We start from the raw sequence: 233,669 nt of genomic DNA on the forward strand, positions 1-233,669 counted from the left end.
GATTATTTGTGTTGAGTTATGGGGTCATTAGATCCCACTATTTTGATTGGATAAAAATTAAACGTTTCTTTTAATTAGACTTTATATACTATAGTATTAGACCACCGTATATAGTAGTACACTCTGTATTTATATAATGACTGTTTTCTTAAAATTCGATTTAGACACTATTGCAATATATTATATATTGTGATAAATTGAATGGTAACCCATGTATCATAATATGTAGTGATTCATCAAGCTCTTGCCAATAGTCAGAATTTATTTAAACTAGTGGCACTAAATGTTTCAAACAATGCACAACTTAAATGCACTTTTCTTTTATAAGGTAGTGCAGTAAGTATATTTTTGTAAAGTATACTTAACATGAAGAATTACATACTTTTTAGCATTAATATTAATGCTTACTTAATACATGCTAAATGCTAAATACATACTATTTTGGAACAACTTACAGCAACTAAAGTATATGTCAATTGTAATTAAGCTATATTTAAATACAACATAAAAGAGACAGGTTGTGATTTAGATATGTGTTTTCTTACATAATTTTTAATACACTTAAAATGTATTGCAAATGTACTTTTTCGTGTATTGATGCATGTATTGTGTACACCTTAAAAAAAACTACACTAAATTGAAACATATATTGTCACTATATATGAATATCTATCAACACAACGTATAATTTAAAGCAAATTTCTTAAAAATACATTTTATGGAAATACAGAGAAAGTATATTTAATGTGTAATTTCATTAAGTAAATTAAATAGAAAATGCACTTTTAGTATTCTTTACCTAATTTGAACATACTTTTAATTATCTCAAGCATACTTCCTTTTCACAAGGGTAAACGTTATGATATATTTACAGCAGTTTTCAGTTTTTATGCCTAAAACAACAGTTTTACATTTTGTGGTGAGGTTTCTAGTGGTACAGCAGTGCTTGGACATCAATAATAAAGTTTCTATTTGTTTTGCAGACAGTGTGACCTGTTGTTCCAATCAGCTGTGTCCTATCACCACTCTGAATAGCCTTGTTTATATCAGCAGTGATTGAATTAAGCAGGAATGTAGAAGAAAAGCTGCTGGAATTTCCTTTTAAGGTTTCAGGCTACTGATTCAGACTAGCTGTGCATTCAGAACATAATGAGCATCAGTGCATTCCATGCATTCCAATATTTCTGGACCTCTTAAAATAAATACTGTGGGTTTAATAGTGAGTAAAGGACAGTTTCACTTTAAACTGTTTCTGATATATCTAAAATACATTAATATATCATCACATATCAAGATGTTCTGCTCTAGAAGGTCAGTGCTGATAGTGTACACTGTGTAAGAGGCTTAGCTCTATTTCCATACAAGGTGTTTGTTATGAATAAGTGAGCCAGTGTGAGTTCACTCACCGTATAACTCACTCTCTCCATACAGCAGATAGTCTATCTACCCCATTCACATTCAGGCAAGCGTCCTATCTGTATTACGACACAGGGAGCTGATTTATTTTTTTCATTTTATATACTCTACAGCACGGGGATTTAATTAGAATTTAGTTTGGTCCATTTCGAGAAAATTTCATCAGGCTATGGTCCGGACCGTCGCCAATGTTAATTTGTGTTATAATTCAGTGTTTTATTCTGTTTACTGAAGAAGCCTATAGTAGTTCTGTCAGTGTTTTATCAACAACTTTAATACAAAACAAATTACACACAGTAGTATATTTCAACAATAATTACATTATAAACAGTGTTGTGCCAGTTCACAGCTTTTCTGAACTAGTTCAAGTTCAGTTCATACATGCTCAAAGTGAACAGTTCACATTCAAAGTTCACAATTTTAATTCTCTTTCTCTCTCTCTCTCTCTGTATCTCTCTCTGTATCTCTCTCTCTCTCTCTCTCTCTCTCTCTGTATCTCTCTCTGTATCTCTCTCTCACTCTGTATCTCTCTCTCTTTCTTTCTGTATCTCTCTCTCTCTCTCTCTCTCTGTATCTCTCTTTTTCTCTCTCTCTCAATTTTTTATTTTTTTCAATTTAAAAAAGCTTTATTGGCATGAATTGCAATCAACAACTTTTGCCAAAGCAATGAAACAAGAAGTTAATATACAAAAGGTAAAAATACATAACAATACATATACAAATATATATATTAACACATCTTACATAAAAAAGTAAATGTAAATAAATAATAAACAATGAAAATAAATGAATAAGATATTAATAACAGTGTTGTATGTTTTAATTATTTAAGAAGAGTTGTGATTAGTCTGTTGATTAAGCTGATTTCTGTGATGATGTAGAGCTGAGACATATTTGGCTGATAGTGTTATGGTCTCAGCTTCTTCTCTCTCTGTCTCTCTTTCTGTATCTCTCTCTCTCTCTGTATCTCTCTATCTCTCTCTCTCTCTCTCTCTCTCTCTGTATCTCTCTCACTCTGTATCTCTCTCTCTTTCTTTCTGTATCTCTCTCTCTCTCTCTCTCTCTCTCTGTATCTCTCTCTTTCTCTCTCTCTCAATTTTTTATTTTTTTCAATTTAAAAAAGCTTTATTGGCATGAATTGCAATCAACAACTTTTGCCAAAGCAATGAAACAAGAAGTTAATATACAAAAGTAAAAAAAAAAAAAAAACATAACAATACATATCGTCGCTGTCCTATGAAAAACACTTATCTCCATTTTTGTCGATTTTCAGTTTAGTACATAATTTGAACAGACAAACTGTCTTTTACACTGTGTCAAAATTTCTTGATGAACGGACCAATAGAAACTCTTCAAAATTACCTGAAATAAACTGTTTTTACATTGACCTTCATTGAAAGTTTACAAGGTTTTTTTCCCTCTCCTGTAAAGTTGCTGTTTTGGAGATAAGTGTTTTTCATTGGACAGCGACGATATACAAATATATATATTAACACATCTTACATAAAAAAGTAAATGTAAATAAATAATAAACAATGAAAATAAATGAATAAGATATTAATAACAGTGTTGTATGTTTAAATTATTTAAGAAGAGTTGTGATTAGTCTGTTGATTAAGCTGATTTCTGTGATGATGTAGAGCTGAGACATATTTGGCTGATAGTGTTATGGTCTCAGCTTCTTCTCTCTCTGTCTCTCTTTCTGTATCTCTCTCTCTCTGTATCTCTATCTCTCTCTGTATCTCTCTTTCTCTGTATCTCTCTCTCTGTATCTCTCTCTCTGTATCTCTCTCTCTCTCTCTCTTGTCTCTCTCTTGTCAATATTTTTTGTAATATCCCTTCTTTTTAATCACAGTTTTAATGCATCTTAGCATGTTCTCCTCCACCAGTCTTACACACTGCTTTTGGATAACTTTATGTTCAGTTTGGTTTGATGGCTTGTGATCATCCATCTTTCTCTTGATTATATTCCAGAGGTTTTCAATTTGGTAAAATCAAATAAACTCATCATTTTTTAGTGGTCTCTTATTTTTTTTTCCAGAGCTGTATACATAATATCATATATGTCATATCAGAATATTTGTACCACCTTATAGGACACTTTGTAGTTATATAATTACAGACTGTAATTCTGTATCTGTATTCTGATCTTTGACTAATTTATTATCACCCTGTTCTTCAATGGTCAAGACCCCACAGGACTCGCATAGATGGTGGGTCATTCAACAGCAGTGCTGCTGGAGTTTTTAAACACTGTGTTTAATCTCTCACTGTCCCCCACTCTGTTACACATTCCTACCTACAGCTAAAACACCTTGTAGATAAAGTAACATTAGAGACAGAAGCTCTGAATCTGTTGCTGCACAGTTTACGGTGTTGGTTTTCCTAAAGTCCTTCATCAGTGCCCACAGGATGCCGCCCACAGTACAATGTCCACAGGATGGTGTTGGCTGGATATTTCTGGATGGTGGACTATTCTCAGTCCAGCACTGCTGTTTAAACCACTCATACCAACATATTAATGTAATTAATATTATTATCCAAAACTGTTTCAACAAAGATCTGAGAGAGGTGACGTGTGTATGTAGTAAGAATCAGAGCTAAACCAACAAACTTGATCTGAGTACAAACAACAGTAAAAAAAAAAAAAAAAAAAAACAGAATCATTCAATCGTTTATTTTGACTCAGAAGTACATTGAGGGCAACCCTCATTTTCAGTGTAGCTAAGTTTAATTATGATAAAATAACAGTAAATAAAAATTAAAAATAGGTAAAAAATAAAAATAGATTAGAATAAAATAAAATAAAAAAAAATAATTATAATAAAGCTTGGGTTAATTGATAAAAAAATAAGATCCAAAGAAGATAAGATTAATACAAAACAAAAATGAGTTAAAATTAGCTAAAACTAACTTTTACATAATACAATAAAAATACAAATAAATAAATTAACTAAAAAAATAAAAGCAATAATAATAAAAATAGTAGAAAATCAAAATAAGTAAAAAGAACAATAATAAAAAACTATTAAAAATATATATAAAATAAAATAATAATACTTATAATAATACTAATACTATTACTACTGAATAATAATAATAATAATAATAATAATAATAATAATAATAATAATAATAATAATAATAGTAAAAAGGAACTAAAAAAATTAAAAGAACTAAAATAAAAAATAAAAGTTAAGAATAAATAAGATTAAGTAAAACAGATACAGGCTTTCTAAAGGTGGTTAGATATTAAATGTTTAAAATGATTTAGTGACACCAGTGAGCTGAGTTTCATAATGTCCTGTAGTGAATTCCAGCTCACTGGTGCTGCACTGTAGCTAAAAGCAGATTTTCTGTTAAAACTAGAAACAAACCAGACCAAAACATTAGAGCCAAATCACAGTCAAAAAGGGACAAACAACAGACAAAAATAAGGGTCAAAACCAGATTAAAAAAAAAAAAAAAACATCCAAGAGAACTATCAAAAGGGCCAGCCAAAACATAATATCATACATGGAAATAAACAAAGAAATAATGCTCAGTATGCAGCTGAAAAATAGAGGCAGTACTTTGAGACAAGCTGGATATATATATATATATATATATATATATATATATATATATATATATATATATATATATATATATATATATATATATATATATATATATATACATACATACATACATATATAGTTGGGGAATTATGGTGGTGATCTTCCAACATCCTAAACTGGCCTAACTGTCACACCTTCCAATGCCTCTACACGCTTGTCCACCTTCACAAACTCCAACTCCCAGAATGCACCTCTTAGTCATGTGCCTCTGCCAGCCAATCAGCACCTGATTGTTATATCAGCCTCAACAGTATTATATATACATGTAATAACACATATATATATATATATATATATATATATATATATATATATATATATATATATATATATATATATATATATATATATATATATATATATACGTAATAACACTAGAAATTAATAAGAACACTGGTGAGGCTGATATAACAATCAGGTGCTGATTGGCTGGCAGAGGCACATGACTAAGAGGTGCATTCTGGGAGTTGGAGTTTGTGAAGGTGGACAAGCGTGTAGAGGCATTAGAAGGTGTGACAGTAAGGCCAGTTTAGGATGTTGGAAGATCACCACCACAAATCCCCAACTCATACCAAAAATATAAACTGAAACACCATTACAGAATGCAGTTCCACTGCTCCACAGCTTAATGATAGGGGATTCATACTCCTATGAGTCATGGTGCCAAACTGGATATTTAGGAAAAGGACTTTAGATCACTTGCTAATGTCTTGTTTCCAGACATTAATCCAGGTGCTGTTTATTTCCTCCAGTTTTCTACTGTAGAATAAACAGAGGCTCTGTTGGTCCAGTCTGAGATTTAGAAGAATCTTAAGGTGGTATTTCTTCACAGGCTGCGTTGGCCTCCAGACAGCCTAAACTCTCTCATTAGGATTCCTGGAAATGTCAGAAGTGAGCTGCTTTTAGACCTCTGTTCTGTATTTCATAAATAAATCATCATGTAGGCTCTCTCTCTCTCTCTCTCTCTCTCTCTCTCTCTCTCTCTCTCTCTCTCTCTCTCCCTGAGAATAAACTGGCTCAGTATTTGAAGTTCTCCTACCAGGGGGAACACAAACTACAGAGAAGAAATCACATTTATATCTGTCAGAATTAATTAGAACATTTAGTTCACAAAACAGGAATGAATTATGCACTGCTGACAAACCGTCTGCAAACCAGCTTTTTGGGTGCAGATCTTCTATACTGGAAATAAGAGGTTATTTAAGTTGACCAAAGCCACACACACACAAACACACACACACACACACACACACACACACACCAGAAAAAAAAGCTAAAAAAAACAGAAATAAGTAGGTGACATGTTCTTTGAAAATGATCTCACTAATACCTAGTTCTCCAGCACAGCCTGTTGCAGTTCCTCAACTCTGAAAAGTTGAACGTTGCATCAGTTCGGCCAATTTTACAGTGTTTCTCCGACCTCTTCCAGTTCATTTTGATATAAAAAATGCTGTTTTTCTTTCTAAAGATAAGTAAATACATTCAGTACTGTGCAAAAGTTTTATCTCAGCAACACAAGTGTTTTTATCTGGAAAAAAAGCACCACATATGATTTGAACAGACGCAAAAAAAAAAATACAATATACACATACAGTAAAAAGTAACAAGGAATTCTCATTTTTAACTATAAGTATATTACATTACATTACATTACATTACATTTGGCAGACGCTTTTGTCCAAAGCGACTTACAATATTGAAGTCCTGTGTACAATATTTTATCCTGTGAGCTAAAGCTGAAGAACAAAGTGTAGAGATTCCAGATTTCTCCTGGATGCTCCTCAGCCAGCATGTCTATATATATACATGTTCAGTTCCGTCAGCAGCTCACCTGATTTACCACATTTACCAGTAATTTACCAAACCAGGTGTTGATTAATATGATGAGAACTAGAAATATTATAATATAAACTCTATTAAACTCAGATGAGGAGGAGAGATTAGGAGATGTTTTAAGGAAAACAGGACTGTAAAAGCTGTAACTGCTTTTTGTAAAATTGCTGTTTGTATTTATTGTAATGCTGTAATTTGTTTTACTGAGATAATAAACACTTACTGCACAGATAAGAAGCTTTTTCTTTTTTATTTTTACTGAAATTCCCACAGGTGCCTAAAACATTTGCTCAGTACTGTACATTGTAAAGTAAATGTCAGGTGGGAGCAGGAGCATCTTTTATTCAGTTTTAAAAATGAGTTTTTTTATATTATCACACAAAAAGATAAAATTATATTCAAACAATCGCAGTATGATCACAATACGCTGCAATATATTGAATGGTAACCTCTGCATTGTGATATCTATCATATCGCCAAGTTCTATCCAGAACAGGCCCAGTTTTTATTTGCATTCGTTTACATTTTACACAGCATCCCTACTTTTTGGAATTGGGGTAATTGGGGTTGTAGTATGTTGTACAGTACATTGTATAAATACACTGGTGCGAAAAAAAACACGTATTTGCCCCTTTACAGACTTCTTTTGTTTTTGGATTTATTTCATATTTACCTTTTTCAAATTATCAAACAAACTTTTATATCAGACAAATTTAACCTGATTAAATATAAAAGACCACTTTTTAATTGACGATTTCATTAACTAAGGCAAAAAAACAGATCCAAACCAATCTAGCCCTTTGTCTGTTTACCAGACAATCCTGAGAGAGAATGTCCGGCCATCAGTTTGTGGCCTCAAGTTCGGGCATATTTGGGTTCTGCAGCAGGACAATGACCCAAATTACACAAACAAGTAGTAAAACATGATAAAGACAACTTACCTTTGTTGAGTAGCCCATCTCCGCTGTCCCACTGCGTTCTGAGATTCAAAAAATGTTGTGCAATTTGTCCAACACTGTGTACAACAGCCTATAGGGGCATATTTTGCCCCGATAAATTGTTTTATTGTTTTTTCACCGTTCCAGCTCAAAGTAGCTCCACATCTCATTGCTAGAATCCGGAGAGCCCTGATATTTAAAACGAGGCTTTAATAACTTAAAACATGCACAAGAAGCTTATTAAAAACCTCTGTTCACATCCTATAATGCTAGCTTCAGCTCCGAGCGCCACCATTACTGTACTGATAATGACAGATACATATATACATAGATGCCGGCGGCTACACCAGGAGGCAGGCTATACAGAGTCTATTTATATATAAGTCTATGACATTATCAGTACAAAGACAGCAGCGCTTGGATATTTACATGCACTATGGGATGTAAACAGTGTTTTTTAATAACCTTTTTGTGCACTTTTTATATAAATAATGCATTGTTTTAAATGGCAGGGCTCTCCTGATTCTATCAAGGAGGTGTGGAGCTACTTTGAGCCTGTAAAAAGTGATTTATCGGGGCAAAATATGCCCTAACATGGCCGTTGTACAGAGTGCTAGGCAAAAAGCACAAAATGACTGTATCTCAAAAAGCCAAAGTCAATTGTACACCTTAGTTCTCCTTTAAAATTTATTTGGTAGTCGGAAAAATATCAGTATGACAAAAAAGCAAAAACAAAATAAAATCTGTAGAGGCAAATACAGTACTTTTTCACGCCACTGTATGTGACACTCTGAGATTTTTTTAAGAATTATGAAAATTGCTTAATATTTTTGACTTCAATTCTTTAGCTTTTTTTTCTCTTCCCTTTACTTTATCTTACTTTAGCCACCCCAGGATAACACCCACCCACACGGCTGCTGCTGTATGATGTATATCTGATACAGGCCGGACATCTGATCACTTCCTTCGATCGAAGAGAGACGAGGGGCCTGAAACTCATCCTCAGTCTGGAGACTGAGTGCGAAAGAGAGAGAGACTGAGAGAGAAAGACAAAGAAGCCTATTTATAGTGTCCTATGGTCAACACACACACACACACACACAGGCCACTGTTTCCTCAGGCGCAACTTGCATCCACATCAGTGTGCTGTGCACATGGGTGACCAATGCATTGATTCTGTACAGGAAGACGGAACAAAGGCTGTTTTCTGCTGCGTTAAAGACTGAAGATCGCGCCCTCTGTTCCAGCATTTCTGGACTAATTCTGAACCAGCACTGCTGTAATGTGGACGCCAGAACAGACAAGAGGCAAACCTGTGAGTAAATCTATTTATTTTGAGTTACGGGTCGCTGAGAACACGATTTTCCAGAGCAGATGTGCAGCAGGATGCTGGCGGGTCAGCTGCGGATGTAGCAGAGGGCTGAGGCTGTTTCGCCGGTGTGATTTTAATAATAGAATTTTTCCAAATGGAGAAAATCCTGTTTTGATTGGAAAATGAAAGCAGATTGTAAGCAGATGTGATTTATTAGTTATTAGATGTAGTTTTTCCTTTTTTTTCTTTTTTTTAGTTTCATTTATCACATTTGTATGTGTGTTAATGTACAAAATTTTCATTTAAAATTCATACTTATTCACAGTTAGTGTTTGCAATTCTTAAATATTTCAACTTAACCAGGCTTTTTTTTTTGTTTGTTTTTTTTATTATGATCAGTAAATCCAGTCTATAAAAAAAAACAAATAAACATTTTTTTTGTTTCCAAAACTTTACAGATGCAGGAAAACTTCTTCCTAAAGTGTTTAACTTTCAGTGAAAGTCAATGTAGAAACATTTTATTAGAAAGAAGAAATTCATGAGCATTTCTATTGAAACTTTCATCATAAACTTTAAAACAGTGTAAAAAGTATTATTAAAAAGTCATATGTCAAAAAAATGAAAAACAACAAAAATAAGTAACAAAACTTTTGTGAAACAGTGACAATATATGTAAATATCAAGTTCTAATGTATTTTGATTGGCTGTAGTACTAAAATTATGTTAATGTATAATAGTGAATAAAAAATAGCAATGAATTTCCATGAAAGACAAGGGTTTGATTCAATAACAATAACCACACTATACCTAATAAGAGTGGTACCACTTTACAATAAGACCTATATAATACCTTTATAGAGGGTTTATAAATGGTTTATAATTAGTTTATTAATGGTTACTAATTACTAAATCATTAGTAATCAGTTATAACACATACGTAGAAAGGGCAACAATCTAAATATCTTTGGGTTCACTATTTTGCAAACAACAGGTCATTGTTGCCCTTTCTACGTTTGTGTTATAACTGATTATTAATGATTTTAAGGCATTTACAACCTAATTAGTAACCATTAATAAACTAATAGTAAACTATTTATAAACCCTTTATAAAGGTAGTCTTATTTTAAAGTGGCTCTTATTAGGTATAGTGTGGTTATTGTTAATGAATCAAACCCTAGTCCATCATGGTAAATTCATTGCTAACTTTTATCCACTATTATATACTAACATCATTTCAGCTTCAAACAGTTTAGCCCTGTTCATTTACACTGTAGTTTTAACAAGTACTAAAGCCATTACTAACATTAATAAACTAATAGTAAACTATTTATAAACACTTTATAAAGGTAGTCTTATTTTAAAGTGGTACCAGAAGAGTTTTTAGGTGTTAATATTCTTAAAATTGTATTTTCATTTACCTGTGTGACAATAATTAAATGTTATTTACTCTGTGGTATTAACCAAGTGCCATTAAAATAAATAACATTTGAAATAATGCAATTAAGTTTTACAGAGCTTAGACTAGGCCCAAAAAAAATCCAGCCCGGCCCTTAAACTGTCCCCAAATCAGAGTTAAACCCAACACTGTTTCAGTAAGTAGACTTTTTATCTTTAGTTCTGGGGTGCGTTTCCCAAAAGGGTCTTAGCACTGAGATAATTATTTGATGGTTGAGCACATAGCTTCACACTGAGCGCTCTCTCTCTCTCTCTCTCTCTCTCTCTCTCTCTCTCTCTCTCTCTCTCTCTCTCTCTCTCTCTCTCTCTATGTTAAGATGTTCTTAATGCTAAGATGCTGTTAGAAAAAAATGGGCCCTGATCTGTTTGAATGAGTAAAATCTGTTCAGAATGATGTTAATGAACAGTGTAGCATGAAAAAAAGCTTAGGATTATTATTTGTTGGTGTTTTCACACATTTTCACACTATTTGGTTCAGTTAAACAGACTCTGGATTATTTATACTCTTGTTTTGGTTCCTACAGCAGGTGTGAAAACAATAATCACACTCAGGTTTGGACCAAAACTACCGTACCAAGATCCATAAGAGAGTAGTTGCGCTTTTCCACCAAAAAATCATTTCATTTAGGCTTATGAGAACCATGGTGCTTTTCAGCACACCAGCCCATGTTTCCACCAGTTTTAGTGGAACCATCAAAGCATCACACAGGATGCTGGCAGGTCAGTTGCGGATGTAGCAAAGGGCTGAGGCAGTTTCACTGGTGTGATTTTAACCCTTGTGTGTTGTTCGGGTCTGTGGGACCCGTTTTCATTTTTCATCAAAAGATCCTAAAAATATATTTTTTCTAACTCAAACTCATTGGCATTGGCTCATTTTTTGTAAAAAAAAAAAACATATATCAAAACACATTTTCGATAAACACACACTGTACACCCCCCACCCCCCCTCCCCCCACACACACACACACACATTTATATTACATACAGTATGTTTGGCCAAGGGCTAATAAACATTGCTTCATTTGTAAATTTGAAACTAAACAAATGTTCTACTCATATCTTGAGTTTAATTCATTTTCTTTTACATTTGATTAAAAAAAACTAATAAAAAAAGAGTAGCACTTTTTGAAAAAAATGTAACATAAGAAAGGTAAAGGGCAAATATTAACCATGTAAGCTGTTTATATTGCTTGCAATTTAGGTGAAGCGAGCATGTGTAAAGCATTTTAATGTAAAATTGCTTAATTTTGCTGAATTAAATACAAGTAACAAAGTAAACGAGTAACAAAAATCAAGGATCTTTCCAAATGGAGAAAATCCTGCTTTGATTGGGAAATGAAAGCAGATCTAACTGATTTTTTTGAAGGATGTTGTAGTTTTTCTTTTCTTTCTTTTTTTTAGTTTAATTTATCACATTCGTATGTGTTAATGTACCAAAATTGCATTTAAAATTCACACTTATTCACAGTTAGTTTTTACAAATCTCAAACCTATCAACTTAACCCGGCTGTTTTATTTTTGTTGTATTTTGATCAATAAATGCCATCTTTAAAAAAAAAAAAAAAAAAAAATTGTGTTTCCAAAACTTTACAGATGCAGGAAAACTTCTTCCTAAAGTTCAAAATCTTTAATAGAAGTCAATGTTGAAAGATTTTATTAGATATAACTAATTCATGAGCATTTCTATTGAAACTTTCATAATGAACCTTTAAAACAGTGAAAAGAACAAGTCAAACAGTCACAGTTTATGGTTCCAGAACCTGCTTTCATTGATGGAAATGCAACAAACGGTTCAAAATTAGGTTTGTGAGGGGCTCCGAATGGTCCAGTGGCCTAAGTGCTGCCACTATGATATGAGATCGCCAGTTTGAATCCTGTTTATGCAGCTTACCATGAGCTGCAGGAGCCATGAGAGAGCACAATTGGCCTTGCTCTCTCTGAGTGGGTGGGTGGCTGTCTTTCACCTCATCACTCCTAGGGCGTCTGTAAGCTAATGTATCGGAACCGTGTCGCTGCGCTTTCCTCCGAGCGTTAGCGCTGTGATGCTACTCGGTAATGCTACATCAGCAGCAGCTTAAAAAGAGGCTTAAAAAGAGTCTGACTTCACATGTGTTGGACGAGGCAAGTGTTAGTCTTCACCCTCCTGGGATTCAATCTAGCGATCTACTGATCATATGGCAGCACTTTAGACCACTGCACCACTCATCACTCGTACTGACAGAAAAAAAAATGTGTATTTTCATTACAGGGTGTCTTTTATTTTTTAAAGTTTTAAAACACAGTAGTATCTGTAACTCTTGTGCAATTATGAGGAAGTATGTCTCCCTTAAGCACATGAAAGCTGTGATCACATGTCACCAAAATCTTGGATCCAGTTTACAAAAAAATCTGATTTAATATGAATTCTGGTTGTCCAGATTATCAATATCCAAACTGAATGCAATATAGGGATGTTTAAAAAATATTTTGGGACCAGATTTTGGCAGGCAGTCATGGAGTGCTGATATCTATGCTTTTAAAATCTGCATTTTCTTTTTTTGGTTTGATTAAAACACATACTGACGATTTTAAAAAGTCTGAAATGCCACACATTTCCACATTACATCCAGCACATTTTCCACTCATTATATAATTCAGAAAGGCTTTAGTGGCTCAATACTACACGGGTAGTTTCTTCACTTACTGGGTGTTTCAGCTTGTCCCTCCATTAGCCTGTTCACTTGATGTATTTAGAATGCAGGCTAATGGGCAAACCTGATTTACTTGATGCATGAGGGTCATGGGCATGTCAGCCATTCAGCTCTTACTGCTGCAGGACAGCAGCTTCAGGGTTGGAGCATGTGATTATGTAGAGGTCATGTGATCAGGCCTAAAGTCTGTGTTGTAGTTTCAGAACAGGAGCAGAAGAGGGCTCCCTTGCCTTCCTTTGTCTTCATCTGCCTCCTGTAAGACTCCACCCTTCTTTCATCTCTCTCTCTCTCTCTCTCTCTCTCTCTCTCTCTCTCTCTCTCTCTCTCTCTCTCTCTCTCTCTCTCTCACCCTGCCTCCCCCTTTCTTCCTCACATGCTGGATAGAGAGTGACTTATCACCACTGCATTTACTCCTCATCACTTATATCAGCCTGAATATAAATGGCCGGTTTGGCCTACATACAGCATCAGTATTTCCTCAGTTTATCCCTTTGGTCTTTTCGTCTGTCTGAGAATAGAATATTATGCCATTGTTTAGGACAACATGGCATCTCGCTCTCCTATTGCTCTCCTATTGCTTTTATATTACTCTCGTATTGCTCTTGTATTGCTCTAATTTTTCTCTCATATTTCTCTCATTTTTCTCTCATATTTCTCTTACCTTGCCCTCATACTGCTCTGATCTTTCTTTGATCTTTTTCTCATATCTCATATTGCTCTCATATTGCTCTCATATTGCTCTCATCTTTCTATCATCTAGCCCTCATATTGCTCTCATATTGCTCTAATCTTTCTCTCATCTAGCCCTCATATTGCTCTCGTCTTGCCCTCATATTGCTCTCATATATCTCTCGTCTTGCGCTCATCTTTCTCTCATCTTTTTCTCATCTTTCTCTCATCTTGCCCACATACTGCTCTCATATTTCTCTCATCTTGCTCTTGTCTTTTCCTCTCTTGCCATCATACTGCTCTTACCTTGCTTTTATATTGCTCATATATTTCTCTCAAATTTCTCTCATCTTGCCCACATACTGCTCTCGTCTTGCCCTCATATTGCTCTCATATTTTTCTAATCAGTCTCCCATCTTTTTCATCTTTCTCTCATCTTGCCCACATACTGCCCTTATATATCTCTCGTCTTGCGCTCATCTTTCTCTCATCTTTCTCTCATCTTTTTCTCATCTTTCTCTCATCTTGCCCTTATACTGCTTTCATATTTCTCTCGTCTTGCTCTCATCTTGCTCTTGTCTTTTTCTTATCTTGTCTTTTCTTATCATTCTGCTCTCATATTGCTTTTATATTGTTCTCATATTTCTCTCATCTTGCCCTCATCTTGCTCTCATACTGCTCTCGTCTTGCTCTCATCTTGCTCTTGTCTTGCCCTTGTATTGCTCTCATGTTGCTCTTATCATTCTCCCATCTTTCTCATCTTTCTCTCATCTTGTTATCAATCATAACACATTAAAATGCATTTACACAGCATTGGCTCATAAACATGACTTAACTAACGTTATAAATGTGTATAAAAATCTTAAAACACATAAAGACTCACCAGTTTCTGTACCTTTTTCCATGAACTGTAAACCCAAGCCAAGTTACCTTCATATTTAAGAGTGTACGTACACACACACACACACTATCAGCATTACTCACTCTCACAGGAATGACAGGAAATGAAATCTGCCAGTGTGAGGTCAAGAGGAACCCTCATACCATAATGCTCACATTAGGTCGAGACAAATGAAATCCCCTGAAACCCAAACCCCATCTGCCTTTTACCCACCTGTGCTTCCTTTCATTCACCTCTCCCTCTCTTTATATAGAATAGACTGTTGTACAGGAAAATGTACACAGTAAAAAAAAAAATCTGAAATGTTGTAGGTTAAAGTATTGGCAGCATTTAGCTCATAAGTTGATGTAGTAAATTGTACAGAATGTATGCAGTAATAATGTTGTAATCATTATTACAGTAACAGACTGCAGTATGAAAGGAGAGGTAGAGTTAGTATGCAGTGAATAGCTCTATTTGAGTAATGTTGTAATCTATAAACATGGTTATGATACATTTTTATAGATATGTAGATATGGGCAATTATGTATATAATGCTTTATGAATGCATTATAATGTGTTACTATATATATATATATATATATATATATATATATATATATATATATATATATATATATATATATATATATATATATATATATATATATATATGAAACTGAAACACCTGTCATTTTAGTGTGGGAGGTTTCATGGCTAAATTGAAGCAGCCTGGTGGCCAATCTTCATTAATTGCACATTGCACCAGTAAGAGCAGAGTGTGAAGGTTCAATTAGCAGGGTAAGAGCACAGTTCTACTCAAAATATTGCAATGCACACAACAATAAAAGAGGACAAATTGTTGGTGCACGTCTTGCTGGAGCATCTGTGACTAAGACAGCAAGTCTTTGTGATGCATCAAGAGCCACGGTATCCAGGGTAACGTCAGCATACCACCAAGAAGGACCAACCACATCCAACAGGATTAACTGTGGACACAAGAGGAAAACAAAAAAAGTTAAAATTAAACTAAAACTAACTTTTATATAATACAGTAAAAAAATACACATAAATAAATGAACTAAAATAATAATAATAATAATAATAATAATAATAATAATAATAATAATAATAATAATAATAATAATGCAAAAACATCAAGATAAGTTAAAAAGCAATTGTACAAAAAAAATAAATAATAATAAATAAATGTTACAGTGCAGGATATGGGCCCTTTAACGTAATAGAGAGAAGCAGGGAAGTGTTTATCCTGTTAAAAAATGAGAATAACACCCCCGTCAGGCAGGAAGGTTAAGTACGACAGTGATTTTGAAAGTGAGAGAACGTGCTGTACTAGGTGCCATCTCTCAGGAACCACTCAATCCACGATCTATAACACCACTCCTGCGAAAAGAGAGAGAGAGAGAGAGAGAGAGAGAGAGACAGACAGAGAAAGAGACAGAGAAAGAGTGTGAATATGAATTGCAGTAACTGTAATTAGAAGCAGGCTGTGTTTGTAAACCATGTGAAAGTTTAAGAGGCTGTAGAAAGTAGAGGAAGGAACTAAAAGGTCTGTCTTTAACAGAAAGTCGTGTGAAATGTTAAACTAATAAAATATGACAAGAATTTAAACCTGTATTCCTTCTATTTCACCCCAGATTATTACGTAAGACTCCAGACATGGTGGGAGATGATGGGTGCCTGAAGTTTTTACAGCTTTCTGCTGCTTCTCACATGATCCATCAGCTTGTGTGTTTGGGATCTACTTGACGTCTCTTGGTCCCAAAGGTGAGTAAAACCTGCTTAAAATTTCCAGCTCAAGACCAGAGTTTGTGGATAAATGGTTTCAGATGGTTTAAGTTGGTGGTTGATGGTTATCGTGGTTGAAAAGCTGGTCATTCAGGCAAAATTAAAGATCACTGGTTAAACTGATAGCCAGCATAGCGTATATTTAAGCAATAATACACCAGAGAGAGTGTTATAATGAGTATTAATAATATTACACGTTATAGCACGAACCTCGAGTGTATTATTGCGATTATACCACAGTTCCATTATTGCTGTTTATTGAAAGATTTTAAATTAAAGAGGAGGAGAAAATGCAAACTGGTTGTTTATTAAAACTCCACGACTTAAAATAGCTTCATTGCTGCTCTGTTTGTAGCTGCGCTGTTTGGCTTGTAAGCCCTGCATCGTTGCTAGGTGACCTGTATATGGTAGAGTAACAGTGCATTACCGGCTGATAACGGCACTCACAGAACGACCTCTCAGCCAATCACATTGCAGGAACTAGTTGTGGTATGTTTTATTTTATCATTATATAAAGAGACACTAAACCCTAAACCATATTTTTTCCATTAATAGCTGAAATGTGTTCATTGGAAGAAGTGAAACATACAGTCCTGATGTTTTTATAAACATTTCCAAATCATTAAAAAAACACTTTTATTGTGGTAATTTCTGTCTCAGCAGCGCCCTCTCAGGTTCAAATGTGTTATAGACGTGGATGATGTGTCCATGTACTTTGGTATGCAGACACATCACAATATGCGGATCGGTCAAGAAATAATCCCGCCTCCCTGCTGACATGCAATCATCTGACATCTGACATCCTACTGCTATCAGAGGCACACTGCTGCTGCTGCACCTCAGCCAATCAGCTCCAGCACAGCCCACCTGCCCTGCCTCTAAACCCATACATCACCCAGAGCCCCTCCAAACCTATCCCTCCCATTTTTTCAAATGAACTAAACCAAGCTGAACTACTTGAATGTTTGCACCAGGAGTAGCATAACGTTATCCAAAAGCAGTGTGTAAGACTGGTGGAGGAGAACATGCATGAGCCAAGATGCATGAAAACTGTGATTAAAACATTTAGTTATTCCACCAAATATTGATTTATGAACTCTTAAAACTTTATGAATATGAACTTGTTTTCTTTGCATTATTTGAGGTGTGTTAGCTCTGCTCTTTTTCTGTTAATTCAGCCATTTCTCATTATAATTTTCTGCAAATAAATGTTTTAAATGACAATAATTTTATTTGGAATTTGGAAGAAATGTTCAGTTTACTCAAACATAAACCTATTAATAGCAAAATCAGATAAACTGATTCAGAAACTGAAGTGGTCTCTTCATTTTTTTCCAGAGCTGTAGACTAAAACACTGTTAAAATTATTTTTAAAATGTGAAATTTGACTGGGGCAAGTGCCTGTTCAACAGTAATGGAGCTGAGAAGCTGCACGCCTCAGCTTCATGACTGGGTAAAAATATCCATCTGAGTTGGAGCCCAGCCAGGCGGTCCATTTGCTGGCTGAGAAAATCAGTATTTCAGACTTGGGCATTGTAGAATAAGGTTTTAAGGTGGTCGGTTCCTGATGATTTGATGCAGAGAGGTGAGGTGGAAGCTGTGCTGTAAGGTTTTACAGCTCCAGGATGCTGAAACACAACAAACAGTGTGATGGAGGACAGATAGCACTCAGTATTTCTCAGAGTTTCGATATGTGGTTTTGATTCGGTTCCTCTTTTTTTTATTTCTCAGTTCAGATTGGAGTATTGGGACGGAGCCCGGCCAATCCGTGACTCCTGTGCATGTGTCAGCATCTCCCCTGCCTCTTCCCCGACTCTGAGACTGCTCCTCCCTCCACAGTGAGTATATATATATATATATATAAATATATAAATATATATGATATATGATGACTCATACAGCGAGCAGATCAGGCAGCTTTATGGCTTTTTGTGTGGTGATGTACAGTATGTGTACCATGAGGTAATAGGCAGCAAGGTGAGGGCATAAATATCTGATTCATTTTAAACATTGGGTCGTTGGAAAATGATTCAGAGACAGTCATAAGATAAAATGTGCCACAAAAGTACAATAGCCCCTTTAAAGTCTATGAAGATGCATCTGGATTAAACTATGATAGTATGTACAGTATTGTGCAAATGTTTTAGGCACCTGTGGGAATTTCAGTAAAGAAAAAGCTTCTTATCTGTGCAGTAAGTGTTTATTAGCTCAGTAAAACACATTACAGCATTACAATAAATACAAACAGCAATTTTACAAAAAGTAAAAAGCTTTTACAGCCCTGTTTTCCTTATTAAAACATCTCCTAATCTCTCCTTCTAATATAAGTTTAATAGAGTTTAATATTTCTAGTTCTCATTCTATTAATCAACACCTGGTTTGGTAAATTGGTTAATTGGTAAATGTGGTAAATCAAGTGAGCTGCTGACGGAACTGAACATATATATATATATATATACACATGCTGGCTGAGGAGCATCCAGGAGAAATCTGGAAATATACACTCTGTTCTTCAGCTTGGCTCACAGGATTTTTAACATATTTATAGTTACAAATGAGAATTCCTCGTTACATTTTACTGTATTTGTTTATTTGCATCTGTTTAATCAAATGTGGTATTTTTTCAGGTAAAAACACTCATATTGTTGAGATAAATAAATAAATAAATAAATGGATTAGTGTCATTTGCTTTGGTGCCTGAAACTTCTGCACAGTACTGAATATACTGTATGTACATATCATTTTTTGCATTGTATATTGATACTACAAACTATGAAGAATAAACATTTGGAATTATTTAGTAAACGAGTGTTAAATTTTTTTAGGTTCTTCAAACCAGGCACCTCTTGCTTAGATGCTAAAGACAGTTTTAAACATCTCTGCTGGATTTTCTCAGTCAGTTTTATGAGGTAGAGTCACCTGGAATTCAGGCTTTCAGTTAACAGCTGTGCTGAACTCGTCAAGAGTTAATTACTTGAATGTCTTGTCTCTTAATAAAGTGTTTGAGAGCATCAGTTAAAGTAAAGTAGTGAAGAGGTAGAGTTACAGGTATACAGTGAATAGTGAATAGTTGAGTAATGTTCTAATCCAGATTATGAGAAGCAAGAACTACTCAACTAAATCAAGAAAAAAAATGACTTTATAAAAATAAATTAAGGTTGGCCAATCCTAAACATGTCAAGAACTTTAAAAGTATCCTTGAGTATAATAGCAAACGCCATCAAAAATGTTATGATGAAACCAGCTCTCATCAGGACCACCCCAGGAAAGGAAGAGCAAGAGTTTCCCCTGTTGTACAGGATAAATTAATCCGGAAACACAAGTTAACAGCTCCTCAGATAAGAGCACCTAAATGCTTATTTACAGAGTATTTGGGATTTTTTTTAACACTTTTAAGTTTCTACTTGATTCCTTATGTGTTTCTTCATAGTCTGATAAATCACTCCACTATTTATTTACAATGTGGGAAAAAATAAGAAAGAAAAAAATAAAAATATTTAATGAAAATGTGTACATACTTTTGGCTGTTACTGTATATATTTTTTTTTACTTAACTACTAAAACAAAATAAATCATTCAACTTAACCAGACACCACTGCAGACATGGCAAAAACCCAATCTCCATAATTAAATAAAAATGTATAAAATGTAGAAAAGCTTATTTTTAGTGAAGATGAACATTCCTCTAAATGTAGAAAATGTAGTAATTTAATCAACTATTCTGCAACACAAAATGCACATTATTTTGATATTGACCCAAGTAACAAAATTTTTTCCCAAGAGGTTACGTAAAAAACACACTTGAATTGCTGCTGGCGATGTTCGTTCTACATTCACATGCTGTTTTTCACTTCCAGACATCCTAAAATTGTTTAAAAAAAGGAATTTCACACTTCTTTACAGAATTTAACAAACATACTTTAAGATTTCACAGAAAACTGCCTAAAGCCATCTTCAACATGAGCTTTATTAAAAAAAAATATAAAATAAAACTTCCTAAATACAGCAGGGTCTTGTTTTAATATGGAATAAATCCAGCAACAGGGTGACAAAACCAGAGGAATGAGCCTAAATAAAACATGCAGTCATGTGCATCCTTGTTGCTGGTCACAAGGCAGTAATGTGATGAGCGCTGAGGGCTGAGACTGATCTGTAGTCAGTCTGAGTTAAAGCCTGTTCCTCTTTCTCCTCCAGAACGCTGGTCTGCTGTATTGAATTAGGAGCTTTGGAGAATAATAAGCTTTTCAGAATCACACAAACAGTGTTGAGTCTTTAGTCGCCAAATTGTGTCGCAATGCAGGAACCAAGATATGGGTCACTTGTTTGGTTCAAGTTTGTTCAGCTTTGTTTTTTAAATTTTAATTTTAATTTTAAATGATGTTGGTTGTTGTTAAAGATCCTCCTCTTAAAGATCTCAATACATATTTTTTTCATTTATTTTTTTAATGTCTAGTTGTGGTCTCTAGTATGAATAAATGCCATGTAAGCTGATTGTTGGTGAAAAAAGTGATCCGGTTTAACACTGCTTTAGTCTGGTGGAGGAGTGGGCATGGAGAAACAGTAGGATTCCGGCTTTTGCTAATGAATATTCATACATGCAAACAAATTGCCTCTTATTGGCTAACAGCACTGCGAGGCAGGGAGACGAACAACAGTTAGAAACATTTTAAAATATTCCATTGTATATATTTTTTTGTATTATTTTTCTTACCCCATTTTTACATTGTAAAGTTGAAACTAAATCAATAAACCCATTTCCACATTGTATTATAACTTTGACATGCAAATCATGCCTTATATCGCTATTGGAGCGACACTTCGCAAAGCACTGTACGCTGTACACTGAACACTGTATTATCTGTAACGGTAACACTAGAGCATTAATAAAGAGCAGCTTATAAATGTAGATAACTGATGATAATCACAGCAGCCCTGTAACAGATCATGAGCGGAAATTGCTGCTTTACCTCCAAGCTTCTTTAACTGGCAGCCCAAGCAATTCATCTACTTTTTTCTTTTAATATTATGACTTTTTACTCTCGTGAAACTTCCTGGTAGGCTTCTATATATTTTTTTTTTAACCAGCAATGTTTGTGGTATGTAACGCTATTTGTGTACATAGCCTTTTTCATTAAAAGTGGGGCTTATAGTCAGGTGGGCTCAATAGCCCGGAAATGATGATAGTTTTTCTGTGTCCTTCAAGCTCACTCTAATGCTATAGCTCTAATCTAAAGCTATAACAGTGTAATAAGCCTGGCTGATCACGCTTATCCTACAGGAGGCAGCTGTGTAGAATTTGAGCAGATGTATAATAATGAACACAGGGTAAAATTTGCTGAATGTGCTATAAGCGCCCCATCCCCCAGCGTCTGAAAGCTGAATGCAGTAAGTGATTTAGTGTCTGTGAATCATCAGTCAGAGCTCAAGCATTCACCAGTGCTAGACAATATGACACATTATTTTTCTCCAGACAAATGATGATCAACGCCATTGTGGGATGTTGCCAAGGATTATATAGTACAGCTCTGGAAAAAATAAGAGACCACCTAAAAATGATGAGTTTTTTTTATTTTACCAAATTGAAAACCTCTGGAATATAATCAAGAGGAAGATGGATGATCACAAGCCATCAAACCAAACTGAACTGCTTGAATTTTTGCACCAGGAGTAAAGCAGCATAAAGTTATCCAAAAGCAGTGTGTAAGACTGGTGGAGGAGAACATGATGCCAAGATGCATGAAAACGACTGTGATTAAAAACCAGGGTTATTCCACTAAATATTAATTTCTGAACTCTTAAAACTTTATGAATATGAACTTGTTTTCTTTGCATTATTAGTTGAGGTCTTCTCATTTTTTTCATATAAATGCTCTAAATTAAAATATTTTATGTGGAATTTGGGAGAAATGTTGTCCTAGTTTATAGAATAAAACAACAATGTTCATTTTACACAAACATAAACCTATAAATAGCAAAATCAGAGAAACTGATTCAGAAACTGAAGTGGTCTCTTATTTTTTCCAGAGCTGTATATACTGTATGCATATATTATCAAAAAGACATTGTGAGGCATGTGACATCATGTTGAGTGGGAGGTTGTGTTGGAAAAAGGAGGAGAGGGTGTGAACCTGTATCACACGACTTTTCCATTAACAGTGAGACTGAGAGAGTGAGACTGTCATGGGTTTCATCCAACAGTGAACTGAAATAGAGCCGTCTCTCTCTCTCTACCCAGGCATTATGGCTACCAGTGGTTCTGAGGTTCTCTTAATTCAGAGTGGAGATGAAAGCGGGTTTGGAAGGGTCAGTGATGTCATGATGTAATAACCACTACTGAATAACCACCTTCCATTAATAGCGTCAAATAGAGTCCATCTGAAGGCTTCCTTTATGGACAATCAAGGAATTATACACTGTAGGGCTTATTTGTGATCATTGTTTATAGACTAGTGATTATTTGGTGCAGTCTGTCATGTTTTATACAAGGAAAATTGTTCCTTAGTTTGGTATCCAATACCAAGTAAATACAGGGTCAGTAATGCAGATACTGATACTTTTTACTTCTACCATCTACTTTTGTGTAGGGGAGAGCAATGTATCAAAATGTGGACGTTTTCAGAAGTTTTCATTTAAATAATTATGTTTATGCTGATAATCAAACACAGGGCAAAATTTTCATGTAAAAAAAAAAAAAAAAGTAACTGTTTATAGAAAACTTTAAACCTAAATGTCCCTAAATTTCCAGGCCAGTCGGTCACTTTGTCAATGTCTGGAGTAGTATCAATCAGTACCCAATACCAACGTTAGTATCGATACTATTGATATTTTAAATTGATCCGCCCACCCCTACCACCCACTAGATAAGTTAAAGAAATGCCTTCTGATGGTTTCTGTCTGGGTAGTACACAGCAGGATTTGCCACCAGACTTTATCTGAGGGAGGGATCTGTACCTACTGTTCATGGCTAGTCAGCAGATGAGGGAGATGTGAGTACTTTTCAATAATGAGTTTTGTGCTTATGTTGCATTTAAGCTAACACTAATGTGTGGTAAACACTTAGCATATACACATACAGTACATATGCATACTGTATCACATAGCTACTCCATTGTTTCACTGAAATCCAAAGTCCTTTTGGATTTCTCCCCCATAATAGATAATGCTAATACTTCTGTTAGCAAATGCTTTTAGTTCATAATTATAAAAAAAAAACAGTAGATTCAATGCAAACTAATTGTAAAACTGTAATATTTCCTCCTCATGCTAAATAGTTCCTGCAGCATGGCTGCTAAAACCCATTTGGCTTGATCAGAGCTGATGCTAATGCTAGGAGAAAGTAATGAGCCAGGCTGATCAATCTGAGCCTGCAGGAGTCAGCAGTGTAGATTTTGATCAGAAGTATGATTGTGTTAAACTGTACCAGCCAATAATCGTTTTACAGTCTATAGATCTATACTGGACTACAAAAATGACCAGTTTTGACTTCAATTTCATACAAAACCAAATGAATATCCCATGTGAAAAAGAAGTGTACTTAAATTATGCTGAAATAGGTCTGTACTTAGGTTATGCTATTTTGGAACCAATAATGTGTACTTATCTTATTATGTGTACTTAATTACTACTTATTTGTAATTAAAATGATATAAATTTGCACTTATAAATTTTATATTCATATTGAGTATACTAGTCGTATGTTATTTTCGCCGCTGTTTAATACAATTTAAGTATGTATGTGTATATATATATATATATATATATATATATATATATATATATATTTTTTTTTTTTTATGTATGAGCTGTCCGACTGACCATAAAAAATGTGATTAAAATAAAGATTTAACATCACATTCATTTTGAGTGTATAAAAACTGGGGAAAACAAAAACAATATATACAAGTTTTTTTTTAAGTTTGTTTACCAACACTAAAGTAACTAAAGTAAACTTTTTATGTAAAATTTAACACACAAAAGTTAATCATCACAGTTTAAAAACTTATTGTAGAGTTTTATTGCAGAAATATTGACTCCTTTAGACTCATTTAGTAAAAGTATAGTTTTATCATAAAAAGCAGTTTCATAAAATAATACTATGCATATATTTTTACTAAGTACATCACCAGTATAGAATCAGCACAGCCAAATAAAGTATACTTTTTTTTTTAAGTAGACTGAAATACAGATTAAGTAGGTAAAAATGTAAGTATAAGTAGAAAAAGTATACTTGAATTATTGTGCATATAGTTCAAGTACACTATTATTATAATATATTATATATATATATATATATATATATATATATATATATATATATATATATATATATATATATATATATATATTATTATATTTAAATACACAACAAGGGGCTCATCAATAAGAGTCAGAGTTTAGCCTGTCTAGTTCTGTCTGCTCACACTTTCAGCTATCTCAAAATGTGACTGCTAAAATCCATTTGCATTCCTCCCACTCAGCTGATGCTATTGCCTGGAGAAACATCTGATTATATAAAGAAATACTGTCTGATTGAGTAACTGTTTAATTCTTTCTGCTCGTATCAAACAGCTCCTGCAGCGTGACTGTTCAAACCCATTTGGGCTCAGTAGATCTGATGCTAATGCTAGGAGAAGTTAATGAGCCAAGCTGATCAAGCACAGAGGCTAGAGGAGGCAGCAGTGTAGGATTCGATCAGAAGTATGATGGGTAAAATTAGCTGAAAGTGCTCCAAATACCTCAAACCCTGAAAGCTACAACCAGTAGGTAATGTAGTGTAACTGAGCGGTGTTACTTTAAGGAATTAAAGAGAAAAAAACGAGACAATAGAGCAAAATATTCCACTTTACTCCACCTGCTCAGAACTACTAAACACTCTCTCTACTCCCAAAACAACCCTACCTCAGAACTATGGCAACCCCCAGGGGACAAAAAGCATAGGCAACTCCCCACATCATTTTTTCACAGCTTAATAAAGTCTGCTACAGTTATAATAATAAATAAAACAAAACTGCTGTTTTTAAACAAAGCTGATATTTTGGCACATCAAGTTCATCAAACATTTCTCCATATATTGTACAATATGATTTGTCATTCATGTAACTATCATGACAGGCAGGCCTAAATCTAATAGAAATAAAATCAAATAGAATAAATATTGCATTTTGAAACAAAGTTGACATACAGATTCACATTAATAGACTCGAAAGTTAAATTATTAAGGGTGTTTCCATTTATTGTATGATAATTCGATTATGTATTTATTGTGACAGGCCTGTCTAAAACAAGGAATATTATTGAAATATACTGAATAATATTTGCCATTTGTTTTGTCTTTCAGTTGTTGATGACATTAATAAAACACTGACAGAACTACTATAGGCTTCTTCAGTATACAGGATATAGCACTGAATCAACAAGTTAAAGAAGTCGACGGTCCGGACCTTGGCCTGACAAATTTTTCTCTAACTGGACCGAACTGAATTCTAACTAAATACCCCTGATCTAGGGTGTGACTTGTTTTCTCTGATTGCTATGGAGAACTTGTCTGAATAGCACCACCTATTGGACTGGGGTGGTATTGCATTTCTTCATAGGTGATGTAGGTGAGAATTAGTTGGAGATACCACACTTCTGAAATGCGTTATAAGTGTCTCTGGATTGCAATCCTATGGAGGACCAAAACTGACAAAATTAAAAATAAATAAATAAATAAAAACGTAAGTAAATCACTTAGTAAAACTAATTTAATGATTAAACCAGTTAAGAATAATTATAATAAATTTAAAAATAAATATATATACATAAAATAAATATCTTAATTTGTTGTTAATGGGTTTCTTTATTAACATTGTTTAATTATTCTTTTGATTCATTTGTTAATTTATTTACATAACTATTTATTTCCCAATTTATTTATTTCCCAATTTATTTATTTCCCAATTTATTTATTTCTCTATTTATTTATTTGGAAGCAGATGGATCTGGTGCAACTTCACTGCACAACAAGGTGCCTGGCAATAAAATCACTGATCAAAAATGGTAAAAACCAGCAGCACTTGTTGACTGGAGAATTTCTGATTTATTAGCAATACAAGAATAACCAACGCGTTTCGGCGCTCAGGCCTTAATCAAGGTTAAAAGACACAAGTTAATAGCATTCTATCTTTTAAAACACACATGATTACAAAACAACCAATGAGAACACTCCAAATACTAAATGTCACATGATCAGCCAATGAGAGGCAGCTCAATTCCACCGAGGAACCACTTCCACCCAAAACTTCTTAAAAGTCCTTCTGAAATTCACAAACACAGTTAATCATCCATTTCTATTTATTTATTTCCCAGTGTACTTAATTCTGCATTCCATTATTTCCCAATTTATTTATTTATTTTTTCCTTATATGATAATGAAGGGGCTGTCCAACAATGATGTCACAGTGTCTTAGCATTCCTACTGGTTGATCGTTGTCCGATACCGCAGATCGATTGTACATGTTTTGCTCCTTTGGCGGTTACTTTGATAACGTGGAAGATTATTTAATAAAGATCACGGAGATCGTAATACAGACTCTGATACAGTTCTTTAAGGTGAGCAGCTGCTCCTCTAAGCAGATCCGATACCGAACTTCTCCCCCCGACATTTCAGCTCCTGGACTCTTCTACTCATAACAGCTCCTCTCTCTCTCTGAGCTTGATTGATAAGCCTGTATGTGAAAAAACACGCCCCTTCATTATCATACAAGGACAAGGAAAAACCGGGAAATAAATAAATGCAGAAATAGTTATATAAATAAATGAATCAAAAGAAAGAATAAACAATCTTAATAAAGAGAGAAAAATATATTTTTATGTATATATATATATTTTTTTTTTTATTAATTATAATTGTTCTTTACCGTTTTAATTAACATATTACTTTTATTTAATGAATTACTTATGTTTTTATTTATTTATGTATTTATTTTTAATTTTGGCAGTTTTGGTCCTCCATACAATCCCACACTCCCCCACACTTTCTGGGAGCTACAATTTTTGGGATGAATCATTAAATAGATCTTTATTTCCATAACTTAACTATCTCCTTACACGCAACATATTTCTAAGGTATTTAGTCATACTAATATTTTCAGGGGAGGAAACGCCTGAAGGCGGTATGTTAAAAAAAATGATGTTCTTTTTTTTTTTTTTTGGAAAGGCCTGCTTTTTCCTTTTCGAATCCAAAATAGGGCTCTGGTTGTCGAATGAGTCATGAGAGGACGAGCTTTTGAGGAGATTTGGCTAATGCTATGGGCTAATCTCCATCAGAAAGGCCCATTTATTCCATGCTGCTGAAATATGAGTATAATCCTGACTTCTACTTGCTATATTTAATTAATTTGCAGTTATTCCGATTCTTCATTTGATCAACAGCAATGTTACCTTTACTCTACAACTGAGCCAGAGAGATTTAGCATTTCTGTTCACTATTATCTCTTTTTATGGCACCTGACGGTTAGCTGTTGAGCTCTGCTATTCTACTGACCTAGTTTCCCTCCTACACTCACTACTGTCTGAATATAGACCACCTCCACTCAGCAGCATCAAAGCACCACATAACTGCCCACTTCTGCGGTTTATTTCAAGTTCATTCAGTCTGTGCTGCATCTGAACTGTGTCACTTACATAAAGATGGTGACTGGAGGGTTCCTCTGAGTTTTATAATGCTAAGAGAGTAGGCTTTCATATCTGGCTCTTGTGTGACATTTCTGAGTGGATATATGGTATAATACCAAGCCTATAGACATGTAGATGTTAGATGTTAAGTCTTCTGAGAAAAGTTCAGATGCATTACAGTTTCAGTTACACAATATATTGGCAAAATATAATGTCTGTCTTTGCACACATATGAATTTGAGTGAAATCCTATTTTTAATCCATAGATTTTAAAAATGTCATGGCTGGATAGTCAAAACTAGATTGTAGTTCCTGCAAAAACTGTGAGTGTGGTTGCAGTGCTGACTCGTGGCTGGTTGCCATGGTGTTGCTATAGTTTTCTTGGTGGTTGCTGAAGTGCCCACACACACAGTACTGGAGCTCTGAGCACACAGAGCATTCCATGAACACCTTTGTTGGGCCCCATTCATTTCTATGGGGCAATTTCGTACAACAATTGTATAAAAACCATACAAAATACATCGTATTGTTTTGTACAGCTTATTTTTTGGAAAGAATACCATAAGTTTTATAGGCCATGTTCTAATGAAAAACGTATGTCTGTTTGGAAAGCTGTATACACCATTCCCGATAAGGATAAATGTTTTAATATTGGAATAATAAGAAGTATAAGAAGAAGAAGAAGAAGAAGAAGAAGAAGAATACTGTGATTGCCTACTGCTATCACACATTAACGGGCAGGGTCAACACTGATAAACAGCAGCAAGAGGGAGTAAACATACCATAAACAACAACAAAAAAAAAAAACAGTTTAAAGATCATACACAGGCGAGGTAATATTAAAGGGCAGGCAAAAATCAGAGTAAAAAAAGATACAAAAAAGGCTTGGAACAAGAGAACAAACACAGGCAAAGGATAAACGTGTTATAAAATGGAGAACCAACAATACTTTGTGATGAGTGAGTAAAGTGAAGGTGTTTATATAGTGAGTGTAACAGGTAAATTCAATATTCTGGGGATGAGCTTCCTGGTATTGTCATTTGCAGTGTCATGTGATTGTGTAAGGGAGTGATGTCAGTGTGTAATGCATTCTGGGTATCATAGTCCGGAGGCTGAGGAGAGCTCGCAGGCAGAGCTAATTGTGGGAAAGACAGGAGCGCCTTTGGCACCAGGCGTGACAATATAATGTCAGACCACCTATTCTATTGTTATAACAGCTTAAACTCTTCTGGGAAGGCTTTCCACAAGGTTTAGGAGTGTGTTTATGTGAAACAACTTTGTGGACCTTGCTTTGTTGACCTGGTATATATAAATAATTAGTATTAAGAGTTCTTTTCAGTGGAACTAATGGACCGAGCCCACCTCCTAAAATCAACCCATATCATTATCCCCCCTCCACCAAACTTTACAAGTATAATTTTTTTTAAGTATAATTTTCCTGGCAACTGCCAAAATAAGATTCGTCAATTGGGTTGGCAAATGAATCGCAATGAATTGGCAATGAAGGTTGTCTATTGCTTCTTAAAGGCATAATCCAAACCTGTTGCTGAACACCTGACCTTTCCTGGTGTCAAAGGCTAAAAAGCACTAGCTCTGCAAGTGCGATGCAGACACGCTAACATGTGCTATGGCTCATATGGTCTATCTTAATTAGTGCGATGCCTGGGGCACCTAACACTAACCGAACACTTCCATGATAATGGGCGTGTTAGCGCTGGCAGGGGCTGGATGAGCAGAGATCTGTTATTATGGCTAATTAACCCAGACCTATGATGTCATTTGGTTTTCCTTACCTTCCCTAAAGCACTCCACAGACTTTACAGAACTTAATATGTCTTAATGTGTGTCTTAATAGAAGATGCTTTCTATGATTTGTGTTGCAGAATTAAGAAAAAAGTTAATGCATTTGTTTATTTTAATATAGGACCAATAGAACAGAAACTATTAGTGCACTCAGTTTGGAATCAATTACCAATATTTTTACTGAAGCATGAATGAATAGGCAGGATAGGGAAACAGATTGCAGAATTAATTATGTGACAATGCATGAAATTATAGAGATATATTTTCAGCAACAGCTGGAATTGATGTATTTCCACAAAATTAATATTGCAATATATTCCCCTATTCTACCTATTCGTTAGTTATCTTATCGACATATGCGGTTTTCATTTTCCAGCAGGACTTGGCACACCGCCCACACTGCCAAAAGTAGCAAATAGTCTTATATAATATTCTAATTTTCTGAGATACTGACTTTTTTTTTTATTACCATAAGCCATAAACATCAACAATAAAAGAAATAAAATAGGTACTTAAAATAGATCACTCTCTGTGTGCAATACATCTATATAATATATGAGTTTCACATTTTAACTGAATTACTAAAATAAAGTAAATTTTCAATAATATATATTTAATATATTTTTTTGAGATGCACCTGTATTATTACTGTAATGTATTTAAAGAGGGTCCTCTAGGTTCCTCAGTGCAGGGGTCTTTTGCTGTAGTATTTTTGGAGTTTTAAGCTGCAGAACTGAAAACACATGCTGTTTGACATCTCCAGACTCAATTGGCTTAATAAAGTCCAGCCCTCAATTCTTTAATTGCAGCTCTGTACTAAAACAGGCAGCAAGGCTAATCCAACATCTGCTATTGTAGCTAAGCCTGACTCTTCAGGTCCATCACAGAATTAACTGCATTAACTAAAACACTCAGAGGTGAACAAAGGGGGGAGAGAGCATGGTAATATATTCTATTATTACAGCGACTGCAACGCAAATGAGCTGAGCTATTATCGTCAGTGAGTGCTGGAACTGCAAACAAGTTGCAAACAAGTTAAATTCCCCATATGCTCATTTTTTTCATTTTTCTTGAACGTATGTATATAAAAAAAAACATTAATTAATCATTAATAAAATGTACATAACACTCATTCAAAAACAGTGGTGAACACTACTAGGCTCATTCACCAACACTATATATATATATATATATATATATATATATATATATATATATATATATATATATATATATATATATATATATATATATTAAAACAGGCTTACACATTTTCCTCCAGTATTTTGATATATACCAGAGTTTCCTTACTTGTGATTAATTTTGTTCATGGGGAATACATGTAACCACTGATAGTATTTCTTTATTGGTAAAATCAATACAAAAGTGTAACTCATTTTTATTGTTTTTAATCATTTTGATCTAAATAATGTAACTTTCCTGGATGTAGTGCCACTTTATACCAGAAACATTAAGATTTTATACTCTAAATATCACATGTTTATTCTCAAAATCAGCAGTTTTTTGCCCTAAAATGCCGTTATAGATAAAAAAAAATCATTCTAATTGTTAAGAATGCTGTAAACTGTGTTAATTACTAATAAATTGACACGTTAGTTTAAATGATGTAATGAATAATAATGTGTTAACTAGTGCCAGTTAATAAGTAGTTGAGACATTCTGTTGTTTACTGTTAATTAATATACCCTTATTGTAAAGTATTACCCAGTCATCTTTGTTTAATTATATAGGTAATACGGGATTAGTTTCTCGGGGGATGCCTGTGAAAAAATTTTCACACTTCTACTCAGTGATAAAACTCCTGCATGACATCGCCCTCAGTAGCTCCTCCATTTCCACTTGCTGTTGTGTTTTTTCGTGGAAACGTGCACCCAAAGTGTAATTACGGTGTGTTGCAGTGGACAAATACTGTAGCTATTTTATTAAATGCGAGGAGACAAAACTCAGAGATGTGGATCCAGGCAGGACTAAAATTACTGGAGGACCATGGTCGTTCTGAACGGGAATAAAATCCCAGAGGATAAAAAAAACCATAAAAGAGAAAATGACCCCAGAACCCCTGAGAAACGAATCCTGCTCAGATAGGGCTTTAGATGTGTTGTTTAGGTATTTAGTATTTAGTTTGTGAGACAGTTTATCTGATGGTCTCCACGCTGCAGTTCTCCTGACTTTAGTCCATCCCCTCCTGCTGAATCAGTTTAACTCAGACACGTCTGTGCTTTGTTTCCCATGCAGTGGAATGAACCCCCTCCACTCCTGACAGACAGACAGACAGACATAGACAGACAGACAAACAGCAGGCTTTAATTGCGTTAGTACGACAGACTGGTTGGCTGAAGTGAATGGAGGGAGAATTGGATTAGTAGTGACTTATTCTGGGAAATGTGGAGAGAGAGAGAGAGAGAGAGAGAGAGAGAGAGAGAGAGAGAGAGAGAGAGAGAGAGAGAGAAAGAGAGAAAGAAGGGGTAGAAAGGGAGAGAGAGGAGGAGAGAGTGAGATGGGGGAAAGAGAGAGAGAGAGAGAGAGAGAGAGAGAGAGAGAGAGAGAGAGAGAGAGAGAGAGAAAGAGAGAAGGGGTAGAAAGGGAGAGAGAGGAGGAGAGAGTGAGATGGGGAAAGGGAGAGAGAGAGGGAGAGAGAGGGGAAGAGGGAGAGAGAAAAAGAGAGGGTTAGAGAGAGATAAAGAGAGAGAGAGAGAAAGAGAGAGAGAGAGAAAGAGAGAGAGTGAGATGTTAAATCCGTTTGTGTCAGCTGATGATATCATGCTTTGATGCTGCAGTTTTGGGTTTATCTAAATACATTCTGACCAAGGAAAGGATTATCTTTGTCTCCAGTTGTTCTCATTTATTTGATCAGATTTATTGTTTGTGTTAAAATCTTGAAACAGATGATTTAAAATTAAATAGTCAGCATATCTGTAGTATCCAGGGCTATACAGCCAGGCCTCTCAGTGATTACGGTTTTAAACACATCTAACCATTTTTGGTTAGTATGAAATATTTTTAGTTTTTTGGAATGTTACTGTTATCGTTTCCATAATGTTGTTATTCATCAAGCGTTCTTATTTTGGAGCGGGCAATAGCTAGATTTTATGGCGCCAGGGCGACTACGATTCACAGATTGTGTTGATGTACATGTTAGTTTATAATTTTTGTATGCTCTTTGTTTTCTCAAACTTTTGTGTAATGTGTGATTGACCCCCATGTCCTTTGTTTCAATTTCAATGTTCTATTATAATGCTAAGATTATCATAGTACAAATTGTATTTACACTTCTCAACTGTAGGGGGAGCCTCAGGACGAAAAAAATATATATTATATCAAAATGCTGCTTTAATGCCAGGTCTCTTTACTAAAACATCCACTAATAAACTTCTATCTATAAAGCTAAATATACTGTCTGGTATTGTCTCTCTTTCAAACTTTCAAATCTATTTGCTATTATTTCCTTTAAATTTCTATTGGTCTATGCCTATTCTAAATTAGTGTAGAAGTTATCCTGGAAGGCATACAGTCACCCAAAAGCATTGTGTGAGACTGGTGGAGAGCATGTCAAGACACACAGAAAAAATAAAATCATGGTTATTTCACAAAATATTGATTCCTGAGATTAACAATATTAGTGTTGTTTCTAAATGAATGTAATTTTGACTTGTTTTCTTTGCATTATTTGAGGTCTGAACGCTCTGCATCCCTTTTTTTTGCCATTTCAGCCATTTCTCATTTTCTGCAAATAAATGCTCTAAATGACTAGATTTATATTAGGAATTTGTGAGAAATATTGTCAATAGTCATTTTACACTAAATATATATACCTATAATACCTATAAGTAAAATCAGACTGATCTGATGATTTTTAAGCTTTTTTTTTTTTTTTTTAGGTTGGCCTGAAGTCTAAAAAAAGTTACAATTTGTCTGTCTGATGTTTGCTTTAATAGTTTTAAAGTGAATTAATGACATTGACAGGTGAATTTATAGTGGCACCTGTTACAGAGTGTGTTTCATTAGGCAGCAATTGAACAGTCAGTTCTGTCCTGGTATACAATAAGGAAGCTCTAGTGAACCAGCGACAGGGTCAAGAGTGACTCAGGCTTTTTCATGTGACTCAATAAAGCCTTAGAGGACCTAAAGGCTCTGCTTGGTGTCCGATACCACAGGCCACGGTCTTGTGGAGTTCATGCGTCACTGAATCAGAGCTGTTTTGATGACACAAAGGTGACCCACACAATATTAGGCGGATGGTTTTAATTTTATGGCTTATTATATATAGTATATACCTCACTAATTCATTAGATAAAAATCTGTATAGCAAAGAAAATTTGTAGAAACAAGCCAGTTGGATTTGGCATGATAGATTTATTCAGACTGAGATGGGTTTTATTTTCTGCCTATCAGCCTCTCTCTCTGTCTCTCTCTCTCTCTCTGTCTCTCTCTCTCTTTCTCCACCATCGCTTCATCTCTCCATTTCTCCACCCACCTCCTACTGCTGCCTCTGAGCTAAATCTGATGCGAAGCATCTTCTGCTCAACCTGCCAAGCTCTCTCTCTCCCTCTCTCTCTCTCTCCCTCCCTCCTTTCTCTCTCTCTCCTCTCTCTCTTTCTCTCTCTCTCTCACCCACAATCTCTCTCTGTCTTCCTCTCTCTTTTCTCTCTCCTTCTCTTTCTCTCTCTTCCTCTCTCTCTTTTTTTCTCTCTCTCTTTCTTTTTCTCTCTCTCTCTCACCCACAATCTCACTCTCTCGCTCCCTCCCACTTTGCTCACTCTCCCTCTCTCTTTTCTCTCTCTCTCTCTCTCTCTCTCTCTCTCTCTCTCTATCTCCCTCCCTCTTTCATCTCTGTCGCTCTCCCTCCCTCCCTCTTTGCTCTCTCTCTCTCCCTCTCCCTCTCTCTCTTATTCTGACGAGACTGAATCTGACACGGAGAGGGACCTGTAGAAAAAAAGTTGAATCTGGGTCTCGGGTCTAAATTTAACGAGTAAAACCAGGCCTGTTATATAAAAACAGGACAAATGTTATTGTGAAGTCAGTCAGGGGCACAGTGGAGATTTAAACCCAGCCCATTCAAAACTGCTGCTCACAGCTTTATACAGATATACTGCTGAACACAGTGAGCCCAGTCTCAGCTTTACTGTGATACTGAAAATGGGAGGATGGATGAGTGGTGGATGGGTAATTGGAGAGTTGAATGGATGGATGGATGTGTGGATGGATTGACAGATGGAAAAATAGCCAGAATGGTGGATTGATCAATGGATTGAAAGAATGGATTGATGGATGGATGAATGGAGAAATGGATAACTGATAGATAGATGGATTTTAAAGATAGATTAATATGTGGATGGTTGGATGGATAAGTGTGGATAGATTGACAGATGGAAAAATAGCTAGAATGGTGGATTGATCAATGGATTGAAAGAATGGATTGATGGATGGATGAATGGATAAATGGATGAATGACAGATGGAAGGATGGATTGATGGATGGATGGATCGATTTCACGGATAGATTAATATGTGGATGGTTGGATGGATAAATGGAGAGTTGGATGGATGGATGGACAGATGGATAAATGGACAATGATAAATGGATTAATGGAAGCATGGACTACTGGATATATATGTGGTGGGATCATTGGTTTGATGGATGGATGGATGGATGGATAAGTAGAGAGTTGGATGGATGTACAGATGGAAAAATAGACAGATTAATGTATTGATCAATAGAAGAATGGATTTCTGGATGGATGGTTATGTGGATTTGACAGATAGATTAATATGTCTATGGACTGATGGATGGTTAAATAGATAAATGGAGAGTTGGATGGATGGATAGACAGATGGATAAATGGACAATGATAAATTGATTAATGGAAGTATGGACTGCTGGATATATATGTGGTTGGATCATTGGATTGACTGATGGACTGATGAATGAATGGATGGATGGTTGGTAAAGTAGAGAGTTGGATGGATGTACAGATGGATAAATAGACAGAATGATGGATGGATTCATGTAAGTATGGACTGCTGGGTGGGTATGTGGATGGATTCGTGGTTTGACAGATGGGTGGATACATGTAGAGTTGGATGGATGGATGCATGGATGAATAGAGGTGTGCATGAATGGATGTGTGGGTGGATGGATATATGGATAAATGGAGATTTGGATGGATGAATGGAAGTATGGACTGCTGGATGGATAATGGGTTAAATTCATGGTTTGATGGATGGACGGACAGACAGATGTATAAATAGACAGAATGATTGATGAATGTATTGATGTGTGGCTGTATAAATGGATGTATAAATGGATGGATAATTGGAGAGGCGTAGGAATGGATAGATGAGTTGATAAATAGATAAATAGATGGATGTGTGTATGAAAAGTTGGAAAGATGGATGGATGGATGAATTGATGGATGGATAAAAGGAGAGTTGGATGCATGGATGAATGATGAAAGGATTCATGTACATATGGATTAATTAATGGACTTATGGATGGATGTTTGTATAGGTGGATTGATGAATTTGATAAATGGATTTATGGGTGGATAAATGGAGAATTGGATGGATGGATTGATGGATGAATGGTTTGATGGAGAAATGGATGAATAAAAGGATAGACAGGTGGACAGATGGACAGTGTTAAGAGTGAGTTATAGAATGGTGAGTGAGAGATAGTCTGGCTGAGAGATAAATTCGAGCTGTGAGGAGGACATGACCCATTGGAGGGGCAGCTTTGGCATGATGTCATTACTAATAGAAATATGAGTCAGTCATGTGTGTGAGTGTGTGTGTGTGTGTGTGTGTGTGTGTGTGTGTGTGTAAATGTGAGAGGCTGAAAGGGAGAGAGAAAGAGAGGGTGTGGGGTGGGATGTGTGTTCATGCTGGCAGCAATTGTGTTGTTTCGGAAGTGTGGGTGTGTGTGATCTTTACAAACTACATATATAGACGATTTGTTTGTGCGGCAGCTATACTAAGAGTGTGTTTTGTTGTAGTATACAGTACATATGCATAGGGTGGCATCTATAGCTGACTGTGTCAGTGTGTGTATGCATGCATGGTAGCTATAGTATAGGATATACAGCTCTGGAATCAAAATTAAGAGAGCACTTCAGTTTCTGAAACAGTTTCTCTGATTTTGCTATTTATAGGTTTATGTTTGAGTAAAATGAACATTGTTGATTTATTCTATAAACTACAGACAACATTTCTCCCAAATTCCAAATAAAAATAATGTCATTTAGAGCATTTATTTACAGAAAAGATAAGATAAGAAAAAGACGCAGAGCTGTTAGACCTCAAATAATGGAAAAAAATATTTGTTGGAATAACCCTGTTTTTTTTTAATCACAGTTTTTTAATGCATCTTGGCATCATGTTCTCCTCCACCAGTCTTACACACTGCTTTTGGATGACTTTATGCCTTTAGTCCTGGTGCAAAAATTCAAGCAGTTAAGTTTGGTTTGATGGTTTGTGTTCATCCATCTTCCTCTTGATTATATTTCAGAGGTTTTTAATTTGGTAAAATCAAAGAAACTCATCATTTTTTATTGGTTTCTTATTTTTTTCCAGAGCTGTATGTGTGTATGTGTATGTGTATGGTGTCATAGTATACATATGCATATGGTGTCATCTACAGCTGATTATGCGTAGTGTCAGTGTGTGTATGCGTGCACTGGCAGCTATAGTAAAGGCGTGTGTGTATGTGTGTGTGTGTGTGTTTGTGCGTGTAAGAGTGTGTCAGTGTCTCTCGCAAGATCAAGCTTGAGGACACAGAGAGAGAGACAGAGGGAGAGACAGAGAGGAAGATAAAGAGAGTAAGAGAGAGAAAGAGAGAGAGAGAGAGTGCGGTGTCCTCTGTGTCCTGATGTCTCTCGTCCCTCGCTCCTGTAGTAATGGCACGTGGTTCTGTGCGGCTCTGTTAGAGCATTAGAGCGTTATTCGTCAGAGGACAGCAGTTGGCACGGCTCAACGCGGGCATATGCAGCGCTGCGGCTCCGACTGAACCGGACCTGACTGACCTCTGGAAGTGTCCGGCGCTGACCGGAGCCCCGGGCTGGAGGCAGGTGAGCTGCAGGATTAATGAACAAACACTCTGATTAGTGTGTAATAGGCTGTGATGAGCAGAGCTCAGTTTGCAGCAGTAATGACAATAATGCACTGTGCTTTTAACACATTAGTGAAGTGGGTCTCTCTCTCTCTCTCTCTCTCTCTCTCTCTCTCTCTCTCTCAGTTCAATAATAATAACAACGGCTCAGTGGCAGTTTTCCGCTCTCCAGCCACTTATCCCGAAGCCATTGGCTGAGTGATTAAAACTGCAGAGTCATGAGAATCCGGCCAGGCGGCTGTTTTGCAGTCTTTTGCTGAGGTCCTGACTTACGCTCGTGTGTTTGTATTGATGTCTTAAGCAGCAGCAGCAGCAGACTGTATTTTATTTCAAGGATGTCAATTGTTTGTTGATTGATTTTAAAAGATGCAGTAATTGATTAATCCCTTATCTCTCCTTTAAGTGTGGCCCCTGTTTTATTTGTTTCTCAGGTTGTTGTGTTACTGTATAATATGCATAACATTTACCAAAGATGACCCATGGATAGATGCCTATTTAAAGGATTCATATATGTGGTCCCGATGAGTGCCAGTTTCATCATAATGTTTTTAAATTGATGACTAACCTTCATTTCTTAATGTAATTTTGTTCTTTACTTATTAGAGTAATTAATTAGAGTAATTAATTCCACAATATGGATTAAAATATTGCTCAAATAGAGCTATTCACTGTATACCTGTAACTCTACCTCTTCACTACTTTACAACTGATGAAGAGGCAAGACATTTAAGTAATTAACTCTTGAGTTCAGCACAGCTGTTAACTGAACCAGGCGGCTGTTTGTTGTCTGTTGCAGTCTGTTGTAAGGTGCTGATTTACACTCGTGTGTTTTATTGACCTATTCAGCAGCAGACTGCATTGTATTTCAATGATGTCAATTGATTGGTCTTGCAAAATGCAGTAATTGATTAATCCCTTATCTCTCCTTTAAGTGTGGCCCGTATTTTATTTGTTTGGCAGGTTGTTGTGTTACTGTATAATATGCATTCCGTTTTAAAGTTATATAATATGAATTGACTCATGGATAGATGCCTTTTTTCAAAGGTTTCATCTTCAAAAATCATGTGGTCCTGATGAGTGCCAGTTTCATCATAATGCTATTGACTCGAGAATGCTTTAAAAGTTCTTATTAAAGTAATTCTTGCTTCTTATAATCTGGATTAGAACATTACTCAAATATTCACTATTCACTGTATACCTGTAACTCTACCTCTTCACTACTTTACTTTAACTGATGCTCTCAAACACTTTATTAAGAGGCAAGAAATTCAAGTAATTAACTCTTGACGAGTTCAGCACAGCTGTTAACTGAACCAGGCGGCTGTTTGTTGTCTGTTACAATCCGTTGTAAGGTCCTGACTTACGCTCTTGTGTTTGTATTGATGTCTTTAGCAGCAGCAGCAGACTGCATTGTATTTCAAGGATGTCAATTGATTGTTGATTGATTTTACAAGATACAGTAATTGATTAATCCCTTATCTCTCCTTTAAGTGTGGCCCTTGTTTTGTTTGTTTGGCAGGTTGTTGTGTTACTGTATAATATGCAGTACATTTTACAGTTATATAATATAAATTGACTCATGGATAGATGCCTTTTTAAAGGATTCATAAAAAATCTTGTGGTCCCGATAAGTGCCACTTTCATCATAATGTTTTTGACTCGTGAATGCTTTAAAAGTTCTTAGTTGAGTAGTTCTTGCTTCTCATAATCTGGATTAGAACATTACTCAAATATTCACTATTCACTGTATACCTGTAACTCTACCTCTTCACTACTTTACTTTAACTGATGCTCTCAAACACTTTATTAAGAGACAAGAAATTCAAGTAATTAACTCTTGATGAGTTCAGCACAGCTGTTAACTGAAAACCTGAATTCCAGGTGACTCTACATCATAAAACTGACTGAGAAAATCCAGTAGAGATGTGCAGAGCTGTCTAATCTAAGCAAGACATGTTAAACTTTAAGTATTGAATAATATTAATATATAAACCATATTCTTGTCTGTTTAAAGTATTTTTTCCTTGTTTTAGTTTAATGTTTCTTGCTATAATATGGACATATGGATTAGAATATTAATCACTTGTTTACATATTAGTATTGTAGTTATTCTTTACATTGTGTCAAAAATTCACGATGAAAGGACCATTAAAAATTGACCTTCAAAAATTGCAGTCATTACAAATGACTTGAACTTTGACTATTTAACATATTTGTAAAAGACTTCAGGCTACTCAGAAATCAAGTTTTTCCAGCATAATTCACTTTTTATTTCATGCCATGCATGTGTCGATCTTGTCATGGCAAGCTGCACAACACAATAGAGAATTTTTAAATAAATTGGAATTTGAGTTGATATTTTGAATTTTTGATGGTGAATATTCTTGTTCTATTTCAAAGATACATTTAGATTTTCTTAAATTATTTTAATTTCCCTGATTTTTTACAGCAACAGGGTGGACAGAATAGGCGTTTCATCAGATAAGTATGGAGACAATGTGAGAAATACAAAGTCAAAGTCAAAGTGGTTTTATTGTCATTTCAGCTATATACAGAGTACACAGTGAAACGAAACAACGTTCCTCCAGGGACCATGGTGCACATAAACACAGTGTAGACAGAACAATAGTGCAACAGTACAAAAGTGCAGACAGACAATACAACACCATACAGACAAAGAATAATAAATAACAAGACAGTGTGCAAATTTTGCAGTGTGCAAAAAGTACCAGGTGAGGTAGTAATTACTCTATTACACAGTGTGCAATAGAGTCCAGTGAGGTAGTAGGGTTTTTAGTGCTTTCCATTTGCAAAATGAATATTGATAATATTATTCTTATTATTAATTATTAAAAGTTTGTGATGTCACAGATTTCAAAGGTTACTTTTTAAAATTGGTGGTTGTATTAAGATGATTTGTTTGATTGATTGATTGATTGATTGATTGATTGATTGATTGATTGATTGATTGATTGATTGATTGATTGGAGAGGGAAGTCTTGGACACGTAAAAATAGCCTTACATTTTTTTATTTTAAAAATATCACAATAATACAGATTAATTACAGTTGTACAGGTTATGTAATTGTGTATAAAGGTCAGGTAGACAACAATATCTTCCATAATGAAATCTGAATAATGATTTTTAGTACTCAAAAACAATCACAGCCCTATTTACATACCACACAAAAGCTGGTGGAAAAATATAAATATATACACAACGTATTCTACACTCTCTCACACAAACACACACACACACCACACTCACACACTATGCTACATTAAAACACCAGTCAAAATTGATGCCGACACATAATCGGCACATAATCTGTACAAGTGTAATAAATCTGTAACAATGCATACTCCACCAGCAATTACACTGTTATTACATGGACTGTTAATCTGTTATTACAGTTATTAGACACACTTATCATAAACTTACATGCACTGAAAGTATAGAAAGTTATTTTCATGATACTGTAGATGAATTGACTATACAGAACACAGTAGACCCTGAGTGTGAGTATGTAAATGAATGAGTGTGTGTGTGTGCTACCCTGTGATGGACTGGACCCCTGCCCAGGAAATATCTGTACCTTGTGCCAGATGATTCCGGGCAGGCTCTGGATCCACCGCAGCGCTGACCTGAAAAAGGTAAATAAGATGAAAACTAATGAATAACTATATTCTATCAGAAGCAGCAGCACAGTGCCGCCTCAGGTAGATTCTGATCCTAGTTTCAGTGACTGAAGAGTCTGTTACTCCTGTTTCCACTCACCTCCCTAAGATACAGTACCAGTCAAACATTCACACTTTAAATTCAGTGTTTTTTTGCGGATTAATACTAAATTCATCATAACTATGAAGAAAAACATGTGGAATTATTTATTAAAGAAAAAAAAGTGTTTTATATTTTAAAATTTAGCCGTAAAAGTAGTAGCTCTAGCTTAGATTAGACAGTTTTGCACATCTCTGCTGGATTTTCTCAGTTTTATGAGGTAGAGTCATCTGGAATTCAGGCTTTCAGTTAACAGCTGTGCTGAACTCATGAAGAGTTAATTAAACTTGAATTTCTTGTCTCTTAATGTTTGTTTGAGAGCATCAGTTGTAAAGTAGTGAAGATGTAGAGTTACAGGTATACAGCTCTATTTAATTAAAGGCCATCAAAACCATTTTGATGAAACTGGCTCTCATCAGGACCTTTTCTTGTCTTGAGTGTGAAGAACCTTTGAATTGGTCAATAGATTTTTCCTTAAATCTTTAAAAATATTCTTCTTTAGAGAGATTCTTAAACTGGTGCCCAATGTTTTGTATAAGACCGTATGTAAATGAGCTCTGTTCTGAGTGGCCACTTGTTTAACTGTAGTATTGAACACATTCATATAGGCATCTCTCTCTCTCTGGAGCAGATAATCATTGACCTCTAATACCTGGTATTCCAATGAGCACTGAGCTGTGGAGCAGTGGAACAGTGTTCTATGGGAAAATCTTTACCAATTTTATTTGACTAAATTTAACTTATATATGATTATAATAGTCCAAGATTGGGGCTCAAACCTACTCACATGTCTTTAGCATTAGCTAAAACTTTCCCCACTAAAATAAAGTAGTATAACATTAGCTTACCTGGCTAATGTTAGCTAAAACATTCCCCACTGAGATAAAGTAGTTAACATTAGCTAACCCAGCTAACAGTAGCTAAAACATTTCCCACTTAAATAAAGTAGTTAACATTAGCTAACCCAGCTAACATTAGCTAAAACATTTCCCACTTAAATAAAGTAGTTAACATTAGCTAGACTAGCTAACATTAGCTAAAACATTCCCCACTGAGATAAAGTAGTTAACATTAGCTAACCTAGCTAACGTTAGCTAAAACATTCCCCACTGAAATAAAGTAGTTAACATTAGCTAACCTAGCTAACGTTAGCTAAAACATTCCCCACTGAAATAAAGTAGTATAACATTAGCTAACCCAACTAACATTGGCTTAAACATTCCCCACTGAGATAAAGTAGCTACCATTAGCTAACCTAGCTAAAATTAGCTAAAACATTCTCCACTGAGATAAAGTAGTTAACGTTAGCTAACCTAGCTAACGTTAGCTAAAACATTCCCCACTGAAATAAAGTAGCATAACATTAGCTAACCCAACTAACATTGGCTTAAACATTCCCCACTGAGATAAAGTAGCTACCATTAGCTAACCTAGCTAACATTAGCTAAAACATTCTCCACTGAGATAAAGTAGCTACCATTAGCTAACCTAGCTAACATTAGCTAAAACATTCCCCACTGAAATAAAGTAGTTAACATTAGTTAACATTAGCGAACCCAGCTAACGTTAGCTAAAACATTCCCCACTGAGATAAAGTAGTTAACATTAGCTAACCCAGCTAACATTAGCTAAAACGTTCCCCACTGAAATAAAGTAGTATAACATTAGCTAACCCAGCTAACATTAGCTAAAACATTCCCCACAGAAATAAAGTAGTTAACATTAGCTAACCCAGCTAGCATTAGCTAAAACATTCCCCATTGAGATAAAGTAGTTAACATTAGCTAACACAGCTAACGTTAGCTAAAACATTCCCCACTGAGATAAAGTAGTTAACATTAGCTAGCCTAGCGAATGTTAGCTAAAACATTCCCCACTGAAATAATGTTTTAGCTATGTTAGCTACGTTTTAGCTAACATTCGCTAGGTTAGCTAATGTTAACTAAAACATTCCCCACTGAAATATCGTAGTTAACATTAGCTAACCTAGCTAACGTTAGCTAAAACATTCCCCACTTAAATAAAGTAGTTTACATTAGCTAACCCAGCTAACATTAGCTAAAACATTCCACACTGAGATAAAGTAGTTAACATTAGCTAACATAGCTAATTAGCTAGCGAACAACTTTATTTAACATCTGTCAGTTTAAATTATAGCTTGCTAGCTACCATACTACCATACATGGCGTACTTACTATGTGGTGCACACCACTTACTATCTGGTGCTCACCACTTATTACGTACAAAAAATTAACAAACCATGTCCCTTCAGGGGCTCTGTAGTATTTTGCCTTAGTGCCATATTCATATAAGTTAGGTTTAGTAAAATAAAAAAAATCAGTAGTTCAGAGTGTATGTGCACTATGACTCTAATGGAGCTGAGTTCTGTGCAGTCATTTATACCTGGCTCCCCAGGTGCTAGTACTCAAGTGAATTACTTCCTGAAGGCGTCACATGATTGTGAGTGTCACTGAATGGTGTGTTCTGGGTAGTGTAGTCCTGTAATTGGAAATCGCAGGTAAAGCTGAGTGTGGACGTGACAGGCATGTTTTCAATGCCAGGCGTGAAAAAAATCTTATATGTAAAGCAAGAAAATGTGGATTTCTGTGTTATAAAGCCTTTAAAGCCATGAGCTTCTAACAAAATATTCCATATAGTATTTTTAAAAGCAACATGATATATAGTGGCATCTGACAGCCGACACCCAGAGAGAAAATATGAAACATGACAGCGCTGTCGGCTCACAGTGTTCGTCATCGCCTGTCTGTTTCAACCATGTTTGGTCAGGGAGGGGTTTTTGAAATGACAGGAAACTGAAGCGAAAAACCCAGAGATTCACAGACTATGTTATTAAACACATTCCTATAGGCCTCGTCTGAGTGAGCATGGATTGTACTTGCGGGCCGCTTGGTTACTATTAGCATAAAATTTTCCACTTTCTTGTAGTGAGTTAATACAAGTCTAAAAGATACAACATCATCTTTAATTTGTTAACAGATTCCAGAGTGATCATTATTTATCCAGACGTTGGATGAGAGCTCTGATCTTTTATTTACAGCAGAAACATGTTCCTAGGGTATACAGATGGTACGGCTGTTAGATGAAGCCAAAAGTTGAATTTGAATACTGGATCATGCTGCATGGTATCAGCAGCCGGAGTCTGAGAGAGAGCGAAGTTGACCGTGCTCTTTCTGGTTGGGTACAGTAAGTCTCCCAGCTCTTCATCACTCCAAGTGTGATGATGGTCAGCAGAGGTGTCTGTTAGTTGACGTACCAGAGCTGGGGATCCAGCACTTTCCTTGGAGTGCACTCGGTGATGCTGCATCAGTGTCAGTTAGAGAAGAGTATCTGAGGAAGTCCAAAAGTTTTTGATTAAATGCTCCGTCTAAAACGTTATGGCTAAATGCTAAAAATCCAAAAACCTTTGGCTAAATTCTAAAGTCCAAAAACTTTTTGCTGAATGCTGAAGTCCAAAAGCTTTTGGCTAAATGCTAAAGTCCAAAAAACTTTGTCTAAATGCTAAAGTCCATAAACTTTTGGCTGAATGCTAAAGTCCATAAATGTTTGGCTAAATGCTAAAATAAAAAAAAACTTTGGCTACATGCTAAGGTAAAAAAAAAAAAAACCTTTGGCTAAATGATAAAATCCAAAAACTTTTGGCTAAATGCTAAAGTAAAAAAAAAAAAAAAAAACATTTGGCTAAATCTATAAACCTTTTAGCTAAATGCTAAAGTTCAGAAACGTTTAGCTGAATGCTAAAGTCCAAAAACCTTTGGCTAAGTGCTAAAATAAAAAAATAAAAAACATTGGCTACATGCTAAGGTCAAAAAAACCTTTGGCTAAATGCTAAAATCATTTTTTGAAATACTTTTTGCTAAAGTGCAAAAAGTAATTTTGGCTAAACTTTGGGTAATAGAGTAGTATCTAAAATGGATTCAGATTCATGGTTGCTTTGGAATCCCAAGCCCTTGCTAAGTGGGTGCTGTGCAGTTGCTATGGTTTACCAAGTGGTTGTTAGGGTGTTATCTGCTGCCTCTCACCCTCTAACCCCTTCTCCCTTTCTAAAGTGTCCAAAAGTTTACGGATACTTTTGAATGGAATCCAATGGGGATTTTGCTCCGTTGTACAATTACATTACCTTACAATGCATCGTTCCAAAAAGCATAAGCAGCGTAATTTAGTATAGGTCCTACAATCCATGCCAAGTGAATTATTTAGTAAACAAAAAGGCTTTAAACTAACTAGAATATGTTTTATAGTTAAGTTTAAAGTAGCACCTCTTGCTTAGATGATGGCTGGATTTTCTCAGTCTAAAATAAAATTAAAATGAAAAAAAGTGGAGCACAAAAATAACTACTTAACTAAGTAAAAAAATATATATATATATAAATGAAGCTCAGTCAATCTGAAAAAAAGTTAAGAACTTTGAAAGTATCCTAAAGTACAGTGACAAGGACATCAATAATCAAAAACATAATGACGAAACTGGCACTCATCAGGACCGCCCCAGGAAAGGAAGATAGAGTTTCCTCTGTTGCATAGAATAAGCTCATCAGACTTACCAGCCTCAGAAACTGCATAAGAGCTTCTAAATACTTTCTTTTTGTACAAATAATTGAAAATAAATTTAGATTGAGTTTAGCTGCTTAAATCTGAATTGAATCTGCACAGCACAGCTAAAATAGCTTGTTGTGGGTAGAGAGGGGCAGTTCTGTGCCAGTCACTGTGAGTCAGGGGCATGTGGGATGGCAGACAGGGCCGGGCGGTGCCTGCTGTGGGTGTCAAGCAGTGCCAGGCTGTCAGAGGACCTCTGCTCGTGCCCCTCTGCAGATCATCAGCAGATCTGGCTCTGTAAACTGCACTGCTTCTCACAACTGCTGTGTAAATATCAATTACAGTGTGGGCGCCTGCTGAGAGAACCTAAATGCTCCCGGTAGGTTTGTAATAGAACCACACCCAACAATATATCTTTTTTTTTTATCTAAATTTTTTTTCATTATTTATTTAGTAAGTTGGGCCTTTCTAACACATTACAACATATCAACCACTTGTCCCAATTTAGTTTTTCAGTGAAAAAAGTTGTCCAAAATGGAGAAATGGCTAATATAATGCTTTTATACCTTTGTTGGAAGGGCTGAATAAGTAAAAGTAATAACTTATTTAGTGTGTGCTCAAGTAGAATTCTTTAAGGAGAACTCTGGATTAAAATGAAAATTATTTTGTAGTAAAACACAATAAAAAGTTCTTAACTTCGTTGAATAGCCAGCTTTCTGAGGTCCAGTAATTTTGTCCTTTTTGCCCTGCACTCTGTACAATTATACGTTATTCAAAGTAGCTCAAAGTACTCAAAGTAGCTCCACATCTCCTCGCTAGAATCCAGAAAGCCTTGACATTTAAAACAAGGCATTAATAACTTAAAAGTTGCACAAGAAGCTTATTAAAAGCCACTGTTTACATCCCATAGTGCTTCTTTGTAGCTCTGAGCGCCGCCTTCACTGTACTGATAATGACAGACATATATACATACATATGTGTATTATGTTAATGAACTATCAAACTATCTGTCTGTCTGTCTCTTTGTCTGTCTGTCTGTCGAATTTTCTATCTATCTATCTATCTATCTATCTATCTATCTATCTATCTATCTATCTATCTATCTATCTATCTATCTATCTATCTGTGTAGAAGTATAGTAGAATTAATAGTATTTAGTATTAAACTCTGAGTATTATGTCTGTTTGATCTCAGTGTGCTGTAGTTGTACAGCACAATAGCTAAAACACAACAACAGGGAAACACAGGCTGGAGTTGTTTTGTAAACTGATTGAGTCAGTTCTGGCTGTGTTCCTCCATATATCAGCATTATTTCTGCTCTGTCTGCTTTACTGAGAGCTCTCAGTTTCATCAGCACCTGTTCCTGCCCAACAAAGAAGCTCCAGTCTGAGTAAAAATTCCAGTTCACCCCAGTAAACAGCGTCCTGCCTGTACAGCGTGTCTCCAAACTCTGACGTTGGTTATTTTACCACACGCACTGATGGATTCGTTCCAGTGCAGAGAGAATGCATTTACATTCATTTGGTGTGTTTTCAGTCCAGTTGCTCATTTTTTTAACCCTTTAATGCAAAAGTCAGCAAACAAAACATATTCTATTTTGCTTTAATAACGGGTCCATATCTTACAGTTTATTATCTTTTTGCCTTGAGGTTAACTTCTTTTTTTAAACTACATTTTTGTGATGTTATGTATAAAAAACTCTATTTTTACATATCCATTGTCCACCCATGTTTAATTCTTACAAATGACTCTTGTTCTTAATTGATGTCACTTCTGCACCTATCAACCAGTGATCTCCCAGCTCTGAACTCTGGACTCCATTACCCAGAATGCACCACACACACTGACATCACCCATTTACTACCTCACATGACTGACCACATGACACCCTTTCAGACCACAATCACCTGAATATTGATTTCACCTGATTAACGCAATATACAGCTCTGGAAAAAAAATAAATAAGAGACTACTTTAAATTGATGAGTTTCTTTGATTTTACCCCATTGAAAATAAATAAATAAATAAATAATGAAGAGACCACTTCAGTTTCTGAATCAGTTTATTTGATTTTGCAATTTATAGGTTTATGTTTTAGTAAAATGAACGTTGTTGTTTTATTCTATAAACTATAGACAACATTTCTCCCAAATTCCAAATAAAAATATTGTCATTTAGAGCATTTATTTGCAGAAAATAAGAAATGGCGGAAATAACAAAAAAAAGATGCAGAGCTTTTAGACCTCAAATAAAAAAAATATATAAAGTAAAGTTCAGAATATTACACAATATTTGGTGGAATAACCCTGGTTTTTAATCAGTTTTCATGCATCTTGGCATTATGTTCTTCTCCACCAGTCTTACACACTGCTTTTGAATAACTTTATGCCTTTACTCCTGGTGCAAAAATTCAAGCAGTTCAGCTTGGTTTGATGGCTTGTGGTCATCCATCTTCCTGACTTCTTCTTGATTATATTTCAGAGGTCTTTTATTTTCTGCATGTCAGTGCCGCAGTGGATGTCCATGTGGCCGAGTGGCTTTGGGGCCAGATTTAAACAAATTAAAGAGGACTAAAGGGGATTAAAGTGGAGTTAAAGTCTCTGGATGTCAGAACCCTATTAAAGCAGATTTGGCTAAACTAAAGTGTTACCATTTTCTTTCCTCTCTAGAGTTTGGTCTGCTGATTGTTGATTACCATGAGCGCTGGAGTGAACATTAAACCCATTTCCCAAACCCACGCCAGCTCTGGGATCCCTCTGCCCAGAACCATGAGCTCGTTCTCCAAGCAGAACACCAACAAGTTCTCCAGCAGTGGCTTTGTAGGTCCACCCAGTCAGCTCCAGCCTGGTGGACGAATGACCTCCTTCTCATCATCCACCTCCAACATTTCCTCTATAAGCACATCTAAAGAGCTGCTGAGGGAGGCTTCATCAAGGCTTCAGTATCAGCAGCAGAGAGCTGCTCCACCCAGAGCTTCCCACGACCGCATTATCGGCACTCGCTCGGCCTATAGCAGCCCTCAGATTCCCAAGAGAAACATGTTCCACTCCAAAGACACCCTGGACCTCCGTAGAGGCTCACTGCCCCAAGAAACCCTCAGAGATTTGTCGAGGAACGGAAACAAGAACTGGAGATCAGGTCTAGTCCATTACAGGAGTTTAGATAATGGAGATGTTCAGACTCCTTCTCCTATACAAGAGATCCAGACAGGAAGAGCTAAAGAGGGTCTTCCTCATCTCAAAACCACCAATGGGAACCTCATATGGGAAACAGCAAAGCAAAGAGGCAAATTTACTACTGGAGGCCCAACCGAGAGAGCCATCACATCTCACAGACCAACCACCCACAATACCAGAGCAGCCACCCAGAATCCTGCAGCTAACGACTCACCCCGAATGGTTGCTGTGGCACCTTTCAGGTTCAGGTATGATGATAATCAAAAAATGATGATGATAATGATGATGATGATATACACACACAAAGCACCAATGTTAAGCATTCATTAATATACTGTTACACAAAGAACATGTATCTTCAGAGTTAAAATAATGTAGTAATTGTCAATCAATCGATCAATCAATTAATCAATCATACATAGCCGATACATAGTGAATGCAATTTGTGGCAATTTGCATTTTCCCACAAGGGACAGAAAACATGTCTTGGCTGATGTGCTGTGATTGGGAAGATGGGGATTCTGAAACTATAATTTCAGGTCACTCATAAATAATAAGTTTATGATGTTCTGCAGGTGCTTCTCTCCCTCGTAAGTGACTTTTCTCTGCCAGAACTGAACGTGGTTAAATGAAGATGGTAAATCTGTTTCTTTGGAGGCTGTGGTTGAATTAGTAGTGCTGTTTAGAGGCTGTAATTTGTAGGTTTGGACTGATGATCCGTTTCTGTCCCTCAGGCTTCAGATTCAGGAGAACACAGATGTGTCCTCTGTGGACGACGTCAGCGACTGCTCCTCAGACTCTATGGAGCTGTGCTGTGAGGATCTGGGTAAGTGCTTTCTCAAAGCACCCTGAACTTTATAGCCGGTGTTTAAACCAGTGCACTTGCTTTGTGACTTAGCTCTGCTATTAAAGGCCTGCGACTTCCAGCACGGACATAATTCCAGCCTGGCACAATTAGCTGTAATTACTGTCTGGAGAATTGCTAGGTGCAGTGGGAACATGCTATTTCGTCCCTGTTTCCACGTTCAGAACCCTGCCATAGTCCCGTCAGCAGGGTGGCTTTGGTCTTTTTGGGCTTTGATACGTTTTCCATGATGGTATCTCTGCTGTCAGCTGGACGTAAAGGTCTGGAGAGCCCTGTTTCCTGATGAATGAGTGCAGTTCAGTAGTTACCATGGGACTACAGTTACAGCTGCATCCATGCATACCATTACTCTCCAAACTAACAGAATGTTTTATGCATCAAGCAGACAATTAAAGGTACAGATGGACGGACCGTTTCCTCAGACTCGAGGCTTTTTCTAACTGTAGAACTTTACACAATAGAAAACAACATAAAAAGTACTTTTTTTTTGTTTTACTAGTACTAGTTTTTTTTTCCTAACGAAAAAAAGTATACTTACAGTTTATTCTAATAAGGAATCTAATGCTGTACAAAATAATAAATAAATAAAAACTCTCACCAACTTAAAACATTCTAGTGAACTGTTGCGCATATTTTTTATGTGAGAGACATATTTTATATTATATTTAATAATATAATATAATATAATATAATATTTCCCAAGTATATATTATGTAGCCAATTTTATGCTGCATAAAATACATTTTAAATATACTGAATGCAATTACAGGAAATACTGAAAATTATATGTCCTACGTATATTTAATATAATATAATATAATATAATATAATATATGATATTTCCCAAGTAAATATTATGTAGCCAATTTTAAGCTGCATGAAATACAATGAAAATATACTGAATGTAATTAAAGAAATCACTGAACATTAAACATACATTTAAACAAATGCATTTTTAATTGTGTTGTTAGTTGGCCTCATTTAGGTTCTATGAAATGTGTTTTGTAAGTTCTGTTGACTATCCTTTAACATCAACTAAAACAATTAACTTGCGTTTTACATAAATCAACTAACATAATGAGCACAGCACTATATTTTAAGTTAATTTAGGTCAGCAACTGATAATTTATGACTATTGTGCTCTCTCAGGGCTCCGGCAGCTGATGGCAAGCTGCATGAACGGGATTCAAACATGCGATCTCCCGATCATAGTAGATACTTCACAGTACAACTCTAGACCATTTAGTTTCTGAATTGCTTTTCATAGGTTTCATATGTTTGAGGAAAAAAATAATATTGTTGTTTTATTCTATAAACTACAGACAACATTTCTCCCAAATTCCAAATAAAAATATTGTCATTTAGAGCATTTATTTGCAGAAAATGAGAAATGGGCACATTAGAGCTTTCAGACCTCAAATAATGCAAAGAAAACAAAGTTCATATTCGTAAAGTTTTAAGATTTCAGAAATCAATATTTGGTGGAATAACTCTGGTTTTTAATTACAGTTTTCATGCATCTTGGCATCATGTTCTCCTCCACCAGTCTTACCCACTGCTTTTGGATAACTTTATGCCTTTACTCCTGGTGCAAAAATTCAAGCAGTTCAGCTTGATTTGATGGCTTGGTTTTGATCATCCATCTTCCTCTAGTTTATATTCCAGAGGTTTTTAATGTGGTAAAATCAAAGAAAGTCATTATTTTTAAGTGCTCTCTTATTATTTTTTTTTCAGAGCTGTATATCTTGATCAAAAGACTAAGTACATTAAGTATATGCCAAATACAGTATACTTAGACCTTTCTGTATACTTGTCAGTATACTAATAGTACACTTTAATAAACTTTTTTTTTTTTTTGCAAAGTTTGGTATTTTAAGGTTTTTTTTCAGAAGGCTGTAGGCTGATTCTGGAACAAGTAAAAAGCCCAGGTGGTACATATGCTGCAGATTAATAGGTGAGATGATGCATGTTTCCGCTGCGTCATGCCAGACTCACACTCTCAGGCCAATCTGGCAGACCACACTGCCTTAAATCTCTTATCCTACTCACCCTCCTGACAAATAACACTATCCAGACACCTCCTGCAACAAGGGAGAGCTTCTTAGTGTCTCTAACAGATAATGCTCCACATGGGAGGAGTACAATCTAGTGCTTAGCCACAGTTTATTTTTGGTAGATAGTAAATCTAAGGATGTGTTTTACATCACAGACAAATACAAATGTCTCAGTCTAACTGATCTACTGTTAAAACTGTTCATCTTACTCCATTTGTAGGTCTGGCATGGTCATAATATAATAAAATAACCCTAGTAAAAAAATAATAGATTAAAGTATACTAAGCATTATTATTCTTTTAGCCACTTTATTAATAATCAGTATATTTAAAAAAAGCCTAAAATCGAACATTTATTTGTACTTATTATACTTCAATTGTATAAAAATAGTACAAAAGTCTAACTTAAATTGTGCTAAGTGTACTTAACTGGACTAAAATGGAACTAAATGTTTTAATTTACTTAAGTAACATTTAAACATTTAAACTACTTCATGTATGTAACCACATATATTTTAAATATGCTTACAGTGAAATTATAATACATTTATTGAGTATTACAACTGTATCACTATTAATATACACAAGGTATATTATAGTATATGTACTAAGAATTGATGTTAAATATATGTGATCTATTTACATTTACAAATATGCTTCTTGTTCCTGTCTTTTGTAAGTAGCACACATCTAGTATACTTCATTGGGTATAAAAATATATATTTTAATATACTGTACTACAATTTTTAACATGTTACAAATTTACTTTAATTTGTTTAAAATTAGTAATAGTAATTTAATTTATTTTCTAAAAAGTTACATGATATATTGTACTTTAAGTGAACTAATGTAACATCTGTTTTTAACACACTTTGCTAAAAAAATGAACAAAGGTATATTTGCAAATATGTATTTTAGAAGTATATTGAATTACATTAAACTAAAAGTGTATTGCATAGTAGTCTATGTTTTAAAACACTGTATTGTACGTTTTAAAAGTATGATTGAATTTTACTTTCAAACATTTGATAACAGCATAAAATAATGTACTTTTAATGTATTTTAAATTTAATGTATTTTGGATCTGTTTTTACATATTTACAGCATACTTAGACATGTCTTAATATGTTTAAATACAATTAAGCATTTTTTTTTTCACCATGGTGGTCATAATATAAGAAAATGAAGTAACGCCCTTGTGACAAAGTTGTGTATTTAAATATAATAATAGTGTACTTGAACTATATGCAAAATAATTTTAAAAAGTAAGTAGAATAAGAATAATTTTTAAAAAGTATACTTTATGTGGCTGTGCTTTTTTTTTTTTTTTTTTTTTTGGGGCTTTTTTTTCACAAGGGCATTGACCCATATAACAGTAAAAGGATCATTCCACCTTAAAACTAACAATAAATTATGTTTGTTTTTTTTTTCGGCTTATTTTTTGTATATTTTCATACATCATACAGCCATTAGCAGTAATTTTCCAGTGTTACAAATAGACAAACTACTAGCAAATAGCCACTGATTTAGAGGCTTAGAATTATCAGTAATGATAAGGATTCTTCTCTAGTAGCAAAATAACCAAATAGAAAAAGAAAACAAAAAATACAAATAATAATAATAATTAAAAAGAAATTATTTTTTAAATCTATATCCACCCATTTAGATTGCATTTATTGTTCAATTCATGGTATTTAGGGTATTCCTATTACAGAGGTAGACCAATGTAGTGTTAGGAGTCTTGCCCATGGACTCTTATTGGTGTAGAGAATTTAACTCCAATCTCTCAAATGATGTGATAGCTCACTGGCATGCAGTGGTTTTATCCACTACACCACACCAACCATAAAACCACCAAACCACCCAACTTTTATGATTATTTTAATTGTTTTTCAACAGTACGTCCTACTTTGAAGATACAAAATCGAAATGGGGTTTTCTGGCCTTTAAACCAAAAATTCATGCTTGGTTTCATTTTTAATTTGGCCACGGTGTCTCTCTAATACTAAAATCTACATAAATGTTTATCCTTAAGGACTTCTTAGAGAGGCATTAAGACAGTCTTGTGTTAATGGACTTAAGGACTAGTCAATCTAATGGACATTTAAGCTTTCCTGATGGGTAACACTCCCTTGATTAAGTCTGAAACCCAGATTTAATCCGTTTGCTCGGGACAAGCAGCTTAAATCCAGCCTGGGCCAAGAGTCGTACCACTGGGGCTACTGGTTTAACCCTTAGAACTCTAGGCTGTTTTGGTGTGTTTTTTCTCTGTTTTTGTCAGTTCCTCTTTCAGGTCTTATAACACAGTAATTATATCAGACAGTCACATGCCCTGATCTCTTTTACTCCAGAAGACATACGGCTGCTCAAAAATATAATCATTTAAAATGTAAAAGGAAGCAGAATGGAACTGATCCTGTTTTGGTCAAAATTTTACCAAGCGCCTGTTTTTTTTTTTTTTTTTTAACTTATATTTGAATGTATAGACTTTAAATATATTCACACCTAAGATATATTTTCAAAAATGTTTAGACTAGAGTGTTTACGAGTTGGAAGCTGAAAAATATATTTGATAGTTCATTACATGGTTTATTAATTATTACTTTGATACAATACATGGAGAAACAGCATCAGGTGGAGTTATTTTTCTTGATAATCAATAATCACACCTCTAGGATACATGTAGATACTAAAAACCTGACACTCAGAGCAGCCTATGCCTTTCAGTATTTTAATCAGGACACACAAAGAAAACTATATACAAAAATGTAAACTTTTTGTCTAAATAAATAAAAATGTTTTGTGCAAAATAACTACTTAGTAAAAATGTGCAAGTAAAATAAAAACTATATAAAGTAGTGCGCACACCATACCTAGCTTTAGTTTGAGTAAAGCAGGTAGTTTCACTCTTTTTCTGTGGACACTTTTGAGTCTTTATTTACTGATATTATTTGATTTGAAACATCATATAAATATGTTTTAAGCACTAAAGGTAAATAATATTGGTTGGGGAAGGAGATCTCAATTTTTTAGGTGTTTTTCTCAATGGGTTTCTTGTAGATTTAGCTTTACCACACTGGGATGTGATCACTATTTTTAGAAAGAGTAAGTTCCGCCCTTTCTAACCATATATGGATTATGTTTATGTGTGAAGGGATTCCTGAGTAGTTAACATGAGAACACAAGGTGCGATTTTGGATGGAAAACCTGTCTGTAGGGTACTAAGGGTTAGTAAGTAGGAGAAAAGGCTGAATGCTGTTGGATCTGAAGAATATTTGGATGCAGTAATGCAGGAATATTATTGTGCGTCTCCTTATTTCATTATTCCGCCTGTAAGGATGTTTCACGGGAAGTTTGAGGAGCAGACGTTTGGCTTTACACAGCATGGGAAAACACACTGTGAATAACACGTGCATCATTCAGACAGCTTTGTTTTCACAAACCCCAGACATGCCATTGTCCATTCCCACAGTCCCAGAGTTTCAACATCAGCGCTGTTCGTTTGCAGGACTGTTAATCACTCCGCTTGCCAATAAATGGCTGTTTTCCTTCGCTGTTATTTTAGTTCACCAGTAATCGTGCTGCAAATGGCCATGGAGGACATGTGTTGAGGGAAACTGAAATGAGCCCCTATTTCCAAATGTCTGTAGACAGCTTATCACCCAGCGTTTCTTCTGGAATCCAAGAAATTAATTATAAGTTTGCCCTACTTTGTGGTATATCAATCAGGATAAAAGTTGAGACTGTATGGAAATACAGAAAATAATAAAACACACAGAGTTTCTTACATTTATTTGAACTTTTGTTTTATCATTACTGTAGATTTGTGCAGGGTGAACCCACTATATTTGATTTCTAACTCAGATATTTCACGTTTTATGTTTAAAGAACAATTCTGCATGTGGTCATGTATAGCTTTAATATAGCCTTCTATATTAAATTTACAATGTAAAAACAAAAACCATAAAAATAAAGAAAACACATACAATAAAAAGAGGTGTGTCCAAACTTTTGACTGGCACTGAATGTTAAAATTCTCCATGTATTTTCTTTATTGGAAACAGGTAAGGAATTCAGGCAGGCCAGTACCTGTATCTGTACCCTCTTCTTCAAAAGCCATGCATTTGTAATGTGTGCAGCATGTGGTTTTGCATTGTCTTGTTTAAAACTAAATAGACAACCCTGGAAAAAAATGTAATTCTGAATGTAGCATACATTGCTCCAAGATCTCAATGTACTTTTCTGCATTATTTCATGAATACTGACAAACCCTTATATAATGTCAGACCCTGGCTTTTGTACTTGTTGCTAAAAACAGTCTGGATGAACAGACTGTTCAACCAACCAAACAATCAACCAATCAACCAATCAACCAATCAACCAACCGACCAATCAACCAATCAATCAACCAATCAATCAACCAATCAATCAACCAACCAACCAACCAACCAACCAACCAACCAACCAACCAACCAACCAACCAACCAACCAACCAACCAACCAACCAACCAACCAACCAACCAACCAACCAACCTTTAATGGACTTGGAAGTACATTAAGCATTTACATAAACAGCAGTTGACATGTCAAAGAAAATAATAACTACATTCAATAATTTTAAAATAACAGTGAATAAAAGAAAAAAAATAGATAAAAATAAAAATAATAGTAATAAAAAAATGGTTTGTTTAATTGATAAGAATTTAAGATAAAAAAAGATGAGATTAATACAACAACAAAAATAACTTTTACATATAAAAAATATATATAAATGAAAACCTTTAAAATAGATTTAATAATAATACTAATAATAAGAAGCTGAAGATGAAGAAGATGAAGAAAAAGAAGATAAAGAAGAATACGATAAAGAAGAAAAAGAAAAAAGGGAGAAGAAGATTAGAAGAAACTAATATAAATTAAAAGTTAAAAAACAATAATACAAATCTATTAAAATATATAAAATGAATAAAAATCCTGGTTTCGAGCTCATGGCATCAACTTCTTCAGAGAAAGATCTGGGATTCAGACCACAATTTATGTTTTCACTGTGAGCAGTAGAACCCAGAGAAATTAACACATGAAATTCTTGAGATGAGATAAATCATGAATTATCTTGTGTTTATATTGTCTAAGGTGAAATAAAAGTCAACATAACTGTAAGAAACACTGTGATTCTATTTTATAAGCATTTTCTATACTGTCTCAACTCTTTAGTACCTAGTTGTGAGGTTCTCGTGAACTGCAGCCGTGAGAGCATTGGTGAGATCAGCCTCTGAATTAGCATAACAACAGACACCACTCTTACTCATCCCAGAGGTATTAGATGGAGTGCCATCGCTCCAGAGAATGCACTTACACTGCTCCACAGACTCTGTATAGCTCTGGGCTGAGGCTTATGTGTTTTGGTGACCTATAGGTTCATCTGCATCAGCTCCAGAACATCCCATTCTACTGTTCTATTGCTTTTCTATAGAGATTAGTCGAGTCATGTGCAGCTGAGTCTCTGATTCATCAATGAGTCTACCTCAAAGTATCTGAATTCTGCTGAATTCTGTGATTTTTACCATTTATTTTAGATATATAGTGAATTATTTCCCACTCATAAACATACAGCGGTGTGACGAAGTATTTCCCCACTACAGATTTCTTTTTTTTTTATTTTTGTCATACTCATATTTTTCTGATTATCAAACAAACTTTAATATCAGACAACCTGAGTAAATAAAAAATAAACTTTTTGAATGACATTTCTGTATCCAAACCAATCTAGCCCTGTGTGAAAAGTGTTTACTTCTAGACCTAATAACTTAGTTGTCCCACCTCTTGGATGAGCTGTTCATGCCCTTTTATAGTAATTTCTGTCAGCTGATCATTCCTGGGAAGGTTCACCAGTGTTCCATGTTTTCTCCATTAGTGAACTATAGTGAATCACTGTGGTTCTCTGGAGTCCCAACGCTTTAGAAATTACTTTATATCCTTTTCCAGACTGATAGATGATCAATGACTTTTTTCTCATCTGTTTTTGAGTTTCTTCAGATGGGGGTATAATATTTTTTTTGCTTTTTGAGATCTTTTATCTGCTTCATGTTGTCAGACATATTCTATTTAAGTGATTTCTTGATTCTACAGGTCTGGCAGTAATCAGGCCTGGTTGTGATTAGTAGTGAAATTGAACTCAGCTTTCTAAAAAGTGTGATTAATCACAGTTCATTTATGAGAGGCAAACACTTTTTCACGAAGGGCTAGATTGGTAGTTTTTTAAATCATCATTTAGAAAGTGTTTTTTTATATTTACTTAGGTTATATTTGTCTGATATTAAAGTTTGTTTGACAATATGAGAAATATAAGTATGACAGAAATGCAAAAACTAAATAAATCTATAAATATATATATATATAAATTTTTCATCCCACTCTAAGTAAGTAAGACAGTTATTCATTCAACAGTGTAATATAAGCCATATAGTACACAGTAAAATTAGCAGTGCTGAATCAACACCTGAAGAGTTAATTTAACAATCCTTATCCATATATGGTCCCACTCTACAGAGAGTAAAAATTACACTGAAATCAGTTTTAAATGTTCAGTGTTAATATGACACTGTGCAGTGTACCATTTACTCATGCTAGTGTTGTTCATTAGTGTTATAGCAACTAATAATTAGTTCATTTTACACCGTTTGGACTATATATGGTCCCACACAAGAAAAAGTCAATATTACAGTATTAAAGTGTTAAACTTAGTATTAAATTAAATAGAATAAAAAGACGAAAACTTATTCTTTTTCATTATCCTTTACAGGTTCTTGGTATTTTTTTATTTAATATGCATCACATTAAAACACATTAATAGATATTTTTGTTTAACTTCTGAGAAGTCTTTCGCCTTACGTCAGCTAGCTAACCAGCTAGGTTAGCTGTTTCTTATAAAAAGTCCCTATTTCACATCTGCTAGCTGAGCAAGTTTAGTTGTTTAAGAGATTGTAGGTTAATTCTTCTCCTCAGCTAGCTTGGCTAGCCAGTTTATTGTGAGAAATTTCCCGTTTCAATTCAGCTAGCGTTAGTTAGGTTAGCTAGCTTGCTAGCTAACTAACTAAGTAAAGGGCATTCTGAGACTTTGTATTACTACAAAAGGCACTGAAATTAGTTTCTGTTGCAGGCTAGCTTGCTAGCTGAAAAAAACACAGGATTAATGGAAATGCATTAAAACAATATTTAGAATAAAACAAACAAATTTTAGACATGGTAAAACAATAAAAAAATATATTTAATGTCTCTACTTGTTAAATTCGAGAGTTTGAGGGGAAAAAGCCAGATTTTACTGTGTAGCTTAAACATCACAATTCTCAAGTAGAAAACAAATTACAAATCATGATGAACATTTTGCTTAAAAAAATGAATGTATCGCAAATATTACACAGCTTTTAAAACACTATTACTAAATTGAACTTCACTGAACTATAGTACAGCCCTCTTTCTTATGGAAAATCCAATGATTACTGCTTTTTAAAGTGTCTGGCGAGTCAAGAAGCAATGCTAAATGACTGTGACTAAGTATTGATCGCCTTCGAGGTTTGAAAGACTGGCTGCCGTTGAGACCTAAACAGCTGCAGGGGGGCAGACGCGACAGATGCCAGCTTTTTTATCAGCGGGTTCAGATCTGGGGATCAAGTTTCACCCTCTAGCGCTGCTTTCCCTCAGGGATTCGGTTTGGCCCCCATAAAAATCTGTTCTTCTGCTTTAATTAATAGTAAAATTCATTTAAACCTCAAGACACTGTAAAACTAAACAATGAAAGCGGCCCATAAAGACGTGTCAAGATGGACAGATTGGGTCGTGCAGTTTTAAAAGGAAATGCCAACAAAAAAGAGCAGCCCTTGTTTTTTTTATGGGTTTCAAAGGGAAAAAGACACTCTGGAGAAGATTCTCTAGCCTGACGTTTACACTCCACTTAGTTAAATGGCTTCTCTTAAGGGTTTTAATCCAGAAAAAAATGAGTCTTTCTTGAAGAAACACATGGAAACACACATTTTTTGGGATTTCCCTTTGCATACACCAAGTGAATTGTGGGGACGGGCTTTTGTCATACTTGTCAGCCTTCGCAATTTATCACCATGGTGTAATGGCAGCAACTGAGCAGTCATAGCCTTGGGGATGCTCACGTGTCCACAGACAGCTGTGCTGCTGGCCAACCACAAACTCACAATGGACTCCAGATGTGTGTGAAACCTCTCCAGAGGAAGGGCGGTCACAGCAGGCCTCTGTTTAAGACTTTAGGACTTCAAGACAAGAAGTCTAGTCCCTTTTCTGCTCTATTTTTATATAGTAACTGTCCTGTTCATTGTTATATGTATGTTTCTTAGTCACGAATTTAGGATATATTTGATGTTTTCTTCTTTTTTAAAGTAAAATATCTAGTGAAAATGCCGAAATGACACCAAAAACACCAAAAACAAAAACACTCCAAGTCATTTTAATTCAGTGGAAAATCTTATGTTCACCTTCAAAAGTTACATCTTTCAGGATCCAGTTTTCGAAAAACAAAGCACCTTTTGAAAAATTAACCCCTTAAACCCTAGGTTAATGATTCACTTAACTCAATCCTCAAGCTAAAACTGTTATATACTATGATTTACCTCAAAAGATTTTGTGGCGTCCCACAGGGCCCCATTTTAGGGCCTAAAAAGCTGATGTGAATTGTTTAGTGAAAGTGCTTTGGAAAATCGTATGGTCTTATTAAAAAGATACTTCTCATTCAAAACACTTTAGGACTTTAAGGCAAGAAGTCTAGTCCTTTTTTGCTCTATTTTTATATAGTAACTGTGCTATACATTGTTATATATTGTTTCTTGGTCATGATTTTAGGTTATATTTGATGTCTTCTTCTTTTTTAAAAGTAAAATGTCTAGTTAAAGTGCTAAAATGTAACCAAAACACAGTCCTTCTAATTCTGTGTAAAAAAAACCTATGTTCTCATTCAAAAGATACGTCTTTAAGGAACCAGTTTTCAAAAAACAAATCACCTTTTGAAAGATTAACCCCTTAAACACTAGGTTAATGATTTATTTAACTCAATCCTCAAGCCAAAACTGTAATATATTATGATTTACCTCACTCGATTTTGTGGCGTCCCACGGGGCCCCGTTTTAGGTCCTATAAAACTGATGTGAATTGTCTAGTGAAAGTGCTAAAATTGAACCAAAAACCCCAAATCATTCTAATTCAGTGGAAAATCTTATGTTCTCATTCAAAAGATATGTATTTAAGTAACTAGTTTTCAAAAAACAAAGCCAAATCCTCAAGCCAAAACTGTAATATACTATGATTTACCTAACCAGATTTTGTGGCGTCCCACAGGGCCCCGTTTTAGGGCCAATAAACCTGATTTGAATTATGACAGAAATTAAGCATCCCCCCACACAAAGTATTTAAAAGTTCTGCAGGTCCAAGATAAGAGACCTGATTCAGAAAATTCAGAAGCTACACATTGACTATAATTGTGAGTATAAGAGTAGTTAATATTTAAGTATGTGTACTTTCATTCACAGATCTTTTTTTTTTTTTTTTTACGGTTGTTTTTGTGATGCTCACCGCGGGAAGTGTTCTGAAACACAGCCAGTGGCATGCAAAGACCACTCGTGATAAAAGAAGACAAAAGAGGCCATTCTTTCCAGCTCCCTTTTACCCCTGCATCAAATGACGTGTTTGACTTTGGAATTACCCCAGTTGCCCCATGATCAGCATGAGGCTGGCCAAGTGTGGAGAGTCTCAGCAGGAGACCTTTTTTTAAAGGCTTTTCTTTAGACATTGTACTAAACTGGTCAGTCGCCTTGGGCAAGTTGGGGGTGACTTATTATTCTACTGTCTCCCAGGTGTCGGTCGGGCCTGTTGCTTTCTTTTAACAATGGTAAGAAACTGGGGCATTCACAGGAAGGAAGAATGGAAGAAAAGCTCAATCAGAAGCACACCGTTGCTCCTTACTCGCTGAGCTTTGTGCAAGGCAGAGCGCTCTTAGGACTCGGAGGAACTAATGCATGTTGGGATGTAATGTAGGTAGCATGGTTGCCATAGAGACAGCTTTTCCAGCCGAGCATGGCGGGCGAGGAAAGCCAACAGAGATATGTGTAGGGACTGTCATGACTGAACGATGCTCTTAGGGATCGTCTCAAAATACTGTACCTCAAACATTATGCTAAGTGTAGATTCATAGTAGAGATTGAGTGCCCTGGCTAATGACCAATAATCATCAGAATCATCAGTAGTGAACAATAAGATGTTCTGCATTTAGACTGCAATGCTCTGCAAGTTTCAGGAGGATTTCAGGCTCTGCAGCTCATGCTGGCTGATGCACATGTAGTGTGCTTTTGTGTTGTGTTGGGCTGTTGCCTGGTGAGCATTTAACCGAAGTAATAGTGGACAGTTAGAGTTCAGTCTCCAGACTGGCTTGTTCTGGTTGCGAACAATAAGGGTGTGTGAGTGCTCGCCCACAAAATCAGTGATGTAGATGTGTGAGCACAGCTGAGCAAAGATTTTAAAACCTTGCTTTGGTGGTGGTGCTTTGCAGATTGAGCATCCCTTGATATATTTTTCAGAACATCTACATTCTTAAATACTGTGTATTGATCATTTTTGCAAGGTCATCAGAATCAGTCTATTTAAGTTAATAGACTAGCAAAATGTCTAGTTCACAATCTGTTACCCCCAATGGCCATCACCTAGCTCTAGCACACTACTGTGGATTAAATGAAATGAGTGTCCGTGTCCGTGCCCTGCGGGGGAGGGGGGATGGGAAACAAAGGGGTGGAGGGAAATTGCGTGAAAATGTATTAACTGATACTCTGGCCTGGCGCCAGATCAAAATCAAGGCTTGCACTTTGTCATCACCCCCTAGCTTCTCACACTTTCCGCTGTCCCTGGGCGCCGCTGAAGCTCCGGTGAAGCGCTGGTGAACGCTACAGATAAAGAGCTAGGGAGAGAGGAGTGAGGGTGGAAGAGAGGGAGGGAGGGACAGCGAGAGAGAGAGAGAGAGAGGGAGGGAAAAAAAAGGGGGAGGGATTGTTGTTGCGTCTGCCGCTGCTGTCACTCGGCTGCTGCTCGGTTCAGCAGCAGGAGGGTCGGTCGGGTGAAGGGAGGAGAGAAATGAGAGAGGGAGAGAGAGAGAGAGAGAGGACAGAGAGGAGAGGAAGAAAGGGAGAGCCAGGGCAGCGGTGAGGCAGCGGTGAGGCGGCAGCAGCAGTTGCTGCAACAGCAAGCAGACAGGAAGGCGTGGGGAGGAAAACGCCAGAAAGGATAGTAAGGATAGTATTCCTGCTATAATAGAGAGACAGAGGGAAGAAAGAAAGAGAGCAGAAGCTGTGGATACTCCCTCGCTTTTCCCCTTCTCTTGTCCTACCCTGCTGGCTGAAGCTGCTCTAAATGCTCCCCTGTAGCGGGAGAGTCTTGGGGGCAGTGTAAGAGGCAGAAAAGGGGGTGGGGGGGCGGAACACCAGAGCAAGCAGAAGGCACTCGAGCGTACAGCCAAAACGGAGGGCAAAGGCACAGGCATGGCTGCCAAAAGAGGCAAATCCGGGGTACCACAGAGTGTGGCACGGAGCGAGCTGAAGGTCTACCGCACGGGCAGCACAGAAGGTCGGATCCCGGTACCCACCAACTTGCGCAAACAGAGGTCCCTGACCAACCTGGCTGTGCTCACGGATGCTGAGAAGAAGATGCAGCTCTACGAACCCAAGTGGTGCGACGACATGAGCAAGGCCAGTGCAGGCCACCTGAAGACGGGCAAGCCCAAACCTGCAGGAGAAGTAGGGATCGGAGGTACCCAGCTTTCCAGAAACCTGTCCAAGTCGGAGCACTCTTTATTCCAGGGAAAGCCCAAACCTTTCACCCCGCTCGCGGCTCCAGGATCTCTCGGAAAGTCGCAGAGCCGTATACCGCGGGGTCCTTACGCAGAGGTGAAGCCCTTAAGTAAGGCTTCGGATGATGGCAAGTCGGATGATGACATCCTCTCCAGCAAGGCCAAGGCCATTGGGAAAAAGAGCGTGGCTGGAAATCAGGGCGACTCGGAGGCCAAAGGCCAAGGGGAAGAAGGTGGCGATAAGCCTTTCTTGAAGGTGGATCCAGAGCTTGTGGTCACCGTTCTTGGTGACCTGGAGCAGTTACTCTTCAGTCAGATGCTCGGTGAGTAGCCTACACTAGCTGTCTATTTGTTTTAAAGCCTTCTTAGGATCTGAAGATGGCCTCATCTCCTTTCTGCCAAAAAATTCTCTTCTCACAGCCCCTAATCTCCGTTGGAAGCATTCACGCCCACTTGCTTCAGCTGGGAAAGCCTGATTTAGGCTGCAGTGCTATTAGAAAGAAGCCTTTAAACCTTTGATAATCTGTGGCACACAGTTTTTGACAGCATTTGTCCTTGGAAAGCACTTGTTCTCGAGGTTGTCATCGAACGCCGTAAATCATACGGATGTTATGACGGAGATGCACGTTCAGTTATCGAATCTGTCTTATAGGGCATTGTTCTTGTTGCAGTCGCACCAAGTCGCTACGTCTTCATCTTTCCCCTTCTTCCTTCTCCCTTGTGAGGAAGATTTGTGACTATAAATGATTCCTGTTGGATTAAATCCTGTGTCGTTTAGTGGTCACTGGATCTTGAAGGCTTGAAGGCAACGTTTGACACACTGATCTGCTTTCTGTTGTCTGCTCACTGCAGTGCATGTGTGTGTGTGTGTGGGTGGGTGTGAGTGTGTGCTGGTTTTCTGAAGCGATGTTACTCCACTCTAAGCCATAACGAGGTAATGGCTGCTATCGGAGAGCGGCTTGCCGAGAAGGGAGTAAAATAAACCGGGCCATATTGAATTCATTTTCAGCTCACACCAGTGCTCACACTTAGCCTCCTCTTAGCCCTGTTTATCCGTGGTCATCGACAGATGGTGCATCCCTGTCTGTGGTATTGAGCGTCGCAGAGATAGATAGGCATGGCTGTCCATCACCATCAAGACCTGTTTGTTTGGATTTAGGAGATCAGGAATTATCTGCAGTTTATCTAATTCTATTGTAAAATATTGTGCCTCATGTCAATTGGTTATTGTTGTCTTGGATTTTACATTAAGGAGATTAAACCTAGCATGATATCATAAATGGATGCTGTTATAAAAGAGGTTATTATGCATACATAGTCATTTGATCCTTAGTCCATTAGTCGATGTTTGAAAATAATAATGTTGCATCTACACTATTTGAGCATTGTCATTTGCATTGTTCTTTGCTAAGCACTGTTTTGTTCTACTATTTAAACAGCCAATTCCACATTTTTGTTTCTAGGGTTTACTCATGAGGAATGTTAATTTCCCCAATTATATTCCCCATAAATGTTAAATAATCTCAGTACTCGAAACCCCTGCAGTTCAACCAGCTTCAACTCAATGGGTTAGCTAACTAGTAATGTCAGTAAACTCTGACCCACATTCAAAACATTGATTCAAACATGAAAAGTCTCTTTCAGTCCTCCTTGGAAATTCCTACTTATGAGGTTGGAGGTCGTAATTACGACTTGACATGCGTTTGAGTGTTTTTTGGTCGTGTGTAAATGGTGGACGCCATTAGGAAAATCATTTTGCTTGTACTTTTGGTCTACTATCTTAACAAAAATGGGAGGTTTATTTTACTCTAAACCAATAGAATGAAGCGAATAAGATGCACATTAAGTGAGTAATGCTTTTAGCCCCTTAGAACCGTGAATCCTATTAGACTTTTGCATATTTTTAACATATTGTTAGTGGTTTTATTAGTTAGCTAATAGCAGCCTGCAAGTTTTCAAGTATTCTAGCAATAACAGAAGTGTAAGAATCAGTTCACAATACCAACTGTCTGCATCAATATATTGATCTCTTAATACTGACACGCCCCCAACTGAAAAACTCAGGGCTTATGTAAAAATCCAGTGAGTTTCCCACTGGTAAATACAGTATTAGTTTGTGCTGGTGTTCATGTGCTCTCGTCTCGTAAATACGATATTTCCGACATGAAATGAAGGCAGCATATTACCATCAAATTCGAGTTATAATAATAAAGCCACACAGTTTAAATTGGTGGAAAAGCACTTGTGCTATATGTAATAGAAGTGATGTAATAGAAGAAACACACTTGTTCCCATGAAGAACTGCTTGGAACTAACAGGACGAAGTTAGTTCCACGTTAGTTACGTAAGTTAGTTACAAAGTTTTTTTTTTTTTTTGTTGACTAAAAAAGGTTAATTAAACATTTATAAATTGCTTTTGGCCTAAAGCATATATTGTTTGATTTCCTCCACATTTAATAGAAATCTTACTTAGTGTTAGTGTCACGTTCTCGTCCTGTTCCATGTCTTTCCTGGTCTATTTCTGTATTTCTATCTTTTACCGCTCTGTTTTTTCCTTGTCCCCACCCCTGTTCTCAGTGCTCCCACCTGTGTTTATTTGTAGCCCCGCCCCCTCGTTACCTGTGTCCTGGTGTTTCCTGTTTTTCTGTCTACTTATGTATATATAGCCCCTTTGTTTCTGTGTTCCCTTGTTGGTTCTTGAATGTTTTTACAATAGTTAGGTTGCTCGTTCCAGTTTATTTCTCAGTTTATTTCTTGTTTTTCTTAGTTTGTCCTGTTTGTTTGTTCATCCTGTTTTTTGGGTTTATTTCTGTTTCACTAAATATATACAGCTCTGGGAAAAAAATAAGAGACCACTTAAAAATTATGATTTTGTTTGATTTTACCAAATTGAAAACCTCTGGAATATAATATATATAGATGAAGATGGATGATCACAAGCCATCAAACCAAACAGAACTGCTTGAATTTTTGCACCAGGAGTAAAGCAGCATAAAGTTATCCAAAAGCAGTGTGTAAGACTGGTGGAGGAGAACATGATGCCAATATGCAAGAAAACTGATTAAAAACCAGGGTTATTCCACCAAATATTGATTTCTGAACTCTTAAAACTTTATGAATATGAACTTGTTTTCTTTGCATTATTTGAGGTCTGAAAGCTGCATCAATATACTGACACGCCGCCAACTGGGAAACTAAGGGCTTATCTAAAAATCGGAGTTCCCCACTGGTTAATACAGTAAAGTATGAGTTTGTGGTGGCGTCCATGTGCTCTCGTCTCATTTATACGATATTTCTGACCCAAATTGAAGGAAGCTTATTACCATCATCTATTTTAAGTTATACTAACTTTAGTATGATCCAGGAAGAAGCCAGACATTTCAATTCCTATACAGTACAGTGCATTAATAATTTAGCAGTTCTCTCGACCCTGTGTCCACTAAATATAGAATCTTCAGAATGTGCCATTCAGGAGATATCATTTGCAATTCAGGAAATAATTTAAAATCTCAGGGTCTCAGAAAGGAGTGCATTGATTTTAGAAATAGAAAGCATGACCACTATTTCTAATGTGTGGGTGGTTTCGCAGTTTATATGAATTTCATGGTTCCATTCTCTATGCTGAAGTATAATAGATCTAGTTATGGACGTGCCCAGCTGACCCTGTGTGATGTTGGCCCAGTGTGCCAGCAGAAACAGCGTACTTCCTCTTCGGGACAGAGATTGAAACATTGGTTTTCTCTGTGAATACAGCTGCTATTCCTCTGCATAATGTAGCTGGACTGGGATCTGGGCCTATGGGGAAATCCTGACTGAAATATCTGCTGAAGGACAATGGGCCGAATTGAGCAGGAGAGACAGAAACTTAATAAGAGCCTGTGGCTGCATTTGGCTCCTTATGCTTGAATGTGACCCTGACTAATTTGGAGTATTGTGATTTACACACTCCAGAGTTTAGCTAACTTTGTGTGTTAACCAGAGGTGCCAGGATCATAGCTAACGCTTGTGTTGACCCTAGGTGGTACCATCAAGACAGGATTGAGTTACAAGAAGGCGTTACTGGTAAAGAAAATTTTTAATGTTTAGCTCATTGAAAACTCTGCAGTAGTGACCTGTAAATTATTATATATTTTTTTTTACAGTAAGTACCGCTTTACTCAGTCAAATAATAAGTTTTAGGAGATAAATCTGTGTAGATTAACATCCAGCACTCATTTGACTTTAAAATATATATATTTTTTTTACTTAGCTTAGCTTTACTTAACTTAGTTAGCTACCCCCCCCCCCCCCCAACCACCCAGTGGCAAGATCTGCTGAATTAGAACTTCCTTACAGTGTTTTTTAAAATGCGCCTTATAATACGTTGCAGCTTAAGTATGAAAACAGACCAGAAAATAGATGTTTATTGATAGTGCGCCTAATAATATGGTGCACCTTATAGTGCAAAAAATACAGAACAATACATCTGCTTGTGTTTCTAATGTTTAGCTTGTATTATTTTTACTCTGATTCTAAAAACATTATCCTGCACATTCAATCATACCACATTTCTTTCCATTAAGAACTGCACAAACATATTTACAATGTTTTTTTAGACTAAAAAGGTTAACCACACATTTATCTATAAATTGTTCTTGGCTCAAAGCTTATATTGTTTTTATCTGATACTAAGCACAAATTCCTGCAGAATTAATCAAAATCTTACTTAGTGTTAGTGTCATGTTCTCATCCTGTTCCGTGTCTTTCCTGGTCTATCTCTGTGTTTCTATCTTTACCACCTGTCTGTCTGTTCATTTGTAACTCCGCCCCTTCGTTACCTGTTCCCTGGTGTTTCCTGTTTCTTGTCTACTTCCTTATGTATATAGCCCCTTTTGTGTTGGTGTTACCTTGTTGGTTCTTGTGCGTATTCACAATGCTTAGGTTGCTCGTTCCATGTCTCAGTTTATTTCTTGTTAGTTAGTCCTGTTTGCTTATTCATCATGTTTTTGTGTTTATTTCTGTTTCATTAAATATATAGCTTTGGAAACAGCTCTGAATCAGTTTCTCTGATTTTGCTAATTATAGGTTTATGTTTAAATAAAATGAACATTGTTGTTTTTATTCTATAAACTACAGACAACATTTCTCCCAAATTCCAAATAAAAATATTGTCATTTAGAGCATTTATTTGCAGAAAATGAGAAATGGCTGAAATAACAAAAAGGATGCAGAGCTTTCAGATCTCAAATAATGCAAAGAAAACAAGTTCATATTCATAAAGTTTTAAGAGTTCAGAAATCAATATTTGGTGGAATAACTCTGGTTTTTAATCACAGTTTTACTGCATCTTGGCATCATGTTCTCCTCCACCAGTCTTACACACTGCTTTTGGATAACTTTATGCTGCTTTACTCCTGGTGCAAAAATTCAAGCAGTTCAGTTTGGTTTGATGGCTTGTGATCATCCATCTTCCTCTTGATTATATTCCAGCGGTTTTCAATTTGGTAAAATCAAAGAAACTCATCATTTTTAAGTGATCTCTAATTTTTCCAGAACTGTATATTCTATATGTATAGATGTTTGTCTGTGTCTACCTTACTTGAGGTGGAGTGGTGATCGTCCAGCATCCTGACCTCACTAATGCTCTTGTCGAATTGAATGCAATCAAATCTTCACAGCAGGGTTCCAAAATCTAGTAGCCTAAAAGGCTTCCCCGGACAGTAGAGAGATAAAGAGAGAGTTATTCCAACAAAAGCAGGATAAACTCTTCTTAATACCCCTGATTTAGGAAGAAAAAAATAATGAACAGGTGTTCCAGTACTTTTCTCCATACACTGTACTTTTTACAAAATACATTTATGTAGATGTACTGTAATTTTACACACACACACATGAAAATATTTAAAACAAATATACTGTATCTGCAGAAGTATGTGAAGTAGGGCTTCTCAATGTATCATTTGTGCATCGTCATCACAATATGTACTGTGTTTCTCGGACTATAAGGTGCACCGAATTATAAGGCGCATTAAGCAACAGTAGTTAGGATGCCTACAAATGTGTGAGCTGGAGGAAGCATCTAAGTAAATCTACACAGATTTATCCCCTGAAAAACGGTTTATTTGTGTGAGTAAAGCTCTTCAGTTTCTTTACAGTAAACTCAGATTTCCAATATTTGGTTACTATCAGCTAGCAGTTTATCTCACATAACTTGTTTTAACATGGTAAACACACAGACTACAGTATATACTCGCCTTTGAATGGTGAAAGAGCTAGCGCTGCCGTTAGCGGCTAATGCTAATGCTGCTGCACCCAGCCTTAGTGCTGTAGAAACTACTCTGAAAACTCACCCTTATAGTGCTGTACTTCTGCGGAGTGACTTTACTGCTCCTCTCATTATTTCGAGATACTAAGTCATTATTTTTTATTTTAAGTCACATGCGTTTTCATAATTTTAAGGTACTATGTCATATATTGAGATACTATAAAATGATTTTAAGATACTAGATCAGTATATTGAGAAGCTATTATATTGTTTTAAGATTTAGACTTTTTGAGACACACAATCATTATTTTGATGTTATTTTATTAGTTTGAGATACTAGGTCATATTGAGATGATATTTTATTATTTTGATACAATAAGTTGTTCTTTTCATATACTGGGTCATTATTTTGAGATACTATGTCTATATATTGAGATACTGTTTCATTATTTTGAGATAAAAGGTTGTAATTTTGATTTACTTTGTCATTATTTTGAGATACTAACTCATTATTGTTTAAGTCAGATTTTAATTAATACGTTTGAGATACTACGTCGTTATAATGAGATACTATTAAATTATTTTGAGATACTGTGTCTATATATTGAAATCTATTTCATCATTTTAATATAAATGAGATAATAAGTTATTTTGATATACCAAGTCATTATTTTGATATGCTATCTCATTATTTCAAAATACTAAGTCCCTTTTGTTTATATTAAGTCATACGCTGTTTCATAAGTTTAAGATAATGGGTCATTATATTGAAATACTATTCAATTATTTTGAGATACTAAATCAATATATTGACAAGCTACTTCATTATTTTGAGGTAATACATTGTTATTTTTAGATTGTATCTCATGTGTTTGTGATACTAAGTCATATTAAGCTATTCCATAATTTTGAGAATTTTTTTTTTTTTTTGAGATACAAGGTCATTATTTTCAGATACTATCTAATCATTTTGTAGATGCTGCCATTATTTTTAAATACTAAAAATACATGAGATATCTTCTTAAAATAACGACTAAACATGTCAAAATGAAGAGATAGCAATCACATACCAGTGAAATAGATTATATAATGAGAATAGGCTTATATATTTGTTTTCTTGCTTCTGTTTGCTTTGTAGAAAAATGAAGTATGAGATGAATGGGATTTATACACTGAAAAATCTGTTAATTGAGCTAAACTCTAGTTTTGCTTTAATCTGGATCATGGCTCAATGACTTCTGAAGAAATCTAGTCATGTTTTTATATTTCAATATATATCACAGAACAACAAAATATCAGGAGGTCAGTTTTTTACACTATCATGCAGTCCTAATGTGAAATACTACTACTACTACTACTACTACTACTACTACTAATAATAATAATAATAATAATAATAATAATAATAATACTGTATCTCTGCCCTAGAAATCATTGCTGGTCTATACTCCAGCATCTTTAAACACAATACAACAACAAAGAACAACACAAAGACGTCTCCTATCTTGTATTGTGAAGGTAAAGCTCACAGTGGCTCTGGTAGTGAATGACCCCTGCCTGAGAGGAGTTAAAAGGGAGTAAGGACACACAGCCGAGGCTGAGATATGAATGGCCTGAGAGGAAAAGCCTATTCAGGCTAAAGCTTTGTGATGGAGTGACCCAGTGAAGAGCTGCAGCAGAGCTACTGTAGGAAACCCAGGATGTGTCTTACTTCAGCCTGTCACTGCCTATGGGAGTGACCTACTTCATCACCATGGAAGTAAATGTGTCACTCTGGACTGCGTGACCTCGCTGATAAAAAGGAAAACTTGGAAGGGGAAGCAGTTCATAGATTAAAAATTCATTTCTGTATGCTGAGAAAACTATTCCAGGTGACTCTACCTCAGAAAGAGACTGAGAATAAAATACCAACAGTGTGCGGCTCTGTCCTCAAAGATACATGCGATACTTATTTAGAATAATGTAAAGTATAATTCTAATATATTCTGGTTTGTTTAATGTCTTCCAAATTAAATTTACAATGTAAAAAAAAAAAAATCATAAAAAGAAACAAAAAAACACAATTAATGAGAACAGGTGTGTCCAAACTTTTGACTGTTACTGTAGGGCTGAGCAATATGGTATACTAGATTTCTAAATTCATGATATTAAAGAATTTTTTTATGATAGACAATATTTATCCCATATTGTCACAGATAGACAAATTACATTAATAGCAGCAGATTCTTAAAAAGCTCTTAAATTAAACACATACAGCATATTTTATTAAATATATTATTATATAATCATATATTTTATTAAATATATTATTTATTAAAATATACATGTGATGCACTTTTATAATTTACAATTAAACAGAACTAATAACACTTTCTCACTTTTTTTTTAACAATGATGAAATCCAATAAAATCATAAGATAAAAATTGCTCACAATATAATAAAATGATGTCATACTGTCCAACTCTCCCATCTTCTTATATGTTTCTGTTGTTGTTGCTTTATTATAGATGTTTAATGACTTTTGTTTAGGGATGGGCAACATGATTAAAACATGAGCTTATGATATGCAAACACACTTTCATGCTAAACAATATTTATTAGTGATATATTGGCACATAGTCCTTCTTAAAATTTCATAAACCTATCCCAACCTTTAAAAAAAAAATGTTTTATTGTGCTAATTTCCGGATCTGCAGTGCCCTCCAAGGTTCAGCTGTGCTATTCCTGCCCCGCCCCTAAACCCATACATCACCCAGTGCCCCTCCCAAACTAACATACCCATTTTAGCCTTTTTATTATCAAATTCGAGCTGAGGGTGGAGTCAGTTAAAATCTTTGATGCTCAACTGACATTCAACTAACATTCAACTATATGTCTGTTAAATGCAAATGAACTAAAAGGTGAAAATAAATGATTCTCTATTGAATATAACCCTACATTCAACTCTAAACGCTTATCTTAATATTTTAGGATTGGGTTTAGGGTTAGATTTTAAGTTTAGGTTAAGGTTAGGGTTAGGTGTAGGGTTTGATTTTATGGTTGATTAAGGGTTAAGGTTAGGGTTAGGTGTAGGGTTAGATTTTATGGTTGATTAAGGGTTAAGGTTAGGGTTAGGTGTAGGGTTTGATTTTATGGTTGATTAAGGGTTAAGGTTAAGGTTAGGTGTAGGGTTAGATTTTATGGTTGTTCAAGGGTTAAGGTTAGGGTTAGGTGTAGGGTTTGATTTTAGGGTTGATTAAGGGTTAAGGTTAGGGTTAGGTGTAGGGTTAGATTTTATGGTTGATTAAGGGTTAAGGTTAGGGTTAGGTGTAGGGTTTGATTTTATGGTTGATTAAGGGTTAAGGTTAGGGTTAGGTGTAGGGTTAGATTTTAGGGTTGATTAATGGTTAAGGTTAGGGTTAGGTGTAGGGTTTGATTTTATGGTTGATTAAGGGTTAAGGTTAGGGTTAGGTGTAGGGTTTGATTTTAGGGTAGATTAAGGGTTAAGGTTAGGGTTAGGTGTAGGGTTAGATTTTATGGTTGATTAAGGGTTAAGGTTAGGGTTAGGTGTAGGGTTTGATTTTAGGGTTGATTAAGGGTTAAGGTTAGGGTTAGGTGTAGGGTTAGATTTTAGGGTTGATTAATGGTTAAGGTTAGGGTTAGGTGTAGGGTTTGATTTTAGGGTAGATTAAGGGTTAAGGTTAGGGTTAGGTGTAGGGTTAGATTTTATGGTTGATTAAGGGTTAAGGTTAGGGTTAGGTGTAGGGTTTGATTTTAGGGTTGATTAAGGGTTAAGGTTAGGGTTAGGTGTAGGGTTAGATTTTAGGGTTGATTAAGGGTTAAGGTTAGGGTTAGGTGTAGGGTTAGATTTTATGGTTGATAAAGGGTTAAGGTTAGGGTTAGGTGTAGGGTTAGATTTTATGGTTGATTAAGGGTTAAGGTTAGGGTTAGGTGTAGGGTTTGATTTTAGGGTAGATTAAGGGTTAAGGTTAGGGTTAGGTGTAGGGTTAGTTTCTATTTTGAACCATTTACATTCAACATAGGGTTAAGTTAAATTTAATGGACATTCAATTCAGTGTTTGTTGAATGTCAGTTGAGCATCAACAAGGCCATAAAATGGACCATCCAAGTAAAGTGTTACCAAAGTAATAAAAAAGTTTCTGACATGCATTTTGTGCTAAATAAAGACAGAAGTGCAATGTTTTCAGTAAGGATTGCTGTAATTAAGATGAACAAAGAGAGATATTCTATACACTAATGCTAGCTTGGTTGTATTTGTTAGCCTATAGCCTATAGGGCTGCAGATAGGCTAGCAGATAGGGTTGGTTAAGCAACATAACTAAAGATTTTGTGTTAATCATGCTGTGTATTGTAGAAAAATGTTAAAACAATGTAAATTCATGCATTTGTCATTATTATAATGCCACAGGATGCAAAGCTATGCTAAAGTACTGCAATAATGCATACAGCTGATTGTTGCTCAGCTTTATTTTCAAAAATTGTGATTATTGATAGCCATGACTAACAAAGCCAGATTAAACTATTGTTCTTGCTTCAGCTTCAGTATTTCCTTAAACAAGTTTCCTGTTTAAAGACGAGGAAAACCTTCTGCTTCCGCATCCTGAGGTTGGAAGGATGTTTGAAATGTGTGGGGGAGGAGGAGGATCTTCAAATTATCATTACAATGAAGACAATTGAATTACTAACCAGCAGCAAGGAGTCATTAGCTGTAGAGGACAAAAAGCTAAACGCTAGCTATTTGGATATTTATATTTCTTACCAACAAACATGTCATATGAACATTCTTTGCCTTTTATCCAACCAGAAACCTACTAAAGGTAATATTTAGAAGTATAACAGGATTTGCTTTTTAATATAGAATCTGTTTACTACAATCTTTCCTCATTACACTCACAGAAGCTCATTTCCACCACAAAAAAAATAAAACAGCAATGAAAAGCACAATTTTTCGTTATATCGATTAATACTAAGCCGTGATATTTAGTTCTCATTTTATTATTTTGATATACTAAGTCATTATATTGAAATAACAAGTTGAAGCATATTGAAATCCTATTTCATAAATTTGAGAAACTGTCATTATATTGAGGTGCTATTTCATTATAATGAGATACTAAGGCAGTACACTGAGAAGCTGTTTCATTGTTTTGAGATTGAGTACATTATTATTTTATATTAGTCCTTATTTTTGATGTTATCTCATTATTTTGAACTAATATGTTGTAATTTTGATCTATTGAATCTTTATTTTCACATGCTATCTCATTATTTTGAGATACTAAGTCATAATTTTTATTTTAAGGCACATGCTATTTCATAAGAGATACTACGCCATTATATTGAGAGACTATTAAATCATGTTGGGAGTCAATATATTGAAAATCTATTTAGTTGATTTGAGATAATACATTATTTTGAGATCCTCAGTCATTATTTGGATATGGTATCTCATTATTTTGAGATACTAAGTCATATTTGTGAGCTACTAAGTCATATCAAGATGCTATTTTATCATTATGAGAGAATATGCTATTTTGATATTCAGTGTCATTATTCTGAGATACTAATGAGATGCTACTGATGCTATTGTATACGTTTGAGATACTATGTCATTATACTGAGATCCTACTAAATCATTTTGAGATACTAAGTCAATATATCAATGTTACCTCATTATTTGGGGGCGGCACGGTGGCACGGTGGCGCGGTGGGTAGCACTTCCGCCTCACAGCAAGACGGTCTGGGTTCGATTCCCGGCTGGGGCGACCCGGATCTTTCTGTGTGGAGTTTGCACGTTCTCCCCGTGTCTGCGTGGGTTTCCTCAGGGTTCTCCGGTTTCCTCCCACAGGCCAAAGACGGCACGTTCAGGCTAATTGGGACTTCATTGAAATTGCCCCTTAGGTGTGAATGTGTCTGTGTGTCTGTCTGTGTCTGTCTGCCTTGCGATGGCTTAGATCGTAGAACCTTGTGATTAGACAGTACCTTTCCTGCCGTGAAATAGCCGACGAGCTGATGTGGCGTTAAACTCGACTACCCAACCCAACCCAACCTCATTATTTGGAGATACTAAGTCATATTTTTGGGAAATAGATAAATGCTAATAAAAGATGATAAATTGTTCTTTTGACTTACTATGTCATTAATTTCAGAAAATCTTGAAATACTGAAAATAAATAAGAATAAAAATAATGACTTAGCATCTCAAAATTCTGAAATAGCAATTCACGTAAGAATTAAATAAATGATTTGATGAGAATAGGCATTCATATCTACTGTATTGTCTTGTGTTTGCTTTGTAGAAAATGAAGGATGAGATGAATGGGATACATGTACTATAAAATCTGCTTATTGAGCTGTTAAACTCTAGTTCTGCTTTAATCTGCTAACAGCTATAATCAGATGTAAGATGATGGTTTATACTCTGGACATGACCTCTTATCATAATCGTAATCGGGTAAATACTGAAACCAGATGATGATGATGGGATTATTAATGTGCATGAAAACAGACTCAAATGTGGGATTTTTTCTTTTTTTCTCCACTGATTGCTGTTTAATTGATAAAACCGTGTCGTCTTGTGTATAATTTACTATTTATATCAGAGTGGTCTCTGCGGACGTCGCTAATTGGGACACATGTTAATTCCTCTGCTTCCATGGGAATGGATTTTGATAGACATGGGACGTGAGCTCAGGCCATAACCTTAGTGTGTGTGTATCTCTCTCTCTCTCTCTCTCTCTCTCTTTCCCTCTCCATGGCTCAGTCCAGTCGTTAATAATATCCGAGCAGGCATCGTGCCTAACTGCACCATGGGATTGATTGGCCATGCTGATGACATGCTGGCCGTCCGTGTGAACTACTCCATCCCTCTTAAAGCCAGTAAACAGAGCAGCAGCAGTTTTTACAGGTCTACAGGCTCAGGGCAGCGATTGGTGCGGCTCGTGTTTGAGGTGCACGTCTGTTTTATTGCTTCCTCTGTTCATTTCCTAAATGGGGGGTGATGGAGTGATTTAGACCTGTCTGGTGTGCTAATTTCACTGTGCTTCAGGGCCCTTCCCTATTACAGGGATGCACACTGAAGAGGCTGTTAGCATGGAGAGATGCTACGTGGTTGACACTCAAATATGTACTGATTTAGGGTGTTGTTTTCACACCAACGCTATTTGGTCTGGTTAAAACTCTGGTACGACTCTGGTTCACCTTCAATAATAACAATAATAAAAAAAGTCAACTCATTTATTGTGTTTTCTTTCTTTTTATAATTTTATACGTTGTAAATGCAGTATCATAGACTATATTAAAGCAATTTTATTTCTAATCAGCTTTTAAGAAATCTTTTAAGATGCCAAGTCATATTAAGATGCTGTTTCATCATTTTGAGATAGTATGTTGTTCTTTTGAGATAATGGGTCATTATGCTCTAATGGTCGATATGCTCTAATTATTTAATTAAATAAGTCAGATGCTATTTCATAAGTTTGAGATATTACACCATTATCTTAAAATACTATTAAATCATTTTGTGGTACTTAGTCAATATATTGAAAAGCTCCTTCACTGTTTTGAGATAAAACATTGTAATTTTAAAGTACTCCGTATTTATTTTGATGTTATCTCATTATTAAGTCATATTTTTTGGGATACTAAGTCATACTGAAATGCTTTTTCCTCATTTTGAGATATATTTTTAGAATGGTATATATTGTACGTTTATTATTAAAGACTATTCTAAGATTTTATTTCTTTTAAGAAAGCTATCACAGAAATTTAATTGAATGAGAAATGTTGAGTCTTTTTGCCTCCTATTGTAAATACAGTAAGAAGGTGTTCTTAATGATAAATAAATAATAGTATGGTTCGATTGAGCGTGTGTAAAAAAAAACAAACAAAAAAAAAAACAGTAATCGTACTTAGGTGTGGATTAAAACAATTAGCTGGTCTTGGTCTGGTCCAAAATGAACTCTAGATTTGGTTACTTGTGGTAAGAATGTGACCTGGTCTCGATCTGACCCAGCTATCAAATATACTTTATTATACTATATTTGAGCTAAACTGCTGATAATGCCTAGTTTAATCTGATATATTAGCCAGATAATGCTAATTACCACAGCTATGAACAAACGCTGTCTCTGCTGCTCCGTGCTGTTTACACATGCACTCTGTGCTGCATTCACTGCTCACAGCCATGCCACTTACTGCCATTTACTATGTGTATATCTGTGCTGCACATCCCATTGAAAACACTGTGTTTGAAAGCGCACAAGCAAATATTTTAGCCTTCTTTGTTAAAGCAGCTTTAAACTGCTTTTCTTGTTCCCACGCAAGACAGCTCTGACCAATCAGAGGAGACAATGTGCTTGTCTGGTTTATTGGTGCACATTTTGGTGCATTTAGGTTTATGCCTGTGTGAAAATAAACCAAACAGAGAGAGAAACGGTCCAAATAAACAAATTCATCAACTGACCACATCCAGACCACAGAAACCACCAACACACTGCTGATGCTGCAGCTCAGCCAATCAGCTCAATCAGCTCAGCCTTTCTGCCCCGCCTCTAAACCCATACATCACCCAGAGCCCCACCCAAACTATCCCTCCTACTTTTTTATGTCAAGTTGCATACAAAACATAAACATACATGATTAGTAAAGATAATTAGTACATGCCTTTTGCAGCATTTTGAGCCAAGTAAGGTGTACTTTTCCTGTCGTTACGATAGCAAAGACACACAGACACACCCTAAATCAAGCTGCATGGTGCACAGTTGATGGCTCACCTGTAGATCGGTAAAATAGGGCTCTTAATGTATTCAGATTTATAAGAAATGTGTTGCAAAAAAAATGCTTTTATTCTATGGTTATGTCTTTGTAGCTGTTTTTTTCCAACAATTTTTACCCAGTTTATTTCTTCGTTAATAAATCTTTGCATATGATCTGAGAGAAGCAGGACTCTGGGAGGGTGAAGGATTAATTAGGTGGCCCTTCCAGCTCATTACATGTGGATGCTTCGCCAAGCAGCCAGCCAGCCAGCCAGCCAGACAGCCATTAGAAAACCCCATCAGCCCCGGCGCTCTGACACTGAGCTTTGTAGTCAGGCTGGATACAAAGCATGACATTTAGAAAATGCCTTGATAGCATTTCAAACATGGTGCTGGTGTGGTATTTTCCAATAGTGCTGTAGGGGGTTACTGTGGTCAGATGTCTTCAGAAGACTTCATATAGCTGTAGGAGGCTTGGAAAGATACATTTCTTATTAATCTGAATACATTATTGGCCCAATTTTACCGATCTATAGGTGAGCCATCAACTGTGCACCATGCAGCTTGATTTAGGGTGCGTCAATGTGACTTTTCTATCATAACGACAGGAAAAGTACACCTTGCTTGGCTCAAAACCTGCAAAAGGCATCTACTAATTCTCTTCCTTAATCATGTGTGTTTGTTTTGCATGCAACTTGTTATAAACCAATCAGCGTGTCACTCACCATTACCCTAAAGAGTTAAAAGAAGAACTTAATTCTACATCAACACAAAATATACTGAGTATAAGTCATTAACAAAAGTATTATAACTGTGTTAAAGGAGCTGCTGAAACAGCTTCACAGCAAGAATGAGCAGGTCAGCTTCCTCTGCTGAGAAGCGTTGGAAAAGTCCAGCTAGCTGCGCCAATAAAATAGCAATATGCCAAAGTCAGAGTGCACCTGGCTCTTAAAGGGAATGGAAAGTAACACAATAATTGTTTTTATTCCATGTTACACCCAAAACTCATCCATGATTGATTAAAAGAATAAATACACGCCTTTTGCAGATTTTAAGCTGCACAAGGTGTACTTTTCCTGTCGTTATGATAGCAAAGACACACTAACAAGCCCTAAATCAAGTTGCATGGTAGACGTCTCACAGCTCACTTAGATTGGCATAATAGTGACTCAAAGCATCATACATTAATTTCATCAGTTCTTTTCTAGTCACACATTTAGCTAATTAGCAAAATACCTCAGCAGTGATCTTACATTTAAATCAGCCATGCTATACTAGTCACACATTTAGCTATATAAGGTACCTCAGCAGGGCCATTTTCATAATAGACTTACCTCAGCAGTGCCATATTTACCATGCATTTACCTCAGTAGTGCTATTTTTTTAAATCATAATTTAGTTTCCCGGTGACATTTTCAACATAAATCATAAATATCTCAGCAGTTCATTCTAGAGCAACTTACATTTACAGCGTTAGTGGTAATAATAGAAACCAGACACCTGAAGTGCTTTATAAACACTTTCTTACAGAACATTGCCTGATGCCTGAGATTCGGGTTTATTGTAGCATTGGTGTGAAATATCAAATATTGTGCTTGGAAGAAAAAAAAGCCCTTTTTTGAAGCTAAGAGGTGTACCCCAATTGAGTCAATCCATGAATCAGATGGGGAATGTTTGACTGAACAGTGATTCACTAAGCCTGACTCAACATTTACACAAACACGGCCAAGCCACTGACCACAACCGGCCTCCCGTCGACTGTTAGTGTACGAAATATGTGCTTAACGTGGCAAAATGGCAGTAAAAGAACAATAAACATTCAACACACATTTACTAGCAATGTTACAGAGTCATTTAAAGTACAAAAATAGCACATATCGTCGCTGTCCAATGAAAAACACTCATCTCCAAAACAGCAACTTTACAGGAGGGAGAAAAAACCTTGTAAACTTCCACTGGAAGTCAATGTAAAAAAGAGTTTGTTTCAGGTCATTTTGAAGAGTTTCTATTGGTCCGTTCATCAAGAAATTTTGGCACAGGGACAGTTTGTCTGTTCAAATTATGTAGTAAACTAAAAATCAACAAAAATTAAGATGCTTTTTATAGGACAGCGACGATATAGAAAACTATATCAGATTTATAACCATTTTACTATGATCAGTATTACATAGACTGAGCAGATACATGAAGGTTCACTGGTCATATTAGAAAGTAAATATAATGCTGTTAAATTTAAGTACAGTTATTATGACTGTTAGAAATGGCATAACTCCATATTTCTAGTATTGATAATGAAATATTGAGTACTTTCTGTGCAGAATATAACTTGATGATTTTTGTACCCATCTTTGTACCCATACCCACCATTGTTTTGTATAAAATTGCCATTGATTGAGTATTTTAATTTATTATTTGGTACCACTTTAAAATAAAGGGTTTATAAACGGTTTACAATTAGTTTATTAATGGTTACTAATTAGGTTGTAAATGTCTTAAAAATCATTAATAATCAGTTATAACACATCATTAGAAAGGGCAACAATATATATGGCTTTCTATGTATGTGTTATAACTGATTATTAATGATGATTTTTAAGGCATTTGCAACCTAATTAGTAACCATTAATAAACTGTAAAATTGTAAACCATTTATAAACCCTTTATAAAGGTAGTCTTATTTTGAAGTGGTACCAATTATTTTATGAATAAATAATAAGTATGGACGTTGTTTGTTGTGAAAAATGCCCACATGCAGTTTTACAAGCCTATTTAACACAGTTAAGCTGACAGAATAAGATCAGATATAATTTTATTTCCTACTTTCCTTATATTCTACTGGCCTGATTCCACAACCTATCAACATTAATATCTGAAAAAAAAAAACAATTTCAATGAATAACTGAACATGGTTTGAGGCAATAAAGATAAATGTGACATAATTGTTAATTAGTAAAGTATAAACATCTACAGCGGTTTAGCTACATTAGCTTTTAAGGTCCAAACACCAAACACAATGTCCTCATTCATCAACATCTGGTCAACAACTGTATATAAATATTCACCAAACCTTTTGCTTTAAAGCGGAGAAAGCAGTATGCATGTGTGTGTGTGTGTGTGTACCATGCAGCTGTGTTTACCATGAGTTGATGCATGCAAGTATGGTTGCTGTTTTAACTGCATTTTATGCAGCCACTTATGTTTCCATAAAGCGTCATGTATATAATAATCTTTTAAAAATCTAAAAAAAATGTTAGGAACCTTTATTTTGTAAGTTGTGTGAATAGTTTGGATGCACCAAATACTGAAAACCGAACACATATTTTCACTGGTTTTAATCCAATATTCCACATTTTTTAAAATAAAGCCTAATTCAGCCTAAATGTATTGAAAACTACCAATATTTATTATAAATACTTTTTAAAATATGTTTTTTTTTTATTATGCCAGCAGACATAGTTTGACACAAAGCACCATACATTCATCACTGCTTTTCTAGTCACACATTTAGCTAACTAGCAAAATACCTCAGCAATGCGACTCTAATCATACATTTACTGCAGTCATGCTGTACGCCATGTTATTTTAGTCACACATTAAGCTATATAGGTACCTCAGCAGTGCCATTTTCATCATAGACTTACCTTAGTGGGGCCATTTTCATCATGCATTTACCTCCGTAGTGCTTTTTTCATCATAAATTTTCCTCAGCAGTGAAATTTTTATCATAATTTCCTTGGCCAGTGGCATTTTCATCATAAATGTACCGCAGCAGTATGAATTCTTTATGCAGTGCTATTTGGACCAATAAATTAATAATTGTTAGGTATAAATGATTTGGCCTTTTCCCTTTTGTTTTTCACATTGCCATTTTTTTGGTTGCCAAATATTCTGTGCACACCTTGTGAATAGTCATATATAAATATAATATACATTAGTTTTTTTTTGTTTGTTTTTTTTATATAATATGCACATAAAATCTGTAAAATCTAATAAAGTACAGCTTATAAAATACCAGATTTGCTGTCATGTGACCAGAATACTTATCAACATTCTAAGGTACAGATATACAGATATGCTTGCAAAAGTATTCATACCCCTTGAACGTATTCACATTTTGTCAAATGTGGTTTAAAATATTTTTATTGAGATTTTAAGTGGTAGAACAACACAAAGTAGCATGAATTGTTAAGTGGGGTGAAAATGGTTTTCAAACTTTTTTTAAATTAAAAATCTGAAAAGTGGGATGTGCAAAAGTAATTATCCCCCCCTATTAATACTTAGTAGAGCCACATTTTGCTGCAAATACAGCTGAAAGTCTTTTGGTTTTTGTCTCTAGCAGCTTTGCGCATCTAGAAGCTGAGATTTTAACCCCATTCTTCTTTACAAAACAGCTCAAGCTCATCCAGGTTTGATGGAGAGCATCTTTGAACAACAACTTTCATGTTTTGCCACAGAACTCAATGAGATTTAGAACTTTGACTGGGCCATTCTAACATCTAAACCATTCCACTGTAGCTCTGGCTGTATGTTTAGGGTCATTGTCTTGTCGGAAGGTCAATCTCCTTCCCAGTCTCAAGTCTTTTGCAGCTTCCGACAGGTTTTCTTCTAGGATTATCCTGTATTTAGCTTAAGGGGTACGAATACTTTTGCAAGCCACTGTAGGTGAGCATATATGTTACTAAACTCCTGTTTTTGTTTGCAGATCGTGAGTCTCAGAGGAAGCGAACTGTGCAGAATGTTCTGGATCTTCGGCAGAACCTGGAGGACACCATGTCCAGCCTGCGTGGGACTCAGCTCAGTCATGGGTAAGGCATAAATACACACACACACACATCTAAACACACACACACACAAACACACACACACATTTATCTGCACAAACGAGCTTGAGATCAGTTGTTTACAGCGACTGATTCACTCTAAACGTGCCATAAACTGTGGCCAGAGCTGTTTGGAAAGCTTCTCGTAAATTTAGCGTACATAATGCATGTGCAGACACACACACACACACACACACACACACAGAATCACACACATATACAAACAAACTGCGTTAGTACCCAATTCCCCTGCCATGCCTTTTGGGAAAGTTGCCACTTCAGCTGTCCAAACACCTGGCTTTCATTCTTCTCAAGCACACAAACGCTTCATTTATGTTGTGCAGACATCATAGTCAATGACCCTCAAGCTCTCCATCTAAACACACTCATACACTCTATACTTTACTATACTATACTAAACTATACTTTACTATACTATACTATACTGTATATCCATTTTTTGTGGACACCCCTTCTAATAAATGTTGCATTCATGTACTGCAGGTTGCATCTATTGCTGATACGTATGTGCAAATGCACAAACACACAAACACAGCTTGCATAGTCTCTGTAAATACTAGTGCATCTCGAAATAAATAGAATATCATTGAAAAGTTACTTTATTTCTCTAATTCAGTTCAAAATGTTCAATTGGGCTAACAGCCAATGGAAACCCAAAAATCAGTGTCTCAGAAAATTAGAATAGTATATAAGACACATTTTGGTACTTTTGGCAGTGTGGGCAGTGTGCCAAGTCCTGCTGGAAAATTAAATCCCTATCTCCATAAAAGTTGTCAGCAGCAGAGGGAAGCATGTAGTGCTGTAAGATTTTGTGGGAAAACAAAACTGCACTGACTTTAGACTTGATAATAAAACACAGTGGATCAACACCAGCAGATGACATGTCTCTCCAAACCATCACTGATCATCAGTAAATTTTACATTTCATTTATAAATGAAGGGAGCAGAGTCTGGAGGAAGAGTGGAGAGACACACATTCCAAACTGCTCGAGGTCTAGTGTGAAGTTTCCACCAATCAGTGATGGTTTGGAGAGACATGTCTGTCATCTGCTGGTGTTGATCCACTGTGTTTTATTATCAAGTCTAAAATCAGTGCAGTTTTGTTTTCCCACAAAATCTTACAGCACTTCTATAAACTACTGACATCTTTTCTCACACATTCCAAATAAAAATATTGTAATTTAGAGCATTTATTTACAAATAAAAAATAATGCAAACAAAAAACAAGTCCATATTAATTTAGAAACAAGTAATATTTAGCTAATGCTTTAACTAGAATAACCATGTTCATAACAATGTGTTCATTATTCAGAGTAAATCTATAAAAATGTATTATTACACAGTGTTTGTATAAAATTTAAAAGAATAATATGTTGATATTGACCCAGATATGGAGACAAGATGGAGGATACTAAAACTCTGTAGTAAGCATTAGACAGAGAGAGAGAGAGAGAGAGAGAGAGAGAGAGACTGATCAAAATTCAGCTTTCACATCTGTGCTACACAGGGATAGCCTTCTGCAGCTTCCTTTTCTCCCCGAGCTCAGAGCTGTGCTGGACGTGCTTAGTTTAGCAATATCTCAGTCCTCAGCATTCTGATCTCTTCAGCAGATTCCCTGCTGTTGGTCCTCAGAGAAAGCTCAATTCTTCTGAGGCCTGCAGCTCATATTCCTCTTCCTTCCTGACAGTCAGCTGTAACATCTGGGTAGTAGTCGCCCAATATAGCACTGTATATCTCCTGATGCCTTAAAATAAATGATCGTTTCGTCTCCAATCCAGGAAACACTGTTTTGCTCCTCACCAAAGAAGTAGTCGATCAGCCAAGAGAGGTTTGGTACCAAATGATGTTTGACAGGTGTGTGTACAAGCACCAGTGGTAAGTCAAGAGAAATTCTGCTGGAAACATAAAAAAGGTCCTATTTCAGCCTATCCATAGGCGAGCAATCAACCATGCACTGTGTAGCATGATTTAGGGCATGTCAGTGTGTCTTTGCTATTGTAACGACGGGAAAAGTACACCTTGCTCAGGTCGAAACACACACAAGGCATGTACTCATTTTCTTAACCCTCTACAGCACAGCGTTGCCCTCAGGCAACAGAAAGTTTATTTAAGCCCATTTTCTAGTACATGTTTCTTTAAATGATTGCAATCAATTAGAATGGTCAAAATAATCCTAAAGATCAAACCAATAAGGTGTGGGAGCCACTATCAAGCACCATTTGAAGGCGGGACTTCCTTTTTTGAACCATGGTCATAGGAGCACATGGTGTGAGAAGAACGTAAGATTATGTGCTTTAGTAATCTTTTTAAAAATTAAACTCTAAATAAAAATTATATGTATGTTTATTAAGATGTCAACAAGCAATTGGTCAGGTTTTATGAAGTTATTTTTATTTTTCATGTACAGAAATTAAGTTTATCTTTTCGTTGCCTCAGGGCAACGTTGTGCAATAATGGGCATTTTTCAGGCAGGTTTTGCTAACAATGCGTTTGGATGTTATTACATGTATGTTCATTTGTACATATTTTGTATATATGTATATATGTACAACTGTACATATTTTAACACATTTTGCCAGGAAAATGGGCACAAGATTGTTCTATAGAAAAAAAAGGGCAAAATCAGCATGTTAGACAATTCCCATCTGACAGTGAGGATAGTAAGATAGACTGCAATATGACAATGAGGATGCGAACAAGGTTAAATTAATAGAGTTTTAATTTCATAGATTATACAAAATACAAAAATGTGGGTCAGATATCATGCTGAAAATATCTTTGTTGTGTTTTTGTTGGAACTGGAAACCTATTTTTGATAAGATACTATTAGGGATGAAGATGAAGACAAAGATGTAGATGATAGTCTTTTTGAGGAAGACAGTAGGTTGTCCCAGACACCTTGATGAAAAATGTGTCACACCACTGCCTCTCCAGTAAACCTTGATTGGTTACACATCCCTCCATCGGCTGATGAAATTCTGACTCCTTATCAATACTTCAAAAGTCTCTCTGATGATCTCTTTGAGCTTATTGTTAAGGAGTCAAAACTTTATAGCATTCAGTGCAATCGTACCAAGCCGCTTAAATTTACTACAGAAGAACTTGAACAGTTCATTGACTCAGTGCTCTACATGTCACTATTTGTCCTACCAGCCACCAGCATCTATTGGAGTCAAGGCATTTCGTATGTTACTAACCTGATGCCACTTGCATGGCGGGAGACCATAAAAAAAATTCTCCATTTCAGCGACAACAGTGGTCATCCCACAAAAGACACAACATTTGGCCTCACCTAGAACACATTCTTACCAAGCTAAAGTACATGATATAATAGTGCTCAGAGAGCAATATAAAACCACAGAAACTTGTAGTATTTCTTGTTATACGATATTTGATTCAAATTTGTACTATTGTTGCACAGCGTTGCCCTCATATGACATAATATTAAAAGAAACACTCTGTAATACAAACATATGGCTATATCACATCCGGTATGTTTTCCTGTTTACTTAATGAATTGTTATTCTTTGTTTAAAGTTTTTGTGCTCTTATACTGCTCTTTGAGCACTGCTCTATGATAAGTGAATTCATAATTTTCTCTTCAATTTTGTACCATTGTTGCACAAAGTTGCCCTTAAGCAACAAAAAAAAAGATTGAAGGGGGGGGGGGGGGGGGGTGATAAAAAAAATTAAAAGCTTTTATCAATAAAATGTGTCGAAATGAACCTAGAAATGATATGAAATATATTTTATCATGTACCATCAACATGTGTGCAGTAGAGGGTTAATTAATTAGAGGTTTGTTTTTTTGGAGTATTGTGAAATTAACCAACCAGCGTGTCACTTGCCATTCCCTTTAAGAGCCAGGTGCGCTCTGACTTTGGCAGATTGCTATTTTAATAGTGCAGCGCTTCTGCTCTTCTCAGCAGAGGAAACTTACAAAATCTGTTTTTTAACATTGTGAAGGTGCACCAGCAGCTCAATTACAATTCATGTCCCTAAAGCATCTTCCTAAAGTCTAATGTAGTGTTTCATAGTTTACAACACAACTAATAATGAATAAGTCTCCATCTGGATTTAAGTAAGTAACTGATGTGGGGTTGGTTGATGCTGCAGTTGGTCTGCAGGTTTAGGTTCAGCAACAGTATGTGCTGAAAGAATGAGGTCAGCTGACTACCTGAATATACTAAGTATAGACCAGGTTATTCCATCAATGGATTTACATCAATTTCTTCCCTGATGAACACGGCCATATTCCAAGATGACAATGTCAGGATTGATGGGGCTGGAATTGTGAGAGTGGTTCAGGGAGCATGATTTGTATTGCGATATATTCCTTAATTTTGCTCGATGCAATATAATTTCGATATCGATATAAACACTTTGAAGGCCTCAGAAAAACTGCTAAGAATCCCTGCAATGGAAATCTGTACACTACTTCTGTCTGAAAATTTTAATTTAATTATTTAAAGCCTCCTCTCACAAAACCTATATAATACTTAAAAATAAAAATGCTCAAAATAAATCAATGCTCACTTTTATTCGCATATAGCAGAATAAAAACACGACATCCCTGTCAAACATAAACCTATTACCTATATACATATTAACCATAAACATACTTTAAACTGCAGCAGAGGCAAAGTGCTTCAACCAGAATAAAGAATACAAGAAACCTTCATATACATAAAAGGAACATGATATCCCTGTCAAAAAAGCAAACTTATAGGCTTTATCAACTATAAATAACTTAATTCTGCATCTAAAATGTCATGCACTGGAGCCAAGCCTAGCCGATTCTAGCCTAGCCTAGCCTAGCCGATTCTAGCCTAGCCTAGCCTAGCCGATTCTAGCCTAGCCGATTCTAGCCTAGCCGATTCTAGCCTAGCCAATTCTAGCCTACCCTAGCTGATTCTAGCCTAGCCTAGCCTAGCCGATTCTAGTCTAGCCTAGCCGATTCTAGCCTAGCCTAGCCTAGCCTGATTACGTCATCACGCACTGACATAGCCCGGCGACGGAGGCTGATTGTGTTCAGCTCTGCAGCAAACTGACGCCATTAAAAACCACCTGCCTATGACAGATTCTGTAAATAAAACATATTGATATGCCACAAAAATTATATCACCGTTATTGAAACCATTCTTGTCGCGATAAATACTGATATCAAATTACTGTCTAGGTCTATGGAAACTGCATGGAAAACAGTTCAAGACACAAATATGAACCTCTACAACTCCATGACAATCTGAAGATTGTCACATCAACACAGTAAAATCCTGAAAAACTCTCTTAAACAGCCTGACTGAGAGATATTGGTGCTCCTGGACCCTCTTTGACAGTGTTGCTGTTGCACAGTGGTTGATGTCCAGAGATAATTCAGTTCAGTGATTTATTATTCAGCTCAAAGGACACACTGTATGTGATGCCATAAGGTCACGGAAGACACAATGACAAATGTGAGCAATATGTTTCTGCAAAGCCGATTCATAACGTGTTTATACACTAAAAGCGCCAGGGTTTTTTTAAAGCCTCACGAGAGACTGAGAATCTGTGCTTCAGACGTTTATGACTGTAGACACAGCTGTACAGCTGTTTCCACCGCTCTGTTCCATACTGACGTGTCTCCTCTCCGTTGTGCTTTAATTTAATAAATAATCTGTCTGTGATTGCAGAAGCACCTGTTTTCCTACTGTATTTCTTTTAGTACCATATTTTCCACACTATAAGGCACACTTTAAATCCTTTAACCCCTTAAAAGGCCAGGACTTTTGAGAATTTTCTGCCTGACATTACACCACTAAATCTTGAGGATTTCTACTTAAGCATTGTGTAAAAATATTTCATGTTTGATATGGAACATTACTGACAACCATAATTGTAATTGTAATAGAAACTATAGAAAAATAGTCAAGTAAATCTGCTAATGTAAAAATATAATGAATAAAATCATAAAATTGGCTCTTTCCTGAACTTTATTTTAAAATCAATATTTTCCTGAGTACAAATCAAACAGTTCATGTTAGGATAAAGCATTTTAATAGGTTAATTTTCCCAAAAATCGCCAATGCACCTTACAATCTGGTGCTCCTTATGTATAAATTCTACCAGTCAGGTTGAAAGAAGCAGTAAAGCCACTGTGCTCAAATGCAACGTTATACAGGAGTTTCAGTTTAGCCTGAGGCACCGAGGATGGAGCAGTTTTAGCATTAGCCGCTAACTGAGCTAAGTGCTAGCTCTTTCGCCATTCAGTATTTTAATTATACCACAGTTTGTTCCGACCCTGCAATGTGATTTGCTGAGAAGAGCTTTATGAGTGACATTATCAGCCGGTAATGCACTGTAACCGAAGCTCTTCATGTATTACTCCACCACAAACAGGTAATCTAGCCACAATGCAGCGCTTACAAACCAAATGCGATGTCATTATACACCACTGGGAGCTGCTGGATCTCATAGAGGCACAGTTCAGAAACGCCATATCTCCAATAGTCTCCCCAAATAAATAAATAAATAATTGTTATTATTAAAATAAAAGCTTAAGTGTATATATTTTCCAGTTAATATAGAGTATTTTAAGCTGAATGTAAAATAGGGGACTCTTGTAATTCCTTAGGTCTAGCCACTGGGGGGCGTCGAAGTAAACGAAACCTTAATTCTAAAAAGAAAAAAACATTTTCTTTCAGTCAAACGAGCGCTGGACTTTAATCTACACAGATTTCTCTCTTTAAAAAAGTTTATTTAAGTGAGTAAAGCACTTCTGTTCATTTATATTAAGCTTTGATTTCCACAATTTTGACTGAAATGGACAATAATGCAGAGCTCACAGCGCAGCTACAAACAGAGCAGCTATGGATCTATTTTAACTGGCGGAAACAGATCGTATTTTCTCCTCCTCTTTAACTCAAAATGTTTTAATAAACAGCGATAATGGAACTGTGGTATAATTATAATAATACACTTGTGTATTCGACCTTGTGACTACGACCGCATCATAGCAGGGCCAATATAACATGTTATAGCACTCCCTCTTATGTATTATTGCTTAAGTATATTGGACTGTAGCCTATGTTAAAACTCGCTACAGTGGACGAACCGCTAGCTAATATCACCCTGGGTTCCTCAGAGTAGCGATATCAGACAGCATTAGTGGCTATCTGCTAGCGCTAATGGCTAATGCTAATGCTCCAGCCTTAGTGCTGGAGAAATCTGGAAATCTGAGCTTACTGTAAATAAACGGAAGTGCTTTACTCACCCAAATAAACAGGAGATTTTCAGGAGAGAAATGTATTGTAGATTAACATCAAGCGCTCATTTGACTTTAAAAGAAAGTATTTAGTTTTTTTTTTTGTAAGAATTACAGTTTTGTTTATGTAGCTTAGCTTTTAGTTTACCCACTACCACCAACACCCAGCAGAAAGATCTGCTGAATTATAAGGAAAACATGGCGACACCCCTGTTCCTTACTAGTGTAGCATAATGCACTTTACAATCTGGTGCACCTTATGTATGAAAATAGACTGAAAAAATAGATGTTTATTGATGGTGTGCCTTATAATCTGGTACGCCTTATAGTGTGAAAAGTATGGTAGCAATATAAGCATTTTTGAGCATTTTGCTGAAAAAAAAAAATAAAACGTAGTTGATACACAGATGTTGTTCAGCAGTCCCATTTACAAACCTATGACGACACTATGACAGCTCACAGGAGTAGCGAAGTTTTAAAACTTACCGTTTGTTTTGTGGCGCAAACAACAGAGCCAATAAAAAACCCTAAAATCAGTATCTCAGAAAATTGGAATAGTAAATAAGACCAATTGGTACTTTTGGCAGTGTGGGCAGTGTGCCAAATCCTGCTGGAAAATAAAATCCGCATCTCTATAAAAGTTCCCAATTCCTGCATTATAACTTGTTTCATATCTAAATATTTATAATTTTATGTTTGATGTGATATGGGCATGGAATATTTGCAGTTTTTTTTTTGTTTTGTTTTTTTGATTATTTTGTTTATTGACTCCTTCATTCTCTGTAACAAAAATGGAGCTTTACAGCTGTACACCCACAAACATTAAGATTGTGTGTGTGTGTGTGTGTGTGTGTGTGTGTGTGTGTGTAGGCTACAAGCAGAAGTAGGCCAGTCTTTGGAGAAGCTTCTCCATGGAGGATGAAGATTACATAACCAACTAAATAATATAAGAGCTTCCTGCAGCACCTGTGCGTTAAGCATTAGGATCTGCTATTTTTATTCATATTCCACATCATTTAGAAATCAGAGAAAAGAGCAAAATACACAAAACTAGCTCTTAATACTCAAGATAAATATTTACAGGTGCACCTAAAAAAATAAAAATAAAAATTATTTTATTGTTGATGATTATGGCTTACAGCCAATAAAAAACCCAAAAGTCAATATCTTAGAAAATTAGAATATTATATAAGACCAATTGGTACTTTTGGCAGTGTGGGCAATGTGCCAAGTCCTGCTGGAAAATGAAATCTGCATCCTCATAAAAGTTGTCAGTAGCAGAGGGAAGCATGAAGTGCTGTAAGATTTTGCGGGAAAACAAAACTGCACTGACTTTAGACTTGATAATAAAACACAGTGGATCAACACCAGCAGATGACATGTCTCTCTAAACCATTACTGATTGGTGGAAATTGGTGGAAACACTAGACCTCAAGCAGTTTGGACTGTGTGTCTCTCCACTCTTCCTCCAGACTCTGCTCCCTTCATTTACAAATGAAATGTAAAATTTACTGATGATCAGTGATGGTTTGGAGAGACAGGTTTTATCAAGTCCAAAGTCAAAGCCAAAGTTTTATTATTATTTTAGTAAATATATAAATATATTAACGAAGCCTAGTTGAACATTTGAAAGTTTAATAACCAACATTTCTTTATACTTTGTTACTTGACACCTCTGGAAGAGATGGAGTGAGTGATTTTATCTGTCAATATTAATGTGTCACGCTGCTGACTCTGTTGGGACGTGCACATCCAGGAAGCAGGAAGGTTGCATTTCCTGTCCATTAGAAACCAGAGAGAAAGATGGAGAGAAAGAGTATGTGTGAGAGAGAGAGAAAGAGAGAGAGAGAGATTTTGCATCTGCATTGTGAACATAACGTAGCCACACTCCAGCAAGAACATAGCAGACGTATATAGTCTTGTATAAAGATGATCCGTGCAGAGACTCGAGAGAACTCCAGACAAACTCCAGTCCAACTAAACTTCTTTAATATATTTACATTCTACTAAAATACATTCATTTACAATCAGCATATATGCAGCTGAAACAGGAAACAGCCTAGTGCATCCCAAATTATATTATCAACATTAACATTTTAATAATATAACATTATAGTCATTATGGCTTTAGATGGCTCTAGAACAATATACTGGAAATATGGTTTTAAAACTCAGCTCACTTTTTATTTTTCATTATTTTATTGTTAACAATTTTGTATTATTACTTTTTAACTTAATAATTTGATGTTTAAGTTGGCTTGAAAACCATAGCAAAGATACCATAGCAACACCTTAACAGCCACATAACAATCACCTAGCAAACACCTAGCAACCACTAAGAAACTACATAGCAACCACCTACGAACTATGATGTTGCTAAGTGATTGGTAATTGGTTGCTATTGAGTTGCTATGGTGTCTGTGGTTGTTGCTAAGGTGTTGCTAGTTGGTCGCTATGGTGTTGCAAATTGGTCGCTATGGTGTTGCAATGGTGTCTGTGATGGTTGCTAAGGTTTTGCCAAGCAATTGCTAGGTGGTTGCTAAGGTGTTGATCGGTGATTTCTAAGGTGTTGCTATGGTATTCGGGGCAATTGCTCAATTGTTTCTTATATGTTGTCAAGGGTTTGCTAAGTTGTTACTAAGTGGTTGGTAGGTGGTTGCTTAATTGTTCCTAAGGTGTTGCTAAGTGGATGCTAAGGTGTTGATAGGTGGTTCCTAAGGTGTTGCTTTGGTATTCATGATGGTTGCTAAAATGTTTCTAAGGTGTTGCTAAGTGGTTGCTAAGGTGGTTGCTAAGTGGATGCTAAGGTCTGGCTAAGTGGTTAGTAGGTAATTGCTATGTAGTTTCTAAGTAGTTGCTAGGTGGTTAGTGGTTAATAGGTTGCTTCACAGATATTATGTTATTATGAATATAATAATATGCATTATTAATGTTCGGATAGCTTCGGTCGCAGTGCCATTATCGTGCAATAGCGGCACTCGTACAAATCTTCTCATCTAATCACTGTGGGTCGAAACTACCTGTGGTATAATAATATTCTGTCTCTCCCCTCTCTCGCCCTCCACCCCTCTCTCACCCTCCACCCCTCTCTTGCCCTATCTCAGTTGTCTGGACAGTAGCGTGTGCTACGACAGTGATGACACCAACGCCCGCAGCATCTCCAGCCTGTCGAACCGCTCCTCTCCGCTCTCCTGGCACCACGGACAGTCCAGCCCTCGGCTGCAGGCCGGAGACGCCCCGTCCTCCACCGGCGGCGGCTACTCGCTCACCGGCAAGACCTCCACCCAGTACACCGCCCACACCATGCCCGCCCGCTGCTCCAGCCGCCTCAGCAGCCACACCACCCGCACCGAGCTCATCGAGGGCCTGGACGTCGGAGACGTCGACCCCAAATCCGGCTACCTTAGTGATTCAGACCTGCTGTGCAAGAGCCTGAATGATGACGATGATGACGATAATCTGGCCAACGGGTAAGTTCATCTCACCACTATATTATGTTTATAATGTTGGATTAATGTTACACTACACTGCAAAAATATATATAAATTAGCTAGTGTAATTTAATAAAATCTCATTTCAAGGCAATAAGTCTTAAACATATATATATTTATATATTTATTTCTTTGATAAGAATTTGTCTTACTGAGAATTGTGGAAGTGCAATATTGTTTTTAGGAATAATGATCTTAACCAGTCTCACTTTTATCAAAATTCAAGTTATTCCATTATGCCTGGTTCTCAGCTAAAGCCAAAATTCTGGGATTATTGCTTGATTTAAGCCTTAATTCACTAATTTTGAGACTTTGCTATTGAGTTTATTTGAAGAAATATAAGTATATATGTCTCAATTTACATATATTTTGTCTAGTTTTTACAGTGGATTTTTTTCAGTATGTGTATGCTGCTCTGCCATTCAAAGGTTTGGATCACTTCTCAAATTAATATTTATAGCTATATATGTTACGATAATGTTGTAATCTTAAGATAAGCACAACTAAAGGATTTTATATTTAATATTAGAAAAAAAGCTATAAAATGGGTCAAATAACAAGCAAAGTTCTCATCTTTGAAAAAGGTGCCAACTTTTATAAATAATTGCTATTGAAATAACAAGGCTGGATGCTTGGGTTATTTTTTGTAGTTCTATAATAGTTACAGACTGTAGTTCTGTATCTGTTTCCAGTTCTTTAATACTTAGGATCAGATATAGAGCAGCTATTATTATTATTTGGGTGGTGGGTGGTTAGCACTGATTAGCATGGTGGTGGTGTATGAGGTGTTAGGGTGTGTTGTGCTGATGGTACAGTGAGTGGATCAGATACAGCAGCAGTGCTGCTGGAGTTTTTAAACACCTCAGTGTCTCTGCTGTATTGAGAATAATCCACCTACCAGTAATATCCAGCCAATACCCAGAAATAGATGCTAACCATGCTAAGCACTAGTTCTTTTACCATTCGGAAGCGATCACGTATTATCGGCCTTTAGCCTGCTGCTAACCATGGCAAGCACTGCTGGAGCAGCATTAGCATTACCCACTAACTGGGCTAAACTCTTGCTCTTTCACTGTTCAGAGGTGAGTATATTGAATTGAAACCTGTGCATTAACCGTGTTAAAAGAAGCTACGTGAGACGAACCGCTAGCTAATATCACCCTGGCTTACCGGAAAACTTCCTCAGTGTAATGCTGTCGGGCGGCATTAGCGGCTAACTGCGGCTAGCCTTAGTGGAAATCTGGAAATCTGAGCTTACTGTGAATAAACAGAAGTCCTTTTTTCACCCAAATGAACAGTTTTCAAAAGAGAAATTTGTGGCTTTTTTTTTTTGTTTAAGAATTACAATTTTGTTTACTTAGTTTAGCTTTATAGGCGAGACCTGCGAGACAGTGCGTTCCATTATTTATGAAAATAAACCAGAAAATAGACGTTTATTGATATTGCACCTTGTAATCAGCCTAATCAACAGAGTAAATACTGGATAAAGTATGTTAGAAAGTAATGTAAATTTCAAAAAGTCTTAATTTAATCATGTTGTGAACTGATGTCATGCTACTGCCCCTCCCAGTAGACTTTGTGCAATGCAATCTAAAGCCAGGGGCCGTTGCTGTTGCAGCCTCCATCATCTCCACATGCTTCTCTGTTAATGAGGCTGATTAGTATGCTCCCTCTGATACGCTGCACTTTGAAGCCTGTTATTCTACTGCTTTTACATTCAGCTTACTGCACTGCACCGGGGCTGCTGGTCCTCTGCTGCTCCACCAACTTTCTGAACTGCTTCCAGAACAGCACACTGCATCGTGGGACTTTTGCCAGCTATATTTTTGTATTACTCTTCCCATTTCAGTTTTTTCTGTTGGAGTTTCATGTCCTGGTGCTGGATGATTTCCATTCTCTGATGCCAGTTTTGACAGGTGGCCTAATCCTAAACAAGCCAATTACTGGTGATGCATTTTTTCACTGTTACAGATAGATTACAATAGTGCAGTTTATATAAATACTCACCTCAACTTGTGAACTTACGTCTGTACCATATTATAAGGTGCACTATCAATGAACGTCTATTTTCAAATATATATAGTGCACCGGATTATAAGGTGCATTATGCAACACTAGTAAGGAACAGGGTTGTCGCCATGTTTTCATTCTAATTCAGCATGTCTTGCCGCTGGGTAGCGAGAACTGTAACGCTAAGCTAAGTAAACAAAACTGTAATTCTTAAAAAACTAATTTTCTTTTAAAGTAAAATGAGCACCTAATGTTAATCTACACAGATTTATCTCCTGAAAATGCTTTATTTGGGTGAGTAAAACACTTCTATTTATTTACAGTAAGATTAAATTTCCAGATTTCCACTAGGGCATTAGCAGCTAACTGCTAGCGCTGGCAGATAGGAACCCTGAGGTAGGCCAGGGTGCTATTAGCTAGCGGTTTGTTCCACAGAGCTTGTTTTAACACAGTAAACATGCAGACTACATTACAGATGATATACTCACCTCTGAACAGCGAAAGAGCTAGCATTTAGTGCAGTTAGCGGCTAATGCTAATACTGCTCCAGCAGTGCTAGCCATGGTTAGCAGCAGGCTACAGGCCAATAATACTCACCTATTAATGGTGAAAGAGCTAGAGCTTAACACTGTTTGCTGCTAATGCTAGCAAGGGTTAGCAGCAGAGAAATTCAGGCCAAAAATACTCACCTCTGAATGGTGAAAGAGCTAGCACATAGCGCGATTAGCATCTAATGCTAATACTGTTGGAGAACTAAACTGAAACTCCTGTATAACGCTGTACTTCAGTGGAGTGGATTTACTGCTCCTTAATACCTGACTGGTAAAATTCATACAAAAGGAGCACCGGATTATAAAGCACACTGTTGATATTTGGGAAAGTGTTTCTGTCTGATTAGTAGAGCTGAAAATGAACAGTGTATAATGAGTGTAGAAACAAGGAGGTGATTATTATATTGCATTTCTTTTGCTTCCTGAATTATAACATTTAATTATTCCAGAACATAAAATAAACTGACTATAAAACACATTTTGTTTAATTTTAGACTTTTAAACGAATGCTCCTGTGTTTTGGGGAAGTTAAAGTTAGCATCTCCATCTGGTTAATAAGGTACTGGGAATTGCTGCATATTTAGAGGGTGAAAGGATGACCTTGAGCTGTCCTCAGTGAGTCTGCTGGAGCCCAGATTAGCAGAGGGGAGCACGGCAGGTGGCTGTACTCAGTTAGGAAGTGTTTCCTTTCTCTCCTCTCTCTCTCTCGCTCTCTCTTTTTCTGTTTATCTATCGCTATCTCTATTTTTTCTCTCTTTATACAGCTCTAGAAAAATATAAGATATCACCTAAAAATTATGAATTTCTTTGATTTTACCAAATTTAAAATATAATCAAGAGGAAGATGGATGATCACAAGCCATCAAACCAAACTGAACTGCTTGAATTTTTGCACCAGGAGTAAAGCAGCATAAAGCTATCTAAAAGCAGTGTGTAAAACTGGTGGAGGAGAACATGATGCCAAGATACATGAAAACTGTGATTAAAAACCAGGGATATTGCACCAAATATTGACTTCTAAACTCTTAAAACTTTATAAATATGATTTTCTTTCTATTGTTTTCTTTGCATTAATTGAGGTTTGAAAGCTCTGCATCTTTTTTGTTAATTTGAAACAAATGTTGTTCGTAGTTTATAGAATAAAACAACAATGTTAATTTTACTGAAACATAAACCTATAAATAGCAAAATCAGAGAAACTGATTCAGAAACTGAAAGCTGTATATCTCTGTCTCTCTCTGTCTCTGTCTCTCTCTCTCTCTCAATCTATCTTTCTTTCTCTCCCTTTTTCTTTCTCTCTCTATCTCTCTTTTTCTTTTTTATCTCCATCTTTCTATTTCTTTCTCTCTCTCTCTCTCTCTCTCTCTCTCTCTAATAAAGCTAAAGCACCTTTTATCTTATTATTTGCATTTGCATTCCAGTAAAAATGTTATGTTACCAGCATCCAAGATAAGAGTTTAACCCTTTTAAGTTACTATATGAGTGTTACTTCATAGTCTGGATGACTTCAGTATTCATTTATTGATTGAGACACTGTTTCCAAACTTTTGACTGGTGCTCTACACTAACACGTTTAAATCACACGAGCTCACATATTTAAAGTGGGAATCCAGGGCAGTTCTCTGGTGGGGAATAAGGAGGTATTATCAGTGCAGTTCATGCAGTGGGATTTAGAGAGAGCTGCATGACAGTGGGGGATCAGACCCACCCAGAGAGAGGAAGGAAAGAGGAAGGCAGAGGAAACAAGTGGTAAAAGTGGTAATATAAGCACTGGCACAAAAGCAGAGGGGTGCGGTGGCAGAAAGAGAAGACATTGCAGTGCTATTGGATAATCTGACCCAGTTTATTTTATTATAGCAGGAATATGGAACTGGGTGAGCAGACCACCCAACCCTTACGTATAAATGACACTCAAACCGAGGGAATGAATAGAGCTGTTCTGTTCTCTTATATTAAATATATATGACATTAGGTGGGTAGACCCACCCTGTTCTGGTTTAAAATGTAGCATAAGAACGCATTTTATTCTCTTCTATTAACACATTATTATACTGCAGTGCTCTATCCACCTTATCCTTGTTATGCTTCCATGCCCACTTTCAGACTTTTTTTGATAGACTGCATTTTGATAGATAGATAGATGGAGGTTGTTAGGTAGGTAGGTAGGTAGATGGATAGGTAGGTGGATAGGTAAGTAGGTGGATAGGTAGGAAGGTGGATAGGTAGGAAGGTGGATAGGTAGGAAGGTGGATAGGTAGGGAAATGGGTAGGAAGGTAGGTATGTAGGTAGGTGGATAGGTAGGAAGGTAGGAAGGTGGGTAGGTAGGTGGATAGGTAGGAAGGTAGGAAGGTGGGTAGGTAGGTGGATAGGTAGGAAGGTGGGTAGGTAGGTGGATAGGTAGGAAGGTAGGAAGGTAGGTAGGTAGGTGGATAGGTAGGAAGGTAGGAAGGTGGGTAGGTAGGTGGATAGGTAGGAAGGTGGGTAGGTGGGTGGATAGGTAGGAAGGTAGGAAGGTGGGTAGGTAGGTGGATAGGTAGGAAGGTAGGAAGGTGGGTAGGTAGGTGGGTAGGTAGGAAGGTGGGTAGGTAGGTGGATAGGTAGGAAGGTGGGTAGGTAGGTGGATAGGTAGGAAGGTGGGTAGGTAGGTGGGTAGGTAGGTAGATGGATAGGTAGGTAGATGGGTAGGTAGGTGGATAGGTAGGTAGGTAGATGGATAGGTGGGTAGGTAGATGGATAGGTGGGTAGGTAGGTAGATGGATAGGTAGGAAGGTAGGAAGGTGGGTAGGTAGGTAGGAAGGTAGGAAGGTGGGTAGGTAGGTGGATAGGTAGGAAGGTAGGAAGGTAGGTAGGTAGGTGGATAGGTAGGAAGGTGGGTAGGTAGGTGGATAGGTAGGAAGGTGGGTAGGTGGGTGGATAGGTAGGAAGGTAGGAAGGTGGGTAGGTAGGTGGATAGGTAGGAAGGTAGGAAGGTGGGTAGGTAGGTGGATAGGTAGGAAGGTGGGTAGGTAGGTGGATAGGTAGGAAGGTGGGTAGGTAGGTGGATAGGTAGGAAGGTGGGTAGGTAGGTGGGTAGGTAGGTAGATGGATAGGTAGGTAGATGGGTAGGTAGGTGGATAGGTAGGTAGGTAGATGGATAGGTGGGTAGGTAGATGGATAGGTAGGTGGGTAGGTAGGTAGATGGATAGGTAGGAAGGTGGGTAGGTAGGTGAATAGGTAGGTAGGTAGGTGGATAGGTAGGAAGGTAGGAAGGTGGGTAGGTAGGTAGGAAGGTAGGAAGGTGGGTAGGTAGGTGGATAGGTAAGAAGGTGGGTAGGTAGGTGGATAGGTAGGTGGATAGGTAGGAAGGTGGGTAGGTAGGTGGATAGGTAGGTGGGTAGGTAGGTAGATGGATAGGTAGGTAGGTAGGTAGGTGGATACGTAGGTGGATAGGTAGGTAGGTAGGTAGGAAGGTAGGTGGATAGGTAGGAAGGTGGGTAGGTGGATAGGTAGGTAGGTAGGAAGGTAGGTGGATAGGTAGGAAGGTGGGTAGGTAGGTGGATAGGTAGGTGGGTAGGTAGGTAGATGGATAGGTAGGTAGGTAGGTAGGTGGATACGTAGGTGGATAGGTAGGTAGGTAGGTAGGTAGGTGGATAGGTAGGAAGTTGGGTAGGTAGGTGGATACCATAGGATATTTAAGCCTCCAGCAGCAACAACACAATGCAATAAGAAATATATTCAACATAAATTAAACACAGAATAATAGAAAATATATAAGGGTATAAAAATACTTTCTATACGAGTTAAAGATCTATCTGTAAATGTGTTAGAATATCCGGGAGATCAAATTAGATGGTTTATAGTTATATCGTATTTAAAGTAAATGCAGTCTGAAGTAGCTACTGCTGTGGACACTGATCATAAAGTTGAATATATGGACACCCAACAGTTCAACAGTCTACTAAACATACCATATTTTTCGATTATAAGGCACATTAAGTGACACTAGTAAGGAACAGGGGTGTCTCACAGTAATCTACACAGATTTCTCTCTTGAAAACCATTTATTTGGTTGAGTAAAGCGCTTCTGTTTATTTACAGTAACCCTTAGATTTCTAATATTTTCAGCAGCATGGTTAGCAGTGCTTAGCCTTAGTAAATACCGCCCGACAACGCTACACTTAACTGCTGATAAGGCGCAGTTTAATCTGATATATTAGCCAGATAGTATACTGCTACTAATACATCTGCACTGCATGTCCCATTGAAAACACTGTGTTTAGAATCACAGCGGCAGATATTCAGTGTTCTGTGTTAAAGCAGCTTCACACTGCACAGATATATGCGCTAAAACACAGAATCTTCTCACTATATTTACTTTCTTGCTCTGGCACCAGACAGCTCTGACCAATCAGAGGAGACGATGCGCTTGCATGGTTTATTGGAGAGCATTTTGGTGCGTTTAGTTTTATTATGCCTGTGTGAAAACAAACCAAACAGAGGGAGAAACGCTCTAAACAAACAAACTCATCAACTGATCCGGACCATAGAAACTTTCACAACTACAGGTGTGAAAACGCTCTTTTATACTCAGCTAATTAAGATCTAATTCAGAAATCTTTACATCCAAGCTGAGCTGTTTACGATAATGTATGAAAAAGTTACATGGTATTGTCTCCCTCCAAACACACAAGTATATACTAGTATTTTAATTTTAGACACCACTAATATAAATATGATCGCATTTTACATTTCTTACATTCTTTTCTTTATTAACCTTTAATTATCCAATATATAAACTTGCATCTTAAGAAGAACAAGTGCGATTAATCGCAGTTAATCACTGTGACAGAACAAACAAATTAGTTTTCAGCCCTGTTCTGTCCCTGCTGTAATTTTCTCAGTGCATACACATACACAGCTATTTTTTTCCATTTAATACTAATTCCCCCTTTTAAAAGTTTAACATTCTGCTAGCTTGGTACATTTAACATATTTTACAGTTAAAAGTATGCTACTGGGAACACATTCCTGTTTTAATAGCTGCCGGTACAATTTTTGCATTTCATACACTCACCTGTACTCTCTTCCTGGTCTGGCAAAGGGCCCTACAATTGTTTTAGCTGCCCTTATATAGGGCCTGAGCAAAATTGGGGGCATGCTCACTGGGCCCATTTTGGGCCATACCATTTTGAGGGGGTTCTTTAGGGATTTGAAATATTTTAATTATTCTTTCCTTTTCTTATTTTCATGTTTATTATATTGGATTGTGGCCTATGACATGAATAATGATTATTTTGAGAATGTATTTTTCCATTGTCTGTTAATTTGATTTATTGTTTGTTTTGTTTATAATTGTATCCCCCTGCAATTGGTTTTGGCTGGGTTGGGTAGACCAGTGGTGGCCTATTTAAGGCCTCATTTCATGTTGGTTAGAGGATGGTTAAGGTTGAGATATGGTATGGTTGGTTGGTTGTCGTGTGAACCAATGTACGACTTAAGGAATATGTTGATTCCTTATGTAAATTTTTGTAACTAGATTTTGTTTTGTTTATTTTCTTTTGGTTTTCTTTTGGTTTTCTTTTTGTTTTCTTTTTGTTTTCTTTTTGTTTTCTTTTTGTTTTCTTTTTGTTTTCTTTTGGTATTTTTCTGCATTTGTGCACCTTCACCAAATAAATTCACTTGCACTGGATGTGCTACTGCAGTTGCCATAATTTTTTCATTCAACCCACAACCTTTTTTCGGCACAACTACCCTCACCTATAAGTAAGGTGTGACAATCACAGATAATTGTTGTGATTAATTAGATTTTTTTTTAATCAATGTGACGCCACTAATATATACTGGCCTGTTGATATCTGTGTGTGTGTGTGTGTGTGTCGGGCTATCCATCTCCTGTGGCTGCTGCATACAGAACCTCAGGCATGGTTGCCAAGGCGACCATTAGCACCTTTGAGCCACCTGCTGTTCAGGTCAGCCAAGCAGTGCAGCCACATATCCCCCCCACCCCCCCTTCCCCCCGCCTGAGTTAATACAGTACATTAGCTCACCAGTCGACACATCAGCATCCACATTAGCATTACCATTAGCATCTAGCGCTCCTGCTCTCCTCGTGTATTAATGTACATTAGCATTCATTCATTTTACCCTGATGGTTTCAACTGCTTCACGGAGCCGGATGATAATTCTGGGATGGCGGAGGAACAGATGAGCCTGAGCGAGATAAGGAGGTACCGCTAATGCTATGAGATGTTGAGTCCTTTGTGGTAACCTTGGTGATGAGATGAGATGAGGAGAACTGAAAGGGAAAGGTGAAGGTTTTGCCTACAGCTGCACCTTCAAGCTCCCAGAATCGATTTCCCTCAGCTGCTGGGAAATAGCTTCTCCTATAGAGTGAGTTAGCGCACCGTGCTTCCAAAACAGCATCCCAGAGCTAATGTTTTATGAGCAGCAGAAGCAGATAAATTTCTTTTAGAGGCAGAGTCTAATAGAAATGTTACGCCTGTAGTTTAAACAGGAATGACACCGCAGGGAAGATCGAGGTGAGCTATGTGAGAGTAGAACTGGACTGAATATTTCCCCAATTCCCCCAATTTCCCCGTTTCCCAACCCAAACGGAGAGTGAGTGACCTGTGTGAGTGAGTGAGTCATCTATTTGGCAGCCTGTTTATGTTCAAACCACTTTTCTTAGAGTTTTGGGGTCAATAAAAAAGAGACGAGAAAATTAAGTCCCATTATAGATAAACAATAGCAATCGATTGTGTTTTGCTGTAAGTAAATAATTAAATATAGATGACTGTATATACTGTGCTTGTTTCTCTTTTAGTCAATCCCATACTTTCAGTAGGATTTTGTATTTTCTGTAAATCAGCTGAAAAAGTTGAAGGCGTCAGGATTCATATGCTTTTATGAGCCGTTTGATTGGCTCCCTTAATGTGATGCCACAATAATAATAAAAAACCCTCAAGAACTACCCTTGCACCACCCCTGTCCGGTTAAACCCCCACCAGAGCCCCACCCACTAGATTAAACACCATTTAGTTCTGCTGGTTGAGAACCTCAGAGAGTACACAGCATTAGCAATTAGCAAGCAGACTTTGTCTGAGGGAGGGATCTTTACCTGCTCTCAATGGCGTGTACTTTCAGATAATGAGTTTTGTATTTTTATTGCAGTTAAGCATGAACTAGCTTGTTCATGTTTTGACAATTAGCACAAGCTAACGCTAACATAATGATGGCAGTGTTCTGAGTGTACTGAGAAGGATAGTTAGTGTTCTCCTCTCTGTGTGCAGAAATCAGTGACGTGGTAAGTTTATAAAAAAAACTTGGTTGTCTTGTTATATATTTCTCTGAGGAATAATATGCTATGAAGCACTACAGAAACTACACTGTCTGGCCAAAAAAAAGTCAACATCTGGATTTAAGTAAGTAAATGATGTGGGGTTGGTTGATGCTGCAGTTGGCCTGCAGGTTTAGGTTCAGCAACAGTATGTGCTGAAAGAATGAGGTCAGCTGACTTCCTGAATATACTGAATATAGACCAGGTTATTCCATCAATGGATTTTTTTCTACCCTGATGAACACGGCCATATTCCAAGATAAGACAATATCAGGATTGATGGGTCTGGAATTGTGAAAGAGTTCAGAGTTCAGGGAGCATGAGATCATCATTTTCACACATGGATTGAGAGAGAGTTCACCACAGAATCCAGACCTTAACCTCATTGAGAATCTTTGGGATGTGCTGGATGGAGAAGAGCTGCTTTGTGCAGTGGTCAGACTCTACCATCATCAATGCTGCTGCAAGATCTTGGTGAAAAATTAATCCAGCAACACTGGATTGAAATAAATCTTGAGACATTGCAGAAGCTTATCGAAACACTGCTACAGTGAATATGTGTGCTGCAATCAAAGCTAAAGGCGGTGCAATGAAATATTAGAGTGTGTGACCTTTGTTCTTGGCCAGGCAGTGTATATATATATATATATATATATATATATATATAAAGTAATTACATTGTAACTGTAGTTTTGATTGAAACATTTCACACAAATGATTTATAAGACCAATGTCTTTTGTCAACACATACTGCATATCTGCTCGATTTTCCACTGAATCTCACTTAACTACTGCTATGTACTCTGGAAAGTTCCACTCAGTTTATCAGAAATCAGTTTATTTTAAAGGGGACTCAAATCATTTAATGCAGGCTGGAAAAACCCACCTTAAAACCCACCTTAAATATCAGCGCTGCTCTGTAGCCCGTCTACATCTCTCTCTCTCTCTCTCTCTCTCTCTCTCTCTCTCTCTCTCTCTCTCTCTCTCTCTCTCTTTTCCTGTAGAAAAACATTAAACTCTCACTTTCACCCTGTGGCTTCTAGTGCTTTTAGAGACGCACTCTGTGTACATGTTTTTTGAGTTTCCCAGAGTCAAAAGAAAGAAGATTAACGGTCACATTCGCCAGCGCTTACATTCCAGAAACCATACAAACACACGTTAGAATTACGCTGTCAGCTGCGGTTTAGACATTTGGGCACTAAAAGATAGCAGTGATCTGAGGTCTGGCCTGGACTCGGCCATCTGCCGTCCACCTCTTTCCTGCATTCTGAGAAAATAAGTGATCTGTTTGGTGTTTGTGTGTGTGTGTGTGTGTGTTTGATGGATGGTGTGAGGTAATGCCCTGAACCGAGCATTCCACAACAATAAAAACAGCCTACCCAGAATCCTATTTGCTTATCATTGCACAAGAGTAGCACTGTCAATAGAAGTCATAATTCCTATCCAGACGTCTCTAGAAAATATTCCACACTTCTACTCAGTGTTAAAACTGTTGTATCTGGACTCCAACTGAAAAATACAGGAGGACCATAAGTTTTTTATGCTTTCTCGGTCACATGACATCGAGTTCAGTAGCTCCTCCATTTCCACTCACTGTTGTGTTGTGAAAATGTGGATCTCCATGGAAACGTGCACCCAAAGTGTAATTATGGTGTGCGGCAGTGGACAAATACTGTAGCTATTTTATTAAATACAAGTTGAAAAAACTCGGAGATGTGCATCTGGACAGGACTAAAATTACCAGAGGACCACGGAGTTCAGCGCAAAACAGTAGATAATTCAGCCTGTAATTTCCTCAGAGGACGTCTGAGAAAAACACATACATAGTCGTTCCGGATGGGAATAAAATCACAGAGGACCCCCCCCCCCCTCTATAAAAGAGAAAATTACCTCAGGACCCCCTGAGAAACTGATCCTGCCTGGATAGTGCTTCAGATACAGTAGATAAAAGCCAAAGCAAAAAATCAAGTGTTTGGAATACTATCAGGGGAGCAAGTTTGGAGCCATTTATTTTTTTGGAATTTATAAATAATCAATGTCAAATATGTATTTTTCATCTTTCTCAACTGCCCCTATAAACACTCCAAGTGCAAAAAAAAACAAAAAAAAACAATCCACCTGTTTTCTGTGAATCAGCTAAAAGAGTTAAAAGTGGTGTAGGGACTCATATGCTACTATGAGCCATTTGGATTCTCCCTTATTGTGACGTGACTATAAATAAACCTGTATAAAACCACCAGGACCCCACCCTCTGTGTCATGTATCATGAAGAACACTGCAAAATAAACGTCAGCAGACTTTGTCTGAGGGAGGGATCTGTAACTACTGTTTGTGGCAAGTCAGCAGATGAGGGAGATGTAAGTACTTTCTAATAATAATAAGAGTTTTTGTGCTTCTACTGCAGTTAAGCATGAACAATCACATAGTTCGTGTTTTGTCACCCAGTGTAAACATGGCCAGAAACAGCTTATTTGCATAAAAGTGACAGAGCCCTTAAACGTCTCATTCTAAAAGGGACTAATGCTGATAAAAAATAGAGCTGAGATCTCTTTATCTTTGTATGAGAGTGATTTTTTTTCAAAGAACTTCATGAACATGTTTTGTATAGAACATAAACCTATTATAACTAAAACAAAAAAAAGTATAATATGTCCCTTTAAGAGCTGATGATTCATATACTCTACTGCATAAAGTGTAGATCCATGGCTTGGCAGATGCCACTGTAACCAGATAGTCAGTGTCATTCACTTCACCTATTAGTGGTTTGAGATAGATAGATAGATAGATAGATAGATAGATAGATAGATAGATAGATAGATAGATAGATAGATAGATAGATAGATAGATAGATAGATAGATAGATAGATAGATAGATAGATAGATAGATAGATAGATAGATAGATAGATAGATAGGCTATCAGTTTGAGAGATATTTATTATATATTTATTATGGCTAAATATAACGAGCTATAATTGGCTGCACAGGCCAAAGGCTGGGGATACACACTGATGGAGAGGTAATGGCGGCTTGCAGAATGATCCCACCCAGACTCTCTCTCCCTCTCTCTCTTTCTTCCTCTCTGTCGCGCTCTCTCTCCCTCCCTATCGCTCTCTCTATCCGCTGCAGCAGCAGCCATGCTTCCGAACATACGGCACATGGATCGGGACATGTTTCCATAGCAACCATAGTAACCCCCATCTTCAGTCTGACCCATTGAAAAGCGAAGTGTGTGTGTGTGTGTGTCAGTGTGTTAGTGTGTGTGTGCCTGGAATGCCAATGAAGGTAGAACATGTCTGCTTATGAATATACAGTATCGTAACAAAGGCGCTTGATTGGAGGTTAAGTCAGACGGGTCTTGTTTGGCATGAGAGCTTGGTCATGTGACCCATTCGTTTCTGTTAGAGGAGTGATCGGTTCACGCATCGCATTGAGTCTCTAATTTCCCCCAGATCTCCTATATATTCTGCAGACAGAAGAAAACAGGTCAACATTCAGTCTGGAATCTTAATGGGAAATTATACACTGAATATTTGTGGTTCTAAAACCTGATTGGCTGAAATGCTATAATATGGATGCACACATCAGTTCAGCTGACCTACAGGGGTTGAGAACAGGACAATGAAACTGAAACACCTGGTTTTAGATCACAATAATTTTTGGTGGTGACGGACAGTTCTGGTGGAAACAGGAGAGTTGAGGTGCACATTGAATTCTGCTGTGATTTGAGCAGCCGTGGTTTCATGTTTTTTGGATACAATCCGGGTTAGCACCCGAACATCCCTTTCAGACAGCTTCCTCTTACAGCGTCCACAGTTAATCCTGTTGGATGTGGTTGGTGCTTCTTGGCGGTATGCTGACATTACCCTGGATAGCGTGGCTCTTGATGCATCACAAAGACTTGCTGTCTTGGTCACAGATGCGCCAGCAAGACGTGCACCAACAATTTGTCCTCTTTTGAACTCTGGTATGTCACCCATAATGTTGTGTGCATTGCAATATTTAGAGCAGAACTGTGCTCTTACCCTGATAATTGAACCTTCACACTCTGCTCTTACTGGTGCAATGTGCAATTAATGAAGATTGACCACCAGGCTGCTCCAATTTAACCTTGAAACCTCCCACACTAAAATGACAGGTGTTTCAGTTTCATTGTCCAACCCCTGTATGTACAGTGGTATAAAAAGTTTGGGCACCCCTAATCATTTTCATGATTTTTCTTTATAAATCATTGGTTGTTTAGATTAGCAATTTCAGTTAAACATATCATATAGCAGATGAAGACAGCGATGTTTAAGATATAAATGTTATAATCTGTTATAACTTTATTTACTATACTTTACTATAATAACATATTAATTTACTAAACTGGCATTTAGTATTATTTATTATTATTAGATAAGTTTAAAAGGTTATTCTTTCTGTTGTTCATTCTATTTATGTGTTTAATAAGTGCTTAATAATGTTTTTTAAAGTATTTACAACTTCTTTATTAACCGTTAATAAACTTTGTTATGAACTATTTATAAACCCTTTATAAAGTGTTACCCATTTATTTTATTATTATTATTATTATTATTATTAGTAGTAGTAGTAGTATTATTATTATTATTATTATTATTATTATTATTATTATTATTATTATTATTATTATTATTATTATTATTATTATAAAGAAAGAATGAAAGGTCTTTCCTGGACGAGGAAGTTGAATGGTTAAAAGAACAGGATTAAAATTTATGGTCAGTCATGGTTAAATATCTGTACTGCACAAGGTTATGAGCCTTATCACTCTTTTAAGCTCCTCAGGACAGACAGTGAAATGTAAAGGTCTGTGTCTTCCTGCTGGACATCTGTTGGTGATTTTAGTGAGAGTGGAGGGGGATCCTCGCTGTGTACAAGATGCACCTCATTAAAAACATGTTGGAGAGGTTGAGGTGCAGCTAGAAGACCATGTGGACATCAGCTGGACGTGTTCTGAGACTGAAGTATCTGCAGAGTAAAGGGGTCCTGGGGGGCAATAATAATAGCACAAGACATCATCCAGTGACGTCCATGTATATTCTATAACCCAGGTGGTCGAGTTTTAGACATATTAACTGAGGCTGCACAGTTTATCAGCCCACCTTTACCCTCTTTACTGGAGCAAAGGGACCACCTCAGACCAGACAGTGTTTAGAGGGTGGTCTGTTTTAAGCAGAGCAATGTTATTTGATGCTACTTCAATGGGTTCTTTGAGAAATTACATAAAAGAGTTGAAGAACTTAGCCTGCAGGATTAGCCAGGAGACTTTGTCTGAGGGAGGGATCTATATCTAATCCGTGGCAAATTAGCAGATGAGGAAAGTGTAAGAACTTTTAAATAATGAGTTTTGTGCTTCTATTGCAGTTAAGCATGAACTAGCTTGTTCATGTTTCCCATTTAGCACAAGCTAACACTGTTTACCTGTGGTAAACACTCAGCATAAACATGGCACAGACAGAAACAGCTTATTTCCACTTATTTGCTTCAATGGGTTCTTTGAGAAATTACATAAAAAGGACCATACTTTCTATGTCAGTGGAAGAACATAGCAGAATTAGCCAGCAGACTTTGTCTGAGGGAGGGATCTGTACCTACTGTCTGTGGCAAGTCAGCAGAGGAGGAAGAGGGTAACTAGCTTGTTCATGTTTTGCCATTTAGCACAAGATAACACTTTTTACATGTGGTAAACACCCAGAGTAAACATGGCGTGGCCGGGAACAGCTTATTTGCACCCTTTAAAGTAAAGACGCTTCAATTGGTTATTTGAGGAATGCCATAAAAAGGACCCCACCTTCTATACCTTGTATTGAAGAGCACAGCAGGGTTAACCAGCAGACTTTGTCTGAGGTAGGGATCTATATCTAATCTGTGACAAGTTAGCAGATGAAGGAATTGTAAGAACTTTCAAGTAATGAGTTTTGTGCTTCTATTGCAGTTAAGCATGAACTAGCTTATTCATGTTTCACATTTAGCACAAGCTAACTCTGTTTACCTGTGGTAAACAGTGTAAACATGGCACGGCCAGAAACAGCTTATTTACACTCTTGAAAGTAAGTGCAATTTAATGGGTTCTTTGAGGAATGGCATAAAAGGACCCTACTTTCTATATCAGTGGAAGAACATAGCAGAATTAGCCAGCAGACTTTGTCTGAGGGAGGGATCTGTACCTACTGTCCGTGGCAAGTCAGCAGATGAGGGAGAGGTAAGAGCTTTCAAATAATGAGTTTTGTGCTTCTATTGCAGGTAGTTAAGCATAAACTAGCTTATTCATGTTTTTGCCATTTAGCACTATTTACCTGTGGTAAACACTTATAACCCTCATGACATGCATAAACATGGCAAGGCCAGAAACAGCTTATTTGCACCCTTGAAATTAAAAACGCTTCAATTGGTTCTTTGAAGAATGCCATAAAAACAATAAAACATGATTTGCTCAGTAAAGGTCTATAATCATGTAAAAAATAGAGATTGTGAGTGTGAAGAACATTAACATTGGTAAATAAGCTTTTTAGACACTAAAATTGTTAATTGCTCTGGTACAACATTGCTTTTTCTATAATGTTACTCAAAGGACCCAATGCTGCTCCTTTTTTTTTACTACGCCCGTGGTATAGTGACTTCCTACTTGTGTAACATACTTTAAATGATACATAATTGTGAATTGTTTGGTATGTTTGTCGCTCCTAGCAGACCCTGGTGTGGTCTAAGGGTGTAATAAAAATATTAACGATATTGTTGAAGTATTGCAATATTACTTTACTTTGCATTACAGTATATTTTTTTTTATCTGAAAGTTTACATGGAACGACTGTGAATCATTTCGTGCTGTTTAAACCCTGACCACAAGAGGACAATGTTCTGATTGGATAAAAAAAATATTATTTTACTCACAGCTGCATATGCATATTATGGTGTATATTATGGTTTTGCTTACAGTATTGCAGCAAGTTGAATTGTAACTGCCAATACACAGCTGTAGTTCAGTGTGCTGCAGGTGTGGAAGCTATCTGCTCCAGGTGCCATGTGTAGGGTCGTGTGATTGGTTCTTTTTGTAATGTTTTGTAATGTTTAGCTTATCGCCTTCCCTTTCCATCCTTATCCTAATAAGTCAATTCCATGTCCTAATAAAAGCTTTGTGAGGAGAGTGTTGGTACTGACAGCTTGGTAAAACCAGAACTACTGCTGGTTTGCCGGCCAAAACTTTTTTTACACACAGAAAAATTTAATTATTGAAGTATTCAATCAAGCTGAGGTTCGAATACAGTTCTAATTTGTTTAGAGCAATTGTACAAGAATATAAACTCCCTATATGAAATATTCTACAGCTTCACTTCACTACTATTATCATATTCTCAGCCAGTCGGTTCAGTCTGTTCACCCGTCTCCTCCTCTTTACTTTCCCTTTGTGTCCCAGTTGTGCTCCCTTCGTTGTGTGTGCACGACAGTCATTCTTTAGACATTAAGACAAAGCCAGTGACCGCAGCACGCGGCCGGGCTTTCACTGGAGAAATGAGCTGCCCTGACGGAGTCATCTTGCAGCGATTTTCCAGCCTAGTGGTTTGAGAGAGACACAGACTAAGCTCAGATCATCACTGGAGCATACTGATGGAGAGCATCATCAGCCCCGGCTCTCTGCTGCTGCAGCTCTATCGGCTCTCTGGCCTTTAGCCATCCCACTTAAAACTGCGGAGCTCTGAATCGGCCCTTCCTGAAGGAAATCGCTGCTGGAATGAAGGTATAGTGCTCAAAGTGAAGTAAGTGCTGGATGCAGAACATGGTCTCTTCGCTCTTTATGCCCCCTATTGGATGATTTCTGCAACTGCATGTATTTAGTTCATTCATTCTAGTTTGAAGGATGTGTTCACACTGTAAACCCATACGTTGTTTGAACTCAAATGATTTAAGTCTGTTTTACATTAAAATTGGAGATTTCTAAACAATACTCAACTATTTTGAGTTAGTTGAACATTTGTGGGCACATATACTGTACTATTCAAACTGAGATCTTTGAGTTGAACCAACTTATAATAACTGAGTTTAATCTGTTTCCATTAACAGCTTATTTTCCATTGGCTTCTGTCACAATCTATTTGCATACTGGGTGTGTCCAACAGTTTCTGACTAACACTCACCATCAGTGAGTTTAGAAATAAATTAAGTTCCTCTTTAGTTGTAAAAACTTGATGTTTTTATTTATGCTAACTCAAGTTTTTATTTCCCATTACTTGAAAAAAATTGAGCAAACCGGCTGCCTTAAAAAAGTAAAAAAGTAAACTCAACTTATCAGGTCTTACAGTATAACGAAAATAAAAAAAAGTTAAATAAACTTCCCCTTTAGTTGTAATAACTTGATGTTTTAAGTTATCCTATGAAGTTTTAATTACCCATTACTTAACTTTTTTAAGGCAACCGGTTTCCTATTTTTTTTTTTTTTTTACGTGAATTCAACTTATCTATGTATGTGAGTGTGTGTGTGTGTGAGTGTGTGTTTTTGTACACTTTTGGGATTTTGAAAAATAAAAAGAGGTCTAACCTGCTAATAGCCCTGTCTTTAGTAAAATGCTTTTTAAATGGTCATTTTAAGACAAAAAACAAAAGCAAAATGTATGCTTGATTACTGCAGCCCAATTACATTTCTAATTTGCACCCCTACCTGTCACACCTGCACCATTAAGATCAGCCTCTATAGCACAGTTGAACCTGAGAGGGCGCTGCAGAGGCAGAAATTATCACAATAATTTACCACAAAAAAAATTAGAGGTTTATAAAAAATTTAATCAGGACTGATATGTTTCATAACTTCAAAGGAATACATTTTAGCTATTAATGGAAAAATATGTTTTAGAGTTGAGTGGCTTTTCAAATGATTCAGTCTGTTGTACCAATGTAGAATGAGAATTTTAGCTAGCCAGATAGCTACCTAGACCACTTCAGTTTCTGAATAAGTTTCTCTGACTTTGCTATTTATAGGTATATGTTCGTGTAAAATGAACATTGTGGTTTTATTCTATAAACTACAGACAACATTTCTCCCAAATTTCAAATAAAAATATTCTCATTTAGAGCATTTATTTGCAGAAAATTAGAAATGGCTGAAATAACAAGAAAAAAAGAAGCAGAGCTTTCAGACCTCAAATAATGCAAAGAAAACAAGTTCATATTCATTCAAGTTTTAAGAGTTCAGAAATCTATATTTGGTGGAATAACCCTGTTTTTTAATCACAGTTTTCATGCATCTTGGCATCATGTTCTCCTCCACCAGTCTTACACACTGCTTTTGTTATAACTTTATGCTGCTTTACTCCTGGTGCAAAAATTCAAGCAGTTCAGTTTGGTGGTTTGATGGTTTGTGATCATCCATCTTCCTCTTGATTATATTCCAGAGGTTTTCAATTCTTTTTTTTTTTTTTAGCTTTATTTATCTACCTACCTGATAGTGATTCTTTAGAGATTACAGAAGTTCTTGAAAGTAGATACATTTACTACATGATATTATTTTAACACTGCTTGCTTCTCTATAAGTCCACATCCTTGAATTTCTTTAAAAGAAAATGAAACTCTTTTCTAACATTTAATCCACACTTTCTCATCAAGGCGTTGGTCAAGCCTTTAACCACTGCAGGCCACCCAAAGACAAACACCTAAAGTACGAGGCTTTCCTGGAGGAGACACACCCAGGAGTTAAGCACAGCGGTAATTTGAGATTTAGTGTCAGTGTTTGAACACACGCAGAGCTTAGTAAAGCTACTCAGATCCTTCAGTGACTTCATGCACTCGTATTTCATTATATTAAACATGTGCACACTGAACGTGTTTTTATTCTGATATGTGAGCTGTAAATAATCGTATAGCTGTGAGTAATGGGGGTGAGGGTGAGAGTGTGTGTGTGTGGACTTATCTTTCGGTCGTTGCATTTAACAGATGTCTTTACTAAAATAGCAAAAAAAAAAAAAAAAAAAAAAAGAAGTAGATTAAGATTCAGATTATGGACAGATTATAAATATAAAAATGAATTTTACAACAAACCAGTCCTGTCACAATAACTGTCTGTGTTTGTCTGGTTTTATATAATGTCCCAGTGCTAAATGTAAAAAAAAAAAAAAAAAAAAAAAAAAAAAAAAGATGTCATTATTATTTCAAGACCATTTTGTGCTGCTAATATAAATACAGTATAATAGCATTATAACACAATAGTTCCCTTTTACGGAACAATAAACATTATATATATATATATATATATATATATATATATATATATATATATATTCTTACACACATAGGTATTTAAGCATACATGTATCTGAATATACTAATAAATAATAAACATATAAACATAAAAATATATATATATATTTTTTTAAACAAAGACTACATACAGTCTTAATCACATTAATAAGTTATCTCCGCTAATAAAACATAACGGTCAATGCAAAACTCAGCAAATACTGTATTATTGAAGTCATGTCCACATACGATATCATTAAGAAACTATACGCTTAACAATACATGCACTACAAAAGGTTCTTTGAGTCAAAAAAAAATTAAATATCATTGAAAGTTACTCTATTTCAGTAATTCAGTTTAAAATGTGAAACTCATATATTATATAGATGTATTACACACAGAGTGATTAATCTATTTTAAGCATTTATTTCTTTTATTGTCGATGATTATGGCTTACAGACAATAAAAACCCAAAATTCAGTGTATCGGAAAATTAGAATATTATATAAGACCAATTGGTACTTTTGGCAGTGTGGGCAGTGTGCCAAATCCTGCTGGAAAATGAAATCCGCATCTCCATAAAAGTTGTCAGTAGCAGAGGGAAGCATGAAGTGCTGTAAGATTTTGTGGGAAAACAAAACTGCACTGACTTTAGACTTGATAATAAAACACAGTGGATCAACACCAGCAGATGATGGACATGTCTCTCTAAACCATTACTGATTGGTGGAAACTTCACACTAGACCTCAATCAGTTTGGACTGTGTTTCTCTCCACTCTTCCTCCAGACTCTGATCCCTTGATTTACAAATGAAATGTAAAATGTAGAGAGCTCTTTGGAACTATGGTAGTATACAGTTTACAAGTGTGAGCATGTGTGGGTGTGTGCATGAGTAAGACTGGGTGTATTGATTTATAGAGATATTTTTTAACACCATCGTGCGCCATCTGTCTTGGTAAAGCTCCATCTGGAATTATATTTCTGCTGTTTAATACAAGTTTTCTTTTATAAACAGAATCATTTTATACCATTCCACCACCCAACATTTAATAATATAGTGTTTAAGTATCTTAATGATCTTTATGATGATCAGCCGTCTTTGCTGGTTTGTATTTGAGTTGTTTGAGGAACAAAGCTGAGGGAAGCATATGGTGTGCAGCAGCCATGTTCCTCAGTGGCAGCTGAGTGGTGGGCGCAGATAAGCAGAGTGATAAAGACGTCTGATAGCAGCTTCCTGAAGCTCCACAGTCAGAGCAGAAGAGCTGATAGTGTGGAATACATCAGACAGTGTGTGTGTAGAGTGTGTGTGGAGTGTCTGCCCTGCTGTCTGTGTACACAAAGGGGTGGAGTGACATTATAGATGGAGATACTGTATATTAAGTTTAGAGCTACTTTAACAATAGAGATACATAAAATATAGAATTGCATTAGGCTGGACTTGAGTTGCTTTATAAACTGCATTGTGATTGGAGGTACATTAGATTTAAGTTTTAGAGTTAGATTAATGCTGGATTTACATTAAAGTTGGAGTGAAAATAGTATTGAGGTACAATATGGATAAAACAACATTTAAAAAAGAGATACATTAAAGATAATGTTGCATTATGATTGACATTACATTACTGTTGGAGTTTATTAGTAAATTCGACTTTGATTAACATAACTGTTGGAATTACATTAGAGTTGGAGTGACAGTAAAGTCAGGTTTACATTAAGGTAGAATTCACATTATGGTTGTAGTTAGAGTTGGAGTTACATTACAATAAGTTTGAAGTTACATCAGTATTAGAGTTACATTAAAGTTGGAGTTGCATTATGCTTGGTATTACATTATCAGAGTTACAGTACATTAAGGTTGGGTTTACATTTGAGTTTAAGTTACATTTTTATTAAACTTGCATTATGGTTGGAGTTACATCCAGGTTGGAGTTACATTATGAATATAGTACATCAATGTTGAGTTACATTGCAAGTAAAGTTGACTGGGTTTACAATACAATAATATTTTAGTGATTTTATAGTTGGATTTACATTAAGGTTGGGGTTAGATTAAAGTTGAGTTACATTATTGTTAAACTTGCATTATGGTTGGAGTTACATCAAGGTTGGGCCTAATTCAGCGAAACACTGACGAAGGAAGGTGCCTGCCTGATGACCCCTGAGAAGAGCTTGCACTGAAGTTTGTGTTAGAGTTTGGAAGAAGGGGATTGGTGTGGTCCTGCTCTTGTAATAATTTGTCTCATGAGTTTTTGTAGACGTCTGAGTACTTGGCAGTTGAGGCACGGACCATGAACATAGTTCGCTATGCTTCTGGATTCTTGTCGAGCCAGTATCAGATGGTAGTGGTTGCTGTGTTCTGCTCACGCAACTTAAAATGTGATTTATTGTGTGTGATTGTGCTTAGGTAAGTGTGTTGTTGCCATAGTTAAAGGAAGTGAGCTTAGATTAAGGAGGGATTCTGTTTGTTCATAGGTTATTTTTTGGTAGGTCTGTTACTTGGCAGTTGAGGCAATGGACCATGAACATAGTGTTAGGCTGTGCTTCTGGATTCTTGTCGAGCCAGTATCAGATTGTGGTGGTTTTGCTATTGTTGTTAGTTGAGTGAGTAGTAGATCCTGGCTGAGCCCTATGCATAACCCCAGCTGTTAGGGGCAGGATTTGTCAATTTCCTGTATTATATTACATAGATATAGTACATCGATGTTGAGTTACATTGCAAGTAAAGTTGACTGGGGTTACATTATTGGAGGTACATTCAGGTTGAGTTTACATTAAAGTTAGAGTTACATTAGAGTTGGCGTTACATTACAATAAGGTTACAGTTACATCAGCATTAGAGTTACTTTAAAGTTGGGTTTACATTAAGGTTGGAGTTTCATTATGATTGGAGTTAGATTCAAGTTGGTGTCAAATAATGGTTCATGTTACAATACATTTAGAGTTACACCACAAATGTAATTTAATCAAAATTAAGTTACATTGCAGAAAGAGTTGCATTATAACTGGTGTTACATTAGTGTCAGAGTTTGGTTTTAAGGTTGGGTTTACATTTGAGTTTGAGTTAAATTATTGTCAGAGTTATATGAAGGTTGGGTTTCTATTTAGGCTGGAGTTACTCTAAGGTTGGAATTAGATTAAAGTTTGAGTTACATTATTGTTAAACTTGCATTATGGGTGGAGTTACATTATGAAAATGGTAACATCAAGATTGAGTTACATTGCATTAGTTGAGTTAAGTTGCATTCTGACTGGTGTTAGATTAAGGTTGGGTTTATATTAAAATTGAAGCTACAATACAATAAGGTTGGAGTTACATCAGTATTGGTGTTACTTGAAAGTTGGGTTTACATTTACTATGAAAGTTCATTATGATTGGAGTTAGAGTACAGTTGGAGTTGCATTGTGGTTTGAGTTATATTATGAATGTAGTTACATCAAGATTGAGTTACATTGCAGTTAGAGTTGCATTATGATTGTTGTTACTTTATTGTCCGAGTTACATAAAGTTTGGGTTTACATTAGAGTTTGAGTTAATTATATAGTATAGTTAATTTTTAAAAGGTAAATCGCCTGCTGGATATGAAAATCTAGGATGTAATACCAGTTGTCCTACATTGAGGTGATGCTCTGCTGTAGTTGAAGTTTCTGTGGTTTGGTTAAAGATGTTGATTCACTATGTTAGTGCTGTGCTGATGGCTGTGTTTACTCCCTCTCTGTGCTGATGGCCGTGGATATCTATACTGAAACAGCTGGAGAGCGTTCACCCACAGCGTCAGCTGCTTCTTTCTTCTTTGAGGGTCAATGACTTAGGTAAACATTTACAGGTCATCGCCATTGGTCAGCGCATGTTGTCATGGTGATTTGGAGTGGTGTTGCAATAGACAGATGTGTCCTTATTTATGTGAAACCCAAACAACACCGATTATTATTAAATGCGTGTAGTTTATGTACCTTGTTTTCGGACTATAAGGCGCTCTGGATTATAAGGTGCATTAAGCGACACTAGTAAGGATGCCTACATCAAAGTGAGCAAGAGTGTCGCCATGTTTCCCTTCTAATAGTGAAGCTGGGGGAAGCGTCCTCTGTAATATATATTAAAAAAATCATTTTCTTTTAAAGTTAAACGAGCGCTAAATGTTAATCTACACAGATTTCTCTACTGAAGACCATATATTTGGGTGAGTAAAGCGCTTCGTTTTATTTACAGTAAGCTTAGATTTCCAATATTTTGTCTAAGGGAGAGTTTCAGTGAAGTTTCTCCAGCACTAAGGCTGGGTGCAGCAGCATTAGCATTAGCTGCTAACTGAAGTGCTAGCCGGCAATAGCGCTACACCGAGGAACCCTGAGTGTTCTGGTAACCCAGAGTTCTATCAGTTAGCGGTTTGCCCCACGTAGCTTGTTGACTATAGTCCATTATACTGACCTCTGGATGGCAAAAGAGCTTGTGCTGCGGTTAGCAATTTCACTGAAAACTCATCCTTATAACTCTGTATTTCAGTGGAGTGGCTTTACTGCTCCTTAATACCTGACTGGTAGAATTCATTTATACATAAAACGCACCAGATTACGAGGGGCACTGTCGATTTTTGGGGGGAAATTAAAGGATTTAATGTGTGCCTTGTTGTCCGAAAAATATAGTGTACTTTTGTTGTTGTTCCAAATTCAAATGGATAGGAGTAGAGTAACTATGAGAACTGCATGGTGGATCTCAAAGACTGGACACTTTTTATTTATTTCAGGTTTTACCCCATTTTCTAAGAGCTGTTTGAGCTTGAGGAAATGTTGCTGTTGATTTGGTTTATTTGAGAAACTTGCATACAATAATTATACTTTCCATATTTTCAAAACTTTTTTATTATTATTATTATTGCACTTGGATAACTGCACTTTAAAGAGCACCTCCCTCTTGCATCTAACCCAAAGCATTCTCATGTTTTGTTTTTTTTGCCCTTATTATGGCCCTTACAATGACAAAATTTACCATTAAACCTGATCAATCTAGCAACAGCTGAGGAGAGATAACTGATTACTCCATTTGTAGAGGTACCTGAAATAGTGGTTCTCAAATGGCCCTCTTATTGTTGAGGAATTATTCAAGTTGCCTTTATATAATGTACACAGAGGCTCGTTTCTGAGGCCAGTGGTTCTTTTATCAGTCTTTGTCCAGATTTCTGCTCTATCCCTGAGTCTCTCAGAGATGGGATTGAGCAAAAATGTCAAATATGGACCATCTGGAGGGCCCTGAGGACTGGTTTGATAACCACTGACCTAGAAGACAAATCTCTGTATCTGTTGGAAATCCAACTCTGTGAATCCTGGACCTGAAGCAAGGAACGTTTGGTTCTGACCAACTTGTTCATCATTGTTTAATGCAGTAAAGGTCTTTAGGGGTTCTTTAGTAAAGATGATGATTCTGTATAGAAGATAACTCACTGTTAACTTAAAGGACTATTGGCTATTGGGTTGCTTAGGTTGCTTAAATGGATCTTCATTGCCTGGTTAAAGCATTAACCACACGTCACAGAAGTGCAAAATCTTTTATATATTATATAGATGTATTACACACAGAGTGATTTATCTATTATCTATTTTAATTGTTTATTTCTTTTATGGTTGATGATTATGGCTTACAGCCAATGAAAACCCAAAAATCAGTGTCTCAGAAAATTTTAATATTATATAAGGCCAGTTAGTACACACTTTCTGCAGTGTGGGCAGTGTGCCAAGTCCTGCTGGAAAATGAAATCTGCATCTTCATAAAAGTTATCAGCAGAGAGAAGAAGCATGAAGTGCTGTAAGATTTTCCCGGGAAAACACTGCACTGACTTTTTTGGACTTGATAATAAAACACAGTGGATCAACACCAGCAGATGACATGTCTCTCCAAACCATCACTGATTGGTGGAAACTTCACACTAGACCTCAAGCGGTTTGGACTGTGTGTCTCTCCACTCTTCCTCCAGACTCTGCTCCCTTGATTTACAAATGAAATGCAAAATTATGAATACTGATGGTCAATGATGTGGCTTTCATTTTCCAGCACACTGCCCACACTGCCAAAAGTACCAATTTCTCTTTATATAATATTCTAATTTTTTTAAGGCACTGATTTTTGGGTTTTCATTGGCTGTAAGCCATAATAACATCAACAATAAAATAAATGAACACTTAAAATAGATCACTCTGTGTGTAATACATCTATATAATATATGGGTTTCACATTTTAAACTGAATTACTAAAATAAACCTGGAACCTGGTTCTATGAAAAGCCTTTAAACAATGGAATCAAATAACAGCAATTAAACAGTTCTATTACTATTATTATGAGTCAAAGAACTCTTTTCTTAGAGACTCAAGTTACAAGTTGTAAGTAATAGCGAGTCGGTGTGTGTGGTTTTTCCATAGCACTACTCATTCCCTTCAAAGTGTGTAACTGTGTCCCCTCTCTACAAACGTCTCGCTACTGTCTCAACACTCCTGTGTGCTGCATGATGGTGAGGTTCATGTTACTAAAGGACAGGATATGGACTCGTCTTGGGCCACACACAGAGTGTGTGTTTGTGTGTCAGGGAAGGTCAGTGAGGTGAGGTGTCTTTAGCATGAAAGAAGTACGTAGAGACGTAGAGGGAGGGGGTTTGAGGATCTACCTTGTCTTGACAGCTCCAAAAGGTCCTGAAAACCATAAAGCTCCTGGATTTGTTGAGTTGAAATCCACAGGCCATGGAAGAAAGCGTGGAGTCCCACCTGAAAACATCTGCATAGATATTTTATGGATTATTTAATAACAGATTCACTTGCATTCAAACCCAAAAAGTCCAAAACTCCTTCCAGACCCAACATCTGCCCAGAATCAACTTTCTCATGATGGCGATCACTCCTCTCCAGGTTCCTCTCCTTCTCCGTTCTTTCATCTGGAGCTCATCGGGTCCACTTTTAGAGCAAATCCTTCCCAGGCCTCCCTGCTGGTCTCTCGCGTAGAGGGAGGAAACTCTCCACTTCAAAGATGTACAGTGATGAATGTGTGGAAAGCCTCGCAGTGTTGGGCTACGTGTGGCGTGAGCTGTCGTCTGGAAAAGTCATTACATCCCTCTATTACTGGCCCAGTCTAAACGTTTCACGTGATGACCAGGATTACAGCGGAGGTGAACGAACCCATGACGCGTGGTCCAGAGATTAAAGGAAAATCTGCACAGTTTGGTAAAATCAGGGTATAGAGTTTTCATACAATATATTAAATAATGACCTCAATAATTTTAATGACCTTAATATTAGCCATTGTGTTTACTTAGCAAGGAGAGCCTGGTATTAATGTGAAGGAGCCGGTGTGTCTACTGTTTAAAATATAAGTTTATTATAAGTTTATTTATTTAGGACTGAAAAAAATAAAATAAAATATCAAATAAGTCATAATATTTCCAATAGACTTAAAAAAAATTGCTTTGTAAGCAACTGTAATTGCATTATTATGCTGTTTTAAAGAGGGCCAAATCTGCAAAAAAAAATAAATAATAATAATAAAAATAAAATAAATAAATAAAATAAAAGTAGAAAATAAGAAAAGAAAGAAAAACATGTGTAGATTAATAGAAATTACACACATAAATTAATAGGGAAGTATATAAATGTAGAAATAAAACAAATAAAGCTAAATACAAAATACACATACAACAGTTATTTTATTTATTTATATGCTGAATTAATGAATTAATTTGTTCATTTATTTATTTATTTATTTGGTTTTTTTGTGTTTTTTATGCCTCATTTATTTATTTATTTGCATTTTTGTTTATATTAAATAATTTACTTATTCTATAATATTTAGGACTGTAAGATAAGTCATGTTCATCATTATCTTGATATGAATTTTATTGATAAATCAACAGCAAACTCAAAGTGCATTAGCGACAGAGGGAGCTCTGCACACTGTAGACTGTGGTCATGTGACTTACCTAAGCTGGAGGTAGAGCGAGGTAGAGGTCCACACTGGAGCTAAAAAAAAACTAAATAAATAAATCTAACAGCGTTATGCACATCACATTTTCTGTCCATATCATTTACCTGCAATGCTATTATACTATCCTTATATCAGTCACATAAAATGCTTGTTACAGAGACAATATTATATTTTATTACAATTATTTTTATGACAATATATTGTTCAAAGAATTGTCATTCATGGCTTAAATCTGAAATAAAACAAAGCACAGTTTTACAGACACACTTCACTAAACATATGCCAGACCCGCTCAAATGACACTGATCATACCGGATAGTGTAATATCTGTCCTTCACTGCTTACAGCGCGTCTGTCCCATCTGTCCACCCCAACATGGTTTTGAATAAGATCCCAGTTGGCAAGAGGAAGCCCTTTGTCTTTGGCTCCAGGAGGTCCTGGATTAAAGAGTTATCCTGAAAATTGCCCCGTCAGTGTTTTGATTTTAAAACTGCTGCATCTGTTTTGATTTAGTCAGAATGAACATGAATGGAAATTTTCATTCATCTGACTCTCATTCATTTGATAGCAAAATACTTAGTGTGTGTACTGTTGTGTCTTTCTAATGCGAGTGAGTATAGAGTTTTACTCTATATTATATTATATACACTACTGTATGTTTATGGTTTGGCAGCATTTAATAAGTTAATAACCTTTCAGAATTATATACAGCTCTGTTTACTGTGTTATCACTTATCATACTTACTGAGAAGTATCCTGACAAGACCTCATACTTACTTTTTGAATATACAGCTTTCTACTGGTTATTTAGAATTATATACATTGTTTGTGAGCGTGCATAGGATTTGAGTATCTACCATAAAAATGAATTCATATTATGGAAAACATTGTCATTTTGAAACAATGTAAAGAACTGCCAGTTGAACATTGTTAAATTGGCACAGTGGATAACACCACAACATGCCAGAAAGCTACCCCATCATGTGGGAGACTGGGGGTCAATTCCCAATCTGGGTGGCTATACTGCTCTACACCAATAAGAGTCCCTGGGCAAGACTCCCAACACCACACTGGCTCAACTCTATAATAGGAATAACTTCTGGAAAAGACTTAAATGCCATGAATGAATGAATGAATGAATGAATGAATGAATGAATGAATGAATGAATGAACCATATACGTGTTGTTTGTGTTTTTACACTTTTTTTGTTTATCTAACATGTCAAATTATGTAATGTCACAGTTATTATTGTTATTTAGGGTATACACTACCCTGTTAGTTAAAAAAAAAAAAAAACAGTATGGCAAGGTAAAAGTTTTTAACGTTCAGTATGCTTTTCCTTCTTTTTTATGATTTTTTACAATTTAAATTTAATAATGAATATCGTCGCTGTCCAAAACAGTAACTTTACAGGAGAGAGAAAAAACCTACTTAACTTTCAATGGAAGTCAATGTAAAAAGAGTTTATTTCAGCTCATTTTGAAGCGTTTCTATTGGTCCGTTCATCAAGAAGTGTTGGTACAGTGTAAGGGACTGTGTGGGTCTTTTCAAATTGTGTAGTAAACGAAAAATCGACAAAAATGAAGGTACTTGTTTTTCATTGGACAGCGATGATATATTAAAGCTACAGTATACAGGAATACATGCAGACTTATTCTGTAAATAAAGTGTTAAACAAACCAGAATATGTTTTATACTTTATCTTTGAGGACAGATCTACTCTTTGTATTTAAATCTCAGTGTTTTCATGAGGGAGAATCACCTGAAATAGTTTCTCAGCGTCTTGAAGGAAGGAGTTCCTGGAGGTGCTGAACAGTAGAAGCTCCAGCTCATCCCAATTAAATCACCTCAAATCACCATCTCATTTCATCAGGTTTAGATCATGGGATTAATGTGGAGTAATAACACTTTTGGATTTGTTTTTATGTATTAATATTAATCTACAATGTAGAAAATATATTAAATAAATACATTAAGAAAAAAAGATGTGTTTAATCTCCACAGTCTCTGGTACTGATTATAGTGGTATTATATAGGGTGATTATTTATCTATCAGTCTTTTTGGTTGGTTGCTGGTTGAGACATGGTGTTTTACTACATCTGGGGGTCATTAGGAGAGAGGGAAGTGTGTGTGTGTGTGTGTACTGTCCGGGGGTGTGTCTCTCCTGCGCACACACACTTAAACACACACACTCCTCCTCTGGCTGGGGTTTGAATGAACGCAGTGTGAGCAGTTTGAACCGGGTGTACCGGGGGATGAGTGCGCGGGTCTGCGGGCTGGAGAGTGAGGATGAGCGGGAGAACTCAGCTCCAGCGGCCGCTGAGGACCGCTAGGATCCGGCTGGTGTGAGTAACGCTGGTTTATCTGCGATAGAAAGACAAAAAATACGCTTTTTCTGCGCGTTTTCTGGGTTTTAATGCAACGTGTCGGAGTTCAGACTAGCATGACTCTCTCTCTTTCTCTCTCTCTGTCTGTCTCTCTCTCTCTCTCTCTCTCTCTCTCTCTTTTATTCTGCCTTTTAGTCTACTATAAAAGTTCGTACGAACGATTGAATGATGTGTGGCTAACGTGATTTTGGTTGATAACAATACAAACATGAAAAAAAAAGTTGTTTTACTTTGCTTTTTTTTCTTTCTAATGCGGACTGCATATAACGTTACAAATATACATAGCTACAGTTACTGCAAACACACCCAGAAAGAAAAGAATCGTTGTATAAACGTTTTAACGTTTTTTTTGGTTGCACTGTATCATTTAATGTTGCTAACAAAAAGAAAAACATTAAAAAAAAACTAGTTTACATTTAATATACCCATCTGGCCACTAACGTCTATAGACATTAATTTCAGGTTAAATGTTGGTCATGACGTCAGATGACGTCCAATACTGTTAAGTGCATAGGTTAGTTTTGCATTTCTGGCTCAACACATTGAAACAACCTTTAGTGTCTGTGGCTATGAATGTTTGCAAGCTCACACCCAACCAAACAGAGAACGTTATAAGAACGTTAAACAACGTTTTAAAAAGGTCACAGTAAAAAAATGTTCCAGGAACGTTCTGAAAATGAGTAAAAACGCATAAAACGTGTGACTAATAATGGTTTGCATCACAACGTTATTAGAACGTTTCTCACACAACATTTCCAGCTGGATGATTTTTTTTTTAGCATTCTCCAAAACTAAAAAATGAAAGTTTGACACATTGCAGCAACATTACCAGAACATTTGAATATGCTAAATAAAAACGCTCTAAGGAAATCTACGTTGCATGCACAGAACGGTATTAGACGTTTTCCTGTAGTATAACATTTTGTGATTTGATGTCATGAACAACATTTAACCTGAAATTAACATCTATTGACATTGGTGGCCAGCTGGGAAGTAAACTTGACAGAATGAATGTCCAGAAAACGTTCTACTAAACAAAAGTTTTGTTAGCTGGAAAATGCTATTAGCTATAACAGTAGAATGCAAAAAAAAATATATATTTAATGCAAGTTAGTACAGTTTGATACAAACAGTACACAGAGTATAAACCTGAATAACATTTCAATCAACGTTAAATCAGTGTAAAATTGATGTGCCCACTCTGACAACCAATGAATGTTGATTCAATGTTAGAATTTCAACACTAATCAATAATGCCTGTTAGGCAATATTAAATAAAGTTTATTTTGAGCTTGTTTTCTGTCACCAACCTTAATAGATGTAATGTAACCAAACATTTATTCAATGTTCTTTGCTCTCAAGGTAGATAGCTAGTTAACTGTTGATCAGACATGTGTGTTTACCACATAGTTAATCTATCTAACTTCTGTCATACTTTAACCTACAGTTAGATATAGTTATTTAGCTAGTTTCGCAGCTGTGTGGACGGTTTTAAAAAGGAAGATATGGAGGTACGCCTCCTTGTGTTTGTACCTGAGATAAGCAGCGGTTGAACAGCAGTTGATACGGGTGTGAATATAAATGCTCTGAGTCGTTATGGAAATGTAAACGGTCTCACCAGGAAGTGACCGGCAGTGTCAGTGGGAGGTCAGACCTTCTTTTGTCTTCAGATTTGTGTATTTATTGGCTCTTTTCTTTCCACTTCCTTTAAAACGTCACTCTATATCCAGCCAGTTCTCACCTACCTGCTACCTGCTACCTGTGTTTTTTTTTTTTTGCTAAGTATGGCAATGTGGAATATTTAAAACGGTATACCTGTATTTCTATTGCATGTTTGATCTCTATATTCAAATGCAATGAGATGATTATCCAGCTATAAATCCAGTTACACTCAATGTAAAATGAAACTGGCCATAACTATGTTAATTTACCATTGGGTATAACAAGAATTGAACCATAGCCACCAATTACACACCACAAAAAAGCAAAAAAAAAAAAAAAAAAAAAAAAAACGTTTTAAACTTTTAAACCCCTCTAATTTTTACTATTTCTTTTTCTTTTTTTTATTTTGTCACATTTTTATTTTATAATAAATTCACAAGAAACATTGTACATAAAAAACAGAAATTCTGACCCACCCAGTAGATGAAGCCCAATAGTCATACAATCACAAGTTACCATTTCCCACAAAAACCTTGTATCTACATATTTAACTTTTTGAAATAATGTGAATCTGACAGTTTCTTACATTGTGTCAAAATTTCTCAATAAATGAACCAGTTAAATTGCTTTAAAATAACTTGGAAATGAAGATATTTTAACCATTGAAATATCAGACTTTTTGTCTCATTGTTTCAGTTGTCTTGATGGAGCTATATCCTATACATTGGACAAACATATTTTGGCACCCCTGGTCAGAATATATTACTGTTAATTATCAATAGTATAGAAGATGAATTGGTCTTCACAAGGCAAAGATGAATAAGGATGTCTTCTTACTCAAAGAACTCATCTTAAAACTAGGGCTGCAACGATTAGTCGATATCATTGATAATTTCATTGTCAACTAATCGTTAATTCGTAACAGTACAGTATTTCACAAAGTGCTGGGGACAGAAGCACAATGGAAGATGGATAAATGGCTAAACAGAACAAAACATATTTTCTCACTAAATATCAGTATTTTCCAAGTTTAAACAACATCCATACTTTTAAATGCCATTTAAATCCCATGTTCAGACGTTTCTATCGTTTTTAGAGATGGAGGACATGACTAATCGACTAATCGAAAAAATTAGTCGACAAACAAAATAATCACTAGTGGCAGCCCTACTTACAACTTATTAAGAATATTAAAGAAATGTAATCTTAAACTTGATGTATTTTGGAATTCAGGTCACTTTTTAAGTCATTCAACTGGAAACTGAAAGTTTGACCAACTTTACCAAAACCCTTATATCCCACTGTAGAACCACCATCGCCTTTAATGTTCAACCCATGAATCAAGACCCAAAAGTCACCATCTAGGCGCTCTTCCACTTTTAAATTGAATATAATTCAGATACAGTACTCAAGCTTTCACTGTAGAGCAGTTTTGTGTACGTCTTAAACCCCCAAAACTCTTGGACAGCTCTTGAAGAATAGCAGGACCACAGTCATGTTTGGAGAAGGCAGCATGAGATGAAGGATTGTTTAGACGTTCTGAAAAAGAAATGGAAGAAATGCAAAATATGACTCATTTGACTGACTGTTCCTCCCCATGTTCTGTTCTAGTGAACACTAGACTTGAGTCACCCGAGAAACAAGAGTAAGCTTAGGCTAGAAAAGGTGTCCAGAACTCCTGGTTTACAGTATTATGGAAGTAATTGCATTGGGAGAACCTTTTTTGGGGGGGTTAAACTTCTTGCTATTGGCTTTTTCAATGAGATTATTATAAAAAATGTAAAAGTTGCTGCACAGTAGAATAGTGCACCACCTTCAACTTCAGAGTGTGCAAAATCTTCCAGTAAGCCTTTGCAATGCAATAAGGGTTTTGAATTGTCCTGGGTTGGAAAAATGTGGTTAAATGTCTTGAAAAAGATTGAAAGAAAAGTAATATATAACTATATAGAAAGACAATAAGAATATATTGACTCTTATTTATGTCCTAGCCAAACCAAGCAAATTTTAATCAACATTTTACTAGATTTACCAGTATTCCTGGGCTCTAAAATAGGACTGCATGATATTGGAACATTTTTACATTGCAAATGTTCTTTTTCAACAATATACATTGCGGAAAACAGCAAAACAACAGTAATCTGCCATTTAATCAGGCATTTAAATGGCTTTTTAAAAGGTAAATAAGAGCGTTTTTCTGGGATTAAAAGCATGAATTCAGCTGTAACTGGAAATATCTGCACTGCAAAATTGTGCTGGACTGAGGTGCACAGCTTTCAACATGTGCTCACGTTTACAAGCACGTGCCCAACCATGTGGATGGAGGCCATGTAGTTCCACCTTGCGCTTCTCAGGCAGCAGCAGCCTGTCACTCACACAGACACAGAGACAGCGCTGTGTATCTACTGTACTTCTTGTGTCAAGAATCAAAACATTGCATTTTTTGAAATGCATTTCCTTATATTTTAGTTGCAGTTTAAATGTTTTAAAGTTTAGTTTGTGCATGTCGTTGTGCATGTTTTAGCTCAGCTTCAAGCCACTCCTCCTCCCTGAGGCAGTTCTGTTCCTATATGAAATATCCTGTCATGACTTTGGCTGCTGTTTCTCTGTGCACATTTTTTTTCTTTGCTTTGACTGCAGCTGTAATAGGTTGTGCATGTAGCTGTTCTGTTGTTCTGTTCAGCTTTTGTCTCCTATTGCTTCATAGGCTTCAGAATTACAGTGGATTTGTAATGGTGTTTATTCCAGAAGCATATTGCTGCTATTAAAAGGGATTAGAAACACATGTGTGTATTGCATTATAATTGAAATTCAGTCACTTCCAAATATAAGCTCTCCTGTTTCATCTGCTGCTGCGGCTGCCGCTGCTTCCATCATCTTGTGGCCCCCTGAAGTTCAGGGTCCTTTTTTGATCTGTTTGGAGTGTTAACCTCTAACCTCTTGTAAAATCGTACACTCCACTAATCATTGATGTTTGGTTGCATGCTTAAAACAACTTTGCTACTCGTTTTTTATAGAGTGAGGCGTTTTACAGCTTGGACTGTCGCTTTACTTCAAAGCAAGGCGAGCGTGGTCTCCATTAGCTTGAAGTAAAGCAGAGATGGGAATCTGGAACAGCTAGGAAAGTCCGTGTTCGTGTTCAAGGTCAAGGGGAGGTTGAGGTTGAACATGCGCCGCTAATTGAGTAGTTCTGAAGTTCCTCCTGTAAGGCGTTTCTTCCTTTCTAAGGAGGAGGCCACATGTTTTATGGGATGAGCAGTCAGCTCTGGTTCTCGTCTGGCTTTATCACCCGATTAACCTGCAGGTCTTTGTTTGGATTAACCCGAAACTTGGACGTAAAAGTTGCTTCTTCTCTGATGTTGGCAAAAATGGACTAAAGAGCTTCGAGCATGACAGTGTAAGTCACAGTTGTCCTGGAGAATGAAAAATGGGAGTTGTCCATAATTTCCAAAACTATTAAGCGCACCTGAATGTAAGCCGTACTTATTAATAAATGAATGAATCAATGAAATTGCTTCAAATTACTTGGAACAGAAGATCTTTTAACCTTTAAAAAAGTAAAATTTTGGCTTTAAACTTCTTGCTATTAGCTTTTCCATTGAGATTATGATACAGGTAAATCTTGCTGCACAGTAGAACAGTGCAATCTTTGTGTCTTTGTTAGAATTCACCTAAATCTTGGAGGTAAAAGTTGCTTCTTCTCTGATCTGATGTTGGTGAAAATGGACTAAAGAGCTGCTGACAAGTATGACAGTGTAAGAGGGTGTAAACCCAGTCAAAGTTGGCCTGAAGAATGGAAAATGAGAGTTTCCAAAGCTATTGAGCGCACCTGAATGTAAGCCACACTTACTAATAAATGAATGAACCAATGAAATTGCTTCAAATTACTTGAAAAAGAAGATCTTTTACCTTTTGAAATGTAAGATTTTTGCTTTAAACATCTTGCTATTGGCTTTTCCATTGAGATTATGATAAGGGTAAAATTTGCTGCACAGTAGAACAGTGCAATCTTTGTTTGGATCTTTGTTTGGATTAACCCAAAACTTGGATGTAAAACTTGCTTCTTCTCTGATCTGATGTTGGTGAAAATGGACTAAAGAGCCGTGAGCATGACTGTGTAAGAGGGTGTAAACTCAGTCATAGTTGGCCTGGAGAATGAAAAGTGGGAGTTGTCACAAAAAGCCCCTGATGCTTTTGGCAATGGGAGCAGAAATGGGGAGGAGTACAGCACACCGTAATAATAACTCCCCTCCCCTGACCGATATTTCAAACCAAAACAGCCTTCCCTCTCTCCAGCCTCGAGCCGTTTCTCATTTTTTAATCATAGAACCGGAGCATAAATCAACCAGCCTGCTTGGATCCAGTCCAGCAAAAACATTGGCTTAATTTTCACCCTCTCTTTTTCTCTTTTTAAGTCTGGGGTCATTTACCGCTGACCAGCTCTCTCTCTCTTTTTCTTTCTCTCTATCTGTCAGTCTCTCCTGCCCTTTTTTTTAACGCTCTCTCTCACAAAGCTCTCTAGACACTGAAAGCAGACACTCTAAACCAGCGCCTCTCACACCCTAAGGGCCTGTTAAAAGAAATAGCCCCAATGCATCAACAACACACAGCCTCCACTGTTACCCACACTTAGAGTTTCTCAGTGGGGGTTAACATCCTGTGTATAAACATCATCATAGATACTCATTTCATTAGCTCTTGAGTTGTGAGTCCTTGAGTTGTGAGTCCTTGAGTTGTGAGTCCTTGAGTTGTGAGTCCTTGAGTTGTGAGTCCTTGAGTTGTGATTTCTTGAGTTGTGAGTTCTTGAGTTGTGAGTTCTTGAGTTGTGAGTTCTTGAGTTGTGAGTTCTTGAGTTGTGAGTTCTTGAGTTGTGAGTTCTTGAGTTGTGAGTTCTTGAGTTGTGAGTCCTTGAGTTGTGAGTCCTTGAGTTGTGAGTCCTTGAGTTGTGAGTCCTTGAGTCCTTGAGTCCTTGAGTTGTGAGTCCTTGAGTCCTTGAGTTGTGAGTCCTTGAGTTCTTGAGTTCTTGAGTTGTGAGTTCTTGAGTTCTTGAGTTGTGAGTTTTTGAGTTGTGAGTTTTTGAGTTGTGAGTTTTTGAGTTGTGAGTTTTTGAGTTGTGAGTTCTTGAGTTGTGAGTTCTTGAGTTGTGAGTTCTTGAGTTGTGAGTCCTTGAGTTGTGAGTCCTTGAGTTGTGAGTCCTTGAGTTGTGAGTCCTTGAGTTGTGAGTCCTTGAGTTGTGAGTCCTTGAGTCCTTGAGTCCTTGAGTTGTGAGTCCTTGAGTTCTTGAGTTCTTGAGTTGTGAGTTCTTGAGTTCTTGAGTTGTGAGTTTTTGAGTTGTGAGTTTTTGAGTTGTGAGTTCTTGAGTTGTGAGTTCTTGAGTTGTGAGTTCTTGAGTTGTGAGTTACTGACTTGTGAGTTCTTGACTTGTGAGTTCTTGACTTCTGAGTTTTTGACTTCTGAGTTTTTGACTTCAGTACCTAAGTTGTGAGTCCTTGAGTTGTTCGTTCTTGAGTCCTTGAGTTGTGAGTCCTTGAGTTGAGAGTTCTTGACTTGTGAGTTCTTGACTTGTGAGTTCTTGAGTTGTGAGTTCTTGAGTTGTGAGTTCCTGAGTTGAGTTTTTGAGTCGAGGTTCAGCGGCCTAATATTCAGGAGGCCTGTATTTGTAGAGAAATAGGATTCTTGTTAGTGGTTTTAAAGACTTTGAGGATTTTTTCCGTAACCGTGACCCTAAGCACAGGGTTTATTGCATTATTAAAACAGTGACACACCATTTTTCCTTGGGTATAATCATATTTTCAGCTGCACGTTTCACTTATTCTTGTACCAGACGAGGTCTGTCAGAGTCATGGAGTTGTAGCTGACAACTAATTGCCTTTTTAAATCACTGGATTTGTAATATAATTGGCTTATTTTGTACATTGAACACAACTTGTAAAGAAATAGTAGCCAACAAGCATAATAGAGTGAGAAGTTGTTTGCAGGCACATGATTTTGTAATGCAGATGGACAATAGATTGAGTCAAAGAGATTAAGACAAACCCATACTGAACTAGTTTAGACAGAGTTACGAAAGAAAGAAAGGAACCGTATGTTCCAAGCTATTGAGCACACCTGAATATAAGCCACACCCATTCATTTTAAAAAGAAAAAAAAAAACTGTACATACAGCTCTGAAAAAAAAAAAAAAAATAAGAGACCTCTTTAGTTTTCTGATTTTATTAGTTTCTATTTATAGGTTTATGTTTGAGTAAAATGAACATTAAACTACGGACAACATTTCTCCCAATTTCCAAGTAAAAATATTGTAATTTACAGCATTTATTTGCAAAAAAAGAAAAATGGCTGAAATAACAAAACGGATGCAGAGCTTTCAGACCTCAAATAATGCAAAGAAAACAAGTTCATATTCATAAAGTTTTAAGAGTTCAGAAATCAATATTTGGTGGAATAACCCTGTTTTTTAATCACAGTGTTCATGCATCTTGGCATGTTCTCCTCCACCAGTCTTACACACTGCTTTTGGATAACTTTATGCCTTTACGCCTGGCGCAAAAATTCAAGCAGTTCACCTTGGTTTGATGGTTTGTGATCATCCATCTTCCTCTAGATTATATTCCAGAGGTTTTCAATTTGATAAAATCAAAGAAACTCATTCATTTTTAAGGGGTCTCTTATTTTTTTTCCAGAGCTGTATGCTGTGGAGCATCATATGCATGTCAAAGTTATGATACAATGTGGAGTTGTGTTTATTGACTTGGTTCTAACTGTACACTGTAAAAAATAAGGAAAGAAAAAAGGAAAGAAAAATAATATTAAAATGTATATAATGGAATTTGGTACGGTTCTATGAATAGCCCATATAAGACCTGCTTTAAATAGCTAGTGTAAAATAATGATAATACAGTGTTTTAAGATGTTTATTGGAGTGGGCATTTGTGTTTGTATTATAATTTTCATCAATCTGATAAATGGTTCCTATATGTTTATTCCATATATTAGCCACACCATTATATAAGCCACAGTGTTCAATGCGTGTGAGAAAAGACGCGGCTTATAGCCTGGAAATTATGATATAAACAGAAAATTATTGCATAAAAAAGAGGAGCAATGTTTTAGCATCAATTTTAAGACTGCAATTACTAATGCAGTCTTTTCCAGACATCGTTCCACTCAAAAAATTCAAAGGAAAAGCATAAAAAGTTTGTAAGGATCCACTATGTTGGTACCAAAGTGCAAAACAACGACTGATGTTTGGTTGCCACCAGGTTTGGTGGCTTTTCTTGTTATTGTCTTTTGATTTTAGTGTGATTTTAGTGTATTTGACTCTTCTAGAATCTTTCTAGCACCTGGTCTGCAGCCTAATGATTGTTTAAAGCTTTAGCCAAGCCTAAAAATAACTGAAACCGTACAAACTAAGGTTAAGTGCTTGTAGAAATAAGTTAAATCAATGCAAATCACTTTGTGGTTATCTAAAGCTTCAAATAAATTCAAATAAAATTGTTACACTGTAAAATTAAAAAGTTGAGAAAACCGGGCTGGGTTACACCTAGTGGGACCAATGACTGTATGGGCGGGACCATAGACTGTGTGAGCTCTGTGAAGGCAGCCCTCAGGGGCGGGGTTATTTAAATGAGTAGGCTGTCTCTCCACAGTCTTTCTCCCTCCTCTGGTCTCTACTGCGCAGACTCGGGTTTCAGGATCGCCAACATGGCGGAAGATTTTGGCTTAATTTTCATTGAATGAATGGGAACGGCGACATGGCGTATATCTTTTTTACAGTCTCTAACAGTAAATTAATTTCATGCTTTATTTCATTGACATCTGTTTGCCTCAGTTGAACATTCTGTTGGTTATGACATAAACCTGTTATTTTGAATGCGAACATTTGTGGAAAATGGCTGCGGTCAGTTCAGATTATTGCAATCAGGTGTTTATATAATAACTGTAACAGGCCTCAACCAGACTACTGGTCTGAAATGCAGGAAAACACATAAATCACAACACAGCTCAGCTCGACAAACAAATTCAGGCTCTCTCAGAGACGGTTCTAAGCAACAGCTCGTCCCATTGTCTGTCTGTCTCTCTGTGTCTCATCTCTGCGTTGTCTTCTAACCCGGCATGTGGCGTCCGGGTGACCTCCTGGCAAACACAGGCGATACGTTGCGCTGTCTTTTGCAGCTGTAAAATGACTAAGTGAGATTTATGGGGTTGTCACTGAGTGTGGAGAAGGCAGTGGTCTACCACGTCGTCTCTCAGCCCAGAAAGAGAGAGAGAGACTCTAGAGAGAGCCTCCGGAGGATCCCAAACTCCACAGGGAGCAAACCGCTGTCCCAGTCAGCCACAGGCTCGGCTGGAGCTTCTTCTGTTTTATTCAGTCCTCTGGTTTTATCCAGTCTATTATAGTGGCAATATATGCTTAGAAATAACATGTTGTATTGGACTTTTGAGTTCAGTGTCTATGAACAGCCTTGAGGGTTTTTCCTTGGCTATGTACATGTGTATATTTTATGTTTCAAACTTCTGAGCCTGTAATAAGGCCTGGGATTGGGTCTGTATTTGGTTCTGGTATCTGTTAAAGGTCTCCTTCTGCTGAAATTCATTTTTTCTTTTTTTTTTGTATAATACTATAGGTTAGTGCTGTGTGAAATGACTATAAATATCGTTGGGACGATAGAAAAGTGTCTATCGTGCTACTTACCTTCTATTGTCCCTATCATTTATACAGTAATTTCATCAATTATTCAGTTATTTATTATAGAAATATATAAAGTAGGCTACGATGAAATGTATTGGCATGGTCACTTTGCATAAACTCGGTTTATATAAGTGATAATAAAGTAGTTTTCACAAAAAAACACCTTGGCTCGGGGCCGCCCACAGGCAGAGCTGAAGCCAGGTAGCAACACTGAATCATCAGATAGGAGATAACAGCACTATAACAGCATGGCAGTTCATTCCTGTGTTATTTGTGCAAATAACACATCAGCGTTCTAAACTTTACCCAGTAATTCAGAGCTAAGGAACAAATGGTTAGAATGTGTCTATGTAAAAACGCCAGCGAAGTACAATTGAGATAGATAGGTGTGTATGTATAGAACAGTTCTGGTTAAGCTGGTTAAAAAAAGTAAAAATCCACCCCAGATTTTGGGCGGCTCAGCCAACAAACCCAATAGCTAGTAACTTATAGCTACTCACTGTATGGACAAAAAGATGCACTCTCAAGAGGGATATCTAGTTAGTGGTGTTTAAATATCTTTATTAAACCTTATACAACACTGGCTGCTAATGTCTCAGAGCGGCTGTAATCCTTAACTCCTCTCAGGAGTTTTCAGCATTAGTTTATTTTCACAAATAACTTTATTACTATATTTTGTTACCTTCTAAAATGGGTTTTAATGCATGTGATGCCACCAGAGGATGCTTTGAATACAGTATTTGGGTAGAAATGAAGACTCAGAACTGGATTGGGATTAAAATGCCCAATACCCGATTTGTTAAAATGAGTCTGTATTAGATTGGCATGTCTCCAGCTCCACATAGTTGATGCATATCAGGTAAATGATTACATTTAATTGCTTAATTAATGATTTAATGCATTTTTGCTTGCATTAGCCAAACTGTCGAGGTGTTCTTGTCTTTGAAATGACCTTCCCTCACACAGGGTGTAATGTCTCGCTGTGACCGTACCATCTCCACCTCTTTCTGCAGTCCAGAAACTTGCTGACGCATGGTTTTACAGCCTGGCCGGCTCCACAGTGCCACCCTTGCGTTTCGAATGAGTGTAAATGGAAACCTCTGTGGAAAGAGAGGGAAGAGATGTTGTTTGCTCTCATGCTGCGGTGCTCAGGAAGCTGTGCAGCTGCAGAACCATGTAGGCATTACCCATTCTCTCCCCAGCCATCGCAACCTGTGATTAGCGCAAACTGCCTCGGCCTTCCAAGATTCGCCAGGCTGTTTTTGTCCTCCCCTGACACTTTGGCATGTATAATTCCCCTTTTCCACTGGTGAAGACTCCGCTAAGTCTGTAACCTCTGAGTAATTGAGGCTCTGCAGGAGAGATGGAGGGGGGGGGGGGGGGGGGGGGGAGTATTTCTGCAATGCTGATTGTTGCCTACAAATGCCAAGTACAAATGAGCGGCATTTAAAGACGTAATGAAAAAAGCTTGAGTGCGCTCGAGTGCAGAGCGCTTTTTAATGCTTTATGAGGATGTGGAGCATGCAGTACCTGCAGTTAAGTGCTTTTATCTTGCTAAAATAACCGTGAAGACCTAATTTAATGAATCAGCAATGTTAAAAAGGTGTAAGTAGAATAAGTAAATGTTGATTTTGTTAATTTTATAAATGTGTTAACATCTCACTTGTGGCTCAACATGTTTACATGGTTTACAGAGGAAACAATTATACTTTTATAGTTTTGTTTGTTAGCTCTGTTGTATTGCTGTGCTAATAGCTAATCACTGTATGGACAAGAATATGCACTTTTAAAAGGGATATCTAGTTAGTGGTGTTTAAAAATCCTTATTGAACTATACAACGCTGGCTGCTAATGGCTCTCATAGAGCTGCTTTTGTTTATTAGCTCTGGTGTGTTGCTGTGCTAATAGCCACTCACTGTATGGACAAGAATATGCACTTTTAAAAGGGATATCTAGTTAGTGGTGTTTAAAAATCCTTATTGAACTATACAACGCTGGCTGCTAATGGCTCACATAGAGCTGCTTTTGTTTATTAGCTCTGGTGTGTTGCTGTGCTAATAGCTAATCACTGTATGGACAAGAATATGCACTTTTAAAAGGGATATCTAGTTAGCGGTGTTAAAAAACCTGTATTAAATTATACAACACTGTCTGTTAATGGCTCACATAGAGCGGCTATAAAACTCCTCTCAGGATAGCATTTTAGCATTTGTTTAGTTTCTGAAATAACTTTTTTTTTATATTATATTGTACTTTCTAGGTCTTGAGGATGCCAGAAGGTGCTCTGAATACAGTATTTGGTTAAAAATAAAGACTCAGAACTAGATGGGGATTAAAATGCCCAAAAGTCAATCTGTTAAAATGAGCCTCTCCAGCTCTTCAGGGTTGTTGTTGCTGTGCTAGTAGCTACTCACTGTATGGACAAAAATACACACTCTTGAGAGGGGTATCTAGTTAGTGGTGTTTAAAAATCTTTATTGAACTATACAAAGCAGGCTGCTAATGGCTCACATAGAGCTGCTGTAATCCTTAACTCCTCTCAGGATAGCTTTTCAGCATTAGTTTAGTCTAAGAAACTTTACAACCTTCTGAGAATGCTTTTTAAAGCCTTAGGGATACTGGAAGGAGCTCTGAATACAATATTTGATTAAAAATGAAGAATCAGACTAGCTGCTCACTGTTTGGACAAAGGGATGCACTCTTGAGAGGGGTATCTAGTTAGTGGTGTTTAAAAAAATCTTTATTGAACTATACAAAGCAGGCTGCTAATGGCTCACTTAGAGCTCTCATGATAGCTGATATCGATCTTTCTTTGTTCTTTGTTGCTTTGAGCTCCATTAATCAGACACACTCGCATGATGGTGAGCGAACAGCTGTTAAAATGTTTGATCTGATTTGATTTTATTCAAGTTAATTTGATGGTAGTTTGGACCATCCAAGCATTGAAGATCATTTGATGGCCGATTATGGAAAAAGAGACGAGTCGTGGTAAATGGCTGAACCCACTCTGAAGATCTGAACTAGTACACAGTGCAGTCATTCAGACCACATGATGGATGGTCCAGATAGATGAAGAAGAAGAGGAACCATGCTGTCCTCCTGTGATCCACTGAAGAGCATCAGAGAAGAGAGGAGCTGTAAAATTATTCCCTCTCAAAGTGATGGATAAATGAGAGAGTGTTTGACCTAATTTTGCTGTGCTGAATCTATTATCCTAATTATAGTCCTCAGATCACTTTATTTTGAGTGTGATCATTTATCTGGATAAAGCCTCACTCTGTGCTGAGTGTGTAAGTGTGTGTGTGTGTTAGGGCTGCACGATATATTATTTAAGCATCGTCATGCGCAATAGTAACATCTCAGGACATGCAATGTTACGTAAGGCAATTAAATCAAACACAGCAATGATTTGCATTTTGATTCTTGATACAAGAAGTAGATACACAGCGCCGTCTCCGTGTCTCTGTGGGTGACAGGCTGCTGCTGCCTGAGAAGTGCAAGGGGGTGGGGGGGGGGTGGCAGGAGTAAACACGAGGTAACCACACGCATGGTCTCCATCCACATGGTCTCCATCCACATGGTCGGGCACGTGCTTGTAAACGTGGGCACATGTGGAAAGCTGTGCACCTCAGTCCAGCACAGTTTTGCAGTGCAGATATTTCCAGTTACAGCTGAATTCACGCTTTTAATCGCAGAAAAACAAACTCTCTTATTAACCTTTTAAAAAGCCATTTAAATGCCTGATTAAAGGACAGATTACTGTAGTTTTGCTGTTTTCCTCAGGTTTTGAATTGAGCTCGGCACTGATTCAGCTCTTGATTGGTCCGGAGGCAAGACAGCACATGGGTGTGGCCGGGGCTGGTGACGTCATGGGCCCTGCATTGTTTAATTGTGATAAATATCGTTAAAAAAAAAAGAACTTTTTCAATGTAATTTTTTTCAGCACTAGCGTGTGTGTGTGTGTGGACTGGACTGAACCAGGTGTTAGCGTGTCAGCGTGGTAGTGTACTGGTCTGAGCTGGCGGCAGCTGTCACTTTGCATCTGCTCCAGTTCCTCAGTTCTCAAACTGCTGTCACGGCCGGGCATTCATTCATCTACAGTCACTCAGAAACGTTGTAGGCCTGTGTGCACAGATGCGTGGGCGCTTTAGAGTTTAATACTTTATCTCTATTCCAGAGTGACAGCTGTGTTTTATTTAATATTTTAAGCATTTTTACTCTTTAAATTTTATCTTAAAGAGACACTAAACCCTAAACCAGGGGTTGGCAATAGGCAAGCTTGAAACATCTTGCCCTTGAGGTTGTTTGAACTATAAAGAAAAAAAATAAATAAATAAAAAGCTTGTCTGGGGAGCTTATGTTTACATTACTCCCCTGTCTCTCTCTCTGTTGCACTCGGCGTGACTTTATTTTCCACTTGTTCACGTTTTTCTGTCCGTTCTTGGGCTCCCTATCTCCTTATAAGGGCGTTGTTTTTTTGTTTTTTTTGGTCGTGTCCCAATTCACTAGCCGGAGCAGTGGTAGTTTATTGGACCGTGACCCTGACGACACGGGTTCGATCCCACATGAGGAGCAGTGTGTATTTATTTTTTCCTTTTTTTTGTGTTTACCTGCTTTAAGATCAACTGTTCTGCAATTGGGTTCAACAACCCTCTGGGCTGGAGAGCTACTGGTGTGTAGCACTCCATCCAATTACACTTCATTTTCCAATACAGTTTTTTTTGTAGCCCTTATTTGCACACCCTTGCCCTAAACTATATATATTTTTAGTAAATAGCTGAAATGTGTTCCTTTAAAGTTGTGGAACATACCAGTCCTGCTTAAAATGTTTCTAAACATTTATTAAACTTTAAAAAAAAGCTTTTATTGTGCTAATTTCTGCCTCTGCAGATCAGACAATCAATAATACTGCCCCCCTGCTGACGTCCAACCATCTCCGTCGCACCATCATCAGAGGCACACTGCTGCTGCTGCTGCAGCTCAGCCAATCAGTTCTCCCTCCTGCCCTGCCCCTAAACCCATACATCACCCAGCACCCCTGCCAAACTATCCCTATCATTTTTCAGCCTTTTTTAAATTTGAGTTGAGTGTGGAGACAGCAAAAATCAGGGGGTTATTGATTAAAAGGGGGTTAACTAAAGAGGAAAAGCTCTGCAGGAACGTTTTGGGCACTCTGCAGGGTACTGGTACTTAGTAACACTTTCCTTGGCGAGTGTCGCAGCTTGTAAACACTTTTTATAGACCGCTAAGAGGCTTTTTAATTCTTATTTGGGGGATTTTCGCCTGTAGGCTTCTATTTTTTTTCAGATTCTTAGATTCTTTGGTCATCTGGGCTTATTGCTGTTCTGAGGTCTGACAGTTCTCCATATGGAGGACAAACGCTTTTTGTTTTTATTACTGTTTTCTATGTAATGCCATATGTGCCCCTTAATTGATGTGATGTCTTAAATATCAATTTACAATGTAGAAAATTAATTAAATAAAAAAGAAAGAAAAACACTGAATGAGAAGGTGTGTCCAAACCTTTGACTGGTACTGTAATTATAAGATAATAGCACAATAATGCAGGTACACCTGAATGCAACATTAATAAAATAAAGCCTAAAAAAAAACGTAATAGGCAATACACACCAGAGTCTGCTAACTCAAAAAATCTGTATAAAAATAATTATATATATATATATATATATAGTTTCATAAAAGGTAACGAAAGGTTGTCATCTCTCAAGACAGTTTTACAATTATTGTTATATATTTGTGTATTTTCTACAGCCATCTCCTCAAAAAACACATCATAACCAATTTTACCACACCCATAGATTTGCTCTCCCAAGAAGCTATAATCTATAATATATAAAACTATAATCCATCAAATCTACATTCCACCACCAGAACAGGAGTGTCCCTTGCTAGATTTAAAAACATCCTGAAGACAGAGCTTTTCAAAGAGCACCTACTATTCATTTGCTCCTCTATCCCACCATTTTCCTCTTGGCCTCCTTTAGGCCCAGTCTAGTTTTTTTGTTTTTGCCTTAAACATTTCTTTGTCCTCTATTGCTAATGTACATCATTATTTGTAAGTCGCTTTGGATAGAAGTGCCCTCTAAATGTATGGTAATGTAATGTTATCTCATCCCATGTGCTATTTTTATCATTCCGGGGACGATGGGACCGTGTTAGTCTGGAGCCCTGCCCTCTGAACAATTACTAGAACCAGACTAGAACAGAGACTGGTTAGGACAGATAAAGCACATTGAAACGTTTGTTTTATAAAGAAGAATGGGCAAAAATCTCAGTCTCTAGATGCGCAAAATACGTAATTTGTAATTTACTGTACTCTATTATAATTGGTACATCCAGAAGCGCTAGTGCATCAGTGAAAGTTAGAGTGTATGTCCTGCGTGTGAACCAGTGTAACATGGTGTGAATCATGTCGCAGTCAAGCGGACAGTAGGTGAATCCTGCCAGTCTGATTAGCAAGAGCCAGGCTGTCCCCTTTCAAAACAGATGGACGACCCACAGGCTGCAGGACTGAGCCAGAATAGTGAAGTAGCCCAGCCTGGTGCAGCCAACGGTCTCTCCTAGACCTCGAAATGTCCCGAGTGTCACATACCGCGTGGTCATTCATGTTCTGCCCATAAGTGTGCTGGAAAGGTGCTCTCTATAAGGTCCAGGCAGCTGTTGGACACGAGGCTTTATGAGCAGCTTGGTTCTCAGCATGTCTCAAAGAGTCTCAACAGCAGACAGCAGGATCTGTCTCAGTGTCTCAGTCTGATCATATGGTGAAATCACCTGACTCTTCTCCATCTTCACACCATGGAGGTTTCCCATACTGGTGCTGCCCCACTGCTTGTGTCTATAATAAGCAAAATGGTGAAATAGTGCATCTCTAAAAATTAGAATATTATTGAAAAGTTTCTTTATTTCAGTAATTCAGTTCAAAATGAGTTAAAACTCATATATTATATAGATGTATTACACACAGAGTGATCTCTCAGAAAATTAGAAGATTATATAAGACCAGTTGGTACTTTTGGCAGTGTGGGCAGTGTGCCAAGTCCTGCTGGAAAATGAAATCTGCATCTCCATAAAAGTTGTCAGCAGTAGAGGGAAGCATGAAGTGCTGTAAGATTTTGCGGGAAAACAAAACTGCACTGACTTTAGACTTGATAATAAAACACAGTGGATCAACACCAGCAGATGACAGACATGACTCTTCAAACCATCACTGATCATCAGTAAATTTTACATTTCATTCGTAAATGAAGGGAGCACAGTCTGGAGGAAGAGTGGAGAGACACACAGTCCAAACTGCTTCGGATTTCATTTTCCAGCAGGACTTGACACACTGTCCAGACTGCCAAAAGTAGTACCAACTGGTCTTTTATAGTATTCAGATTTTCTGAGACGACATTGATTTTTGGGTTTTCATTGGCTGTAATCCATAATCATCAACAATAAAAGAAATAAACGCTTAAAATAGATCACTGTGTGTTTAATACATCTATATAGTTTAATATATGAGTTTCACATTTTGATCTGAATTACTGAAATAAAGTCACTTTTCAATGATATTCTTATTTTTGGAGTTGAACTGGTATTTTCAGGAGGATGGAGTTTATGACCATAGGCAGTGACCATTTGGTGCCAATTTAAAATTTAATGAATATGTGCTAATTTTGCTCTCTTTCTCTCTCTTTCTCTCTCTCTCTCTCTCTCTCTCTCTCTCTCTCTCTCTCTCTCTCTCTCTCTCTCTCTCTCTCTCTCTCTCTCTTTTTTTTTGCAGGTGGGATGAAAGCAGCTCCATCAGCAGTGGTTTGAGTGATGGATCAGATAATATAAGTTTAGAGGAGTTGAACGCTAGCTCCTCCCTCAACTCCCTCCCCACCACACCTGTCGGCTCCAGACGCAACTCGTCCGTAATGGTAAGACCCCACTCTGTTTCCTATACATAAAAAGGCAAGAGTGGTCTCTAATCATCATGTGCTGCCAGTTCATCACTATGCATATTTTTCTGCATATCCAATTCAGTTAATTAAATAATTTACCAACTTAAATCAGTCTGAAGGCCGTTTCACACTAGGCACAGAGACATTTTCGAGGGTTTTTAGAATGTTTTATTTATTCACACACCTGATGCTCATACATAAGGCGCACCAGATTATAAGGCACATTCTCAATGAACATCTATTTAGCTGGTCTATTTTTCATTTCATTATAAGGTGCATTCAGTGACACTAGTAAGAATAAAATAATTCTTAAAAAAAAAACTTTTTCCTTTAAAGTTAAATGAGCGCTGGATGTTAATCTACACAAATCTCCTGAAAACTGTTTATTTTATTTGGATGAGTAAGCTGCTTCTATTTAATTACAGGAAGCTTAGATTTTCTATATTTTATCTAAGGGTGAGTTTTCAGTGAAGTTTCTCCAGCACTAAGGCTGGGTGCAGCAGCATTAGCATTAGCCGCTAACCGAAGTGCTTGGATGCGAATGCTGCCCGATAGCAGTAACCCAGTTAGCGGTTTGTGGCACAGCAAACACAATTAATACAGTACGATATACTCTCCTCTGTATGGTGCAAGAGCTAGCGCTGCAGTTAGCGGCTAATGCTAATGCTGCTGCACCCAGCCTTAGTGCTGGAGAAACTTTACTAAAACTCATCCTTATAACTCTGTACTTCAGCAGAGTGGCTTTACTGCTCCTTAATACCTGACTGGTAAAAATCATACATAAGGTGCACTGTAGATTTTTGGGAAATTAAAGGGTTTTAAGTACTCCTTATAGTCCAAAAAATATGGCAAGTAAACTGCTAAGAGTGTGAATCTGCGCTGCTTCCTATTAACACAATCCTGTTGTGTTCTGTTAGGACTGAATCCTAATTAATTCAGTTTTTGGGTGCCAAATATTCTGTGCATCCCTAATTTTAGCAACTTAAATGTAAAGCTTATGCACTGAACCAAGCCTCTGTTTGTCTGTTTCGTCTCATATTGTAAAGTTCCAAAGCAATCCACCAGTTGTAGGTCCGTGCGTGTGTGTGTATATATGTGTGTGTGTGTGTATTAAGGTGCGTATCCTTGACCTGGATCTGTCCGGTATGTTTTTATCCTGTTGTGTGTGTGTTTTTTTATGTGTCTCTGTGACTCAGTCCCGCTCCCCCTGAGCGCGTTTAATTTAGTCAAAAACACAAAGCCACCTTTGGGACGTCCCTTCCGAACACGAACCCCCCAAAAATAACATGTGGAAATCACGCAACACCCGTTAAAGCATGACGCGGATACAGCTCATCCGTCAGACTCCAGCTCAGATAAGGAAGTCTGAACCATACGAGCGTCCTGGCCTCAGTTTCCTGCGTTTGAATTAGGAGCAGCTGAAGCGATATTCCATACCTCCTTTGTTCTCCTGAGATCCAGACCTACGCTGAGCAGCGCTCGCTGAAATCGCTGCTCGGAGATACTTGTAATTAAGTCACAAGTTGTGGCAGTTCAGACTCAGCGGGAGTTGGGAGAAATAAAGCCGTGTTAATAGGCTTGCTAGGTTGCTATGGCAGTGCTGCTTTATTATATCATGCCTGAGATATGAGATATGAGATCTCGGGGATGTGTGGTGTTGAAAGTGCCATCTGTGCTTTTATAGCAAATTAGAAGAGAGGATGCCAGATCTTGGCGTTGCTGTTGACATTTATTAAACCGTGGGCTGTTCGGCGATATTGTATTTGTCTGCATTTCCCAACTTCTCAAATCGGGCGTTATTGGAAGTTCAACAAATGGTAATCACAAGTAGTTTAAAGCCTCAAAGAGAAAATCATATTTCTTTTTGTTCAGGGTAATCTCAGTCATCAGGCTCTTGTGAGATATTTCAAAGAGTGGCTGGAATAGCCAACATCTGGAGATCTCAACACATTGCCTAACTATTAGAGTTTAGATCCTCTGCCTGAACCTGAACCTGAACCCGAACCCAACCCAAGGCCAAGATTTCCCAGCATTTTCCTTGGGCCGGATTGAGCTCAATAAAATAATCAGTGCCACTGTGATCAGGAGGTCGCCAGTTTGAATCCTGTTCATACGGAGCCCTGAGAGAGCACAATTGGCCTTGCTCTCTCTGGGTGGGTATAGTACAGGGGTGTCCTAACTTTTTTTGTTGGGGGCCAGAAGGAGAAATATATTTGAAGTCACGGGCCACAGACTCTGTAATAAAACAAATAATGAAGTATACCACTTTAAATAATACATTTTCCTGATTATTTCATTTACACGCCATTTTACTTGACTAACTATCTTTATCTTTCACAGTGTTGTGTAAACTAAGATTTTTCAAATTGATGTTTAATTTCATGATGTCTCTTAATATTAAACTCCTTAATTACAGCAACTTTTAGACTCTTGGCCCGTTTTTCTGCACTAGAAATGCGCACTCTCTCCGACTCTTTGGCCCGTTTCTGACACCTAGCGTTCAAACTTTGAATCTCACATTATAAAAACCTGCTTAACAGCGGGCCAACTTTCATTCTATTTCTAAAATAACTCGCGGGCCGCTCCAAAAAAGGAAACGGGCCGCAAATGGCCCGCGGGCCGTAGTTTGGACACCCCTGGTCTAGTAGATGGCACTATGTGCCTTCATTACTCCTAGGGTGATGTATATCATCAGCACAAGGCTGCATCTGTGAGCTGATGTATCTGAACTGAGTCACTGCGCTTTCCTCCAAGCGTTAGCGCTGTGATGCTACTCGGCAAGTTCAAAAAGAGGCGGAGTCTGACTTCACATGTGTGAGAGGAGGCGTGTGCTTGTCTTCACCCTCCTGGTGTTGGGATTTCATCATGCAAAAACCTAGTATCCTCAATTTTGCTATTTTTTTTACTTTTTGGCACATTTTAATTCTGTAGTTACTCTCTGCATTGCTGCAAAATGTGGTATCACTTTATTTGGATGGTCTATTATAGATGCCTCATAGATAGAACATTCAACTTATATTTAACTGCAAGTCTGTGGGGTTCTAACCATTGAAGAACAGGGTGAATAATAAAGGATAATAATGTAACAGATACAGAAATACAGTTTGTAGTTAAATAACTACTATACAGAACAAATATATATTGTGGCGTGAGGAGGCGGGGGAATCGTGGGTCCGCCCCATGCCGGAGCGCACAGCCCAATGTGTCCCAGCTGGCTCGCATCCGGACTGATTAAGCAGCCGGCTGGGACAGGTATAAAACTCAGCCTCAGCTCACTGAAGGAGGAACTTACACTGGGGAGCTGAGGGCTGAGGCTGCGCGGACGCTAAAACCTTAAAAACTAAACTAAAAGTAGTTCTACAGACTCTAGAGCCCCATTGGGCTGGGCTATGTTTATTTGAGTTTATTCTGGGTGTGGTGGAGGGCATTTAAAAGCCGAATAAAGGTGTGCTTTGAGTTTCATTTACTCCCCGTGTCTGTGTTCTCTGTAAGCTTCCTCCTTCCGGGTCACAGTGGTCACGCCCCTTACCCCAGGGGCCTACCACAATATATATATATATATATATATATATATATATATATATATATATATATATATATATATATATATATATATATATATATAGTGCTCCTATATGATCAGTGAAGCTAAAAATAATTAATAATAATGTTTGTACAACTAAGGATAATGGTCATAATGTTATGCTTAATCTGTGTGCTTTTACATTTTTACATGAACTTTTATTAAAAGTTTTTTTCTGTAAAAGGTGCATTGCCATGATGCTCGTTGCTATCCTACACCCCGCCAACAGTCTATTTTTACACCTTTATCGCTTTACAACAATGGCCGTAGTGCTCTCAATATGAGGTGCGTTCAGGTAAATTTGTGCCGTATTGCTATCTTGGCAAAGGAAAGTACAGATGCGCCACACACCGATGATTAATTACACAAATTAGTACTACATGCCGTTTACACGCTTTGAGTTGCACAAGTAATACTTTTCCTGTCGTTTTGATAGCAAAGACACTTTACAACATTACCCTAAACCAAGGTGCAAGGTGCATGGTGCATGGTTGATTGCTTGTCCACAGATTCCAAAAATAGAGCCCATAGTTATGCAAGAATACTCAACTTTTTTATATGTGTCTTTCCTCTGTTCATTTGAGTTTTTCCACTGTGGAATATAAAAATTTACCTCATGGATTATTCAAACCTAATATCTTTGCCATGTTTCGTCATTGCCATGCCACAAATAGCACAGAGCCAAACAATAAACTATAGTCTAAAGCATGAAGTAGATCCTGTGGCATCTTCCACGCTATTATTGGTGGTTTACTTTGGGACCACAGTAATTTACTATGGAGTTTTTTTTTTTTTTGCGTCGAGAAAAATAGCTCCGTGCAGTTCGTATCTGCTATGTTTCTGTAGGAATGCGACAAAACATGACCTGAGACCTAAATTCAGAGCCCGTCTCAGACTCGGATGGCTTTGATGTCGTGAACAGAGAGCGCAGGCGTTGAGATGAAGTCCGTGGAGAGGGTTGAGTTTTCTTTGGAGCACACCCCGTGTTATGCTTCCTTAAGACTGAAATCAATCTCCCTCGCCGCCGTGTTTATCTACGCATTCGTAGACGCTCAGATTGGGCCGTTGATAGCTGTGTCTGATTTGGAACTGCTCGCAAGATAACAGACAAACTCGTAACATCCAGACCAAATATGCGGCGTGTGTTGTGGAGGAGTTTCTATGTGCTTTTCTTTGCTTGTTTTGTAATTGCGAGTTTTTAGACACATAAAAAATAAATTCTTAGATTTTCCTAAATGGTCAATGCAAATGACAGCCAGTATAATTTCTAATAAAGTCATGACCCGTTAATAATAAATCCAATTTTATTGAACCATCCTCCCTATGATAGCAATATTTGTTAAAAAAAATAAAATAAAAACTCAAAATGCACTGTTCCATCACATTCTGAATAAGGATGTAATACACAATTCTCCCATACAATCTGTATGTATTTATTTTCTCTTTTGTATTTATTTGTGTTCTTGTCTGTGTTTTAAGTAATTTCATGTATTTGTCCGCCAGACTACTAAAGACAATGTAAATTTATTGGACAATAAACCTTATCTCATCTTATTATTATACAAGCCACAGGTTTCAAGCAATATGAGAAAGAAACGGTCTCAAAACCTCACAAGTTCAATGGATGCAAGAATAGTGATTTGTGATATCAAAGAAGGGTCCTATGTTAACATGTAACTTGGCCTGCCAAAATGTTTTTGATTGAAATAGCTCATGATTTTAGTAAATATAACCATTTAATGCTGCTATTTTCAGTTCTTCACAAACTATACAATGTTTTAAAACTCTGTTGTGCGTAATAATTTGGAACAATGTATTTTGATTTTTTTTAATAAAAAAAAAAATACAGTTGTCATTGTGAGGTTTGTTCAATAAAATGAATTAAATGGATTTATACTCAACGGGTCATGACTTGAAATCTCATTTACTAAAATCAAAAGCTATTTCAAACAAAAACATCTTAACAGGTCAAGTTACATGATAACATAGGACCCCTTCTTTGATATCACATGCACAATTCTTGCATCCAATGAACTTGTGACGGACTAATTGTTTGGGACAGTTTCTTTCCCATATTGCTTGAAACCTGTGGCCTGCTTAATCATGTGGAACAGTGCATTTTAAAGTATGTTTTTTTATTACTGTTATCATTCTGAGGTTTGTTTAATAAAATTGGATTTTTATTTAAAGGGTCATGACTTAGAAATTATACTGATTGTCATTTGCATATACCATTTTTTCATTGTATTAAAGCTTATGTATGTGTGTTTATACGTCTTTTCTCAGCTGCGTACAGATGCAGAGAAGCGCTCCCTGGTGGAAAGTGGGCTTGCTTGGTACAGTGAGGACAGCAAGGCCCTGCGGAAGGCTGACAGCGGGGCCTACGAGACCGGCAGCCTGAAGACGGAGTCCTCCAGCAAGTACCGGAAGAGCAGGCCAATGGAGGGCACCTCAAACGAGAAGACCCCTAGAGGAGAGCTGAAGAAACCGCAGAGTCTCGGGCAGCCGGGCAACTTCAGAAAAGGACGAAATCCTCCAATTGGCGTCACGTCTCCAATTACACACACATCTCAGAGTGTGCTGAAAGTGGCAGGTAAGAGAAAACAGTACTTTACACTAAAAAAAATCCAGCAGTGTTTGTTTAGGGTTATTATAGGATGGCTTGTAGTATTTTGGAAGCAAAGTATTGTTAAAGGGCACATATTAGGACACATTTTTTTGTGCATTCTTTGGATTTCCACTTGGGTCTGGACTGCTTCTAAAACACTCCGAACACTAGTAAAATCCATCTATTCGCTTTCATTGAATCAGTTTAAAGAATTTGGTGTCAGAAATCGTATGCTTCTATGATCCACCGACCACCTTCACCTAAATAACTCTCAAGTAAAGAGATCTCACCAGCACTATTCTTACTAGTTTCTGTACCTTTCAGAATGAGCCATTTAAGGGCTCTGTCACTTTAATACTATTAAGCTGTTGCTGGCTACGCCACGTGTACGGATCTGCCACGGGCAGTAGGTACAGATCCCTCCTTCAAACAAAGTCTGCTGGCAAATCCTGCTGTGTACTGTCAGAGTTTCCCAACAAAAATGACTGAAACGGGGTTTCTTTAACAAGTCAAGTCAAGCCAAGTAGTTTTATTGTCAATACTGCATATGTACAGGACATACAGAGAATTGAAATTACGTTACTGTCCTTCCCAATTTTACAGCAAGTACAGATAATAGATATAATAAAGGAGAATGGGAGACACTATGTCCCTGCTGTATTGTACACAATTCTCTGTATGTCCTGTACATATGCAGTATTGACAATAAAACTACTTGACTTGACTTGACTTGTTAAAGAAACCCCATTTCAGTCATTTTTGTTGGGAAACTCTGACAGTACACAGCAGGATTTGCCAGCAGACTTTGTTTGAAGGAGGGATCTGTACCTACTGCCCGTGGCAGATCCGTACACGTGGCGTAGCCAGCAACAGCTTAATAGTATTAAAGTGACAGAGCCCTTAAATGGCTCATTCTGAAAGGTACAGAAACTAGTATGAATAGTGCTGGTGAGATCTCTTTACTTGAGAGTTATTTTGTGCAAAGAACTTCATAAACACATTTTGTATAGCTTATAGACATATTGTAAATATGTTTAATAAGTCCCCCTTAATATGTACTAAATGCATATTGATGTATACTATATAATGATCAACAACTATTCCCATAATTAATCAATCAATCTAAATCTTTGGTTAATCAGAAAAGAAAAATATTAAATATTTAATATTACACACTACGTTTCATTAAGCAGATACATGGAAAATACATGAATGATTACTGCTAAAGTATTTTTTTTATACGTACAAGACATCATATATGTATAAATATATTTCTTATTGGGATCATAGCATCAGATATTCTCCATTGCCCTTAAATATTGTTTTAATATTGGTAAAATATAAAAAATATATATGTATATGAACAAGTGTTACAACAGTCCAAATTAAAAAATGCACTGGTCTATTGTTTCCATTAATGATACAAAGAAAAAAAATGTATTTTTTTGTTTATTTTACATGTTGTTCAGTTATTTTAGTCATGTAAACATATACAGTATTGTTATATTGTCCTGGTTAATGGATTCAGTTGGTCATTTTTAAGACTGTACTTGTCCACAGGTAGCAGAAATAATTTGAAATAAGTTTTTAAATGGTATAATTAATAATTTGTGAACTCTTAAATGATATTAAATCCAGAAACTGGATTTCATAACAAGATTTGCTTACACACTTCCGTGTCTGAGCTTCAGAAGAGGTCTTTAACCAAGGAAATATGTCCACTCGAAATATGTAAACTCTGCAATGTTAGAAAATGTTATCACACACACACACACACACACACACACACACTAAAGCTGTAGCTGCATTCCTTGTCAACATCAAAGCGCTTTCCTCAGGCTCAGATAAAGGTCATGGGGGATGAGAGAGAGAGAGAGAGAGAGAGAGAAAGAGAGAGAGGAGAGGATCCTCTGCTGGTCGATTCAGACAGATCCCAACATCCAGACTCAAAACAACCCAACACTTATCACCCGCTCATCTCTGTATCTCTGTATCGTCCCGATTCTCCGCTCTTATCCAAAACACAGCGTCGTTTTGTTCTCCAAACCCGCAGGCCCACTCAGAGGATTACCTGTTAATGGCTCGGCATTATGGGCTGGAAGTGATCTGGGGTCAGTCGAAGGAGGAACATATTTGTAAGCTTATTTCTGCTAGCCACCCCTGTCATCCGTAACCCCTCAGAAATGAAGAACAGATGTGATGTTGAACTCGGAGAATGTCACTTCAGCAGAAATCACAGAGATATCACACAGACATGAAGTGAGGGGGGGTTCCTGGAGCTGGAGCCAGAGATTGCTTACTGTGAGGCTAAAGAGAGACACAAAGAGAGAAAAAAGATTATTAATTCCATCCTTCTCACTTAATAGATATACATTTTTTTAAAAAGATTGACTATTCTCCGCTTTCTTCATTTGCTAAATATGCAAATATACACATTAGGGGTGGGCGATATGGCTCTAAAATAATATCACGACATTTCAGGGTATTTTTGCGATAACGATATAATTGGCGATATAGAAAAACAGAAAATTAATTAATTAATTTCAGGAATATAGTATAAGAGTATAACAGCATAACCGTAATGTGGCAAAATAAATAATATAGCATAAAATAATATAATGCAGCAAAAAATATTGCAGAATATTTTCATGCATATAAACTGCAAACTAAAACAATTATACAATAAATACACCTAAAGCTTCACAGTAAAAAATAGACTACTTTTAAGACAGAACAGCCCTATTATCACAATATGGATTTTTAATATCATGATATTTCTGTGTCACGATATATTGTATACGATATAATATTGCCCACCCCTAATCCACATAATTCCATTTAGTGGCAAAATGTATATCACTCATATATTACTCATAATACTTATAATACTCAACACTGTGGATGAGACAGTCAATAATAAAATTCCCCATATTAACATTGTCCTCAATATACATGTCAAAAACGTCAAGCTTTTGAATGCAAAAATAATAGAACCAATGTATTTATCCATTGTTTTTTGAGGAATCTATAAATATCTTGTATTTTTTACTGGTAGTTAATCTTATGCTACATTCAAGTGCATATCTGACTGTAACATTTAAAACATTTAAAAATATATTACTATTAAGATTAACATACAAATATTTCATTAATCTTTCATATTTCACTATGGTTTATATTGGAAACAGGACGCATTGCTAGTATTGTAAGCCTGTTGGGAGCATTGGTTAAAAAAGCTGTATTTGGAAATGATTGGGGTGAATGGAGGTGGAATATTCAGAAAAACTAAAATTGTCAATTTCACAATAGATTTCTCCTTTAATTGGCCACACCATAGACTGTATATAAAGATGGACGCCGTGTCGCCGTTCCCATTCATTCAGTGAAAATGAAGCCAAAATCTTCCGCCATTTTGGCGATTCAGAGACCAGAGTCTGCGCAGTAGAGACCAGAGGAGGGAGAAAGACTGTGGAGAGACAGCCTACTCATTTAAATAACCCCACCCCTGAGGGCTGCCTCGCGGTCACAGACTGCAGAGCGGGGCGGAGCGGAGCTGACGGTCTGTTATTGGTCCCGCCCATAAGCAGCCCTTTTACCATAACCACACCTTTTTTGAATAGAGCCGAATAAAGTTTTAAAAACCGGATTCTGTGGGGATATAAAAATTTGACATTATAAGCAGAGGTTACACTAGCTGCTGAATTTAAATAATGGAGGTAGAATTACAGTATATTAGAAAAAAACGTGATTGAAAGTTGTCTGTTTTGCTATTGAAACCTATGGGGATGGGTGGAGTTACACAGCTTTCTGCAGCCGAACAGCAGGGGGCGCCCGACCTGTGGTGGCTTCACTTTTAAGAGACGATGCTCTGTCCAGCTATATACAGTCTATGGGCCACACAGATACACATCCACACTAGACAATGCAAGCGACCTCAAACACACCCACAAGAGACAAACTTGAGCTGCTGTGAGTGACTTGTCTGGACTTGCTGGCTTAGTTTTAGTGAGTTTAAAAAATCGTAATCCATAATATGACCTTGCACAATGAAGGTTTTGACGAAAAAAAGCCCAGAGTAGCAGATAGACAGATGCTATTCTCCCTATTACAGATCAGTGAAGCCTTGCAGTAGTTTTAACACGATTATTATTCTTATTATTTTTATTAGGTAGAAATTAGAGCTGGGCGATAATTCAATTTTATCAATAATTTCAAAATTAAAGTAAGCACGATGTCGTTTTTATGAAAATTGATTTTCTCTCAGTTCCATAGAATGCCTCTTTCTGGCTAGAAAGAAATCCTATCATTTCTAAAACCTGTTCAGCGAGGATCGGTGAGTAATCCACTGTGGAAAACAGTAATAAGCGTTCCTTTAAAGTTTCTTTCACAGCAACTTTCTGTGAATCATTTGCAGCTTTATTTCTCTGTTCTGAAGTATAATCCGGAGTCTCTGAGTCTCTGAGTTGTTTGCACCAGGAGTAAAGGCATAAAGTTATCCAAAAGCAGTGTGTAAGACTGGTGGAGGAGAACATGATGCCAAGATGTATGAAAACCAGCTATACCAGTTATTCCACCAAATATTGATTTCTGAACTCTTAAAACTTTATAAATATGAACTTGTTTTCTTTGCATTAGGTCTGAAAATTTGTACTTTTTATTTTATACTTGAACTCCAAAGGACAAATTTAAGTAAAACCAAGATAAAGGTATCCCTAGATTTGGACTATTCCTTTGTCATCTGTAGTTTGATTTTTAGTTCTAAAATCTATCCAGTTCTAGTTGAAATGCTAAATATAAATACTGTTGCTTTAATGCTTTGGAGGCAGTTTCCTGGACCTAGTTTTGGACGTCACAGCATTATTTTGAATGGAGATTTACCATTGAAAGGAAAATGTAGACTATGGCTTTGCTTAATCCCTGTCTGGAAAACCACCCCACTGTGTTAAGAGACGATTTGTTTGGCTAAAAAGACTAAATATATAGTGTTTTGTAGGCTTCAGTTAGTGTATAAATTGTCCTCTGCTCAGCTACAAGACACTAAACCTATTTTATCAAAAGTACAGATCTGGAGTCAGTTTCTTTCATTCGTATTTCTGTATTCAGTTACATGGATATGCGACATCTGACCCTGGATCAGCACTCGCGTTCTGAGGCCTGAAATAAACAACAGCCACAGCGTGTGGTTTGTAGAGTAGTTGTGTTCTCAGCACTTTTGTATGAGTTGTTTTGCTGATGTGTTGCTCTCGTTCTCGGCCTCCACGCAAACACCTATAAGTCACTGTGTGACAGTTCAGAATGGGATCTGATCGCACTCAGACTAAAGTAAATACAGATGGCTCTTTGCTTACTTGCCCTCTTCTTGTATAAACTCTGAATCACATTAGGAGTATTCAGATGTGTGTGAGCAAATCTAATCCGCTGCCTTGGTCCTTTTCTCCCAGACTGAATCTGAGAGATGATTTTTAGTGATGTCAGGCCCCCCGGACTCTTTATGAACTCAGCGTTTGACTGGTTTGAGTATGACCACATGCACCCAAAGACGGCGGCGTCATAAGGGTGAGGTCTGAGTCATAAACGCACGTTTCACGCTCCCACACGGCCCACAGGAAGATTAAATTACAGCACGCTGAGGATTCAGTCATTCAGAAGAGGGTGTTAACTTTTAATGTATTAATGTAATGTAACTTTAATGTTTTCTAATGTTCTCATTAGGACTGTGTTGATCATTACACCAGTTTGGCATCATTACGTTGGCATCCAGTCTCTTTTAGAATAGATTTTAAAGATCTCCTTCTACTAAAATAATTATTTTTTTGTTCTTTGTGAAATACTATAGGTCTATCTAGGAGTTGTATATGCATGTTGCACATGAAACTGTTCTTCAACCTCCATTGTATGCAACAACAAGTAAAAAAAAAATATTCAGAAAAAACGAGTCGATCAGGAAAAGCAGAGTCTACATCAAGCCGTGAATTAGTATTCAGGGCCCCACCCACCTTGGCTGTCTCGTCATATAGGAGGCGCTAACAGCGCAAGGAACAGCATGGCATTCGTTCCTGTGTTGTTTGTGCGAATAACACATCAGTGTTTATATGCTTTATCCAGTAATTCAGAGGAAGGAACAAATGGTTAGAATTAGTCTATGGAGGAAAACCACCAGCAAAGTACAATTGAGGTAGGTAGGTGTATGCTTAGAACAGTTCTGTTTACACTAGTTAAAAGTACAAATCAAACCCTGGGGTGGATTTTTATTTTCTGGACCTGGACTACCCACCTCTGTGTAAGTAACTATAGGTTTACATAGGATCTCCAGTGGATTTGGTGTTTTACAGAGACTCTAAGACTAGGTCAGTGGCTGAACTGCACTTAGCAGGGCATTACACACACTGCAAAGACTGTTATTAGTGTAAAAATGTCTTTATTTTAAAACATTTCTAACTAAGTGCTGTTAGCCAATCAGAGTCAATGTGTTTGCATGTCTGAATATTCATGAGCAAGAGCCAAAGAGCACCATGGATGTTCTTTATTGTTCTAGTAAGTTTTAATATGAATTGTCATGATGCTTTTACTATGAATCTCAAAGGGGTGGATTAGCTATAACTGATGTTTGATAATAAATGGATGGTACTGTGCTGGTTGGATTAATAGATCCTGTGGTTTGATACGGTATGTTGATTATGGCTATAGTTCACTCCAGTCTTTAGTTATTGACCTCAGAACACCGGAATGCAGCTATCAGAGCTCTGATAATGTTAAGTGTTTGCCTCTTTAATGGTGGATTCTTGTCCTCAGCCACGATGATTCAAATCGTCTCTTTTCTTGGCAGCACCTAAAGGAGACCCCAAGGCCTTGGATAAGCAGAAGCTGTCCCTGAAGACGTCTGGTCTGCAGCGTTCACGTTCTGATGCGGGCCGGGAAAGCGTAGAGCACCGCAAACCTCCCTCAGGCCTGGTGAAGCCCAGCGCCGGCAGCTTCGGCTACAAGAAGACCCCAACCACCAGCACGGCCACGGTCATGACGGCAGGAGGCGCCACCATCTCCAGTGGCTCGGCCACCGTAGGTAAAACCCCCAGATCGTCGGGCATCCCTACCAAACCTGTGCCTGGAGGAGGAAGCCGCAAGAACAGCCTGGATGCCAGCAACGGTGAGAACGGCTTCCTTGCGCCCAACGCCCGCGGTAGCATCCAGTACCGCAGCCTCCCCCGCCCTGCCAAGTCCAGCACCATGAGCTTAACCGGCCGGCCGGCTTCACGCCCCGTCAGCAGCAGCATTGACGCCAGCCTCCTCACCCTCAAACCCGTGCCCCCTCTCTCCACCGCCCTGCCCATCAGAGGGAAGGACGGAGGCAGCCTGAAGGCAGGCGGTCGACCCAGCAGCACCGGGCCCGTTAATCAGACGGACCGGGAGAAAGAGAAGGAGAGGGCCAAGGCCAAAGCAGACCTGGAGATCTGCTCGCTGAAGGACGATGTGCAGGGAGAGAGCTGCATAGAGATGGTGGAGAAGATCCAAAGGGTGCGGAGAACCAGTACGAGTAAATACCCAGAACTGAGCTCTCCAACCACCACACCAAGGTAAGGTCTGACTTAAACCCTGTATAACAAGAAAAGACTAAAAAAATCAGTGGAGAAATGTCTGTAATGTCATTCTGTGTTAATTATTTTATTGCCTGGCCCTTTATTCTATTTCAGTACATACTAAATCAGATTCACCTAGTAGCATACAGTGGGGATGCACTGAAATTACAGTAACATTATTGGCCAAAACCCAAATATTAAAAATAAGAGACCACTTAAAGATTATGAGTTTCTTTGATTTTACCAAATTGGAATCCTCTAAAGCATAATCAAGAGGAAGATGGATGATCACAGGCATCAAACCAAGATGATGAACTGCCAGGAGTGGCAAACATTTATTCAAAAGCAGTGTGTAAGACTGGTGGAGGAGAACATGATGCCAAGATGCATGAAAACTGTGATTAAAAACCAGGGTTAATCCACCAAATATTGATTTCTGAACTCTTAAAACTTTATGAATATGAACTTGTTTTCTTTGCATTATTTGAGGTCTGAAAGCTCTGCATCTTTTTTATTATTTCAGCCATTTCTCAATTTCCGTAAATAAATGCTCTAAATGAGAATATTTTTATTTGGAATTTAGGAGAAATGTTGTCTGTAGTTTATAGAATAAAACAACAATGTTTAGTTTACTCAAACATAAACCTATAAATAGCAAAATCAGAGAAACCGATTCAGAAACTGAAGTGGTCTCTTAATTTTCTCCAGAGTTGTATAGAGAGATATGCAACTATAAGAAATGTAATTATTAAATACCGAACACGATTTTTCACAGGCCTTCATTGATCTGGTCACTTATTCACCAGACCAATCGCTGTTAACAGCTTTTCATTATAGGGTTTTTTTTTTTACTTTAACCCATAAGTGCCCAGACCCAGTTTTGAGTTTTTATACAAAATAATAATGAAAATTCTGGGCTGATGCCAATTTTTAATATACTATCTACTAGTGCACACCAGGAGAAGAGTGTGGCTGAGAAACTGTATATTGTAACAGATGGGCTGTAGGCAGTAGCTCTCAGTGTCCTAATGGATCTATATTGTAGGACTGCCACAAATTACCAATAAAATGTAGATACAGCTAAACTGGCAGCTCATTGTAAAACTTACTTTCTTATATATTCCATTACTGAAACTTTTTCAAAGTTAACAGTCTATTATGAAGGTTCTTGTTATGGAAGCTCTTCTTCTCAATTATTTAATCAATATCTTAAATTCAGCATAAACACAAAGTGCTGTTAATGTTTGTTTTGTAGCTTTCAATCTGCAGTCATCTTTTATTCATAACCCCTGTCCTGCTGCTGCTCTGTGCTGATTCCTGAGTTCTTGCTCAGAATTGCAGATTTGAGACGTGTGCTGTTATAGTGAGATTGTGTGCATTTTTCAAGTAATATAACTTCTCAGATTATATAGATAAGAAATGCAGTTAAATTAAAAATGGCATGACTGGCGTTGGAAAATGGTCTGGTACAAGTACAGTACCAAAGTTTGGTCTCACATTAAATTATGTAGTTTATTTTAATATTTTAAAATGTTCTGCACTGTAGATTAATACTGTAGTCATTCAAACTATGATAGAAAATGTATGGAATCATTTAGTAAACAAAAAAAAAGGTTGAACAAACCAGAGTATGTTTTATATTATATTTTAGGAGCTCCTCTTGCTTAGATGACAATTTTTCACATTTTGGCTGTATTTTCTCATTTAGCTTTATGATGTAGAGTCACCTGGAATTTAGGCTTTCAGTTAACAGCTGTGCTGAACTCATCAAGAGTTAATTACTTGAATTTCTTGTCTCTTAATATGTTTGAGAGCATCAGTTAAAGTAAAGTAGTGAAGAGGTAGAGTTACAGGTATACAGTGAATAGTGAATATTTGAGTAATGTTCTAATCCAGATTATGAGAAGCAAGAACCTCTTAAAACTAAGTAAAGATAAAGTAAAAATGACTTTAAGAAATGAAGGTCAGTCAATCCGAAACATTTCTAGAACTTTGAAAGTATCCACAAGTTACAAAAACAATCAAAATCATTATGATGAAACTAATGAAGGCACTCATCAGGACTACCCCAGGAAAGGAAGAGCAAGAGTTTCCTCTGTTGTACAGGACAAGTTCATCAGAGTTTCCAGCCTCAGAAACCACAAGTTAACAGCTCAGCTCCCCAGATAAGAGTATATTATTATTAGTATTTTGGTTTGTTTAAAACTTGTTTAAGTTACTATATGATTCTTATGTGGTCCTTCATCGCCTGGATTAACTTCAGTATTTAAATTCACTACTTTATGTTAAACATTTTAAGATTGCCTTATTTTTTGTATTATAAGGTACACCTAAACTCCTTTAATTGTTTCGAAAATCTACAGTGCATTTTGTCATCTGGTGCAGTTTATATATAAATTCTACCAGTCAGGTATTAAGAAGCAGTACATTCACTCCTTATGAGGACCTTATGTCTACCAGAAAATAGACGTTCATTGACAGTGCAAAATACGGTACTAAACTGATGGATGGGTGGATGGATGGATGGATGGATGGATAGATGGATGGATGGATGGATAAATGGATGGATGGGAGGATGGATGGATGGATGGATGAGTGGATGGATGGATGGATGGATGGATGGATGCTTACTTACTTTTACTTACTTAATAAATTAATGTACCTTATGTATAAAAAAAGACCATAAAATAGACATTCATTGGTAATGCAAAATATGGTACTAAACTAATGGATGGATAGATGGATGGATGGATGGATGGATGGATGGATGGAAAGATGGGATGGCTGAGTGGATGGCTACTTACTTAATTACTTAATTAATTAATGCCCCTTATGTATGAAAAAAGACCATAAAATAGACATTCATTGGTAGTGCAAAATATGGTACCAAACTGATGGATGCATAGATGGATGAATGGATGGATGGATGGGATGGATGGATGGGATGGATGGATGGATGGATGGATGGGATGGAAGAGTGGATGGCTACTTACTTACTTACTTAATCACTTAATAAATGAATGCACTATATGTATGAAAAAGACCATAAAATAGATGTGCATTGGTAGTGCAGAATACGGCACTAGACTGATGAATGCATGGGTGGGTGGATGGATGGATGGATGGATACCTACTTACTTGATTGATTGATTGATTGATTGATTGATTTGGTTGATTTGGTTGATTTGGTTGATTGGTTGATTGCTTGGTTGATTAATTGATTGATTGCTTAATTGATTAATTGTTTGATTTATTCCCGAGGGAAAATTCTAAACTGTACTAAACTGATCTGTATTAGTGCCATAAAAGTTTTTTTTTTGTGTGTGTGTTTTTCTCAATTCTCTCTCAGATTGTCGACCAAGTCTCTGATCCACCCCCCAAGCCTGGCTCACCTGGACAAAGTCAATTCTAACAGCTTGGACTCGTGCATCACTATTGAAGACCTCCCCCCCAAGATCCCCCCATACTCCAAACTGCAGGACCTGGCCAGCTCTCGCATGACCCCCCGCCTGACCCCCAGTCCCGCCCCCGTGCTCCATATCGACTCTCCGAGCTGCTTCTCGGGCCAGGCGCTCTCCCTCAGCAGCTCCCCTCTGCTCTATCCCAAAATGTCGGGGGTCCACCGCAGCATGGAGTCCCTTTCCCTGCACATGAGCCTCCCGCCCAGCCTGGAGCTGAGAAACCGGGAGGAGAGCAGGGCTACCGGCACCTGGGGGACGAGCAGCAGGACATCAGTCACTCTGAGTGACAGGTGGGTGGGCAGGTCTGAGTGGGTGATCAGTTATGTATATTTTTCTGTTCACGTTTGACCCTCTATGGCATGGTGTTTCCCTGAAGAAACAAAACACTTTTGTTGGTTACTATACTGTCAATTATGCCACAGTTAGTTCCGACCCTGCAATGTGATTGGCTGAGAGGGAGAGGCGTTCTGTTAGTGCCGTTATCAGCCGGTAATGCACTGTAACCGAAGCTATTCATGTATTATTTACTCCGCCACATTACAGGTAACCTAGCTACGATGCAGCGCTTACAAGCCAAACAGCGCAGCTACAAACAGAGCAGTAATGGAACTATTTTAACTTGTGGGGTTTTTATAACCAAACAGATCGTATTTTTCTCCTCCTCTTTAACTCAAAATCTTTCAGTAAACAGTGATAATGGAACTGTGGTATAATTGCAATAATACACTTGAGGTTCGTGCTATAATGAAGACATCCTTTGAAGCCATATCCAATGCAATTTAAACGTTTAATTTAAAGTACTTTTTTTAACCAATAAGGTGTAGGTGTATTACACATACAGTAATATATATTATATATGTATTTTCTAACTTTCTGAGACTTACTGATTTTTGGGTTTTCATTGGCTGTAATAAAATAAATACTATATAATCTATATAATATATTAGTTTCACATTTTGAACTGAAATCTTAATATAAAATAACTATATAAATGATATTCTAATTTTTTTGAACTGCACTAGTATATGTACTCGAAGATGCAACTACGTATCATTAGCTATTTAAGGATATATATTTTGTTTACATTTACTCAGTAAAATAGTGTTTTTTTTCTTTCTGCTTCTTTCTTGCTTCTTTTCCTGCAAAAAAAAAATAAATACCATACCATATAGGGTTAAAGAATGTCTCACCAATATTTGTGTCTCTGAAAAAAGATAATCAACAATAACATTGAACCACTCATCAGGATGCACTTATCATTTATCACTGCTGAGGTTTTACAATAGTGCAAACAAATGAAGAAGAAAAAAAAGTGTACTTGTTTGTATGTACTGCCATCTGCTGGCACCCACACACATACACATATACACTCAATAACCCAAATACAGAGGTGGCACAGGAGATTTACCAATAATTGCTGTGGCTAGGAGATAAATTCTGCTATAAAATGTTGTATTTATTATTAAATTCTCCTTATCTCTCCCTCTGCAGTTTACAAACCGATAGAAACACCTTACCAAAGCAAGGATTAAGGTATTTATACTATGTTTTAAAAATTCTTGCACTGATAGAAGCTGCTGCTCGTCCACGTCATCCTAACATCTTCCCTCCCTGTTGTCGTATCTCTGTGTGTGTGTGTGTGTGTGTGTGTATAGTCATTATGGAAGTGGCCAATCAGAAGCAGAGGGCAAGGAACGCCGCCACTCCCACACCATCATGAGCATGACGGATTCAGAAAGTCCTCCTCAGCTTCCTTCACCCACTCACATGGCCCCGTTCCCTGGCAAATCTCCACCCACCAACATCGGTGAGCATCAGTGTACAGGGCCAGTACATTGTAGACTATTATTAAAGACATGAAAATAATTAGCTAGCTAGGTTGTATTCAGTCAGTGGCGCACCTGTGTTTTCTGCTGCCAAGATAGCAATACATCATAAATTTATCTGAACACACCTCATTTCCAGACTACCACACCCATCAGTGTAAATATATATTCAAAATAGGGGTGTAAGAAAATATCAATTTATTAAAGTATTGTGATATTTTGTCTTGCAATACTGTATCGATTTTCAAAAATATAGTATTGATTTAATTATTAGCTTAGATGTTAGATCAGATTAGATGGAAAATTTTGTGTTAGGATTAAACCAGTAAAAAAATTATATAAATTTGCACTAAATGTATACTGTGTATACTAGTTATATGTTATTTATGCCACTATTTAATATAATTTAAGTATATTTATGTGAGCTGTCCAAATGAACATTAAAAACATTAAAAATGTGATTAAAGTATACATTTAAAATCACATACGTTTTTGAAGTATACTTAAACTGGTAAAAACAAAGCAAGATATCTAATTTCAAGCATTAGCTGTTCATTTACTTATACGTTACTTATACTTTATACTTATAAAGTTTTAAGCTCTAGTTTTAACACACAAAAGGTTAATCAGCACAAATAGCAGAAATATGGCTAATGGGACACATTTAGGATCTTTAGTAAAATTATAATTTATTTTATCATAAAAAGCATAGTTTTATAAAATAATACTAAGTATAAATTTTTATTAACAAAATTAGCACCACCAATAAAGTATACTTTTTCAAAGTGTTCTGAAATACAGATTACATAGGTAAAAATGTAAGAATAAGGAGAAAAACTATACTTTAATTATTTGCATATAATCCAAGGACATTCTTGTCATATTTAAATACACAATTTTTTTCAAGGAGACTATTGCAATACATTATGTTGTTTACGATACTGCAATATATCCCAATATATTGATTCGTAACCCCTCTATCGTGATACATATCATTTATCTAAATTTTGGCCAATACACAGCCCTAATTCAGAAGCACTGTTGCTATTTATTCTATATGGGTGTAGGGCATAAATATAGACTGTTGGCAGGGTGTGAGATAGCTATTAAAAAGTAAATGTATGAGTATAAGGCAAGAAATAATACAATTATTCTGTATTATGTCTCCTTTATGACTTAATTCTCCGTACTTCACACTGTTTCTCTCACAGTGGCTCCCATCCCAAGCTCCAGCTCCACCCCTCGCATCACCCGCTCCAACAGCATCCCTGCCAATGAGGCCGGCTATGATCTGTACTCCAGCTCTCCACTGGGAAGCTCTGTTTCACTGGCTGACCGGCCCAAGAGCATGATGCGCTCCGGATCCTTCCGAGAACCTGGAGAGGATGGTGAGTGATTTTATAGAATCATCTCATTGTGAATCTGAATGCAAAGTGCAGAATACCAAGCACATGATGATGTAATTTGGTGTAATTTGCTAGGATGGCTCTATTTTTAATGGTGATTATATATAAATTCAGGGACTTTTAGTTAAACAGGACTGTGTACACAATTATATTAATTGTAGAAAGTAAGTAAATGTTATTTAAAGCAGCATTATGTAAGAATTTGAATTTTGGCTTCAGGGCACTCAAGTAATTCACTTTTACACCACTGCTATAGATACAAATTACAAATTGTGCTTTAAAGGGGCACTAAACCTCCAAATGTTTGCTGAATCCATCCTCCACTTAAATATGAAAAATGCTAAAAATAAGGGGAAAAAAAAGAAAACTGGGAGGGGTAGTCTGGGAGAATCACTGGGTGATGTATGGGTTTAGAGGTGGGGCAGGAGAGAGCTGATTGGTACACAAAAACATCATCCTCGACTACAGGCTGAAATTACCACAATAAAAGTGTTTTTTAAAGGTTTAAATTGTTATTAGAGTTTTTTTTTTTTTTTTGCTGTACACATGCATTTTTGACAAGATAAAAGATACTGTGGCGTGGAAGAGGAAGGAAGACCCGTGAGACTCATGCTGAATGCTCAACAGCTCCTTTATTGAACCGGCTTGCCACTCAGTTACAGTCTTTAACAAGACTAGGAGAGCTAAAACCATAACCACAGAGCTCATATAGCCCAAAGGCCACCAACCCAGCTGTGTGTCTCCCAGATGGCAGATCCAGAGTGGTGCCCACCCTCTCTGCATAACCCCTCCCAAGGGAGATGCCCCACCCCTGTCATCCTCGCACACAGGAGAACAGAAACATGCCTGCAGGCAGCCACACACACAACCCAGAGCCGCCACAATACAGAATGCAGCATCTGAAATAAAAGAATCGTGTAGACTAGGGGGTTGAGTTAAATTACAATATTAAAAATATGACTCCTGATTATGTAGCATTACACAGTGCTGTTTTTGTTTCCTATTACAGTCAGTCATTCTAAAGCTGCTATTTTAGTGTCAAATAATAATAAAATAAAAATAATAATATGCAATAATATATTGTCCTATTGCTTATTCCCAGTGCTGGTGGGCATGTTTATATACTACAAAATGATGGTTACATTTGTCATTCTATACTAAATCTTCCTGTAATGTTCTGTGCTGTGTGGTATTTCACTGTGAAACTATTTATTTATTTTATTTATTTATTTTTTTTTTTTTTCATAGTTCATGGCTCTGTGCTGTCTCTGGCCTCCAATGCTTCATCCAACTACTCTTCAGTAAGTATTACCCAGACTCTAACAGATAAGAACTGCTCTCTGCTCTTAATAGTTTACTCAATAGAAAAAAATACTTAAATTATGTTGAGATCATTACTTAAGTTCTGTTGTTTTGGAACCACTAATTTGTACTTAATTACTATTTGTTTGTAATCAAAATAATATGAATTTGCACTAAATTTATACTAAGTATACTAGTCCCATGTTATTTTCACTACTCTTTAATATGATTTAAGTATATTTGTGTGAGCTGTCCAACTAAAAAATTTAAAACATATTAAAAGTGATTAAAGTGTAGATTTAACATCACATTCACAGTTTTGAGGAGTGACATACATACACTGGTAAAAACAAAAGCAAGATATTGTATATCATTGCAAGCATCTGCTGTTAAAGTTATTTTTCCTACAGTAAATTAAACAAAAGTAAACTTTTAATTATTTTTTGTTTGTTTTTTTTAACTCATAAAATCTTCATCAGCACAGTTTTAATTCGTATGAGCACAAAACACAAAATTAATGTTTTGCTAGCAAATTTCACCATAGTACAATAAATTTTATTGCAGAAATATAGGTTTCTAGGACACATTTAGTAATAGTATGCATAGTTCTATTATAATAAGCACTTGTTGCTATCTTACAGCCCGTCAACAGTCTATTTTCACGCCTTGCGTTAAAATAGAGTCAGAGTTTAGGAATAAATCTACACTGATGGGTGTGGTGGTCTGGAAGTGACGTGTGTTCAGGTAAATTTCTGTTGTGTTTCAATCTTGGCGGTGGGAAATAAAAGTGCGCCACTGACTGAATAAAATAAAGAATAAAATAACATTGTTGTTCCCTGCTGGTGTATCTTCACACCATGACTAAGCAGGTCAGTATCCTCTGCTGCGACGCACAAAAGCGCCGCACTGTTAAAATATGAACGCGCTAAAGTCAGAGCTCACCCGGCTCTTAAAGCTCCACTAGGTAGGATTGAGATTTTATGCTCGTGGGCTACCCCTACAGTTGCAGAGTGTAATAAATGTTTCAGGCGGATTAGTTTCTCTTTCTCGTTTTTCTGGCTTTCACAGACATATTCGGTCACTTTCCAGCTTCTGCCAGAGTGTCTGTATGTTAGTTTGTAAAGAATGAACCAGTAGTCCTTGTAGAACTGTTAGAACTAAAGGTTGGAAAGCAGGTCGCAGTTCTCGCGAGCGTTGGTCGCGGCCGTTTCTGGTTTGAGCTCAGAGGAGCTCCGGCACAGACACGAGAGCACCGCTGTTCCTCCTGTTACACCTCAATGCAGCGCTGCAGTGAGTTTCAAGCTGTAATTTCAAAAATCAAGGAAATCCTACCTAGTGGGGCTTTAAAGGGAATGACACGGGACACACTGATTGGTTTATTTCATGTTACGTCCAAAATTATCCACACCCATCATTAATTAAGCGAATTAGTACATTCCTTTTGTGCGTTTTGAGCCGTGCGCATATTTTTTTTTTGCAACCTCACGATACCAAAGACACACCAACACGCCCTAAATCCAGATGCGTAATACACAATTGACTGGTGTGCAATAAATCACTAAAATAGGGCCCTAAATATATATTTGTATTAAGTACATCACCAGTACAAAATTAGCACAGAAAAATAAAGTATACTTTTTTAAAGTATACTGAAATACAGATTAAGTAGATAAACATGTATGTATAAGGAGAAAAGGTATACTTTAATTATTACACATATAGTGCAAGTAAACTATTAATATATTTAATTATATGACTTTTTCACAAGGGTAGATATTGTTCTCATACACAATAGAGCTGAAAGCAGTGAGAAGACCTGAAGCTAATCCTCTGAATACTGTAATTTTGGTTTTCTGTACTGTTCTGTTCTGTACAGCCCTGAGCTCTTTAGTCTTAGCTTACTCTTTCTTCCTCTATTTCTCCTCCTAATCATCTTGCGTTCTCAGACAGAGGAGAGAATGCAGGGAGAGGTAAGTCTGTCCGTTCTTCTTCTTTACTCCGTCTGCTTGTTTCACTCTTATGTTCTTTGTTTTAAGCTTGTTTTTGTCACGTTGGGCTTGTGCCAGAGTTTAAGTAGAATGTGATGTTTGGCTGCATTTAAACGGTACGTCTTAACATCCATCAACTCCATCCATAAACTAGTGCTGTTTGTTGACCATCTCCATAAAACTCATAAATCCACCAGCCATCAGTGATCATGTGCTCCTACTCTTCATGACCATCAGACACTTTGTGGGTATTGAGATTTTAAACGTTTATTTATTTTATTGTTAACGATTATGGCTAGAATATTATTTAAGACCAGTTGATACTTTTTGCAGTGTGGGCAGTGTGCCAAGTCCTGCTGGAAAATGAAATCCTCATCTCCATAAAATTGTCAGTAGCAGAGGGAAGAAGCATGAAGTGCTGTAAGATTTTGTGGGAAAACAAAACTGCACTGACTTTAGACTTGATAATAAAACACAGTGGATCTACACCAGCAGATGACAGACATGACTCTTCAAACAAACCATCACTGATTGGTGGAAACTTCACACTAGATCTCAAGCAATTTGGATTGTGTGTCTCTCCACTCTTCCTCCAGACTCTGCTCCCTTGATTTTTTTCTAAATGAAATGTAAAATTTACTGATGATCAGTGATGTGGATTTCATTTTCCAGCAGGACTTGGCACACTGTCCACACTGCCAAGTACTTTATATCCTTTATATCCTGCAATAAAAGAATTTGGGCTAGGCTTAATCTGGTCTTATCGTAAATTTTAGTTATATTATATTATATTTTATTTACAGTACCAGTCAAAAGTGTGGCTATATCTTCACATTCAATGTTTTTATTTATTTATTTTTTTCCCTACATTGTAAATGAATAGTGAAGTGATCCAAACACTCCGAACACATAAGGAATCATGTAGTAACTTAAAAAATAACTTAAACAAACCAAAATACTCTGCAACATTTAGATGCTCTTATCTGGGGAGCTGGTAACTTGTGGTTTCTGAGGCTGGTAACTTTGATGAACTTACTCTTGCTCTTCAATTCCTGGGGCGGTCCTGATGAGAGCCAGTTTCATCATGACAATTTTGACGATCTTTTAGACTGCACTTGAGGATACTTTTATAGTCCTTGAATTTATTTGGACTGACTGACCCTCATTTCTTAGTCATTTTTTTCTTTACTTGGTTGAGTAGTTCTTGCTTCTTATAATATGTATTATTCAAATATTCACTATTCACTGTATACCTGTAACTCTACCTCTTCACTACTTTACAACTGATGCTCTCAAACACTTTATTAAGAGACAAGAAATTCAAGTAATTAACTCTTGATGAGTTCAGCACAGCTGTTAACTGAAAGCCTGAATTCCAGGTGACTCTACCTCATAAAGCTGACTGAGAAAATCCAGCAGAGATGTGCAACACTGTCTAATCTAAGCAAGAGGAGCTACTTTGAAGAATGTAAAATATAAAACATATTTTGGTTTGTTTAGTTGTTTTGTAGTTTACTAATTTCATGTTTTTCTTCATAGTTTGGTTGACTTTAGTATTAATCTACAATGCAGAACATTTTAAAATAATGAAAATAATCACTGGATTTAAGACGTGTCCAACTTTTGACTGGTACTGTATATCACTTTACTTTCATTAGCAGATGCATTTGTTCCATTTCATATTTCTTCCTTTTTTATTTTCTGGCTCTGGGATTTATCTGTCCACTTATTGTATGAGAGGTTGTATAGAGATAAAGATTCGATTGATTGACGTCAGTCTCTCTCTCTCCTCACAGCAAATCCGAAAACTAAGGCGTGAACTTGAGGCATCTCAAGACAAAGTGGCCAACCTGACCAACCAGCTGTCTGCTAACGTATGTATCAAAACTCCAGCCACTGATATCACCTCACACAGTGATATCAATACGCTCCTTTCTGTCACTGAGATTTCCTTAACTCTCAGTATTCTTTTTGTTTATATTTGTAACACTTCGGTTTTACAGCTTTTGGTTGAGTCATTTGGTTTCAGTGCTGTTTTATCATGTCTTATTATGTTCTTGTTGTATTTGCATCTGAAATGAGTGGCTTTTATGTATTTTGTTGCCATGTTTCATTTTCATCATTAGAGCTACTCTTAGAAGTCATTTGTTTCTCCTTAATTTGAATATATGATCATCATTATGTTTTAAACCACCATTTTATCATTTCACATTAAGCAGACGGATCACTGCAGTGCCATGTCTTAGATGTGTTTACTGTACATGGATGCCACCATTTACAACTATCTACTAGGGGTGCAACGATGCATTGCATAGGATCGTGACTCGATGCAGTTGCTTTGTTTGAACACCAGAGGACAGAATTCCACTGGTGCAGGCAGGAGAGCCAGTGGGCATAAGCAAAGGACAGAGGTCATTCCAATCATTTTAGACTGAAACACCCACTTTTTTCAATCAACAGAATTATCTGTCACAATCACAAGCTGAACTGCCTGAATTTTTGCACCAGGAGTGCAGGCATAAAGTTATCCAAAAGCAGTGTGTAAGACTGGTGGAGGAGAACATGATGCCAAGATGCATGAAAACTGTGATTAAAAACCAGGGTTATTCCACCAAATATTGATTTCTGAACTGTTAAAACTTTATGAATTTGAGGTCTGAAAACTTTTGTTATTTTGTTATTTCATTCATTTCTCATTTTCTGCAAATAAATGCTCTAAATGACAATATTTTATTGGGAATTTAGGAGAAATGTTGTTTGTAGTTTATAGAATAAAACAACATATATACCTATAAATAGCAAAATCAGAGAATCTGATTCAGAAAAAAAAATTTAGTAAGAAAATTAAAAAATAGCCACAATTATAATAAGAAAAACACAATAAAAGGACAACCTACTAATCAAAAAATTGCTTTGTTGCCTGAAAGCAACACCATGCCATAGAGGGTTAATAATAAATTGTTTTTATACATTAAATATTAAATATTAATACAAATGGTGCATTTATATAAGGTGCATTTGGCATTGTTTATACAGTTAATGGATAAAAACAAAAAAGTTTGCATTCAAAATGTGAATCCAAAATCGTGAATGGAATTGAATAAGTCGTGAGCAGAGTGCATCGTTACACCCCTACTGTCAACACTCTACACACTAACCTACTACTTCACTCAGCTACTCAGCTCTCCCTTCCTGAAACCTTATTTCTACAGAACTGGGTTCAGCATCACACTGTCATCATACTGTAGTGTACTGTGTATTTAAGCATTGTGATATCATTGTAATCTGCATATTAATGTATTAATATAGAGTTTATATTACTGTATATATCACTTTTTACACTAAAAGGGAACAGGCTGATCCCAGTACTGTGTTTTCATATCATCATGTGTGTGAAAGCGAGTGTGAGAGTGTGTGAGTGTGTGAGAAAGAATGAGCAGTAATAACCCTGGCCCTAACACCACTGTCCCTCTCTCCTTGGCTGATGTCCTCTCCTGGTTGCGGGCTGGTTGCGGGTGATCCGGGGGCCACTGGCTGTAGCAGGCAGGCCAGGTTTGTTGGACTGTCACTCCGGCCCCTACCCGTCGCTGTTGCATGACCTTTAACCTCACCCCCTCCCCGCAGGCCCCCCCAACACCCCCAGCCCGGCGCTGGTTGATGATGTCACAGTGGAGCTCGCTCGCTGTCTGTTTGCTCTTTGATCTGCTGTTATCAGGTGTCATACGGACTCATGGTGATGTCATAGTTTTGTTGATGAGAACGATGAATGCCGTTTGGTGAAGGATGACTCATGAGGAGCTGAGCTGTGCGCACACACACACATAAACACACACACACACACACCCCCTCAGAAACAACTACACTGTTTAAAGGGCTTAAATTCGATATTTCTATCCTCCAATACTCTGTTCTGTTATTGGAGCTTGGCTTTATGTGCAAAAAAAATCATAGTAACACAGTACCAGTCAAAACTTTGGATACACCTATTTAGTTTCATTCAATATCAATCAATCAACCTTTATTTTAACTCAGAAGTACATTAAGGGCAGCCCTCATTTTCAATGTAGCCGAGCATTTACGAATATAGCTACTGACATAACAAAGAAAATAATAACTACATTTAATCCACAGATTTTAAAATAACAGCAAATAAAAGAGAAAAAATAGATGATATAAATATAGAATATGAATAAAAAAATAAACTTGGTTTAATTAAGAAATTAAGATGATAAGATGAATACAGAAGAGTTAAAATTAAGCTAAAAGTAATATAGCACAATAAAAATACAAATAAATAAATGAGTAATAATAATAATAATAATAATAATAATAATAATAATAATAATAATAATAATAAGTATAGTAGTAATAATTATAAAAGAAACTAATCGAAATAAGTTAAAAAGCAATAATACAAAACTGATGGGTGGGTGGACGGACAGACACTTTATCCCAATGGGAAATTCTGAAAAATATAAAATAATGAAGAAATAAAAAGGAAATAAAGATCTAAGAGAAGAACTAAAACAAGGCTGTCTGAAGGTGGTTAGATATTAAAAGTTTTAAAATCTCAGTTCATCAGCTTTAGATCAGGGGATTAATGTGGAGAACTTATACTTTTTACTGTTTACTCCATATGTGTCCCTTAATCGTTTTTATGTCTTTAATATTAATCTACAATGTAGAAAATAAATAAAATAAAGAAATTAAGAAAAACATTGAATGACAAGTTGTGTCCAAACTTTTGGCTGGTAAAACAAGTGTATTGCTTTGCCTTTAAAGTCAGCTTGGCTTAAAAAGGAATTGAAATGTATTAGGATGATATATTCAAGATTCATTATATATATATATATATATATATATATATATATATGATATATAATGAAGAAAGAATATATATTAATTGCATAATTAGATGTGAAACACCTCACAGACCTGTCTTATAACTAAATCACTCATATTCAGCATGCAGATGAATGACCACTAGGGGGCTCTGTTAGTCCTCAAATACCATTTAGTGCTTCATACCAGTGACACTGTGTGTCCTAGTTCTAAGACAGTGTTGTGTGTCCTAAATCATTGAAAAGTTACTTTATGTCAGTAATTCAGTTCAAAATGTAAAACTCATATATTATTATATAGCTGTATTAAACACAGAGAGATCTGTTTTAAGCATTTATTTCTTTTATTGTTGATGATTATGGCTTACAGACAATGAAAACCCAAAAATCAGTGTCTCAGAAAATTAGAATATTATATAAGACCAATTGGTACTTTTTGCAGTGTGGGCAGTGTGCCAAGTCCTGCTGGAAAATGAAATCTCCATAAAAGTTGTCAGTAGCAGAGGGAAGCAGCATGAAGTGCTGTAAGATTTTGTGGGAAAACAAAACTGCACTGACTTTAGACTTGATAATAAAACACAGTGGATCAACACCAGCAGATGACAGACATGTCTCTCCAAACCATCACTGATTGGTGGAAACTTCACACTAGACCTCAATCAGTTTGGACTGTGTGTCTCTCCACTCTTCCTCCAGACTCTGCTCCCTTGATTTACAAATGAAATGTAAAATTTACTGATGATCAGTGATGGTTTGGGGAGGCATGTCATCTGCTGGCGTTGGTATAGTAGTTTAGTAAGATTTTTTAGTGTGTGTGTGTGTGTGTAAAGGTTTAGTGTGTGTTCTAAAGCCAGACCTCATGAACTTGCCATCCAGATCATCCTCTGTTCACTTCACCCCTTCACCCCTCTGTGTTCCACAGCCTTTCTTCATCTCCTCCTTCTCCTCCCATCCCTCTCTCTCCAGCCCAGATGGAGACACACGTGTGTGTGAGGTGTGCTCAGTGTTGCTGTGTGTGTGTTTGTGTTTGTTCTTTATTAACGCTGCTTTTCTGTTGCAGGCCAATCTGGTAGCAGCTTTTGAACAGAGTCTGACGCTCATGACCGCACGCCTGCAGAGCCTGTCCGTCACCTCCGAACAGAAGGTCTGTCTGTCTGTCTGTCTGTCTCTGTGTGTGTGTGTGTGTGTGTGTGTTCTCTTACTGCAGTGTATCACAGAGGTGAGTGCACCCCTTACATTTCTGCAGATATTTAAATATATCTCTTCATGGGAAAACACTAACAAAATGACACTTAAACACAAAGAAAAGTAGTTGTGTGCAACTTACTTAAACAGTAGGGATGTGACGAGACACTAATATCACGAGACGAGACATGATACTGGGTTCCTGAGAACGAGACGAGAAGAGATTTAAAAATAACATTTCAAAGAAAACGTCAAAAATTAAAAATAGCTTTAAAATTTGAGTTTTATTTGACAAAATCATATAACGCAAACTTAACAGACTGGTTTCTCTCACACATTGATTTTATAAGAAATAGAAAATAAGAATAAGAATAAAAAATAAAAATAAAACTTATATAATGCATACAATAAGTGCAAACCATAACCAGTCATATTAAGACTATGCTTGAAGTGAAACAGAGACAGAACATGTTTTTAAATACAGTACAGAGCTGAGGGATTAGTACGCCTGCCTATGAAACAGTAACGTGTAGGATTTACTTACAGTATTTATATATGGTTTGTGTCTTGTTGGTCACTCTGTTACTGTTTATTGTTTCCACTGGAGCCAAAATGCAGCCAGACATACAACTTAAAAGTAGCAGAAGCATCTTCTATACAAATACCTGAATTTTCCTCTTCTGCTGAGAGCTGCTCTCACTGCTCAGCCACCACACTCACTGCTATCACTACTGGGTTGCCAGATCCCTCTTAAAAAGTCCACACTAAACTGTTTTTTTCCTGCGAGACAGGTTTAAGCTTGACGAGAAATATCGTCACGTTTTAATCTCACCCCTATATAACAGTGTAAATTTGTTCTTCCCTTAAAATAACTCAATATACAGCCATTAATGTCTAAACCATCTTAGTACACCTCTAAGAGACTAAACACCTAAATGTCCAAATTAAGCATTGCTCGTCATTTTCCCTCCAAAATGTCATGTGACTCGTTAGTGTTACTAGGTCTCAGGTGTGCATAGTAAGCAGGTGTGTTCAGTTTTGTAGTACTCTCGCACTCTTCCAACATGGCACCTCATGGCAAAGAACTCTCTGAGGATCTTAAAAGACGAATTGTTGTGCTACATGACGATGGCCAAGACCCTGAAACTGAGCTGCAGTACAGTGGCTTCTTTTTTTTTTTTTTTTTAGTGTCAAAGTTTCATTTTTTCAGTGTTGTCCCATGAAAATATATACTTTAATATCTGCAGAAATGTAAGTGGGGGGAGACTTACTTTTGTGATACACTGAATATGATTGTCAGCAATCTGCTTCTATCTTCTGTAGTCACTGAACTTTCCACTCCAATGTTGGCACTTGCAGGACTCTGAGCTCCAGGACCTGAGGGAGACCATTGACGGCTTAAAATCCAAAAACACGGAGGCTCAGGACATCATCCACGGAGCTCTCAACAACCCTGATCTAGCACCCAAAGGTCTGAGCCTTTCAGTTTAAACACAGATCTTTAACTAACATTAAAATGTTGGTTATTAACTGAAAATTTTGGAATTTAGACCCTCATCATTTATACTACAGTTTTACACAGATATAGATGAATATCTCTGATACTTAATCTCCCTGCTTTTCGTTCCAGAGCTACAAATCAACAGGCAGAACTCGTCTGAGAGCATATCCAGCATGAACAGCATCACTAGCCATTCCAGCCTGGGCAGCCTGAAGGAACAGGACACCAAGAAGAAGAAGAAGAAGAGCTGGGTAAGAACTACTGCCTATTTCTTTTTCTATCAGACATGTAAACTAATGGAATGGTTTACTATATAACTATATATATATTAATACACCTCATTATGAGGGTCCTTAACTTATTGATTTTAATAGGCCAATTTTAAAATCGTGAAAATATTCATTCTTAATTCATTTTTTTTCCTTATCAATTTGTCAGTAGTGTAATGTGTGTACAAAAAAGGTGTTTTTCATTTTTGCTTTTTGCCATACTGATTTTTTTCAGTATGACTAAATATAAAAAGCACTTTTTAAATGTTAATTTTATTTATTAAAATAAATATTTGCCCAGTATCTTTCTTATTATTGAATCATTAATACTGATCCTAACTGAGGCGAGTGAGACCTGCAGTTCTTTACATGTTGTTCTGGGTTCTTTTGTATATTACTTCACCTCCTGGATGAGTTGTTCATACCCTTTTGGAGTAATTTTGTTCGGTCGGCCGGTCACTCCTGGCAAGGTTCACCAGTGTTCCATGTTTTCTTCTCCATTAGTGAATAGTAGTGAATCGCTGTGGTTCTCTGGAGTCCCAAAGCTTTAGAAATTACTTTATAATATTTTCCAGACTGATAGATGATCAATTACTTTGTTTTCTCGTCAGTTTTAGAATTTCTTCAGATCAGATCGGTGTATAATTTGTTGGTTATTGAGATCTTTTATCTGCTTTATGTTGTCAGACAGGTTCTATTTAAGTGATTTCTTGATTCTACAGGTCTGGCAGTAATCAGCTCTGGTTGTGGGTATTAGTGAAATTTAACTTAGGGGGCAAACACTTTTTCACAAAGGGATAGATTGGTTTGGATAGTTTTTTTTTCCTTTAATAAATAAAATCATCATTTAAAAAAGTGCTTTTTATATTTAGTCAGGTTTTATTTGTCTGATATTAAAGTTTGTTTGATAATCTAAAAAAATGTAAGTATGACAAAAAAATTAAAACAAAAGAAATCTGTAGGGGGGCAAATACTTTTTCACGTCACTGTATATGTTATTACTATTTAGGGTTATTTCTCTATATGTACTCAACTAAGTCCTTTAGCTTATGACATACTTGCTGTGAGTGAGATAACAATTAAAAACAACACCAAACCTGTCACTGTTGGCTTAACTGCCCAATATATTTATTTAATATATATATATATTTGTATATTTAACCCTCCTGTTATATTTATTTGTCAGGAACAGCAGTGGTGATCATGATCATATTGACCCGGTGCATGTTTAACTATCCAAAAGAAACCAGAACAATCCTAAAAAGCAGTGTTAATATTTTATTACTAACTTCATTGCTAATTATTCTATCAATATTTAGTGCAGTCGTGTTCCTTACCTCTAACAGGTAATGATTCAATTAGGATAATTCACTCGTTTTTCATAAAAAATATATGTTCAAACTTTTTTTTTTTATGTTTCACTACTTTATTACTTTTGAAACACATATAAAACATATACAACACAATACATTAGTATACCATTTAAACTTAACATTGTCATTTTGTTTTAGATTTGTTGTGCAGGTGGTGACTGCAAATATGGGAGATTTAATATTGATTTTATATATTATGTGTATACAACACTAATTAAGGCAAGTAGAAAAGCTTCATACTAAAACAAAATCGTATTTTACTTTTACTTATTTTTCCTAGATCTTCAAACTTTAAAACGGGTCAATTTGACCCGTAACATAACAGGAGGGTTAATATAAAAATATATATTAAAAAGTGCTCTTTTACCGGCTCCTCTCTTTCTTTCCCTCTTCCTCACTCTCTGTGTGTAAGTCTGCTGTTGCTTGCTGGTAATTGTGTAATTGGGAACTGCATTAAGCCTAGGTCTCCTCTCTTTCCCCTTTCTCTCCTTTTAAGGTGTATGAGGTGAGTGCCTTTCCCACCCCTCTCATCCTAAAAATAAATATTATATTATCTTCCTTATGATCCTTTATTCCCTAATAAAACCCCACCCTCCATAGATTTAAAACAAATCATAAAACAACACTGATTAATCATAATCATACTCACTTGCGTGTCATTTCCTGTTTCCCACTCAACAATCTATATGACTATATGACTATATGACCATTTTAAAACTTCAATATTAAGTTTTTTTGGTGTCTTACAAAAAGTTATTGGTTTAACATTGTCAGTGCAAATCAGTGCAGTGTGTGTGTGTTTCTGTTCATTTGTGCATAATAATAATAGTGACATATTTTGACTGAGGATGTACCAAAAATGGGGAAAAAAGCACATTAAAAAAGGACATTAAACAATAAATCATTCGTTTTTTTTTTTGTTTTTTTTTTAATAATAATAATAATCAGCTCATAAAAAAGTCACATTGCCGTGTTTATTCTAGTATTAGAATTTATTTTCAGCAATCACAGACACACAGTCCACCATCCCCTCCTCTGCCTCCTCATTTTTACACTCTGCTCATAGAATTTATACAAAATAAAGCAAAAGTATCCATATTTATCTTAAAGAACAGATCTGCACATGCTTGGTATTTTCGAGTTTACGCAGTGCCTCAAATCTCCCATCATTAATACAAGATCTTGGGGACAAATTGATGGACCAAAAATAAATAATTACTTACTATTACTATTGTTTATATATTTTGTATTATAAATTATTATTTATTACCTATTAATATTCAATTAAAAATTAGCTGAGAAATTACTTAACCATTTACCAATTACTTAACCGTTCACCTAAGTACTGTTATTTGTGATTATTTAATTATTAATTAGAAATAATGCCCAAAACATTTTTTAGATCAGGGGATTGTGGAGGAAAAAACGCTTATTTTACTGTTTACAACGTAATTTCATATTTGTCCCTTAATTGTTTTCATGTCTTTAATATTAATCTACAATGTAGAAAACAAATTAAATAAAGAAAAACAATTAATGAGAAGTTGTGTCCTCAACTGTTGTCATTTGTTTAATATTAATCTACAATGTAGAAAACCAATTAAATAAAGAAATAAAGAAAAACATTAAGTGAGAAGGTGTGTCTTCAACTGTTTTTATGTCTTTAATATTAATATACAATGTAGAAAATAAATTAAATAAAGAAATAAAGAAAAACATTAAGTGAGAATTTGTCTTCAACTCTTTTTATATATTTAATATTAATCTACAATGTAGAAAACAAATTAAATAAAGAAAAACAATTAATGAGAAGTTGTGTCCTCAACTGTTGTCATTTGTTTAATATTAATCTACAATGTAGAAAACTAATTAAATAAAGAAATAAAGAAACAATAAAAATGAAAAGTTATGTCCTTAACCGTTTTTATTTATTTAATATTAATCTACAATGTAGAAAATAAATTAAAGAAAAAAATAAAGGAAAAACATTGAAAGCAATTTGCCAAAAATTCATTTTGCTGTATCTTTGTCTGCTCAGAACGTTTTTAAAAGGCGCCTTTTTTTTTTGTTTGTTCCTGTCTCACCGCACCATTAAACCACATTTCCAGCATTTTGTTCTTCTCTTATCAAACTTCTTATTTTCCGTCAAGGTTCTCAGTGAATCTCAGCCAATTACATTCCCAGCAGCTGCCTGGTGCAGTTTGGGTTCAGCCTTGTGCTCCTCTGAGCCTCTGCTTATAAAGTCTAATGTGCCGCACTGAATATGGAGATCAGAATTTCAAAAGCTGTCCTTCACGACTTCACGATTTATGTATGAGAACTTTCATCTCATCACAATTTCCTGACATGCTTACTTATCACAGACATTATAGCATTTATTCATCTTCTCTTTTAACTTCCACTCTGATGGCTCTGCTTTGTTTCTGTTGTCTGTCTGTCTGTGTTTGTTTGTCGGTAGTGTTAGTCATGCGTCTACAGTATGAGTGTGTATCGAGTGATGGTAACCCGTCCTCTTTGTCTGTTCTCTTTAGCTGAGGAGTTCCTTTAACAGGGCGTTCAGTAAGAAAGGCTCCAAGTCGTATGCAGATATCGAGGAAATTGCCACTCCAGAGTCCTCAGCCCCCTCCTCCCCTAAAATCCACCATAATGTGAATGACCAGCCCTCCTCCTTAATAGACCCCACATCTGTCTCCTTATCTGGGTAAGTTAGCCATTATTTTAAATAAAATCATTTAAAAGTACACTTCCTGGCCAAAAAGGAGTCTCCCATTGGATAATCTATCAATCAATCAATCTTTACAGCTCTGAAAATCTAATTGTAGAAAAAGTTTCTAAATCAGTTTCTATGATTTAGCTATTTATACGTATATGTTTGAGCAAAATGAACATTATTGTTTTATTTTATAAAAATATGGTTATTTAGAGCATTTATTTGCAGAAAATGAGAAATGGCTGAATTAAAAAAAAAGATGCAGAGCTTTCATTCCTCAAATAATGCAAAGAAAACAAGTTCATATTCATAAAGTTTTGAGAGTTCTGAAATCAATATTTGGTGGAATAACCCTGTTTTTTAATTAGTTTTCATGCATCTTGGCATGTTCTCCTCCACCAGTCTTACACACTGCTTTTGGATAACTTTATACCACTCCTGGTGCAAAACTATGCATAGTTTAAAAATGATTGAATAGAATAAGAATAAGAACATTTAATAAGAAATTAGAAATAATAAGGAACCAAATAGTAAAAAAAAGGAAATTCTAAAAAGACCATAAAAAAGACAACAAAAAGTGGAAAATTAAAAATATATAAAATGAAATGAAGATGATAATAGTTAAAGTACATGAAAGCATCAGAATAAAAAAAAATAAATGAATAAATAAATAAATAAAAATAAATAAAACCATTAAAAAAAGAGATAAATTTATTCAAAGAACATTTCTATAAGTGTATGTTTAATCCAGCTTTGTACATTTAATTAAAAATGTTTTTTTTTTTATTATTCTTTTTGCGTCTCAGACTGAATGAGGACAGTGAGGGAGCGGAGAATGATGAGAACATGGTGTCTGAGCTGCGCTCAGAGCTCTGGGAGAAAGAACGCAAGCTCACAGACATCAGACTAGAGGCTCTTAGCTCCGCCCACCAACTGGAGCAGCTCCAGGAAGCTATGAGTAAAATGCAGGTGAGTAAAGTGAGTCACACCTGTGCACACTCACTGACCTGCACACTGAATCTAATGTACCATCAGATCAGATCTCCTTATTAATTACTTTCTATATAAGGATATTTTTACATCTGTAAGTCTATAATAAATTGAACTCTCTCCTGCAGATGACTGTAGAGAACCTGAAGGCAGAGAACGACCAGCTGAAGACAGGCGGTCCCTCCAGACCTCCAAGCTCCACCTCCCAGTCCTCAGGGCTGGGCTCATTGGGAACCTCTTCACCACGGCAGTCCGTCGCCTCTCTTAGCAAGGCGTTCAGTATGGGGGCAAGCGAAAGCATTAACACAGGTGAGGCTCCGCCCACATTTAAACACCTTCACATACAACTCTGGACAAAATTAAGAGACCACTTCAGTTTCTGAATCAGTTTCTCTGATTTTACTATTTATAGGTTTATGTTTGAGTAAAATGAACATTGTTGTTTTATTCTATAAACTACAGACAACATTTCTCCCAAATTCCAAATAAAAATATTGTAATGTAGAGCATTTATTTGAGAAAACGAAAAAATGAGAAGTGGCTGAAATAACAATGAAGATGCAAAGATGCAGAGCTTTCAAATTTTAAATAATACAAAGAAAACAAGTTCATATTCATAAAGTTTTAAGAGTTCAGAAATCAATATTCAGTGGAATAACCCTGGGTATCACAGTTTTCATGCATCTTGGCATCATGTTCTCCTCCACCAGTCTTACACACTGCTTTTGTATAACTTTATGCCTTTACTCCTGGTGCAAAAATTTAAGCAGGTCAGTTTTGTTTTCATGGCTTGTGATCATCCATCTTCCTCTTGATTATATTTTAGTTTTTCAATTTTGTAAAATAAAAAAAAAAAACTCATCATTTTTAATTAGTCTCTTATTTTTTCCTTATTGTATTTGCTGCACATTAGTGCAGGTTAAAGTTGTCACAGTATCAAAAGCAGAAAAAAAACACTTAATCAAAAATGATGAATCACTCACTAAAAACTCCTTAAAACATGATGTTTCAGCCCATGCCATATAGAAAAGTTATAAAAAAGTTATATCTGTCTAAGGCCTTGAAGCATGAGGCATATGTGATATTTTTAATTAAATAAAAGTCTATTTTTGCTAGAGAGGGAGTAATGTACCGTTTAAATTTTTTTTAATAAAAAAAAATTCCAGTACTAGAAAGTAATACCATAATTTGGACAGATCAATTTTTTACTATGTAGTTAATGTGCCTGTTTATTATACTGTAATGCAGGCAGTAAATGTAATGTCCATACAGATCTAGCTTATTTAAGTAAAATATTGAAAGCAGTAATAGTTGAGAATTTAATTGTTAAACTGCAATATGCATTAAACATAATGCTAAATAATATACATTTTTTATTTTATACCAGTTTTACACTGTAAATGTTACAAAACAATATATATATATATATATATATATATATATATATATATATATATATATATATATATATATATATATATATATATTATATTGTGTTTTTTGACTGAATAACATCAAGCTTTACATGTGAAGCTGTTTCATTATTGTGAGGATTATGGTGATGATTATACTGGTACTTATACTGTATGTTGAATAACAGTGTCTCCAGAGTGTCTTGTGTCTTGATTTTCTTCAAGCAGCTGAATTTACTAATTAAAACAGAGTTCTGCAAGGTTTAGGAAGTTTAGTGCTCAAACTTACAAGCAGAAAAAAACTGTACTGACATAATTGTACAGAGCACCATTACATAGCAAATATTGTGGAACGTGATTGTGAACATATTTGGAGATAATCATTCAGAATATTTTCTAAACAATATACATCTGTAAGTTTCTAAATGCTTTTTTGTTTGTTTTGTACAGATGTTTTTCATAGTCCCGCCTCCACCCTGCAGAAGGATGAGAGCCTGGTCAGAGTGGTCATCCGCATTCCCAACCAGCAGGTCTTTAAGGATGTGTGTATCCCTTTTTCTTCTTTCTCTTCTCTCTTTTTATTTTGTACACATGATCTTTATCTACAAAATCTAACCCTCTCCCTCTTTTATACAGGAGGTGAAACAGCTGGAGTTCTTCATTGGTGCGATTAAGCTCAGTGGAAAGACTGATTGGTCCACGCTTGATGCAGCCATCTCTCAGACGTTCAAAGTGGGTTTTAGAGCTAGAATCACAAAAATGAATACTTCATTTCAAAATCATTACTTTTCTGAATACAGATCAAATATTTAAGGTCCTACAAATGTTTTATTTTTTTACGGTTATCTAGTTTGTGACAGTTGTTGAGCCCTCAAAGTTTTAGAATATAAATAACTTATTTTACTGCAGAGAAAAGTTATTTTTTATCTTCTACACTTGTGGCCAATATACAGGCCGAGGTCTATTTGCTGTAATTAACAGGGTCATAAAAAACCTGGAAAAATCATGGAACTTAAAAATAGCAATTTCCAAACCTGGTTATGATTTGGAAAAATCTAATTTCCCAAAAAGTTTTTGAAAAAGTCATATAAATTTGCTCTACAAATCTTTGTGTTTCAGTTTGTCTATGGAGAAAATCTATTTTTATTTTTTTAAATAAATACATCATCTCCGAGTTAATTCAGTAATTTAGCCCTAAATAATTGAGCTCTCAGGATCCGACACACATTATGTGTCAACATTTTTATCTAATTTATTTCAGACCTACTATAATCAATTTTAATTATAGTTTTCGTTGATTTTTGGTATTATTTTCCATGTCTGCACTGATGTTTTAAAATTTCAAAATAAAACATTTGCCTTTAGGTCATGGAAAAGTCATGAAAAAAAATCATGGAAATGTATTGGTTAAAACGTGTATAAACCATAGACTGTATATAAGTATGGCGAGCACAACAGGGGTTAAAAAGTGAAGCCACTACGTCTCTTACGCCAATTTTAACCCCGCCTATTTCCATTCAACTGAATGAGAAAATTACACATCCAGGATTTTTCTTTCTTTTTGGAAGTTGGGTTCTGTACATTCTGCAAGCCTCCCTCCTGTGTTAATAACCCCCAGTGTTTTTCTTTACAGTTAAAAAGTTTTATAGGAGTTATTCCGTGATATTTAAAGGGATGTGGCGATGTGGTGATTGACAGCTGAGGGCAAGTTGATTGGCGGGTCACCACTGTGGCTCAGTCGCGGAGCTCACAGTCGGATCTTTCTGACATTCGGGTTTTACTGTTAAAAATGACAGAATTTCTGAAGTAAAGCAGTGGCTTGTTCAGCAGTTAACTGTTGTAACAGACCCTCAGGGAAAGTGGATAAGTGGATAATTTCGCTCCATCAATTCATTAGTATTCATACTTTGTTCTTCTCCCTAATTTTAGTAGTATCTAGGTTAGGTTTTTAACCTAGCATTAGCTACTTAATGCTAGCTAACTAGTTAACTAGGTTAGCCAACTCAGGTTAGCTAAGTTAAGTTGCTTGTTTGGTGAAAATGATGGTGAACCGCTAACAGTAATCGAGGGGAAGGGGCGGGGTTTGAGCAGTCACACGGCCCCGCCTCCCACCTCCGCCGTGCAAGATGGCAGCTTCCATTTGGGCCATATTTTGGATTTAAAACGCCATAATGAGAGTGAATGGGGTCATCTTGTCTATACTTGTATACAGTCTATGGTATGAACCATGATTCTGTTAATGTTCCAATAAGTTCTGTACAATTCTCTCATTTATCTGAAAGAGAATCCTCACAGCACTTTCTCTGTGTCTCTACAGGACTACATGTTAGTGGTGGACCCGAGCTCCAGCCTGGGTCTGTCTCAGGACTCCATCTACAGCTATAGCCTCAGTCACCTCAAGAGGGTGCTGGGGTCTCAGCCACCCGAAACCCCACCAGTACGCTGCCTCACCAAGAGCTCCACCTGCATCAGCGTGGCCCTCAAAGGTCAGCGGGGTTGAGATGTTGCCTGTTCAAATCTGAGTGTTGTGCACATTTCTCTGAGTCTTCATGAAAAAGGAAGGATGTCTTTCTCAGTGTTTTAAAGAATCATCTGATGTTCTTATTGTATGGTAGAACTTTATATAGTTATAAAGTTATACAGCGCACATTCTGATAATTTGGGATAAATATTCTGTACTCTCTTACACAAAATGTATAGAAAAATTTCATAAAATAATTTGACACCTTTCAGAGGTACAGGTGCATCTCAAAAAATCTGAATATCATTGAAATTCACTGTGAATTTCACTGATTGGTGGAAACTTCACACTAGACCTCAAGCAGCTTGGACTGTGCGTCTCTTAATCCCTTAATTTTAAAGTAAAAACACAATTTTCTAATAGTTAGTGATTTCTGCTAACAATTTCTGCTAACTAGAACGTGTTCTGAATGTTACAGTTAACAGTCTTTAAGGCCCTGTTTTAGCAATCTATAGGCGAGCTATCAATTGTGCACCATGCAGTTTAATTTAGGGTGTGTCACTGTCTCTTTGCTTTCGTAACGATGGGAAAAGTACATCTTAAAGATATATTCTAGAGATGGAAAGATCAGTCTGCTATATATCAATATTGACAAACTGGGAGAAGAGAAAGGCGAACTGTCTGAGCTCATTGGAATGCAACATAGTCTATTTATATTGATATAAACTATATTGTCTCATCTTAAATCACGTATGAAAATACTGTATATTGATAATTCTTTAATACTTAATACATATCACCCGACCCTAATATGAGTTCACTTTTTGAACTGAATTACTGAAATAAATTAACTTTTTAATGATATTCTGATTTTTGTAAGATGCATTTATACTTAACCCTGGGCCAAAATTCAGTAAAGTCCATTGTGATTCAAATCAGACAAAATAAGCTATTTTTGCACTGAAAGTAGCTGTTTTAGACAAATGTAACTGTTTTTACAGGATCCCACTGTGAAGGTGCCACATTGTGATCCCATGCTTCCTGTTACTTTATGTTTGTACAGCTGTTTTAGTGTTTTATTGGAGTGAACACCAACACCTTCGCGGCTCACAGTGATGCTCACAGTGCTGTTATACTCAGAGTTTACTGAAACCTAAATCTAAAAAATCTAAAAAAAAAAAACCTATATATTTATATATAGGAAATTATATAGGTATAGTCAGTTTTATAGACCCTTAAATTAAACCCTGTGGGACTTCATAAAATATGCTTAACTTTTATCTAATTATTCATAGTGGTTTTTGCAGTATGTCTAATACCAAGAATAATAATCATATAGGGTTCAAAAGCTTCAACTCTCCTGAAAATATATATTTTTTTCTGGCTGCTGTGATGTTATAGAAAGAGCCCTTATAGAAATCCCCAAATGTATTAGTGCTTTTTATTTTTAAATATGTCATTCAGAAGTAGGGGTGGTCGATATGGCAATAAAATATTAAGTTATTACTCTGTTATTACTTGTTAAATTTTGTGATAATGATATACTTGTCAATATGTCAAAACTGAAAAATGTTTGATTCATTCCAAGAATATACTACTGCAGCAACATATATGTTCACATTTTATCTATCATAAATATGATAGTTTCAAACATTTAGTAGACACAAAGTCAAAATTAATGTAATATAACAAAATTATTAATGTAAATAAATATACAGAAATTGCCCTTTATAGTAAATTATTTATAGTAAATTGCAAAACAAATAGAAAGTAGACGTTTTTTTAAGACACAATGTCTCGTTCTTTACAATATAGACTTTCTTATTGTTTCAAAAATTATGATTATGTTATTGTGTATGATATGATATAATAAATGGCACACTCCTGTTCAGAACACTGAACAAATTAATGTGTATTATCTTTAAAAGCATAAAAAAATTAAATAAGTTAGGAAATTACCCTGATATTAAATTATAATGTAATTACATGTGTATAATTTATATGGTAGAGATGAAAAACTCAAAACACAAAGTTCTCTCTTACAACAAGTCATGCCCTTCCCCTCCCCCCAGCTCCTCCAGCTCCTCCCCCCTTTTCTTTATTACTGTAGGAGTGATATGTGACACTTTGTTCTGGGGGTGATGTACACACACTCCTCAGAGCTCACTCTGGGGGTTATTTTGAGAGCAGACTGTCTGCACTGAGGCCAGTTTATAGAGACCATGTGAGGCCACACATCTCCCAGAGTCGCTGAGATAAATGCAAGCAGATGGCGAGTGTCGTCCGCTCGCTCTGTGGTGTCACCATTTCTAATTATCCACAGTGTGGCCAAACATTTAAACAGCTGATTTTCTCAGTTATCCAGTTATCTCAGTTTTTTTCTGGTCACAACAGATAAACCAACTCGGATTACTTATATCCCCAAAAGCAGTACTGCTTTTTATTTAAAAGAAAATTCATTCAGAAGAAGGGGTGGACAGTATGGCAATTAAATATAATGTTATTAGTCTGTTATTAATTATAACATTACATTACATTACTTTTAGTGTATCCAAAGTGACTTACAACTAATGAAGTACATTATCAATAGAGGACATAGAAGTTTAAGACAAAAAAACAAATGTAGACAGGGCCAAAGGGGAATAATGGAATAGAGCTCTGTCTTTAGGAGTTTATTAAAGATAGCGAGAGATTCTCCTGATCTGGTAGTGGAAGGTAGTTAGTTAGAGGTGTTAGGAGAGTAAGTGCTCTTTGAAGAGCTCTGTCTTTAGGAGTTTATTAAAGATAGCGAGAGATTCTCCTGATCTGGTAGTAGAAGGTAGTTAGTTAGAGGTCTTTGAAGAGCTCTGTCTTCAGTTAATCATTTTTCCGATATTGATATTCTTGGCAATATGACAAAACAATAAAAACAGATAAGCCAGCTATGATTACCTGACCTAATTCATTTTATATGTTCTAAGACCTACATTGTATTTCCACAGTTATTTCTTAAGTTGGACAATATATCAATGTTTTATTGTATAGTAATAAATGTTCTTATCTTATTGTCAATAAGCATATTGAGGATAATATCTTTAGTGCTTAAAGAACAGCCACCCCGCTGTACAGTACACCCTCTTTTACTCAATGCGTTTTCTTTATTTTCATGACTATTTACATTGTAGATTCTCACTGAAGCATCAAAACTATGAATGAACACATGTTCACATGTTATGTACTTTACAAAAAAAAAAAAAAGGTGAAATAAGTGAAAACATGTTTTATATTCTAGTTTCTTCAAAATAGCCACCCTTTGCTCTGATTACTGCTTTGCTCACTCTTGGCATCATTCTCTCAATGAGCTTCAAGGGGTGGCCACCTGAAATGTTTTTCCAACAGTCTTGAAGGAAGGAGTTCCCAGAGGTGTTTATTAGCACTTGTTGCCCCTTTGCCTTCTTCACTCTGTGCTCCAGCTCACCCCAAACCATCTGGATTGGGTTCAGGTCCGGTGACTGTGGAGGTTCAGCTCATTTTTTGTTGAGTACATAAAACTCCACATGTGTTCATTCATAGTTTTGATGCTTCAGTGAGAATCTACAATGTAATAGTCATGAAAATAAAGAAAAGCCCATTGAATGTCAACTGTATTTTACTGTATTTTATTACAGAGAGAGTAAAAAATACTGTTTAATTGGATGATGTGCAGCAAAACTGTATTAAAGCTGTAATCTTTAATGTGTAATGTCCACTCCTGTCCTCACACTGCTGTCTCCCCCTCTGTACCGGTGCAGGTCTGAAGGAGAAGTGTGTGGACAGTGTGGTGTTTGAGACGCTCATCCCGAAGCCCATGATTCAGCACTACATCAGCCTGCTGCTGAAACACCGCCGCCTGATACTGTCGGGACCCAGCGGCACAGGGAAGACCTACCTCGCCTCCCGCCTCACTGAGTACCTGGTGGAACGCAGCGCTCGAGAGGTCACCCCCGCCATCGCAGTCACCTTCAACATGCACCGCCAGTCCTGCAAGGTGAGCTGCGTAAATACAGCGATACACAGACAGGAATGACCAGGAGCTTTTCAGCGAAGGCTAATAGTAGAGTAAATTATTATAGAATGTCACTACTAACAATGTGTAATAATTAACACAATCTTTAATGTTCTAGAGATCTGTTAAAATGATCATGTTAAAATCAAATTTATTTTTATTTACCTGTTTACGTGGTTATTTATTTTGCAAAGCTTGTATTTTTAAGGCACAAAATTGCAGCTAAATCTATTATTAAAGTCAAATTACTAAAAAAATTGTTTGGTCAATGTAATTTAATGAAATGTATTTTTGGAATTACCAACGCCTTATATAAATCAGGTACTGTTCCAATATGTGAACATAAACATTAAAAACCATGTCTGTTAAGACAGTTTGTATTATATAGTGATCATGTTTGCCAGAATGCATTACAAAACATTATGCTAACATCATGTTAGCATTAGACACGTTTATGGTCCATGGGTTTAGTTAATTTGCTTAATCTTCTTTACTTTTGGTTATATTTTGAAGAGCAATATATAAAGGAACACATAATGTATCATGTAGTGACTTAAAAGTGTTAAACAAACCAAAATACTCTGTGAAGAAGCATTTAGGTGCTCTTACCTGGGGAGCTGTTAACTTGTAGTTTCTGAGGCTGGTAACTATGAGCTGATGAACTTCTTATCCTGTACAACAGAGGAAACTCTTGCTCTTTCTTTCCTTTGGCGTTCCTGATGAGCGCCAGTTTCATCATAACTTTTTTGATGGTCTTTGGTCTTTGTGACTGCACTTTCAAACTTTCAAAGTTCTTGAAATGTTTTAGATTAACTGACCTTCATTTCTTAAAGTACTTAATTATTTACTTAGTTGAGTAGTTCTTGACATAATCTGGATTAGAACATTACTCAAATATTCACTATTCACTGTATACCTGTAACTCTACCTCTTCACTACTTTACTTTAACTGATGCTCTCAAACACTTTATTAAGAGGCAAGAAATTCAAGTAATTAACTCTTGATGAGTTCAGCACAGCTGTTAACTGAAAGCCTGAATTCCAGGTGACTCTACCTAATGAAGCTGACTGAGAAAATCCAGCAGAGACGTGCAAAAGACTTTGACTCAGACTTTGAAGAATCTAAAAATATAAAACATATTCTGGATTGTTTAACACTTTTGTTTTAACTAAATAGTTCTACTAAATAATGTTTTTCTTCATGATTTGGATGCCACTTGTTTTGACACAAATTTAAAAATAATGAAAAAGCACTGAATTTAGGATGTTTCCAGGATGTTGACTGGTACTGTATATACCTGATTGATTATAAAATGTAAATGTTATTATTTAAGTATGGTACTGAAAATAAGTATTTAGGTTTTTTTTTCAAAGCAACAACTAATATTTAAAACCTGTAAAATGCTGCTTGGCACAACCCTAATTAAGCTCTTGTATTATATTTTTTAGCAAAGTAGTATTTTCTTGTCTATAGCTGAATATATCAGGGGAGTTTGTGTAAATACAGGTTTAATCTTTTAAGTGCTTTCTGTCTGAAGGTGGTCTCTTGGGTAGTTTTTTTATGCTCTCTCTTTTCTCACCCCCAGGATCTACAACTTTATCTTTCCAACCTGGCCAATCAGATTGACCGGGAGACTAGCACTTCTGAAATCCCATTAGTCGTCATTCTGGACGATGTACATGATGCTGCATCCATCAGTGAATTAGTCAATGGTGCTTTAACTTGTAAATATCATAAATGGTGAGTTAAACCAGAGTGAAATCTGCATGTGTAAATACATAGTATATTCTTACATCAATATCTTTGATTAACACTTATTTTTAATCTATTTTTTTTTTGCAGTCCATACATTATAGGCACAACCAATCAGCCAGTGAAGATGACCCCCAACCACAGCCTGCACCTCAGCTTCAGGTGGGTGTGTCTGTTTAACACTTTTAGGGTTAGACACCTTTTTCTTTGCAATTGACATCATGGACCCTAGCTTACACCTTGCACAATGTGTGTAAAGAAGCTCATTGCTATCTTAGGGCGTTTTTTTTAACACCAGCACTGTTTGGTTCGGTTAAAACGAACTCTGGTCCGTTTGTAACTTTAGTGCAGTTCGATTGAGCAGGTGTGAAAACAGTAATCACACTCTGGTGTGGATTAAAAGACCTAGAGGAGGTGGTCTCGATCGGGTCCCAAGTGAACTCTGGAGCGGATTAATTTGGTGAGAACGTAATCCGGCCTCAACCCAACCCAGATATTAAATATAGTCCATTTATTTGAGCTAAACTGCTGATAAAGCGCAGTTTAATCTGATATATCAGCCAGATAACGCTAATTACCACAGCTATTAACAAACACTGTGTCCACAGCCGCGTGACTCGGTTAACTATGTTTACATCTGCGCTGCACGTCCAAACACTGTGTTTAAAAGAGAAGCGCTTCAGTGTTCTGACCAATCAGAGAACACAGCCTGCTCGCATGGTTTATTGGTGCGCATTTTGGTGCGTTTACATTTATGTCTGTTTGAAACCAAACCAAACAGAGAGAGAAAACGCTACAAGTTCATCAACTGATTCGGACCAGAAAAAGGAACTACAGGTGTAAAAATGCCCTAACTCCCCGCCAATAGTCTATTTTTAAGCCCTCTAAATTTGTTGTTTAATATAACCCCAGTGAAGCAAATTGTGTCAAAAACAATGCCTTGTCTATACAGCTTAATTACTCAGGAAAGGAGGTGAAAAACAAAAAATGAGAAAAAACACACAAAAATAGGATGGGGTTCTAAAACACACAACTAAAATCGTATTTTTTGGTTAATTTCATTGCTAAAAGATTATTTTTTTCCAGTAAACCAATAAACAAACCCTTATTGACCAACAAATATTAAATCTCACTAATGAAAAGATGTAAGATAATGGAGATTAAATGGTTAGAATAGATAATGTATATAATGTAATGACAGCTTCCTAACTGTTCCCCACTTGAGTTTTCATTAAAATAATATATTATTTTATAAATATGCTTTTCTCTCCGTTTTCTCTCAGGATGGTTATGTTCTCCAATAACGTGGAGCCAGCTAACGGCTTCCTAGTGCGCTACCTGCGCAGGAAGCTAAAGGAAGCAGAGGACCAGAGGAGCCTGACTAATGAGGATCTTCTGAGGGTGCTGGATTGGGTACCTAAGCTCTGGTACCACCTCCACACATTCCTGGAGAAGCACAGCACTTCAGACTTTCTCATAGGTAAGATTAAGCCCATATTTTAAGCGATCAATGTGCAAGCTGTCAACTGTGCACCATGCAGCTTGATTTAGGGTGTGTCAGTGTGTCTTTGCTATCGTAACGGCAGGAAAAGTAAAATTTTTATAATAATATCTTCTTGTTTTGGAAATCAGTGGATAAGAATAGAGTACATGTGTGTTCTTCTGCTGTTGGTTTGTAGGCCCGTGTTTCTTCCTGTCCTGTCCGGTGACGGTAGAGGAGTTCCGTTCCTGGTTCATTGACCTGTGGAACCATTCTATCATCCCTTACCTGCAGGAGGGGGCAAAGGATGGCATCAAGGTGTGTCAGATTTACCTGCCATAGATAGTTTTGTAGATGCTACAATAAATGTCACAGAACTGTAGTGAAATCGGGTATTTTCTTTACTAACTAACTTTCTTATTTTGGTGCTTTTTTTAATAAAAAAAAATGTAATATCATTGAAAAGTTACTTTATTTCAGTAATTCAGTTTAAAATGTGAAACTCATATATTATATAGACGTATTAAACACAGAGTGATCTATTTAAGCGTTTATTTCTTTTATTGTTGATTATGATTATGACTTACAGCCAATGAAAAGATAAGTCCAGTTAGTACTTTTTGGCAGTGTGGGCAGTGTGCCAAGTCCTGCTGGAAAATGAAATCTGCATCTCCATATAAGTTGTTATCAGCAGAGGGAAGCATGAAGTTCTGTAAGATTTTGCGGGAAAACAAAACTGCACTGACTTTAGACTTGATAATAAAACACAGTGGATCAACACCAGCAGATGACATGTCTCTTTATCCAAACCATCACTGATCATCAGTAAATTTTACATTTCATTTGTAAATCAAGGGAGCAGAGTCTGGAGGAAGAGTGGAGAGACACACACAGTCCAAACTGCTCGAGGTCTAGTGTGAAGTTTCCATCTCTTTTTGTCTTAGACAGAACATGCAGGATAAAGAAAATTAGGTTTTATTAGGGGTTTGGGGATTTATATGAGTTTAACATTTTGAACTGAATTACTGAATTAAATTTTTGAGGTGCACTAGTATATATACAATAAAAGTGAAATGATTAATATATGATTATTTGTTGTGGCATTCGTTTGTTTTTAGTAATTGTTTGTCCAATGATATCAAGTGCCTTCCTGAAAGAAAAACACAGCACTGATATTACGTTACAGAAAAGGCTGCGCTAATCATGTATTTTGTTAATAAACTCTTCTGGTGCTGTAGGTTCACGGTCAGAAGGCCGTGTGGGAGGATCCAGTGGAGTGGGTTCGGGATTCTCTACCTTGGCCCTCTGCTCAACAGGACCAGGCCAAGCTCTTCCACCTGCCTCCCCCCAGCACAGGTCCAGCCAGCCCCAGCCAACCCGGCGAGGAGAAGCCCCACAAAGAGACACCGCCCAGCTCCATGGAGTCCGACCCCCTGGTTTGTACTTCACATAATAAATGCTTAAAGAAAGTAAATAAAATAAGGAACTTCATAAACTAAACAATTAATATTAAATGGTAAGGGCATTAGAATAACAAGCAAACAATATAAGATTTAATTTATTAGAAATAATAAAAAAAATAAAAAAAAATCCACAATCAAAGTATAAGTGGACAGGCTAAACTATAAAATGTAAAGCAATAAAACAAAAGGGATAAATATTTAGAATAATAAAAATAAACACAAAAAAAAGAGGACAAGTTGCTAAAATAGCATATTATAAAAAAGTAAGTGATGGACTTAAAATGAAAGAAGACAGAATAAATGAAAAGACAAAATAAATGAAATAAAAAGGTAAAAGGCCAAAATAAAAAAAGAATTAAATAAATAAACTAATAAAGGCTAAACGGTAAAACAGAAATTGTGATAAAAAAAGACAAAATAAATAAAACAAAACAAAAAAATGAAGGTCTGAAGGTGGTTAGCCTTTCTTGCTCCTTAATACAAAGTTATTTGTATATTGTAAATTATATTTACCTAATACTAATAAGAATTTATTTTAGTTCAATCTTTGATGCTCAACAAATGCTCGTTATTAAAATCAGGACTTGTTGGGTTATTGACTTCTGGTGAGATTTGGTACCAACTCCTGTATTATTTAATACCGCAATATATATTGCACACAACACAATATCACATTTTTGCCATTTTTTCCCAATATCATGCAGCCGTAGTATACAAACAGTGGGTCACAAAAACACTGAATTTGCTTTTTAAAAAAATTGAAGTATAAAAGTATAGACATATAAAAAACACATATAAACCAGGCCATTTGTGATGCACCTTTTTTTCTGCACCTAACTCTCCTCTGCCTTTCTGTTTCCTCTCTTTCCTGCTTCCAGATGGCGATGCTGTTAAAACTGCAGGAGGCGGCCAATTACATCGAATCACCAGAGAAAGAGACTGACCCCAAACTGCCCACACTTTGAACAGCCAGTATAAACTGAGCCCTCCTCGGCCTTTCTTTTTCCCCTCCATCTCTCTCCGAAAGGGGTTCTTTCTCCACGTACGCTCGTTGAGGTCCTCACCTCTCACCTCCAAACCCTGAAATTCACCTGTTCATGATCTGAACTGCTCAGAAGATCCTGTACTGTGCTGACAGAACTCATAAAAACTCATCGGGTTTCCTGTTTTTCTTTTGTTTGTTTTATTGTTTGTTCGTTTGATATGTTCATCATCTCATTTTGCTCGTTTCTCTCGGTTATTAATAATAATAATAATAATAACAATAATGCTGAACTTGCATCACAGGATCCTTACTAAGAAACATTGGTACTTTGTTACGAACATAAAAAGAACATATGTATGTTATATATAAATATCTATATATATATACATATACATAAACATGCTTATACAGTATCTGCAGATCATACATATTATATACGCTTATATAAATATATATAAAAAAAAAAAACAGTTTACACACAGCAGCATAGTTATAGCTATGTATTTTGTTTTATTTGATTTGATTTTATTTTTTTATTTATTTTTTATTTTTTTTTACGGGAGCCCTTACTGTTCCACTGCTGCCCACAATACTACTCAAGAAAAAAAAACAGGTGCTAATTGCTGTTTGCTAGCATGCGCAAAAATACATTCGCCTCACACTCAGCTTCAGAATCAAGGACATCTTTTTCTCTCTCTCTCTCTCTCTCTCTGTCTCTCTCTGTCTCTCTTTCTCTCTCTCTCTCTCTCTCTCTCTCTCTGTCTTTTTCACTCTCTCTCTCTCTCTCTCTGTCTCTCTTTCACTCTCTCTCTCTCTCTGTCTTTTTCACTCTCTCTTTCACTCTCTCTCTCTGTCTCTCTTTCACTCTCTCTCTTTCACTCTCTCTCTCTCTCTGTCTCTCTCTCTGTCTCTCTCTGCCTCTCTCTCTCTTTCTCTGCCTCTCTCTTTCTTTCACTCTCTCTCTTTCACTCTCTCTCTTTCTCTCTGTCTCTCTCTCTGTCTCTCTCTCTCTGTCTCTTTCACTCTCTCTCTCTCTGTCTCTCTCTGTGTCTCTCTCTGCCTCTCTCTCTTTCACTCTCTCTTTCTCTCTCTGCCTCTCGCTCTCTTTCACTCTCTCTCTCTTTCACTCTCTCTCTTTCTCTCTCTCTCTGTCTCTCTCTCTCTGTTTCTTTCACTCTCTCTCTCTGCCTCTCTCTCTCTTTCACTCTCTCTTTCACTCTCTCTCTCTTTCTCTCTCTCTCTCTCTCTGTCTCTCTCTCTGTGTTTCTTTCACTCTCTCTCTGTCTCTCTCTCTCTCTTTCTCTCTATCACTCTCTCTTTTTCTCTGCAGTCGTCCGCAGCGATATGGCTAGTCTAGGAATACGTCTGCCTGGGAACACGTTTCATAAAACAGTATATATTCTACCCATAACTTAGTCTGCATGTGAAAAAAAAAGCGTATGAAATGAAAAATAAGGAACCTCAGAGACCTTTTAACCTTTTAGCTCACGCACAGCGCAGTTACCTTTCTTCTCTAGCCGAATTTCTTTGAGTCGGACTCTAGAATGCCTTAAAAACAGCAGTGCACTGCAAACTGCACCATTCTGTGCCCCCGTTTCCACTGTAGGGGGCAGCGTTCATCCGAAAACTGACAGTGCTGCATTTCTGACAGTCTAAGAGTGGGACGGGTGGGATCAGTCAGTGACTGCACGTATCTGTACACAGTGAAGAAGTGAAGAGCAGGAGGCGTTCAGACACGAGTCCAGCAGTTATCAGTAGAGGTTATCGCCATACAGCTTTGGAAACGGCATATAGTTTCTGTGGACTGTTCTTTTTACCGTGACGATATTGTAGGTACATTTTATTTGGCTTTGAAGCTGATCTCAGCTCAGGGGGTTAGTAATCTCAGGCATTCTCAACTACTACGGTTATTTAGTACTGCTGTTAATAATAGTAGTAATAGTAGTACTGGTACCACAACTCAGTCAGTTCTCAGTCAGTCTGTTCTAGTTTGTAGCGTAATATGGTGCAAATATCTTAAATATCTTATCTTATCTTAAGTGCAAAAACCAAAAAAAAAAAAAAAACTCTCTCAACTTTTTTTTTTTTTTTTTAAGACCTGCTCACTTTCAGATCAGCCATGTGTTCAGAGTGGGAGAGAAACTACTACCCCTTACGTATTAAATAGGGAAGAAAAAGGATTGTTTAGGATTGTTCTTGATTAATTCAATATTATCTTATTGTTTTCTTATTTGGTGCTATTAAATATACTATAAAACTTCCATACACTGTAAAGAAAGGAGTGCTTTGTCCTTCGTGTGGTAAGATTAATAAATTTAAACTGGGTTTACAGTATTTAACTCCATTCAAAAAATTTAAAATAATAATAAATACTTGTGTTTTATAAACCCAGTTCAATTCTTTTAATCTCACCACATGAAGAGATTTTTTTATTTATTTTTTTTTTATTTATTTTTCTCTTTTCTTTTTTTTTTTTTTTTTTACAGTGCAATAGGAAAACGACCAATGACTAATTTTCCTGCAGTTGTCTTACAGTGACAGTAGATACATATACATATATATATATATATATACATATATATAGGTGCTTGATCACAATGAAATAGCCTTACGATCTCACAGCTTACTACAAGGGCATCTCTTCATGATTGAAGTACCGGTACCTAAAACATACCTAAAAAAAGATCAAAAAAGCGAATAATCGTATATTTACATACTTACTTACTTACTTACAGTACTTGCGGTAAACCTTAAACAACCTCTTTTTACTCTCCCTACTTTCATTCTTTATTCTTTATTCTTTTTTTTTTACTTTTATGATTTCAGCACGTCTCACAGCATCGTTCTATTCTACTCATCTGTAGTAACTGTAGTAACTGTAAATGCACTTTTTTTCTAGTGAAAGCATTAAAAATGCATATCAGTATCAGTATTTTTCTGGAAAAAGTTGCTGCATGCAGTTCTATAGAGGATCGGACTTTAAAAACTAAAAAAAGTCTACACTAAAAGCAGTGGTAAAATGTGGAATTGCTTCAAAGAAAGCAGTGGTGGATCAGTAATTTCTCCTCATCTGTACCTAGAAATAAAAAAATAAAAAAAGCACATCCAAACCCGAATGTGTATCCGCGTGTAGAGAGCCGAGCTGACGTAAGAAATTAAGAAGTTGCATCGTCTTGTTCAGTTACGCATTTATTTAACCTGCCTCACTCACAGACATTGTATTCTGTCATTGCTGTCATTATCATCGTCCAGTATGTAAATAAAATATGTCACGTGTCGCATACGACAGAAAAGGAAAAAGGGTCCTAAAGTGATCAGGGTTTATCTTAAAGATCAGATCAGTCAAACTAAATGCAACTAATACAAAACATAAGAATTAAAAAATAAGAAGTAAAAAAAAAAAAGTTAAACAGAATGGTGTAGCTAGGGTTTCCTCGTGTTCTCACACAGTAAAACACGTAAGACTCTTATTCTGAAGTTTCTTTGCACTGCTCCTTCCAAACCGCTGTGTGAGATTTCCATTTAATTTAGCATTAATTGCATTCCTCAAGAGAGACGTATGGCAGTGCACTAATGGCTCTGTTAGCCTGACCTGTTTAATGGGACTGCAGCATTAGTTGCATTTTTTCATCCCTTTTTGAGTCTGATTATACAGTACAGGCCAAAAATTAGGACACACCTTCTCTTTATCAATGCGTTTTCTTTATTTTCATAACTATTTACATTGTAGATTCTCAATGAAGCATCAAAACTATGAATGAACACATGTGGAGTTTTATGTACTTAACAAAAAAAGGTGAAACAATATTATCTTCTAGTTTCTTTAAAATAGCCCCCCTTTGCTCTGATTTCTGCTTTGCACACTCTTGGCATCATTCTCTCAATGATCTTCAAGAGGTGCTCACCTGAAAATTCCAACAGTTTTCCAGCAGTCTTGAAGGAAGGAGTTCCCAGAGGTGTTTATTAGCACTTGTTGCCCCTTTGCCTTCTTCACTCTGTGCTCCAGCTCACCCCAAACCACCTGGATTGGGTTCAGGTCCGGTGACTGTGGAGGACAGCTCATTTTTTTTGTTAAGTACATAAAACTCCACATGTGTTCATTCATAGTTTTGATGCTTTAGTGAGAATCTACAATGTAAATAGTCATGAAAATAAAGAAAACGCATTGAAAAAGAGAAGGTGTGTCCAAACAGGCCCATTTGGCCTGTGCTGAACATCAATCAATGTTATAAGGGTAGATTGGACTTGAATACATTACTAAAAATTGGAATTTTTTAAACTACAGCTCTGAAAATATGGCCTAAGCTAAAACTGTACTGTCTATCGTTGATGTGACGGATAAAAAAAGAGTTTGCATTTTAGTACCTCCTTTATAACAGGTTATTACTGTTTGGAAATGGCTCCAGTGTGGGGTCAGGTGTTGGTAACAGAAGCCATTGTGCTCGGCCTGCATCACGTCCCCGGTTACTGTGCCTGTAACTCTGTGATGGCTGTGTGTTGTGTTGTGCTGTGTCTCGTAACAGGACTATTCAACAACTTGCTGTTTGAGGATCGTGAGAGGGGGCGGGGTGGTGATATGACTGGTGATTTCAGTATCAGTAAAGCTAGCTTTATTTTATTTTTTTATTTTTTTCGCTCTTACTTTCCTTTCTTTCTTTCTTACTTCCCTTTTTCCTCTTTTGAATGTTCTGAACTGCAGTATGTAGTTTGTGGAAGCTAAACTACAACATGACCTACACACTATATGGCAAATTATATAATGATATATAAATTGGGGAGCGTCAATGGTATGGGTGTATTTTCCGGGGGAGGTTTTTTTTTTTTTTTTTTTCTGCTAAAATTGCAGGCGGTAAAATCCAAATCACCAGTGTTACTGTTGAATTCCTACAGAATTGCATTTAAGCCATGGAGTTTAGTTAAATGTAAGAAAATGCTGATGATGGCAGTACTGAAGTGCTGGAGTACTGAAGATGACCTGAGTTATGAACAGTTATTGTGTGTTGCGTTGTGTTAATCAAATTACACAGAAAAGTGGCTTAATTAAGTATTTCCTTCATGTTTTATTATATACTTCGGTACATCTCAAAAAAATGAGAATATCATTGAAAAGTTACTTTATTTTTAGTAATTCAGTTCAAAACGTGAAACTCATATATTATATAGATGTATTACACACAGAGTGATCTATTTTAAGTGGGTTTTTTTTTTTTTTTTTTGCTGATGATTTTGGCTTACAGCCAATGAAAACCAATGAAAAATCAGTGTCTCAAATATTTAAATATTATATAAGACCAATTGGTACTTTTGGCAGTGTGGGCAGTGTTGTCCAAAAAATGGAAATGAAAAATTAAATCTCTGAGTGCTGAAAAATCTCCTGGTAGACACAAAACTCATTTTGGACTTTCATTTTCCAGCAGGACTTGTCACACTGACCACACTGCCAAAAGTAACAATTGATCTTATATAATATTCAAATTTTCCGAGACACTGATTTTTTTGGCTGTAAGCCATAATAATCAACAATAAAAGAAATAAACACTTAAAATAGATCACTCTGTGTTTAATACATCTATATAATATATGAGTTTCACATTTTTAACTGAATTACTGAAATAAAGTAACTTTTTCTTTTTTGAGATGCACTAGTATATAGTTTATTTTAGCCGCGACACACGCAGAAGAAGACCACAAGAAGTTGTTGAACAGTCCCCAAACATCACGCGATGCTTGTTAAGAAAAAAAATAAATAAATAAAGATATACTATTAAAGGTATGGTATCTAATGTAACTTGCAATGTGCAATAGACATGTATTGGGTTTCTAAATGTTGTAAAAGCATGTCACCTTGATGTGAAGCAGAATTTGGAAACGTCTGGCCGTTTTAACAGGATATAACTTTCTTATCTGTAATTTTTTCCCCCCAGATGATCATTTGTACAAGTTAATTTGCATTTCTTTTGTACAGAAAGTCATAATTGTATACATTGTAAATAGCCAAGTCATTTGCGACAACAATCGTTTAGGATAAGAAAACCTAGTAGAGAAATGTGGTTTGTAAAGGGAAAATTGTGCTTTTTCTGTTTGCGTGGCCCTATGAACCTGTGGGGAACTGGCATGCTTCCGGAGGTTTCTGCTTAAACACCAATCCAATGTTGTCCATTTATCATAATAAAACCACATCATTCTTTTAATACTCCTGTTTTTTTCTCAGTCTTTTCAGTACTTCTGACGTTTCTCAACTTTGCAGTTCTGTTCTCTTATATTGATATTAGAAATGTCAATCAATCAATCAATAAATCAACCTTTATTTCCACTTGGTAATGCATTGAGGGTAACCTTCATTTTTAATGCAGCTGAGCATTTACAAAATTGAAGGGACTGAAAAATAAGTTTAAATTTTAAAAAACAGCAAACAATATAAGATTTAATTAGGAAGAAATAAATAATTCAGATTAAAAGGATATGCAGACAGGCTAAAATGTAAAGCAATAAAATAAAGAAATTAAAATGATCAAATATAAGCACAATTAACTAAAATAACATAAAAAACGTAAATTATGGAACTAAAATAAAGTTAAAAAAGTATAAAAAAAATAAAAGGACAAAATAAATGAAATAAAAAGATAAACTATATAACTAAACTATATAACTATCATTTTAGGACCATTTGTTAGCGACGAGCTAGCTAGCCGTAACATGTTATTGTGGACAGAACTAAAACTAGCGACAAGCTAGCCAACCTTAGCGACGAGCTAGCTAACCATAGCAACGAGCTAACTAAAATACTAATGTTATCAGGTACAGAACTAAAGCTAGCTACAAGCTGGCTAATTTTAGTGACAAGCTATCTAAAATATTAATGTTACCTGGGATAGTACTGAAGCTAGCGACAAGCTAGCTAACCTTAGTGATGAGAAAGCTAAACTTACTGACAAGCTAGCTAAAATACTAATGCAACAGAGGAGAAACCTACTGTTAGTGAGGAGCTGGCTTAAATACTAATGCTACTGGGGAGAGAACTACCAGTAGTGATGAGCTAGTTAACCTTAGTGACAAGCTAGCTAAAATGCTAATGCCACCGGGAGAGAACTACCACTAGCGATGAGTTAGCTGTCCTTAGTGATGAGCTGTAAAAAGTAATTTTTTTTTTTTTACATTTTATAATGTAGGTAGGAGTGTTTAATAGAGTGGAGGACAGTGAGTGATTAAACAGTGTTTAATAACTCCAGCAGCACTGCTGCTGTATCTGATCCACTCACTGTCCCAGCTCAACACACACCAACACCTCATACACCACCATACACCATGCTAATCAGTGCTAATTTGTGTCACTGCAGTGCTGAGAATAATAATGACCCACCACCCAAATAATAATAATAATAATAGCTGCTCTGTAAAAAGGAGAATAACAGTAACTAAAATACTAATGCTACCAGGAGGAGAACTACCATTAGTGACGAGCAAGCTAACCTTAGCGATGAGCTAGCTATCCTTAGTGATGAGCTGTTTGAGGGCAAACTGTGATTTTTTATTTTTTTATTTTTTTACATTTTAGAATAAAAATGAATGGAATTAGAATTTTTATTTTTAAATCTTAATCTGTCCCGGTCTCTGTTTTTCCTGGTTCCTTGGTTTTGACTCTGCTCTACTAAAAATCTTGGTCTTGACTCTGACTCGGCTCTAGCGGTCTTGACTACTCACACTTACACCTCATACACCACCATACGCCATGCTAATCAGTGCTAATTTGTGTCACTGCAGTGCTGAGAATCATAATGACCCACCACCCAAATAAAAATAAAAATAATAATAATAGCTGCTCTTTTGGGTCTTGAGTATTGAAGAACTTGGTAAAAGGAGGATAATAATAAAGTATACACAGAAACAGATGCAGGACTGTTGATTTTCATCACCTAAATGTTGACTTCATTACTCCAAACCTTGAGTAGCTAGCTATAAATCCTGTATCTCTCATCACTTGAATCTGCTGTTTGCCTTCCCTGCAAGCAGCAGTGCAGCAGCAGCGCTGCCCCAGCCTGTCGTCTTGTGGCAGTCGACCCCCAAAGCCGAGAGCTCTGTGTGGTCCTCCCCACAGCTGTTACGTAAAAGCAAGGATATGGGTGGAGTTCCTGAGCCCCTTTGCACGCTATAAAACCCAGCTCGCCCCTTGCTCAGCGCAGTCAAGGGTGTTACTTACGAAAGGGATCTTTCCTGCGGAGAACCATGCCGGCTAAGCCAGCCCCTGCAAAGAAGGCGGCCAAGAAGGAGGCCAAGAAGGAGGAACCAGCTCCCGCTCCTGAGCCAGCGCCAGAGCCTGCACCTGAGGCTCCTCCTGCTGAAGCCCCACCGGCCGAGGCTCCCCCGGCCGAGGCAGCACCGGCCGAGGCAGCCCCACCAGCAGAGGGAGAGGCACCTCCCGCCGAGGCTCCACCAGCTGAGGAACCCAAGGCACCAACTCCCCCTCCTCCAGAAGGTACGGTTCACCATCAGGGTACCACCCCGGTAGTAGTTCTCAACTCTGGAGACTCTGGAGACTTTCTTGCACAGTTCAAGGATTCCCTGCCTCAAATCAGCTTGATCCTTCCTTCTCATTAGGGGAATCAAGTCCTTCATGAGACAGGGAACTCTTGAAACTTTGCAAGGACAATGGGTTGAGAACCCCCCAGAAATCCCCTCTCACCCCACCATCACCAAACCTCCCCCTAACTTTCACCTAGCTCCTCACGCCTCTACGGGAAACAGAAAAAGAAATTGACGAACTGATCTCTTCTTAACATAGTTACAGAAGCATGACCTTTACCAGCACGTTAACCTCTCTAACTGCAGAGGTGTGAGGATCCGTTGACAGCGCAGTTTCCCCCTCGCTGTGACAGTGAAACCCTTTTTAGAGCTTCACAGTTCAGCCCAGGCTGGACAGCACCATAAGGAATCCACAGCTGTTTGCCCGATTTTCGCTTTTAAACACTTCTCTGACAGCTTTGGCATGCCTTTGATCAACAGCCTGCCTATACAGCTATTTTTATTTCAGTGTGTGTGCACAGCTGACACAAAACCTAGCGTTTCCTTTTGACGTGCGGAAGCGTATTCAGCACCCGACACTACGCAACAGCTTCTGTGTAGGACTTGTTCAACACGCAGTTCATGAGGCTTGCTGGGATTTGTCCAAAGGTTTTTAGCTCGCCGTTCCCCAACCTCTTACATCTGCTACATTCTCCTTGCCAACGCATTCATTAGGGTCCAACATCTTGTCCAATCTTAGCTTCTCCAGCTGCTGCTCATGAGCCTGCAAACCTTGAGGGTCAGCCTGAAGCAGGATTACATTACAAAATAGATTCAATCGCCACCTTCTGATGCAGATCTGCTGGATCATCGCAACATAGCTGTCCATGTAAGAAGCCGAAGCCACGTGTTGGTACAAGCTGCTAGTGTTGGTACAGAAGTATTTATATTAGTTTTATTAGAATTACTCACATCATCTGAGGAAGTACATCACTGACTAAGGTTCTTTGGAAGGTGCTTTGGAAATAGGCATAATAGTCATAATAGGCTTTAAAAAAAACTTAGGGTAGCGATGTCGCCTTTTATACATTAGCTCACAGTAGCATGCACAAAACATAAAACTGTCTAAGCCAATACTGAGGAAGCTGTTGCTAGTGTTGCTTCTGCTGATGCCAATAACACTTTGGAATGCTTTGCAATCTCTTGTTTTAACCATTTGAGTGATGCTCTAGAACTCAAAGAACTGCTTTTGGTTTCAACTTTTCCACAATTTGATCTCTTGTTGAAACAAACCAATTGTTAGTTTAAAAAGCTTTAAAAAGACTATTTACACACAGATTCGAACAGGTTGAACCAAATCCAATGGATCAAGCATTCAGATTTTAACTGGAAACCAAAGCAGGTCCTTTTAAGGCATCACTCAAAGACAGTACTTTTTTTGTAATGCTGCAATCAAACTGTTGTGCAAATGATGCAAAAAAAAAAAGAAAAATCTTACTCTGCTATGTTAAGCTACAAAGGCTCCAGCTTTTATTCACACCCTTAAGGAAAACTGCTCTTTTATCTGCTGCTTCTAATGGACTCCTGCCTATTTAACACCAGCTGCTGCTGAAGCTCCACCGGTTGAGGAGGTCAGAGCTCCTACCCCTCCTCCTCCTGCAGGTAAACCTCCTATTCTGAGGAGAACATGCTGCTTTACTTAACTACACTTTATCTTTGATCATCATCTTATTATTATTCTTCTATATTGTGTATTGTTATGTATTTCCTCAGCATTACCCAAAAGGTAGTCTTGGTAGTGATTTTTTAGTTTTTTGTAATTTTGTAAATGGATTTTGGTTGCTTCTTCAGAGCCCACCAGTGAGCCCCTGGAGCTGGTCGTGGAAGATGTCAACGACACTTCAGTCACAATCCAGTGGAGACCTCCTGCCACTATTGGCAACGCCGGCTTGGACGGATACACTGTGGAATGCTGCAAAGAAGGAAGTAAGTCGGAGGCTCTCTCTGCACGTGGCTATGAAGCTTCTACTCTGTCAGAGGCCTCTGTCAGAGTGTTATTCGAACCCGGGCTATAGCAGCTAATACACATATATATCCATATATGCCCCTCTGAAGCCCAGCAAACAACCAGACAGGAAGATAGATAAGCTATTTTATAGATAAGAAGATGCTAGTTGATGAATGAGGCGTTCTGATCACTGCCTGATCACATGAAAAATAGTGATTAGAGTAAATGAACTCTAAAAAGTGAATAAAACATATGACAAAATATTTAGATAAAATGCATAAAATGTGTAGAACTTTACAGTAAGAGTCACAAACGAATAAAAACAAAATTAAGTAATTTTAGGTTTCATTTGGTTTGACTGATCCTACAAAAAAAATTTAGCTATTGAGAAACTAGAAAAACAGTATTAATTTATCATATTGTAAAAAAAATATTTTATAATATTGTATTACATTGGATAAACGCTTATTCCTTCCAAATAAGTAGGATTGAACTGTAGAATAGTCTAAATAAATAAATAAATAAATAAATAAAAATAAAGAAAACGTAGTTGGCGTCTGCTTATTGGTCCTCTATAACATTCAAACTTTACATGAGTTGAATAAAAGTGCTTGGTTAAGAGTTAATTAACAGAAAAGTGAATAAAACATATGAAACACTAATAAAAAAAAAGATAAAATGCATAAAATGGTTAAACGAATGTAAAAAAAGAAAAAATTAAGCAATGTAATTTAAGCAATAACTAACGCTTAAAAATGCTGGAAATATTATGGAATTGAGACATATTAGTTAAAAAAAAACATTGTAATTATTAATGATGTTTTAAATTATTTTAATTATGTGTTAATTAGTTGATACATTCTGTCTGTTAAGTACTGTTTATTAAAGTACCCTTAATGTAAAATGTGTACAGATAAAATTTATAGTTATAAAATATAAGCACACAAAAAAACAAAGATCTTAAATAACAGTAAAAGAGACAGATATGTACACTACATTTTCAGAACAGAAGTAAAAAAATTAAACATTGAATGTATATTTTAGTGTAGTTAAGTGTAGTAAGTTTAAAGTGCAATAAAGATTAAATTTTAAATTTAAAACATTTCTAATGACCTCAATACAAGGAAACATGGGCATTTTTGCTCCTTACGAGCTCCTCGTCTTAAAATACCCCAGTGACATACTGCACCACTCCCCAAATTAAACACACAGAAATGCAAATTACAGTTTCATTGCCTGGTCAGACCTCTCAGTTGCACCTGTCCCCAAAGTGTCACCAGTAGATTTACACGCGTACCTACCTCGCGTCCCTATAAGGACACAGGCATTTCTAGCCGTAACACTGTCTCCAGCAACCCCTGTAGATAGAAAGTGAAAGACCTGCCAGGTAACAGAAACAGCTTCAGTACAGCTGAAGAAAAACTGATTCGAATTTGAATCATTTAAATAATTTTATAATAATAAATTGCAGAAATACAATACATTTATTAATAATGTTTTAATAAATGTATTATACAAGCCAAAACATTTTCTTAAGAAGATTAATAAATAGCTTAATAAATATTATACTGCATCACATTATATTTATGGCATTTCGATAGTGAATTACTTCAATATTAAGTTATTTCTATTGCAGAAATTTGCACCAATGTAGGGTTAGGAGTCTTGCCCAAGGACTCTTATTGGTTTATCACAGTATAGTCACCCATACCTAGAATTGAACCTCAGTCCCCATTATGATGTGGTGTCTCACTGGAAGGTAGTGTTGTTTTCCACTGCACCACACCAAACACACAAAAAATCAATTATTCATCATATTTCTGACAAAGTTTCAGATTCATTTTTTGTAGTTATTCTTAAAAAAATGTCTTTAGAATGTCTCAGAATTTCCTTTTTTTAACACTTCCCTGAATTATTCCCTGATTATTTAAAAAAAAATGATAGTTATTTTGTGTTTTTTTTTTAGTACCTGAAATACTGTAGAGTACAACTTTATATATATTACACTTACATAACCTTCTGAAGGCAACTGATATAAGGATATAGAATATAAATATTAATAATAACAACAGCATAATACTACTAATAAAAGCATATTCCAACGCATATTTCATATCTGTCCTCAAAATGGCAAAAACCCCACATCTGATATTTGTTGTAATATGCCTGTATATAAAATATTATTTGGGCATAATTTAGTTTCATGAATTGTTCCCAACAGTCCATAGTTTTCTTACAGTCAAAATCACGTTTTATAATAGAAGGATTGAGAAATTAACACTGTATATATGCAACACCATGATTTCTCTTCTAAAGAGTTATGTTTATAGTTTACTGCAAATTTTAACACAATTCTTTATGTATCTAAGATTGTTTGCTATTAAAATGTTTTAATGTTTGTTTAGAATTGCTTTTAAAAACATTTTTAAGCTCATAAAAAACAAGTTTTCTATTATTATGGCCCCAGAATTTAGATTAGATTAGAGAGATTAGAGAATAATGAAAAGCATTAACACTTAAATAATCAGTTAAACATAAAGCATTAATTGAGTCAAGTTTTAATAAGATTATCTCAAAATCAATACAATCACATCCAATTACTTTTACTTTTATTTTTATGTTTTAACTCATTATACATAAAAAAGCATGCAGGTGTTTTAGCTGGAACCTACTTTATTGTTCTTGAAGGCCAGTAATCTAGTTTGGAGCGTATTATCGTATTATGGAGGAGCACAGAAAGAAGGAATCTTGATCTTTATATGTTTTTTGTCTCTTTTTTGTATTTTGTGCAATAACTGGATTTTCAGTCATTTTATTTGATCTTTTCCTCTGTGTTTCGTGTAGCTGGTGACTGGAAGGCTGTGAACGAGGAGCTCACCGTTTCCTGCCGCTATGTTATCAAGAACCAGACCACTGGTGACAAACTGAACATCAGGGTGGTGGCTGTTAATGCTGGAGGCCGTAGCCCTCCTGGTGTTTTGCCTGATGCTGTTCTGGTCAGAGAGGTTGTTGGTAAGTTCTGGAGTTTTCTATATAAAAAAGTAGTATATTAGTCCTTTACCTCTCAAAATAACCAGAGAACAGCTAAATATTACTGTTTCTATTTCTACTAATCAATTTATATTGGTTTATTTTGTTTATTTTATCATTTTTAAGTCCTTAAAATTTGTGGTTAATGTAAAGTAGGTCATATTGTTTTTTTAATTATTATTATTTAAAATTAGAGCTGGTCTGGTCCCCATTTTGTAATATATAATGTGTGTTTTAGAAAAATCTCCCCTCTGTAAACGAGCCTGGACCTGGGTCTGAGCTCCAGCTCTGCTCCCCAAACTGTTGGCTTGGCAAACTGTGTAGGAAACTTTGTTAGAAGGGTGATTTAACTTTGGCTCACTTGATGGTGTTGCCTTACAAAACTTACAAACTTTGTTGTTGGTTTAATTATATGGCAGGAACACCATGCTAAAATAAGTGTCATAGAGGTGTCATATTGTAAAATCACAGTAGTCCTTGAGTATTAACTGTACAACAAATACCTACGAAATACAAATTGTATTATTTTTAACAATATTATAAAAAACAAATCTAAATGATGTATAACAGAACTGTAAAACAGAATTAATGTAAAATATCAGTGTATATTATAATTACATGAGATTTAATTGTTTCAAATTCAGTCCAAATTTCTATTTCTTGAGAATTAATTGATTAAAATATTCAGCTATGAAATTAGTTTAAAATACAAATTCTTGAAAGATATAAATTCATTTTTTTTGCAAACTCAAGTACTGCCCATTAACTTAGAAATAACACAGAAATAACAGATTTTTAAACAAGATTAAGTCTTATTTTTGGTTAATTTATGGCAAATTTAAGTCCATTACTATGCATAATCCATGTACATTAAGTATTCAAGTCTATTTAAATTGTATTTGAGTGCATTTCTCCTATAAACAGAAACACTTTTTTATTTTTTCTAACTTTAAATGATAATTTCTAAGCAGTTTTCAGCAGTCAGCGCTGAAACACTCCTTATAACTTCAGTGTAAAAGGAATGGGTGGGGTTAAATAGGTGAATAGGTTTATATGCAAAACACTAGGTTGGTACTCAAGCAACATACTGTCCATATATGGTCGGTATGGTTTTAAGAATGCACAATAGGAGTTAAAAGTAACAGAGTTTACATACTACACATTATTTTTACTATGCTAAACATATCAGCTTAATTTCATATCGTACAGCCTTAAAGGAGTGAGAAATGTTATCTAAAGGAGACCCATTCTGGATGGGAACTGTTATATGCACACATTTACAGTAGTTGCTGTAGAGAGCGCAGGATCTAAAGAAAGAAATCGTAAATGTAGGATGGAAAGTTGAGCTGGTCTAAAATGTAACATGAGGCCGGTCTACGTACTTCAGGCATGCAGGGTGCATGCAGTGATTTAACAGAAGGACCACAGCGTGCACTACTTTTCCAGTTCTGGTACAAGCCTGCAGATGGGCAGTGTAGGAAGAATGAAATCCTGGATACAAATGCTTGGAAATTTGTTGGGAAGTGCTTTCCATTAACGAGGATTACATATGAAGGGTTTTACACGGCTTTGAAACTGTGGATAGAAAGCGTTCTGGATCAGTGTCAAGCTACTTCCCACAAGAGCGATGGTGACAAGTGTGAATGGTGCATATGGGGGGGGGGGGGGAGACATTCCCATGTGTTCTCACACCATGCATGGAGCCGAGCAGCAGCTCGGGTTACCTGTAAGCTCTTTGCACTTGCCAGAGATGCGGTGTTTATCTAGAAGCATGCCATGGAATTTGAAAGACCACTTTTTGGAAATGCTAAACTAAAGCAATAACTGAATGGTTTTCCATTTAAAAAAAAAAAAATATATATATATATATATATATATATATATATATATACGCTTTTAAAAAGAAAAAGCCAGATGATGTACATAGATGATACTGTCATCTTTTCAAATGGTTTCCATTGATCATAGAACTACATTCTGTTCAAAATGGTTTTATACTATATTGCAAGAACTTTAAGACTTTAAATTTAAGAATTTAAGAATTTCCTATTTACCTTTTATATATTTTTAGTTATAGCTTTTATACTAACCTGTATTTCTAATATCTCAAAATATTCCCTTGCCCACTGAATCTATAATAAAACTATGCATGGCCAAAGTTGAAATAAAATTGTATTAGGGTAAAAAGCAAAAACTACTTTTTATTAAATAAATAAAAAAAAAATATATATATATATATATTTAATGTATTGCAAAAGTTAAAACTAACCTATTTAAACTTTATCACTGTGAATTTATATGTTTTTAAGAGTTTTAGGACAGATAAGAGGGTGACACTTTACAAGCTGTAAAGCAATATGTAAGCAGTGCAACTCTCAATATTAAATCAAATACAAATTCCAATTTATGAATTTTTAAACAAAAAGTCAACTATTTTTAGGTCCCAAAAAAGACGAAATGTCCAGAAAACAGAGGTCATATAGCAAACCAAAGAACAGTCTGTAAACCCGGCGCTTGACTCACACTGCTGTTTTTATGTGTTTATTATGTGTTTTTATGTGTCATGTACATGATTTTAGCAGTGATTCAATGGTCAAGTGTTCACTGGGTGGCCAGCTGTAAGATTATACGCTCTGTTCATTTTTAGGTCTCGTCATACGATGGAAATAAAAGCACAGTTGTTTCAGGGCTTCATTAAAAGTATATTAGAGTTAGAGAACACATTTGTTCTCACATTCTGTTTCCCATTTAGAGGCTTATTTTAGTGTCATATTTCACTTCTAAAAGTTTGTGTGTTCTTGTTTGGAGGGAGATTAACCTACAGTACATATAAACCTTGAAAAAAATACATATTTTCTTATATCAGCTCATTGAAAGTCTGAACTTTAGAAGTTGCATGCATTGCTGAAAGCAACAAAATAACTTATTTTTCAATTTTTTTCTCAATTGAAACAAGAACAGAAATGTGCAAAATTGTGCATTGTACATTTTTTAGTTGGAACCTTAAATTTGTAGGTCAAAGTGGAGTTGAATTGCTTTTCACTATATGATAAGTCATTAAATATCAGTCGAATATTCTTTACTTCTGGTTTTAGCTTTATTAACCCTGGTGAAAAAAATCTATATACTTAATTATACTTAAAACATATTGAGAAATGTCTAATTATGCTGTAAACAGATTTAAGTTATTACTTAAAATATATTAAAAGTACATTAATATTATGCGTTGATCAAATGTGGAAAGAAAAATTTTGATCATTTTTTTTTAAAGTGCAATATAATGTATTTAAAAAATAGACTACTGTGAAGTACACTTTTTGATTAATATAATTATAGTTCAATATACTTCTAAAATACTTATTTCCATATATATTTCTGTACATTTCTAGCATATAAGTGTGTTTAAAACAACTTACAGTTACAGTAGTTCACTTAAAATGCAATGTATCATGTAACTTTTTTTAGACAGTAAATTAAATGACTACATTTAATAAAAATTAAGGTGAATTTGTAACATGCTAAAAATTGTTGTACAGTATATTAAAATATATATTTTATACCCATCGAAGTATACTAGTATACTACTTGTATGTGTGCTACTTACAAAAGACATGAACAAAAAAACATATTTTTACTCTAATTTAAATAGATCACATATATTTAACATCCATTCTTAGTACATTTCTAATATTCTTAGTGTTTAATAGTTGTAATATATGATACAGGTGTAATACTCATTAAATGTGTTATAATTTGACTGTAAGCATATTTGAAATATTTAAAATATGCGGTTACATACTGTACATGAAGTAGTATGTTTAAATGTTACTTAAGTATATTTAAAATAGTTCTGAACTAGTTCTATAATTTTAATACAGTTAAGTATACTTAGCACTTAGCAATTTAAGTAAGACTTTTGTACATTGTATTTTTTACAATTAAAGTATAATAAGTGCAATAAAAAGTTTTTTTTTTCCATTTTAGCACTCTTTAAATATACTGATTAATAATAAAGTGGTACAAGAACACTTTAGTGCACTATAGCATAATAATGCTTGGTATATTTTAATCTACTTTTTTTTTTCACCAGGGTGCCTCTCTTTATTAGTACTCTAAATGCAAAAGGCAAAAGAAGACAGCTCCAGCTGAGTTGACATTTAAAGAATGCCAAGCCTTGCAAAAAGCTCATGTCGCACTGAGTGTCTGCTGGGCTAATCTGGTTAGCGCGGTGTCAGAGGTTTTAAAACAGTGAGGATAACATTATTCTGAGCTGTAGCCGTTCGGCTGTAATTTTCGTACGCCTGTTTGTCTGTTTTAGGGTTTATATTTCAGTGGAGAGACTCCAAAGTTATTGAGAATTTCTCATTAAAGTACTTGATGTAACTCAAGCTGTCCGTCGTATGTTATAAGTAGGCGGGATGTGACAGCACTGACCTATTTACAGCTGTGATGAGATGAGCAGGTCCACCGTCAGCATGTCAGATCTCCCAAAGTAGATGTACTACAGATTTAAGACAGCTTAGCCATTAGCGTGGCAGAGTAAAACGATGATGGTGATGATGATGTTTCATAGTTTTATTATGATTATAATGCTAATCGCTAATGCTTAAGGGTTTAGCTGTGCAAAATTTGCAAAAGTTAGTAAAGGTTGGGATTGGAGATTATATTAGTGGTTAGCATTCTGTAGAGCATTCTGTGCTCTGAAAGGACTTGAAACTCGATCTGAAGTTGAATCTTAAGGTTACATACTCATAACTACTCATACTCTACCTCGTAGTCAACTTTAAATTAGTTACTTTTTTAAGTGAGTAAGTCAGTCTTAGTCTTAGTAAGTTATGCCATACAAAATTGCTTACAGTTTTAACATTTTCTTTAAAAAGTCCAAGAAAAAAAGTGTTTTTGAACCACAGTATTGATCACAGCTCTACTCTAATAAGGATGGATCCCATTTATTTCCCTATTAATTTAATAAATTCTAAATTTAGCATTGGCAAATGTCAGAATCATCAGGTAACATTTTCTATGAATGTCATCTCTATAAGACTCTATAAACATATTTATAACACATTATAATGCATTCATAAGGCATTATAAACATGGCTATACATATTTATAAAACTCTATAATTCATCATAACCATGTTTATTATGCATCATAAACTGTGATTATAATGCATTAATAGCTGTGTTTATAACATGTTATACGTCAATACCAAGAAACTCAGTCCCTGCTTGCAGACTTTATCATGACTAAAGTAGCTTCCAACTTATAAACACACCCTCAATAATCCTATAAATATATTTTCAACCACTCATGAATTATACTTGTCTTGAATATAATATTAGTTACAGTCAATTATAATGTATTATAACAGGTCTTTGTGCACTCTAAGTAAAGTGACAGACTTTCATTGTGGGACTAGATTTTTAACGATAGATATATACTATTTTAACATCTATATCATAAGCATAGCTTATAATTTACTATGATCACAAGTCATAATGCTTAATAAACATGGCTATAGTAGGTTATGCATTTTTATAAATATTTGTAGCCATGTTTATAATGCCTTATGAATGCATTATAATATATAATGAATGTAGTTGTAGAGTCTAATAAAGATGACATTCATAGAAAGTGTTAACGAAATTTCGGTAACACTTCCTATGAACCCTGTATTCATAATGCATTATAAATGCATTCATAATGCATTATATGACATGCATAATACCTTATAATGACTGTAATATGGCTGTATAATAAGTATAATAAGTACTTACAGTGACATTCATAACACATTATAAACTACAAGTATAAGGGTTTATAAAGAAAGGGCTTACAATGCCTTATAATATCTGGTCATAAGAACATTGTACAATGTAGTGTTGTCAGGCACTATAACAGATTGCACAGATTTGGTATATTTTGTTTTAAAACTACATTGTATAATGTTCTTTTCTACAGATGACAAAAATCCTGCATCAGCTTTTACTGCATCAGTGTTTTTGAACCGCAGTATTGATCACAGCTCTACTCTTATAATGATGGATCCCATTTATTTCCCTATTAATTTAATACATTCTAAATTTAGCATTGGCAAATGTCAGAACCATCGTTAAAAAAAAACTGTGTAAGCAACTTATAAGAAGAAATTCGGTAACACTTCCTGTGAACCCTGTATTCATAATGCATTATAAATGCATTCATAATGCATTATATGACATGCATACTACCTTATAATGACTGTAATATGGCTGTATAATAACTCATAAGTACGTACAGCGATATTCATAACACATTATAAACTACAAGTATAAGGGTTTATAAAGAAAGGGCTTACAATGCCTTATAATATCTGTTCATAAGAACACTGTACAATGTAGTGTTGTAATGCACTATAACACAGATTGCACAGATTTGGTATATGTTGGTACAACACTACATTGTATAATGTTCTTATATACAGATGTTATGTTAAGGCATTATAAGCCCTTTCTTTATAAACCCTTATATTTGTAGTTTATAATGTGTTATGAATGTTGCTGTAAGTACTTATGAGTTATTATACAGCATTATTACAGGCATTATAAGTTGTTATGCATGTCATATAATGCATTATAAATGCATAAATTCATAAGGCATGAAGGTTCATAGGAAGTGTTACCGAAATTTCTTCTTAACAATAGTTGATGAATAATGCCCATTGTATTCAAGCACATACAGTACCAGTAAAAAGTTTATTATTAATCTACAATGAATTATACTATTTATACTGTATATACAGATCTGGAAAAATAAGAAACCTCTTAAAAATAATGAATTTCTTTGATTTTACCAAATTAAAAATCTCTGGAATATAATCAAGAGGAAGATGGATGATCACAAGCCATTAAACCAGGAGTAAAGGCATAAAGTTATCCAAAAGCAGTGTGTAAGACTGGTGGAGGAGAACATGATGCCAAGATGCATTAAAAAACTGTGATTAAAAACCAGAGTTATTCTACCAAATATTGATTTCTGAGCTCTTAAAACTTTATAAATATGAACTTGTTTTCTTTGCACTATTTGAGGTCTGAAAGCTCTGCATCTTTTTTTTTTTTTTATTATTTCAGCCATTTCTCATTTCCTGCAAATAAATGCTCTAAATAACCTTATTTTTATTTGAAATTTTGGAGAAATGTTGTTTGTAGTTTATAGAATAAAACAACAATGTTCATTTTACTAAAACATAAACCTATAAATATATATTAATGTTAGATTTCTTGTTTCCCACTGTAGATCGCCCCAAGATCCACCTGCCCCGTATTCTGAGACAGCGCTATGTGGTGAATGTTGGAGAGAAGATCAACCTTGTCATCCCCTTCAGCGTATGTGAGCCCTAACTCTTCAACACGGCTCAGCATGATTTATAACCCCTTAAACAATACAGACTCTCTGCATTTACACATCAGCAGCTACTAACCCTCAACAGCGCTGGGATTTCTCTGTGAGCTTTCAGTTTAGACTTTCTGTGTGTTTTCCTCCACGCAGGGCAAACCTCAGCCCGTGGTCACCTGGACAAAAGACGGCCAGCCTCTCGACACCAAGAGAGTGAACATCCGTAACACCGACAAGGACAGCATCTTCTTCATCCGCACCTCTGAGAGAGCGGACTCCGGCGTCTATGAGATGTGTGTTAAGGTGGACAGCTTTGAGGACAAAGCCCAGTTAACCCTGCAGATCATTGGTAAGAAGTTCAGGGCTTAATATTATATAATTAATAATATAATGTACTTAATAATATTCACATATATTTGAGTTGATTGGTTAGTTAGTTAGTGAGTTAGTTAGTTGGCTGATTGTTTAGTTGGTTGGTTGATTAGTTGGTTTGATGGTTGGTTGGTTGGTTGGATGGATGGATGGATGGATGGATGGATGGATGGATGGTTGGATGGTTGGATGGTTGGTTGGTTGGATGGATAATGGGTGGATGAATGGATGAATGGTTGATTGGTTGGTTGGTTGATTTGGATGGATGGGTTGATGAATGGATGGATGGATGGATGAATAAATAGTTGATTGGTTGGTTGGTTTGGTGGTTGGTTTGGTTGGTTTGATTGGTTAGTTGGTTAGTTGGTTAGTAGGTTAGTTTGTTTGTTAGTTAGTTAGTTAGTTAGTTCATTAGGTCGTTGGTTGGTTGTTTGGTTGGTTGGTTGGTTGGTTGGATGGATGGATGGATGGATGGATGGATGATTGGTTGGTTGGTTGGTTGGTTGGTTGATTGGATAATGGGTGGATGAATGGTTGATTGGTTGGTTGGTTGATTTGGATGGATGGGTTGATGAATGGATGGATGGATGGATGAATAGTTGATTGGTTGGTTGGTTTGGTGGTTGTTTTGATTGGTTAGTTGGTTAGTAGGTTAGTTAGTTTGTTTGTTTGTTAGTTAGTTCATTAGTTTGTTGGTTGTTTGGTTGGTTGGTTGGTTGGATGGATGGATGGATGGATGGATGGATGGATGGATGATTGGTTGGTTGGTTGGTTGGTTGGTTGGTTGGTTGATTGGATAATGGGTGGATGAATGGTTGATTGGTTGGTTGGTTGATTTGGATGGATATGTTGATGAATGGATGGATGGATGGATGAATAGTTGATTGGTTGGTTGGTTGGTTTGGTGGTTGGTTTGATTGGTTAGTTGGTTAGTAGGTTAGTTAGTTTGTTTGTTTGTTAGTTAGTTCATTAGTTTGTTGGTTGTTTGGTTGGTTGGTTGGTTGGTTGGATGGATGGATGGATGGATGGATGGATGGATGGATGGATGATTGGTTGGTTGGATGGTTCATTTGTTGGATGGTTGGTTGGTTGATTGGTTAGTTGGTTGGTTGGATGGTTCATTTGTTGGATGGTTGGTTGGTTGGTTGGTTGGTTGGTTGGTTGGTTGGTTGGTTGGTTGGTTGGTTGGTTGGTTGGTTGGTTGGTTGGTTGGTTGGTTGGTTGGTTGGTTGGTTGGTTGGTTGGTTGGATGGCTGGCTGGCTGGTTGGTTGGTTAGTTAGAAACAAAAGAAGTGTGCATTAAATGTTATTAACAAAACTATTACAATTTTATAGGCAATTTAAATTGTGTTTCAAATACAATTATATTGTCTTCTACACACAGAGCTGCCAGGTCCTCCTGCATCTGTAAAGATTGTGGATACCTGGGGTTTCAACGTCGCTCTGGAATGGACTGAGCCAAAAGACAATGGAAACACAACTATCACTGGCTACACAATCCAGAAAGCTGACAAAAAGACCGGGGTGAGAACTTCTAATCCTTATCTCATTCAGTGACTCAGTAATCACAGTTAAGTTGATTTCATTGCCTGAGTCTGGGCAGTGGGTCTCATTGAGTACAGTTATGGCACTATAGGCAGAGTTTATATTATAAAAACACACAAAATTCAATGAGAAATAATCAAATATTCCATATAAGAATGTTTGCCAATGTTTTGAAAAGGTTTCAGGAAGGTTAACTTTTAAATAATGTTACAGAGTAATGTTTTAGGAACGTTCTGAAAACATATGAAATAATAAAAATGGTTTGCATCACAATGTTATTAGGAGGTTTTCTCACATAACATTCCCAGCTAGATTAATTCTAATGTTATCAAATAGTTAAAAGTAACATTCCTAAAAAGAGAAATGAAAACATTGACACAAGCTTTGTTGCAGTGACCAGAACATTTAAAGGCATTCTAAGAACACACAGAAAACTTGAAAGATTGACTGGATTTAACTGTTCAGAATGTTCAGAAAGCTTTTAACTAACCAAAAATTGTAAGCTGGTTTGAAAAGAAAATCAGTAAAACATGCCAAATGAGTATTTCTTAAAGTATTTCTTTAATGGTGTAATATCTTTTTTTTTGTATTTACTGTAATACAGTAAATATATCCATGTTCAATTAAAGACATCAAAGTTAAAGTCTTCCAAATTACTCAAGTACATTATCAATACTGTATATGATTACATAAGTATATGATTAAATAAGTATTTTTTACCTCCATTCCCTTCAAAAGGCATTGTTAATTCTTAGTACATTTTTAAAATGTATATTCTAAACGTCCTCATATATTTATACACAATATATCTTATATGTGTGCATATAACTGTTCACAAATCATACTGGATTAATTTCAATCAAACTAGGTACTAAAGTGCTTTTTGAGCTATAGCATGTACACAAGTTATTCCAGTTGGCCTTCAGAGTGTGTAATTCTATTAATATGTTCAAGAAAATCTTTATTAATATAGTGAATGTTAAATCAATCACTTGTCAGAAGCCTTTTATTCAGCCGTTTGTTCAGCTCTTCTCTGTGCTCTTGTTCACAGGACTGGTACACAGTGTTGGAGCACTATCACAGGATGAACGCCACCATCTCAGACCTCATCATGGGCAACACTTACACTTTCAGGGTCTTCTCTGAGAACAAGTGTGGAATTAGTGAACAGGCTACTGTCACAAAGACCTTTGCCACCATCCAGAAGACAGGTGAACCTGGATTCTTCCTACAAGCTGAAGCATTTAAAACAGTATAAGAGAACTGAGTTTAAGAAGTCAGGATTTGATATATATATTGGGTTTTAAAATCTCAGTAGATAAATAGCTGTGTGTCATTCTGTCTGTCCATCAGGTATCGACTACAAGCCACCACAGTACAAAGAACACGACTTCAGCGAACCTCCCAAGTTCACCACCGTCATGCCCGACCGCAGCACCACTGTGGGCTACAGCACCAAGCTGCTGTGCGCTGTCAGAGGAAGCCCAAAGGTACGCCTTCTGAATCTACCTTTATTGCTTTTAGTGCAAACTAGTAACTAGAATGACTGTAGATGTCCATATTTATGCTCACCGTAACCAATAGAGGTTCCTAATAGTCTGATATCAATGTACAGCTCTGAAAAACATAAGAAAACTCTTAAAAAAATGATAAGAAAATATGATCACAAGCCATCAAACTTAAGCTGAACTGCTTGAATTTTGGCAACAGGCATAAAGTTATCCAAAAGCAGTGTGTAAGACTGGTAGAGGAGAACATGTGATTAAAAACCAGGGTTATTACACCCAATATTGAATTCTGAACTCTTTAAACTTTATGAATATGAACTTGTTTTCGTTGAATTATTTGAGGTCTGAAAGCTCTGCATCTCTTTTGTTATTTCAGCCGTTTCTCATTTTCTGCAAATAAATGCTCTAAATGACAATTATTTTATTTGGAATTTGGGATAAATGTTGTCAGTAGTTTATAGAACAAATAAGCAACATTTATTTTACTCAAATATAAACCTATAAATAGCAAAATCAGAGAAACTGATTTAGAAACTTAAACAGTGATCTTTCTATTGTAAAGCAGCTTTACAATAGAAAGAGATATATAACCTTCTTAACTTTCAATAGAAATCAGTGGTTAATCATTTTGAAGTGTTTCTATTGGTCCATTTATCAAGAAATGTTGACACAGTGTTAGAGACAGTTTGTTTGTTCAAATTGTGTAGTAAACTAAAAAAAAAAAAAAAAATGGAGATACTTTTTTTTTTTTTAACTGGACATTGACGATATCTACATCTATGTAGTGGGTTGGAATTGGCCAATAGAAAATTTGTAAGGTTTTATAATACTATAAGTCAGTTTAATAATAATATTAATAATAATATTGTATATACACAAACATACAATATACTACAAAACCCAAGCAAGTTAAAAGCAGATTAGCAAAATGAATATTCAGTGAAAGTAATGATTAAAATATAAATAAAAGACTGCATCTCTTACTTGATAGTTCTACCTTTCCTATGGCAAAGATAGTACGGACATTTTGATTGGCTGAACTGACAGCCGCTAAAAAAAAAGTATTGTTCAATGCTGGCTTTTGCCCTAATTCGCTTTCTGTTACACAAACACTGGTTACATACCTTTTTAGACATACTTAGAATTATTTTCAGATTGTTGAACAAATTATTATTTAACGATGGCTTTCGCCCCATTCACTTTCTGATACTCACTGGTTATATTATTTTTAATTTTTTTAATATTCTTCACTTAGAATTATCTTAAGCTAGAGTCAATATAGCAAATCCAGATATAATGAAGATATAATGGCTGAATAGAATTCAAGATATATTGTGTATATGTGTGAGTGATGGTTGGGTGGGGTGGCATGGGTGTGGCTGGGATTTAAAAGGAATCACAAATATATATATATATATATATATATATATATATATATTTACACATATATACACATATATTTATATATATATATATATTTACAACACATATACACATTATATCTTTAATTCCATTCAGCTATTATGTCCTCATTATATCTGGATTTGCTACATTATCTCTAGTTAAAGATAATTCTAAGTGAAGAATATAAAAAAAATAATAATAACGAAACCAGTGAGTATCAGAAAGTGAATATATATATATATATATATATATATATATATATATATATAACATTAACCCAATAACAGAACAATAAAAAAACAACAAATAAAACAATTGTACTTCCAGGTTAGCAAAAGATAATAAAATGACTAAAACACAGATAAATATGGTCTTTAATCACACATGTACTCAACTACTGATCTAAGTAGGCTCTGATTTTAGAAGTGCAGTCCTGTTTCATTATCAGCTCTCAGCACATTGTATGGCAGCGAGGCTAGAACTGGAATGGCCACAGGAATCTGGCAGTCAGCTCACCCTCGTAGACAGCGCGAGCCCCTGGGATGCATGATAAATAGAATAAACACACACTGGCGCAGGTTGGATGAGTGACGTTCTTGTGCAATGTGGTCCAGAGAGACCCCTGACTATGCTCGGGATACTTAGAGCATGCGGGCGCGGCATAGCGGGGATTTAGTCTCAGCGTGACTATGCGGCGAATGCTTAGCACCTTAATTGATCCAGCTATGAGGCATGAAAGGCTTCCTTAGCTACTATTAAATTCCAGTGTGTGTTACGCTCTGCAAGGACTTTGATTTCTTGGTTTCTTCTTCTGTGGAGAACATGAAGACCAAACACTTTCTTTTTTAGTTCTAGCAATCAAAATATAAACTGTATGAAATATTCCCAATCATTAATTTTAAATGCAATATATGGAATTCCTTAAAATACAATATTAGACAATCATGACTAGGTGCCGAATTGGATATAGTGCTCTATAGTGCTCCACAAACTATTAAACACATCTTATTAGACTGCTCTGCACTTTTAACCACCAAAATAACTTTTTATAGGGTAACAAATATGAAAAAATGAAAAGAAAAGATTCCACCAGCTAAAATACTTAATTTTCTTAAAATATATATTTAATTGTACTCAAAACATATTGAGAAATGTCTTAACAGATTTATTGTTGTAAAAAGTACAATATAGTATATTTTAAAATAAAAAAGACTGCTATGAAATACAATTTTAGTTTAATGCAATTCAATATACTTATAAAATACCTATTTTCGAATATACTTTTGTACATTTTTAGCATTTAAGTGTGTTAAAAACAACTTAAAGTACAATATATCATGCAACTTTTTAGAAAGTAAAATTAAAGTTAAATTACTACATTTATAAAATTTAAAGGAAATTTGTAACATGCTAAAAGTTGTAGTACAGTATATTAAAATATATATTTTATACCCAATAAAGTATACTAGAAGTGTGGTACTTACAAAAGACAGGAACAAGAAGCGTATTTGTACGCTAATGTAAATAGATCACATATATTTAACATCAATTCTTAGTACATTTCTAATGTACCTTGTGTATAATAAATAGTGATACAGTTGTAATACTCATTAAATATATTATAATTTTACTGTTAGCATATTTAAAATATAAGGTTACATACATGAAGTAGTATGTTTAAATGTTACTAAGGTATATTTAAAATATGGGGTTACATACATGAAGTAGTTTAAATGTTTAAATGTTATTTAAGTTTATTTAAAATAGTTCAATTTTAGTTTAGTTAAGCACAATTTAAGTAAGACTTTTGTACTATTTTTATACAGTTAAAGTATAATAAGTACCAAAAAGTAGTTTAATTTGTTTTATTTTATCACTTTTTAAATATATTGATTAATAATAAAGTGGCTACAAGAACACTTTAGTTTACTATAGCATAATAATGCTTAGTAAACGTTAATCTACTTGTTTTTTCACTAGGGCTTCATATGAAGAAACTGATTTAAGTCTGTGATGCTCGAGTTATGAACATTGTCGATGCCATAAAATAGCCAAAATGTTGCTGAAATGGCACAAAAAACAAACGAACAAATAGACAAACTTTCTCTTTTGTGCTTTTTTTATGCTTCTCTGCAGCCCAAGATCGAATGGATGAAAAACCAGATGATCATTGGTGACGACCCCAAGTTCAGGCAGATCAACAACCAGGGCATCTGCTCTCTGGAGATCCGCAAACCCGGTAACTTTGACGGTGGCGTGTACTCCTGCAGAGCCAAGAATGCGCACGGAGAGGCTATCGTCACCTGCAAGCTGGAGGTCAAACGTAAGTCCGGCACAACAAGAGACCATAAGCTCGACAGGTGCTGAGAAACAATGCAGGGCAGCAGTTGTGTACGCACTGCTGCTTCATCCTGACTGTGAGGTTAACGAGTGTCAAGGACAACAGTAAACAAAACACTGATTACTGCTCTTTTTTATACAAGACATACTGTAAAATTAATCAAATTAATACAGTATAATGATGTCTAAAATAAAATATTAATTTTCTACTGATTTATTTATACATATATCACAGTCCAAGTAAAGATTTGGGCGATATCCATAGGCAGTTATCGTCCTAAACACTGTGTTACATTGGCTTGATGTTAATCTAATCCACCTTAAGCCATGTTAATAGTCATGTTTATAGCCACTGATCTGCCTTGTGTTTGCTTGTGCTGGTTTTATTACTCTGAAGCCACTTAGCAGCTCAGGCATACATATGTGAGCAGACTTTATTAGATTTACTGTCATTGTAAAGTAAAGTCATTTAATGCCTTTCAACAACTGAATACTAAGAATACTAAGATAGAAGACCTTTAGAAGACCAGAATCACCTGCTGTAACACTTTATTTATTGCTGATGTTGTTCTAAACTAAAGATTATAACTTATTTCAAGCTGTTTTAAGCATTTTATCATTTAATATTTTATAATTATTATAATATTTTCCCTCCCCAACAGAACCAGTGATTGCTGATGCTGATAAGAAATAAGTTGTGAAGCCACCACATTCATGCAGGTCAGTGTAAGCAGCATTCTGCTGATCTGTCTGTCTGTCTGTCTGTCTGTCTGTCTATCTATTTATAATCAAATTTCCTTTGATGTCAGAAGAAGAAAAATTCCAAATAAACAAATGAGAGTCTATGTAAATAACTATATAAATATATGTTTAATTAGGTGTTTAAATATTTATCAGACACTTTATTAGATACTTTAAATAAGCAAATTAGAGTCTTAGTATCTATCTATCTATCTATCTATCTATCTATCTATCTATCTATCTATCTATCTATCTATCTCTATTTATCTATCTGTCTGTCTGTCTGTCTGTCTATCTATCTATCTATGTAAATATATGTTTAATTAGGTGTTTAAATATTTATTAGATACTTTAAATAAGCAAAATAGAGTCTGAGTTTCTGAGTATCTATCTATCTATCTATCTATCTATCTATCTATCTATCTATCTGTCTGTCTGTCTGTCTGTCTGTCTGTCTGTCAATCTTTCTAAATATATGTTTATATAATATATCTGTATGTTTAATCAGGTGTTTAAATATTAATTAGTTGCTTTATTTCATAATTAATTACTCATTAAAAGTGTGTCACAGTGTCGCAAGTATAATCATAATCTATCTATCTATCTATCTATCTATCTATCTATCTATCTATCTATCTATCTATCTGTCTGTCTGTCTATCTATCTATCTATCTATCTATCTATCTATCTATCTATCTATCTATCTATCTATCTATCTATCTATCTGTCTATCTGTCTGTATATAAATATATGTTTAATTAGGTGTTTAAATATTTATTAGAAACTTCATTTCATGATTAATTACTCATTAAAAGTGTGTCACAAGTCTTTAATCATAATTAACGTTCCTTTGATGCCGGAAGAAGAAGAATTCCAAATAAGCAAATTAGAGTGTGAGTTTGAGTTTACATCTAATTCGGGTCCTGACAGGGCATCCGTCTCCCCTCCCCGCCGCTGGCCTTACATGGTGGCGACTAAACTTGGAGAGTGCAGCCGCTGCTGCTGCCGGAGGGGGGTGAGTGGTTGTGCTCCATAAATTAGCCCTGGTGTGCCTCCATATGTGTACAACATGAGACCCAGTCACATTTCCCTGACTCAGCTCCAGGCTCCCCATTAGGCCCTGGGGAGTTCACAGCCGATCGCTGTGCCAGTTCTTCAGTTCTTACACTGTGAACAAGTTACAGTTATTTATGTGCTGGAATTATCTTGTATTAGCTCTATTCTATTATACTAGTTCCATGTAGATGGGGATACAATATTTGAAATATGAAAAATATTCTATATTAAAGCAGCAGTCCTTAAGATTTCTTCTTTTATATTAAAAGTAGAGTAGGAAAAGGGCAATATGTTATAATCAATCTGCTTTTTCTGGGTCCCACAAGTGTTTCTGGGTCCCACAAGTGTTTTGTGGTTATCTGAGCAACCATGGTGTTGCTAATGGTATTTGAAATATTAAATTAAAGAAATCTATCAAAATGTATTTATATACCGCTTTTTACAGCTAATGTCAAAAAGAATCAGACAAAACACTGAACACATAATACAGAACCCTCAGTGAGTAAATATTTCCTATATTAAAGCAGCAGTTCCTAAGATTTTTCCTTTTAAATTGAAAGTAGTCGTGTAGAAAGTAGAATAGGCTTATATTATCATTCCTGCAAAGACACACAGAGTATATTCATTCTAAAAAGTGGACAGAGTGCTAATGGAGTTTAAAATAGTAAAACTCTCCTATTTTAAAGCAGCAGTCCTTAAGATTCTTTTATGTTATATAAAAAATATTAGTGTTATCAGTAGTAGTAGAGTGGGAAGAAGGCAAAATGTAAATGGCATAAATGGGCTTCTGGTATCATTCTAGCAAAGACACATAGACTATATATATATTTACATATATGTCGTTTTTTTTTTTTTTTTTTTGCTTTTTGCTTTTTGTGGTTACCTGAGCAACTATAATGCTGCTAATCGTATTTGAAATATTAAATATTTCCTATATTAAAGCAGCATTCCTTAAGATTTTTCCTTTTACAGTAAAAGTACTAGTGTAGAAATTACAGTGGGGAGAGGACAAATATTATAATTCTAATTATAATTAGAATATAATTATAATTATAATAACGATACAGTATATTCATTCTAAAATTTGGACAGAGTGGTCTGGTAGGTCCTAGGACCTTTTTCTGGCTATAATATTTTTTTCCTGGTTACCTGAGGGACTGTGACACTGCTAATGCTACTGATATTGAAAAAGCTAAAACTGCATGTAAAACAAAGAAATCTGAATGGCAAACTCATCATCTGCTCATCAATCTTCACCAGCTTATTTGTGCAGTGTTAAACCAAAAAAATTGCATAATTATAACTGAAGAGAGCTGACTATTTGACATATTGTCAGTCATACTGTGAAACTCCTAAATGCCTTGGAATAAAAATGGCTATAGATATGTTATAAATACAGCCACAATACATTAAATAAATGTATATATACACACACATTACAAAATCCTCCCTAAAACACCAGATATATCCACTTTGTAAAGACCCTGCACCACAATGCCTGCTTTAAATGTACTTTTTAGCATGCTTTTTCAATTACACATTCTCACCAAACATGTACAGACCGTCCCTTAAATATTGGAATATATAATAATGAAAAGTTTCTAAGATTCTTTTAAAAGTTAAGCAGAATCAACAGTAAAACAAAGTTGAAACAAAGAGGGAAACTGAAACCTAATGTAGGTTCTGCTGCTTCAGCTGTGGTATATATGCTGCCAGAGGCCACTGACACCTGTTTCTTGTTCTTTCCTGTCTGCATATGTTCCAGTCCCAAATTAGGAGCAGCAGGAAGAGAGAGTCCTTTCAAAAGGTGAGGGCACAAGTTACTGTGCTGGGTGAATGCAGGCCCTGTACAATATGGTAACTTTATGAGATCAAACCAATATATATATATTCATTTTATGTACAATTATTTAATACAAATTTTATTGTGAATTATTTTGAATTTTGTGTTTGTAATGATAAATTAATTAATTTATTAAATGTTTAGTTTGTAGTGTAAAGGACAGTTGCTCGGTTGGAGCTTTGCAGAAAACAAAACAACATATATTTTATATATGTTTATATACTATATACTGTATTGTGGCTAGATGGATGGACAGACAGACATACAGACAGACAGATAGATACATACTTTATTTACCCCAAGGAGAAATCCTAGAAAAATCTCTATTTCTCTATATTGAAAGAAAAAAAGCTATATGGCATTTTTTTTTTTATTCCAAGCCATTTTGGAGCATTTCTATTGGTCCACTCATTATAAAATATATCTGTCAGATTCCCAATATGTCAAATAGTTTAAAAGCACTAAATATTGCAAAATTAAGCTATATATATTTTTTTATATTCCACACTGGAATAAAAAAAAAATACAAATAAAAAACAATGTCAGATGTTCTATATATTAGAATATATATATATATATATGTATGTGTGATATTTGACCCACTTTTTTTTTCTTGTTCTTGTTGTTTTATTTTTAGGATCTTGCCGACACTGGTTGCTGAAACATAAGAAAATCATGAACTGTACATATAAAGGAAAAAAAATAAAGAGACATTTAACGTCCTTTTCGTATGTAACACTCTGACTCACAATTAAAGCACATATATAGTTATTATATATATTGACTGCTGGTGGTCGAAACATCTATTTAAGTATTTGTGTCTATTTATGTATTTCCCCATACCTGTCTCTGTCCTATATTGTAAAGCTGATCGAGTTTCCACCAGTTCTATGGGATCACCTGCAAAAAGGGGAAAAGTCGTTTATCCACTTTTCAGTGTTTGTTAAGAATAAATTTGCGCCTTCGATTTGTTCTCGTTGTTCTTTTGTTGTTTAAGTGAAACTTAAATAATGCAAAGAAAACAAGTTCATGATGTTTTAAGAGTTCAGAAATCAATATTTGGTGGAATAACTGGTACAGCTGTTTTTAATCAGTTTTCATGCATCTTGGCATCATGTTCTCCTCCACCAGTCTTACACACTGCTTTTGGATAACTTTATGCCTTTACCCCTGGTGCAAAAATTCAAGCAGTTCAGCTTGATTTGACGGCTTGTAATTATCCATCTTTCTGTTGATTATATTCCAGAGGTTTTCAATTTGGTAAAATCAAAGAAACTCATCATAATTAAGTATTTTAAGCATTTTGAAGTCAGAGCTGTATGTTCAGTACCAGTCAGAAGTTTGGACACACATTCTCATTAATATTTGTTATTTATTTGCATTATTTACTTACAATTAAAGACTTAAAGACTATAAAGTAACACATATCACAAACACCAGACACACAAACCCAAACCAGGAGGTTTGGGACGAGTTGCAGCGCAGCAGTGTGACATAAGAGCCGTTAAATGGGAGCTCAGCACCTCTAGAACCTCCTTTAAGACACCTGGAGAACCATTCAAGGTACAATCTCAAGAAGCTTACTGAGATAATCAGCCAAGAGTGGGCGAAGTTGGCATAAAATAAAATTGTTCTGTTGTTGTTTAAGTGAAACGGGTGTTAAGTTTGATTAAGTTGGTTATGGATTCACACGTATCGAGTATCGAAGTGTTAATCTGAATCACTCGAGCTCCTTAATATGAGAAGGCGGCACTTTGCTTATTTTTAAATGGGTGAAGATGAAACAGATCAGTAGAAAAGCGAAAGCAGAAGAGCCAAGTTTCAAACTTAAAAAATACTTTTAACTATTTTTCCTGGATCTTCAAACTTAAAAACGGGTCAAATTGACCCAGAACAAAACAGGAGGGTTAAGATACTTCTGTAAAAGTTGTTCAAAAAAAGTAAACTCAAGCTTTTTACTCTTTAGGTAAAAGTGTTTAAAAAAAAGTACTGGATTCAAAACTACTTAAAGTATAAAACTAAAAGTAATGTAAAATGGGGGAAAAAATAAAGCCATTAAGGACAAAAGCTTAGGCCACGCCCACGTCATATAGAGCTTGTTAATATGAGAAGGTGGCACTTTGCCTATTTTTAAATGGGTGAAGATGAAACAGATCAGTAGAATAGTGAAAGCAGAAGAGAACATTAAACCAAATTGCGGCAAATGAATTCTTACCATGACGCAAACGCCTTCGCAACTAACGCAAACGCAGCTAAAAGCAGACGGGTCAGTGAAGGTCACACACACACACATTCATTCAGAGGCATGGGGACAGAGATAAACATCCAGCTCACACTGTACAGGAATGCCACAGATGCACGTTGCACCAGCAGGTATTTAATGGCACTTCTGCAGGGTACTATGCGTGACGTTTATTATTACAACTTCCTCGAGAGCCTGGCATAGTGATAAGTACTTTTCTAATACTAGGTGTTCTGAATGTCATGTGCGGCACTCATTGTACTCATCCTTCATCTCTGTTTAGCAGCGTTTCATTGTGTTACTTAGCAGAGGCATGAGTGCCAACAGGTACTTAAACACAGTGGACAACTGTATTATTATATTAATAGATACTAATAAGTAGAAATAAAGATACTAGGGTTTAACCCTTCTATTATGTTAATTTGTCAGAAACTGCAATGGTTTCCAGGAGTTCATTTGGTCCGGCGCATGTTTAATTAAACAAAAAATATCTTAAACCCCCTGAAAAAACCTTACAAACAGTGTAATTTTTTAAATAACTTAATTACTAATTATTCTATCAATATTTACCAGGTAATGCTTTAATTAGGATAATTAAATAACGTTTTTCCTTTTTTAAAAGACCAACATATAAAACACAATAAAAAACTTTTAGGCTCTTTGGCCCGTTTTTCTGTGCTACAACAGAACAGTGTATTTCTTTTTAATAACTTCATTACTAATTATTCTATCAATATTTAGTGCAGTGGTGTTCCTTACCTCTAACAGGTAATGCTTTAATTAGGATAATTAAATAACTTTTTTCCTTTTTTAAAAGACCAACATATAAAACACAATAGTTTTACAAAACATTAAAACATAGCATTGCAATTTTGTTGTAGTTTTTGCAGGGGGTGGTTGCAAATATGTGAGATGAACCATTTTCATATTATATGTGTATTACACTGATTAAAGCAAGCAGAAGAAGTTTCATACGGAAAAATATTTTTAACTATTTTTCCTAGATCTATAAACCTTAAAACGAGTCAAATTAACACATAACATAACAGGAGGGTTAAAATACTTCTGTAAAAGTTGTTAAAACTCAAGCTTTTTACTCTTTAAGTAAAAGTGTTAAAAAGTACTGGTTTCAAAACTACTTTTAAGTATAAAAGTAAAAGTAATGTAAAATGGGGGAAAAATAAAGCCATTAAGAACAAAAGTTTAGGCCACGCCCACAAAGTCCTTTAGTGCACAACCCCAAATGCCCCCTCCCCAAAACACATTTTTCTTAAAGCTAAAACCTATAAATGATTTTAATATTATATTAAAATGTTAATGTTGATAATATAATTTGGAATGCACTAGGCTGTTCCCTGTTTTAGTTGCATATATGCCCAATGAAAATGAATGTATTTTAGTAGAATGTAAATATATTAACCATTTCAGATATGAATTATGTTCCAGTTATGGAAAAATATATGAATACTGTTTGTAATGCACACTACTAAATAAGACACTACTATCCTAATATAAAATCTATATTAAAATAAATCAGATAAACTAAGAAAAATGTTTTTAAACATGATAAAAAGTGTTCTAAATCACAAAAAAGCTTGTATTACTTCCTCATTTGTTCTGCAGTGCTGGCAGGCCCTAATGCCCAGTGATTTTTTAGTCCAGTGCAGTGGGCGGGGCTAAGCTACTCTATTCTGCTGGACAACAGGTCTCAATTAGTGTTCTGTGCAACAAAACTCAAATATAAAAATCTACATGATGTCCATTGAAATCGACGCAGGGTCTTAAAGGGTTAAAGAAGCTGATTTGTATTGGAGTTTGTCTGGAGTTCTCTTGAGTCTCTGCACGGATCATCTTCATACTGCTGGAGGGGGCGGGGCGTGTGCAGGTGTGATGGATTACAGTATAAACCAATAGGGAGTCGGTATATGATGGTATATGTTCATACTTCTGGATGGAGAGATTTATCTGTATAGATCAGGGGTGTCCAAACTTTTTTGGTTGGGGGCCAGACGGAGAAATATATTTGAAGTCCACAGACTCTGTAATAAAACAAATAATGAAATACACCACTTTAAATAATACATTTTCCTAATTACATTAATTTACACATAATTTTACTTGACTCACTTTCTTTATCTGTCTTTGACAGTGTTGTGTAAACTAAGATTTTTCAAATTGATGTTTCATTTCATGATGTCTCTTAATATTAAACTCCTCAATTACGGCAACTTTTAGACTCTTTGGCCCGTTTTTCTGCGCTACAACTGAGCACTCTCTCCGCTTTTAGACTCTTTGACCTGTTTTTCTGCTCTAAAACTGCGCACCCTCTCCTCTTTTAGACTCTTTGGCCCGTTTTTCTGCTCTAAAACTGCGCACCCTCTCTGCTTTTAGACTCTTTGGCCCGTTTTTCTATGCTACATCTGAGCATCCTCTCTCTGCTTTTAGACTCTTTGGCCCGTTTCTGACACCTAGCGTTCAAACTTTGAATCTCACATTATAAAAACCTGTTTAACAGCGGGCCAACTTTCATTCTATTTCTAAAATACCTCGTGGGCCGCTCCAAAAAGAAACAGGCCGCAAATGGCCCGCGGGCCGTAGTTTGGACACCCCTGGTATAGGGGGAATGAAAACGAGCTGAAATGAAATAGGAGTAACGAGGCTGTTTTTGAAATGTAAGGAGGAGAAAGTTCAGATAATTGTGTGAAAATGTAAGAAGTAGACATAAACATTTGTCTGAAATATAACCAACATTTCTACTTAAGTAAGGTAACAAAGTATTTGTATTTTGTTTCTTGACATCTCTGTTATTTGGTCCTACAACCAGAACATTTGATCTGACATCAGTGGCCCAAAATGGCATATTCTGTTCCTTAAACAAATCTCAGTTTCACAACACAACAAGCCCTAGATCTACCCTGAGGCACCAAATAATAATCTACACTGAAATACACTAACTGAAACTGCAGCTCCCCCTGCTGCCTACATACAAAATCACTAATAATTCAGAAGAAACCATTCAGGTGACAGATATTAAGATAAGTGTCTGAGATTGATATATTGGTACCACTTTAAAATAAATGGTTTACAATTAGTTTATAAATGGTTACTAATTAGGTTGTAAATGCCTTAAAAATCATTAATAATCAGTTATAACACATACATATGGTATAAAGGGCACCAATGACCTGTTGTTTGCCAAATAGTGATTATATTACACAGTCATCTATATTGTTGCCCTTTCTATGTATGTGTTATAACTTATTATTAAGGATTTTAAGGCATTTACAACCTAATTCGTGAGCATTAATAAACTAATTGTAAACCATTTATAAACCCTTTATAAAGGTAGTCTTATTTTAAAGTGGTACCGATATTCTAATATTGTCCATTTACAACAGTACAAAATGTAACTTGTATTTGTTTACTGTGTGTTATTTCTCTGTCAGGAACAAAAATCATAGTGTTTTCCCAACATTACTCAGTCCGTGTCAGTAAATACATGAGCACAGGGTATTAAAACTCTTCTCTGAAGAGAAATAAAACAGACATTTTTGTTTTAAGGTTGGGAAATACAGAGCTGAGTATCTGAAGCTTCAGTAAATGGATGTCTGAGCTGAATTTATAGCAGAGCTTTTCCAAAACTCGTATTTGTTCTCTATAGTAAACATAGCAAAGACAAATCCTCAGAAGGGGTCAAAGGGGGATCAGGAAGACAAACATAACTCTAACTCAAATAAACAGATAAACCGAACAACCAATGAAACTGGCACCTGAATGAATGATTTAACCCAAAATGATATACAGCTCTGGAAAAAAAAAAGAGACTCCTTCAGTTTCTGAATCACTTTCTCTGTTTTTGCTAAGTATAGATATATACTATATTTGATTAAAATGAACATTGTTGTTTTATTCTATAAACTATGAACAATATTTATCACAAATTCCAAATAAAAATATTGTCATTTAAAGCATTTATTTGCAGAAAAAGTGAAATGGCTCAAATAACAAAAAAGATGCAGAGCTTTCAGAAAACAAATTCATATTCATAAAGTTTTAAGAGTTCAGAAATCAATATTTGCTGGAATAACCCTGGTTTTTAATCACAGTTTTCATGCATCTTGGCATGTTCTCCTCCACCAGTCTTACACACTGCTTTTGGATAACTTTTTCCCACTCCTGCTGCAAAGATTCAAGCAGTTTAGTTTGGTTTGATGGCTTGTGATCATTCATCTTCCTCTTGATTATATTCCAGAGGTTTTCAGTTTGGTCAAAGAACTTAATTTTTTAAATTTTAATTATTTTATCTTATGTTCTTTTTGCAGAGCTGTATGTTCAGTACCTGTCAGAATTTTGGACACATATTCTCCTTAATATTTATTAATCATTTGTATTATTTACTACATTGTAGATTTAAATTAAAGACTTAAAGACTATAAAGGAATACTTATTACAAACACCTGACATACAAACCAAAACCAGGAGGAAAAGCAGTTAATAAGAGCTCAGCACATCTAGAACCTCCTTTAAGACAGTTGAAGAACCATTCACGGTTCTACCTCATGAAGCCCACTGAGAGAATCATAGACATGTTTAGATTTGTTTAACGCTTTTTTTTGTTTACTTCATAATTGCATATAAAGCCCTTAAAGCTTATGTATATATGCACTTCTTTATAATACTAACGTCTTTGATATCAATAAACTGTATTTATGAAGAATGAATAGTCAAAGATGTCATAGTGGATCAGGAAAGAGCAGAGGCAGGCCAAATTATTTTTATGTTATTCTTAATTAATGTTTTTCATATTATAAATGTCATCATTAGTTTTAGTTTTGACATAAACACCATCATTAGAAACTAATTTCCCAACTGGAATTGCAATTTTCCATGATTACTGATCCAATTAGGGGTTTGCTAATGATCTGATTAGTTGAACTAGGTAGAGTATATTAGCATATTAGCGACACATTAAAACCATGCAATACAGAACAACACCAGGACCAGGGTTGGAAAGGACCATGCTCGAGGTGAGTTACCCAGACTGAAATCATGTAAAACTGGTTTTCAAAGTACATTAAAGACAATGTACCACAAATATCCATAACCAGTCTCTCACTGCCATTTACATGTGTTATTTAGTCTATTGTTATTTGAGGCAGTTAGGTCATTGTCGAATGATGAAACATCTGATCAGGTTTACGGTACCCATCATTCACTGGCATTGTGTCAGGCCAGCTGAGCAAACAAATGATGCTCAGTGCCCCGTCCATCTGAGACTAAATGCAGGACACTGGCGACTCATCCTTAATGGATGACAATTAGATGATACTTTTATGGCTTCTGTCCTGGATGTATATTAAGTCTAGTTTTAGATTCAATTTCAGTAATGAATCATCCCTGGAATTTATGTTTTTGCTGAGTCCAGATGAGTCAAATTGGTTCACGTATCTTTATTTCTAAAAAAAAAAAAAAAACGCTTGTTGAGGGGCAAGCATATATTTAATTCCATTAATAACAGGTGAATGTAGCCACTAGCCACCATTTGCATGAGTTATTTATATATGCTTTCCTTTTGTGATATTCCCACAGTGAAACAGCACAATTTGGATGTCCGCCATGCTCTGAAAGCAGAATGACTTTGTTGCTGCTTCAGTATATAATAAATCTAATCAAGGGCTTAGCAC

General features: G+C 36.2%; 2 protein-coding genes and 1 long non-coding RNA gene across 10 annotated transcripts; all 3 read left to right on the forward strand.

Moving 5' to 3' along the window:
* The first annotated feature begins 8,749 nt into the window (after window positions 1-8,749).
* Window positions 8,750-200,213, forward strand: nav1b (neuron navigator 1b). 5 transcript variants are annotated; one of them, XM_049479436.1, is made up of 33 exons: window positions 8,750-9,122; window positions 16,472-16,601; window positions 18,354-18,460; window positions 49,206-49,960; window positions 50,447-50,538; window positions 84,185-84,287; window positions 94,671-95,036; window positions 143,663-143,801; window positions 149,695-150,001; window positions 156,843-157,587; window positions 160,940-161,341; window positions 162,543-162,584; window positions 162,707-162,858; window positions 164,089-164,265; window positions 165,532-165,584; window positions 167,532-167,555; window positions 169,370-169,447; window positions 173,475-173,558; window positions 174,959-175,070; window positions 175,230-175,351; window positions 179,274-179,443; window positions 180,259-180,421; window positions 180,571-180,751; window positions 182,305-182,396; window positions 182,491-182,586; window positions 184,172-184,340; window positions 188,086-188,321; window positions 189,926-190,080; window positions 190,183-190,254; window positions 191,376-191,572; window positions 191,772-191,890; window positions 192,811-193,008; window positions 193,914-200,213. In XM_049479436.1, the coding sequence occupies exons 4-33, from the start codon at window positions 49,233-49,235 to the stop codon at window positions 193,998-194,000; spliced, it is 5,661 nt and encodes a 1,886-aa protein (XP_049335393.1). In that variant the 5' UTR covers window positions 8,750-9,122; window positions 16,472-16,601; window positions 18,354-18,460; window positions 49,206-49,232; the 3' UTR covers window positions 194,001-200,213. The 5 variants fall into 5 exon arrangements, with proteins under 5 accessions (XP_049335393.1, XP_049335394.1, XP_049335395.1 ...); XM_049479437.1 differs by lacking the exon at window positions 167,532-167,555; XM_049479438.1 differs by lacking the exons at window positions 8,750-9,122; window positions 16,472-16,601; window positions 18,354-18,460; window positions 49,206-49,960; window positions 50,447-50,538 and adding an exon at window positions 63,725-64,804.
* On the forward strand, window positions 73,772-74,612 carry LOC125802213 (uncharacterized). Its single transcript, XR_007439229.1, has 3 exons — window positions 73,772-73,829; window positions 73,926-74,021; window positions 74,502-74,612. It is a non-coding gene; the product is annotated as an uncharacterized LOC125802213 (long non-coding RNA).
* Window positions 200,214-202,194: 1,981 nt separating the features above from the next.
* Window positions 202,195-226,710, forward strand: mybphb (myosin binding protein Hb). 4 transcript variants are annotated; one of them, XR_001518721.3, is made up of 13 exons: window positions 202,195-202,493; window positions 204,122-204,181; window positions 204,371-204,505; window positions 207,372-207,539; window positions 214,836-214,924; window positions 215,088-215,283; window positions 216,691-216,830; window positions 217,903-218,062; window positions 218,205-218,341; window positions 221,900-222,086; window positions 222,766-222,823; window positions 225,666-225,707; window positions 226,381-226,710. XR_001518721.3 is itself a non-coding variant. In XM_015606726.3 (12 exons), exons 1-11 carry the CDS (start codon window positions 202,244-202,246, stop codon window positions 222,795-222,797), a joined length of 1,554 nt encoding a protein of 517 aa, XP_015462212.3. In that variant the 5' UTR covers window positions 202,195-202,243; the 3' UTR covers window positions 222,798-222,823; window positions 226,381-226,710. The 4 variants fall into 4 exon arrangements, 2 of the variants coding, with proteins under 2 accessions (XP_015462212.3, XP_049335443.1); XM_015606726.3 differs by lacking the exon at window positions 225,666-225,707; XM_049479486.1 differs by lacking the exon at window positions 226,381-226,710 and having other exon boundaries at window positions 225,666-225,708.
* Window positions 226,711-233,669: the final 6,959 nt, after the last annotated feature.

The sequence above is a fragment of the Astyanax mexicanus genome, chromosome 5, assembly GCF_023375975.1.
Source record: "Astyanax mexicanus isolate ESR-SI-001 chromosome 5, AstMex3_surface, whole genome shotgun sequence".
In the NCBI taxonomy this organism is placed as follows: Eukaryota; Metazoa; Chordata; class Actinopteri; order Characiformes; family Acestrorhamphidae; genus Astyanax; species Astyanax mexicanus.

What these genes read in the sequence shown, in the direction of transcription:
- nav1b (XM_049479436.1), top strand. Translation starts at nt 49,233, where the DNA reads ATGAGCGCTGGAGTGAACATTAAACCCATTTCCCAAACCCACGCCAGC. An exon ending in CCAACCAGCTGTCTGCTAAC is followed by an intron (nt 169,448 to 173,474) that starts GTATGTATCAAA and finishes TTTCTGTTGCAG; the next exon opens with GCCAATCTGGTAGCAGCTTT. An exon ending in CACTTCAGACTTTCTCATAG is followed by an intron (nt 191,573 to 191,771) that starts GTAAGATTAAGC and finishes GTTGGTTTGTAG; the next exon opens with GCCCGTGTTTCTTCCTGTCC.
- mybphb (XM_015606726.3), top strand. Translation starts at nt 202,244, where the DNA reads ATGCCGGCTAAGCCAGCCCCTGCAAAGAAGGCGGCCAAGAAGGAGGCC. An exon ending in ACCTTGTCATCCCCTTCAGC is followed by an intron (nt 214,925 to 215,087) that starts GTATGTGAGCCC and finishes TCCTCCACGCAG; the next exon opens with GGCAAACCTCAGCCCGTGGT. An exon ending in GTTAACCCTGCAGATCATTG is followed by an intron (nt 215,284 to 216,690) that starts GTAAGAAGTTCA and finishes TTCTACACACAG; the next exon opens with AGCTGCCAGGTCCTCCTGCA.